At 47.2% G+C, this 256,850-nt stretch overlaps 27 protein-coding genes and 2 long non-coding RNA genes across 36 annotated transcripts; 13 read left to right on the top strand and 16 right to left on the bottom strand.

Moving 5' to 3' along the window:
- Nucleotides 1-13,495: 13,495 nt before the first annotated feature.
- LOC120905019 lies at nucleotides 13,496-58,326 on the bottom strand. 2 transcript variants are annotated; one of them, XR_005739851.1, is made up of 3 exons: nucleotides 57,821-58,326; nucleotides 56,580-57,295; nucleotides 13,496-13,570 (listed from the first exon to the last, which is right to left on the bottom strand). It is a non-coding gene; the product is annotated as an uncharacterized LOC120905019 (long non-coding RNA). The 2 variants fall into 2 exon arrangements; XR_005739850.1 differs by having other exon boundaries at nucleotides 58,204-58,326.
- A 7,796-nt stretch (nucleotides 58,327-66,122) lies between these two features.
- LOC120904934 (thioredoxin-like protein 4A) lies at nucleotides 66,123-66,877 on the bottom strand. Its single transcript, XM_040315441.1, has 2 exons — nucleotides 66,674-66,877; nucleotides 66,123-66,566 (listed from the first exon to the last, which is right to left on the bottom strand). The coding sequence occupies exons 1-2, from the start codon at nucleotides 66,749-66,751 to the stop codon at nucleotides 66,216-66,218; spliced, it is 429 nt and encodes a 142-aa protein (XP_040171375.1). The 5' UTR covers nucleotides 66,752-66,877; the 3' UTR covers nucleotides 66,123-66,215.
- A 327-nt stretch (nucleotides 66,878-67,204) lies between these two features.
- On the bottom strand, nucleotides 67,205-71,181 carry LOC120904925 (leucine--tRNA ligase, cytoplasmic). The gene is made up of 3 exons (XM_040315432.1): nucleotides 71,053-71,181; nucleotides 67,585-70,948; nucleotides 67,205-67,513 (listed from the first exon to the last, which is right to left on the bottom strand). The coding sequence occupies exons 1-3, from the start codon at nucleotides 71,065-71,067 to the stop codon at nucleotides 67,305-67,307; spliced, it is 3,588 nt and encodes a 1,195-aa protein (XP_040171366.1). The 5' UTR covers nucleotides 71,068-71,181; the 3' UTR covers nucleotides 67,205-67,304.
- A 433-nt stretch (nucleotides 71,182-71,614) lies between these two features.
- LOC120905069 (trypsin-1) lies at nucleotides 71,615-72,439 on the bottom strand. The gene has a single exon (XM_040315739.1). The coding sequence runs from the start codon at nucleotides 72,437-72,439 to the stop codon at nucleotides 71,615-71,617; it is 825 nt and encodes a 274-aa protein (XP_040171673.1).
- A 1,044-nt stretch (nucleotides 72,440-73,483) lies between these two features.
- Nucleotides 73,484-74,492, bottom strand: LOC120904927 (trypsin-2). Its single transcript, XM_040315435.1, has one exon. The coding sequence runs from the start codon at nucleotides 74,387-74,389 to the stop codon at nucleotides 73,556-73,558; it is 834 nt and encodes a 277-aa protein (XP_040171369.1). The 5' UTR covers nucleotides 74,390-74,492; the 3' UTR covers nucleotides 73,484-73,555.
- Nucleotides 74,493-75,570: 1,078 nt separating this feature from the next.
- On the bottom strand, nucleotides 75,571-76,518 carry LOC120904929 (trypsin-3). Its single transcript, XM_040315437.1, has one exon. It carries the CDS (start codon nucleotides 76,478-76,480, stop codon nucleotides 75,653-75,655), a length of 828 nt encoding a protein of 275 aa, XP_040171371.1. The 5' UTR covers nucleotides 76,481-76,518; the 3' UTR covers nucleotides 75,571-75,652.
- A 482-nt stretch (nucleotides 76,519-77,000) lies between these two features.
- LOC120904931 (trypsin-7) lies at nucleotides 77,001-77,906 on the top strand. Its single transcript, XM_040315439.1, has one exon. It carries the CDS (start codon nucleotides 77,034-77,036, stop codon nucleotides 77,835-77,837), a length of 804 nt encoding a protein of 267 aa, XP_040171373.1. The 5' UTR covers nucleotides 77,001-77,033; the 3' UTR covers nucleotides 77,838-77,906.
- Nucleotides 77,907-78,559: 653 nt separating this feature from the next.
- Nucleotides 78,560-79,501, bottom strand: LOC120904928 (trypsin-4). Its single transcript, XM_040315436.1, has one exon. The coding sequence runs from the start codon at nucleotides 79,465-79,467 to the stop codon at nucleotides 78,640-78,642; it is 828 nt and encodes a 275-aa protein (XP_040171370.1). The 5' UTR covers nucleotides 79,468-79,501; the 3' UTR covers nucleotides 78,560-78,639.
- Nucleotides 79,502-80,478: 977 nt separating this feature from the next.
- LOC120904933 (trypsin-5-like) lies at nucleotides 80,479-81,349 on the bottom strand. The gene is given in 2 exon segments (XM_040315440.1): nucleotides 80,479-80,928; nucleotides 80,930-81,349. Coding segments are annotated over 2 exon segments (735 nt in total). The 5' UTR covers nucleotides 81,322-81,349; the 3' UTR covers nucleotides 80,479-80,585.
- Nucleotides 81,350-81,566: 217 nt separating this feature from the next.
- On the bottom strand, nucleotides 81,567-82,515 carry LOC120904930 (trypsin-6). Its single transcript, XM_040315438.1, has one exon. It carries the CDS (start codon nucleotides 82,491-82,493, stop codon nucleotides 81,687-81,689), a length of 807 nt encoding a protein of 268 aa, XP_040171372.1. The 5' UTR covers nucleotides 82,494-82,515; the 3' UTR covers nucleotides 81,567-81,686.
- A 577-nt stretch (nucleotides 82,516-83,092) lies between these two features.
- On the bottom strand, nucleotides 83,093-91,885 carry LOC120904926. 2 transcript variants are annotated; one of them, XM_040315433.1, is made up of 2 exons: nucleotides 91,348-91,885; nucleotides 83,093-84,469 (listed from the first exon to the last, which is right to left on the bottom strand). In XM_040315433.1, the coding sequence occupies exons 1-2, from the start codon at nucleotides 91,348-91,350 to the stop codon at nucleotides 83,567-83,569; spliced, it is 906 nt and encodes a 301-aa protein (XP_040171367.1). In that variant the 5' UTR covers nucleotides 91,351-91,885; the 3' UTR covers nucleotides 83,093-83,566. The 2 variants fall into 2 exon arrangements, with proteins under 2 accessions (XP_040171367.1, XP_040171368.1); XM_040315434.1 differs by having other exon boundaries at nucleotides 83,093-84,466; nucleotides 91,348-91,884.
- A 13,149-nt stretch (nucleotides 91,886-105,034) lies between these two features.
- Nucleotides 105,035-122,097, bottom strand: LOC120899734 (protein timeless). 6 transcript variants are annotated; one of them, XM_040305899.1, is made up of 15 exons: nucleotides 120,880-122,095; nucleotides 113,482-114,733; nucleotides 113,006-113,340; nucleotides 112,414-112,952; nucleotides 112,188-112,329; nucleotides 111,619-111,837; nucleotides 111,449-111,517; nucleotides 111,114-111,337; nucleotides 110,757-110,955; nucleotides 110,065-110,686; nucleotides 109,790-109,990; nucleotides 109,331-109,445; nucleotides 108,458-108,520; nucleotides 107,863-108,099; nucleotides 105,035-106,776 (listed from the first exon to the last, which is right to left on the bottom strand). In XM_040305899.1, exons 2-15 carry the CDS (start codon nucleotides 114,353-114,355, stop codon nucleotides 106,683-106,685), a joined length of 3,933 nt encoding a protein of 1,310 aa, XP_040161833.1. In that variant the 5' UTR covers nucleotides 114,356-114,733; nucleotides 120,880-122,095; the 3' UTR covers nucleotides 105,035-106,682. The 6 variants fall into 6 exon arrangements, with proteins under 6 accessions (XP_040161833.1, XP_040161836.1, XP_040161835.1 ...); XM_040305902.1 differs by having other exon boundaries at nucleotides 109,355-109,445; XM_040305901.1 differs by having other exon boundaries at nucleotides 113,021-113,340.
- A 3,629-nt stretch (nucleotides 122,098-125,726) lies between these two features.
- Nucleotides 125,727-129,012, bottom strand: LOC120900770 (programmed cell death protein 10). Its single transcript, XM_040308219.1, has 5 exons — nucleotides 128,360-129,012; nucleotides 127,499-127,676; nucleotides 127,273-127,405; nucleotides 126,742-126,906; nucleotides 125,727-126,647 (listed from the first exon to the last, which is right to left on the bottom strand). Exons 1-5 carry the CDS (start codon nucleotides 128,432-128,434, stop codon nucleotides 126,563-126,565), a joined length of 636 nt encoding a protein of 211 aa, XP_040164153.1. The 5' UTR covers nucleotides 128,435-129,012; the 3' UTR covers nucleotides 125,727-126,562.
- A 380-nt stretch (nucleotides 129,013-129,392) lies between these two features.
- LOC120900767 (WD repeat-containing protein 55 homolog) lies at nucleotides 129,393-131,441 on the top strand. The gene is made up of 3 exons (XM_040308217.1): nucleotides 129,393-129,598; nucleotides 129,683-130,633; nucleotides 130,703-131,441. Coding segments are annotated over exons 1-3 (1,455 nt in total). The 5' UTR covers nucleotides 129,393-129,596; the 3' UTR covers nucleotides 131,205-131,441.
- A 90-nt stretch (nucleotides 131,442-131,531) lies between these two features.
- LOC120900769 (beta-1,4-galactosyltransferase 2) lies at nucleotides 131,532-134,543 on the top strand. Its single transcript, XM_040308218.1, has 2 exons — nucleotides 131,532-131,824; nucleotides 132,286-134,543. The coding sequence occupies exon 2, from the start codon at nucleotides 132,324-132,326 to the stop codon at nucleotides 133,275-133,277; it is 954 nt and encodes a 317-aa protein (XP_040164152.1). The 5' UTR covers nucleotides 131,532-131,824; nucleotides 132,286-132,323; the 3' UTR covers nucleotides 133,278-134,543.
- An 8,187-nt stretch (nucleotides 134,544-142,730) lies between these two features.
- LOC120902633 lies at nucleotides 142,731-143,442 on the bottom strand. Its single transcript, XR_005739450.1, has 2 exons — nucleotides 143,331-143,442; nucleotides 142,731-143,266 (listed from the first exon to the last, which is right to left on the bottom strand). It is a non-coding gene; the product is annotated as an uncharacterized LOC120902633 (long non-coding RNA).
- A 138-nt stretch (nucleotides 143,443-143,580) lies between these two features.
- Nucleotides 143,581-144,373, top strand: LOC120902016 (37 kDa salivary gland allergen Aed a 2-like). The gene is made up of 3 exons (XM_040310447.1): nucleotides 143,581-143,720; nucleotides 143,793-143,954; nucleotides 144,031-144,373. The coding sequence occupies exons 1-3, from the start codon at nucleotides 143,661-143,663 to the stop codon at nucleotides 144,304-144,306; spliced, it is 498 nt and encodes a 165-aa protein (XP_040166381.1). The 5' UTR covers nucleotides 143,581-143,660; the 3' UTR covers nucleotides 144,307-144,373.
- Nucleotides 144,374-144,856: 483 nt separating this feature from the next.
- On the top strand, nucleotides 144,857-145,628 carry LOC120901975 (37 kDa salivary gland allergen Aed a 2-like). The gene is made up of 3 exons (XM_040310378.1): nucleotides 144,857-144,989; nucleotides 145,049-145,219; nucleotides 145,297-145,628. Exons 1-3 carry the CDS (start codon nucleotides 144,930-144,932, stop codon nucleotides 145,573-145,575), a joined length of 510 nt encoding a protein of 169 aa, XP_040166312.1. The 5' UTR covers nucleotides 144,857-144,929; the 3' UTR covers nucleotides 145,576-145,628.
- An 882-nt stretch (nucleotides 145,629-146,510) lies between these two features.
- LOC120901873 (37 kDa salivary gland allergen Aed a 2-like) lies at nucleotides 146,511-147,317 on the top strand. The gene is made up of 3 exons (XM_040310214.1): nucleotides 146,511-146,646; nucleotides 146,726-146,896; nucleotides 146,969-147,317. The coding sequence occupies exons 1-3, from the start codon at nucleotides 146,587-146,589 to the stop codon at nucleotides 147,242-147,244; spliced, it is 507 nt and encodes a 168-aa protein (XP_040166148.1). The 5' UTR covers nucleotides 146,511-146,586; the 3' UTR covers nucleotides 147,245-147,317.
- Nucleotides 147,318-148,267: 950 nt separating this feature from the next.
- On the top strand, nucleotides 148,268-149,040 carry LOC120903266 (37 kDa salivary gland allergen Aed a 2-like). The gene is made up of 3 exons (XM_040312568.1): nucleotides 148,268-148,397; nucleotides 148,458-148,619; nucleotides 148,698-149,040. Exons 1-3 carry the CDS (start codon nucleotides 148,338-148,340, stop codon nucleotides 148,971-148,973), a joined length of 498 nt encoding a protein of 165 aa, XP_040168502.1. The 5' UTR covers nucleotides 148,268-148,337; the 3' UTR covers nucleotides 148,974-149,040.
- A 121-nt stretch (nucleotides 149,041-149,161) lies between these two features.
- LOC120903265 lies at nucleotides 149,162-150,129 on the top strand. Its single transcript, XM_040312567.1, has 2 exons — nucleotides 149,162-149,564; nucleotides 149,636-150,129. Exons 1-2 carry the CDS (start codon nucleotides 149,346-149,348, stop codon nucleotides 149,915-149,917), a joined length of 501 nt encoding a protein of 166 aa, XP_040168501.1. The 5' UTR covers nucleotides 149,162-149,345; the 3' UTR covers nucleotides 149,918-150,129.
- Nucleotides 150,130-150,333: 204 nt separating this feature from the next.
- Nucleotides 150,334-152,601, bottom strand: LOC120903264 (37 kDa salivary gland allergen Aed a 2-like). Its single transcript, XM_040312566.1, has 4 exons — nucleotides 152,226-152,601; nucleotides 151,913-152,140; nucleotides 151,668-151,856; nucleotides 150,334-151,612 (listed from the first exon to the last, which is right to left on the bottom strand). The coding sequence occupies exons 1-4, from the start codon at nucleotides 152,544-152,546 to the stop codon at nucleotides 151,286-151,288; spliced, it is 1,065 nt and encodes a 354-aa protein (XP_040168500.1). The 5' UTR covers nucleotides 152,547-152,601; the 3' UTR covers nucleotides 150,334-151,285.
- Nucleotides 152,602-159,981: 7,380 nt separating this feature from the next.
- LOC120904393 (37 kDa salivary gland allergen Aed a 2-like) lies at nucleotides 159,982-161,434 on the bottom strand. Its single transcript, XM_040314334.1, has 4 exons — nucleotides 161,308-161,434; nucleotides 161,033-161,248; nucleotides 160,566-160,973; nucleotides 159,982-160,505 (listed from the first exon to the last, which is right to left on the bottom strand). Exons 1-4 carry the CDS (start codon nucleotides 161,356-161,358, stop codon nucleotides 160,233-160,235), a joined length of 948 nt encoding a protein of 315 aa, XP_040170268.1. The 5' UTR covers nucleotides 161,359-161,434; the 3' UTR covers nucleotides 159,982-160,232.
- Nucleotides 161,435-162,090: 656 nt separating this feature from the next.
- Nucleotides 162,091-163,303, bottom strand: LOC120901671 (37 kDa salivary gland allergen Aed a 2-like). The gene is made up of 4 exons (XM_040309805.1): nucleotides 163,221-163,303; nucleotides 162,946-163,161; nucleotides 162,471-162,878; nucleotides 162,091-162,411 (listed from the first exon to the last, which is right to left on the bottom strand). The coding sequence occupies exons 1-4, from the start codon at nucleotides 163,269-163,271 to the stop codon at nucleotides 162,151-162,153; spliced, it is 936 nt and encodes a 311-aa protein (XP_040165739.1). The 5' UTR covers nucleotides 163,272-163,303; the 3' UTR covers nucleotides 162,091-162,150.
- A 50,569-nt stretch (nucleotides 163,304-213,872) lies between these two features.
- On the top strand, nucleotides 213,873-214,866 carry LOC120904404 (trypsin-1-like). Its single transcript, XM_040314358.1, has one exon. It carries the CDS (start codon nucleotides 213,930-213,932, stop codon nucleotides 214,743-214,745), a length of 816 nt encoding a protein of 271 aa, XP_040170292.1. The 5' UTR covers nucleotides 213,873-213,929; the 3' UTR covers nucleotides 214,746-214,866.
- Nucleotides 214,867-215,073: 207 nt separating this feature from the next.
- On the top strand, nucleotides 215,074-216,009 carry LOC120903948 (trypsin-2-like). Its single transcript, XM_040313633.1, has one exon. The coding sequence runs from the start codon at nucleotides 215,233-215,235 to the stop codon at nucleotides 215,956-215,958; it is 726 nt and encodes a 241-aa protein (XP_040169567.1). The 5' UTR covers nucleotides 215,074-215,232; the 3' UTR covers nucleotides 215,959-216,009.
- A 331-nt stretch (nucleotides 216,010-216,340) lies between these two features.
- On the top strand, nucleotides 216,341-217,222 carry LOC120903947 (trypsin 3A1-like). The gene has a single exon (XM_040313631.1). It carries the CDS (start codon nucleotides 216,383-216,385, stop codon nucleotides 217,193-217,195), a length of 813 nt encoding a protein of 270 aa, XP_040169565.1. The 5' UTR covers nucleotides 216,341-216,382; the 3' UTR covers nucleotides 217,196-217,222.
- Nucleotides 217,223-219,189: 1,967 nt separating this feature from the next.
- On the top strand, nucleotides 219,190-220,121 carry LOC120902200 (trypsin-7-like). The gene has a single exon (XM_040310755.1). It carries the CDS (start codon nucleotides 219,223-219,225, stop codon nucleotides 220,039-220,041), a length of 819 nt encoding a protein of 272 aa, XP_040166689.1. The 5' UTR covers nucleotides 219,190-219,222; the 3' UTR covers nucleotides 220,042-220,121.
- Nucleotides 220,122-242,095: 21,974 nt separating this feature from the next.
- LOC120902199 (tektin-2) lies at nucleotides 242,096-244,982 on the top strand. Its single transcript, XM_040310754.1, has 3 exons — nucleotides 242,096-243,666; nucleotides 243,740-243,962; nucleotides 244,043-244,982. Exons 1-3 carry the CDS (start codon nucleotides 243,023-243,025, stop codon nucleotides 244,463-244,465), a joined length of 1,290 nt encoding a protein of 429 aa, XP_040166688.1. The 5' UTR covers nucleotides 242,096-243,022; the 3' UTR covers nucleotides 244,466-244,982.
- The last annotated feature ends 11,868 nt before the right edge of the window (nucleotides 244,983-256,850 follow it).

Raw genomic sequence — 256,850 nt, 5'->3', positions numbered from 1 at the left:
ATGTCTTGTGTCAGGTGGTTTTGGGAAACGCTCCTCGATAGCGACGGAAGCACGTGTCACCGACGAGGTCATTTAATTGGCTTCCCCAGCTATTTATACATCTCATCCGCTGCTCTTTCAAGCGCGACTTGAAGACCCACGCCGAGCCATCTGGTACGCATCAGGCAGCTTCAATGGCGCTTTCCACCCCGACCGGTAGCCACTTCGCGCAACGTGACGGCCACTCGTCGCGGACATAAAGTGTGTTTTCAAGTAGGGATTAAAAGCCATTCCGCTGCCGAAAACGAAGCCCTTCCAGCTAGCTGCCCTGAAAGTGAGTGAATTAATATGCACGATGATGCTTTCGACACCCGGGGAATAAATTGAGAGCTTATTAGCGGGTGTGAATGGGGGGGGCGGATAGTCTCTCGCCCGGTATCTCATCGTGGACTGTCATCACCCCGAGCCTGGGGTAGAGGGTGCGGGGCGGCAAACGTCAAACGATGAAGAACGAGGGCGCACTCTGACGCTGCGGTGAGGATAAAATTAACGACCGAATGTCAAACTCGGTGCGGATCAAACGAAGACTCACGCGCCCAGACGACGAGTAAAGGGGGTGGAAAGCGTTGGGATGCGTTGTCCATGGGAATGACAAGGGGTATGAAGAAATCAATCTTCCTTAGCGCACTTCCGGTGAAGATATTTCGCACAGCGGGAGGGCGCTCCTGTTTACGCCGCCTGACAAATGGTGTTAAAATCATGAGGATGGATAGATTGATAGCAAGAGTGAGTACATAATTTATTTTGGCCATCAAATTTGAAACATTCGGGGCAAGAGAAGTGAGTGAGAGCTGTAATTAAACCGTAGCGCAGGGTTATTTGCAAGGCATGGGCGATGTAATGGCGCGTAAAAGAGTTATACCAGTAACAGGGAATTGCTTGGCTATTGATTTTCTAGTGATATGAAGTAGTGATATACATTTAAAAACCAGTTCTGATAAGTCAAACGAGGCTAGAATAGACGCTTGTAAAATCTAAATAACTCAGTTTTGCTAAGCAAATTGCATGACTTCAGGCGTTTTGTCTTGCAGATTGTGCACTTTGAGGAGAACTTGTTAATCTGGTCAACAAAGTGTTTAATTTCCATCGCAAACGACATCAAGTCATGCAATTTTGGATGGGGTGTAATTGTTGTGACCTAGCTTTTATGTTACTTCTTGCTAGCTCCTCCGCCTTTCTTCCAACAAAATGTTAACACGAACGAATTTAATGCACGGAGCAAAGATTCGTGTCATCCTATCGCAATGAATGTCAATTTGCTTGTCGTTTTTACACACGTTGTCTCGTTGTCGGCTGCAAAGCAGCACGCGTAGCGTGAGAGACCAACCCGTTGCTACTTGTTGTCGGTACCTACAAGACGGGTTTCCGAAACTAGGCCAGAACATTATCAGCGCTTGTATCGTACTTACTCAACCCTCTTTCTCTCGGCCGTTACGAGAACGCAGACAAGGGGAGACAACACAGAAAGCGATTACGATCTTTCACTGTCAATCGCGTGCAGGCGGCACCGGGACCAGTACAAGTACAAGTTGTAATATAATATCTTTGCCAGAGCAGAGATAGTGACAAGAAAACCGGGGGGAGGTCCGGATGTATAAAAACACGCTGTACGCTTCAACAAAAGTGAACCAGCCTTGCCACGGAAACGGGTGGACACAGGAATCGATGTCTCTGTTTTATGGGTTATTTCGCACGACTCCCACATTGAAGGCGTATTGGTCGAGCACGGTTGCTTGTCTCGTTCTTGAAATTTCACTCCCCGCTGATTTGCAGCGACGTTCGTCGCCTACCATTAGCGTACAATGTCGGACGAGTGGTGATCAGGCGAATGGTGCGCTTTGCCGTCGTAAAACAAGCTTCCTAACAATGTCCATAAAATTTACCATCTCCCAAACCAGAACCAAAGCTCTTGCTAACTCTATTAAGAGACAAAGCTGTGCCAGTGGCCGGGGAGCGAAAAGCTGTTTGCCTTCTATTGTGTTGGGTGGAGGGGAATGTTTTTTTTTACGGCGACCTCACTAGTACCGAAGTTGCGTGAGCGGCAGAGATTACAACGAAAACGTTTCAAATGTCTACCGTGGATGGCTTTTGTGTGCCCAGACGAAAAAACAATCGAATGCCACAAGCGGAACGGTGAATCAAAAATCGATAAATTTTATTTCTTCATCGTCTGTGCAGATTGGTGTGTGCGTCGTTCGGAAGTACACAGGCACTGCGAAATTCTTACGACGTCGATTTTTATCGTTGTTTGATTTTAGTCGATTTCGGTAAATGATTTTTTGTTTGGCGTGTTTTTTCGCCTGCGTCTTCGTCCTGCCAACCGCGGGGAACTTCCTTAGACGATATTGAGCATTTGATTGAGCAAATCCTTATTGGCGTGATTATTTGTGTCTTTTTCTCCGTCGGATCGGATTTACGTTTCGCCCATTGGAGGTGGGAGTATGATTTCATTATCAATGTGCTTGCTTATTTTGTGCGCTCGTTGCGTTTTATTTGCAATTGATAAAATGACAAACGTTCGTCAGCGGTTGCGAATGCCGTCAGCAGAATAAATTAAATTTAACAAAAACGTGAACCTTTGATGGTTTTCATACATGAAACCCCCGGGTGCATCAAAGGGAGAGAGCCTTGGCAAAACCCACAGCAGCTGCTCACTGTAACTGACCCCATTAGGTTGAGGGTTAGACTGAAAACTGCTGCTGTTGTGCTTGTGCTGCAGCCGTTACTAAATCTCTCACGGGACGTGTTATCTTGTCCGACACACTCCCCGTTTTAGATTCGTGCGAAAAAAAAAAAATGTGCAAGGTCAGCACAGAATTTGGGCTCGTTTGTCACACAACGGGGACCGAGATTGTGTCAGCAGCCCGAGCTAAATCCCACCAGTGTGGCTGTGAGCCATTGTGAACGCTGGACCCCGGTTCTGGCTGCAGTTTTTGGATGATGATGGCATTCGGGGTAAAATTATTGTTTTTTTCTTTCTCTGGTCTCTTGGTGTTCACAGTCTGAGTGGACGCTATTAGATAAGTGGTTTTGCTGAATGGTCAGCTGAATTGTGTCCTTTGACCCCTTAAACAAGAAATCGTGATCAGCGTATGACATCAGCTTTGGAGCTGGGGAGTTTTAAGATAGGTTGGAATGGATCACGTCACCTCATGGTCACGTTGTTGACAAGGCACTGACCGGCGAGTTGAAATAACACATTGAATAATGCAATCATAATTTTTTTTTTACAATTTTATTTAGCAATAGAGTTGGAAATAAATTTTTCAAACGATAGAGACATCTAGAGCTAACCTAATCCACCCCCAGAACCAGTGAAAATGTTATTGAATTATCGAAAAAAAGGCTCACCCATTTTCCTCGGGCATTACTTAATCACTTGACACACCGTGCGGTTCTCAGACCTTTCCACCCCCGACTCGGATAGGATTAGGATGAAACCAGACTCGCTCGGTTTTAGCTCTGTGATTCCTCTTAGTTATTCGATCTCCTCGAGGTTTGCAGAGCGCCACACACACACACACACAAATCAACCTTACCGCACCAGACCCGTCAGTCAATCGAGTGAGCCGCGTCAGTCAAGTCAAGTCGGTGCGCGGGTACTGTAAACAGTTTTCACTGTACGGTAAACAATTCGATCAATATTGGCACGCTCGCCTAGTCAAATATTGACAGTAGTTCGGGTATATCGGTTGGCCGAGAATGGTTTCGCAGGGGAGGGGGCGCGCCCAAGGGTATCTGTTCGCCGTACCGCCGTTTCCGGCGCAATCGATGTTTATCCATTTACGGTAAATTGTGATAAAAAGAGAGCGAATGGTGAAGCCAACGGAGCGCCACTGGGATGGAAAGGTATCCGTCACACCCGGGTAGGGGGGGGGGACAGGAGGGAATGTGTGAGGAAGATAAGAGTTTTTACTTGGTTTTTTTTTTCGGGTGGATTTTTTTCTCTCCATTCGGCAGTGGTGCGTGAATTGCGCACGATGGCGGTTTTTTAAGCTCATAACATTAAGAGGCTTTACTGGCCCGGGCTCTCTGGTTCGGGCTTGTTCTTTTATTTTTCTGCTTCATCGAATCTCCCGAGGGGGTGGGGGGGGACTTTCGATCAGCTGAAGTGATTTTTGAGTTGACATTCCTCAGCACCAGATTCCGATATTTATAGCAGCGGTGAATGAAAGCGAAAACAACGCAAAAAAACAAGACGAAAAGCTTTAATGGAAATGTATAAAAAAAGGAAAGTAAATGATTTGTTCGAGAAGTTCAATCTCATCTTACCACAGCACGAACGAGATCGCTTCATCGTGATGGATGGAATTGATTTTTTTTCGCATCTAGCGCTGGTTAAAATGTCAACTCGAACGGTGCGCGCCGCGTACTAATGCATTCTTATGCCGCTTAGCGCTGGATAAACTTTAAATCGGATTGTAAGATCGGAAAACGTTTCCTTTTCTTTTACCGCCTGCGCTTGCCAACGGTTGCCACTGAATGCTTTCCATTTGTTTGTGTTATACATTTGCCGTGGTAGCTAGCTTCCGGCTGTCCGGCTGAAAACGAATAACGGGGAGATCGCTCGGATTGCCGGGCAACGGGCAACTTGCTGCCGGTTGGTGTTGCGTGTCAATTTTTCAAACCATCGTGTACCCACCGTCAGAACTATTCCGGAACAACGGTCCACTTCACAACGTTTGGATTTTTTAATTTATCAACACCGGTACCTGTTGTGTTGTGCAGCACACAAAAGCTTTCCTCGGATCCCTTTTTCCCGTCCCGGGTGGATATGGGGTGGCGTAAAAGGATGGAGGTGAAAGGGGGGGCGGTTGGTAAATTTATTTTTGCTGATTGAGTTTCATTCTGTTTGACAAGCAGCTTTTCGTATTTTGTATCTGCAAGCGGTGTTATGTTTTCCGGCAGCGGACTGCTGAGGGTAGATGCTGAACTGTTTGTAGTTTTTCAGCATCTGAATGTTTAACTTCAACAAAATTAGTATTTAAATGCAAAACAATACTTTCTGTTAATTTCGTTATTCCTAGAAGCGTTGCAATCAAACGCAAGCAGCAAACCAAAAATACATTCCGTCTAAATGTAGTCTCACACAAACATAGAAGGTGCAACGAGTCTTTCATCATTATCGCAAACAAAGGCACCGTGCTCGCACAGAAACATAAATGTTTGTTTCCAGCGGTGTTTTATGCTGGCGGTTGTACACGTATTGGGCAAAGGGCTTGTTGATAGCGGCCGAGCGAAACAAAACAAAGTCTTTCACGTCTCTCTGTTACGCTATGACGCAATGAGGAAGCAAAACCAAACACAAAAAAATGTGAAGGCACACACACCATTCGAAAGCGTGTTGTGAAAGCGGGCCATACCGGGAGTACAAGGGGGAAACTGTTGACCGCTTCAACAATGGCCGGCGTGAGGTGCAGACGCACGACGAAGATGAAAGAACGAGCAAAGGTACCGCCACAAAGCAAGGTAGGTTCGAATGAGCTACGGACTAATACACACGGTTAACGAGCTGGAAATGAATTCTTCCGAAATGTGAGGCCGAACAAGCGGGAAATGCAATTCCAGCTGGAGTTGAAATTAATTGACCAAGGTTTGCGTAGTTTGTGCTGGAATGGGTCCAGGTTCGGTGGAATTTATGTTGCAAAACTGATTCGCCATTGGGCTAATGCTGGGAATCAGTGCTGTAATGGACGTATGTTAGTTGTCTTTCTATATTTTATGACTTTCATAGCAACAACAGGGAACAATATGGTAAAAATGCACTAGAATTTAGCTAGCAATGTATTCAGAATTACATTACACGAATTATGCAAAAACTTTTCAACTTTACAAAAGCATAATGTGTGCAAAAATCACATTTGTCAGTTTGAGATATGTTTGCCGCAAACTCTTATCAGCTTTCTGTCTGCCCACTTACCATACGTAAGCGCGGAAGGACCCATTCTTGACAAATAGAAAAGAATTTCATCAGCATACATTCTCGTTTCCGCATTATTATTAGGCGGAATTGTTATGACGGAATGCTGCTACACACGGTTGTTCAAACCATGCAAAACCACGGCAAACGGCAACCGGATGGGAATTGCGTTCCCGTGGTCGAAACAGCTGCTGTCATACGACCTTTATGGTAAAACAGCATCACAGCTCAAGCATACCACACACAATAGCAACCACATAATCCTTGTGTTTCGTGCACAGAAAAAAGAGAGAAAAAGGAAAGCACAAAATCATGACGGAATCACGCTTATGACGATTCGGGGTGCGTTTTTATCCGTAGCCCGAGTCGCACACCCGCTTGCTGTGCTTTATAGCGCATGGGAAGTGGCTCAAGAAGGTTGCTACTTAACTTGCGGCGTTCTATTGTAGGTTGTTTTTGTTGTTTTCGCTTCCAACTGTTACTCCCTACCCCATTCAACCTCTCTGAACCGTTGGCTGATTGTAGGGATGGCTGTTATTTTACCTACTCAGGGAGAACCAACAAGAACCCATGACGCGGCGAATCCCGGATGTCCACGGCTCGAAAGGTTGAATAGTCTAACATAATAATTCGCCTGCTGAGCGGTGGGCGAGGCCAGTCCAGTTTCAGAGGTTGCTCATGGCACACGGGTGCAGGTGACACGGACACACACCGAACACACCGAACGCACCCCATTGGCACAGCACACCAACAACAACGCGAATCGTGCGGATTAGCACCGAGCATTGAATTGTCAGTTCCGTTTGTCAGAATTGTGCCTTCCGGCAGCTGCTAACAAGAAATACGAAACACGTGATGATGTGCGCATGGGAGTTTTGCAACAGTGGACACAAAACATCTGCCCCCTGCTGCCGGAAAATGGAAAATAGCACCGCCATCCCCCGGGCAAGAGCGAAGAAAAATCGATAGCAGGCTGCCGACCACACGGGCCCGGGACGATACTTTCCTTCCTCTAATCTGCAGGAAAATAGCACCCTGCTGGGTGGAAGGGTATGGAGGGGAGGAAGTTGTGATTTGATAGCGTGCTTTCGCGACAGTTTGCAACCGCAGGGTAAAATGTGGCTTACTGAGCGTAGTGCAAACAATTTTCCAGCACCTTCCCCCCAAAAACTAAACCAACAGCGATACTGTTGTTGCTGTGTGCTTGGGTTAGGCTTTGATTAGTAGTCAGAGAGGAAGAGAGAGAGGGTATAGTCTGTAGCCGGAAGGATTAAATTGGAATGTAGATCGATTTCTGCCGCCTGAGGGTGAAATGGCCCAGATCAAATCACGCTTCACGAAAGAATTTGCACCCAAATGGAACCATTTTTTAAGAACTAGCAGCGTCCTGTTCACGCACCACCACACGAATTGGAACAATATTGTCTCAACTGATGACACGCAGCCAATTGTGCATGTGCAAACCTCAAAACCCCCGTATGCGCACTGTGTCATCCCCCGCACAACGCGTATGTTTCTTTGGTTGTTTGCTGTCGATTAGCGGCAAATGAATAGTGACACTGTTTGCCAAACCCAGCCACGCCTCTCGGCTTCATCAACGCATCGTTCGAGGTTTGATTCTTGTGGCTTTGTTATGGTTTTCATTAGCGTGTCTTCATCCTTGCCGGTCTACTCGATGTGCCAGTGCGCTCTCTGTTGTCTGCTGTCTGCGACATGAGGGTTTCCCCGTTGCCAGTGGCATTGACAGCACCGTTTGTCAATGGAACGAGAACCCATATCGAAAAGCATAGGGGGATGAGGGGTTTGTCTTTGTCCCCTTTGCCGCTGTGTGTGCATGTTCCCAAACCGTTTGGAGCGAGTTGCGTGACATGTTGCTTGAAACAGTAGAGTATCTATCGTCCGGCTTTTAGCCCGATAGCAGCAGAGAGAAGTTCTTAATTCTATTAAACCACTGTTAACCATTATCGTGCGGTTTTATAAAGTGCTGCATACAACGGTGGCAAGGGCAAAGGTGCAAGGGTTGGATGAACAAAGATCAAACTTTTGCTGCGACAACAAACTTCAAAACAAAACCGACCCTGTTGCACTTGAAAGCACCTTCCCGGAACGGTCGAACGTCCTCCTGTGCAACAGCCCTTTGGCACGAATGCGCTTCAAATGCACTGCATTCCTGTGCGGCCCAGCAAAGCTGAGAGGGAGTGGAAAACTTTACCAGCCCAGGTTAAACCCTTCCCACACTTCCGGGCACATCATCGTACTCGTCAAAAAAGCGGACGGCCCTTTACGCGGAACGTTGCCCGTTGTGCGAATATGTACGTGCGCTGCGCAAACAAGTCTGTCTCGAGCGATGAGCACGTCTTCATATCGTGTACGTCTAGCGAGCGTAGGCGGTGTAGGAATGGCTTTCCTTTATGTTACGCTCTGCGGCGAGAAGGAGCTAAGACTCTGTGCCCCCAGTGCCAGGCTCGAGCGGTCTAACGATCGTGGGAAACTCTCTAGTAGACGAGAGTGAATTGTGCCGGATTAATTAGATTGACGTTCGGGGACTCGGCAACTTAATCACGACACTTGCCAGGTTACAGCCTAGGTTGAGCTTAGAGAGTGTGTGTAAGCGTGAGTGCTTACATCGGCCACGGAAGATGGTTTTCCAGCCAAAGACAGGTTGAAACGAACAGGTCCGAGAAATGAGCGGTCGCAAGCTGCTATTGCGTGTGGAGTGCATGCAAACGAGGCGGTTTTGTTTCTTAAGAGAGAGGCCATTGGTTGGTGCAACGGTTGGCGTCTTTGAGAGCTGTAGAGAACGAAAGGGAAAATAATTGCAGGCGATTGTGAAAGAAAGAACTTGAATGGCAGTGCGTTGTGTGATTTAATTGAAGAGTTTTCTAAAGCAGGTTGCACACTTGAAGCCTAAGTTTTACAGACTAATGGGCACTGGTGTTTGTTGAAATACCAATTAACAATCAATTGTTTAGGGCAGTGATAAAGCCATTGAGACATTCTTATTAGACCTTTAATTGGTGTACACCCGTTTATCTGTCTTTCTACACAACCCATAAGAAGATGGAGCTATCAAAGCTAAAATTGATAAAATAGAAGACGACAATGATAGCCTTTCTCAGGAGATGTCATTCCATGCAGCTCGGTCGGTCACATTATGCATAACTCAATTACGCCACAGTTCTAACTTCGTTAGCACACCCAATGGCCTCTGCATACTTGCATCCTTACGAAAGGATGTTGCAAACCCTTCAAAGTTTAAATTTTAAAGCAAACTTCCCGTGACGGTTGCATGATGAATCGTTTGCTTCATGCGTGTAACCTAATAATGACCACAATTGTGTGCCATTCAATCCATCACACAGAGCATGACAGTAATTGAATAAACGGCAATTTTGCAGTCAAAAAAGCGGCACAATCGAGTTTAAACTGCACGCACGCTGGAGCACGATAATTTAATAATGCATTCGATTTGACCGGTTAGCAAATAAGCTTGCGAAGGCTATGATCAGCAATCCATTATTTCCATGTTTAGCTAATCGCGGCACGGCTTGAGCTAGAGCGCATTATTATACCACCTCTCGTGTGAGTGCACGCGTCTGGAATTTGTTTCGACCCTGCCCCATACCAACGCGACGGGGCCTTACCCATCGGTACGAATGGTGTAAGTGCACGAATAAATCTACCCCGCACTGTTTTGGTGTGCCCTTGGTGCGCGATGTGTAAAGTAAATAAATCGTTCAGTTTTAGCTTCAGTTCATTAAGATTTTCCATCCGGAAAATCACTTCACGGTCACCAGAACCACATCACCGTCGCCATGTTGATGATTATTTATTCGGTGTGCAGAGCAACTATAAGACGACAGTGTGTGTGAGTGTGTGCGTGTGTGTGTACGCTTTCGTTCGTGCGTTTCAAGCGCTTACGTTTTACCGCCCTGGGGGCAAAAGAAGTGACTTACCGAAAAAAAAACAGAAAGAACCCGGCAGTCTTACAATTTAATGCCCCGACTGGGTACGATTCACACACCGTCGCGCTCAAATTTAATAACATTATTTTGCACCTACTATTTGATGCCTTTTGCCACGCTGCGCTACGGGATGGTGATTCACCATTTTTCTTCCCCCCGAACGATGGTGATGAAAATCGACATTCTCACAACCGCTTGCAGGGGATGGTGGCTGACTTGGCGGTGGTTGCAATAAAACATAATTTCATTACCACCGTCGAATGGTGGTATTTGGTTGGTTTTTGGTGTGATGATGTTGGGCGATGGTTCGCGGTAGTCGGTGTTTGGTAAAGATAAATTTCCGTTTCTACTTTTCCGAACCACGCGGCCTCATAGGCAAACGGAAAGAACCTAATGCATGGGACGAGAGCTTTGAGGTACAACCATTTGTGGTTGCATAGTTTTGTTCTTCTTTTTTATATTTTTTCCCCCTCGCAACAAAACAACTCGGTGGTGTGGAATGGTTTCCGCGCATTTGGAGGCCTGGTGTGGGTATGTGAGGAGAATGTGCTGCTGGTTGTGTGGTTTTTTCATAATGTTTGAATCACTGCCAACGATTGCCCACATGAGAGGAATTTGAAAGCGCGGGAAAACGGGAGAGAGAAAGAGAGAAAGAGAGGAAGAAAGAGAGGCAAAGCATTGCTAACAGAATTATCCATCCCTTTGGAGCTATTTTTCCACCACTTCTCGTTCTAGAAGGGGCGTTAGGGTCATAAAATGCAGCACGCACCGCCGACCAAGACCAGCGCGGGGAAAAAATGATCGATATTCGTCAATCTAGTGGCGTTAGTGGGCAATCAATCGTCCCACGGGAGTATACACGCTGTGGTGGAATTGATTTTGTATTTTTTATTCTCCCGTTTTATTCGATGAGTGTGGCATTCATTACATCCCGCGGGACTTCATTGCCGTGCGCCGGGGATGTGTTTGAGTCGCATTGTTTGAAAGCGTTCATGGGAAACCACCAGCACAGCAATGAATAACAGAACGGCAGGCGCGCGCGGCCAAGTGAAGTACATTTTTATTGACGGTCGTAAAAGCTTACTTTGTTGCTGGATGGAAAAGTGGAGCAATGTAAGCAATTGTGCATGCAAGTATAATTAAGGGAGTTTTTTTCAATTGGTTTAAAATTGGATGATAACATAACTCTTAACGGATTCAGTTGGAAGTAATGCAATCTGAATGTTGCGAAAAATCGATTATACATATTATTAATACTTTCTAATACTTTTGAATATTGATTTGTTACTTTTTCACTTATGTACGCCCTACAGAATGTTCTAAACGGACTTAATGGTTCGTTGAAAGCATCTTGCAAATCTCAATATTACGCTGAATGTACATGTTCTTACCTCTATTTCGATACGTTTGGTAAACCACGTGCAAGTAAGTAATGGAGGCGCCTGGTATTCTACCGATTTTAGGCAACTCATCCAGTATTGGGATTCACACGCCCAAGCAGCTCCCTAAGAGCTTAAGCCACCATCAAAATCTCTCGCATAGACAGCAAAAAAGAGCTATAGATAAGTAGACACGGAACAAATGCTCCCACCGTACGGGTATATCCACCGGTGTGCACCATTAGCACTACGACTTGAAAGGCCATTTTCGTAGCCCGAAAAAAAAGAGAGAACCATTTTCTGCTGCCATTCCGGCCCAAGTAACTGTCCAATCGCTTAAACACCGACACAGCGATTTTACCGAGGTTAACACAGTATAACAACGAGATACTTCTGCCGCAGTGGCTGAGCCAATTGTGTCCCGCTTGACTTTGTCCCGCTGCCAGCTGGAGATAGAAAAGGTGGTAAACCTCATAAAAGGTTTTCGCTGTTGTCGGGTCGGAAAAGGTGTAGGGACAGCTTTTTAGGATGTGTTTTTTTTTCCTCTCTCTCACTCTCTCTTGCAAGCTTTCTTCCACAATAATGCTGCCAAGTATGGGGAGGTAACATGCAAAAAAGAAACCTACGCCGCCGTATTGTGCATGCACCAGCTGAGGAAGAAATCTCGGTTAGCATTCGTACACTCGGTGGTGCAGAGTGTACGTTGGTAACCTGTGCCCGTGCAACGCCACCGTCCACCAGCAGCACACGTACATCCTGTGGCGCTTCCGCTGCCTTTCCACCGACCGGCTTGCTGCCACTCGGGTGTAGGAAATGTTTTGTGTAAATTGCATTTGACAATTTTATTGTTTGTTATCTATTTCCTGGTGCCGTTACGACGACAACGGCACAACACATACACCACGATTGTGCAAGTGTCGGCAGAAGAAGGTTGCATGTTTTCTTTGCATGGGGATTTTTTTTTTCTCGGCCCGGGAGTTTTTGTAGCGTGGAGAGTTTGTTGGGACAGTGGGTGGGTTTCCCTTCGGTTCGTTTGGCCATTCATGAGTTGCTGTCTGTGTCGGTGGCTGGGCAGTGCGGGAGGGCGATGCTGAACATTGCCACCGAAGCATGGTATTGTGCGCGACATGTTTGGTCCCGGATGGGTTGTGTAAATGTTAGTTCAATATTTGTGCATCGCTCCGCTAAGCAAACCGGAAGCGGTTGCAGTTGACGTTAGGGTCTCTTTTTTGTAACGCTTTTCCATTGCTGCCATTAAAGGATACAGCAACTCTGACACCGTTCAAGTAGTGCATGTATCGAACACGTTGCAAATACAAAGAATCGTAAAGTTGCTGTATAAGAAGCGAACTACCAGAACAGTCAGATAAGCAAGAGTAGACTTCGTCATGAATATTAATATCTCGCAAGTTGGTTGGGCTCGTGTAATATTAATCATAGTTTGTATTACATCACAACGCTGGCATGTATGTATATGTGTGTATGCTATAGCATCGTGTCGAGTGACCATAATTCGTTCGTAATGATTCGCTCATCACATGCTCATTCATGGTTTGTTAGGACAGCGCTCGGCAAACATCATTTCGGTCACGTTCAAATGTCTGATTTTGCGGCGGCAAGATTTCTTTCTATGCTTGCTCCCTTCTACTCCCGAGTAGAAAGCGCATCCCCATTTTGGCTTCCTCACTCCGGATTGGCAGAAGAAAAATTGAATTACTCTACACGAGCACGCGTGGTGGGTGCCTGTGGCTTGGGGTGGGATGGCTTTATTTATTCAGTCTCAGAATGGTTGACTGTAATTAGCGCGCCTGCTTGTTATGTGTGTTTGATGATTCGGCATAAGAAGTTGTTCTAAGTGAAACGCATCTGATTGTACGGATGGAAGCGTAGATAGACGAGGAGGCGAATAAATAGCTCATAAAAATACATAAACGATTACAGGCAAAAAGATGTGCCGAATCTTGATCGAGTCATGTTTTTTGGGCGTAGCGCCTCATAAAATTTCATGTCGTGTTTATGAGCCACTGCTTAATGTGATGTACGAGCCGATTTTTTTGATTGCTTGGCGTTGGTTAGTTGGATAGAATATGTTTGTGTTTGTCTAATATCAACTCATATAACCAACTCAAATTTGGAAAATTGTTATTTAAAGAATAAAATTCAATATTGTTCCATAAAATTCGCTACAGACCATTCACACACAACTGCTAAGCTGATCCTTACCTCCTTAGAGTCCTTGCAATGGGTTTATTCCTCCGGGAGCATACCTGCAGAAGAGCGAGAATGAAAAGCATGTATCAGTATGAAGCTGCGGAACCGGAAGCAGTTTTATTTTCGCTGCTGCCGTAAGTTGATTAGATTGCTTATAAGGTAATCTATCCTGCTGCTCTCATCACTCGCTTTCGCACCCATCCGCAAACACAGTGGCCCCAATCTCAGCGAGTATCCCTGTTCATCCCTTTGGAAGTAAAACTAAAAGCAAAAAAACGACTAAGTAAACCCATTAATATCACTCAAAAAGGTTACACTTTCACGGTCAAAGCCAGCTAACCTGTGCAACGATCAGTCCACGTCATCCGATACGTGTTCCCAGTGCTTTGCGGGAAACTCGCCCAAGGGGGGAACCCAAAGGGTGGTGTTGTGCTAAGGGTTGGCACTATTTGTTCTTCATTGTTTTCTGTCTGATAGGCCAGCAAACAAACCCCGTAAGGGAGCTAACCTTTTTTTGTCCGGGGTGGAGGAAGACAACAAACAGGAAACGAACGGAAAAAAGCGATAGTGGGGAACTTGCCCGAGAGAAAAGCTTTCGATCGGAAGAATTGAGCCTGGGAAATTGTGAGGGCGAGGGTAAGGGGTAAACACATTTGACCAAATAAACCCTTCCCCTTCGGTCGGGTCAACAGCAGCGTGTTTCCCCCCTTTGCTTTGGGGAATTTCTCCAACGGTCAAGCGAATGACCGAATCGAGCAAAGTTGAGAAACGAGTGGCCATAATTCCTGCGCTCCCCACTCGTACACCCACACCATTACCGTCAGAAATCACCTTTTGCACCATTACGCTTCCGTGTTACCTTTCATCGGAAAAGCGTGTGAGCTTCCGACGGTAAGTACCCGTTTTATTCGAATGGGGGCAAAAATCAATAACGAAAAATCATCTGCGCTTCATGCACGATTCGTGCTCGAGGTGAAAGGAAACAGATTTGTCAGAGCTTGTTTTTGCTCTGCATGAAAAGTGTAACGAAATTTCTCTCAGCAGAAAATGTTTCAATCTAATAAAAAGTAGCACAAAAATAGCTAACCATGGTTTTGCTTCCGACAGGAGAAGTTTCTCCCTTCGTTCTTTACTTTACTTCTGAAACCCGATATACCTGTCCCGGTCCCGGAGTCTGCCTCCGGTAAGATAAAGCTCCATTCACGGCAGCACGAGCGCGGGGGAGCTACACGATCCGGGATTCGGGTGTAAAGAATTGCCCTCGGGTTAGAAAGGTTAGCTCGCTAGCGATGGCAAACGAGCCACTTGGATACACTCTGGAAGGATTTCGCTCGTTGTTGTTGTTCGCAAGGCCCCACTACTTGCACCAATCGATACCGGGGACCTTGGAAGGGAGCGTGGTGTCTTGATCCTTTTGTGCGCTGTACGATCCGAACAAGAGCCCCACCACTTGAGCAGAGAGATAGCTCATAATCACGGCACAAAATCGATTAATCTCATGACGTGACACGGTGCGAGAGGGAGAACGGACCACGACGCCCGCAAAGGACGCATAGAAACTGACAGTTTATTTAACGACTTTTACCCACATCAAATGGCAATCCCTTCACCATCGGAAGCTTTAGTACTCCGTCAGAAGTTCTCCAACAGCACATTGGCGCTCGGTTTGGGTGGTGGGCGAGCAAAAAATGTCAATATCACCTACGCGCTCACCAAAAAAAAGAGCACCCGAAGCGAAGGGGCACCGATCTCTGAATGGATCGATCCTGAACGGTACAACGGCAAGTTTTCAAGGGAATTCCCTGGCGCGGCTCTTCGGTCGCCGAACTGACGCTCATACGACGCCACACATCAAGAGCCCTCGTGTGGATCGGTGTAATTTACGGTGATATTAATTACCCCTTGCCTGCTGCTTGCTTCTCCAGAGATGTGAAGATGTCGGTCTGCTGGTCCCTCAGGCCTCTCAGACGAATGTCAGTCATTTGACATTGTGACATAACCTTTTCGAGTGTCAACCAACAACTTCCGGGCTCCCGCGCGAGCGTTAAAAGACCGGAAGAGCTTGTTTTTTTTTTTAAATGTTATTTTCCGGCAACGATACCAATCATGGTGTTTGCTTTTACTTTATTTTCTCAGTAAAATTCCTGTTGGATTGGAGGGAACCGCGCAAGACAACTCTCCTACCACAACTTTCGTAAGTGAGCAATTAATTAAATTCCCGAAAATCAATAACGCCAAAGTAAATTTAATTTCTTTCCATTCCACCGCTTTGCAGCAGCACACGCGCGCGCCCGTGTGTTCAGCGGCTGGGGCGTGTCTCGCACGGAAACGGCTGCAGGTGAAATTTATAATATTCAATTTGCCAACTTTGCCTTCGCTCCTTATCTTCGTCCGCCGAGGTAAACGAGTTGCCCGGAAGCAAGAGGCTATCGAGGCTTTTGTAGCGCACCTTCCCGAGATTCCGAGGAGCGGCTGGCTCTCTAATCCACACACACAGAAGAAGCACAAGGTGCTCAAGCCACGAAATTCAGCACCGTCACAGGGGGACCACCTGCAGTGGTGTGGTGGCTTTATGTTGATCGACATGCACAAAGCAGCAATGGCTGGCGTTCGCTTAAACTAAACATGAACTCCGGGGAAGAGAAAAATTATTGACCCGGTTGTGTTCCTGGTGCTGCCGCGTAAGGTTAGTGCCGCCTAACCTTTTCATTTCAAACCCCGGTGAGTTACGGTGGCTTTTAGCAGTGAAGCAACAAATATGCCCGTTTCGCGACCACCAGCACCATCACGAGCAGAGCAACAAATGGTTCACGATAATTGGTTGGTTTTGCAGATTACAAAATAAAAGTTGTCCCACCGAGTACGGTTTGGATTTGGGTGGGTAGGATGAAAAGCGAATGCTTAAAGTACGGCAAGTTGTACTCGTATTGGTTAGACTTGTGGTTTGAGTTTCGCTACGCGTTAGGCTCGTTTCGATCTTCCCACTTCGTGGACTACAGCCATCGAAACCCGAACCTTGCTGCAAATGATTTGTGATTCGTTTCGATCAAAATGATAAACCGTAACCCCGCTGGCCGGCGATTCTTTATTCGGAACGGTCTGGTGCGGTTTGGGCAAAGAGAAGCCGTAGCTGCTGGGGTAAGCAGAACTCAGCAAGCAATGAAATAAAGCAAAAAATCAATAACAAATAACTTCTGACCATTTGCGTTAGGCTGATTTGCCGGCTGAAGGATGAGAGGATGTTGAAGGGGAAATAAATGAAAGTTAGACTGTGGTTTCTTTACAAACCGTATTGATGGCAGCGATGGATGCAAAATTATGATCATTGGCATTCTTGCTGAAAATGAGGTTTATGAGAAATTATTAATTGGAAGCTATTAAGCTGCCATTGAATTGTAGTCGTTGCAGAAAAGATGTTTGATCATGATTAAGGCATCGATTTTAGTACGTATAAAACAGCTTTTTTTGACAGTGTCAGTCTTTTGGGAAGACTGACAGATAGTTCTGCTGGTATATCCACAGTACTAACAAACAATTTCTTATAAATTAATCATCATTTTACAAGCTAATTTCATTATTCACATGCGTACATGGAAATCTTGCGAAAGAACCTGATAGAGCGAATAACATTAGCCAAGTTCATTTGAACGAAAGTGAGAAAATCACTCCGCACATAGCACACAGCAAGACCGTTTCCCTGGAAACCACTCACCAGTCTACCTTGGCCTTGCATTTCAATGGCCCACACCGACGTTCCGACGACCCCACAGTCGTCCATCCCGTACACCGGCAGTGCTTGGCAATGCTTTATGGCGCGCACACAACACACATTTCCCTTCATGCTCAACTTTCGCGGGAAATGGGATCTTCTTGTAAACAAAACCGAGCACCATTAACTTTAATATTCACTCCCTGCGTAGCCATAAAGTTTAACTAACTGAAACATACGATTTTTTATGACTCCGCCTCACTTTGCTCCTAGCTCGGGCTCGGCCGCCTGCCACACCGCGCTCCATGTCTTGCAGGGGGTGCAAGCTGACAGATGAGATTGCCGAAACGAGCTGCCGGTTTGAGTGAGGCAACGACGAGTCACAGATAAGCGAATCTGATGGTAAGATCTAAAGCAGCGTGCGACAAGCGTGTCCTCTTAGGTACTTTTACGCATCTCGTGCCCCGTGCCAAAACCGCTTCGGGGTGACTATCAAAGGCCCTGAAGAGAAAGAGTCAGTCGAGTCGAAACTGTGTGCGTTACTTTCTTGTGCGTGGCAAAGGATGGGAGCGAACGATTTTTTTTTGTCACCACAGTTTTGTCTGCGAAAAGAAAGGGGGTCAAGCGGATCTGTGTCAGCTGCCGAGTGGTACAAATTGAAATGGTGGCAAATTGAAAACGGCAAATGGAGTGGCATAAATCACTCTCGAGCAAGGATACGGAGTGTGCCATAAGTTTGGGATGAACTCGAAAACGGGAATGAGATAGTTAATGTCCCTAAAGTAGAACTAAATCACTAAAAACCGGCCTTGAAGTTTTCTTGTTAGAAGTTTTTCAACGAGATGTTGAATTGCCTTTGGAATGTTGGGTTCCAGTTGAAAGAAAGGGTTAAAAGCTAGGTGTTAGTAATGACACTAAGCAGATTCCGAGCTGTTCAACTTGTGAGGACATTCGAGAGCATTCTTCCCGGCACAAAATCGCGAAGTCCAGGGGGATCTACAGAGGAGTCTATCGCAAAGATGCAAATGTAGTTTGCCAAGTGCATTTAATCCGCATCCTTCGTTTGAGGCAATTGAATAGTGAAACTTCCCCAAAACTGATTGAGCTTGTGTTGAAGCAAGATAAGCAGTTTGGAATAGGGTGCGAAACCACGGAATAGGCAACAAAGCATCCGAGAGCAGTGGGAAAGTTTTCACAGCCACAGCTGGCGGATTTTTCCATGTTCCTTTGTAACGAGCGTGGATTGTAGAGGGTCTAATAGTTGTTTGCATGATGGAGATGAGTTTATTTTGAGCCAGCTGAATAGTTTTACAAACATTAGAGTAATGAAGACGCGGAGTTGGAGTTGGAACAAGATTTACGAAGGTATGTAGAGAGGTATAATAACTCAACAAAAATGGAACATAACGCAGAACGCATAACTATGCATGACCATAATAATAGAGTGCTGAATACTCATGATGGAAGGCTGCAGGGTGTTCTCAGAAAGCAGGAAAAACTTGCTCGGGATATCCGATCGGAAAATGTCCGGACAATCTGCCCGTATTATTATGGCACGCACAAGCATTGCAAGGACATCACAGCATCTGTGTCGTATCGTTACTACCTGGAATCGGCAGGTCAGTTAGAAAGACAACAGTTTGGATATGCCAAAAAACATATTTTTCTCGATAGAGTTCATTGTTCGTTTTGGTTACAGAAAATATCACACAGAGGCATTATCTTAGTGAAACCAGTCCATGGATTTAAGGTATTGGTAAATCCTCAGAGAATATACTATAGTCCAAATAGAACAGAAAAGCACAGTGGATCAGTTGTGATTCGCGAAAACAGAATCTCTTGCTTTATACACTCATTTTTAAGCTGGCATGAACTTAACTGTTTTTAGAACTTGAATTGCTTGATTTGTTCTACAGATATCTATGAAGGCAGTTATCTATAACCCTTTTATTACAAAACCAGTAAACGCATTAGAATCGTCTTCAGCAGCAAACCCATTATGTGTAGTGGACACTTATCTGTGCCCAGATAGCGAAAAGCCGGAAGATTACTAACCCCAAAAAAACCAAACCATCCACCCCGAAGTGCCGCACGTCCGAACGGCTTGTGCCCAGTGATACGGTAGAGCAACTTACGATCCGGCAGCTCATTAGCTGACGTTTAAGTACATCCCTTGCAGTGGTACACGGTACAATAGACAAGGACGCCGACAAGGACACTCCGGTGTTCGAAATGTAGCTCCGGCGGGAGTGGACTAGCATGTAGGGAGAGAGAGAGAGAAGCGTGGTGGAGACAGAGAGCGTGAGCAAAACCAGCAGAAAAAACAACACATCCCTATTCCGTGCAGAATGCGCTTTAATGGAATGTCCTCCGCCTATCCACGGGATGGACGTGGCTTCTTGTAGCCGACATGACATGCTCTTTTGTTTGCTGTCGCCCAGCAGCAACGATCCGGGCTAGCCGATGTCCGGGCATGAAAATCTGGTCTCAATGACGGCAATGGTAGTGAGATACTGAGTGAATCTTGACGTAATGATGTGCTTTATCTTGTAGAGCACCCTTGTACGAGTTCTCTGGTAAGCCGTTGTTCTTGCGATTGTTTTACTAGCCCACGAGTGTACTTGTGGCCAAGGTTGGAGATTTCGATTGGATATATGTTGAAGGTTTCCATGGAGGTTTGTGACGTTGGAGCTGCGCTTTAAGACTATTCGAAACTAATATTTTGAAAGCATTTTAACATGCTCTAACTTTAATATGAAATTGAACAACTGAAATATGTTGTAAGCATTCAGTTTCTTTTTGTAAAATAACATTTCCAAACTCCTAAGACTCGCCTATAACATTTGTTTACCCACTCAAAAGACGCTCACATTTGAAATGCGCATCGATTGGAGAAAGAATCATCGAAAGCAACGCAAACAAACACAGTGTCCAGTGGAAAAGTGCATTCGGACGAGTTGAAATGTCCTTCAAAAACTACTCCAACAAGAAGCACAATCTCCAGACAGATAGAAGTGTCAATACTTTCCTGCTTTCGAGAACTTTATTTCCGTATCAATTCCCCAACTCGCACACACAGACACAAACGGGCGCACTCTAAACCGTTTTTACGACGCCAAACATTGAGAGCTTTGACCCATCGGAAAAGAAGGGGTAGTTTGAAGATTTACCGTAGAAAGGTTGAAATGGAACGTCGTCCCCTTGGGGATAACCGGCCCGCCAGAGCCACATCCATTAAGCCTCTATTGCCATTTTGCCAGATGGGTCAACAAAAACATCACCGACGGGTCGTTTGGATGTGGATCCAAAATGAATAATAAAGAAAAACCCGGGGAACGTAAAATGGGCCGAAAAATACAGCCAGCACCTCCGGACATTGTGGAATATTTATAACCGACTGCCACTTCGGAACAGAGCCAAAGGTGTTTGTTCCCCCCTATGTTCCTAACTCGTCAACGCACAGTCGGGTGGTATTTTCGTTCATCGATAGATAGCCCATTTCTGAAAGGGAAATAACATCTATCTTACCCGTCCGACAAACGTATGCTCTATAAGTGCTGCATGATTCATACGGTCGAGTAGAGGGAAGTTGAGCTTTGGAAGGGGCAGTTCGTTTGGAGCGAGAAGTCAAGTCCCTTTTTGGGTGAAACTTTCACATTTGCTATAAAAATGGTACTTTATTCGTCACCGTTTCGAAGTTTGTGACTCCTTACGGAGGTATTAAAGGCAGCCGAACGTAGAGACGGTCGCCCAGACAAAGTTACAGACCAACTCGTACTCGGAATCTATTTCGATAAACGATTAGACCTTCTGTTATCATCATCATGCTCGATTGAGAAGTTGAACATATCGGATTTGATGATGGTCCGCATAAAGCAGCAAGCTTGGAATGTGTCTGGGGCGCATTTCTAGCGCAAAAGAACCACCAACAACTGGAAGGAAAAAAAACTTCGTTAACCTAACTTCTCTCTTCACACTTCCCAAAGCGTGCCTGAAACATTTCAGGCATTCGTGTTCGTTTATGCACCATATTTCGGCACGGCATTCCAAGTTACTGAGGGCTGGAAAGCACACTTCAAGCCGGGAAAGGCACAGCACAGTGACCGTATCATGTCATATTTAATTGAGCGTGTAATACGGAGAAGTTTTCGATCCGCCAGCTCTCTCCAGGCTAGCGGACACGGCTGGTTGGAACGTGTGTGTCTCACGGGACCAATATGTTGGACGTCTTGCCGTGGGAATCGTGTCGCCTACGGCGCTGACTGGGAGCAAAAATTGGAAATTGAAATCCAAAAATCACTTGCCTCTTTTGCCATCTTGCTCGAGGGAATTGGGGAAAAAATGTGATAAAGGAATGCAAGCAAGCGAACGAACAAAAAAGGGCGGAAGGAAGGTGAATAAATATGTTGTTTGCCATTCCTATTGTCCAATTCTCACAAAACGTTTTGCGGCAAGAAAAAAAAAAGGTGGATGAAGTAGAAAAGCAATGGAAAACAGATTTTCCTTACCGAAAATGCAATTCACGTACAAACGGGGAATACATTCACTTCCGGGCACGTTCACTGCCAACGACGATGGTCGATCGTTTGTTATCTGTCACTTGCCTTACCCTGCCGTTCCCTCTGCTGCCCTGGAATGCGATTGTCCACCACGAAGCACTCGTTTTGTAACAAACGATCCGAGCACTTCGCAAAGGGAGCATCCATACCGTACGTGACCCAAAAGGTAAAGGTCGCACTCGGAAAAGAAGTACCAAGATCACGAACCATTCAATTCACTCTGTTTGGGGCGAGGAGCTAGCTGGTATGGTTTTCTGAAATCTCCGATGACACGGCAAAACACACTCGCACGGTGGTTTTTCCAATCACATTAAAGTTCCCGTTTGCTTCCAATTCGACCGCCACCTGGGAGATTATTCGGTTCCGTGTGTCTGCATCGTGGTTTCGGGCATGCAAGGTACCAGACACTTCTGATGATGATGAACCGACTGTCTTGCCGATGCTGATGCTACTTTTAATCAATGACGCTGCATCATCACTGTAATGTGTTGCCGCGAGGCGCAACTGCGAGCCCCAGACGCCGATCAGCCGATCGAGGATGATGCTGCGCGGTGCTGCTGCTGCTGCTTACTATTACCGCCATTCATGATGATGATGATGGTGCAGCCACACGGTAGCAGTTCAATCTTTCGCTAGATAAACTTCTTCTTCTTCTTCTTTGGCTCAACAACCGATGTCGGTCAAGGCCTGCCTGTACCAACTTGTTGGCTTGGCTTTCAGTGACTAATTGATTCCCCCCCCCCATAGCAGGGATAGTCAGTCCTACGTATGGCGGCGCGGTCTATTTGGGGATTGAACCCATGACGGGCATGTTGTTAAGTCGTACGAGTTGACGACTGTACTACGAGACCGGCTAGATAAACTACCGAGTGGGAAAAATAAATCTCGTCTTAAAAATAGCATTTGTTTTGACAGATCATATTTTACTCCCGCGTGCCCGCCCGGTTCCCACTTCACTTCAACCCGGCGGTTGTTATCTCTCTTCGCCGAAGGAGGATGAGGGGCGGATTTCTTGTCCTTTTTCTCTACCATTCTTCATGCGAACGGGGTGTGTGTGTGTGGTTTAAACATTTGCCAAACGGTGGCCGTTTACGCTCCCAGAATGCAACCCACGCCCACAGAATCACCCGCTGCGCTCCTAGTTCCCCGATCGAATCGGTTAGCAATTTCGATTGGGGTGTTTTTTGTGTGTTATCCATTGCCGTTGGCGAATATCGTGTGTTTGTGTCTGTTACAGCAAAATGGAGCAAAAGAAAACATAATTGTTAAATCGGTGAAAGCGATTAGTTTACCGAATGATAAATGATTTTCGATCGCAAGCGGGTGGATTTATAAACGTAGCGTTTTATAGGTCAAGCGTATAGATGTAATGGTAAAAAGGGGCAAAAGGTATAAAAGGTAAATGTAATAATAGTAAATAAATTGGTGCAAATATCCACCCATAGCAATGTAGATTTAACGGTATATCTCATCGTCTTAATCACATTTATCGTGTTCGTTAGGTACTTTTGAAGTAAAGCTACCCGGATTAAGGTTGTTTCCAAAGCCGCCGTACAGTATACCTCCCAAGCTTTCTACCGATTTGTCTATGGATTATGGTGACGCCTCAATCTCATTTTAATCTTGAACGATTTTCTTCGTATCTACTACTCGCACACGCTAAGCGTAAGGTGATTATCCTTATTTGCATAAAATCATATTTGTCGGTTGCTTGTCGGTTGCTTTCGGCGAAAATCCTACCATCTTTTCGGATAACGCTTCTAGCATAATCGTCTTGCCCGTACACGATTGTAAAAGTGTGTTAAATCCGCATTAGTGATGCAATAAACATCATGCAACGAGGTTAACTTCTGGTCGACTGTAATTGGTGTAAATAAAACCGATACAAACGGGCGACAATCAGATAGTTAACACCTTCATGGTTCGAGGCGAGCGATGATGATTCGAACCAATGGAATGACGATTAACACCGACCGTCCCACCGGGGGACCGTGAATCATCGTGCGGTGATGTGGTGATCGTAAATCGATGGTCATAATGTGCCTCACCATCGTGCTGACAGCAGTGGCCCCAAATCTAAAACGGTTACCATCCTTCTTCTACCTCCCTATCGGGCACCGGTCTACCAATCTTCATCAGCACAGCTTTCCATCATCATGGATGTGGAGCAACGATCCATCATCCACGAGCAAGACCGTACGTAAACGGTCCCAGTTACTAGGCACCATGTCCAGCTGTCGAAGCTTCTCACCATAGTTACAGCGAGATAGACGCATCGTTCTCGCATCAGATTTATTCTGGCCACCTTCTTCCCAAGCGGAAACAGTAGCGCAGCGATTGTCTGGCTGTGGAAACGTCAATAGTTTTCCAATTTTCACAATCAATCGCTCTGCTTCTGTTGACTTCTGTTGGTGACTGATGCTGGTGACTTTACGAGAGCTAAACACACACGTTACGCTCGAAAGACGGTGGAAGAAAATGGTAGGAAAATGAAACTCCACTCCACCATCACCTATTCTTCCACCACCACCCCGGGGTTGGAAATGTCATTAATCGTGGTCCATAAATTTTCCAAACTTCAGAACGTGCGCCAATTTTACTGTAAACATGGGTAAAAATATTTGATTCCGCGCGATCCGTGGCACAGGGAGGTTAAGACAACCGGCCCATTGTGGGTGGTAAATAACAATAACATAATCCGAACCTTGCTTTCCTCTGTGTGTGTGTGTGTATGTGTGGGTGTGTGAAATGTACGGCGCGACTTTAGCGACTATTTCCGCGCCCGAACGAAAGAACGCACAGTGTGCTCGGGGACGGGAGTAATAGTAGATGCAGGACATAAATTCCAATCATGGTCGGGCCCATGTGTCTGTGTGTGTGAGTGTGTGTAGCTTATTGTTCGGTTTGGCAACGGTTTGGCAGTGCCGGCAGAGGTCGGCTTTGGCACACACTCGCACACATTCCACCGTCGTCGGTAGGGTTAGTAAAATACGCGACCCTCGACCAATTGAGATTGCTTTTCGGTCGATGTATTTTGGAGTATGGTATCGATCAATCTGGCGCATGGTGAGGGAAAACAGGTGCGTTTTTTGTTTGTATGTGTGTATGTGTGTTGTGTTTGGATGGTTGTGTGTTTGCACGGAAACTTGTTCTCCATCTGGTGTTTAATCCCGGTTACCCGGTATGCTCTGTCGCTGGGATGTGAAGAAGGTAACCGTGTTTCGGAATACCATCTGTCACTGCACGCTGAAAGGTGATAGTATTTTTAAGCGCTGGAACGACTAATAGCTAGCGCACGTGTGCACAATGCATACATTTAGGCGTTACTGGTGCGTACGCAAGCGTAACAGGCTCGGAGCTTCTTTTTTTGTTGGATAAGCAAACACTGAAACTAAAATAACATTATTCACTATCAAAAGAAAGGATAGTTCGGGGAAACGCTTTATCATGCGTGCCTTCAATACTCCTTCAAAAATACACCCAAACCCGGCCCATGAACCTAAGGATATTTAGAAGGGATCTAAAACTGACACAAAAACCATTCACAAATGGCCCTCTTCAGCGTTATCTGCCATTCCGAAACAGCTCCCTCGAGCAATACATGCTCAAGAGCACTGCCAAGCTATCTTTTGCGAGCCTAACACATCGTCATCGAAACGATCGGACGGAAACATCAGCAAAAATATTGCCATCCATTAGTCCGGCAATCGGGAGGTGGTCGGCAAGGGACAGCCTCCCCATGTCAGCTTGTTGCTGCCGGAGGGCAGTCTCATCGCTTCGAGGGCTCTTAAAATGTGCTCCTACAAAGCGATGAGAAAAAAACACGCTCCGAAAACAACCCCAGAATTTTGAACAAAAGTTTGACGAAACGAATTTATCCAATGCGGCAAATTGAAATTGTGTCTCACAGAATGGTTCTCCCCGCACTCGCCACTGTCGCTGTGTGTCCTCGGAATGATGATGCTAATCGTCGATGGACCTCCATCAACACTATCCCGGTCGTAATCGTTGCGGCCCTATCGTGATGCTCTCATCGATTTGGGGACGCCGAGGGGGGTTGGATGGCCCAACAACTGAATGGATAAACATGTAGTCACGTCATCGGAGCTCCGCCCGAAGCCGTTGTCCCTGATCATTATCGTGTGTTTCGGCATTGTGTGAGTTTTGCGCTGACACGCTTGTTTGCTTTGCCGGTAGGCGGCAGGGTACCGTGGTGAATAGGACGAAAAGCCCATACCGATTGACGGCTGTGCTGCCCGTTTCGATTGGTTCGCTCGTGCGTGTTTTGGGGGTTTTGGCCGACCAAGGCGGCAAGGATAACAAATCCAATAAGTCGAATCTGGACTGGAAAGAACACGCGTACGCTCATGGGGTTCCAATAAAGTTCGGGTAAAAAGGTCTGCGATGCGTCACAGTCACATGTGGAGTTGCGAAAGTGATAACGTTAGACCATCCGAAAGATGGACGTTTCTTGGGCGTTCGTAATGCTTGATGTAGACATGCTCCAGATTAGCCGCATCACATCCCGAGCTGACCAGATGGGGGCACGTGTTTGATAAGAAATCGAACAGTTCTTCTTGGTGGTAGGTATAGGCCTCGTTCTTCTTTGAGGACAATCATTTTGTTCTAGGAAGCAAAGAAATCACCAGAGCCTCTCCTCCTCTAGAAGAGCTTGCCATTATCAGGACAAGATGAACTGACCGCTTTGTTAAATAAAAAAAGCGGAAGTTATTAGGTCGTAAAGCTGCCGTTGTCAGTCGGTTGGGCCGAACTTTGTTCCTCCCAAACCCCTCACCCCCCCCCCACCCGTAGATTACGTTTGCCAAGGGGAAAGGAAAAATGGAGCTCCAAATGTCGTCGTCGACGTTCATGGTCTGTTAGCGCTCCGTTAACTGTTTATTAAGAAGATGTTAGATGTGACGACTTTTTCCTCTATCTATTTCCCTCCATCCCATGTGGGTGACATCTCGCTCGCTCGTCTGTCAGGTTTCGGTTTGTCTTTTTTTGTTGTTGTTGATCTCTATCTCTCTCTCTCTCTCTCTCTCTCTCTCTCTCTCTCTCTCTCTCTCTCGTTCTTGCTTGCATTTCTCTCAGCGAAATCTATTTCCGTTGCGCCTTGCGTTGTCACGGTGGCATGGTGGACCTCCTTCGGGGTCGTGGTGTATGGCAACGACTGACTGGCAAAATACGGCCCAATTTAATAGCCAAATAAACGATGTTTCAACGAGCTGCCCGTTGTTTATGTTCGGGCCCGGTTGGATCCGTTTCTACGGGTGCTACCGCGAACATGTGTTTGCAGGATTTATGACACCATCGTGAAACGGCTTTGGCAATGATGATCATTGTCGCTGTCAGTTAGATTATCGCTCACTGGAACGGTTGCTTTATTTCTGCTGTGTGCCCGTTGTGATAAGACACACTGTGCAGCTGAGTAACTTGATTCCGGTGGGTAAGTTAAGAGCCTAGGGTTTTTTTTTGTATCTCTCCAACTCGAAATCCAAGAATTGAGAATACTCTAATTGTAGCGTAGCGTATCACAAACCGGCGTGAGCACATACACACACCGAAAATAGCAGCAACGATTGAGGTCGTTAGCGTGCACCACACACACACACACACACACTATGCAAGGCACAGGCACAACGACCTCATCCCGCTCGCTGCCGAAGAATAAGCTAAACAGATTGACGGTTGACATCTCACCGACGGACGCGAAAACGCTATTTCATAAGTAACGAGATTACGGATGCCCGTGCTGCAGGCATGTGCTGTATGGGGTGTGGGGCATGAATTTTTCAATGCATGATGCAAATATTCCACCCATTCTGACATGGCTGCCTCTTCCCAGGAGGGGGATTACGAGTGCAAGAACCGAGTGAGGGTGTTTTTTTGCGGCTACCGCGCGGCTGCTGCACACAATGCTCGTAGTTTTGACACACGATCGTCAGTCATACGTCGTTTTGTAGAGCGACTGGCACGTGATCGTGTGTTTGGATGTATGTGTCTGTGTGTTGGTTGTTTTTTTTTCTTCTTCTACAAAACACTACGTTTGCACATAAATCATTCGAGACGTGTTTTATGATGAATTTCATGCTCCCTGCGCTCTCTCGGTGTGTTGGTGTTTTTCATTGCAGCGATGCAGTGTGACCGTAAAAATCTTTATTGTTGACTGCATCAGACGCGAATTGGTTAATGAACTGTAGGAGGTATAAATCATTTTAAAAGTGCAGCACCAAAGAATGGGCGACTCTTGCCGTTGACATGACAGGTTTTATCGGAGATGAAAACAAATAGCGCCGGCGGCGACCTACATTAAGAGCGGTGGGTAACAAATGCTTCAACAAACAACAACAGCTCCAGTGTGTTAAAGTTGTTGTGCGCTTTTAATACGCTCGTCAAACACATTTACTCGTCAAACATGAGACCCAAAAATCAACACACAACACACTTGATCTATCGGCCAAAGCCATCCGCCGCGGGAGCCAATTTTTCACGACCCATTACACGCCCTCGCCAATAAGGTACGGTTGGTGCGCTCTCCCGTTGATGCATCTTCGCAATTTCACATCCATATCACCGCTAGACAACTTCCTGAAGAATATGGCACCACAACACACTATACACGTTTAAGGTGGGAGATCACACACGCTAACGAGCCACCGATAAACGGTACCACCAAACCGATACCTCACAACGACGACGAACGACGATGTTGATGATGATGGCGATGTTGATGTGTTTTCCGATTACTACGCGGTCGTTGTATGTCTTCCATAGCATGCTACAGGAGTCTACGTAAGGAAAGCTAGAAAGACACACATCGACAAATAGCGCCACCCCCGGAACATGTTTTGAAAGGTGGCTTCACCTTTTCGCGAAGGAGGAAACATGCACACACATACACACATGGGCACGTGCAACCAGGATGATATCTTCCTCCCCAAGGAAGAGGTCGTTCCAAAACGCCAGTCGCCAAGAAGTGAGTCGTCGGAAGTCGAGCGTAGGCGAAACTTGACGACGTGTAAGATATAGCCATTTCGTCGTCTCAACGAGGTTTCACTCGATGGTTTTTCGAATAGCTTTCAATTCCATCCTCTCTCTCTCTCTCTCTATCCTCTCTTGGAGCCCGTCGAAACGTGATGATTTGCATATTTTTATACCACTTGTGCACTACTCGTGTTTCGCCCGTTTTACGATCCCATCATAGACTCGTTTTGAGAATCGCATTCTGTGTGTCTGTGTCTCTCCCGGCGCAGCGAACGTGTGCGGATACAGTGTTATTTTTCTTTCTCGACATCAAACAACCGGAAATAAGGAGTCCGGACCTGGACGGGCGTAAACGCTACCCACTTCCGATTGGCCGAGACACACACACACACACAGACCCAATGAGATATGAATATCAAATCGAGTTCGAAGCAAATTGGGACCGAACGTGGCATCGGGATATGGCCCCTTTTTTCGGTGAGTGCAACCGGTGGTAAGCGTACCCCGTAAGAAGTCGTCGAGAAAACCATCGCATGATTCAATTTCTTACCCTGTTGCTTTTGCCGGCAGTTGCTGCTGGGTGAGCGTGCATAGAATGAGCTACAAAGTGGCAAACTGAGACGTGCAAACTGAGGTGATACTTGCAGAATACGAATTAGCAAAACACCCAATGCCCTTTTTAACGAGTCTGTGTGTGTGTGTGTGTGAGTACGTGTTTTTGTTTCATCCTCGGTAGCTCGGTGGAACGAAACCTTTGCCTAATCTAGGACGGTGGCAACATTTGGTTCAACTTTTTGTCGAACGCTAGATTGTGAAACGACACACTGCTGCCGATGATAACAGATCGACGCTCGTAATCACTTGTGTCAACAGAATGGGTGAAACCGAAAGGTCAGAAAAGTTATTCGATCATGGTTTTTGAAGGGAGGTGGGTGGTTGAGTTTCATTTTTATCCCTCGCCTCCTTCCTGTCTTCGTTCTGGGTCAGTGAGAGAGAAAGGGAGCTGAGTGGGGAGTAGAGCATGGAGAGGGAAATCGCCTGTTGCTTTCCTTTTATCAGGAAGTTACAATGGCAAAGTTACTGCCACCGGGTACGGTGAAGAGTTGAAGTTGGAGCAAAGCCCCTATAACTTCCATCCTTGATGTCCCCAGCCATCCGCACACACAAAAAATGCCATTTAAGTAAGTGTATGTTGCTATCTTCCTCATGAGTGTGTGTGTACAACACGACATGTAACTTTCCAACGCCCAGTCCGCCCTAACCTACAATCGGGAGGAAATTTAGTGTAACGAACAGCGCGGTAAAGTTTGCGGACAGTTTCCGACCGCGCTGTGTCCTCCCGATAGAGAGAGAGAGAGAGCAGACGGGTCTGGATTGGTAAGGGGACTGAGAAACTTTTGCTGCAAAGATAAGGACGACTCCGCCGGTTCGGGGTATCCTCGGTAGTTTTCCGATAAGTTTTGCTATTCTTCCATTAGAAGTTTTGCTGTTCCGATTGTTGGAGTTTTTCGTACATTTTTTCTTTCCTTTCTCCTTTCCACAGTCAGTAATCTGTCGGTACATTTTGTGGTTTTGCGTTTGATTGTGAGAGCTTACTTCGATATGAGCACGATGCGCATGAGGTAGCGCAGTTCATTCAACTATAATTCCGTCATTTTACTGCCATTTGCATCTGTCTTCTATCCACGTCCACGTTCCACCACGTCGTATAATGAGCTTATATTAACTCTAAGTCATCTCATTTCGCACCCGCTGACGGTGCGCCATCAAACAACAGCGCAAACCAATAAATGGCTCACGGATTAGTGCCTCCCTGTGCTAAGCCGACTAAATAGATCCATCACTTTCGTCAATCACCCGAGCAACAAATCCGAGCAAATGTGGCAAAAGGAAAGTATCATCACCCTCGCTAAAGCGGGCGCCATTTGCAGCATTGCTTGCTCCTTGCTCCAACAGCTGTCAATGACCAATCACTCAAACCGTAACCGGATGAAGACCATCACGACCAATGTACTCTTCCTCTATCGTCTCCTGCTTGTCGCTTCGCTCTCTCTCGCTCTCTAATGACAGGGTTCGTTGACTAATTGTGCTACCGTAAAACCCATCGGGGGAGACGTTATTCATTCTGCTCCTTTCCCTTCAGTACGGTTACGCCGGTTCGAAGGTTTTGAAATCGGATCCGGGAATCCGATCTCGGTTCAGCGAGCACACACACACACACATGTTGGTTGTGGTTGGGGCGTTACATCGAGCTTCAAATGACCGTACCAAACTAAACCTCAAAATGGATGGACAAGATTAAGTGGCGGTCGTGAGTGAGAGAAAATGTCAAATGGTTTTTTTGTTCGCTTCCCGTCCTGCAGCAGGGTCCCGTCCTGATCCCTCGTACCGTGTGCGGTCAGTTATTGAATGAAACAGACGGTCCGAAGCGCCGCAGATACAAACCCGAGATTGTGAGTGAAGCGAGCGGGAAAGTGCGAGAGAGAGAGAGAGAGCAAGAATCATTGGACGGCATTTTCCGGTCAGCTTGGCGTTGTTTTTCGTTGCCCCTCTAAAATTTCCTCACATATTCACTCCCCCTCTCCTTGGAAACCAACGAACAACGGTTGAGGTTAAACGCATCACTTAAAAAGTTAAACATTCACATACACATTTACACACACTGACACGTGGAAGGTCGTGGCCGGTCAAAGCCGGGAAGCCGGCCGTGTTCGGTTGATGATTTTCGGGGACGGATAAGTTGCTAGAAGCTTAGACACGCCGCTTGACCCACCCGAGGAGGCGTTCCCGGCATTGACTTGTTGAGCGTGTCTGGTTTTTCTCGGCGATTTAAATCTTGTGCACTGTAAGGTTTTTCCGCCTCCCCTCCCCCACGTTTAAGCTTTATCGCGATGATACTGATGATCGCGATGATGATGACGGTACACTCTGGAACCAATTTTCTTGTGAAATTCCAAATGTCTACTTTCTCTCTCGCTCTCTGCTAACCTCCATGTAGAAACCAATAGAAACGCTTGTTTTCATTTGGTGGATTATAGTCTTAGTTTTCCTTCCAAAAATGCCTTTCCAATTTTCTTCCATTCCTTTCACGCACAAGATCGAAGAAGCGGTCTGTCTTGAGCAAAAAATAAGTCTAATGGGTAGAGATTAGACTGAGGTTTCGGATTTTTCTCTCCCACTCCTACTGTAGATGGTTTACTTTTTTTCTAGTCCCTCACCCATCTCCTCTCCGACCGAAAGGTATTGATAAACACGGCCATTAGCTGATAGCAATTAAAAGTTAATTTTAAATTGAAAACATGAAGCCGGGCAAATACAGCGTCCAAATATTTGTACCCTCCTGCTTCTGGCCAATTCCGTTTCATTCTTTTTTTCCAGTCCAGCATCTCGGTGGAAGTGGCCACCAACGGGCATGATGTGGTGCTCGGTATGCACCGCTTTTTGCCGAATTCTTTCCTTTTCCCTTGGACGCTGCGGCGTATTTTGCTATTTTTAAACTCGCGGCTGGATTTTGTTTTAGTGCTGATTGGTTTCGCTCCGGAGATGTGGGGCCGCTGTACTAGTGCGGAACGGGCGCCAAGGTGAACCGATTGTTTGAAGTTCAGAGTTCAGCCGGCCTGCCCCTGCTGCACACCAGTGACCCTGCTCTTGGCCCTTTCGGGCCGGGTTTTGGGTGGGTTGAACTAGGCTATTTTAAATCTTCGATTACTACACCATACATCGCCAGAGCTGTGTGGTTTGTTCACAGTTTTGCCACGCGCCAAAACAAAATACGTGTACCGAACAAGATGTACGCATGTTTTGCACCCTCCGCCCTTGCCTTGGCTAACGCTCGATGGAAGAAAAACATACCGGGGTGGTGAGGCAAAATATTTCAAATCTATTTCGGCTCATTGTATTCATGCGTAAGAATCGTTTCAATCGGTAGTTTTGCGTTTGGATAAGAAGAAATCATTCGCATTCCAATTGAAGTAGTTTTCTTGAGGATTTTTAATAATATCTTACTGAACAGTAGCTTTGCAAGCTTCACTTGAAACACTCGCGCAAAGTGATCATATTAAAGCAGTGGAATAATAAACACGATTTTTCCCGAATGCATTTACTTTTCTTCAATAGGTCACATCAATTTATTTTCATTAAAATATACAACTTTAAACCAGAAGATGGAAAATGTCCATTTCCACTTCAACAGAACGATTTGTTCTAATGAAAAGTCACTCTACACACCATCCACTGGAGGCGGTGAGCGTAGTGTCGTATTTTTCTAAGGAATTGTTTTCCACCTGCAATAATACGATCGTTTGCGATGGCAATGCGATGCTCTCCGCCACCATTTTCTCGCAGCAGAAGGACACGTAAAACCATTTCCATTTAAGCTCTGATTAAAACCGATCCTCTTTCTCACTTCTGCCACTCTTGTCGTCACCGACCGACCGTTGGATGGAGACCACAGCCGCCCAGCCGAGGGCTGAAGAAAACATCATGATCCATCCATTATGAAAGCGTTCGGAGAAACTGTTTGGAGTGCACCAACACACACCAACACACACACACACACATACACACAGAAAAAATACAGTCAAAACAAAGATTGACGCAAAAATATCTCTACACCGCACGTGTTGCGCACTTTCCCACCATTTCAATTTATCAATTTCGTTCATTAATTCGCCTCTTTACGTTATTTTTATCCCCGCACCATTGGTTTCGTTTCGGTTTTCCCGCTCCGCCTGTCCAATCTGCTGTAGTCGGGTTTGGGGATAGAATCGGTCACCGCACCTACTGCTTTTGCTCGATGCAATCCACTTGATGGAAAATTCAATTTCTTCAATCTCTGATACCCTCGTCGGGCGATACTCATGGCAAGGAAACAGAACAAAAAGCAAAATCGAAGCAACAGGGCCCTGATGGAAAGCAATGTCTTCCTTCCGTTTGCAATCCCAGCGAGGGGGGTTTATAATCTTTCGCCGCTGAGAGACTGCTGGGGACTGGCGCGTAACCCATCCACAGGGACAGTGGCGGTGTCGGTGGCGGGCTGATCAAACATAATGACAACTTTGAACAACAATCCAACCGCCCCTAGAAGGTTGGTTCGATCGGAAAGGACGGCAAACGATAAGAAGAATCATTGCACAACAGATAACCCACACAAACCATGGAGCCATGGATAAACGGCTCTGGTGGAACCAATCGGAATGAGACAGAGAGAGAGAGAGAGAGAAAAGAGAGAGAGAGGGACATTGATTCGCCAGGACAACTCGATCGTCTCTCAGGATGGTGGTTTTCGAAGCAAATAGCGCAAGGAAACCGTCGAATTCAATCTTCTGATAAATGATAAATGTCTTTCACCCCGGGAGCAAAGTGGCGAGACGACACAGAAGAGTTTCTGTGCGCTCTTCTGAAGCGTGCTGGAGTAAGAATAGTTTCTGTTTGATGATTGGTTTTAAAGAACTCCTCTGGAAAGGATCCGATTTCGAATTAAAGTCACAATCTTCAAAGCACTTCATGTGATTTTGAACGCGCGTAAAATTGATTTATTTGCACACAAGACACGGTGCGATAAATTACAACATGCTCCCGCGTCAAAAGATTGTTACAGATTGAGGCAACTGTAATCGCTTGGTTGAAACAGATGCAAGAGCAAAATTGGTTGAAATGCTTTCAAAAAAACATCTCCGCATCGCCGTTGCAGGGTGGAGTGAATAAATAAACATCCAGAGTATTGGCGCACGATGGCACACTCAGCGATCGTAACGGCAGCGAGGCATTGGCGATCGAGAGCGGCGTATCTACGTGTGTGTATGTTTATTTTCGTTGCAACATTTTTGTTCATTTCGTGTGCGTAACAAAACGCATGGCGAAATGGAATGTTACGTAGGAGTTGAGTTGATTTTTTTCCTGCCTATTTCCTATTTGATAACTTAATACGTCGTAAAGCACTTCCGAAAAAAAAGGAACGCAATTTGTTTTCACAAGTCCCGGAACCCTCGCCAGAGGGAAAAGAAATCACATCATTATGCCTATTTCTAAATTAAACCATTATCGAACTCATTGCGTCCCAATCGAATTGGATCGGATTGGTTCGTTTCGGTAAGGCAGCAGAGGACCGGAAATCATCAATTTTTATCCACCCATCAGCGCCACCCATCGAAAGGCAATTGAAGGCGATGAGTTCATCGGCAGACCAAACCAAAGGAAATCGAGTCTGCCGGTATTTTCGAACTTTTATGTTCGTCTTGTGTTTTTATTTTTGCCCTCGATGCCGATTTGCAACAAATTTTCACCATTCGTCTGCAAATTGGAACGAACCATCAATAAACAGCTTGTTCGCTGTTGGGATGGGTTTTCTAGCTGTGTTTTGCGGGGAGGGATTGGAGATAGTACTAATGGCTGTATTTTGCTCCGCAGGTCAACAGATTGTTTCCTTGGGTAATCAAATTGTTTTTTTTTTTTCAATTTCGGAAAGGGAAACAGATAAACCCTAATTTTGTAGCCATTAATATCTCGTGTTCGTTTGACCTTGAGACTATTGTAATTAAAAATACAACCCGCAATAGACATTACGCTAATGCTGCACAGCCTATGCCTGAACGATATCGATAAGTCTTTCGTAAAAGCTTTCCACCACGATATCTGATACTTCGCTTTCGTGTATTAAATCACGCCGTCAAAATGAATGATTTGACTCCGTAACACGCTCAAAACTGGCTCGTCAAACACGCTTCAATCTGTCCCCACAAACATCCTGGAAAACGTCCACAGTTTCGGCTTTGGAACACCTTTTTCCTTTAAACGTTTCTGAGCACGAGCCTGAACACTCGCGCCGTAAACAAAGAAACAAACGTCCTCCCACGGTGGATCAAACGGTGCGCATGTAGGTTGTACCAACAATCGTCAACTCGAGCATAACACGCAACATGTGGCCCCGCACCGTTAAATATAAACGCGTATATATACGCGTCAAGTGTCACCCAGGGGCAGGGTAGGCGAAACAAGTGTGAAAGTTACATTTATGCACGCAACCAAATGGAATTAAAATACAACTTGAGAACGTGGAACACGTGGAGACCCGTTCTTGTTTAAAAAAGGGAAAGGAAAGCGAACCCAAACAACAAAAAACCTCAGCCCGTCAACATTTGATTTTCGTTTCACCCACGTCCGCTCACACGTGTGTGTGTGTGTGGGCCACTTTGTTATGATTGATGGCGCTCAGGTGATTTGAAGCTAATCATTCATAGCCATGCAAACGGTTTCGAACCGCCCACGGTCGACGGTAACATTTGAACGCCCCCTTGCACGGGGACATCAAACAATACGGCACCGTGAGGTGGTGCTGGCTTGTGCTACTGTAACTACTATTTTCCACCAACAAAATTTCACCTTTTTTTACAGAGACTGTGGGATTAGAAAAATGTTCAAACTCTATGCTCTCGGTGCTGCTTCAAACCACTTGCTCAGGGCAAACATCGCGACATATCACGAACGGCAGAGAAAAAGAGAAAGACAGTATCCAAATGACACCATCGAGGCACGATTTGGCACGATTTTCTGATTCGTGCGATGTGATGGCACAAAATGGCGATGGCATGGGAAAGGTGAAAAGGCTCGTCCAACCGGCCTGTGCTGGGTAGATTTTTTTTTCTTCCATTTGTGCCTTCCTTTCCCATTCGCTTAGCATTTTTCAATTCCAAAGTGTGCATGCTTTAGAACCGATGGTGCTTCGGCCTTTCCCGCTGGTATGTGGACGTGCCTGTAAGGTGGTACGGCTATGTGTAACGGGTAAACGTGCAAGCGAGAAGCGTGGAAGCTAAACGTTGAGATTATATTTTAAAGAGGGTTGATTGGAAAGATTCGTCCGATCCTAAGGGTATTAATGCTTATATTATTAAATTACATGTGTTAGTGTATCATCCCATGGGAATACTGTCAAAAAGGACAAAGATTTTAGTGCCATATTCCCTTGAACATTTTATAATTTTAAAAAAATCCCTTCAATAATTAGAGTGTAACAAAGCGCTGAAAAGTTAATTAGTTTTCCTGGATGCATACCTTCAGGCGTTTAGACTAGAGTTGGCTAAACGCCTAGATTTATACAAACTGCAACATAAAACTGGATTTTTTTTAAATTTATAATTTAAACTTCCTTTAAAACTGTAGCAACCCGTCGTTGTGGGTAACTTTTCGCCCCGTCGACTTAATGTTCCGCCCTCGGGTTTACGTGATTGTCGTCGCCCTCACGTACACATCCTGACAGCTTGGCAGAACGGAGAAAGGTGATGGTGGTGATGGTGGTGGTAGTAGAACAAAGCAAGCAACTGGTAGCGCTTCCATCCAGGGCTTCCGTTTGATTTATGAAACACTTTCAACAGGTTCCACCTACCCGGACCCCGGCCCATGACGTCTTCAGCATGGTTTCACATTTGCCCCCTTCTGCTTCATCCCACCAACGGCTCTGTCTATTCCCCGCATGTGGGTGCATGGGATTATATGTGAGCGTTCGTGTTTTTCAGCACTTTCAGCAGCACGGACATTACCTGATACCCCTTTTTCGCCAGTTTTCGTCTACCTTAGACGCGCCTCACCATAACCTTCGGAAGTCGATCGTCAGCCCTCTGGAGAGCCGCACCGGGTCGGTAGTAGCTTGTGCGAGGCCGAAGGGAGTAATTTATTCGCTCGCGCCAAGGTGAGCCTGTACCGAGCCGAGTGCTGTTGAGGCGTTCTGCGAACTGATATGCGAAATAGACTCGTACAAGGAAGGGGAGGAATTCTAAATCTGCAACCATGGGCCATGGGCGCTGCGAATATGATCCACACGCGGAAACGCATACACAATCTTAAAAGTGGAACGGTTTACGATTATTTATACATTCCGTAACCGAACCCGAAGCGTGGGTCGTACAATGGACAGCGTGAGCCCACCTCGAAACGATGCCAGTGAGGGCCTGGCTCACCCAAACACACAAACACACCTCATTTGCATGCTTTTGCTGTTTCCATTTTTTTGCTTTCATTATTGAGATATAAAGGGCATTGCCATTCATTCACCAAAGCAAACCACCAGCGAACGTCTTGTTTTCAATTTCCCAATTTCCCATTGCTTAAAGTTTAATTTCATGCGTAAATGCGTTAAATTAAGTGGAATCGGTTGCTTAAAGAGTTATCAGGGGTTTTTCCGAGAACGTTGTACGAATCTTTCTGCCGACACGGCCGCTTGGATGTTACGCTCCGGCAAGAAATTCCCAGCTACATAAACTGCCTGATAGGATGGTGGTCTGGGTCTGGGCGGAATGGTTGTAGCGGATTGGCCTGTAATAAATATTCCAACTCGTTGATTATTTATACCAACTTTTTCCGTCTCTGCACCCACCCTTGGCCACCCTTGGCGCTCGCCCGATGCGGGTTTGCTTTGCACTTGTTTTGCCTCTCGCTCGCCAACGCGCCCAGAGAAGAGCAGTCGAAGAACAATGCTGCAAAGTGTTAAATGTAAAACTTGCAGAAAATAAATGATTCCGTATCGAGGAAGTTTGAACCAATTGCCAAACACAGTTGCTCGGGGAAGGACACTCACGGAAGAAGAGGCCGGAGACGGACTTTATTGCCCCTCGGTTTGTGATAGGCCAAGATTAATGTGTTCATTGGAGTGTGCAAATAAGGGAAAGGATTTAACACCACGGCCATGGCAAGCGACACGCGGCACAAACCACCGAGCCTCCGTGAAAGCAGGGAAGAAGAGTGGTACATGTTAGAATAAGCTACAGTCAGTGTTGGGAATTCTGCCACGGTATCGCTGCTTTTTATGGCAGAAGCTTTTAAACACCTTTTCCCGGGCGAGGGACAGGGCAGCTAAAAGGGAAGCGCAAGAGAAATTTTCTCTAAAAGGGACAGACAGGGCTACAAAGAAGGAGCGAGGCGGAGAAAGCTTCACAAAAGGGTTTCGCTTTGAACTTAATTCACGACCTACGTAATCGTGGCGCGAACGAGCGGACAGGACCCGCCCCGTGTAAAAGAACCAACGGCATGTTAATGAAGAGATAAGTTATGCCGGGAATGTTTCGCGCCGGCCTCCCCACGGAGGCGCGGAGGCTTTGGTGCTTCCGAGGGACGGTTGCTCTGGACGGGAACGGAAGGGGATGGAAGCGTGTTTTTGGGAGTATTTTCAAACCCATGAACTTGCACGTTAGTGGAATAAGGTTCGAACGCGCGCGCGCCGGTACGGTTTTGATGCAAAGGGACGGGCAGTGGAGCCATTTTCCTAGACCGAACGCTCGCACACACTCATACACAGGTGTCAAACGCGCGAATGTTTTGAGGTTTCGCTTCATCGTTGCGCTTAAAATCAATGCTGCGCTTTTGTTGCCAAACAAGGGGATGGGACCGGTTCGGAGAGCGAAAATGAGAAAATCAAGTCAACAATTTTGAGGCTCTTAAAAAGCGCCATCAAATTAAGCCTGCTGTTAGCGGTGCTTTGAGGGGAAAAAGGGATGACAGGGGCTTATTTCTTAGGTTTGGTAGAAAAGATGGAATTATTCTTGGACAGGTAATTCAGTTAGACACTGTTCTTTCCGTAGTCAGTCTCTAATAATTATCAATTCATTGCAGAAGCTCTTTTAACGTTTCATTTTATGTAAAAAATAAACGCAAAAGGATTTAGCTATGGTGTGCTTAATTCATTACATCAACCACTCATCATCGCTTAGGCACAGTACCACAAATAAAGCAATAGTTTAACATTCCCGTCGTACACAAAACAAAAAACATAGAAAAATCCATAAGCCACATGAAAAGCTTACATCAAATATTCAATTAATTGATACACGACAGCGATTGTGGGGCACCATAATATCATCCCTCCTGTGTCGGTGTAACGCACCAGTTGTTTGCATTTATTTTGCATACACCCAACCCCCACCCAATACCATCGCATAAAGCTTCAGGGACAGGGTTTTCGTGCATGATCATCAACACCGTTTTTTATCGTTTTTTCCTTTAATATAATATTTACAATCCACTCGTAAAGCCATCGAGTCCCCTTCCGAAGAGCATTATCGATTTTACACTCGCATCAAACAAACAAAACCATCAGCACTGTGTGTGTGCGTGTACCTTTCTCTCCCGCCCTTTCTTACAACCACCAAACAGAAGCCCAACTAGCCCACAGGCACACAAACAAAGGTTCGAAAAGTTGTGGCAAAATAAAAACCGTGCGTTGTGCAGATTCCGGGGGTCCGCCGTGTGGGTCGTGTCATGTTCAGTGGCGGCCAAACAACAGCACACAGGAAACACACACCGGTGGCAGAAGAGGAAAAAAAAACACCCAATCAACCAAGCGACCAGAAAACAAGCAACAGCAGCAGCAGCAACCAGCAAACCAGTGCTTGGCCGGAGAATCGTTGGTAACATTCCGGAAAACCCATGGCCGGCGGTTATCGTCAAATTTCACCACCACCACCACCACCACCGTACACATATGGGTCGGGTTTTGGCGTGTGATTGATGATGGGGGTGGAAAACGGGCTAACAAAAGCATTCCCTCGCTGCCATTTTCCCTACCCAGTGGCGCTCATCTGGGTGAGGAAAGCGCACCCAGATCGGGGTAAAAAACATGAGAAATAAAAGTTTTACCAAAAATGGACAGCAGCACACACCGCTCAGCGTGCGTGGCCGGAAATCCTTTCTAAAAAGGGAACCGAAAAGGATACAGAGAACAAAAAAAAACATGGGAAAAAATTGAATGAATGTGTAGTAGGAAGAACGGGAGAGAGGGAGAGAGAGAGAGAGAGAGAGAGAGAGAGAGAGAAAGAGAGAGAGAAAGAGAAAGAGAAAACTCCAAAACTAACTATTCTCATTCGATCGCACGGCTTTCGGTTTCGGAGCTGTGTATGGTGATTCCCCCTCAAGCAATTAGTCGTGTCTGTATCCCAGTACTCCGTACTGTACGAAAAGTCCACCCCGAAAAAACGGGGGACGAAAAACACCCGCCAGAATGAAAACGACAAAGCCTCTTGTTAACACAGAGCCGGGCGTAAAAAAGGCGGAAATTCTTTCCAGGTTCTAGTATCAAAAAAACTCCGGCTATGCAAAACTTTTCCACCCCACAGCGGGAACGGAAACCATCAGCCGAGAGAATGAGAGAGAGAGAGACAAACCAAGCGAAAAAAGCGAATGTGAAGAAATAGCTGCAATCTGCTGCACAATGGCACAATTTTCTGGCCGACCGCACGGAACGGAAACCGAACACCGTTGTGCATATGGCGGCGACTCACTCACAGATGAGACAGTCGCGACATTCCAAACCGCTGCACGAGGATGCAAGCTAGCTCCCAGCCCACCAGCAGATGGTTTGATTGAGCATGGCGGCGGGATAGCATAGTTTATGCTAGAACGTTGATATCACAAACACTCGGCAAACACTTTGCGCGAATGCTGTCGAGTCAGCAGCATGCAGCGGGTTTGGTTCGTTTGCATAAATCAATCAAAGAAGTTTGATTTATTATTTTAAATGATTTATCACCGTGCGTTAAGTGTGAGAGGGAACGGGTGGATTGGTTCTCAATGAAGCGTGCCGTGGGATGCGAATGAGTTTATTACATAATTTTGTTTTATCAAGAAAAAAAATGAGAGAGAGAGTAAATTCATTTCTTTCACACGAGAAAATGTTTGCAGATTGCATACTTTCAGCTCTTCATTATATATTCAAACGGAAAAGTATGCAACCCGCATAACAAATCTTCATTGTAAAGACTATGGTAGCCGTTTTTGTAACATGAGTGGAACAATTTTCGTCCCTTTTAAGGTAAAAAATGCAAAATGCATTTTTTAGTTCTTTCAATAAAAAATCTATTCCAAAGCGCTCTCACAGGTAAAGTGGCGAAATGTTTTTGCTTCTCGTTAAGGGAATACATGGGTAAGCTCATGTAAATTACATTATTAACTGCTCGTTACAGCATTCCGAGCAAGATGGGCGAAAAGAAAGGAAAGAAAAAAAAACTTTATAATGAATTAATCCCCAGTTAGTCTATTCGCTTTTCGGAGCTTCTTTAGCACATTGGAGCGTACTGTATCAATGCTTTCAAACGATGCCCAAGTGCAAGGCCGATTGGAATCTATGTAGTAGCAACACGGGTTTTATCTGTTCACGTGTTCCTGCAATTGGTCTCGGGAGAAACAAACAGCAGAATGATTTTGGCGAGCAAATGTTGCTTGACTTTCTTCAGCATCCCTCTGCGATCGTTCTAATCAACGACGGAAAGCAGCAGCAGTAAGTGTGCAGCAGATTGCTTTTGATTTTCCGCACAAACACACCCACCCATACACACCTTTATTCGTTGTTACTCAGTGGAGAAGTTTTCTGCACAGCGCTCCAAACCCATAAAAACCGTGGGCGCTTGTTGTGCAGACGCGAAAAACTTCTGCGGCCTATCGGGAGCTGCCTTCAACGGCAGTGGCTTTCATTAGCGATGGCCAGTAACGGGAACGTAACAATATGAGGGAAAAATACAAAAAAAAAAACAAACACTTATAAACAGCAGCAGCGGCAGTGCTGGGCAAGTATTGACGGTGCCAGACATAACCGCAACTGGTTGCAAAACCCGACCGAGCGACAAAGACGGAGCTTTTTACTCCCTTAATATTTTCCCTTCCTAAAACAGCAACAAAAAAAGAGAAAAAAATGAAACACACACACACAGGCAACTTCTAGAAAATGCTGCGGTCAACGGAAACGCCACCCGAACGAACACCGCGGGTCCTTTCGTTCGTTCGTTCGTTCGTTCGGCCAACGTGATCGTGGGCATGTGGTTTTGGCTGCGCGAGGGAAAGTTTTGCGCTTTAATATTTTATGTTTCTTCTGTAAACAAGCCCTGTTTTGTTGGAGCTGGTTGTTAGTTCCACTTTCCTACGGTGCGTTGAGGACGAGCGACGGCCAACGGGACTTGTTTTGTAAACCTCTCAAAAGTTTTCCCCCACAACCTCTCCGTAGCGCACCCGTTCTGTTGTGAGCGTGTTTTCTTTTTAATCCTTCAAACGCCACCTCTTTCCGTATTGCGCGTATGGACGAATTCGTATGAAACGTCCGCGCGCCGTTCCTAGGCTTCAGCCACAAAGGAACTGAGAAGGGGAAGGAACGAGTGTCCATTTTATGACTGCTGGTCCATACACACACATTTGCGTATGGGATTTTGGTTGCATACTCATTTCGCTAGCAGGTAATAAAAGTTGCAATTTTACTGCCACACAGCTAAACCGGCTGAGAAAAGTCCGGCTAGAGTCTACAAAACAAATTGTCTCGGCCTGTGTGTGTGCCGCGAGGAAGGGAAGCCTGGAAGTGTAGTACGAGTTGTGAAATCGAGGTAAGGTTTATGTTGCAACTCTTACAACGGGCGGTAAGCGCATGACGAGTGCCAGTTGCGCAATTATTCATGTGAAGAACTGTTTCAAGTTTCGAGCGTGAAATATTGTGAACATTTTCAACCATTTCAGCAGCAAGAGAAAAAGACTGGGAGAAGGAAAAGAACACTTTCTTTTTCATTATCGCTCAAGAGTAATTACTGTACGCGGAGTGGAGTGAAGTGTAGTGGGTGAATGAGCTATATTAAAGCTATTTAAATAAAACTTATGTTCATAATTTTATAGAATTGGCTTAACAGCTACACGAGAACATGTCTTATTAGCAAGAGATTCAACCCTGAAAGGGTTGTTTAAAGCTACGTTCAAAGCTCTAAAGATCGATCCGTTTTCGAAGCGATCCTTCACCCTTTCCCGGCAAACAGTTCTCGGAAAAGCTCGGCTTTTCCCCGGACGCTCGTAAAGCATATGCAAACTTTCACCAAACCATACCAAACCTTACGAGAACCACCCACAATGCATCATCATGAGTTAACCTTTTTTGATCCACCACCACCACCACATATTACCCAATTAAAAGTTTACGCTTGTACCGCGAGGCAGGCACACACCCGGGATATCCTGATTAATAAGCAGAAAACAGTTGCGTAAACCAGTTCCGGCAGGCAGACAGGCAGCCAAGCCGTTCCGTTTCCAGGAAATCTGTCCGTGTGGTCTCAATTTAATATTGGCAACGTTCCTTACCCCTTTTTCCAAGGAAAAGTGTGCCTTTTGAGCATCAACAGGCAGCTTCCTGTTCGTTGTTTCTAGCTCCGCTTTTGTAGAACATTAAAACAGGACCGTTGTTCTGGTTTGACGTGTGTTTTTACCTTGCAATCCCGTGAGAGCGGGCAGGCAATTAAATGCGATTCTAACTAGATCAGTTACGGTTGCCATGTGTGCGTCCTTATCGAGAGCTTTGTTTTTCCGTACCCGTTGTTTTGCAAGATAAGTTTTCAGCCGCTCGTTAGTGGAGCACACTGCAACACACTCGATCTAATATTTCAAACTCGAAGAGGAAAAAATTCGAAAACAAAAAAAGAAGGGTAAACAACCAGGCGCCTCCACCGCAGTGCGGAAAACTTTGCGCTGTCACACCAATCGCTCTGGTTGCGCGTTGCACTTTCTCGCTCGCGTTTGTATGTGATGCCAGGTGATTTCGAAGCGAAACTTGCAGCCGGCTTCTACCGACGGTGGTACGATGGCGGTGTTTCCGGTTTGTTTGTTCTGTGCGCACTTTCATCCTTTTTCCCTGGGACCGGACTTTGGACTGCGTTTTGGCGCAATGTGTGGTGCCGTAAGCATCGTGTGCTTTTTTTTCTGAAATACAAAGGTATGACACCATTACACCAGCACCTAGTCGCCAGTTAATATGCAAATGGAAGTGTGGCAATGTGTCCCGGGGTTTGGGAGTAACAAGTGTGTGCAGAAGTGCTCGCAGTTAGCAGCACCATTCCGGAGCGTGACGCGATGGTGTTACTATGCCTTTGATCGGTGGCGTTACGGAATACATACACACACACAGACACACACAGACACACACACACACACACACACACACACACACACACACACACACACACACACACACACACACACACACACACACACACACACACACACACACACACACACACACACACACACACACACACACACACACACACACACACACACACACACACACACACACACACACACACACACACACACACACACACACACACACACACACACACACACACACACACACACACACACACACACACACACACACACACACACACACACACACATACACACACAGACACACACACACACACACACACACACACACACACACACACACACACACACCAGTTGCAACTATTTATTCGTGTCGTTTCCCCGGCAACGGGGTGTTGATGTGTTTGCGCTCCACACAAAAGTTGTCACTGTCGGTTCTATGGTACTATGGCCCGTGAATGTGTTAGCGAGAGAATGTGATGATAGTGTGTTGTTTTTGTTCTGTATGTCCCCCCGTTTGCATTTTACACAGTAAATGGTGACACCTTTTGCGAGCTACCATGGTGTGAAGCTGGATGGAATTCAGTGTAAGTTTTACATTGCTTCTGCAACATTCCCAGGCTGACGCAAGTTACTTCCCTGCTGCAACAAAGTTTTGCTCCAAACATGAGTATGTGTGTGTGTGTGTTTTTGGGGTCTGTGTATGCAAAAAACAAATGCAATTTAACGCTATCTCACCAGTAAGCGGAGCTAGATTACAATGGATGAGCTTAGCTCCAGCTGCATCCGAGGTGCAACAGCTTTCGTTTCATTCACACTCATTAAATTGCACTTAATGCAGAACAACGCCTTGCAGGGCAAAAAACATCACACGAAACACGCTCATGCCAAGCACCACTAGGATGCAAATCAGGATTTAATAGATATTCGCTAATCGCTATAAGTGCACACCAGGCGAAAAATCAATCTTCATTAATAATAATTAAACGCCCACAACAACAACAACAACAATAATAACGCCCACATTGTCTCCCAACGCTTTTCCCTCTTACCCCGTCACACACCATACCAAAAACGCGCTGAGTGTGAGTGAAAAAGCACACGTCACTACTCATACGCGTCAACACCACCACCACCACCACCACGCGTCCTTTCGCTCGCTCCGGTGGAAGGTTTTGCGAGGTATGTTTTAATTAAATTTTAATTAGCATCACATCACAATCGTCCTCGTACACACTGAGAGGCCATGGACCGGCGTGCGTAACTCGACCAGGTGTCGGTATGGTGTTGTATGGAAAATGAGCGTACGACACGATTTTGTGATTTCCTCGCAAGTTAAACAAACGCACGGGCAAGCGCTGCCAGTGGGAAAATCGGTGTGGCCCTATCAGTGTGACCATTTAGACATTTTGTGTGATACACACACACACACACACACACACACACACACACACACACACCTACAATTGACCGTGTGGATTGTTTCACACGCACCGTTCGCGTTTCGGGTGCAATCGTGCAGAATTCGAGCAGGGGAACCTGACAACAAGAATCTCGCTGTCCATTCTCATGCATCTTGTATCACGTAAAAGTTGGATGGATGCCAACCCTAAAAACGGTCAGCAGATGCTGTAGGGTAGAGTGTGCTTTTTTGCCTTCAATGTATGTGTATGTGTGTGTGGGAGAGTAAGAAGTGAATTGGTTTTCCTATTTTTCCTGTTTTGCTCTTCCCGTTTTCCTGCAGCTCAAAAACGATTGTCGATGAATTATTTATTCCCGGCAGGATATTTTCTTTCCTATTTCGCTTTTCGGGATGTCATTTCACTTTGGCACGGTACGATACGACAAGAAAACTTTGGGAAATGAACATTATGATGGTTTCCGTTTTCTCATTTATATTGTCACCATTTATTGATGTTTGGTTCCTTTCGAGCTAGCGCAAAAAAAAAACAAATTCCTTTCCTACATTTCGTTCGCTAATTCCATGCCTTCTCTTCTGTATGCTTATGTTTTTGTTGGTGTCTAAGAACTGGTAAACAAGGAACCAACACTTCAAACACTTCCAATGCTCTGAAGGATTGCTACTTCCAAGAAGAGAATAAGTAAGGAAAAATAGGAATTTCTTTCCACTGTGTTTTTGCAGGCCCAGTTGGACTCCTGTTTATTTGCTGATGGACAGCAATTAAGATCGGGGAAAGGAATAAAAAGGTACAAAAGAAAAAAAAAGGTTTCATCAAAGGCACGGGGAAAGATAATTTATACATCCAAATTAGAATTGACCTCAAGGGAAATAACTAATTACTGCGCCAAAAAAGAGGTAGCAAAGTGTTCGTTTGGCGTTTTTTTTATTTACACTTCTAAGTCAAACATTAAGAAGTGCTTTGAAATTGAAATTTAATTTTTACACCACTTTAGTTGAAAACATTCAAGATATATGGTTGAAAAAAACATAATTAAATCTCTTAGAGCATTATTCTTACGCCTCAAAAAATAAAACTACGCATAATGCTATTTTTGTAACAAAAATCAATATTATACTTCTCACTCCAGAATATGGAGCCCAGCGAGCAAGTACAATAAAAATACAAATAACTCACTCGGCAAGGGAAACGAGGACGAAGATACTGGGGCATCGGGGTTTTATGGACTGGAAAAATGAACACAATCAACGTTTCCTACAACACCCACAACAAAACGTAACCAACTCAACCGAACGGAAAGAAGCGACCGGTTGAAAGATCCTTAAACGTTACTCATTATCGTACCGAGGAGGATGCTAAGGGTGCTAGGGAACACGAGGGCATACGGTATGGCACATTATTTGTGCCTGTGTGTGTGTGTATGTGTGAACGTTTCTGTGTGGAGCACTGTCAGTGTATTCATTGTCAGCATTTTCCTGTCATTACTGTATCTCTTCTTGATGGTGGCCTTCGTTTCTTTTGCTCCTTTTGCATGGTTAAAGTCCATTTACTCAGCGCCTACGGGGGTGCCGCTAGATGGCTAGCAGCTAGACGAGACATTTATTTTTCCGCCTCGAAGAAACCGACTAAGCCGCCCGTCCGTGGTTGTAGTGGTGGTGGAGTGAGCGTGACTTTAGCAAACGCTGTGGGCTTTTCCTCCCATGTTTTGTTGCCTATTCGATGACTAGAAAAGCTGCAACCAAACTGCGATGAGGGGGGGGGGGGAGGGGGTAGTGCACACAACGACACCCACACCCACTGGGTTGTTGCGTTGCGTGATAGTGCTCATTTTGTTTTCCTTCGTTGCATTTTTGCACCACTTTCTCATTCACACACACACACCCACATAATAAATAGAAACATTTGCTGACGATGTACAGACGCATTCCCGCGGTTGGTTTCACTTTTGTCCTACACTTCACTTCCACTTCCGTGCACCACCACCACCACCACCACCACTAACTCGCCTGCTCGCGCACGTCGCGTTACACATTTGGACACTTTGGTGGCGACGGTTTCCTTTCCGGTGATGAGAAAATTTCTTCCATTTTCCGGTTTCCGGCATCCGGCAGCATCGAGCGAACGCTGTCTCGCCTGTGACGCTGCCGCTACACTGCTGTTTCCTGCTATTGTCTCACATTTCAAGCGTGGCCGTGTAGCCGCGTAGTGGGAGAGAGCCGTTTGCGCCTTTTTGTGAAGGCGATCTAGATCTCTGCTGCCAGGCTCACATTGTTTCTGTGTGCGTTTTTCTATCGCTATGTGGATGGTTTGGTCATGTTTCTTTGTGTGTTTGCGCCTACCGCACTGTAATCTCTTCAAGATCAACGCCTGAGGTGTCCGGGATTCCGGCGGTTTTTGAAATTGTTCTGTTTTGGGGGGAGGCGTTTTTTCCCCGGCGAAAGCTATTTGTGTGTTTAGCGGTATGGAAAGGTATTCGCAGCCAAGTTGCGCCGCAGTGTGAAACCATTATCATGCCACCAATTCCATTCTGAGGCAGGAAGAGGAGACTGTTTATGAACAATGTTGGCAGGAAAGTGTCTAGTAGTTAGTCGGGAAGTTAGTTTCGCTTGACTTCAACACATTGTTAGCAGTAAAATAGGTAATTATGGCATGCACTGTTGCGCATTTGGATTTCTTTCTCAAAAAAATGCAATGATGCTGTCAACTGTAAAAGAAAGTCATCAACACTTACTACTATAGCGCCATCTGGTAGTAAATCGGAGTTAAAAATATTATTCATGTTATGTCGTAAACGCTTGATTTATACTTTCTTTCTTATATTTATTGTAGTTGTACGTCATGTCAATTTTTTTCTAAATAAAACAATCGTTCTCTGACTTTTCCTTTTTCAAAAAAAAATTAAAAAAAAGGAAATACAAAAAACATTCCCATCCCAACTGACCGCGACAGTCCGAACCAACCTTTCCCGTACAAATGAAGACAAACTCCGTGATGTTATGACAACTTGTTGGATTTTTGTTTCCGAAACAAACGATACACATAATCATAAAGTACGCCCGAAGGAAAACATCGCGGGGGCGTGCGCGTACAAAATTCAAACAAAAAAAAACACCATGACACACCCCGACCTTACGGCTTGAGACATGGCCCCAAAAATGCCGAAAAAATAATATGTTTTCCCAATATCCACTGCCTCCTTCCCCTGCACAACAGGCAGACGACCGGTAGGGAGATGCACAGGTGGATAATTTTCGTTTTCCATCTTTTGCAAACCCGCCAATCTTTACCGTCCGTTTGCCCGTCCGTCCGCCCAACCGTTGACTTATGGAATTACAGCAGCGCACGGAAGGAGCCGTCCGAATGAAAACAGAAATTAATACAACCGAAATACGAGACCAGAAAGCAACAGGAGACTCGGGCGTGTGGTAACATTTGAAAAACAAACCAATAGGACCGACCAACGGTCGCTTTTTAAGGGGATTTTTGCCCCTCTCTTTCTCTTGCTCGGTTCGCTTTTCTCGATTATGAAAAAGTGTTTTCTTTCCACGGTCGTTAACCGGCCTCCATGCGGCCGGACGGTTGGGGCCATTTTTTGGCTAGGAAAAATCGTACCAAAACGGAACGGACGATAATTTGACAGCTGCTCTGGTGGTGAAGTTCTTCCTTTTTGGTTTAATTTTGTTTCGAACGCCCCACCGACCAGCAACACGCAAACGAGATGAACAAAAAAAAACATAAGCCTAGAGCGCTAGCAGGCCGGGGCCGTTTCTCGGCGAGTCCTTAATGATTTGGTTTAGTGAAATAAAAGAGAAAAGGTTCAACAAGTTTGCGACTTTTGCGGGGTTTGCTTCCGTTTTTGAGTGGTATCGTTTTGTTGCCGAACGCCGACCGACCGACCGGCTGGAGCTATTTATGTGTGTGCTCGCTGGTTTTACACAAAACGGCGGCTTACAATGGCTTTTATGCGTTTTTGTTGTTGTGGCAAACGGAGTAGATTTGGTGTTGTGGAGAGAGAGAAAAAAAACTCTCCCCTTTTGAAGCGAGAAGTTTAATATAAGTGGGTTGAATTATCGTACCATCAGCAACTTTTAAAACAGAAGGGGGTGCTAAATGAAGATAACTTTCTTCGTGTGGAATAATTTGACAAAGGGGTTAAATGCAGAGCTTAGAGAGAGACAGAGACAATGGAATAAAATATGACGTTTTAATCACTGTTTCAATTCACTCTTCTGAGAATAATTTGAAACACTCCCACGAAACTTGTGACCATTCTGTTTATTTATTTATCAGTAATGCTCATAAAATTAATAACAAATAAAACCCCCTCACACAATCCAATGAAAGAAGATAGAATCCCGAAACAATCCCAATCAGACAAGCAAGCGTTCCTTTTCCCCCAGAGCGACGCATACGAAATCGGGCTGTCAGAATGTAGCAGAAAGGATTCGTTTCACTTTCACTGCACGATCCTGTCAATGTTTTCCACTTGGCAATCGATAAAGAAGCGAGTATATGTGCGGCTTCGACCGCTTCGGCAGCCTGGGAAATGGAAATCGCTTTACATTTTCTTATTCTTTGTGTGTGATTTTGTGTTTTTATTCTGAACCATCGAAGGACCGGGTTGGCGGGTTGTTTTTGTGCATATTTCACTGTCAATATTTGTTGTTTGTGAAAACTCACTCGCTGAGATGGGATAGAGGCTGGCTTGGGAGAGAAACCTTCTAGCACCAAGCGAGCAATGTGGTAACAAAAAGGGTGCTTATCCCTCGAGGGATTTGAACCGCTTGTTCACTTTTTTCGGAAATTTATTGGCCAGGGAACGAGAATGCCCGTGGATGAAGTGAAGTATACTATCGTAACTAGCGTCCAATATGATCAGAAAAAGCTGCATTATTATCATATCATCCTATTGATGTCAATTATATTATTACATCAACATTTACAGCCAGCTCTCGCTTCTGTTTTGTGTTTCAATTCATCATTCGTAAGCTTTATGTGCCGTATTATTCGAACGGGTACGTCTCTGTGGGGAATAAAAATGTAAAGAGGATCACACTCGAGCAAAATCCCACAAAAACCCTATCCGATATCGATCGAAGCCCCGTCCCAAGACGACGAGCGGGGAACAGAATTATTCAAATAAAATAAATTCCACTCCGACAGTCACACTACCTCCCCGATACTCACACATTACCATACAAAGGAGGCAAACGGAGCTTTGAATGAAACGAAATTCAAATTCATTTGATCGTGTGTGTGTGTGTTAGGTGAACGGTTTGAAATAGTTTGATTTTATGCATTGTCTACATAAGCTTCTGTGTCTGTTATCATCCATATGAAGATGCTGGTGGAACATCTGAAACCCGATTTTAAGCGTCATTTCATGCTGCAGTAGCGGGAAATGGGGCTGAATTGAATTAGCTTACTTTTATTCGGATTCTGAGAAGCATTTGTCTTTCTTTCCGTACATCAAACCGATTGCTCGCTATGCATTCCATGCTGTAGCTCTGAATCGAAAAAGGGAAACAGAAAAAACCGATTCTTTCTGCGGGCAATAAATTCCACAAAATCTACTAATGGTTCGGTGGAAAAAGCACACTCCCCGGGATGTGGCTGACAATCACGTTTCGCTTCCAAAATCGGGCTAACGTCACGGTGAAGCTTTTGTAACGACACCAAATTTGAGTGTTTCCTTGAAGAAAAGAAACAAGCTTCAGTTTTATGACTGCCAGAAAATGCTGCAGTCTCGAGAGCACGAACTAACCTTTCACGGGTTTGAGCTACCTTTTGTGGATTGTGTTTTGCTTTTACACGTCACACAAGAGTGATCGCGCTTTTCTTTAAAACGATAAAAAACGGACAAGCAAGAATGCAATCAAATATTTTTCTGACAAAAAAGCAAAATTCGTTCGAAACACATTGCACAGTGTGTTCACTGTAGCTGCGAAAGCAATCCTGCATTTCTTTCCACCACACGAAAAAGAGGATGTCCTATAAAATCGCGACTAAATGCTGCAACCTTCAAGGTAGCGCTGCAATGGCCAAGGACATCCATGGGACGGCAGGAAGTCTGCAAACAGGAAATTGTTTTAATAAACAGCAGCAGTTGCTCGCTTGCAGCGGCAGGATGCGGCCACTGTTGCTTCAGGATGCACCGACACCTTTACAGAGCGTTTGGTGAAAAGTAAAGATAAACACGTGGGAAGCACGACACATCAAATAGTGTTCTTCAGTTTAGCAGGTTCTATTGAAAGTGAGGAAGAAACGTGCAAATACGTTATTTAAATAACCATTTGGGGGTTACACTTTCTTGTGCAGCTTGTTTGGCATGTAAAATGGAATTAGATTTGATGTAAACTACAATATTTTTTCAATTATTTGAGCAATCCTCTCTACCCTTGTAATTTAATAATGTAATTATGTGTAAAACTGTGGGCAGAAAACTTTTACATCATAATCCTGAAACTCCGCCTCATCACGCTGGACTGGGCTGCATGGGTGAATGAGCAAAGAAACTTTCCCAAACACGCTTTATTGGATTGCAGCTTAATGTTTCACCTTTGCAGCAAACAATGCACGGTTTTAACATCCTCGATCTCCTGCTTGACCCTCTTCCTGCAACACACACCAATTGAACTTTAGCCCGTTCTACCCGGTGTCGTAGGGTTGCTTTCCTGTGTTCTACCATCCTCTTGGAAACAACATTTTCCTCCCAACAAACTTTGACCACTACACAGCACCGCACTAGCGTTGGAGCATCCAGTTTTTAATTGCCCGCTCTTGATTACTGGGACCGGGACTGGAGAAAAGAGGGTTCTGTTTCAAGGGCTCCCCACAGCTCAAGAGCAACATTCTTTAATAACAGCTCATCTTTAATGCCAGCGATAATCCTCGACCTTCGTCTCGCTCTCTCGTTGCTTCTAGATGCTTCCCGGTTTTTTTGTTTGCTTCTTCTTTGCACGTTTTTCCCCCCTTGCATACGAGCAAGTTGGGTCCGAATGGATTTACAGACCCATTACCGGAACACTCTGCCTCTCTCTCTCTCTTTCTCTTTCGGCTGGCCTACCGGGTAGCCAATTTTTGCTTATCTCTTCCCACGCCCGTCCCGAAACATCGGCTCCTGGTGGAGGCGCCTGGTGCCGCACTGTCTGACCATCTGAGCCCTGGCCCGGCCCCGGCCCCGGACTGTCGGGTCGGGCGAGAGGCTAATTAATGCCGGTGCCCGTACATGGATTTAATTAACATCGAAACTCACTCCCTTTTGCCCCCGCCTAATAACACCCGGCACTACAGAGGGGAGTGAACCGTGCGCGGGATCGGGCCAAAAGCCGTGCACCCGAAAGCATCCGAAAACCGATATTATCCAGTGTGGAGTATAAAATATTCACACGCTACTCGAGCACCGCTCTCTCGTCGTTGGGCCTCCGTAAGGCACAGGGAATTAGTGTCGAACGGGGCCGTCTATGTGTGTGTGTGTGTGTGCTGCTGCTGCTGGCGTATGTGCTTTCCACTTGGATTAGACTCCCGGTTGAAGCCCGGGCCCGCCATTAACGCGCAACGAGGCCTACACCCCGGTTCCACCAGGCACAGAAGATGCTCGCTTCTGGGGCATTAAAACGAACGTACATATGTACGCAGTGGCACATCATTTAAATACACACACATACACATACGGTGGCCGAGTAAACGCCACAGAAGAGACTCGAGATTGCGGGCTCTAAAGTTGGCAATCGGCTCTGAAGATACAGCTCCAGTCCGCCGGATCCGCAGCTTATGTTCCAGTCAGCGAGCTTTCAAACTCTCACAAGTACACTGGTGGTGCTGTTGAAGAACAACAACAGCAACGACAGCATTGCAATCATCATTGCGCATCGACTGGGGCGGAGAAAGTTCCGTATTTAAAAGAAACCAAATCGCCCACACCAAGCGCGCGCAACCCATAAATTATATGGATCATATTTTCCTTCTCGTCCACCGATGTGTTGCCAGACTGTGTCTTACTTTACCCCGCGTTTGCCTCATCTTCGGTTTCCGTGGCGTTGTTGCCGAGGGATCAGGACCAGCTCTACCTGCGCATGAAAAACGCGTATCCATTTGTTGGGATGTTTTCTGCTGCGCCTTTCTCCGTGTTGCTCCCTGAAGGGGAAGGAGTTTTAGCCTTAGCTGCTGCTTTTGTTTACGCGCACATGGTGATGGAAGATGGGTTCGGATTTTGTGTGAGTTGTGCTTTTTAAGGAGTGTGCTTGAAGCAAGCGGAGTAAGCTACAGATTTGGATTTGAAGGATTGATTTTCTTGGGCGCGTGTTTCATTTTTAAGGATGGAATAAATTAGGTCAGCATGTGGTAATGCTGAAAAACCCAGATGAGAAAGCCACATGTGCACGGTGAAATTTGAGTTTTACTTTAACACGGAAAGAACTTTTTAATTACTTTTGCAACACGCAGAAAAAACTCTTTCCCGTGAAACAAGAAGAATTGTTACACGTAATAGGAAATTATTAGACGAACGCTTAGAACGCTTCCCACTATTGCCACCAGAGGACGCCACACGCTTCTTAGTAGTATGTACTGAACAATGACATCATTCTAAATGATTTTTTACTGCTTTCTACCTGCGTTTTAGTGTGAAAAACAAAGAAGCGCACTCGTGCAAACAGTCCTTTTTGCTCACACACACGCTGCAGCAGAAGTCCCCAATCAGAAGTGTTCGGTCGATCGATTGCTTGTCACACACTTCACTCACTTCATACACTTTTTCACAAACACACACACACGCACTCTGTTTTTCAGTGGAAGAATTTTCGCTTTATACCATCAGAACGGGGGACAGCGAAGTCGACAGAAGCGAAGGAAAAAGCGCCTTTTTATCTGCCTTTGCTGCGTCTGAAAGCGAAAAATATGTTGTTTTTTTTTTGTGCTTATCCCTTCAGGTTGACGCTTCAACACCTTTCAACCATCACACCCTGTGTATGTGTGCATGTGTGTCTATCTTTGTGTAGCCATATTTTCCATCCACTTTTCCTGTTTTTTTGCATACCCTCTTAACCATGCACGGTCGTCACCCCATTCTACGGTTACACACTCCGTAACACACACAAGCTTCACGCTTCACTATCACTCGCGTGTTTGATCTCACTCTCTTTCTCACACACACACACACACACTTACAAGAGACACGATTTCGCCTCACACTGCTCCACTCACTTGACCAGCATCAGGCACCAGCAGTGGCATTCTTTGCCGAATGCAACAGTTACTTTACGCTGTCAGCTTCCACTTCACGCCACGCTGTACGCCGTCTTCTTGCCGTAATGTTGTTGGTTTTAGCCGTTGGCCGGGGGGAAAAACTTCAAACGAAGTCCCACGACGCAGGAACTGGACAAGAGAAAGGCAAAGAAAGAATGCAGGACAGAAGAACAAAAAAGAAATAAAAACGATGATGGAAGAAGGTTTGGGGTGGAAATATCATTAAAGGCAGAGGAAAATCTGCTCCACTGTTCACTGTGTGTGTGTGTTTTCTCTTCTACCTTGGGTGGGAGGGGGAGGCATTTTACACCAACCAGCGCTTCGAGACACGATCAGCGTCGATTACCGTCGTCGGTGGAAAGTATCGAAAGCGGTTTGGCACAAAACGACAACTAAAACGTGTCGAACCACAGTTGGGCGGGCTGATTTTTTTGTCTTTATTTTGCTTCCAAAATGATGGCCATTTTAACCATCGGAAGAAATTTGCAATGTGCTCGCCTCCCCCCCCCCCTCTTTTTCTTTTCAGCGTCAACGTGCGTTGTTGTGCGCTCCGCGTGCCGTGAGGCTCAATGGAGGTGGAATGAAAATTAATATCAACCATAAATTGATGAGTTTTATGACCACTGGCCGCGACCACAAGAGTAGGCTGCTTTTTCTCTCTTTCTCTCTCTCCTCCATCGCACGGAGGATGTTTTTTGCTTCTGTTATTCATGAAGCTACTTTTATCTTCTCCGCTCTGGTTTGCGATCGTTTTCATTGCCACTTTTAGAGAGGTAAAACGCCGATAAGGAGGCAGAACGGGAGGGACTAAAAATTGAAACTCTCTGTAGTTTATTAAGAAATTTACCTCCCTGCTACTGCTTATAAGCGATTTTTTTGCTGGTTTCGCTGTCGTTAACAGGCGTACAAGCACAAGCACACAATAAACCTGGCAACAAGTGCCAACTTGTGGTCGATGTAACTTTTCCATTTTTCTTCCTTTTCCTTGTTCATAATTTTCTCTGTCCTTTTGCCTTGTCGAACTCGTTCAATCTCAAAACTAATAATCCCACCCAAGACCAAGATCTAATCCTTTTCCCATGATGGTATACGCCAGTGCACCCCAAACCCGGGACCGAACGCGGTGATATGGTTTTCTGTGTCAAACCGCCTCGTCTCCCCCGAGGGAACCCACCCACCCTTGGCGCTCTCGCCATTCCCGCCCCATTTTAATGCATTTTTAATGAAAATTGATCCCGCTTTTTGTTACACTGACTAGTTGCTGCTGCTCCTTGCTAGATGTGCGCTCGTGGCAGATGTGGCGCTGCGTCGTCGTCTGGCCGCTTCCGCCGCTTCTCGTGATCCGCTCAGTAGTGCTATATGCTGCAACTGCGGCTCTCACTTAACCATGCACTTGTGCGGTAATGCTGACGAAACACTGCATCTCAGCTCTGCTCAGCTCACAAAAAAGACACACGCACACAAACACACTTTAACACACTTGTTTAACAAATTAACAATAAATCAAACGGAACAAACTGCACACTTCGCACCGAGGCACAACACTTTAACGCTTTCCCATAATTTTTTCATACCTCATTTTGGCTGCATTTGCCAAAAAAAACGAAAAGCCTCAAAAACTGCACTGAAGGGAAGAAGGTTTTCACTGGCTGAATGAACCAAAAACTCACACACTGACACGTGCACACGCTCAGCAAAAACGGGAATGAATCATTTTGCGTCGCTTACGGCGGGTGCGAGGTGCGCAATCATTATCATAAATTTATATATATTTTCCATTCACCGTGAAGACAAACCAAAAAAAGAAACAGGTGAATCAACGCACACACACACACACACTTCAAACTTTAATTTACGCACTATTGCCAGCCACACGCCAGCTCGTCGACACAATTATTCATCATTTATTTGCACTTCGTTCCGTTTGGGCAGTTTTGCAGAAATGCAGAACACTAGCGCACTACTATCCAGCTATAAAAGGGGGTAAGAAAATGGGATTTTGATTTCATTTTTTCCGCTCATCATGTAAATCATGTTAAGTAGCTTGCGGCAAGGACTCACGGTCTTGCTTTTCTGCACCATTCAACGCATGTCTGAACAGGATTGTTTGCAGCTGAATCCGTTGTGCGAAGCAAGCAAAATGCAGTTTTCCATTTACGCTCAAGCCTTTGAATGGGTTGGTGCACTTTCCGTTGATTAAAAGATTTCTGTTTGCTCTGCTGTGTTTTCAAAACCACCCACAGCCCGCAGCGGATATAAACTACATTCGTTGCTTGTGCATGCTCACTGCCGTCACCCAATTTCTGGGTCACATTTCAACTCCATGTTTTTCCAACTTCAAATTCCAGCACTGCCAGCCGAAGCGCGTTTCGCCCTCGTTTTTGGGATGGAATTTCGGGCTCGAACAAGAAGCGGAGTAATTGGAGAACACACCGTTTTTAACGTATCACCTGTACGAGCACCAAATCCATCTGTATCAGGCAAATTTTATCTTACTTTCACGTTCACACTTAATCCCACACTTCTAACGACTCTGCATGAACCGTTTTTGCTGCTGCTGACACTGCTGCTGATGCTGAAGTTGTGGTGCGCCACTGTGAAAATTACGGAAAACTCAAACTACGATCCTAAAGAAACTGAGCGCACTGAGGCTGCTGCCGTCACACGACGGGAAAACGTAGAGAAAACGGTCAGCAGTAAGCTGCAAACACACACGCACGAGCTCTGCCAGTCAGTCAGTCAGTCAGTCAGTCAGCAAGCGCAGCCAGCCAGCCAGTCCGATTAGACCAGTCCGCGTAGGGGAGCTCTTGCTAGAAACACGCACACGCACACATCCACTTGCACACGGACAGGTGCACGCACGCACAACACCGATTTACCTTGCCTGTTGGCTGCACGAACGAGCACGGCCTGAGCAAAACGGCCAACACGAGGCGAGCTCCAAACGAGGGACCGACCAACGACGATAGGACGACTATTCACCACGGCGAATCAACAGCCGTTTTGTGGTGAGTTTGCGCCCTTTTTTGTTGCGAGTGAGAGCGAGAGAGAGAGAGCCATGGGAGAGGGATGACAGTGTGAGAGCGCTTTGCAAATGGTTGAGAGAGAGAGTCGCTCTTATTTGGAGAGATTTTGAATTCGTTAAACCGTTTGATTGTGGATTATAGTCCATAAAAACAGTATTTTAGCTTCAAACAATTGATATTCATGTGTCAGAATGTAGTTTCATCATTGTTTATCATCTCTTAATACATATACATTCATATTAAACTTCTTAAAAATAGAAATGCAATCAAAACTCCACTTCAAACCGTTGGCGGGAAAGCGTTCCACCTCTCTGAGCTCGCGAGCTCCAAACTCACCTCATCTTCTCACGCGCTCTGCTCTCGCTCTCTCGCGCTCCTTTTACAAAGACCCGAGCTATAGCCCGCTCTCTCGCCGGCACCGCGATTCGGCAGTGCACGGCAAATACCTCGGCCAAGAACTATTTCCCGCCCTGGGAAACTAGGTGCTGTAACGTCGCCATCCATGCCCTCCCGTTGCCTTCCTTTGCGTGAAACCTCGTGCACGGGCACGAACATGAGCAACAAGCGAGCTGTCGTCCCGCATCTCGCACACATCTTGCACCACACCGGGATAGAGAGCTGCTGATCGGATACGGACCGATGAGACTCGCCTGCTTCACCTTTTCCTGTGTGCCTGTGTGTGTGTGTGTGTGTGTGTGCAAAAGGGAAATTTTCACCTGCTCCCATTTTCCAGGGGGAGCTCTGCAAAATCCGGCCCAGCAGCAGCAACACCGACGGCGGACGTCGAAGGTCATTACTGTAATATTTGACGCAGGAGCTGGGGGGTCGCCGCCGAACCGAAGGGCGCGCTCCCAGCATGCGTTCCGGAGAGCAATTGCAGCAGTTAGCATTCCTGTACAGACACACACACGCTCGCGCGTACACTCTTACAGCCCATCCAGTGCTGGCAGTGCGGTGGTAAGGCCGCAGTTATTGACCCAATAACGGTTACGGGTAGCTTAAATGAAGGCATCCAACGGTACCAAACTGCGGGCACCCGAACATTGACATTGGAGTGGCTGACGTTAACGTTAATGGAAAATGATACGCTACTCCAATCGGAAAAGGGGAATAGCAGAAGGGGGAACAAATTCAACTAACGCCACAGCCACAGCCAAGGGCAAACAAAGCCCCGAAATAATTAGCAGTAGGGAGAGTGCGAGAGAGAAGAAGAAAAAAGTGCTCGAACCCTGGCGCTAAACTAATTGCGATAATTAATTTTTACTGCAGTCCCAAAACTCTGCATGCGCTGCTGCTGCTGACGCCCGGAGTGAAGGGGCTAATGTCTTTTTTTGTTTTCCGAAGGACAAGGTTGTGGGAATGGGGGGAGGGGAGCAGAAATTCGCTAAACATGTTTAGCGATTCGGAGAATTTGTTCGTTGGTCACCGTGTTAGAGTGGTAAATTTTAAATGATTGGTTTGTTTGGTTCCACCACCGAGTGCTTCGCGGGTCAGCTGGGGTGCCGTGACCAGGATTTAGTATGTCTGCATACTTTGCTGTCTGGTTAATCGAGGCACTGAAGTTTAAATTAATCACTCTGCAACGTTAATGGTGTGATAATGTTATTAAAGAGATTGTTTCATATAGCGGACAACTGGTGCCGTGACCAGGATACACTGAGTATTGAATATGTTAAGCTACAGGTTCTATGTTGTGTATTTTCCCAGCGTTCTCTCGCGCCTGTCAAGGCAAAGGTTCTTCCTTCACTCGCTTCCTTTTCCCACCCCGCTTCGGCACACACACACACACGTACAGCCTGCCTAATGTCAACAGCAGAGCGGCGCGCAAACATGTATCCGCTCCGAAGCATAACGAATATTTAATCATAACAATACAAATACTCAATATCTAATCACAATCCCATCGAATCGAACCGTTCAATTTCATTCAAATACCGTGCCGTGGAGTGTGCGGGAGAGAGCGTTTCGTCAAACAAAAAAGGGAGCTACCAACGTGCTACCTGCTGCATGCCTCTCGCATCCACTCAGAAGCTGTAGGGAAAAGGTTACCACTTTGTGATTGCATTACCCGTCACGGTGTTTGTTTTTCCCTGTGAGCCATGTACGTGTTGTTAAAGTTGAAGATCGTTGAAAGTTATTCAACTGTGTGTGTGTGTTTGCTGTTTCGTTTTGGCTTTCCAATCGTTTTTTGATTATTGAAATCTGTACCGAGAACTGAAAGTCAAAGTAAGTGCACGGCCCACAACCAGCTCGTTGAAATGGAACACGTCGCGTCATTTCGCAAAATGGCCCATTCTGATGCCCCCTTTTTATCGATCGGCGGAAAAGAGGATGAGGGGGATGCCTTTGGTGTATCGATTCCGGATCGCCCCCAAACCCAAACGGGTAATGATACCGAGAGACACTATCGCCAGAGCCTTTCAGCCAAGGGTACATGACTTCCAACTTCTATTAAGAGCAAATAGCGCACACACTCACCCTCTCACTGCCGCTTGTTGCCGTTTGTTCCTAAACGTTCGCTCTCGAAACCGCACCAGGAGAGTGGCATCTTCAGTAGCAGGACAAACACTCACACACACACATACCGTCACATGAAGAGGGGGAAGGGATGCAACACACAAGAAAAAAGGAAAAGCACAAACACATCACCACACACACTCTGACCGGGCAAAGGAGAGCATCTAGAGGGCGGAAGACAACCAGACGGGCAGGGAGAGTGGTTCCGAAACGAAACTTCAATCACTTAAGAGCTTTCGTAGTCATTATGCCTAAGCAAACAAGCCAACGACATTCGGGTGCGAGAGTAAACAAGCATCATCCCGTGTTTCCCGTGTGCTTCCCGGGCGGACTGTCCTCGGTACTTAAGATGATATTGCTGCACCATCACCACCACTACTGCCACCGTCAGAAGACAGAAGACCCAGTCGTCAAGCCACATGTTCCACACTATTCTTCACTTAGCAGTAGTTTGATGTAGACGCTGGGGCACTGTGCAGATGCTGTGTGTGAAGGTACACTTTTACCCCTACAGGATTCGCCTAATTTCCAGGACCGCCAGATCCTTCATTAGACTCTGTCTTCCACGCCGCACCGCGCAGCGTTAGTACATCTTAATCAGATACCTTTTTTGCACAAGCGAAGCGAACGGTGAGGCCCATAAGTAGTAACATCTTCTCTCCGGTGTACGCCATCGCACGAGCCACATGCTTGCCACGCTTGTAGCCGTCTAATTGCCCCAACCTTTTCTCCCCCCCCCCCTATCCCAACCGACGGCAAAAGAGTGTAAGTTAACGAGTGTGCAGGGGGGAGTGGGGGTTGAAGCACGATGGCAAAACCCCGGAAGAGGTGTTAAGTAGCAACAGCGTAATTACATTCACCCCCTTCAACCGTTGGAGCTCGGCGTAAGTCTCGCAAGAATCCCCGGCAGACGGGAAAAGCCAAGGCAACCCCGTATGGGCGTAGCATGAACGCTTCCTTCGTCTTCGTGGCTTTAGCATGCAACAAGTTCCGCTTAATCAAGTACAAACAAGAGCTTCAATACTTTCAGCGCTGTGGGTGGCGAGGTTTGTGGGGATGAGAGGTTGTGTGTGTGCTTTATGGTTATGCACTTTTAATAATATTTGCTTGATCGTGATAGACTAAACCAATCATTAAATTCATCCACATTCTGTGGGTGCGAGCGTGCGTGTCGTCTGGGAGGGCTGTTGGGTTTTAATTGAGCAGTTTTAGAGCCATAATGATAATTAGTAATGATTGGAAGAGTAACCAACTTGAGCTGACATGTGAATTGCATACTTTACGGCGAATTTGTAAAGCTATGCAATTAGCGCCGCAAGACGCCTACAATTATGCAATTTGCACCACGAGACCACTTCATTGTGAATCGTTTAGCGATTCTTTTGATTATTTTGATGAAATTAACTCCATCAAGGTGTTGACTCTATGAATAAGTAAATTAAATAAATTTAAACAAATAATGCTCCTTAACTTTTCAATAAATTGTGTTAAGGCTCCTTAGCCCCTTCTCACTATGCCTCCCAAAACGAATTCTAAACAAATTTAAAGTACCTTAATCTTCCCTAAAATGTATTTCTTCTCTTTTCATTCTTCTTGCGTAATGTAACGTTGACGGGAAGTACGCAAAAAACGAGCACCCGTTATCATCCTTTCCGACCGTTCACCGACCCCATCCCCAGCTCATGAATGTCATGTTCTTTGATAATACCATTAAAGAAAGTTTGCGCCACCACCATCACCACCACCACCTGGTATTCCCACGCAGTTTTCCGCGTGAAAGCAACCAACCATCGCACGCACACACACACGCTCTTTTGCTATGTCGTCGCCTACAAGTAAGCCGCCTGCACGTCTTCATTTGGCACAAAGATGTTTCATCTTGGCATATTGAGCCGTGTGTGTACCGTACGTGCGCCTTCCTTCCATTTTCTTTAAGGAACTGCCCTCTTTTCTCGCTCTTGCGATTCCGTTTCTAATCCTTCTTCTTGGTGGACGAGCCGTGTGGGAGAGCTTCCGGTTGAAAGCAACGGAGCAACGGAGCAGCAACAACAAAAATGGTAAGAAAAGTCGCAACGTCTTCATGTCTTTCTAAGCTCTTCGGCGGTGGTCGATAATTCTTGCTCCATCCCCAACGGCACTGCGCGGGTACGCTTAGTTGTAGTACCTCTTGTTCTTCTTCCCTCTCGAATGGGCCCAATGGCTCACACATGCTCACACACACAAGCGAGCAGTGAGGATTTGTTTCAATTTGCTCAGTTCTTTAAAAAAAAAAAAAAGGCACCACAACGGGATCTACAGCTTCGTGGAGGGGTGGTAAAAAGGCGACGGGCAATTTTAGATGAGTACATGCTGCGGCAGAAAGTACATGACATGCAGACATGAGGAGATGAGGGTTAGTTGACAAGCTTCAGCTTCGGCTGAGCATGAAAGCAACCGTAAGCAAGCTTAAATGAGTGTGTAAGTACCGGGTAACAGAGTGTGTGTGTGTGTGTGGGGGGGCGTTAGAATGGCTTTTGGGTTGATTTCCATCATGTTAAAAATCATGTTGAAGTCATTTTGGCCCATTGGGACTTAATGTGTCTGACGGTGTTTTCCGTTCAAAAAAAAATATCCTCTAAAAGTTTCAACTGCGCATACCGTCACATAAAACACATAAAAAAGAGTAAGTGTGCCATAAAGCGATTGCATACATTTTTTACATTCATATCGAGCTACTCACGTAACAGTCATTCAACCGAGACAGAGCATGATGTCGTCTACTACACGACATAATCCTACGCTTGCCCAAAAAATTGACTCCAATTTCTGCTACACAAAAGGGGTCACAAATATACCGCGCCGGAAGTAACGCTTCGTTTCGATCGGCACACCACACGTGAGTACCATTATTTGTTCAATTGAGTGTGAAACGCAGAATCAAATCAGTGGAAACACATCGTTAACGGAGCTCAGTTTCGCAATGCTGTTTCACTTTAAAGGGTAAAAAGGGAAGAGGTGGAGTGCACAAGAAATGGAAAATAGTGCACCACAACGCGTTCTTGAAAATGGTTGACTTCTCCACCACGCATGCATAAGATGATTAGATTCCTAGTGCTGGTAGCAGCGCATTTCTCAAAAACGATTTCTCTACAACTGCCAGTGTCGTTCTGAATTCACGTTCAATTTCACAAGCTACCACTGCGCACTGCAATAAACGCTCTCAATCAACCGTCAACGCTTTAAAAAGTGCTTCCAGCACAGCAATCCAACCTACCGGCAGAATCATTCAAGCTTCCCTTCCTACGAAATGATAAATATTGATTTTCTCCTTTACCCGTTTGCACAAATCGACCCCAGTGGGTGTGTGTAAATGTATGCAATCCTTTCGACACCAACCTCTCTCTTCTTTTTTTTTTTTGTTGCTGCTTCTTTATACATTCCACAACTCTCGTACGCGGTGGTTCTGGTTGATTTAGGTATCCCCCTCCGCCAGTAACGCCACCGTAACGCCTCGCGCCACGTGCGTCGTCACGCCCGTAACGCCCGCGCCGGGCGCCTCCACCGACCTGCTGCAAGATAATAATGATGAGCCTTCGAAACTCGGGAAACGGATAAGCTTTTTGGCCGTAGCAGCAGGTATGACTGCATCGAACAGCGTGTAAAACGAGACACACACACACACATACATCGTTGCTGTGCATACATTTTAAATCGAACCTCCTTCATGCTCCTCCTTTTACCATCGCGCTAACCTGCTATCCAAGCAAGCCGTTAAAGAGAGGGACGGGTTTTGGGTTTAAATGTCTGCAAAAGCGCCCTCGCAACGAACGGGGTGTGTAAGTGTGTGTGTGTGCGCATTGCGGGTATCATTCATCTGCCTGCCCTACAGGTATTCATTATTCATGGCGAAAATTGCACAAAAGCCATGACATGATTATTTAACTAATGTCATACTACTGTGCGGCACACACGGGGGTGCAGGAACAGAGCTGGGTGCACACACACCCCGTTACATCGCGCCGAGCATATGTGGGACGGCGTTGTTCCACCCCCTACGGCTGCACAGACACAATCATTTGTCCATCTTTGTGCAGCTTCGCGATCCCATTTTCCCGTTTACCGTGTTTACGTGAGTGCGCGAGAGAGAGAGAGAGAGAACGAGGGAGAGTGTATAGTTCCTACCTTTCTTCGTTCGCGTACCAAGCAAGGCATCACCGACCGAGCACAGAAGCCAGTTTTTCAACTTCCTTTCGGATCCTGCCGACCGTTCACCGTGCTTCCTTCACCAGCGTTCCGGGAACGATGTCGTAAATTGAAACGTCTTCTAACTTAAACAGCACCACCACCCCATTGCCAGATGCTCGGAAGGATAATGTTGTGTGTCTGTGTATGTCGCTGTGTGTGAGTGTGTGTGTTCGTGGGAAAAGGGGTTCCCAACAGCAGAGCGTCGTAGCCTGCTTTGCCGACCCGAACAAATCAAGAATGAAGAAATGAAACCGGTAGCCCGCTGGAGCTGTGTCCTGAGCTTTTTCTTCCTTTTCTTCTTCTAATGCTTGCTCGAATCCCTTGGCACAAGTAAGCATGACATCCGCATGAACGAATCTGATGGGATGCGAACGGTACGGCACACATGCGACGACGCTTCCAACGACTTGCTTCTATGACTTGATGATTATTTTCTCCTAAATTATTCATCCTGCAGCTTACAGGTGTGTGGACAGAAATGGACGCTGGCTGTGGAGGCGGTGGTGGTGGTGGTGGTGCGTTGCACTAGGTGTGCTTTGGGGTGATGCTCGGTCCGAAATCATTTTTATGTTTCTGAGATGGCCGGAGAGAAAGCGTCTTAATAGGTTGGTAGGCAGCAGCGAACCCAGGAAGAAGGAAATGAGCGTATCAATTAATACGTGGGCCGATAGAGCGCGTTGTGGTCAAGGTTGCAGGATAAGCATGAATAAGGAAATATCACCGTGCTGAGTGAGTGGATGGGTTCGTGGAATGGCGGTGTCATTCATTTCTATTGCTTAATTAGGATCAATTATTGAATGTTTCCTGGATGGGACGAAGGCTGAATGTACGCGTAAAACAAGTTTTGGAAAGGACACTTGCGCCTCGTTGAATAGACTTGCATGGAGAAGTGAATTTTGGTCCAACTTTTGATTCTTCTAATCAATGCTTTAAAGCCACGTGTTGTAGAATGCCTGGGCCGTTACAATTTGAATAAAGTAGGACTAGTGTGATGATGATTTCGGATGAAATCTAAATAATCATTTCGTTCGTTCACTCTGCTCAGTTAATACTTTAAAATTAATCTTATTACAATCAGTACCTTATGCACATGGACACACCTCAACACACCAGCACTCCCCCCTCTAGTAACGATACTTGGTGGAGTAATCCTTTGGCGACACCACCAAACCACGGCCCTTGCGTGCCCCTCGATAAACCGTCTCGACGATGTCGATCATCTCCTGCTTGTCCTCCAGCGGCCAGTTGATTTTGTTGTTATTACCCGTCCCCAGATCGATCATGATGTGCTTGTTGCGGAAGAAGAACATCACCGTGCAGGGATCGTACAACTCGTACATCTTGTTAAAGTCCGGCACCGCCGTTATGTCGACCAGATAGATTACCGCAAAGTTTTTCACCTTCTCCGCAATGTTGTACAGCACCTCGTCCATCTTCATGCAGGTCGGGTCCCAATCGTGACCGAATCGAATGACCTAATGGAAAGAAAAACATGCGAAAGTTCAATGGTAGGCTCACTAGGGGAAAACGAAAGGTTCGGCGTGACCGAATTTTCTAGAAAAAGGCTTGCGCCACCACTTACCACAACTCGGTCCTCCTCCGACAGGATGGCTTGATCCACCTGCCATCCATTGTGCAAATGTGCTAACATGTAAGACATCTTGAATTGTGTGTTTTAAGCTGTTTTCCACGAAGATATTTCACTTTATTTGTGCAGAAAGATTGTAAAAACCGCAGCAGAAAAGTAACAACAAACTGTGTGCTGCAGAACGTAAACAAACAATGACAATTCCCGGTTGACAGATGAACAGTATGCGACTTTTCATAAGCAGATAGGACAAAGCGAAAAAAAGATCTATAAATAATTAAATTTAAAAAAATAACTACACAATTTGCAGTAAAAAACGTGTGTTATTCTAAGATTCTTAAAAATGATACTAAAACGATTCAATTTTCCTTTTAAAAACACTTCCTTCACATATTTTGTGCGAAAAATCCCGGGTTGCCTCATTCGAGCAGAGGAAGGTTCATGTATTGGATGCGCACAATCGAGCAGTTACCTTTGCAGGGTTCTTCTCACACGATTCGTGCAACAGAAAGAAGCATTCGTTTGATTTCTTTTAAAGAAAACTGTTTCATGTGCATGTATTTCATGTGTAATTCATGATAAATTAAAGCGAGCCGTCATCATCACCCCCGACGCCGATTTACCATCAATTGATAACGTAGATGAAGCTCGTGCCAATGTTCAGGTCCTTGAAACTGCCATTGCTAAGCAGCACTTGTTTCTTTTCCGGTTCGACCTTAAATTCACCCTCCTCGATGGTAACCTTGCCCGACCGGTAGTCCTGGAACGTGGGAAGGCTGCGCGGTCCCATTACCGGGTCCTCGTAGCGCATAATTTCCAGCGCTGACAGATCCGCTACAATGAACGATAAACGATTTATTGTTAGTTTCTATTCAAATCAAACTCTATCTCCTCCAAACACTCACCTTTAAAGCCGATTTGCTTAGCAAGCTTCTCCTTGAGCGTTTTGCTCGTATCGCCATCGGACAGGTTCATCGTGACCGTAAACAGTCCCGACCGTTCGACCGGATTCTCCAGCGTGACCGTCACGAACGGCTTCACCGTAAACACGATAAACGGCACACCCGGCCGCACCTCTTCGCGCATCTTCTCCGGCGCGTCCGGTTCGTCGGTGTACCGCACCGTCAGCGTATCCAGCTCGAGCGTATTGCGCAGATACTCCGCATTCAGCCCCAGCACCTCACGCTCGTCAAAGTCGAGCGTTACGTCCATCGCCTGCTTGCCCGGTCCACCGACAGCTTCCACGCGCTCGCGCACCATCTGTGCGAACGGCATCACGCGCTTCATGTACTTCTTCAGCAGCTCCTTCTTGCCCAGCTCGGTCGCAATGATCTTGTTGTCGGGCAGCTTGCCATCGCCCTGCCGCTCGTACAGCTCGCGCATCGTGTCCAGCACGCACGATTGCCACGGAGGGAACGTTTTCGCCACCCAGATCGTACCATCGCTCGGTTTCGCGACAAGCGCCTTGTTCGACGCGCCCTTACCACCACCGGCCTTCTGCTGGGTGGCGTTCTTCAGCGCCAGCCGGAACGAGTGGGCCGCTTCCATCAGATATTCCGAGCATTTGATTTTCTGCTCATCGATCGGCCCCACCGCCGGCCAGGCAGCGTGCAGGATGGACGTCTTGTTGCCGAGCAGATCGCACCAGATGTGTTCGGCTACGTGCGGACAGATGGGTGCAATCAGCAACGCCTGTCGCTGGATAAACTCCATCACCAGGCTGGCATGCATACCGTTCGATCCGCACAGCTCGCGGTACTTGTCGCGTGCCGTCTGGAACTCGAAGAAGCCCGTGCGCAGCGCCTCCTTGAACAGCATCTTCCGGTAGTGCTCGTCCGTCTGCTTCGTCAGCAGGTTCATTTCGCTCGAAAACACCTGATCGTTGATGGAAGCATCTTGCGGGCCCTTGCGCAGCAGCGGTTTCGAGGCGAGCGTTTCCTTCACCCACTCGATGAACGTGTACAGCCGCAGAATGCCAGCGTCCGCGTTCGTTACGACAAAGTTCGCATCTTCAATGCTGTCGCCCGCGTCCGCCAGACAGAGCCGCGTACCGTCCGCACTGAACTTGGCGATTGATTCGTACAGCGTCAGGAAGTTGCCGTCCGATTTGGACATTTTTGCCGAATTGAGCAGCAGATGGCCGTTACAGCGGACACCCTTCGGCCACTTGGAAGCATCTTTCGGCCAGATCGCGACGTGATTGTACAGGAAGAACGTCAGATGGTTCTGGATCAGATCTTTGCCGGACACGCGCAGATCCACCGGATACCAGAAGTTGAACTCACGCTTGAGCTGCTCCCAAGCATCTCGCTTCACGCGGCTCTTGGCCGGTGGTTTCGCGTCGGCGAAGAAGATGTAATCCCACACCTCCGGCGTCATGTCTTCGGCGGTAATGCCAAGCGGGCTGGGTTTCTCCCCCCGGAACGAACCGGCCTGCAGCAGATGGGCGACGGTATAGAACGCCATGTAGATGGTGGAATCGGACAGCGATTCGATGAGCCACTGCTGGTCCCACGGCAGCTTCGTACCGAGCCCGTACGTACGAGAGCAGGCGTACTCGTGCAGCCAGTCCAGACAGTGCTCGAAGTTGCGCGACACCTCCTCGTGGAACAGTTCCATCGTGCGGAGATGCTCGGTCGTTTGCTTCTGCCACACCGCTTCGCCGTAGTTCAGGTACCACTGGTTGCACAGTGCCACCACACAAACGTCCCCGGAGCGTGACATGATCGTTTTCTCCGGCTCGTAGTACACGTCCGCCTCGTTCCGATCGACCAGATACTGCTTCAGATCCTTCTTCACGTCCTGCACCTTCTTGCCCTTGTGCTCGCCGACCAGCATCACGCCGTCGTAGAACCCTTTCAGGTAGACCAGCTCCTTCGCCTCGGTCAGCTTTTCGCGATCGTTCTGGCTCTGGATCTTGAACTTGTCGTACGCGTACACCGCACACAGATTGCCCAAACCGGGCACATCGATGATCGGGATCGGTTGGTACGGCAGCACCATTTCGTCCGTAATGCCATACTTCTCCCGGAACGGTTGCTTCTTCTGCAGATCCACCAGTGCGGCGTAATCGTCCGGCGAATCGGACGGCACGGACGTTACGATGCCCGTTCCCTTGTCTTCCTTGATCGACAGCATGGGCAGCGCGTAGATGACCTTGTTCGAGGTGAGCGGCGCTGACAGCTGCAGCCCCATAATGTCCTGTCCGACCAGTTCGGCCAGCTCCTTGATCTCGCCCTCGACCGGGGTAAACCCTTGGTAGGACATGTTACGCGCAGCTCGCCGCGTACACACCCAAACCTCCTGCTTGGCCGTCTCGAACGCGATGTACTTGATGTCCGGATGGACCCAACAGTTCGTCTGTCCGTACATGGTTTCCGGACGGAGCGTACCGCACACCAGATAGACCGGCCGCTTGCCTGCTACGCTCGCCAGCTTCGACGGCATCTTCCCCGTTACCTTCATCTTAACCAGCGTGTACTCCTGCGGTCCAACGCCCTCCCCCGACGAACGGTCGTGATCCATGCACGGCTGTCCGTCCTTCGGCGAGAAGATCGTATGCCGCTTTCCGTACATAATCTTCCCGCGCGCCTTCAGATGATTGAACTGCCAGCGGACGAACGAATCGTAGAACGGGTTCGCATCGGTCGTGATGAACGTACGCCGCCAGTCGATGTGCGCACCGAGCTCCTTCAGATCGCGGATGGCCAGCGGAGGGAAGTAATCCAACCAGTGGTCCGTGTTGGCAAACTTGGCAATCTCGTCGTCGGTCAGCCCGAGACTCTGCATGATTTGCCACTGGAACTTGGCAGTGCCGGCCTTTGCCGTCGCTTTGCTCTTCTTGCCCTTGCTCTTATCCTTCGGCACTACGTCGCGATCTTCCGGCTTTTCCACCACCGCCAGCGCTTCCTCGCGCGGAAACACCGGTGGACAGCCGTACAGCTCAATCTCGCGCTTCAGCTTGTCGGCACACGCCTTTATCGGCATGCCGGTACAGTGGAAACCGAGCGGAAACAGCACCTTCTTTCCCTTGAGCCGATGGTAGCGCACGGCAAACTCCGCCTTCGACAGGGAAAACGCATGCCCCAGGTGGAGCCGTCCGTTCATGTACGGGTAGGGGAAGGTGACCAGGAACTTTTCATCGTCCGCCTTGCGCGGTTCCTTCGGTGCGTCCACATCGTACACTTTGTCCCGCTGCCAGCGTTCCTGGATTTCGCGTTCGATTTTCTGCAGGTACTCCACCTTGAACGTTCCCTTCCGTTCGTTCGCCTAACGCATGGAATGGGGATGGTACGCATAAATTATTACGATCGGAATGCAGCCCATTGCATCATGCAGTGTGGCGGGAGCGCATTGTGTGCACCATTACTCACCATTGTCGTTGCCATCCGTATGCCGCTTTGCGGGTCCGTATTGTGTGTGTCGCGCGAGTTATTTTTCTACACTGTCGCCGCGGCGCCGGCCCACATGGAATAAAACGTAAGCAAACTTTGACAGCTAGTCGAGCAGTTGGCGCTGACAGCGAAATTGTCGAGCTCGAATGGAACTGGCGGAACGGGACGGAATATTCGTGGAAGTGAATTTGAAGAAGTTAATTTTTGTAGTGTTTTATTTTTGTCTTCATAGGAGCCAAAAATACAAATTAATAATTAAATCATGTTTCTTTACGCCTGGATAAATGTAAAAATGTCTAATCTGAAGATGTGTTGGCACCTGCAACGATGACAGAATTTCGATTCCCAACTTGCCGTAGTGAAGACTGGTCATCCTTTCGCGTGATAGTAAATTATCTAGTAGGAATTACTTTTCTCCTTATTTAATTCATTTTAACCCATCTGTTATGCGTTTTAATTAATGTTCTTTTATTTGTTCTGCTGTAGCGATTGCATTCGTTTGATTCCAAAGTCCAGTACTGTTTTGTAGCCGAGAACCGATTTATACTCCACTGTTCTCGCGTACCCAGTCGCGGACGACTGCAACGCGCGAGTACACTCCCGGATAACCGGCCTGAGCGCAACCGTAGCCCCATGAAACCACACCGACCAGCTTGCCATCAGCAACCAGCGGACCACCGGAGTCTCCCTGGCAAGCGTCCTTTCCGCCCTGCTGGTATCCGGCACACAGCATACGATCGGTGACACCTCCGAAGTCACTGTAGGCTTTGTTGCACTCCTTCTGGTTAACGGTCGGCACGTTGGCAGCCCGCAGAACGGCATTGGATTCGGCGGCACTCTGGGTGTTGCCCCAGCCAGACACAGTCGTCATGGTTCCATCCTTCACCGTTTCGTCCTGTTTCGGCAGACCAACCGGCTGCACTGCATCGCTGAAGGTAAGTTCATCTTCCAGCTCCAGCAGGGAGTAGTCGAAATCGATGCTGCTGCTATCGTATTTGGGATGCTGCACGACGCGAGCAACACGAACCACGGTTCCGCCCGAAGCGTGACGCGATGTTCCCAGGCGCACGGTCAAGCTGGAGGTCGAGGCACCGGCGGTGCAGTGAGCGGCCGTAAGCACCCACTTGCTGGACAGGACGGAACCACCGCAGTTGTGGCGCTTGTTGTACTGGAGCGACACCTGATACGGCGCATCCGACACGTCGATCTCGAACCCACCGACGATGCGTTGGCCAACGGCGTACCGGGGTCGCGGGGAGAAACTCGGGCTCGGTCTTACAAGCCGATGGCGCTGGTTGGCCTGCGCCTCCGCGCAGGCAACTACCGCAACCAGCACAGCCAGGAGGATTGCAATCTTGTTCGACATCGTGTCCGGCACTCGTATGATCGATGGGAATGTAGATGCCAACTATATATACAGTGCGGTCAGTCCAGGTTCCGTGGCAGTGAACTTGTCCCGTTCGGCGGTATTAATTGATAGCGATATCAATTGCTGATCGTCCGAACCCACTCAGACAATTTCTCGGTTCAATGGTGTACTTAATATGAACACGATAACACTACGGTACAATCTCTCCACTTAACATCGGCTATCGTATAAGACGCCCGTAACTGAGGATGGACAGAAAACCCTCCGACGCACCTGAAAAGGCACTTGAAGAGTGTTTATCGTGTAGTGCAAATATAGGATGTCTGACCACTATCAGGCACTTGGTGGCAATAATCCCGTGTCTTGTCGGGATCTCCACTATTTTGGACAACTTTAGTCATCCTACATGTTTACTTTTAGGATTAGACGCAATAGAACAAAGGGATTATTGTCGGCATTGCGGGTTTTTTTTCTGAAAGCACAAGCCTCTCTCGAATGGTCGTGCGCCAGGTTTGAACAGTTCCAGGCTAAAGTGGGAGGCTTTTAACGGAATGGAAGGGATTTCCAGTACCTGGTTCCATCCATGGATCCTCCAAGAGATCGTTTAGCCATAGGAAGATCGGCCTCTGATGGTATTGGATATTAAATATGATGAATTTCTGTTCATTAAATTTAAGTTAAAGCAGAACGAGCGAATCCGTGGTAAATTTGCTAACTTGTGCGACACGACACCACGCCCGTTATGGGTTCAAGCTCCGAAACATGACCCTACCTCTTATACGTAAGACTGACTCTCCAGTCCATAGATAATCAATGCCATGTTTATTAATAGTTAAGACGTACTACAGCTGTTGCGAAGAAGAACCAAGATGAATGGAATATTCTGACATCATTTGATCTACGAGACTCATGCTACCACGTTTATCAGATATCCAATTCTTTGGTGCAAGCTCACACGACTACCTATGCTCGAGAAACGTTCCTATGTTCTTTCCTTGTAAGTGCTATTTATCTCTCAATTTCTTTGTATCAAAAAGATCATTTCATTATTATGCAGTTCTTGTTTATTTATTCATTTTTGTCCGTATTCGTATGTTTCCATTTGCCCATGATTTACACTCCACTGTTTTCCCGCACCCAGTCACGAACGCTGGCTACGCGTCCATATACACCTGGATATCCTGGCTGAGCGCATCCATAGCCCCACGAGACCACACCGACCAGCTTGCCATCAGCAACCAGCGGACCGCCGGAATCTCCCTGGCAGGCGTCCTTTCCACCCTGCTGGTATCCGGCACACAGCATACGATCGGTGATTTCTCCGAACCACATGTAGGCATCGCTACAATCTTCATGGCTCACGGTCGGTACGTTGGCAGCACGCAGGAAATCGCTAGACTCGACCGCACTCTGAGTATTGCCCCAGCCGGACACGGTGGCCATGGTTCCTGGCTCGACAGGTTCCTCATGCTCTGGAAGTTCGACCGGTTGCACCGCATCGCTGAAGGTAAGCTCAGTCTCCAGCTCCATCAGTGAGAAGTCGTAGTCGATTGTGTTACCATCGTACTGCGGGTGCTCGACAGTGCGCAGTACTCCGACAAGAGTACCTCCAGTAGCGTGTTCCGATGAGCCCAGGCGCACGGCGAGGCTGCTGGGATCCAAACCCTGGGTGCAGTGGGCAGCAGTTAGGACCCACTTGTTGTCCAGCACGGAGCCGCCGCAACGGTGGCTGTTGAAGTATTGCAGGGACACCTGATACGGAGCATCCGACACGTCGATCTGGAATCCACCGACGACGCGATGACCGTTGCTGTCGCGATGAAGCCGAGGCAGGAATCTGGGCAGCAGCGGATGGACCAAGTGATGCCGCCCGGATGGTTGTGCTTGCGCACAAGCGACCACCGCAACCAGAACAGCCAGCAGGAGGATTGCAATCTTGTTCGACATCTTGTCAGGCACTCGTATGATTGTTGGAAGGAAAATCGACGCCTTAAATACTATGCAGCGGTGCTATTTTTGTAACTAGCGAATTAACTAGATTATTTGATAGTACTATCAAATACTGATAGCATTACACGTCTTGCATTAGATTGTTCAACCCAATGAGCTATTAAGAGGATGTTCTTAAAATATTAATTTCTCTCTGTGGAATGTGCTTCAGAATCCGGAATCGTTTGAAATGCAGCTGGGTTGGATCATTGTTGTCATTGTTGTCTCATACAATGATCCAACCAGGGTTGTACGTCTCATGAGTACTTAAGTATGGGGAAGATCCGCATGTCCTATGAGTACTTCAGATAATAGTCTGAACAACAATGATGTGACGTATTATCAAGCTTTGATAAGGCAAATCAGATGCGTTTTTGCGATAGCCATATGTTATTACTGTTTTGTATGTTTCTGAAAGGCACGATCTATAAGATAGGCATATCGTCTCTCCTGCAAGGTCGGATAGGGTTCAACGCCCATCTGAACCTTCTCCCTTCCGTAGTGACAATTAGCTATCTGAGTGCATTGTTTAATTATGTCTAGTAGTATTGTATTGGCCCACACATGATGATCAGGTAGATAATTTACGCCAAAATCTAAAGAGTATAGTTTTAGGATCTTCTTCTCCTTTCTGGCATAACGACCTATACAGGCTTTCGAGACTTATTTAGTACCACGCAGTCGGATAGTCCCTCGCTACGGGGGACACTCCATACAAGGCTTATGATCTTGTATATAGATTATGAACTATTAATTGTGATAGCATCTGACTCATGATTAAATTAAAGTCATACCTTTTTAATTACCCTATATTGTTCGAAGAATCAGAGTGTATAATGGCATGTTTAAGCGTTTGTATGTTATGTCGGACGATCTGAATGTGTAAAATCCTTTAAGGTCGTCATAAGGCCAGAAGGTATGTGATAAACCCATGATGAGATGACAAGATGGCGTGGAGGAATTTCCATCATTAAATACGATCGCATTCCATCATTCCACACTCCTGGAGCAGAACAAGACCACAAAAAGTTGTTGTGGAAAAATAGGTATGTAAGTATGACTCTAAATTATGGGACTTTTTCGGATGTATTTAAATCTTCAACCATTGCTTTCACGGGTCATGTTAACACACCAAAATATATCATTTCAATTTTACAAGTTGTAATACTTTATTTCTGTTCAGTCTAGTAATGCGAAACCGTTCTACGTTCGGTGTACGATTTAGGCTCCACTGTTCTCACGAACCCAATCGCGGACGACAGCCACGCGCGCGTACACTCCCGGGTATCCGGGCATAGCACAGCCAAAGCCCCACGAAACAACACCGACCAGTTTGCCATCGACAACGAGCGGACCACCGGAGTCTCCCTGGCAAGCATCCTTTCCACCGCGCTTGTATCCGGCGCACAGCATACGTTCTGTGATTCCTCCCGAAGAACTGTAGGCGATGGTACATTCCTTCTGATTGACAGTCGGTACGTTAGCCGCACGCAGAATGGCGTTAGACTCGGCAGCACTCTGGGTGTTGCCCCAGCCAGACACGATCGTCATGGTTCCATCCTCCACGGCTTCATCCTGCTCTGGAAGACTGACAGGTTGAACCACATCGCTGAAGGTAAGCTCGGACTCCAGTTCCATCAGGGAGAAATCGTAATCGATAGTGCTATCATCGTAGTTCGGGTGCTCGAGTACACGGGCAACTCGCACAACGGTTCCTCCAGACGCGTGTCGCGATGATCCTAGCCGTACTGCAAGGCTGCTAGGCTGCAGGTTCACTGTGCAGTGAGCGGCAGTTAGGATCCACTTACTGTTCAGCACAGATCCACCGCACCGATGGCTGTTGAAGTACTGCAGCGACACCTGATACGGAGTTTCAGACACGTCGATCTCGAATCCACCGACAATACGATGGCCTACATCGTAGTGGGGTCGCGGCAGGAATCTTGGCAGGGCTTGAACGGACCGATGTTGTTGTGCGACTCGTGCTTGTGCACAAGCCACCGCCACAACCAGCACTGCCAGGAGGATTGCAATCTTGTTCGACATCATCGTCTATCAGATACTCGTATGATCCATCGAATGTAATGCTCCAGTTTATATATGATTAGAGAAGATGAATCGATAGTATTGTCAGCTGTTGATCGCACGTTGTGCTACGTCAGAGTTGTTAATCTTCGATACTACAACGTGTGTAGTACGCTATAAAATTGTTTACTATTATGTTTGGCTGAGGGTGCTTGAGCTAGTGGAAATCTTCCACTTCATAGTGGCTAGTTTGTAAAATTACTCGCTCGTGCTCTAAAATCCCTGGTCACTTCAGATATGATCTAGTTGAGAGGTTGAGAGTCATGACGTGGAAAGCGTACTTGATAGAGAAAGCACGAGGATTTCGTTGACGCTTTTATTCTATGGAAGAGGTGCTGATATGTTTTGAATTATATTCCAATTCTGTCTTCTTGAGATTAAACTACCGCATCAATTACGCCGTTCGAATCATAATTGTTAGTTCTATCAATTAATCCTGTCTAAGTCGATCTAAGGTTCACATTGCATATAAATAGAGAACTTTACCTCTCCAACAGCCATACGAGTATTAGACACGATGTCCAACAAGATCGCAATCCTTCTGACTGTTCTGATCGCGGTGGTGGCATGTGCACGGGCACAACCATCGCGACGCCATCCGCTGGTACAGCCACGTTCGCCGTACGGTAGCGGCCATCGTATCGTCGGTGGGTTCGAGATCAATGTGTCCGATACTCCGTATCAGGTATCGCTCCAATACATAAATAGCCATCGGTGTGGAGGATCTGTCCTGAACAGTAAGTGGGTCCTGACTGCCGCTCACTGTACTGATGGTCTGCAGGCGTTCACCCTCACCGTCCGGCTCGGATCATCGCGACACGCCTCTAGTGGCACCGTTGTAAACGTGGCACACATCGTCCAGCACCCGAAGTACAACGAATATAACACCGACTACGACTACGCGCTTCTGGAGCTGGAGTCAGAGCTTACTTTCAGCGATGTGGTTCAACCGGTGGCACTCCCGGAGCAGGATGAAGCAGTGGATGCCGGAACCATGACCATTGTCTCAGGGTGGGGCAGTACCAAGAGCGCCACCGAGTCCAACGCCATTCTGCGAGCTGCCAACGTACCGACCGTGAGCCAGGAGGAATGTCGCGAGGCATACTCGAACGACGCTATCACCGATCGTATGCTGTGCGCCGGATACCAGCAGGGTGGAAAGGACGCTTGCCAGGGAGACTCCGGTGGTCCGCTGGTTGCTGATGGCAAGCTGATCGGCGTGGTTTCGTGGGGCGCGGGATGTGCTCAGCCAGGCTATCCGGGAGTCTATGCGCGTGTTGCGATCGTCCGCAACTGGGTGCGCGAGATCAGTGGCGTGTAAAATGTTGTCAGTCGGACTCGACTGAACTGAAATTAAGCATAATAAATAGTATGAATGTGATAAACGAAATAATAAGTTTTTTCGTATGGCACCTTGTTTTAATGTAAATGAACAGTTGAATTATTAGCTCCCTAAGACACATCAGTTATACAGATCAGTAATATTGCTTAGAAGTTTGCTTAGGTGTAAGAAAATGTTGTAGATCTTTCTAATATTTTATACTTGTTGGAAATGATGCCAGAAGCAATGAAAAGATTTTTTAATTTTAAAGCTATCTAGCCGTCAGTCACAGGAAAAAATCCTTTCTCAATTGAGCTGTGTACTGTGTATAATCACACAGTATGAACCTAATAAATCAGTCAATCTGTTGTGTTATAACTTAAATTAAATTAAATCCGATAAATCCGAATTCGTGGTTCAGTAATTGATATGTTTATTATTAGACTGAAATATGACTGTGATATGTCTTATTCCACCTAGTCTAATCAATCATATTATTATTATTATTATTATTATTATTATTATTATTATTATTATTATTATTATTATTATTATTATTTATTATTATTATTATTTTATTCATATTGTTGACTAGTATTTTTAAAGTTATACTATATTTTATGACGCAATACGATTGTTTTTTTTTGGTTTAATTATGATAAACAACAGTTTCTCTTCCCAGATATAGAAGTAAAACTTCATTAGTCAAAAACATAGCTCAATTTTCAGGTTAAATAGTTGAGTTTTATTAATTCACTCATTTGATTATGACAACAAGGTAGTACCACTCCGAACATCTGCCTTAAACTCCACAGGTCTCACGAATCCAGTCGCGAACGACAGCAACACGCGCATAGACTCCCGGATAGCCTGGCTGAGCACATCCGGCACCCCACGAAACGACACCGATCAGCTTGTCTTCAGCAACCAGCGGACCACCGGAGTCTCCCTGGCAAGCGTCCTTTCCACCCTGCTGGTATCCGGCACACAGCATACGCTCGGTGATTCCTTCAGATTTGTGATAGGCCTGGTTGCACTCATCCTGGCTCACGGTCGGTACGTTGGCAGCCCGCAGAATGGCGTTGGACTCGATGGCGCTCTTGGTGCTGCCCCAGCCAGACACGATCGTCATGATGCCATCCTCCACCGCTTCATCCTGCTCCGGGAGTGCGATCGGCTGCACCTTATTGCTGAAGGTAAGAACACTTTCCAGCTCCAGCAGGGAGTAGTCGTAGTCGATCGTTTCCTGATCATAGTCCGGATGCTGCACGATGCGCGCAACGTGGATAACACTTCCGCCCGACGCGTGGCGCGATGATCCCAGACGCACGGTCAAGCTTTCAGGTTGCGAACCGTCAGTGCAGTGGGCAGCCGTTAGGATCCACTTGCCGGACAGAACGGAACCACCGCAGATGTGGCGTTTGGAGCGCTGGAGAGACACTTGATACGGAGTTTCAGCGACATCGATCTCGAATCCACCCACAATCCGATGATTGCTAACGGTGTGATGGGGCCGAGGCAGGAATCGGGGCAGGGGATAGGGAACTCGCCGTTGGTGTGAAGCGTGTGCCTGGGCACAAGCCACCGCCGCAAGCAGAACAGCCAGAAGGATTGTAATCTTGTTCGACATCGTGTCCGATACTCGTATGACTTCTGGGGAGAAATAGTTCTCTATATATATGATACGATTGATTCTGATTTTCTACAAGTTTGTGATTCAGCTGGATTAACTGATAAGATCATGAATGATCGTTCTTGACAGCACGTGAATTTTGAAGATTAGGGATTTTCTCGCTGTTTTCTTCGCATTGTGCTTAAGTGTGTTGAATCATAACTGTACTACGCTCATCATAATCCCACTTCACTGATCGATTCAAATGGTTCTAAGTTATGGTGGAGAAACCCATCCATTCATGTTTGGAAAGGACACTTAAGCCTCGAGCGTTATAAATAGTACAAGTGCGTTGTTTTTGTAACAACGTCACGTTTTCAGCGGTAGTACCTGATAAGCATGAAGTTTAGGGTAATTATTGTTGTGAAATATTTATTCAATTTAAGATTATTAATTATTTTCCTATACGGTTTTTTGATGACAGACAAACAGTTTACTATATTGAACTATTTTTCTCTTGAAATTACTGAAGAAAGGATGATCCAAAAATGGAATCCACGTGTCTTGTACCTGATACTTGAGACCGACAGTAAAAAAATTGATTTTTTCTGGCTATGAGTGTCATGAAATAGTACTGGTCATGATTATATTTGTACGCAACACGTACATTAAAATGTAGGATGCAACCCATTAAAAAGGTTGCGAAAGGTAGAGTCCTTAATGAAGAGGAAATTTTTAGCTATGAAATCGATACGTTGCCTGGTCCAGTCATACGTTACATTTTTCCCATTTAGGGCAATTCGTCAGAAATATCCATTAAAGCATTGTTCACATACAGACTTATACGAGTTATCTTTGTTATGTCGTCGGATGAGTTATCTTTGCTATCTCGTAACGAACCATTCTTAGAGCTTGTAGTCCGACCTTTGCTTGTTACCTTTGGCTTAATTTCTTTCTTGAATGAATGAAAAATGAATAGTTGAACTAATAATCTTATTTTAGAAAATATTGGTTTTGGTATTTTATTGATATCGGGTTGCATTGTGTTTATCGTTCAATAATTTTCGTTTAATTAGTTCAATAAGTTTCATTTAATTAATAAATTGTTATTCAAGAGATATCGGTTCTAGGAAAATCTACACTCCACTAGTCGCACGAATCCAGTCACGCGCACTTGCCACACGTGCGTACACCCCCGGATAGCCTGCCAGAGCGCATTCGTGGCCCCAAGAAATGACGCCGATCAGCTTACCCTCAGCAACGAACGGACCGCCCGAATCTTGTCGACACGTATCTTGACCGCCCTGTTTGTACCCCGCACAAAACATTTGATCCGTAATGCCACCGTACATGGACTGGTAGGCTTTGTTACATTCCTGCTGGTTAACGGTCGGTACGTTTGTTGCTCGTAGAACATCGTTCGAATCGGCATCACTCAGTGTCAAACCCCAGCCAGGGCATCGCAGTGCAATGTCTTGCGTAGTTGTTCTTGCTACCATGCATAGGATGAGGCACAATACGAGCTACACGTACGACCGTTCCGCCGGATGCATGTTCGGACGATCCTACGCGCACGGTTGGCTTCGAGGGTGCGTTATTGTTGATGCAGTGTGCTGCGGTTAGGATCCACTTGCTACTCAGGATAGAGCCTCCACAGTTATGATCGTCGTCGTACTGTAGTGAAACCTGATAGGGTGCATCAGAGATATTGATCACAAATCCACCGACAATCCGTTTGCCAGCCAGGTATGGTCGATTCGGGGCGAATCTGTGCACTGGACGTGTAAGTTTATGGCGTCGCTCTGCTTGTGCCCGTGCACAGGCGAGTAGTGCGATTAGAACGGCCAGCAGGGTTGTAAACTTGATCGACATCGTGTCAATTGTACTTCTGATGGTGAGAAATCATAAACAATATATAGTGGATGATAGATTGGAAATTGTTAATCTGATGTGATTAAATGATAAGGAAACTAAACAAAGATTTGCACAATGCTCCACGTGAAACCAGTAGCGCAATCCACTAGAATCGATGATCGATATTGTTTTGATGCGTTAGAGCTGAAGGGTAGTTCTCAATTCTTCGTTTTGCGATATAAGATTTGTTGTGGGTTGCAATGTATGAGGACTAGATTTAAAGGACTTTATTTGTTTGTGTGAGTAGTTGATTGAATAGTTGAAAATTGAATTCCCCGGTTCATCAAACACTTCTTGCTTTGTGTCTATTCCAGGGATCCCTTTTACACTCCACTGGTCTCACGAATCCAGTCACGTACGCTTGCCACACGTGCGTAAACCCCCGGATAGCCCGCCAGCGCGCATTCATGACTCCACGAAACTACACCAATCAGCTTGCCTTCCGCGACGAAAGGACCACCAGAGTCATTCCGACAAGTGCCTGTACCACCCTGCTTGTATCCTGCACAAAACATCTGTTCTGTAATGCCTCCATAAGACTGGTAGGCCTGGTTACATTCCTGCTGATTCACTGTCGGTACGTTTGTTGCTCGCAGGATGGCATTCGAATCAGCTGCACTCATTGTCATCCCCCAACCAGAGACGATTCCCATCGTTCCTTCCTCGATCGGATCATCCTGTTCCGGTAGTGCAACGGGTTGGACGTTGTCGTTGAACGTAATTTCACTCTCGAGCTCCAGCAATGCGATATCGTAGTTGTTGGCACTTGAGCTATGCCCGGGATGGGGCACAATGCGCACTAAATGCAGCACGGTTCCACCGGCAGCGTGCTCTGATGAGCCAACCCGTACGGTAGGTTTCACCTCGGAGTAGAGATCGATGCAATGTGCTGCTGTGAGGATCCACTTGCTATTCAGGATCGATCCCCCGCAGTGATGTTTGCCGTTGTACTGCAGGGATATCTGATAAGGAGCGTCAGAGATATCGATCACAAATCCACCGACGATCCGTTTGCCAGCCGAATAGGGTGCATTAAGTGTAAATTTATTACGTTTTCCAGCCTGTGCCAGTGCACAAGCGAATAGTGCGATAAGCACCGTCAGCAGAATGGTTGTAAACTTGCTTGACATTGTTTTCGAAGGTAGTGCATTATATGCCAAGACCAAAAATCATTTTATAGCTAGCGATAGGAAAGAACTTTCCGTCTTTAATCTGATAAAATGATAACAAAACTATACAAAGATTTACACAACGTGATGCACGTGTGAAAGGAATTTGTGTTCTCAAAACCAGTAGCAGTTTACAAGAACCTTTTTTTCTGTTACGGACAATGATAAGAAGTGCCACGAGTGGAAGAGAGTTGCAATTGAAGTGGCTGTGAAGCGTCAAGTTTACTTTTTAAGTCTTCATGCATTCACGCGTTCTGGAAAAAAGCGTCTCTATCATTTGCTTGCAGGTGATAATAGAAATCGATCGGGTTTATCTCACAATTGGCGTCATAAATTGGATTCGTTGGAAACGAGTGAGCTAGAATGGTATGTTGACACGTGCATGAATGAAACTCGAGCAAAAGCAGATTTCAATGCAGATTGTATCACGTCAAAAAAACATGAGGAAATGTGAGGAAATTTAATCTTAAATACTTACATTGCTTACGCATGCTTCCATTTTTGTCATTCCAGTATGAATGATTCCAGTAAGAAAAGAAAAGAAATGCCGTGAGATAGAGTGAATTGTGACGATGGAACATAAAATTTAATATAACCTTTTCTCCTTATTCCAGCTGTAGTCTTTGAATCGGATGACTCCTAACGATATCAAGTGGTAAGTTTAAATAGTTTACTTTATTAACAACAAAAAAAGAGTGGGTAATAATTCTCAACTAACCGTGAAGCAAACCACGGGTGTTTGTTTGTTTGTTGCACGCTCCGCACCGGAATAGGAATCGTGGAAGTCGCGCACTTTTCGTTCGTATTTACATTAATGCTCCCTGTGCCCTTTTCTCTCTCTCTTTCTCTCTCTCTCACTCTCTCCGCCTCTTAGTCTCCCTCTGTACACACACCTTTCGGTAATGATACACCGATGCTGCTGCAATAATCATATCATATGGCGCACGGCGCAACGCTCCCTTACAATCCCTTTTGTTATGTTGTGTCCCTCCCAAAAGCACACACACACACACAGACACCCAACCAAACGCCGCTCAGTTATGATTATGGCCAAAGGTTAGCGGGCTCGGTAGGTGCTTTGACTTTTTGCGCTCGATCAGTTCGGCCAGCGTTTCGCGGTGCTGCTGGTGGCTAATGTAGCCCAGCGAGCCCGACCCAACCGTAACGCCGTTCGGCCCGTGGATGTAACCGAGCGAACCGGACCCGAGCGCAATCGGGCCGTGGTTCTTGGTGAGCAGGGGCGACCGCTGCTGATAGTCGGGCTGGTGCTGCACGCCGAACCGTGGATTGAACGTGTCCAGCACGGGTGGCACAAACTGGGGCTGCTGCGGTGCAAACGACCCGTACAGCGGATCGTACGTCGTCGCCGTCGTGGGGAACTTGCTGCTGAAGTACGTGCTGGTCGGGTACGGGGTGCCGGCGGGTGTACGGAACGCACCCGAACCCTGGAGCAGCTGCTGCTGGTGGTACTGGTTCCGCTCCTGCTCCTCCGCGTGGAACTCCATCACGGCGTACTGCTTGAGGATGCGTCCGTCCGCGATGTACGTTTCCTCATCGCCCAGGCTGAGGTGGTTGCCGGTGAGGAAGGGAAACGGGGAGCCGTAGTTGGAGTACTGGAACAGATTGCCATTGAACAGGGCGGCGGTGGAGGGTTTAAGCGGTGACGCTACCCGCGTGAGGCCATGGCTGTACGGGGCGATGGCGCCGTGCTGTGGACGGTAGAAGGACGGAGGAGCGGGTGGCGAGGAGCCGTACGCCACGGACGGTACCGTCGGGCGGGGAAAGTAAACGGCGGAGTGGGTGGGATCGGTGACGCTCAGCAAAGGATCTCTCAGATCGATGACGAGCCGCTTCTGCTTGATTCCTTTCGCCGAGACAGCGCCGTGGTAGGCAAGTACCAAAAGGAACAGGAGAAAGCATGTCGCTAACGGTGGCTGCTACCGATGGTGGTGGTGGTGGTGGTGGTGGTGATGGGAAACAGGGGGAAAAGAAACGTAAAAGGATAAGGGATGAAAATTGGCTCTTCATATTGGAACTTACAAAGATAATGTACAATTAAATAGAAAAAGTGCAATGGACTGGTAAGAGGAGTGCCATTTATTGGGAATTGATAATGCCGCGGAGGCGGCCATATGCTGGCACAATATAAATTGTCATGACTCATGTCATGTGTGTGAGTTTCATGTGAAAGTGATATGAGTGTTTGCTGTCGGGAAGTACCAACTATAACGACGGAAAATGCGTTGCAGTTGCTGCATTTTGTGAAACTCGTTAACATTGCAAAGCTGATCAACAGCGCGGATCACTGCACAGGAATCTTCGTGAGAGCAAGCATATGTCATAGTTTCTTGGAAACACTACTAGCCTGGGAAAATTGCATACCGAACCGAGTCATGCGTCATGTGAGGATAGCTTCTGATTATTTGGCTTTTCCAGTACGCGGAAACACGCGAAAGCATTTGCAATCATCATCTTCAGCACAGCATATGCAACGAACGATTATGGATGATACGATTGAATGGATGGGCTGTACAATGTGTCGGATCGATTGCACTATAACACACACGCTATACAAAAAGGCAACACAACGCGTTTCAATGCTCGCGTGTGGCGTATGAAATGCGCGACCGAATGAGGCGTGCTTCCACAACAGCGTAACTAATCTCGTGCCGCCAAACGGCGGTTGGAGGACGATGGCGATGGCGTTCAAACATTCCCCATCAATCGATCTCACTTCGCCCGCTCTGTGAACCATCGATGAATTCGCTGGAAGATACACATCGGTTTCACATCTTCATTTACGACCGCAATCGATGCCGCTAAGGGCAAACGATTCCTGCACTTGACTTTTGCTGCTATCTTTCCATCTAGCTTGTTGTAATGTAGCACCGTGCCTGCCTGCCGGCCTGGTACACCCTTCCGTCGACCAACGTCGAGCATCGACGTCGTCGTGTGCTTAGCCTTAAGGGTACGGTACCGGCTTTTGCCACCGCAATTACGTTTAATGAGGTGGCTGCTGCTGCTGTTAAAGAGGCGACGCAAGGCGCAAAGCGATACGGGATCGGATGATGGTGGTCACGATACGAGCGAGGGGGACTATTTATGGAACGTCCGGAATGAAGGAGTGTTTTGCTGCGGAGTGCATCACTTTGCATCAACCCTTTGCTCTACTTCCCTCGAAGCTTTTCGTGTGTGTGTTCCTTATATGGAATGAACAGTTGTCTCTTTCAAAACGGTTTTGTGCTGCTGCATCAAACAAACGGTCATTATGCACCCTGTATGCTGCGCGGATGTCCTTGAAAGCGCTAAGTCGTGTGTATCACCTTCGCGAAAAAATGGGCTTTATGTGTCCCAAATATCTCCAAATTGCCAAACGATGCTGTGATAGAAAATTAGCCTAGCAGCAATGTTCCAGTTTCAATTACGATCATAAAATTCATTGCAAAAATCGTGCAGCTCTGAAACCGCGGACAGTCTGTCTCCCCATTCACGAGCATCCAGTGGGCCACTGGACACGGCGTCCATTGAACGAGTAACAGTTGTAGCAGTTGTCGCGCAAAATTGCGTACCAGTCGACGATGTGATTAACTTTGATTGAATATTTCATCACGCTTTTGCCAGCCACAACCACACGCAAGCACACACGGTTCGTCGCTTTCGCTCCTCCGCGCCGGATGAGAAGCACCAATCCCGGCTGGTTAGTGCAGGTCCGCAGCAGCCCTCGGGGCACGCACCAGCTCCCGGTGTGTCAATTAAGCGTATGGGGGGGGGGACAAACAAACCATGCTACTTTGTGCAAAATGCGCGTCCAGCTCTTGCGGGACACACAAACACACACGCGCGCGGCAGATAATTAGAGTGACGCGCGTATTTACCGAGCGTTTGCGGACAGTTGGAGTACGAAGTGTGGCCAGGTGGCACGATTTTAGAGCGGGCCAGAACGGCCGGTGCGTTTTGCGTGATCCCAGTAGCACACTGAAGTGGTCGTGACGCATCGAAAGATGCATCGGTTGCTGTAGCAAAGAAACAACAGCATCCAAAAACGCTCACACACACACAGAAAGATCGTGCGTTTTCTGTGTGTCGTAATTCGGTTCGTTGGCTTGCTTTCATTCATTTAAAAAACCCCCCTCACACAAGAGGTGGAAGTTCTTGGGACCAAACCCACTTTCCGTTCGTTTGACCCACACACCTCCTTGGGGAGGGAAGGGGTTAAACCAGTCCCGCAGTTCGAAAGTGAGTTTCAGCCAAGCCAAAGTGGGCCAAACGGCGGGTGCTCGCGCTTTTCGTTCGGTTGCGTAATGGGCGATTCAATTTATCGCTACGCACCACCACCACGCACCCATCAGGAGGCAGTCCAGTTTGGTGCGTTCCCGATCAGTTCGGGCGAAAGCGGCCGGCAACCTGCAAACGAGAACGATGAATGGAACAAACGGCACCGCGCCAGGGATAGGATGTGTGTGCGCCCCGACAGAGACCGATGACCGATCGAGCAGACTGCGAACAGACTGCGAACAGACGGGTTAATCACCGGTAGAGTACACGTGGTTGACAGCCACCGGTTCTACTGTGACAGACAGCCGCTCCAATCGGGAGCACGATTATTGGTTGGCCAGGCTCCGTTGTCCCACGGCAGGGGTCAGGTTTTACCTTTCTTCACCGTATGAGTGTGTTTGCTTTTACCGACACCGGTTTTGGGGCTGGGGTTGAGCAGTGCAGTGAAATGCAGCTGTGACGCAAGGCAAACATCCATCCAGTGCACTCTGTCCTCTGACACCCCGGTTGGATGTCGATTTTTTACAAACGGCTAGCATACACGACGAACCCGAGCCTGGGGCGGGCAAACGAACCGGTGAGAAATGTGTCACGTAAATCACCTTCAGGGGTGGTGTGCTTTCAAAGTGTGTGCGAGCGCGCGCGCGCGCCAACCAGCAGGTCCAGCTGTCCAGCAGATTACGTGATAGTGGCAATAGTGCATGAGCATGAGTTTCTAATTCTTTGTTTTTTTTTTAGGGGTTCGCCGCCTGATGCCGTCCACACCCAAAGCCGAGAGTGTGCCCAGGTTCTATAGCAGCTAGGTCAGTTGTGGTGGTGCGTAAAGATATGGAGCCTGCTCTGCGTACGTTCACAGATGCATTCGCCTGCCACAGTTTGCCATCAGCGATCGGGCAGGGAGGTGATTGGCTAGTATCGGGTTTTCGTTTGGATCGGGTTCGGATTGCGAGCTTTAATTATACTTTGTTTGTTTTTCACCTTCCATTGAAGCGAACGCATTGCTTGTGCTGCCCCCCCTCGGCAGCAGCTGTGATGCGTGTAGAATCGTGGCGGCGTGTTGAAATAGTGGATTTGAATGCGTATCAATCACTCCATCGAACGTTGGCCGTTGTCTGGTCGGTTTGTGGTATTACCACCAGTAGTGTGAAGGCAAGGGTTGGGTGTTTTTGGGTGGTGGATTAGTGCAACAATGTTGCAAAGTATGATGGAAAGGTGAAACAGGCAAAAACGAGCGATGACATTAGACACAAACACGTTTTAATTAGTGACACATGTGTCGGGTTGCTTTTGATGCTGCGTGAACAGGGATTTATGATGAATTACAAACAGATATCAACACACAGTTCCTCGTTGTAATTAATTTTCTTTTTTTAAAGCTAACGTGTGCTCCCCATCAACCTAATAGAAGGAGTTGTGCAACAATGTATTAAGCTCGCTGTGCAAATAGAATCACTTCAAAGCACAGCCAATCCACCAGTTCGATACCGAACGCGTTCAAAATAGGCAAACAAAAGCGGCTAATATTTACGACCTTCAATTATGCGGTCGTTATCCAATGATAGGGGCCTTACCCGCCTCACTTTAAACGTTTCGTGCCTGCGCCGTGCCTCAAGAGGCTTAAAATATTGCCGCAAACACGATAATGATACAATGTAATTTAATAGCACAAACACCCAAACGGCAGCAGCCAACCGGGCGACCGAGTTGGATTTAATCCCACGGCGAGGATGATGGAAAATAATCAATATTTTCCCGTCCCTTTACTTCTTCTTCTCCCCGCCAATAAGGTGGGCTCTTCTCGTGGCGTGGTGGGTCCTGAAGTCGATCACTTTATCGCGTCATAACAATCTCTCAAACCGGCATCTGGGGAGCTCTGTGAACGTTCTGTGAAGGAAAGAGAAACATTTGCCCCCGTTCCGTGTGCCTCTTCCTCGTCAGCCGCTGCACTGTTGTTTTTGGTTCAATAAATTTTCATTTATCCGCTCTTTATCGCTCCCCTATCGTTTGACCGCAATCAGCGTCCTGCTAACGGGCAGATCAGATAAAGCCGCAGCTCCCTGCAGCAGCAGCATCGTTTGCATTTTGTTGATTTTTCAATGATTCAATGCTTTTTGGGTTGGGGAGCGGCGATTGAATTGCATCGAGCTGTGTGTGTCTCCCACGGGCGCTGGGCTGCTTGCGGGGCTCGCCCAGTGAGGCGCGATAAATTGAATTATCCAAAGTACGAAGCGCCGAACCATTGTTTGCTTTGCATTCGATGAACTGTGATGATTATTCATGCTGCTGCTGCTGCTGCTGCTGGAGTGGCATACACTCACAAAAGTTTTGCCCATTAAGTACAGTAGCATGGCTCCGCGTTGTGTAAATATCGAGTGTTTTTTGTTCACCTTTTTTCGCTCGATGCTACCTTTACCAGAGCGACCTTGCCCCCGGGGGGAGAAATTACCAAAGCGTGAACAAATTGGCGAATCGCCCAATTCGACGCTCGTTTGTCCGCACCGCTATCGTCGTCACATTTTATTACCACCGCCTTAAAGGTTAAATCACCGTGCCCGACCCTCAAAAGATGGGTGTGATTTTTCGTGTGGACAAACGCGCAGGGGCTTATTGGAAAGCAAACACGAGAGTATCCGTTTGGTGAAGGGAAAAGAAAAAAAAGAAAATAAGTGTGTCATTACACACACACACACAAAATGAATATACATCAAAAGTTTTTGATATTTTGTCACACAAACACACTCCAAAGTCGAAAGCTGCAAATTGATGTTTAAAGTATCACCCCGCTCGTGTCATGCCATGTCCCCTCCCGAAACCTCATCTCGAACCGTTGTATATCCTGTTGAGGTTGTTTGAAGGACTTACTTGGAAATTCCAATAACCTTATAATGTCTGCCGTGCAGTATCAATATCACCAGGCTTATGAAAAGGCACACACCTCCTTCTTCTCCTGCTGGTACCAACGAGCGGAGCGGATGCGGCACAAACACATCCTTTTTGCGCAAACATCACGCACGCACATCCTGTGTGCGCCCGGAACCGCCCGGATGTTGAGCGCGTGGAAGGATGCACGCTGGCTGCCACATGAATAGCTACACATAAATGAATAGCTTTTGCTGCGTGTTTGCCGAAGCCCTGCTAATTGGTTGGATTGGTTTGCAGGATCCAAAAAAGGTTTAGTTGATTTGTTTGGGCGAAATGAATAAATTATCCAATTTTTGACATTCTTCGTGGCAAGTGAGTGTAAAAAAACAACTTTTGATTTGTTCCGACATTTCCTTCCGGAATTGAACTTTTCCAAGAAAAGAATGTGTAACACTCGGTGCACCCAGCGAATGCTGCAGCATGTGATGTTTTGTGGGGTGGCTGTTGTTCGTAATTGAATTACATGAGCAATCAGGCGGAATGCGTTCGTTTTTTCTTTCTTCTTTGTCAAAGAAATCCTGTCCCATGGATCTTTCAGGAACTTTGAAGTTTTTTCCCAGAATTGAATTACCATTTCCAAGAGAGCAAGTCGTACTTCCTCATCGCGATGCTGCTAGAAGTGACAATTTGAGAGCAAAAAACGAATGACTGGATATTTAAAGTGACAAATTTAACATCACTTTTCTTTGCATCAGATAGCGGACTCTTCGGTTACACGGGTATCCGGTTGCCATCAAAATTGGAACAACCGTTTACACGTGCAAGAATTAAATATTTCAAACAGCCTGGATATCTTGGCATCGTCATCAGCATCAGAGATAAGTGACGGTGTGGTACAGTTGAAAACACTATACCCCAGCACCGTGTTTGTGTTTGGTGTACCTTCCAATACTCATGCTCCAATCTTTTGCATCTCCTGTAGTAGGTCCTTTCACTTCGGTTTGGGAAAACCTCCGTCCGTACTAGAAGTTCTGCGTGCGTGGTTCTTTCAAAGTAGGCACACGCACCAGTCAGTAGTGACATCAAATTACACCAGCCGTACCAGCGCGGTTGCCTGTTACACGATCTGAAGTGTCACTCCATTACGTGCAGCGCGGGCACTTGTGTCAGTGGTGAAGATAAAATCCACCCCAACCGACCACGACCCCTCGTTGCAATAGGGGTGCAATATCGTGATCGGTAATAACCCGAACCTACCCCACGCGAGTCACGACTCCCCTCGAACTGGGAAGCGAAGAAGCACACAAACGATCGCGATCGACAGCTGCACAATGCTCGCCAACACACGGCTTATGTCCCAGGTGCCAGGGTCGATGCTACCTCCAAACGGGGAGCGCGTTGAGTATGATTTATGACACCGGCTTCAGCAGTCAACATTGCTGATGACGCTGATGAGCGATAGCTTTATATGTTTCATATTATGCTATTTGTAGGCATTCTTTTTTGCGGTTGTTGCTCATGTTTCACGTTAAGCATGGCAGCCACCGAACGATCACGAATCCGAGGTGCGATTGAACACATTTTTCATTGACGGGGGGTAGCCGTCATATGATGAAGAGAGCAGCATCATGTTTTGAGCTGTCAGCGGCGAATGAATCAGTCCTTGTTTAAGCGTTACCATTATGAGGTGCCCAGCGAGGGATGGTCAGGATGTTGGAAGGAAGATGACAGGGTCAGCAGCGACAGCAGGGACAGGGAATGCGATCCTAGGCTAGGTGGACTCGATCTGAAGATGGTGTAAGTGTTTTTTGAGGAACTGAACTTTGACACTTTATCACTCGATCATCGGCTGCATTGCATTGTAAGTGCTCAGAACTCGCGCTCAAGATCACACAAGAATTGGGGTTCTGTTGGCACTCAGAAGGTTCACTTTCGTCGGAATGATTCTCTCAAGTCACAGCGGTTCATTTTCCAATTGCACACGCACATCCAAACAAATTGGGCCAAAAGAATGATCTTGGGTTGTCAGATTTGTCACACACGCACGATCCACAAACACACTGCCTAGCAGCACCGCTATCCACGGGGGGGGCGCGCTAAAACCGATCCACTCTCACTGCCTGTCTGGCTGCAACTTCACTTCACTGCACGCGACACACGAGAGCGCCCGCGCTACTAAATGCTGTGACGTACAAATTTGCACTGAAAACATCCGACCGAAACAAGTTCACTTTATAATAGCGTTGCAGCGTGCCCAGGCTCTGTGCCCTCTCGTTTGTAGGCTGTGCGTTTTTGTTTTCTTGCTTCTTCTTGCTTCTGCATTAAGATTTGTGCTGAACTAGTAGCGCCCCTCCTTTTCGGGGGGAGAACGAACGAACGAACGAACGATCGCGTATAGACGACGAACCCACCCAAACGCGCGGATTGCAGGATCGGCGCGGAAAGGCTCACGGTGCTGACGGAGGAAAGGGAAACCCCCGAGTGGCGGCGGCGGTAGTGGTAGTGGTGGTGGTGGTGGTAGATGTCTTTTGTTTTATTTGCTCTGATCGTGCCTCTGATCTGTGTACGAAAATCCGCCCTAATACCACCTGCCGGTCGCACTGCCTTTGATGCGGTTCGCCTTTTTCGGGGCACGAGGTGGTGGTGGCTGGTGGCAACGGTGGTATGTTACGATCAGTCACCGATCGGTTGATGCTTTTGGGTTCGTTGCTGTTCGCGTTCGCTGTCACGGGGTCGGCATCAGAAGAGGCCGAGCTGCTGCTGCTGCTGCTCCGGTGGTGATCGGTACTCGTCGCTCGACCGTGCATTGAAGTCTTTCATTCATTGACCGATCGGCAGCGGGCGGTGGTTGGGCACAGCATTTGGATAGTAAAACTTTTATTTTTGCACAAAACCATTTTGGTGGACAGACAAAAAACGAAGGGGGGAGGTGACAGAAAGCAGTGTAATGCGAAGAAAAATGGGCCACCTTTTCAGCGCGAACCGTTTTCATCACACCCGGGCCAATGGACTCGGCGCCTGATTCTTGCCACTCTGCACCCGCTTCCCTCCTCCTGCTCGCCAGGGGATCCTTGTGTGCAGTTGGGAGTTGAAAGACAAATGATGATTATGATTATGTTGTGGCTTTTGTTTTAGGCCGCTCTCTACCACCAACGGGACGGTTAGTTATGCTTTTTAAGTGTTACAAAATTCACAATTCAGCAATTTTCGTCTGGGCCGGTTTTAAAGGTCAAGCATTTGCGTTAAACCTATCATGGTCGGTTGGTGGCTTCCGAGACCAACTGGTTAAAAGGGCAACCGCGGTGGAGAACGGGAGAGGCAGCTTTTTTAAACGATAATATTCAATTTGCTGATCGTTCTGAGTCTGTTGGCGGTTTTGTAATTGGTTAATGGGTGACTCGCTGGTTTGCTGTTCCCCTCTCCAGCATGTTGACAATGACGATTTCCAATCGTTTTTAATGCTCTCGTGGATACGATCACTGGTACCGATACAGAAGCCCCCACGGTTGATCTTTATGTCCATCCACACCCATTACCCGTGCTGTCAAGCGGCTAAATCTCATCTCGTACCCGCACACGATAGTGTGCGATACCTTTGAATAATGACCCATTTATGAACCATAGAAGAAGAAAAAAACGGGGCGTCCCCCTGAAAAGCGGTAAAAGGGCCTCGGCTTAAAGCTGCCCTAGAAGAAGTAGAAAAAAAGCCCCAACCCTTCACGATTTATTGCCTCCTTGGGGCGGCGTGCGTCAGCACTAATCGAAAAAAAGCAGCCACAGACTCTCCTCCCTTTTTCAGTTAATCGTTTCTAAACCATCGAATCGTTGTCGTTGCCAATGACACCGGGCACCGGGCTGTCGGGACGGGGGTTTGCGTTTGTCGCCGTTCGAAAAAAGGGCGATCTCGGTGCGTGAGAAACATAACGTTCAGCATCACTTCCATCATCACGTCGAGCCTGGCTGGATGGATGGAGATGTCACACCGTGTGTTATGTCACGGACGGAAGCAGCGAACCACCACGTAGTGGTGGTGGTGGAGGTCAACACCTGTGGAAGCGCCACAGCTTTCGCGCATACAACATTGCTGCCTCGCAATGGAATGAAATCAAACAATCAATCACTCCGGCGGCATGGCGAGAAGAATGGCGAGAAGAATGTGCGACAGTTTGGTGTGAATTATTTATTGCCAGTGACGAATAGGGTGAACCTCATTGTGCGCAAGGAATTTCACGATCTCAAGGTGAAATTGTTGTGCGCGATCTGAGAAGTGCAGTTGGTCGCATTTCTAATTAAATTAAAATTGCCGGCGGTTTTCTTTTGTGTCTAATCTCTTCGATGGTGCGATAAGATGTAGAATCAGCAGCACAGTCAATGTGCTGAATGTGCCCGACATGAACTAACGGCCAAACTGAGGTTTGAATTTTGTTGGAACAATGTAAGATAAAACCCAACAAATCCTTGAAATGCTATTATTCCATTTCTTGCTAACTATTTATTCGGTTCAGATGCCAAAACACCCAATCTTCCCTAATTATTCGTGGCCTTTTCCCTCTCTGTCTTAAGTCTTCATTGATATGCATACACGTGTTTGGGTGTGGAGGCTGAGATGTCAACACACACACACACACACACACACACACACACACACACACACACAAATTCCCGTCCGTCAAAGAAAGCAAGTGCCTTATCATTGCAAAAACATTGAATTCTTCCCTTTTGCTCCTTAGATAAAGCCTTTCCGCTTGGTTAAAAGCCATTCTACCGTGGACAAGCTCTCCACAATGAATATTGATGAAGTTGTAGTAACCCACGCGAAAGGATTTCGACCCCGTCTGCAGGCTTTATGTAAATCATGTTATCGCCACGTTTCCCGAACACGAGGTGGGAAAGTACATGCCGTTGGCATCCCTCCCGTCGATCTGTCCTGCAAACGAAGCATCAACGCGTAGCTTCGTAAACAAACAATATTGAACTAAAGTTAGACTTTGAGCTAACCTGCTGGGGGCGCCCACCGACGGCAGCTCCGCAGTTGTGTCGCGAAACCTTGCAAAAGCAATTAAAAGTTTGCAGGCGGAACGGAAATGGGGTCGGGAGGGGGAGGGGGGGATACTATTTGGTATCTATCAGAAAATTGGCACTCAAAGCCTCGGTCCCCGACTGTGCGGTGGTCGATTTGTGCGATTAGATCCAATGGCACGAGCGAGGGGGGTTTTCAATTGACCGAGCGATCATTTCATTGATTGCAGTTTTTTTTATTTATTTCGCCTACTTGTCTACGTGTGATCGTGTGCGGCCCACTGCTATCTATGCTGCTAGAAGAGTGCATTGTGTGTTAAAGGTCACTGGTCAAATGGATATGGAGCTAAAGTGTGGTGCCACCGTGTCTCGGGAGAAGTCGTGCGATCCTTTCGCTTGTGAGCGAGCCCCGTCCACTTTGGTCGTCCCGCTTTGGCTACACCCCAGTGCGACGGTGCGTTGAGATGGCCGTGGTTAATATGACCGGATCGGACGTTCGAGTACAAATCGGTCGGTACCAAATTTGTGTGTTCTGGTTGGTCAAGTTTGGGCGGGCAGCACCCGTGAGATTGTTCTACAAGCTCTGACCGTTTAGGAGATAATCGTTGCAATTGCGATTGATATGGTCAGCACAGTGGGAATGGTAGATTGATTTCTGTGGTCATTTCTCAAATTTTGGGTTCTTTTATTGATTTTTTCGCTCAAATCGGTATGTCTACGTCCTCTGACATCATTTGTTACTTCTTAATTTGCTACTCTAAAACATAAATCACACAAACAGTCTAATATTGTAACACTTTGGTCACTGTTACATATTCCCTTTCTGGTTACAGTCCTAAGATGATTATCTATTTAAGCTTTAAGCCACTTCGCCATTACCAAGCTGTTGTCTGCTAGAAAACAAGTTGCGATAACTCTCGAGACAGCAATAATGTTCCATTTTTATCGTGTGATGATGCTGTCAAACATTATTGTTTTCCTGCAAAATCGTAGCCGAATTTCCAGTGAACTCCACTCTCAAATCGACTTTTCTTTCTTTGGACCGCTCACAATATTCTCCCGCTTGTAAATCATCCCTCCCGTGCTCAGTGTACATTAATCTTCTAAACTCAATTTTCCAGTGCCAGTGCCGGAGGCGTGTCGCTAAGTAAAAAGAAAAGAAAAAAAAGTTGCCACTTTTGCTTTCAGCTCTCACAGCTACCCGTGATTGTTGTCTCACGCCCGGCTACAAATCTTCGCTTGTAAACGAAACCGAAAACCGCCGAAACAAGCAAAAAAAAAAAAAAAAGAATAAATAAAACGAATCACTTGTGCTGCTGCTAAACCACCTTTAATGTGGAGCACTTATTTGGTATAAAAGGCAAGCGACGAACGTACCACCCCTTGCTGCGTCACCCCGCAGTGTTTGTCTCGCTGGACGTTTTGTGCATCGGTTGGGCTTTTGCATCAGTTTTAGGGCCGTATAAAAGTAGCCGTACACCACCTTCTGCCTGCCCCGTTTTGCTGACGGGCGGCGACTACTGCACTTTTGGTGTTTTGCTTTGCCCATCATGGTATGAAGAATTTATTGCTGCGATGAATCCGACACGACAGGGCCTACCTCTCCCTGTCTCACCACTGACAGAGGTTGACGGTCCCCGTTTAGCAAGAAGAGTTTTTAAGTTTATTGTCGCTCTGTATGTGCGATGTGTTGCGCTTAATTCTTCTCCAAGTGGGGCAAGCGGGTTGTTGTTGGTGGTGCATCTTTCGCTCCGGAGAGCAATCTAATTTAGCCATTGCCATCGTAAACATCTCCTTAAGCCGCAAGCCCCCCCATGCTAAACATTAGAACTAAACTGGCCGAACTGGTGGGAAACGAACCCCGAAGCCCCTCATTTTAAGCTGCGATGTGCTCGAGTGGACCAGTTTTTTTTTTGCGCCACACCACGTTGCTTTCGATTCCAGCAAAGGGAATCGATGGTTTTGTTTTGCTGCTTGCTGCGATGCTTTATGCAGGTCACATCACATCCGCGCGGTGTGCTGCAGCAAACCCTCCCAGCGAATGATGACGAGTGTGCCCCCGGGGCGGGCGGGCTGGCTAGGTTTTAGTCCGGGGGCCCTATTGGGAGCACCCACCCTGCTCCTCCTCCTCCTTCTCCCTGTGGCACCGGTCATGCATATGACCTTTTAAGTCTTTGGCGCGATCCGAATGCGTCCATTCGCGCGAACGATGATGGCAGACAGGGTAATCTCTTACTTCGATCATCGTTCGCGCGGTCTCTCTCTCTCTCTCTCTCTCGCGCACACCGCAAACCCATGTAATGATCTTGTAAAAACCCTTTTATTCCACCTCGTAGAAACAGAGCACAGGGGGTCCCTTTATAGTAAGGGGTCGAGTGGCTGCGAGCTGGATCTCCGATCCACGCGGGGCCAAAGGGCGTTCACTATAGGGCAGTGCGGCGCAGCCTTGCGAAGCACAGCGAGGAAAAAGGGAATTAGAAAGAAATTATGATCTCTCAAGGTAACGCTGTCAATTATAGCCGATCGAAACACAAACATAGGCACACACACACAAGTGTGTGATGCCCTTCGCTGCCACCCATTGTGTGGGGAGGGAAGGACTTTTTTTTTGGTTTTGTTTCATACATCTGTTCGATTGTATGCGACAAACGGGAGCGACAACATTTTAAAACTTGAACCCTTTTGCCCGAGCACCCCGGTCAGCGGGTCAGTGGGCTAAACCCTGCAGCGCGAGCAGGATACAGAGACAAACACGGTGAGGTGGGTAGGCAAATTTGTACGATTGTGCGCTCCAAAGTGATCGCGCATTGACTTTCCATTTTTGGGGCGCGCGTTCCCGTTCCCCCGGTTTAGCATACGAGACCGACTTGCGCTAGGGAGACAGGGCCAATCGGAAAACACAGTTGTGAACACGTGTTTACCTGACCGCACGAGAAGCGCAAAGGGAATGAATGAAAAAAAAAAAAAAGTTTCCTCCATCCAGCACGTGATCTATCCCAACCACGCCGCAACCGATCACAGCTGGCCATGCTTTGCTGGTGAGCCTGGTGAAAAATATAGGGAATGACACCTTTCCACAGGGAGTGACAGTTTACAGCTGTGCTGTAAACCAGAAAGCAGGATTAGTGGAGAAACTCACTGTTCGGTGTTGTGGTGTTTTTCGGTGTCGGTGTCCACTTACGCCTGCACGTCAACAGGCTGCAAGCTGAAGACAAAGTTGTGACTAGCGTTCGGTGCTAGTTTGTTATTAGAGTTGCAGTGGAAAGGACAGTTACAGGAGTGCTTAACGGAGAAATAGTTTTCCTCGAGCAACGGCTTCAAATGGAATGGGAAGCATTTCTGAAATTGGAAAATTCTTGAATAACACTGAATACTGCAATGGACAGCACTGGAAGGTAATTGTGCAACAGGGCGTAAATCCTGGGTGAGTTGGCTGGAGTGGTACTTTTGCTCTTGGATCCGGACATCCGGGCATTCTTGTTCCCGTTGAGGTTGGTTAACCTCACGGTTGACGTATTTGATTTCCTGATAGAAAGTTTTATAATCTCACATTCCCCTGGTGGAAAACGCTCACAGTGGCCACACAAAGTTTTGTCATGCCATCGCTCCAAAAATGCTCGGTTGAAGGGATTTTTCTATATTTTATTTGCAATTTTTGAAGTTCGAATTGAACGCCATTTAAACCTCACGGGGACGCAATATAATTAATGCTCTTGCTGTTTGTTCATTTCTCTCTAAATATTAGCATTATTTAAAGATTGCATCACACCTTCAAACCCGGTGAAAGATTATTTATTTGCACAATATTTGCATCATTGACAGGCAAAACCCTGCTGCACTGCTGCTGAGTTGAGTAGTAGGCGAAACCGCAAACAAAATCATCCAACCCTCCCTAGCTGGCAAGATAAATATCGCCAATTTTCAATTTAGCATCTAATAACAATATTCAATCGGATACTGCAGTGCAGAATCTCGTCAACGCAATTCCGCCCGTGGGGAGACTGCAAAGTCGTTGAAGTGTGTTTGGGCACGATTTTACGAGTGTGTTTTTTTGCTGCTGCTCTCATCCCAAGCCCTTTTGTCGCTCTTGCACCATCACTCCGAGGGTGCTAAAGTGCTGAGAGGGCACAAAAAGGAAAGAAAGAAGCAATACACAGACACACACCCGCAAAATAAACACAAACTGTCAGCAGTGCCAGCAGCCTTAAAGAAGAAGGGTTGGATACGCTACCGAGACGGCGTTAAAGAGACATTTATAAAAAAATGGAGAAAAAAATATCAAATCATAACACATTCAGGTGTGCCTTTCGGGTCGGGGTGTTAGATGTGAATTTGATTTCCCAAGAATTATGCCCCCCCTCTCATCCTCCCTCAACTCCTTCCCTTTTAACAAGCTCAATCGGATGGATGCACCTCGTGTATCGGTATGTTTGCTGCTGCTAAATGGTAACTGTCAGGCTGGTGGAGTGAAGAAATAAATTATTAATTTGTCTTTAAACCCTTCACAGGCTGGCGCTCGGATGGCGCTACCGCGCTGCAGGAGCAAAAAAAGGGCCAAACAACTAGATCAGGCGTGAATGGCGTGAAGCCGGTGGAGGTGTTTGGGCGCCGACAGCAACGGAAATGTGTGTGTGTGTGTGTCGGTGTCTGTGTACTGGAACGGAAGCTGGGCAGATGGGCAGAAGAGACAGACACACTGATGGCGGTGCAGCAGTGGCCCTTGAACCCTCGTCAGCCACGTTTTGCTGCGCGCGCCTACACATTGTGGAAAAAAACCATTCGACACGATTTTCAACTTTAAGCCGCCGGAACGGAGCCCAGACTGACATGAGTGTGTGTGTGTGTGTATATGTCGGGAAAGTCGATGAAAACACACACGGCCGTCGGTGGCAAGCGGGTGAACTGACACACGACGGATTGTGTAATAGAAAATCGTTATTGATTTGGGTTACTTGCGTTGGCGCGAATGGGCAAGCACTCGTCCAAATATTAGTAGCTGGTTGGAGTCAACCTAACAAAATGTGTAGAAATGTAAGATACGCTAAAAGAGAGCTACTGTTGGAGAGGTTTGATTGGAGGTGATTCAATTTCCTATTTTAAGTGACTGACTGATTTAGTTGACCTTTTTTGGAAGTTACGTTATCGTTTCCAATTTGTCGATTACGGTACATTAATCACATGAAGCATTTTGACATAGAATTTAAACACTCTAAATTCTAACTTTTGAGGTTATTCTTCAATAGGTTTAGTAATTAGGATTTTTCAGCTTTAAAACGTTTTTAAATTGTCCTGTAGGTTGTGTAGGTAACATCTGGTTGAAGCAAAAAATCCAGAACCTCCAGAAAATCCTCGGTCGGTTCTAAAGAAAAACTCCTATAATTAGGTACAGTCTTAAAGGCTACTGCTGCTTTAAATGATACAAAAATGGGTTGAAAAAATCCAGTGCTGGAAAGAACATGCTTGAGGGACACCACTCTCATTTTAATTACTTTTGGAATTGGTTTCAACTGAAACTAATTGAACTTTGGGAAGTTGCCATGTAACAACACACCTGTTTTTGAAAGGATGTTATACCTAGAAAAACTCAATTCACTTTCACGCTTATCACACTCAGTGCGTGGGAAACATTGGCAAAAGCATCGATGCAAAAACCGTCCACCACCACCACCACCGAGCCACACAGATAGTGGCTGCCTTTGTTCTGGCCATCGCCTTTGCAGTTCATGCAGCATTCATATGTGGTTAGGGGAGATGGATGAGAGAGCAATGGGTAAGCAACCGTGCCAGTGTCATGGTTTTCGAACCCGAAGCGCTCCACCCCCAGTAATTTGCTGCTTCATTTAATGCGACACCGACGTTCGTGCGTCCAAAGCCACCGCCCTGCGGGATGCTGCAAACACGCGTAAACGATCCGCGAGCGAACCCGCGAGCGCATCATCAAAGGGGTCTGCGTTACCATAAGCACCCGGAATGGGTGAGATGTTAATACGGTGCCCGATGGTTGCTTGGTTGCTATGCGCGATAGTTGGAGACGCCTTTCCGCCGCAGCAACTATTCAACAATCTAACCCGACCCGTCTATCTTGATCTTTGGCTCCGACCGGAACGCGAATATGCAGCATCCCCGCAGCAACGAACATCAAACGCACCAAAAGCTGTGCGTTACCTGTGTAGCGAAAAGCTCTCTTCACGGTTCACGGTAATTTGCAAAAGCGCGCGATTGCTGCGCGTTGATATTATTATGTTTGTCGTGCTGCCTTTACTTGTGCGCCGTCCAACAAACAAAATTAATACCCTCGTAGGTGGTTTATTTGTGCGTCCTGGTCGGTCGGTCGGTGTGTGCGGCATATGATTTATAGAGAGGATGTGAAAAGGCTATTTTCATACGGGGAAAAAGTGGAAGGAAAAAAAAAAGATTTGAGCACGCAAAAACAAGAGCAACGAGCATGCAAAAGTTGTGTAACAACCCGCTGTAACAATTAGTAATTAAAAATAGCAAACAAGGGGCGAGGTATTTAATGGGGCTATTTTTTTATTATTGTTGGTGCTCGTGTATTTTAAACAATGAGCCATGTGTTTGCCCTTTTAAATGGCAATAATTAGCAGAATCAGTTGAACTATTTCGTGCGGTACGGCGCTATTTTCATCGCGATGGTCTGTTTCATGTTGGCTGATGTTTTTGCTTTTCATTTTATAGTATTCCATTGTGTCTTTCACTGTGTATTTATAATTAAATTACGGTTGATAGACCGATTCTGTAGAATGACGAGAACAAATACCACCCAAATTAATTATACAATTTATTGATTTATATCCTACTGATATTTAACTTCAAATAGCATAGTCTAAAAACTCTTCTTCTTCTTTGGCTCAACAACCGATGTCGGTCAAGGCCTGCCTGTACCCACTTGTGGACTTGGCTTTCAGTGACTAATTGATTTCGCCCATAGCAGGATAGTCAGTCCTACGTATGGCGGCGCGGTCTATTTGGGGATTGAACCCATGACGGGCATGTTGTTAAGTCGTACGAGTTGACGATTGTACTACGAGACCGGCTAAAAACGGTCTAAAAACTCACATAATTTTAATTTATTTCTTACAGAGTCAGCTGGATATGACGATAATCGGCAATCGATGTGATTTGAACAGTGACAAACATACTGGTAAGTGCACATTGAATTCTATTTAATTACAAATAAATATAAAATTGAAAGGGATAACGCTAAGCAGTTAATTAAACTTCTCAATTAACCAACAAGAACATATTTAGAAAGGTTCTGAACGACTCCCGTTCACGTGAGAATACAAATATTAAATGGAAACACAAATAATTAGAGCACTCGTAGCTCTTCAATATCTAGCCCTTCCATCAAAACCCCCTTTTGCCAACATTACCCAATTGACGCACCGCATTAGGTGCCATTAAAATTAATAAGCTTCAATAGGAAACCACTCATTTCATCCACCCAAAAGGAACCCGCCGGTCCCCTTCTAACAGCACGGTAGCGTCAAACGATTCATAAACTTTTGAACCCAACAACAAACCGGACAAGCCCACCAAACACGGCCTGACGGACAGGACTGGACTGGACTGTCACGTCCAGATAATGAGCACATTAGCCCGATGCACGAGATCCGCTGCTTATCGGCTGCTGGCGCGGGGCTTTAGGTATTAATAAAGTGAGCCCTCCCCGAGTGAGCCGGGTTAGGGCCCAACCTTCTCGCGGTTGTGCAATTGAGCGTGTGTATCGACGGCGTTAAAGAGCGACTGGCTAAGACGTTCACTTTAGCGCCGCAAGACTGTCCAAGATCGTGCCAACCCTTCCCATACGCACATACAGCGAGAGGTAGTCCGGAGCCCTTTGGCGACGAGAGCCCCGCCGTGGAAAGTTCGTTGATTTATTCTACTTAATTGTAGCCAACAACGGACCCGTGCGCACGCCGACAGGTTCATAGGTTCTTTCTTGGGCTGCTGCTGCTGCTGCACGCACGCACGCGATCTCGTGATATCGCACGACCGACGTCACACCTTCTCGCCAAGTGATCGCTCTCTGGTAGTGTTTTGTTTTGTTTGGAGTTTTTTTTGTTGTTGCCCGCCGGCACCTTACACCAGCACCCCGAGTGACCTTCGCCATTGTCAACGTGAGGCCGCGCTTGAAGCGAACACCTTGATCCGTGGCGGTGCCGTGACAATATCCGAAAACTAGCCCATATTTCAACCGCAGCACTGTTGACGGAATTCTATTGATGGGTGGTAGTGACCCAGCCGTCCGGCCTTACCTAACGGTGGGCGCTCGAAGCGATTCGCCATGGCGCAATCCGGGGCGTGCGGTCAGGATGTTGGGCAGTTAAACTTTGGGCAGTGGAAGAGAAGCTCTCTCGGAACGGCGGAAAAGATGCCGCACAGAAACACACACACACACTTTGGCACTATTTGCAACCGATCGGTTGATCGTGAACTGAACCGCGTGAGGAGGGCTGTGCTCCGATTACTCACGGCCGGTCGACCGTAACGACCGTGTAGTTCAAGTTCACCCTGCCCTGTCTGCGCTTTCTTTGCAATGATCCATCCATGCGGGCGGATGTTGTTGTGGATGCCGATTGTGCAACCTGTTACCGAATTTTCCGCTCTCCGAACTCGCGATCACGGGATGAATAATGGATGAGAAACACAGTGCACCAGTGGGACGGACAAAGCGTGGAACGAGACGACCGAAACGTTTTTCGGATGTGATCTTGATCTTCACTTAATTGCTTTAATATGGTTTGTCGAGGTTTTGCGCTTTGTTGGTATCTTTAACCATCCTTCCGTTGGGTGGGCGTGTAGGAAAAAAACGATAAACCATCCGTTTAGCAGCTATTGGATGGCATCTTTGGGCGCGGACAAGAGAAGAAGAAACATACAAATTGAATCAATAACGTTATTTTTTAATTTAATAAGGGGAGGTTGCAATTGATAACACTAGGAGATCGTTTAAATAGGTTATAATACATTTTTCTCCTTTACAATATATACCAAGATCATGAACTTGGTTTGATTCTGATCGAGAGTCGAACTGTCGTCGGTGGTGTATGAAAGTGAGCGCTTAGCGCGTGACCATGGAGATAGATAGTATGATGCGTGATTTTTGCCCAACAAAAAGGACTGATTAGATCATGTAACTTGAAAGCGTTTTCTCTCGTCCATGATTTTGATTAATATTGGAGATAGAATTTGAATTGATTCTGTTCCAGATAAATGAATTTTGATTCCAGAATTTTGAAGTAAAACTTGACCTCACGTCTACTATAATGCATTCAAAGGCTCACTTGTGTGATAGAGTTACATGACACTCTAGTGCAATTTCTTCGCCCCATGCTACTCCTGCCACAACGGATCACTGTCCAATCAATCGACAGGTCTCGTTAGCAGAGGACTACCAGTAGCGACGATTGACCTAATCGTATCATCGGCCCAACAAACCCCCATTGCCTCACCACCAACAGTGTGTGTCCTGGTCATTGCGCCCGTCGCTGTGCTCCATTTCACAAGCGGCCATTACCATTCAACCTCCCTCCGCCGAGGTCCGTGGCCAATTCGGAGGTTCGGCAGATATTCGCATATCGGATATCTCTGGCCAGCAGCACAACACGATCATTAGCATGCGATTTTAGATGTACGTGACATTTGGACGCTTTGCCGATCGGTCACGACTTTTCAATTAGACATGGCCCCACCGGCTCGGGTCAACTGACCGTGTCTGGTGTGTCAGCCAACAGGACCACTCTCGGGGTCACCGTACACACAAACACACACGGTGGCAGTTCGATTTGCGCATGCCAATTCGTGTTGCTGTTTCAATTTCTCGCTACACATGTTTTCGGGGGTGAAGTGAAACTGTTAGTCGATTGACGAACCTGCTGCTACTGCTGCTGCTGCTGCTGCTTGAACAAATGCCCCTCGAGCGCACCTCGCACACAGCAAGGCTCGCGATCGTGGCGAAAGATTGGCGAAGAAATTGCTTGTCGCGGACGGATCAGATAAAGCGGGAATCCCTTACCGTAGATCGGACGGTTGTAGCCTGAGGCTGTCAGCATGAGGCTGTTTTTTATGCAACATGACTCATAGTTTTGTGTTGTGGTTCGTTCTGCACGTGCATGCTGTCGTTATGCTGTCGAAGAAACGATTTATTGGTGTAAAAGCGCCTCAAGGGAAGGGATCGTGTAAAAAAGTGGTGATTTTTGTGTGAAAATTGAAAACAGTTGATGAAGTATGGACACATTAAGAGACCTTTCTAACCGCTCTGTGCACTTACCTGCCCAAAATTTCGGATGATTCGCTCCCTGCCCCCATTAATGTTCGAACCATTTCCACAAATATAGTTACATTTATTTTTCCTTTCAATTTTAACCTGTTATACATAAACGAATTTATTGCACGGCACGGCACAGCAAGAGAGAGTGTGTCCATGCAAAACGTGCATTATATATATTTAAAAGCTCTTATTTTGCGATTCTCCCGCTGTGTTCGTTCGTTTGATTTGCCTCATTTGCGTGTTCCTTCCAAAAGCTTTCTTTGCTCTTTTCTTCTTTATTTTCCTTCACTCCTCCCCAAACCTTTAACAAATAAATGCTTTACTCTGCTGCCTTGCCTTCACATGTAGCGCGTAGCGCTAGTTTTATTCGATTCGTCGTTTGTACCGTTTGCAAAAGTTTCGTCAAAAGTAGCACTTTGATTGGTTCCAGGTTCCTTTCGCAGTCTTTCTAATGTCAATTGTAAGCTGCCCGCCCGAAATTCGTCGGACGGTCTCGTACCTTCCTCTCTGTTTTCTCGTATTGGTTTCCTCCACCTGCACTTTCTTCTTACAAACCGAAACGACAGCGGCAACGCACAAAAACACACTCACACCACACGCCTGACATAAAACGTCAATGATGCAGTGTGCACAGTGTGAAACAATGCGCGAATCCGATTGTGTTGCTACTAAGAAATAACGTGTACTAACGCACTAATATAATTAATAATGGTAACCGTATAAACCTCTGCGTCATTAACCATCCTTTCCAATGCCCTTTCGTTGGTGTGTGTGTGATGATACACAGTAAAACTTTAACATTCTTTCCCTGTTTGGTTTGGAGGAATCGTTGAACGATTTCAACCCCCCATTCTTATTCCTCTCATCCATCCAATCGGGGAGGGGCGTAAGAAGCTTCCATCTGTTTCCCGGTTTAATTGTTTCATTTTTTTACAGCCAATGGAGAGCAACAGTTAATCAACATTAAGAATAGATACATCTCTGTGTTCTAGCTTCTTGTGTGTTTCTATTTAATGTTGTAGCATAATTTCTACAGCTATTGCACTGTGTACTGCTCCGTAATAATGGAGCAATCAGAAGTAGTGTGTGCACATTTAATGGAAAACATTCCATCCAACTCTAAGAGTTTGTTGTGTGAATCGGTGTGTGTGTGTAATATGTTCTTCTTATGGACAATCTAATGGGGTAGGACAAGGGGTACTGCTGTGCATACTGCTACTAATTTTGAACAAACACTGAAAACATCGAAGCTCTCTATTTGCAGGCGATTTATGGTGGTACTGGATTAATTAGCTGCTGTCAGATTTGGCTTTCGGACTTTTGCTTTAAGGCTTACGATGGATACAGAGAAATGGGCGGGTAGGGTGTTTGATTTAACAACTTTTGGTGTGATTTTTCTCGAAATTGCCGTAGTAAGAGAATGTTGGATAGGTTCTAAGAACCAAATTAATTAATAATACACTTTTGCTGCTGTGCGCGTTCAACTCGGAACACTTGCTGAGAGAGAGAGAGAGATGCCAGTAGAAATCAATCGTTCCACTTTCACTAGCTACGTAGCTTACTAGTTCGTGGTAATGATGATACGGTAACATAAACGGGAAGACGGTTCCATGGTTGTGTACTTGATTGGTAAATAATTCCTTTTTTTTTGTTGTTGCGGGATTGCTGGATATAGACCCCTTCTTTGCAGGTTGTTGCTTTTACAGTATCGGCGGCACAATGTCGTGCTTGTCGTCTTCGTCGCTCACGTACATGCGTGTCAAATCCGAGGCGACGGAAGCGGTCTCACAAGCACTGTTGGTACGGAAGAGAAGGAAGGAAAAAAACAGACCCCTTTAATATAATTGGTCGATAATTAACTCACTTTTAAAAAGGTGCTAGATGCGTACAGGGGCGTGCATGAATGCTTCTAACTCAATTAGAGATGAATTTATAACACCCTGCGGCGTCGGTGTACCACCGTGATCTACTGCTGGAGGACACATCGTGCGAGGCGGTACATGGACGGTGCAATCAATTATGCTTCTCAGCTGCACACACACACACTGGCGCACCACCAGTGCCCGTAAATCATTCTCAAACATTGCGCGAACCAACAGCAAAACACGCGAGCTCTCATGTAGGCTCAGCCCGTTGGAGCTCAATGGTTATTGGAAATAAATCACCATTAAATGAACATTTCAATTCGTCGCCTAGCAAGGACCGTTTCGAGCATGGAAAGGGGGTGGTCAAACATTCTAGAATGGAAGTCCACCGGACGGCAGTGCCTCGAGCGCAGGGGTTTTTGGGGGAACACATCGTAAGTTTGGTTGTTTTATTAAGCGGATGTGAGTTAAGGACGAGTGATTGGATATTCAATGAAAATTTAAAAAAGCCTCCGAAAAAATACAATTTTTGTTCTTTATGAGACACTTTTGCATCCGAATTAGTAAAGATTATTCCTGCTAAGAAACCCCTGCCAAAAGCCGCAATCATGGTTCATGCTTCCCATGTTTCGAGCTGGCTCCCGCTGCTCGCCTCAGTGGCATAATTTGTCCAACCCGTTTCAATCAACTAACAAGCTTGCGTTTTGCGTCTGTTTTCCCCCCTTTACAAAACAAAAAGTGTTACTTTATGTGAAAGCAAAGTCATGTTATGTTCAGCCGCCCTTCAGTTTTTTTTCTTTCAGCTGACCTTACACTTTTGCTGTAAAACATTATGCGCTCCGCATAAACCACAACCCCGGTGACAACGACCACGACGACATCGACATCGCCGACGGTCAGCTTAGCGTGGACAAATCGATTCGCACTGGGCAAATTGATTGAACGAATAATTTATGTCCACCAGCACTATATCGCGCCACCACGTTTTAAAGCACTGTCACTGGCCTGGCCTTACCTGACGACATCGTGCTCCTCCAGCACCGGCACCTCCGTGCTGTCCAGCCCATCGTCCTCGTCCGCCGGCAGCTCGTCATCGTCGTCGTCGTTCGACTCGACGATGATCGAAAGGTCGTGCAGCATTTTCGACGGCGCCGCCGGTTTTCCGCCCGACTTCAGGGTTGCGCTCGGATGGGTGGCGTTCGCCGTATCGATCACCTTCGACGGGCCGGGCAGATCCAGCTTGTTGCGCTTGCTGCATGCATGGGCGGCCAGGATGATAGCCGGGGTGCGTAAAGAAGAGACAATCAAAAGCGATCGCAATTTGTATTAATAATCGCTGCAAAACAAACGGTTACCATCGCCGTATCCGGTATTATCTTCTTTCTATTATTAGAAGTTGACCCGAAACACGATGAGTTTCGTGGCACGTGCACGATAAGATCATGAATGGGGAGGACCGAATGGTCCAACGGATGTATCGATCGGTGTTGGAAATTGATTCCCTCCCACCCCACTGGTGCAATCGCAAACTTCGCCGTGTTTGTGGCAGTAATTACGCTAATGAGTGTTTTCCGTCCCCACGTCTGATGGTGGGTTTTGCTCTTCCTTACCTCTGTACTGCCTTATTGCGCATCACTACATCGAGCCAGTTAGTTGTGATTTGAGGGCTGAATCTGTATTTCGGCATGATGGAGGCGTGAGGATAGAAGAATGGAGAGAGAGAGAGAGAAAGAGAGCGGGAACGTTATCAGTCGTGGTGGGCTATATATCGTGGCGGTCGGGGGTAACTTTTGCAGCTGGTTTATAGACCAATATGTACGCTCGACGGTATGATGGATTGTGGTCTGATTGGAAAGTTCTCCTCCCCCCTAGGGGAAGAACTGTTTGGAAAAGCCCAAAGTACAACCCCGAATGCATGATTGATGGCAGAAAGTTAGTCGGTATCTATTCCAAAGTGCCGAAAGTCATTACCACGTGCGTAATAGAATAACCAACCCAAGTTCTCAATATCATGGCGAGGTGTAATCTATATCAATAGAATTTGTGGGAATTCAATTCTCATCATTACACAAATCCCATCATACAGTCGTTGCGCGAGGAAAAGCCAGCTGATGAGGATGATGATGGAAAGCAAGAGGACCTAACGAGTTGGACACTACTACTTCTAGGGATTGGCATGCATGGCTAATGTTGAAATGAAAATATCCTTAAATTGATTTAATCTATCATGAACCTAGCTTTCTGGGATAACTTAACTAATGTTTAGAGTTAAGTTGGTAAGAACCTAAGATATGCTACTACTAACATGTGATAGTTTTAAGCGCAGACATGGCTTATCTGCAGACACACAAACAAGTTTGAGTGTGCGATATTGCGCAGTGTTGCAAGAAACTGACACGGTCCTAAAACTATCAACCTGAAAGTACTGCAACCTGACCGGGATGGTATCTATGGGTATGTATGAATGACTTTGCTAACTGGACCTTGATAATCCAAAGTTCTCTAACCGAGCATCGTTCGACGGGCAAGGGTCGGCCTTAGCTTGTTTCTCCATCGAAAGCACCTTGTTGAGGTACTTGAGATCGAACTTGAGAATCGCTGGAAGAAGAAACAGAGAGAGAATGAGAGAGAGAGAGAGAGAGAAAGAGAGAGAGAGAGAGAGAGAAAGAGAGAGATAGATAAAGAGATAGAAGCGGCGTGCGTCCACCAGGCGGAAGGATATGCAAAAGAAGACACAGAAAAAGAAGAAGAAGAAGAAGAAGAAGAAGAAGAAGAAGAAGAAGAGAAAAAAGTCGTTTATTGAACATGTACTTGTACGCGGCGGGGCAGATATAGAGCCCGGAACACTCAGTCCCTTGGGGGCACCGGTGTGGTTGTGTGTGTCTGTGAATTCTGGCAATAAATGATGTGGATCTGGAGGCAGCTTTGGGCAAGTTACTTACATTTATCGAGCGGACCAAGCTTGAGCGCGATGTTGTACAGGATGTCCGCCGTCCAGAACTCCGGTATGCGGACGAACATTTTTTTCGCGTCGGCCGGCAGATGGAAGCCAAGCTTGTGGAGCAGCAGTATGAACGGCTGGTAGGACAGGATCGCAAACTGGTCCTGGTTCCAGGGCACAACCGGGATGGACTTCTTTTTCACTGTGTGGGAATAGAGAATATTTTCTAAGGTCAATCCACGCAAAACCCAACAAAGACATTCAACCGCTGCTTACAGATGCAATGGTACGAGACGGGCTCCATCACGACTACGCCCGTACTACCGCCAATGCCCGCCGTCACGTAGATGTTGCCACTGAGCAGATTCAGCTTGACGAAGCAACAGTCCAGCAGGCTCTTCTGCAGCCAGGCAATCAGCTTGCCCCGGTTTTCCTTCTGCAACCGGTCGCGCAACACCTGGATGTCGTCCACCGCCTTGGACGATGACTTCGAGTCTCCATCCTCCGGTTTGGGCGAATCGGCCGATGCGACTGATAGGGCGGGCGTTTGAACGTTCCGTTCGTAGTCTGGATTTTCCACCTTCATCAGATCGTCGTACTGCACGAGCGTCACTATGTTCTGCTCCAGCAGCTGCTCGATGATGGACAGGCGCGTCTTCTGTTGATTGCCATTTTCCTGGAATAGCTTCAAGATGTCCGCTACGACACATTTGCTCTGCCGACACTGTACGTAGTACCAGTGTAGGGAATCCTTTTCCTCCTGCGTCCAGGTGACGAGCAGATTGCCCGACAGTAGCTGCGTTCCGATGTCGGGTAGCGTGGTGGACAGCGTCAACGGGGCCGGCTGGGGCGTGTTGATGAACTTGTGGATGACGTACTCGATCAAATCCGACCAGTCCTGAGAGTAAAAGACGTCCAAAAATTATGGATTAGTGTGTGCTCGGTGAAGCGCAATTTAAAACCCGTACATCACACAGCTCGTACTCCGTCTCCCAGATCTGCGAGTACGTCTTCAGTATGCTTGGCTGAAACAGCACATTGATGTGGCCCAAATCGCCCCCGACGTGATGCATCATCGTGAAGATGCAATCGTTCACGAACGCACCGTTCTCGCGGAAATCCTCCAGCAGCAAACCGTACTGGTGCATAATCTCCACCGTCGCAAACCTGCAACAAAAAACGGATGGGGGAAAAAGAGAACGCGGATACAAAGGAGGAGAAAGAGAGAAAGAGAGAAAACGCAATTGGTTAGCGTCTCGGGGAAATGTGGTTTCCCCTTTGGTTCAAACGGCCTTCCATTTGTGGGTTTGTTTGTTTCTGTTTACTGTTTGATGTGGCCCAGCATATCGCCCGGGTTGCCATCGGCGGTCAGTTCCCGGACACCGTCGAGCAGGAGCAGCAGCGTGTGGTTGGTCACTATCAGGTCCTGCAGGTACTGGCGGCTCTGGATGTTCGGGTTGTAGCACCGGAGCAGCAGCACAAACAGGCAGCGCAAATCCTCGGTGCAGCTTATCTGGAGCTGTAGAAGCTTGAGCTTCTCTTTGTCCTCCTGTAGTTTGTGGTGAGGTTTTAGTGGGAAGGAGAGTGTGGGATTGCCGACAGGTTTATAAATAGAACATGGAAACCACAGCACCGCCTGCAATGCTCGGTAAAATCTTACCTTTGTAAGGTGTGTACTCTTCTTGTACGTATCAAGCGCTTGCAGAAATTCTCTTATCGCTGTTACAACCTACACAGCACAAGAATGAAATGGAAATGGCGTACAATGAGAATGGGGTAGGTTTGAGGGCTTCATGTTTTCTGTGTTATGTAAATTTCTGGGAGGCTCACCAAATGAATCCTTCGCAAACAGGGCTTTATGTCCGTCTCGGTGGCTCGGCTGAGCTGCTCGAGCTGTTCGCATAGCATCACGCCCTCGTACGTAAGGTAGCTTATGATGTCGAACGACAGGACGCTGTTGATGTGCTCCAGGTCCAGCTCGAGCTGGGTGGCGAATTTCAGGAAGTACGTAACCAGCCAGAAAAAGTGTGACGTATCAATTTGCACTTGCTGTGTATAGGAGAGGGTTGGAGAGAAGCGTTTGGGATTTAATTAAAATTGGGCGTTATTTAAAGTGAATTTTGTGGTTTTGCATGGTATGAAATGAATCCTACTCAAAAGCAAATGGAACCGTTTGACCTTAACCCGAGCAACATCAAGTTTCGCAATTACGTTGAATGCTCCTTTGCAAGCCGTGTACCGCCTGTAATTGTTGAATAGGAAACTGCCTCTTGCTAAATATCAAAATGCCAGCAGAAGCTTTCCTCGAAGCAGCTTTTCTACAGCCCACACAGGACGCATCAAGTGGCGCATACTTTAGCAGCAATTAAAATTTGCATGAATGCCCCCCCTCAACTTACCAGATCCGAGAGTAATTGCGTGTGCAGCTCGTGCACCAGATAACCGTATCCTTTCAGCAGAAAGTCGACCGTAAACTCTTTCAGGATGTGCGAGATATCGTCGTCGGTCGGCACATGATGCATTAGGCCCTTCATGTTGATGCTAATGGTGGGTGGAAGGAGAAAAGCGACCAAAGCGCGTCAAGAAATGTCGCTTTCATGAAATTATAGACCGGCGGTTACTCACATATTGCTCTTGCCCCGTTTTACCAGCTTCTTGCGGCGCAGCTCCTTCTTCTCCTGCACCGAGACCGGGTTGCGCTGCTTGTTGGCTGCGTTGAAGCGCTGCTTCTGGTTGGAGGGTGGCTTCTGGTGGACCGGCTTCTGGTGCGGGCTGTCGTCTTCGTTGCTGGAGGTGGAAATGGATTCCTTCTCCACCTGCGTACCGTAACCGCAGTCGGAATTTTCCGACTGCGACACCTGGATCTGCTTTTGCGTTTGTTGTTGCGATTGCTGCGTCTGTGACTGTTGTTGCTGCTGCTGCTGCTGTTGTTGGGATTGCAGTGTGGGCGACTTTGGAGGTGACTGTACCTGTTGTTGCTGCTGCTGCTGCTGTTGTTGTTGTGGACACGATTGTGGCCCATTCGACGGCTTGCTGCTCTCCTTCATCGCTTGATCTTTGCCGCTGGCGGTCGACTGTTTGCAAAACACGCCCGACGACGAGCTGCTGCCGGACGAATCCTGGTGACACTTGGTGCCGCCTGCGCCACCTTTGGACTTTTTGGGCTGCAAAAAAAAGTTAATAAATTAAAAACCCAGCACAGTGCACAAGAACATACAAAGTTTCGGCTAACTTCCTGCAGTTCCGTGGCCTTCTGGTGGTCACAGAGCTGCTGCTGCTGCTGCTGTTGATGCTGCTGCTGCTGATGTGCCCCGGACCCGTTGCAGGACGGTTTGCCACCAATCGCACTCGCACTGCCGCAGGTCGTCCCGCCCCCCAGGACGCAACCGTCGCTCGATGCAGCGTTCGCCTTCAGCGTTTGGTGGTACATCTGGTGGGATTTGATCGCGCGCGAGAGTATGATCTGCGTCGGGAAGTCGGCAACCATGCGCGTGACCTGCGGCGCCTCGGACGCACATTCCTTGCTCATGGACGATGGCATTTTGCCACTGCCTAAAATGCAAATAGCGCTCATAAGTCCGGCTGGTTCAAAGTGTGGATGCGTTTGGTGCGGCGGCGGCGGCTTGGACCGCGGCTGGCTGGGTGCCGGCTGCCCGGGACCGCTGCTACTGCCGGCCCGCCGCAGACATTCACCATTGTCGGACGAGTCGGACGTCGGGTCGGAGGTGAGCATCGGGCTCGAGTCCCCGCTGCACTGCTTCGGCGGCGACGTGTTGCTCTCGTTGTCCTCCGAGCTTTCCGACAGCGTCGACTCGAACCACAGGTTGAGCAGCTTCTGGAGCGTGCTGATGTGCTGGTCCTTGTACATGAGCGCGACCAGCTGCGCCATCGTGACGCCCCAGTACGCCCGCTGCGGGCAGGACATCAGGTAGATCAGCAGCTTGTCGATGCTCTGCGTGAACAGGTTCCAGATGATCTGGTTCTGGAAGGAGGTGTTGTGGCCGGCGGTCGGATAGCAGCTGCCCCCGTGCCCGCCCGCCCCCGTGCCCATCTCCGGCACGTGCAGGATGTTGCGCAGCAGGAGCAGACAGTTGTTGACGCTGTCGCACTGCTGGATCGACAGCTTGGTGTCCCGCTCGAGGATGCCCTTCATGTGGTCGATCACCGCCTTGGTCGTCTTCCAGTCGACGAACGCTTCCTTGCTGGTGATCAGCAGCTTATTCAGCTCGAAGATCGTGTGCCGGCCGATCTCCGACTTGGACACGAGGTCGACCGGCAGCAGACACTCGACCGGCACGGTCAGATTTACCAGCAGCCGGATCGTGGTGTCGATGATCTTCACATCCTTCGCGTTCACCAGCAGCGGCACGATGTCGTTCTTGACGTTCTGCCCAAACCCGATCGCCCGGCGAAACGTGCGCAGGGTCGCATCCTCCACCGCCAGCTTACAGATGATCTCCTCCAGCGTTACCAGACAGTCCTCGCTCAGGTGGTACGCATCGTCCTCGAACGTGCCGAGCGAGCCGAACGTGCTGTTGATCTGCGGGTTCGCCAGCAGCCATTCCATCGCTTTCTCACCTAGGCTGGCTGCCCCCTGTGCAACGGCTGACAGTACTGCACGCCCGAATGGAGCGGTTTAGGTGCCCTCGCAGTAGATTGAGGGATGAAATGTGGAGTATATGTAGGGCGGGAGATTGTAGGAAGGATAGGATTGTACGTTAATCGTTAGTCAAAGCTCACTTGCACGATTAAAGGCAAGGAGGAAGGAAAATTTACACCAATAGAAACGTTAACGGAAAGATTAATGGGCTGCTTTTTTGGAACTGTTAACTTTCTCCCTCTAAGTATCCTTTGAAGGATCACTTGTTTGCGTTCGGAGCGTAGTGGTGTGGGAACGAGGATCTGTTTGATGAAAGCGAGGTTTCGTACCCATTGAAATCGCTTGCTAAAGTGTGGTGCAATCGAGAAAGTGTGTGAGAGAGAGAGAGAGAGGGAGAAAGAAATGAAGAAAAGGGGAAGAAAAGAAGAACGAAATAAACGATTAAGGATGAAACCAAAGCAAAAAATGCCAACAGAAACCAAACGCAAACGATAGAATCGGTTCGGGTTTGAAGAGAGATGTATAGATTAAACCATTAAACCCAGTTGTAGTGACGAAGAAACCATTTCATTGGTAATCAAAATTATCGATAAAATGAGTTGCTGCTTGAATTAGCGAACCCACGCTTTCCCATTTTGGAGGTTCTATTCCTGGTGCAATATAGCAGCGTTCGCGAACATTTCCACCACTCAATGTTAGGCCGCATGTTAGTGAATTATATTTATCTCAATACACACTCCAGCCAAACTCACAGTTGAGTCTCTTCTGGAACCGTTTTCCAACCAATTTCCCGCTCGAAAGGGCAAACGCAAATACCATCCAGCCCTCGCGGTTTTTTCTCCCTGTAATACCACACACGTTGTTTGCTACAAAGGCTTACATCACCGCAAAATTAAGCGACCTCGGTCGTGTAGATTTATGTAATAATCTGTGGTTTTGGGCGAATTTCGAGATAATTCCAAACGTATTGGAGAAGCTTCCAAATTTGATTCTTCAGTCTAAAACTTGGTAGGAGTCACACAGGATATCACGCATTACCATTAACGTAAACACCATGCGGTTTAACATAAATGAGGCATAAATGTATGTATGCAGATGAATTCCCTATCAGCAGGGATATGCAAATGTGGCGAAATCTCAACGTGGTTCTGGCAAATTTGCCTTCAAAATGTCACATGTTGGTGCGTTTGACAGGGAGGTGGCCACACTGCCACTCGGGCCATATAATAGGATCGGGATATATGTACATACATTCACTTATCGAGCGAATTCTGTTAACACATTGCACTGGATGGACAGTCACCATCCTCAGCGCATGGTCTGCGTTGCGTTACGTTACGTTAGCGCACAGTGACCTTTTTTTTGGAGTGGGATTTTGGTTGTCTGTCGCTTACAATGTCCCGTGTCTACCCGTGAGTCAACGAAGCAGTAGAAGTGCTCAACAACAGGAAGAGCACACTCACTAATCCCACTGTCCTGGGCTCTTCGGTTTCCTGTGTGTTGTGGGGACTGTATTCCAGGTTTTCCCATCCCCCCCCTACCAACCAAGAAGGTACATAATCACTCCCGCACAGCTCCGGACAAGTAGGGTGGGAAATATATTAACCTTCTTTTTTTTTTAGTGAGCCGCTGGAACACGAGCCCGCACCGAATCGCAACGTGATGCCCTGCGTATGCCACATCAGGTTGCGCTTCACTTGCTTCCCTTTCTCTCTCTCTCTCCCCTCACACGGTTGCAGGTTGAAGAATATTATGTGCGTTTGCGGTGGTTGAAGATTATCAACGAAACATTCGATAGTGGGATTATTACACAGACAACACCCCGTGTTGAGGACTCACGTCGCTCAAGAAGCTGCTCAAAGTGCTACCCACACACTGTTCACCGGGTCCACCGGCGTTAATGGTGCTGCGCTGCACTATCCGTGGCAGCAACTTTTCCACTTTCCTTGCGGCCAGCGAACAAAATGTCAACCGCGTGGTTGTGCCAACATGCCACCACGGACAGAGGAAGCACTCTGTCGAACACGTGCACATGCGGCGGTGGTGGTAGTAGTACTAGTGTCCCGAGGTACAACATGGCTGTACTAGACATGACTGTCTTTTGTGTGATACGAAAAGGAAGGAGAAACGGGGAAAAGTTGAAGATGTAAACTGAGCAGAAATGTGCTTTTTATAATACAAAATGGATGAAGAGTGGAGTGGAGCCCGCCCTGTTGCTCAAACAACTCAGCAGGGCAAACACATTGGATTGTTGGAAAGTTTGAAGTGGCTGAAATTAGCCACAATTTCTTTCCCGTTTCGAGGGACCAAATAAAACTGCCAGTACACCACCGGTGTGGCTTCTTTCGAGTGAGATGTTTTCCTCCCCTGCAAGGTATGTGTCCTGGTGGTGGAAGAACTGGCCAACTTTTTATACAGTTCTGTGCGAGTGTAGAACTTTTCCGCCTCCAACTACCTGAGTACGGTTTTAACTCCCGTGTTTCGAGGAAGATCACGTTGGATGGGTGGAAAATAGGCGAACGAACAAAACAAAAAGAAGCTAGTGATGATGGCTATACAATTCCCGTGAATTCCGAGCCCCGCACCCGGGCAGTGGAAGTGTAAATAGTGCATTGTTGTGTAGCTAGGAATATCCTTTCACCATGCACGCGGTACGGTGTGGTGCCATGCGGTGCCATGGACAAGGGTATTGTGCTTGAAAAAAAGTCCTTTACTTAGAAGAACAATGGAACAAAAACGGGTTGAGGTGGTTGGTTCTATTTCGGTGTTGCATGCACGGAAGCTGCAGCGGATCTTGTACGACTTCGCCAGGCAGTCAATTTTCCGCGTGAGCATTCTATTTCCGCTGCCGGCCGGTGTTGGCCTTCTGTTGGGAAATGTTGTTTGTCATCGCCATAACGCAAAAAAAACGTTCTTGTTTTATTGTATGCTTTCACCTTTGCTTTGCTGCATAGAACGGTCAAGAGGACGCTGTGCATATGATTGCTAAACCCACGACAGCAAGGACTCCCACGAGGACATCCCTCCCGAGGACTCCCACGAGCAGAGTGTCTCTGGAGTGGTGCATTTCATCTGCGTTTCGTCTTCCATGATGTATTTGAACATGGAATTCAAATTTCATTTCTTCCACGCAAATAAACATTGATCGATTGGGAGCGGTACGTGACGTGGGACGTATCTGCCGCTGGAAATACACATTTCAGAAGCAATACTATATGGTTCTGGTGTTGTTAGACATCTTTGTGAATGTCCATCGAGTGACAATTCTCAAGAGGAACATGTTCAAAAGGACTTAAATTTGTGAGTTAACGATATTGAATTCTGGTTCCTTTGAGTTTGTCACAGCATTAGCATTTCATCGAACAATCAGTCATCTCCTAACATCCATTTTAGATGTTTTCAAAGATTTTTAGAATCAATATTCATGATTTTATTGTCTTTAATAGCTATATTTATCTGCCGATATAGCTAACAAACAATGATGTTTAATCAATTCCATATCTATCAATCTCTGGATCGCTGGAAGACATTCGTTCCAATCATATTATTACAATGAAATATTGATCCTATTTGTTTCCTTCAGGAAGCAAATGGTATTTGCTTCTGTCTAATGTACATCCTACTCCCATATTACAGGAAGGACACTCTCACCAAGCTTCCCAGAACAAAAGATTATGATGAAAAACGCCCAATTTTTCTGGACAAACAAACCTCCTCCGACATCTCGAAGCACGCTTGTTTAGTTGTCTTTCGATCATACATATTTGAAAAGGCCACACAGAAAAGATAGCAAGAGAAAAAGTCGACTGTTTGTGCATCTGTGGAACCCTTTTGCAGAAAGCTTATTTATCAGCAAACGTTGGGCTTTACCGTGAAGAGCGCCCGTAGCCTTCGTATGCATTTGAAATGCAACGCTTGGAACGCTTGCATTTCCAAACTCGCAACCCACAAGAGCTCATTCTTATTCCTGTTCCCCTATCTATCGGTCGGTTGGTGGCCTCCTTCAACGACGCCGACCCTCTCTTGAGGACCCATGACGATGACGGTGACTGGGTAATACAAACGAGCCATTGCGCATCCCTAACACACCCGCGTCCGAATTGAATTGTAAATTGGTACCAGCAAATACAATCATCAATGAAGTGTGGCAGCAATTCGAATAGACTTTTCGAAACACACACCATGTCCATGGAAAATGTATGCCCGCCGGCACAAACCACCATTTGGTTTGGGGGCATCTTGCTTCTTGGAGAGCTGTCGTTTCCTTGCTTGCTACGCGCGGTTAGACGCGGGTGTTTTAATGTTTGCAACTTCGTCGCTGTATACTTAAATGCGATCGAAAAACCATTTTCTTCTCGGAGTTTGAGATATTGGTAACGCATGAAAATGCGACTGTGTGACTTCAAAGAAGAATTCATTCCAGGAGAGCAGGGGGAAGGGGGGGGGGGAATGGGTAGGTGTAACTGGGTGGAGATTAGCGTTATTTATGCGTAACGTCGCCGGCGCGTTACTCATTGAAGGGCAAGGTGTTTTGGAGCGCAGGGAAGCCGGTGGCGGTGGACGGAAGTGTGTCACGTTTTCGCTACAACTGTCGGAGCTCGGTGCTTGGACAATCGGCGAGGAGCTGGAAGATGCTCTCCATTCGATTCCATAATGCTTGCGGACTCGCTTTTTCCCCCTCCCGGTTCGGTTGTGTTGTGTGCGTGGATCGATTCGTTTCGGTGTTTATTAATGCAACAGAACGGGGGCTAAAGTTTTCGTTCGCACCATCCCATCATTATGCACATTTTAATGCTGCAAAGTTTGATGTACCAAAGTTGGGCCGAAAGATGTGAATAAACAATTTACCCCAATAAGCATCTCGTTGGGAGCGCTCGCGCGCGTTAAAATAGTTACATATTTGGACGTTTATTTCCGTTACGAACCGTGCCAATTAAAATACACCCACTGGGTAGGAGCCGCGCTTATATTGTTCGGTTTCGGATAGAAACTTTTAATCGTTTTTAGCCAACTCCTCGGTGATAAAGTGGTAGAGAAAGGTTATTTGCATATCACAAAAACGGGGAACTTGTTACATCTCGCTTTTGCTAAGAAATGAACAAACGAAACCAAAAACAACCGTGGGGCACTACTTTGCCACTACTGTTGGTGCGAATTTAGCCAGACTTCTCTGTGGGAGTTGAACATACAAAACTTTAGCCCCAGCTCTCGCTCCCTAGGACCAAAACTAGTGGAATGAACTCGGGTAATTGGTGTCCTACACTTTTAGCATCCTTCGCATATCAGGTAACTCAAACAAGCAAATTCTGGTTGTTCAGTTTTATTTGTGGAGCAGAATTTTCCACCCTTCAAAGCACACGCCGAAACGATGGCGACAAGCATTTGCTTACCGATGCGACCCACCTAGAAGCACCACAGCAACAAAAACCCCCTCTGCCATTGAAAATGTTTTCTATTCACGGTAAAAAAGGCTATTCACGGGAGATTTCGTATACTGTCGCAGCCTTTTGAAAACTTCAGGGCTTCAGACACCGACCGTGTGGGTGTGTAACATAGGCATTAGAGATGGAGCTGGGGTGAAAAAATAACGTCCAATTATCAGCGATAAGGTTCAAAGAATATCTTGCTGCTTTCAATTTCCAGGGCCATCATATTGATAGGAGAATAATTTTCGCTTGCAAAAAAGGATTTATTTTGGAGGAAAAACTGGGGAATTAATCAACCATTATTATTCCATGGCACAACCCCAATCTTAAGTGTCGTAAAAAATATTTAATGTGTGCATATAAAAAACTGCTGTAAGACGACTCCGATGACTTCTTTAAAGTTATCGAAAGCAGTCCCTTATTTCATCTTCTCCTCCAATATTTCAATCGGACTTTCTTCCATTTTCTGTCAAGCGTCCGAAGACGATTGCAGTGTAGCGCTCAACCAGCACTCTAGTCCATCTGGTGGGGCCATTTGAAGTGTACTGTATTTGATTAAAAAGCTCGCCGTTTATCATTTGTGCAAAGGTCACCGTGTAGGTTGCTTGTAGATTAACTGGAGAGTCGGAATCTATTCAAGTGAAATCTTCAAAGATTGCTTTATTAAATTTAACCAAAGTTAGAAGACCAAAGAAATTACTTTTTGTGTAGAGCAATTGCAAAATGGATGTAATTAAATATTCTATTAACAATAACGTTAACAGGATTTGCAATATTCCAAGAAGTGCAGCAACTTTGGTCCGCGTCCTTTACTTCGCAGTTGCTAAAGGGTTATTATCGTCCAACGTTCCTCCCCCCTCCCAAGCAATCCAAACCCATTCTGACCATTCTCTGGTCTGATCGCGTCAGAACGATTATACAACCCGTCTAACGGGGAGTAGGGGTGTTGTGGACTCTCCCCCTTTTATTCCCCCCCCCCACCACATGCAAGTACACGCACGTAGCCATTAGATGGATAACGTGCCCAACAGCAGACTGGTGCATGTGCGCTCGCTGTCCACTTACCTTCATTAGCTTCCGCTGCACAAACACACAGACACACTAGGGGAGATCTTGCGCTTCGTATGTGTAGTGATAGTGATGGTTTGCAAGGGTAGAGAGCGCCCTACTCAAAGCTAATCGGTGCTGATGACGTTAGAACTGTTGCACTCCGTTGCACTGCACATTCGCACACAACCGTCGGTCACTGTCTGTGGTCGCTGGTCGTGCCTCGTCGAAGGCTTCGAATGATGGCACCTCCTACACACACACACACAACAGAAGCTCACTCAAACACGGTATTATTCCACCACGTATCGGAGAGACACGGATCTGATCACACTTTAAAAACACACACAGAAAAAGCAACAACAACTTCACCAGCTCACGATGCACCGCGACTCAGAAAACGTGATCTTACAGCGTCACCCAGACACAGTAGGCCGTGTTACAGCACGTTACATACGCGCACAGTGTTTGCCACTGCAAAAGCCAATAGGCTGTTGGCTGTATCAATCGAGAGAATCGCTATTATTTGCAGTTTTGGCGGAAATGATGACGATGGTTCTTGGATTTATGTTTTTTCGTTTTTTTTTTGCTTTTGCGCGTTTTAGTTAAATGGTTATTTTCGATATCTGTGCCACTTTCTTACACACACTGACGCAATGCACAAGCAGAGTGCAATTTTCGCTTATCAGTAACGATCACCGTCTTGCAGCTAATGCTTACACGCACACACAGACCACTCGTTTACATTCACAACGCCGCTAACCTTGGACCGTGTATCGTTGTTACACTTGCCGTGAATAAAAGTACACTTCATTTTTGTAGCTCACCGAACAAATGCTAATTTACCACAAAATGTGTGCGCCGACCACGTGGGCTTTGCTGGTTTAAAATTCAAAACAACCGTTTCGTTTAAATATTTTTAAACCCTTTTTGCACTTGGGTTTGTTTTTTCTTTTACTTTCTTTCACTTTTACTCGACACACACGGTTGTGTCACACACCTTTCCAGCAGGAGCGTTGATCACTGACTAATTGTATTGTGCAGTGGTACACCACTGATGGAGGTACTTCCGCCTCGAGCGACTACCGATGCGCAACTGTGTAGTGCAGTGTGCCGACCGGGTGTTCGTTTGCGTGTTGCGTGGTTGTAGCGCTGTTGTCCCTACGGACGATTTGTTTGTATATAGGGCGTTCTAACAGGGCAACCTCGGCGCGCACCGCACGACCGCTATCAACCAGTTGCTGGCTGTAATTGACGATTGGGATGTACCGGATGTTTCACACACCGTAGGATGCTGTGGAATCCTCGCAAAAGTGTGTCCTTTGCGCAAGCGAGAAAGAAAGAATGACAGAGAGAGAGAGATAGAGAGAGAGAGAGAGAGAGAGAGAGAGAGAGAGAAAACATCCTAAACGACGGAAAAGAAAGGTAAACGCGGATGTATCAACGAGAGAAGAGTGCGAGTGTATGTAGAGACCGGGAACGCTCGTTATGTACAAAGCGCCCCTGAGAGAAATTCCGCCTTTTCTGCCTTTCGAGCTCGTTGATTTCGAATGAATATTTTGAATTGGTTTTAAATTTTATTGAAATTATGTGATGCATTTATTGTTTTTTTGATAATGTTTTGTCATCAATTTGACACTTTGATTCTTTTTTCCGTGCCCTAGTAGAGCGTAGAGCTCTGGTTCCACTCGAGATAGCCCTTGTGAAGCCATCGCACAGAGCAACTTCGTCCGTAGTGGTGCACAAACGCGTCGATGAAGATGCCGCTGCCGCTGTATGTGTACATAAAGGGGGCCATGGCCCGGTATACAAAACACAAACCGACCCCAACGCAGTAATGCGCTCGCTCGCACCAATACCAAAACCGCGGCCACCCGGCGGGGCGCGCGGATTCACGTGGGCCGGCAACGTGCGATCAGGCGCAAGTTCATGTTTCCCCCAGTTGTTTCTGCGTCCGTCTCACCCGGTGAATCTGGCGTTTCGGCCCACCGGGAGTGGGAGGGCGGGCCGCTATTGCAAACAGCGTGTGATGGGAAAAAAAGCTGTGCTGGAGAGAGCTGCCGGAGATTTCGCGCACTAGTCGTTGCATCTCTGCCTATCTTTGCCTTTGTGTCTCTTAATCTAGTTGCTGGTTAGCCTTTTTTTTGTTTGTTCTCCATCATACCGAGGTTGGTCGGTCCCCAAGCTCCGCACACACACACATGAACGCACGTGCGTTGACGAACGTTTGCAAGAGCAGCAGGAATAAAATCTAAGCGGTGCGAAAAATCCACGCCCGTTGCACGGTATCATATAAACATCCTGCGCCAAGCATGCCGCCAGCACATGCCGATGCCGGTCGACGACATGCGGCGTATCGGATGGATGTCTCCAATGCTTGCAATCTTCGCCCGTCCCCGTCACACTCCAAAAGTCCACGGAGTTCTGGGTTTGACAATGAAATTTCTTTCCCTCGTGTTGCACCCGAGCGTGTGGATTACATTCTACCGTTTGCGCAAAAGGTAAACAGTACCATCTTGCTCTAAAGTGGGATCATCCCCCTTCCCCTATAACTTCTTCTTCTTTTTGGCATCTCCCACACTGTGGTTACATCAGCTCCTGCATCGCACCCAACAACAACAACCACCACTCCTCCTTGAAAGGCAGTTTGCTCACGCGAATGTACATACATTGAGGCCCCGTTTGCGCAAACACCACACGTGGAACCGAATGCGTAGTTACGTAGTTGGAGGAAGGATTTTTCCATTTCCCGTCGACAGGGGGTTGCTCGGGACAAACAAAAAAACCCCAACCGAAGATGCCATTCCCGGGAATCACTTGTCAGCTGTTGATTGGATTCACATTGAAAATTGCCCAAACTGTGCAAGTACACATTTCATGCTCTTCCAGTGCTTGTGGCGCGAAGGATTTCGGAGGATTACCATACACATCGGTATCCCCATGCATTATGGAACGGAAATGAATGGACTCTCCCTCGGTGTGTGTGTGCATTTCTAACAGCGATGTTGAAATCATTCCCAATCTGCAATGGAGATCGTCCGACGTACCTTCGTCCCCCCGCCAGTGTTTCGGGGACACTGAATCATCTCCATGAGCGTACGGTGGTGAAGCAATTCGAACGCCCGGTTTAGCTTTTAAGTTTGTGGATGGAAGGGAGGGTGAGGATTTAGGAAATTGATTGGACAAGATTTTAATATCTCAAACCATTCGGCCCGGGTGGATGGATTATAGAAGGAGAAGGGATTTTTAGTTACATCGACCGAAACCTTCACTGCTCGGGAGGGTGAAGAAGGGTACGGTTAACCTTAATAGGGTAAAATGCTGCGTGAGCGCTGGACGTTGGGATGGCGCCTCCGGTAAGGCAGCAAAAACAATGAATTTAACATTTTCCATCCCCAGACACACCTTCTTCAAAATTTGGGACGATGGGGTGTATCTCGGATATCTAACGGCATCGGACGTTATCGATATGATGAACTTTAGATGATGCGATGTTGTTATTGGCGTGTTTTCTTTTCCCCTTCAACGGAATTGCCTTATCTAGGCAGGGAAGATTTTCACGCTGGGAACTAATTAACAACTTTTCCATCGATCGGGTCCGCACACAAAAATGGTGAATGTATAATTCAAATCAATCGACAGCCCCGGATGGAGGATAAGTTTCGTGTTTTCGCTACACTTTTTCGCAATGAAATTCCGTAGAAAAATCCCAATTAATTTCAAGCTGTGTTGCCCCCCCCCCCCTCTTCAATCGAGCTTGAGTGGGTCCTTGATGTTGTACCTACCGTACCGTGCAGTTGCTGACACACACTCATTAACATTGGGCTTTTTCTCTGGAGCTCATGTTCTACATTCCTCCAAAAGGAAGCAACTATGTTTGCACGGAATGGAATTCCTCTTAGGAGATAATGTTTGTTAACGCTCTTCTCGTTGCTTGTATGATTTTCTCTATTGTATCCCACACATAAACACTCTACAGTTGGTTCTTTATGTTCGCGCATGTACAGTTTCCCTTGCAACATTCCGACACAATTCCACTCGATAGCGCCTTCAATTGGCGCCTACTCGCGTACGGCTTTCCCCGGGCGCAAAAGCTCTTCAGTTCATTTTCCTCACCGCTGACTGCTGCCTGGGACACACGACGGAAGGACGATAAAATGGATACTTTCCCAAAAGGCGCTCTCCCACGTGGAGCTAGCTAAGGTTGGCATAACCAACCAACACACAACCTCCGCTGGGATGATCCCCACGCGTCGTCACTCGGCGAATGGCAGAGAAAGAGGGCGTGTGCTGTTGTTATTTTCTTCCCTGTCTAAAACATGCGGGACAATGCGGAGAATGACTTTTAAAATTGCTAAAAAATATTATGCTTTGTGGGAGCATTTTCAAAACATTAATCTATTGTGTTGGATGCACACTGTTGTTGCGTAAGATCAACACTCCGGTTTGACCTTTTAGCTGTTATTTTGCACGTTTTTTTCTCTCTCGTTTAAAAAATACGAGAAACGAAGGACAAATTGTGTTCCATGCACAAGCAATAATGAAGAACCAACGCTTCTCATTACTTCACTCGCTGCACTGAATCACCAGCACTGGCCCGTGGTGGTGTCGAGGGTGGTCTCAAGTGGGAGCTTAAGAGTCAGAAGGAAGTCCACTAGCCTAATGGTTGGCATTTTATCAAGCGTGTACACTTTCGCCGCTTTTCCAAGCTAGTCGAGCGCATTTTCACCATTTTACACGCTTCATTTCGCGCTGTAGCACTGCCCGAGGGAATAATCTAATTAATATGCTGGTCCACGGGACAGAAAGGGGCAACGGTTCGTCGTGCTTCGGTTAAACAGAACAAACCCACTCGACGACGACGGTCTGTGTAAAACTATAGATGTGTATGGATTTTTATTAATATTTTTGCTTCACACGGCTCCACGCGGTTCGTTCTTCCTGTTTTATAGTAAAAAGAAATAATAACGTTATCATAGGATTTTTTTTAATATAATCGCGCTATCTTCTTCTCTTTCTTCTTCTTCTTTTAGTCGGCAACATTTCAAAGTAGTTGTATGGGAGTGTGTGTGTGTGTATATATAGACGATTTCTTGTTGAACCTTGCTAGCCTTTTTCTCTAATACAATGCTGCATTCCGCACTCTTCCCTTCTTTCTTCTATTTCTGTCTCTTCCTATAGTGTTCTTGTTTGCTCTAACAGTCCTTTCTGCTTCTCCCATGTGTCTGTGTGTGGAGCGAGAATAATATTAACTATATTAATTGTAATAATAATCCTAATCCTTCCTTCCATCCCTTCACTAAAGTCTCTCTCATCATTATAAATTGCTTCGCCTTCTTGCTTTAGCACAAACGGTTGCACCATCCAATATACCTGTTAGTGGCTGTTCCTCCCTCCACTACAGAAAATGTAAATATTCGTATCAATTTCCAACTCCAGCGCCAGTTCTATCTTGCGTTGCGACCTTCCTGCTAGTCTTAAGAAACGTGCCGCATATTAAAATGGGGAAACAACGATCGCTAGAAACAGGCCCTACCCTATTCTGTGTAGTACTGATTCTGATGCATTGAACGGACGCCGCCGTTGGGGAAATAGACTTAACAGAAAACAATACAAAAAAAGAGAAAACAAAGTAACAAAACTTCTCTATCATTAAATACTCATGATTTTGCTTCCCAGCCCTTTGACGACCGTCATCGCACTACTCGCACTTATTCTTCACCGTTATCATAATCTGATTCGTTTGGTGTATCAGGTACAGGGCACTTACGAATACGGCATTAGCCCTGGGGGATGAAGAGAGATAGAGAAAATGACACGAAAGAGTTATTAGAATTACTGTAAACAACATCGAAAATACAACTCATTTACGATACTTACTCTCCCTCCTTAAAGTACTCCTTTAGGGTGGTGCTAAACTTTTTGGAATACTTGACAAACTCCTTCTTCCGCTGCTCCACCGCCTGTTTGCCGGACGAGCCCGGTATAAAGCCGACCACTTCGTTAACCGCATCGAGCAGCTTTTTGATGGCACTGGCTATTTCTCTGGTGAAGGCAAAAATTAATAACAGAAGAATGCGTTACTCACGCTGCGTATCGAGCGATAATTCGGGGTAAAATCCTGGTTTTAATTAATAATGGATGGAGTGATTGCGAGCATATCTCAATACACAATTGAGGAAAGAGCATATGTGGGGAAAATATTAATTGCCACGCAGATACCGTCCAATTATGCATGCACAATCAAACAAACGGTGCACATTTGTGCTACAGGAAATGAGATACAGTTCGTAGAATTCTTGCTGGATTTTTCGTAAAAAAGCGAATTCATCACGAAAAAGAATTGCTGTGTATTGTGTGCGTGTGTTTAATTAAAAAACGCAAAACCTCGCGTCCTTCTTTTTTGCTTACTTTATCGTTTCCAGGAACGTTTTCCTATCAGCGATCTCGTCCGGGATGCGGCTCAGGATTCGCTTCAGTGCGGCCGACTTTTTGTTCAGCTCCTGGAATGCATCCTCCGTCCGATTGAGCCGATATTCAATCACTGCAACGAAAAAAAAAACAAGCAGGACAAACACGTGTGATTACAAAGGAGCATTGCGAACGGTCGAACGTACAGCGAGTGTAAATAACTTACAGTCCGTGTCTGTGGCCGCACCCTGCAGTCTGAGGATGCTTTCGTTCATGTTTACGTTGATGTCACCCTTCTTGATGATGCCCATCACCAGATCGTACGTCAGCCCCGGGTGGCTCTGTTCCGCCTTGGTCAGCGCGGCCCGGAGCGTCTGCGAGGCGACCACATCGCGCCGTTCCAGCTGCAACGGAAAGGTAAATGAAATAGAAAGAAGGAGAGAGAGAGAGGATGAGAAATCGTTCGTTATGCAATGGAATGGGAAATTGGTGGCAGCATTCGATTTGAAGGGGGCATTTGCCAAACAGCAGCCCCATTTAACGGCCACCCATAAATCGAACTAGCAAATGGCAAATAGCACACGAGCGATCGTCGTTTAATGTCACCACCTGTTTCCACATCCTGCGGTGACGGAAATGCCACCGTCGGGAGGTGTGTGGTACTTTCCACCTCGAAGCAAAGTAAACATAGACGCAACCCGCCTCTACGCTCGCTTGGCTTCATGGCACACTCTGTAATCATTCGATTAGCGCTGTGAAAAGTGAATCGTAAACACCACATCCTGGTAATGAGCAACCTGTCTGTGTGTGTCGTATGAGGAAGTTGGAAGCCCCATAAGCAACGCCGTGCAGGAAGTGGGAAAAAAGTGGTTTATGCAAAAAGGTTCGCACATTAAACGCGACCAGCCTTCGCTCTCTCGGCCTGCCAAGCCCCCCATAGAAGGACACACGCACACGGGCGCTAAAAAACAAGAAAGACGACTTTCCCTGCCGTACCATGTTTCACCCCTTTTCGGGACATGACCGGGCAGGGGGGGGCGAGGGGCTAGATTAACGCGGTGGTGTGATGAAGCTTTTTTGCCATTACCTGGGACAATATCGGTCGTATCAGAATTGGCAGCACCAGGGAGGTTACGACGGGCGCATCATCTCCCATTGTCATCGCTTGCCAACACTCCTCCTGCTCGTGGCGAAAGGTGTGGGTGGTGGTGTTTGCCTGGGAGGTGGAACTGCTGGCTGTGGGTTGTTGTTTCGATTGCTTTTGGAAGGTTTGTGCCTTTATCAGCTTCAAGCAAAACACTCACACGGACGCTACACTTGTTATCGGAATGCGGAATGCAATGAATCACCACCCTTTATCACCGCCACCACCCCCACTGAACTACGCACAATAGTTTCGCGATAAAACACAGTCACGGAAATCGAGATCAGCTCCCTCCCTCTAGCACACTCTAAACGACGACGACGACGACCTCCACAAGCGGACCTCTGCCAGTCAGCAGTTGTTGGCTCATTTGGACGGTGTTTGCTTTGGCAAAGAAGCACGCGACACTTTCCCAAGCCGAGCACGTTTTTCGCGTAACTGAACTGATTGGCAATTTGCGCAAAGACGCTTTTCGTTGATATTTGCTGTGTGAATTATTGCGCTGGCGAATATTGTGTTGTCTGTGCAGCAACTCTTTAGTGGAGCAACAAAAAACACGAAATAAAACCAGTTCACGTAAATATTTTCTGACGTTTCTCAGAAGTAGGTGGAGGGGGAGGAGCAGGTGAGCTTGTTGACGTTTGACGTGTCAATATTGGGTAGAACAGATGTGTAGAACAGTTGGGCGGTTTGTATAACTCGAAATGTTTCGTTGAAAACAGATTTTTAGATCTCTATTTTTGGATTTTTAATGCTTGTTTCTGGTCGGATAGAATTCACAGAGCCAAAAAAATACTTAAATAATGCACAACAATTGATCACTTTACATCCATTTTTCTCAAAATCTTAAAAAATAATATTTCACCGTAGTTCGAAATATTTCCCTTGTGTGAAATATTACGCCGTTCTTCGAAATTTTAGTCCGAGTGGCATCGACCACTGTGCTTCTGTCAAGATAAAAGAAAAAAAAACAACAGGTATCGAAAGCACTGTCATAACAAAAGTTTGCCCTCCGCGGAATGTGTGCCGCGCTTGCACGTTGATAAAGAAAAACAGAAAATGCGTAGCAGCCATTACGGGGGCTGTTATTGAGCGCAATCGAAAGCATTCAGTTTCTCCGTGAATTCTCCGTTTTGTGTTTAGCAGTTGCCTAATTTTGTGTGTGCCTCCACGCGGTGGAATGTAAGTGCTAAGGGGGAAGGGAAGGGGCTACGATCGTACGAAAGCTCCCCTAACCTACAATTACATTGTTTTGATTGTTTGCAGGAGGAATTTTCAATCGCCCTACTTCCGTGATTCAGACGACAGCGAAGAAGAGGAAGAAATCGATCTCGCACCGTACATTTTGGCAGTGCGCCCCGACGAGCTCGAGGGGCTGGTAGAGTATCTGTCCGAGGGGGAAGACGTATCCGCGCCGGCCGAATCGTTCGACATGCCAAACGCCGACGAGAGCAGCGACAGCGATGACACGTACGAGGTGGAGGACGACAGCCAGATGTCCGACTCAAGCCTAGACTCGGACTCGGACGGGCAGGCGGAGGAAGATGCGGCGAACGGCAACAAGCCCGGAGCGGCACAGGCGTCCACATCGAACGGCGAGGGCACGGCGGAGGAAGCGCCCGCCCGCCGTGTGATTGACGATTACGACGAGGACATGGAGGAGGACGAGGTGATAAAGGCGATCATTTCGGAGATCAAGAAGCCGCGCTCGAAGCCGCCAGACATCCAGACGGAGGACTTTGTGGTGGATCTGTCGTTCCATCCGTGCGAGGACATACTGGCGGTTGGTACGTCGGTGGGCGATGTGCTGATGTACCGGTACGCGAACGACGCGAACGTGCTGGCGGCCACGCACGAGCTGCACACGAAAGCGATCCGCTGCGTGGAGTTCGTGCCCGATGGGAAGTCGCTCATCTCGACCGGGCGCGAGCGGTCGATCGTGGTGATGGATGCGGAGACGGGCAAATTCAAGCGCTTCTGGGAATCGGCCCACGACGAGCCGGTCTACTCGATGACGGTGCTCGGGGAGCATCTGTTTGCGACCGGGGACGACGATGGTGAGGTGAAGCTGTGGGATGTGCGTGAGCGGAATGCGGTGTTTTCGCTCCGTCCGGTGGAGGACTTTGTGTCGTCCCTGCTGGCGAACCAGCATCAGCAAAAGTACCTTCTGCTGACGAGTGGGGACGGTTTGCTCACGACCATTAACATTGCGCAACGGTAAGCCAGATCGTGCGAAAACAGCAAGCTTTTTTGTACATTGATCCTACTTTTCCCCCTTTTTTGTAGCAAAATGTACGTGCAATCAGAACCGTACGAGGAGGAGCTCAACTGCATGGGAATGTTCAAGCGCGAAAGCAAGCTGGTGGTGGGCACGTCCAAGGGCAATTACTACACTTACAACTGGGGCCAGTTTGCGTACCACTGCGACGCATTTACCGGGCCGTCGGCGAGCGCCAACCGCATGGTGCCGATTACGGAGCAGATTGCCGTCATGGCGGGCGAGGACGGCATCCTCCGGGCGATGCACATGGTGCCGGGGCGCGTGCTCGGCATCGTCGGGCAGCACTCGATGGCGGTGGACACGCTGGACATTAGCGGGAGCGGCGAGCTGATCGCGTCCAGCTCGCACGACAACGATGTGCGCTTCTGGAACGTGAAGTACTTCGAGGACTTTGACGGCATCAAGTACAACAGCAAGCCGGACAAGCGCATGCTGAGGCACAATCTGCCTTCGTCGCAGCGCACCAATGCGAAGGATTTCTTCGCCGGGCTGGGCGACGATGAGTAGCGGCCACGCGGGGCAGCCGTAGCGTGACAAGCACAGGGAAGGCAGGAGGGGGAGAAAGTTCTTTATTTTACATTAAGGTAATATTTTGTGTAATAACGTTTTGCGTGCTAAAAGCCAGCCCGAAAGGGCCCGTGTTACGCGTTGCGGATCGGAATTGTGGCACGGAATCAGGAGATAAAATGCGATAAAATTGTTAAGCGATGAAAATAAAAATGTATTTTACCTTACTCCACAATACGCGGCCAGTGGAAATCTCACTTCAAACGCTCAACCGGCGGGCGTAAACGCAAGCTGTCAAAACGGCCGAGACAGCTTCCCCTTTTGGTTGTTTGTTTTGATCCCCGGCAAAGTGGGGGTTGTTTTCCCTGCAGTAGTACACACACAGAGGCACACGCGGAGAACGGCACGGCACGTGAATATTGGCCAGAGGACGAAAGAAAAGCGGTGGAAAACTGGTCCCCCTCCATCTCGTGCACACGCTACTGAAACAAAGCAACTCAGAAACAATAGTGGGAAGTGTGTTGGTGTTTACGCGGTCCGTGCATTCGCCAAGTGTGCCAGCATAGCCGGCTTGGAAAAACCAGGACGACGACACCGCCGCACACACTCCGCGTGCTGTTGTGGGTAGCGCAATAATCATCGTCGCCATCATCATCATCATCACCGCCGTTCGGGTTTTTCGGGGAACGAAGCGCATGCTGTCGGTGCCGCGGTGGTTGTGTTGTTGTTCTTCTTGCCAGTTTTTCGGCACCGCACACCGCAACGAGCATGCAAAAGTGCACCTGCACTCGCGCTCGCGTGTCAATCCAGTGCAATCGAACCGTTCGACGCATTTAGTAGTGCCGTCCCGCTTCGCCGTCACCCTGTCTGGGTCGTCCAAGTAGCTGGACCTTCTTGTCCCTTCTGTCCCTCATTACGTGCTCATTTTCCTCACTTTCCTTTACTAAGTTGCCGTTTTCCTCCCATCTCTCTTTCTCTCTGTCTCTCCCCACCCCCATCGAACCGGTCACGAAAGTGTGCTGCAGTGGGACATCTAATTATCTGATACGACAAAAAAAGGTCTCTCTCTCTCTCTTTGAAGTGAAAAAGGTGGCCATAAAGCGACTGATTTGCCCCACCATGATAACGTTCCGACTGTCGAACAGCGTTTACGCGTACGTGGGCTACCTGCTGCTGATGGTGTACTTCCTGTGGCCGGGCCGCTTCGCCAGCCTGTACGAGTACATCGAGGGCGAAAACATCTACGATCAGCTGATACGCAAGACGACGAAAAACATCTCGCTGATGCGTAACGGGTTGCGGTGCGACTACAGTGAGGTCATCGAGGAGAATCTGTCCCTCTACCGGCCCCCGTACACCGAGGACATCATCAACAACAATGTGCGGCTGGGCGGAGAGTACTATCCGGAGGATTGCCTGCCGAGCTTCAGCACGGCCATCATCGTGCCGTACCGGCAGCGCGAACGGCAGCTCAACCAGTTCCTCATCTACATGCATAACTATCTGCGGAGGCAGCGCATTCACTACCGCATCTTCGTCATCGAGCAGTACGACCCGAAACCGTTCAATCGGGCGAAGCTGTTCAACATTGGCGCAATGATTGCGATCGGATTCGACTACCCGTGTCTGGTGCTGCACGACGTCGACCTGATGCCGATGAATCTGGGCCATCTGTATGCGTGCTCGCGCAAACCGCGCCACATGTGCTCGAGCCTGGACGAGTTCCGGTACAATCTGCCGTACCGGGGCCTGTTCGGCGGGGCGGTAGCGATCGAATCGAGCGTGTACCTCAACGTCAACGGCATGTCGAACATGTTCAGCGGCTGGGGCGGCGAGGATGACGATCTGTACGGGCGGCTGCAGAACAAGCAGATCGAAATCTGTCGCTTCAGCCCAACGTACAGCCAGTACTCGATGCTGAAGCACCGGAAGGAAACGCCGAACAAGGACCGGGTAGCGTTTCTCCGGAACGGCAAGCAGCGCTACCACACGGACGGGTTGAACTCGCTCGTCTACAAGCAGGTCGGCTTCAAGCTGCACAACCTCTTCACGCACGTGCTGGTGGAAACTTAAGTTAGGGAAGGGAACAGTGAAGGTTAGGCGTTAGGAAGGATTGTGTTTTGGTGACAGTTGGAAGTTTTTGCGGGAAATTCTCGTTCACTGCTCCTACTACTAGTTCCGTTTCCCGTAGGTGTTCAGTTGCATTCCTTAGCAGCGATAGGACACAAATGCATGCACAACGATGTATTATTTAGTGTTTAGTGATTTTAGCGAAGCTTTATTAGTTGTTTCATGGTTTTAAGCAGTCCGTTCGTTTGTTTTGCTACGTTTAATCGCTTATTATGATAGTGCAGGTCGATGGAGAAGTAAGCAAATATTGCCTTAATAACGACAAAGAAAAAGAACGACATTAAGCAGCGCATAATGTTGGATCGCAAACGTTTTACAATTAATTCACGCGCTACTATTAGCTCCCACAGGAAGCAGAGCAGGGGATGAAACAAGCAATACCAAAAAAAGGGAAGAAGAAATGGAAGCTAACATTATTAAATGCTCCTAAGCAAACGAGCGCAATTACAAAACACGTGGCGTGTGTGTGGTTCGATGAGCAAATCGAAGAGCACGTGTTTGGTTGAGTTTTTCCAAAATAGCAACACACACACACATACACACCGTTTGTGCTAGCAAATTACGAGCGCGACTAGAGATAGAGAACTTTTTCCTATTTATTAATACACCCCTTCCCAGTAGGGTAGCGCACTAGGGCGAGCTAGGGCGAAAGTTACTAGAAATTAAACAAACAAACAAAAAAAAAACGAAAGAAAAATCAAACAAAAAATACAACCTTAAAAATGCATAGTTTGTAAGTAGGTACACAGTTTTACAAATTCCAATTGAAGAAGCAAAAGAGAACAAAAGCAAAACACCTTAAAAGAGCATATAGACTCTTACCCCCCAATACACACACCAAACAAAAAGAAAAAGAACAAAATGCGAAAAAAAGAGTAAAAGGTAATGACCCTTCTCTTATCTCCGTTTTTTTGCACTCATTAGCAAAAGCACGACAAAAAGTGAAACATACAACAACAAATTTTGCTGCGTGATATGAACAGAACACAAAGGTCGGGGGGAAACAAACATTCAAAGGTGCAAGATTTTTAGGATCGCAATTAAGTTATAACAATTTCGAAATTACCGTACTAAAAACTAAGCAGCGAGCAAAGTAGGGGAGTGCAGGAGAAAGAAAAAGGGCTGCTGTTAGAAATTTGATCGCAGTTTTTAGACTCGTACTTAGCAAAAGAAACAAAAACCAAACTCAATAAATCAAATTCTACTTAATTAATGAAATTTTGTGCGAAAAGTGGAACGAAAGGACTTGAAAAGAAAAGAGAACAATTCTAGCTGACAGTGGTGCCCTCTAACGGTCGTTATTTTAAACTCATCACGTGTTGGTTTAGTGCACCGGCCTGTTTTCCCCTCGATCAAGTTAGCATCGACGGGTTGGCTTGCGTACGCGTGCTCATTACGCCCGTCTTCAAACGCCAGTCTCGCATTTGCTCCACACTCAACTGGATAAGCGACGTGATAAAGTGTCAAATTCTAAACATAGCCCTCCCCCCCTCTCCCCCACAACGTTCCATTATTCTTTATCGTTAATGTAAGCGGCATTTCCTTACCCCTTTTGCGCCGAAATGATGTAGTGACGAATTATCCAGTGGAGAGCGGCTGGTACGCAGCAGCAGCACACGCGCGCGCAAACCATTTCGTGCCCATTTCGGCCCGTCCCGTCCGGACCCGCGATCTCATAAATCACGCGAGCATCGCGAGCAGTGTTGTTCCGCTTTCCTTCCGAGACGAGACGCGAGGTGTTTGATGCCACCACCACCCACCACCACCATCCCTCACGATAGATGGAAAAGCAACTCCTTCTTGGATGCGCACTTTTTCTCCAATAATTCACTGCACGGCCGCTAAAGCACAACCGTGTGTCGTGTGCGCGTAATCGACGCGCCAGACACGTTTCCGCACTTTTCCGCGTGCGCGTGAGTGCACGCCCGATCGGGGAGTAGTAGTTGGAGCGCGCGCTTTTCCCCCTCGAACCCGATAGGATGCATGGCAATAGCGATGGCGTGAATTATCGCACTCGAGGTAATTAATTTTTATTAATCGTTTTCCAGTTAGCGCCGTGATTTATGCATCGTGCGGGCTCGTGTGTGCCTGTGTTTGGACGCGCTGACCTCGTGTTCTTCCCTTTTTTTACCTTCACGCTTGCTGAGGAGGAGTTGAAGAAGTCGAAGCAGATGAAGAGAGAGCTACCGAACGCTGATGAGCCTGAGCATGATCATTAGAACGAAGAATGAGATCCACTCACTCGAAAGGAAGTACTCCCAACATCGTGAGAAAGTCATCCTTCGTGAGGTGAAGCTAATTATCCGTTTCATTACAGTACATCACTCTCCCCAACACTCTTTCGAGTTAATGAGTAAAAGAGCTGCGAGAGCAGCAAGTTTGTTGCTTGTGTAACAAATCAATCTCTGTCCAGTAGGGATTTGCTCACATACGGTAAGGTGCACAGGACCTCACCATCAGCATCTCGGAGTCTGGCCAACGCCTTCCATAAGCATGAGCGCTATTATCCGGTGAATTATTAGTTTGTGATTGATTGAACAAAAAAAAACACACACACACACATTCACCTCTATCGGAGTTGATTTAAATAGTTCCAGTTCCATTGTCCCCTTTCGTTGGCTCCAACACTCTGCCCCCCTTGCGGGAGATTATGTCATTTGTGTGCAATCATTTGAAAATTTTATGGCAATCAGATTACTTGCCATTTGCTTTGGCCGCAAACACACAAACGTGCTGCAACTGCACAACATGCACAGATATATGAGCGGGAGGTTTTTGCAATTGAATGCTCACAACTGGAACGACGCTTTATACCTCACCTCACGGCGTAGACAACTTTATTACGGCTGGTCAAGAGCGCTGCCGGGAGGAGCGTTCAGTTGTGGTCAGTTGTTGTGCGAGAATTATGATGGCGGAATGTCAGTGCGTTGAGAGTTCCTATCAAACTTTTACCACCCCGAAAACAAATGGACAAAGAAATGGCTGGACCTATGTTATAGCTCTCACTCTCTCTGTCTCTCCTATCTCCTCCTAGCAGAGTGCTGGAGCATTCAATGTGGGGCACACATTTGCTTCGAAGGGCAACCTCATCGGCCAGTGTTCTGAACTCCAACGCCCACAGAATCAGACAGAGAACTGACCGTCTGGTCCAGGGTGCTTGTCCAGGGTGCTGTCATGCCAATGGCTCGCGACTGAGTGAGACTTCCACACACACCTCCTCTCGATTCCTCATAAATTTCTGAGCGAAAACAGTTCCCCACAGCGTGAAAGTCCACCCGAGGAACCTTTTCGTGCGACGTTTTTTTGGGCGGATCTTGCGGGAAGAGAGTAGGGCGTCTTGGAAAGCTGTTCCTCCAGATTACTGATCTGAATGTATGGAACGGGTGTGACATCGCGTACAGGACACACGCTCCGGGCCAGACAACAATGAACTGACGAGATCTCTACTTCTGCTGCTTCTGGTGGTAGTGGTGGTGCTGCTGCTGCTATCTGAGACACAACACCGAGGGCATATTACTATTGTACCGTGTTTATTGTTACGGTTACGATCTTGTTTATTTGTTAATTTATTTATGAAGAAACTTCCTCTCCATGTGCATGGAACGTTCCAGCCCAGTGCAAAGCAAGATTGGACTGGGCTGGGTTACGCTCAGGTGAGGTAGAAAGGAACGGGCCCAAGATAGCTGCTTGATTTCTGCTACTGTGGCGCTAGAAATAAACTCCATACTTTAGTAGCACCTATGGTAATCGAAGTTCGAGCACAGGGATGTTGATTCTTGTCCGGTTTGCCGCACCGGATATCTCCATTCCCTTACCCCATGTGTCACCAAACCGAGCAGTGTCGGGTTCTGAGCTGGCTACATGGCTTGAATACATCTAATTTAAAATCCAACTTGTCTCGTGGCTACGATCATGGGGACGTCCAGACGAAAGGAAATGGATTCAACGGCGTAGTAGTGTAACACACGCACGTACGCTACGCTACGCTCCATTGACAACTCATCCGGTGACCTGGAGCAAATGTGAATGGAGATCGAGTACCGAATCCGGCTTGTTGGAAGCGATCGAAGGATACTGCATACATTTGCACGATCGAGTACTACTTTTGGTTACAAAATTATGCACAACCTTTCTGCATTCGTGAGAAGGTCTGATCATCTGCCACCTTTTAATAGCAGCTCGTTCGATTGCAAACGTCCAAGTATCCACATCGAACAAGTACACTTTGGCGTTTTGAATTAAAGCCCCTGTTTTCGAACGAATGGCCAAGGCGGCAAAATGTCACATTGAATTAATTTCGCCATCATCATCATCATTGTTGTTGCTTGTCAGCAAACGTCTATTGCCCGGCGGCTCGAATTTCATTATCACTATCTGGCGCAGTCATTCTAGGCATCTTGGAAGGTTCTATTGACTTTGCCTCCCATTGACCAGGTGCAAAGTGCGATCGTACTCGCCCTAGCTGGGCGCGTTAGTCATTGTGCGGTGCACCGGCCGCCAGAGAGCGAACGAACCTTCAAAACCGTCGCAATGCGTAGGCGATCGTCGATCGAGTGATCGAGAACGGGTGGTTTTATTATTATTTCACCCCTCCCTTCCCCCCCCCCCCTCCCACCCAGAAAGTAGAAGGTTTTATTGTGAGTGTAAGAATAAGCAGCCAGTGGAGGAACAATGCTCCATCTGTCAAATGCCCCCGGAGGTACAAACTGGAATGGCGCCGCACCTTTCGGAACCCGATCACCTGTTAGGTTCCAGTCGGAGGTTTCAGTCGATTCGTTTGGGAGGAATATTCAATAAGTGCAAAAATTAATAAAGCACCAATCATGCAATCCATGCAAGCGGGTTGAATTACGGAGAAGCCACGGGGAAAGATCGGCTACATCGCGATCATCTAGAGCGATTTGCATTTGCAGTGCAAACATTGTGCATTGCGTTGTACCGAGCTCCTTCGAAGGGGAGGAGGCACACAATGTAAGGCAACTCCCCCCCGCTCGGGACACGCATAAGTCACATGACTCAACGACTCGGGACACACTAACCCGCGTTTTAGTAGATCGACGGGGCGCCCGGGCACCGTGAAGACGTGTCAATGTCAGAAATCGTCAGAAACCGCAAACTCGGTGCTCGGTGTCGATCTGGACAATTATTCATATTTAGCATAATTGAAGGGGCAAAAAATGAAGGCGAATTTGTCGTGTTGTCGATCACTGAACTGGCGCGGTGAGTCATCAGGCAAGCCCTGCTGTTTGTATGGTAGAGGCTGTTGTGTTATGCTCGCTTATTAAAAAGGGATCATTAATTCGGGGCGTTTGTTTGGTGTTCCACTCTAATACATTCGGTGCGCTTTGTACTATTTAGTACGCATTAACCTCTTGGCAATGAATAAGATTTGGGAAGGGATAGTGGAGTTCACCAAACAGAAAATGCAGCCAAATGTGGTCGTTGATCTCTCTCTCTCTCTTGGCTTTTGTCGGTAAAATAGGCAACATCTCAACAAATTAGTCAACACCTTTCCGGGACAATCAATTTGGTGTTGTTTTGGCTTAAAAAGGAGCTTCGTTGAGGTTGTGAAAGATCAGCAGGAGACATTATCGAAATGCAAAACACACATAATTCTTTCTTCATTCTCATGATCTTTATAAGCAAAACCATCCCAAAAAAAACTGCCCCAACGATCGCACCGATACTGATAGGAGTAAATAATCATTTGCTGTTAAATTATTGCAAACCCGGTTCGGTAAAATATTCATAATCCATATTTTTATGGCCTTCCCCAAAACAAAGCTTCTTCCTTTTTGTTTTTGCTAAAGAGAAAGTTTGACAATTATATGCAAATACGGCTCATTTAGGCACACGCTTCCCCTTGTTGGGGCTTGTAGCGCGGACTCCTCGTGTGTGTTAACGACTTTTTCTCGCCTTTTCTTGGAAGGATCCCCCATTGTAACACCCCCGAAAAGATCGGACACCAATTAACATAATCAAAATAATCACTCCTTCCCCCCAACCACCTTTTCCAACTCCATCAGGCTCCACTGATTATTAGTCACAATAAATCGGTTTCAAAACGACTTAACAGTTCTTTTCTGTTTTTTTGGGGGGGGAGGTGAGTTTGGTTAATGATTTTGCATTCAAATTTGCCTCAACCTTTCCACCAAAAAACCAGAAACCTTGAATCAAAAGGAAGGGGGAGAATGGGATGGAGGGAGTGTAAATCAGATTTATGAAAATCTTTCATTGTCGCCAAATTGACGAGACGTAGCCGCCATCACCGTCAACCGTCAGCACCATCACCACTAAGCGTATGAAATATGAATGAAAACGCCAGCCAGCCAGCCAGCCAGCCGCGAATGGAACGTGCGCTCCACCATAGCAACGCAAAACGCAGCAGCGCATCTTACGCACGGTCGCGATCAGGCTGGCGCGCGCGCGCCACAACTCGTTAATGCGCAAATCGCACCATTATAATAATTTAGAGGCGATTTAGCGTTTAGCGGGATGGCAAAGGGTGAGGAAAATTAAAGACACAATACAACAACAAAAAAACGGCACACACACACACGCCCCTCTTTTAAGATCTGTCAGCAACCTGTTAATGTTTTCGGACAGCCGCACAGCCAACAGCCACGCGGCGGTTTGGCGCCACTTGCCGCCACACTCGGAGCGGGCTGTGGGTCTCGGGTTGTGGTGTCGGATTTTTTTTTCTCTTCTGTTTCGTTCCTGTTGGCTGTCGTGTTGATCAAGTTTGACAGCACGGACAGGGCACACTGCTTTGGTTTCAGAGCAAAAAAGGAAAAAAAAGAGGCTGGACCACACCGGGCACGCCATCGGAAACAGTACGCGTACGTCTAAGCGGGGTCATGCGGAGGCGTAGCTGCATTTAATAAATTGTGTTTGAGACATAATACACACAAGCTACATGGAACAACGACAACAACGGTCCGTCATATTGGACCAGGAAGCACGCGTACGGGGTACCGGGGTTGTGGTCAAATTCCACGTCACACGCATACAAACTAAAGCAGCGCGCAGTGTTAGACTCCCAAGTAGAGTGTATGACAGGAACGTGTGGTTTAAAGGAGGCAACAAATTACCATTTTGCTGATGGTACTCACTTCCGGTGTGTGAAGCGAACGAACCTTGAAGCACTTTACATGCGATGTTGAAAATCCAAAAGGTGGTAATAAATGGAGATGAGTCTTGTTTGCTCTGATGTTGTGCAATCATAATTCCAATATGTCCTCCGTTTTTTCTCCCAAACTTTAATCCCCGTGTGCCATCCAAAAAAGGAATCATTTGGTAGTGGTACCTGTTCACAGGCGCACAACCTGATCCTCCACAACCGACCCGTAATCAGAGTGACTGCAGGAAATGACGCAATTCGGAGTTACTCTCCCTTCTTTAACTCTTTATTAGTTTTGCACCGTGTGCATACAAACACTCGAATGATCATCATAAAATCAATCTTTAGCTCTCTTATCTCTGGACAGCAAGATGTTTCTTTTTTTATTGCAACGTTCAAATCCCTTCTTACTCACCTTGCACTCCAAGTCACAGTGTGGCCCAACCTTCAATCTCAGGTGGCGGTGGCGTGCGAACAAGTTTATGGCAGCCGCCGCTGACGCCACCGCCAGTTGTTACGAGTGCGCCGAACAAACTGAAACCGATCGAGGGATGTGATCGTAAAAATCGGTCGCACTTCAACTCCTCCTCCCCCCTTAAAGTGCACTAAAAATGGCGTGTGGCTTTATCATCTCTTTCACTCGGCTCAAGCCTCAGTATTCAGTTCTCTGCAACGTTGGTGGTCTTTGAGCAGCGCAGGAACACCTGGGCGTACTACTACTACGCCATCATGATCATCATGATCATTATTGTACAAGCGTTTGCGACCATTTGTTGCGCCTTTATGAGTTGTTATATTGCGTTATTATTGGACACGGCTACACCCAACCGGCCGGGGCTGGATATGCGTGGTAGACAGGCGAAGGTCTCCGTGGACGGACGCCACTGCCCCAACCCGAAAGAGGATGATCACATCCCTTCAGCGTTATTTTGGGAGCATTCAAACCTCAAGTGCAAATCACACGGTAGCATAAATGTGACGGCCATGTCACGCGGCGTAGGAGAGATTGAAGAGGATGTTCGGGGTCGACTACGCGGGATCGATTTCGGGAGGGGGAAACGGTGATGCAACCTCATCCGATCGATGGGGTTTTGTGATCGATCCGTGAATGTATGTAATTGGGTCGACAATTGGAGACGAGAGATTCAAAAGACATCATCATCATCAACATCCAGCCCTCCGGGCTGTTGTTTGTGAACCGAACGGAAGCCGTCTTGAAGTGACACGAACGTAACAATAGCGCTGGGTGCTCCTTTTTGTGAAGCTGAGGATCCGCTGGTTATTGATGTATCTTAATGTTTTACTACCAAATTAAGATTGTGCTTGCGAACTTTGCCATTCTTGTCCGATTGGTGCATTCTCAGCGTGAGCTTCCTCTGTCCTCTTCGAATGAAAACACAAGTTCCGTGGCCTCCGTCACATTCTTAATAAACTCATTTATTAACATGTACGCCCCAAAGCAGCAAACCCCAGTGGAAAGTCTACAACCGGGCAAACAAGTGTCTGCTCGTTTACTTCGGCCAGCCGCATGCCAATACATGCCGATAAATATGCAAACAATCGGAATCCGATCGTGCTTGCCAGCGTCCGGCTAATGATGACATAAATAAGCGCACGGCTCTGTACCATTTTGGAGACGCGCCGGGGGAACGCTAACAACAACCCCTGGCGTTGATGATATGCACCGCCGGATAGCCAAACTGTTGCGGAAAGAGCTGTGTTGCTGTTGTGTCGTGATAAATCATCCCAAAACTGTACGCGGCAGATGCGAGAATAGTGCCATGACAAACTGTGACTTCATCGGATGACAAGTGATTCACGCGACGTATATGGTGTGTAGCCTCCGCTTGTGGCGTGATATTTGCATATTCTCACCTGTACGCTCGTGTTTGTTTTTGAGTTAAATAATTGGCCGAAACATTCTGTCCCAAAACAAGCAACGGAACTCAATAATGCATCCGCTCCGGGGGGAAGACATTGTTTCACGCAGTGGTTGGCTCGATCGATCGATCGACAGTGTTCGAACACGAAACCGATCACTTTCACGCGGGTGTCGCGTGGGCGACCTGAGCATTCATCTTCACCAGTTTCGTCTTTGGTGGAGTTTTTTTTGGGAGACGAAAACAAGTCTAAAACGATCCTAATAAGCAAATACGGTAACACGCTTGTGTTTCATCGTGCCAGGCCTAATCTGTGGCAGTGCGTTTTTTTGGGGAGTGGGAGATCACATAAAAATCGCTAATTTATCGCACACGAATTGGTGGTCGAAGAGGTGCTAGAGCTGAAATTAACTAATATTTTATTTCACCTTAATTAACGCTATTAAACAAATTTACGAGCAGAGCAGAGCGTTTAGGTTGAAATAAATTAGCCATTGTCCGGCAGCTAAAGGTGCATTTGGGTACGGAAAAAAAGGGCAGCCAACGAACCATCGCAGCACTTGTTTTGTTGAAGCGGCTCAGTTTTCCCTTTTTTTTAAATTCACCTGCTGGGGGTTGGTGGCTTTTCGCTGGGAAGTTGGTCACGGAGATAGCGCCATGGAGACACTCCACACGCGTGTAACTTTGACATTTTGGGGCCCTCTGTGTGCAAGCGTATGTGTAACATAATCCCTATTACGCGGGCTTTGGGACCCCGGTTTTATGTGTGCCTTCGGGGGCCTTTTGCCTGCAAGGTGCGGTTTTTGAGGCTGAGGTTTTATAGCGCGTCTGCATTTATGTCGTTTCGATCGTCATTTACAGCTCATCGACACTCTCGTTCGCCGTTAATGGGAGTCTGCGTTGATCGGGGCTGGGGTTTTGCGCATTACGATCTGTAGAGAAGAAAAGGATAGGTAGATAATCCGGGTCAGTTTATTTAATCCGATTGTGACGTACAGATTCCGTAGTACAGCACAACGACAGCACGAAACAGTACAAGAATATGGCAAATTGTGTGGCAGAGCGCAGCAAGAGACATGGTGGAACTGATGGATAGGTGAATAGATCTTGTGGAACAAGAATGAGGAGTTAAATATAACAAAACTGTTCCAATACTCACAAGGTAGCTGGTAAACATTGACTCAAATCAAACATCATCAGCTATCTGCAAACAACAGCATTGAACTCGTATAAAACAAGAGCTCTGAAGCACTAAGTCAATCAAAAGACGATCAATCGAATCGGAAGTCGTTTAAGCTGCAACTGTAATAAAACAGTGAATATAAAATGTTCAACAAGCTGCACCTTGTGTCGCTGCTAGCATGTGGACTGTTCGTGATCGCGCAGGTAATGTCTATTCGATCTTCGAACCGTTTAATCTTCCCAAAATCCAATTACCTTCTTCCCCTTCCGTTGTAGGCTAACACGGTTAAGAAGTGTGAGAAGAAAATGCCAGCCTCACTCAAGAGCCAGCTGTGCGAGATTCGCAAGTACAAACTGCTCGACACTCCCGATATGGACAAGCATATGGATTGCGTTATGAAGGCGCTCGATTTCGTTCGGCCCGATGGAACGGGTGATGTGAGTAGCGTTGAATGCATTGTCTTTAGCTGACATTTCGAACTAGCTGCTTCTGTTCTAATTACTTGCTTCGCAGTACCACAAACTGATCAAACCGCTGAACGCGATCGAGAAGGACCGGAAGCATGATTTCAACCTGGAAAAGTGTGGCGGACAAACGCAGCACCTGCCGGTTGGAAAACGTGCCAATGCTTACTACAAGTGTTTGGTGGAGTCCACATCTGGCGAGGCGTTCAAGAAGGTGTTCGACACGGTGGAGCTGGTGAAGGCGAAAAAACTGCCAGCCTTGTCACAGTACACATCGGTTGTGGATAAGATGATGAAGAAAATCGATGACAAGATTTGCAACTAAAGGAAGGACCTACGATGGATATGTAATGAAGACTTAATAAAGCTATTGTCATATTGATGCATTGTAATTTCTGAGATTATGTTGATGTTGTTATTTTAGATAAGATCACCGATTACTTCCAAATATCTCAAAGTTGTGAGAAACTGTGACTTACGTATTTGTTGGTAAATCACTTACTGTATTTTTCCGATCCTCAATGATTGATCATGATTATGTTCTTTGAATTGAATTGTGTAATATGATTGTGTGTATGCTAGTGATGCTCTAATCATAAATGAAGCTACTGGTTCTACATATGACATACAGTATAAGCAACCTAACGAAGGACCAAACGAATATCGTTTTTCCATCTGAGACCGCTTTATTATCCTTAGGCTAGAATAGAGCTTGCTCTATAACATCTACAAAACGTTTGCTTGAACACGTCGGCTGTAATGGCAAAAAGAAAAAGAAGATATCTGTTACCTAGTTTGTCGTCTTGGCAATGTTTGATGTTTCATTTTGTTTAGTTAGCACCAGCTGTTTATGTCATTGTGCGCTTGATCTTTGTGGAGGTATAAAATACCTCAATCGGTTAGTAATCACCCGTAGTAGCGAAATAGTAGTCACTCTTGAATCGAATCATGTTTGGAAAGCTGTTACCTTGTGCCATCCTAGTATGGTGTCTGTTTTCCTTGGGGCAGGTAAGTCCAACGAAGGTTTTTACAATAATATCAAGTTAATTTTGCAGCTTTTCCTTTAGGCCAGACAAGAGGAAACGGTTGAAGAATGCGAAAGGAACATCCCCGCATCGCTGAAAGGACGCGTCTGTGAGCTTCGTCAGTACACGCCCGTGCAAGGGAAAGATATGGACAGTCACATGCAGTGCGTACTGGAAGTGCTGGGATTTGTGGAATATAACGGGGAACTTTTGGTGCGTATCGTAGTGATCTTTCCACACCAAAGGCAGTTTCAACAAATGCGTTCCATTTTTTCCAAACCCCAATTTAGTTCCAGGAGCTTCTTGGTGTGCTGAAAATGGTTGATCCCGATGGGGATCACGCTGGCAGTATGAAAAAGTGTAACGCCGAAGCAGAGAAGGTGGATACTTCTAGCAAAGCGAACACCTTCTACACGTGCTTTTTGGGTACGAGCTCGGCGCAGGCATTCAAGTACGCGGTGGACTACGTGGAGCTGCTGCGCGCTGGAAAGCTGGACATGGGAACAACCTTCAACGCTGGCCAGGTGTCAGCATTGATGAAGCAAATTGATGATGGGCTGTGTAACTGAATGATTTGAGAATGATTGGAATAAAGCACTGTATACTGAAGAGCATTAAATAACGTTCTGTGTTGTATTTATATTAAAATATACAGTAAAATCTCCGTAAGATCAATCTTCAAGGGACCGTCAGCTTAGAGAGATATTGATGTTAAGAAAAACTACTGAAGTTGTTTCTAGGACGTACCCAAAAAACCACGAGAAAAACTTGGCATCTTTTGGCCAATATTTTTGTTAACTGTCTTTAAAAATTCAACTTAGAGAATGAAGGCTGCCAAATTGCATATGCAACTTAGAGATTATTTGTTTTAGGGAGGTATTCATCTTGAATAAATGGAATATGACGGGACCGTTTAAATGTCGTCAAACTTAAAGAAACAATGCATCTTGAAGAGACTTTATCTTTATCTTTATTTCATTGTACTTTCATTTTCATGAGTCAGCTCTTAATTTGGCTTTCAGTTTCATACCTAGAGTGGATGTTTGTTATATGCGAAATGTTATGTTTGTATTGCACTGTAAATTGATAAGATTACAAACGATCATTTTGAAAGGGAACCCCTACAATAAATATGTAAGGGTATTCCCCAAGGGACGTCAAAAAGTTTGTTCGAATTATTGAGGGTAAATATTGGTTAGTCAAACATGTAAACGACTAGCCTAATGTAGCTAAATGATACGCTACGATAAATGGTAGATCGCTGCTGCATTGACGGTTCGGATGACTCATTTGCTAGCAGCTGTTATAAACTGTTCTGAGATGTTCTGGTGTTCTATAAAATTTCATAAAGTAAAGTGTGCTAACTACTGTTTGATTTTGTGTTGCAATTGTGTGTTTTTTATAATAAAGCTGTTTAAACAATGACAATCAACCTCAAGCATACTTGTAAAACGCATTGTTCAAATACAACTGTTCATGGGATCATCAGATTAGCTTGATGTTGAGGTTTTTTCGCAGTATAAAAGGCAGTATCTCTAACCTTAAAGTACGAGTAAAGAGTTCCTTAAAGTCGAATAATCATGTTCAAGAAACTACTACTGAGCGTTGGACTGGTCTGGTGTTTGATCTCTTTGGGTCAGGTAATTGTACTTAGAATACAGACAGTCACCGATGACCGCTCTGAGGAATCTAGGATCATTTAATCGCTTCTTGTTACAGGCCCGAAAGGAGTCAACGGTGGAAGAGTGCGAGAAAAACATTGGCGATTCGTTAAAGGATCGTGTTTGCGAGCTACGCCAGTACACGCCCGTTAGCAGCGATGACATGGACAAGCACATGCAGTGCGTCCTGGAGGTGGTTGGATTTGTGGATGGAAATGGAGAAGTTAAGGTTAGTTCATTTGAAGTACACATTTTTGAGAGAAAATAGACTAACGGAATCACTATCTCACTATTGTTGCAGGAAAGCGTTCTGCTAGATTTGCTGCAGCGCGTCGACAGTGGCGTCAATCATGCGGCCAACATGAAGAAGTGTGTGACGGAAGCATCGACTTCGGGCAGTGACAAGAAAGCCAACACTTTCTACACGTGCTTTTTGGGTACGAGCTCATTGGCCGGGTTTAAGAATGCGGTCGACTACAACGAGCTACTGAAGGCTGGCAAGATGCAGACGAGCGATCCGTTCGATATGAACCGTGTGGCTGCGCTGATCAAGGAAATCGATGATGGTTTGTGCTAGTAGATTGATTGAACATGTTTAAAGCAAAAGGAACAATGATGCAATACAAATAATCTATAGAGCAAGCAAAACAGATTATGAACTTTTTTTGTTTTAAGTTGTGCGTGACCTTAGAAATTGAGGGTCAGTGGATAGGAAAGATTGTGATATTTGGGTGGGAAAGAAGATCGTTAGCTATGGAGTTGCCAGATGACGAAACTCTTTGGGTTCCACAAGATTGAACTTGAATAATTTCAAGATGCCTGGACTGATTCATATGTTAGCTCTCGCAAGATTAATAGTACAACTCTCATCTTCATTACCTCAATGTCCATTTAAACTTCATTGATCACGTTTAACACCATATAAACAACCTATGTCGGATCATTCAAGTTAATGTGTATTGGGCAGTCTTGTGATACAGCTGTCAACTCGCTCGACATAACAACATAACCGTCGTAGGTTCAAGCCTCATATGAACCGCCCAACGCAGCAAGGATTGAGTATCCTGCTGTGTGGCAAATAAACATAATGTAAACAAATAAACATAATGCAAGCATAATAATGATGTTTTAATAACAAGTCTCGAAAGCCTAGCTAGACCGCATAGGTCGCTACGCAAAATAGAAAAATAAGGGTTAATTTGAGGTTTTTCCTTATATTATTAAGCTAGCTGGCTTCATAAATTCTGTACTCAATAACTTTTTACTGTGATATGATAATCCTTCGAGTGTATAATAGATTCCATATAATGAAAAAGAATAAAAAATTAAGTCACAGACATCCAGAACGTAGTGTTTTCTGATATTAGGTTTAATTCTTAAGGGTTTATAGAATATTATAAATGAAACATCGTGTAGGATGGCGTTCAGATCGCAGCTTTCTTACACTAATGATTGGAACAGCTGTTTAATTTCAATATACCATATATTTTTTTATATTTAAACAACTTATTTGCTTACCTCTGCAAATATTACACAATAAATTCAATATTGATACAATGCAAGTGGTTTTCTAATCCGATTGTTAAGGGGTAAACAAGATACTAGAACATATAAGCATAAATTACTACCGGTCAGCCAAACAACAATCCTGAAGATCAAGGTGTGACATCATGAAACGGCAAGTGATTATCAGCTATTTTCTCGCAGTGTGCTTGTTAGCACTCGTGCAGGTAATTTATCGTCAAGCATGTGCTTTGTTAGAAATTGCAAATACAATTATTTTCCCGCAGGGTGAAACTGTGCAAGATTGTGAGAATAAGCTGCCACCGTCGCTGAAGAGTAGACTGTGCGAGATCCGGCGGTACGAGATCATCGAGGGACCGGAGATGGACAAGCACATTCATTGCGTGATGCGAGCACTCGACTTTGTCTATGAGGATGGTCGTGGAGATGTAAGTATTCCTCGGTTTTTATTTATTTAGTTTGAATTAAACGATTAGAAATGAATTATAATTATGTTGTACTACCAGTACCATAAGCTGTACGATCCATTGAACATTATCGAGCTGGACAAAAGACACGATGTGAATCTTGAGAAGTGTATTGGCGAATGCGTACAAGTCCCGACAAGCGAGCGTGCTCACGTGTTCTACAAATGTCTGCTCAAATCAACCACCGGGCGCACGTTCAAGAAGGTGTTCGATCTGATGGAATTGAAAAAGGCTGGCAAAGTGCCACAGCATCAACGGTACACTGCAGAGTTTGTGCAAATCATGAAGGATTATGATAAGGCATTAAACTGCTGAAATTGAAATGAAAACAGATGTAGCGTTCAAAGGAACGTAATAAAAGGAATAGTTTGAACAGCAGGAATGAGTTGAATTGGTTGAGAGTATGGTAAATGGTTCATTGGCTCGTGAGCAACCCGATCAAACAACAACGATTTTGTTTAAACTCCATTTCTGTTTGCACAAGTGATCAAGTGTGATCATTACTTTCCACCCAAGCTACACAAGCACAGTGCTGTTGACAATCGTTACTGTGACATGGGACTTGCCTTATCATTTCTTCTCATCTCTGGCCCATGATTTCCAAGGCATTGTCTTACTGCGATCGCACGACTATACCCTCAGTTGTAGTTCGATCTTCATAGAAATAGGACGTTACACGCTGTCATCATGGAGTGGAGGTACTTTGTGGTGATAGCATTAATTTGCCCCTTGATCATCGTTGAAACACTGGCAGTGAGTGATTGTGTGAGGCATGTTTCGGAGTCAGCTCGAAACACGGTCTGTGACGTGCGGCAGTATCGAGTAACGAAGGGCGTCGAGGCTGATCGATATGTACAGTGTTTTATGACTGCATTAGGCTTTGCTGACGAGAGAGGATCAATTCAGGTATGCGTTTGTAGGAAGTATATCAAAAATGACAACACCTTACATACTACCTTCTTCATGTTTGCCTCCAGAGATCGAACGTTCTAACAGCGCTGGATGCAGTAGAAACTCACGATGGTGTTTACACCGACGCTGTGGACGTTTGTCTGTCGAAGGCGAAGAAGCTGCCCGGTACTGAACGCTTCGGCTCCTTCTTCTCATGCATGCTTCGGACCGAGTCAGCCCAAAACTTCCGAGATGCTGTTGAGCTGCAGGAGCTGCGAGTGGCATCGAAATGGCCCGAGGGTGAGCGGTTCGATCGCTCCAAAGTGCAGCAAATGATGCGCGAGTTGAACAGTCAGTTACGGTGCTAATAAAAAGGTGAAATTCGGACGCATCACTGTGCAGTGCGAATGTGAATAGTTCTTGCGGTAGAAGATTCCTTAGCTCGTTAAGGTTCTAAGCGTTTAGTAACGTCCGCGCAAAGACTCCTGCAAAGTATAGCAGGTGTCAGCTTAGGGCGTAATGGTCTTAACACACGTTGGCATTTTATAGGCTCAATTAAATGTCACTCTTGGGAACAGTGGGTCTCCTGTTTTCTTTTAATCCGTTTCCATCCTCTTCCTTTGCTTACCACTCCCGGCCGGGCCGGGCCTCTCTGATGGCAAATAAATATATAAATAATCTATTTTCGTAGGTGTGCTGTGCTGGCTCGATGCGCTCGATCACTTGTTCTCCTTCTTACGCCAGTACCGTACGGTCGAGCAGAAGAAAAAGCCCACGCAACAGAGAATGGGAAGTGTTGGAGCTTTTCTTTATTTTAATTGAAAAATAGTAGTCGGAGCAATGTTCGCTTGAGCCGTGGCTCTGTGGTTATCGCAGTAGCTGCCTTGCTGGGCTTCGTTCGGCCACTTAGCCTTCTCGTGATCACCAGCGCAGGCGCCAATTTAAACGGTGCAACGAAATAAATGACTTCACTGGGCAGCATTCTGCATTCTATCTTAATTCGCACGCAGCAGCTTCAGGTGCACTACGCTCCAGAAACGTTCCGTTTCCTTGTACGCCTAGCAGCCGCACCGTAGCCGTAGGAGCATTGTCTGTACTAGCAGGCTGAGACTTTGCAGACCACAGCCAGCCAGCTTGTCCAGTTTTAATCGTTTGTCATAAAAATCAATTCTTCGCACTTAATTACCACAGTCCGCCAGCTTGCCCGCGCCACAAGAACGGTGTCCCGCTTGGGCACAAAGCCGCCGTGGACTGCGAGAGTTTGTATCTATTTATTTTTTAATTGAAAATTGAGTTTTATGGTTTATTTGCACCCTCGGGTGAGTCGGGGGGAAAGAGTCTGTATCGCTACGGCGCAGGGGGATGGTAAGCAATAATATGGTCGATAATAAAACCAGCAACCTGTGTATGTGTCTGTGTGTGTGTCGCGTCAGGTCCCGGGACGACGGTTCCATTTAACGATGGTGCAACTCGTTGCCATCCGCCCACAGTGTCGTGCGTGTCCCAAAGCATATCCAGTACGATAGCCAGGGTAGAGTAATGTGACCATTCAAGGTCACGCCGTAGTATCAGTTTTGATGTAGCAGGCCGCACAATACATTTTTTACACATCATCAGTCATCGTAAGCATCGCAAAAGAGGGTTTGTTAATCGGGAAGAGACGTTACAGAGTCTTTGTTTGAGCGGTTTGTCAAGGATGACGGCTTTGCAAGGAGTTTGTGTTGATTTGAGTGCTTTTAATCCTCGATAAACCTACCAGCAAGTGGCTGCTGATCATTGCAATGTTCCTTGTCCAGTGCCAGTATTTGCTGCCTCACTTGATCCCGATCGTATGGGAGGTTCTGCACGAGGAAGGTTAGATTGCCGGAGCGTACTTCACGGAAATCGAAAGCCTTCTTGAACACCTCACTGTGGGAGCCGTCCAGTAGACAGCTGTACATGGCAAGACTCCGCTTGGGGATGTCATCTTTTTCGGAAGCATTTCTGGCACACTCTTCAATGGAATTCTTGGAAGCTTCATGTAATGTTCCTGTCAGCTCATAATCTCTGGCGATTTCTTTGACCTGAAATTGAGAATGATATAATGCTCTGAATCTGATTCACAAGCCATTTTCTTACATCAATTGAACTATTTGCATCGAGATATTGAAAACCTCGAAATATACAAGCAATATGCCTTTCCATTGCCTCCGTATGGTTGCTTATCTGGTACGCTCGTATAAGACAAATGTCGTCCCACAGTTCTGCTGCCATTTGGAGCTCACAAAACTGAACCACCGTTTGGTTTGGTTTGCGAACTGAAAGAGACTGTCGAAAAGGATGATACTCTTTGTTTGCAGAGAAGTTAGCATTACAAGTGATACCTTATCGTCATACATATTCTGAAGCACCGTTGGATCGCGCAGAAAGAGTTGAAAGAATGAAGATGAGTGATTGGTAAACAGCAGCTTCAGGGCGTCGTACACTTCTTCATCATTCGAGCTGTTTAGCGCTCCAATATTGCTCACTTCGTGTATAAAGTCGTCAACATCTTCCTCGCTCAGTGTCATCCATTGTTTGTAGGCATTATACTGCGTTCTCAAAATATTTACCTACAAATATGAAACCAAAAATTTATCTTCTTCACAGATAGGATACTTAATCAATTCGAACTCAAGTTTTCATTAAACTGCTCACATTGAAGCGCCTTTCTGACGAATCATAAAAATGCATCCGACCCAAAACACACTTCACAAACGCTGGCGTTCGTTCGACCCGATGCAGATAGCGCTCCCGGTTACCTCCCAACCAATCGGCAGCATCGGCATCACGATCACGGGATTGTTGCCCGCTGGCAAACAGTTGGAAGCATCGCAAGTGAGCAAACAGTGTGTCATCCGGTGATAATGCTTGTACAGCGAGCTGCTGGCTCTGATGATTGCTCCACGATGGGCTTATCAGCGTGGTGGCAGCAAGTAGCAGATGCACCAGATGCACTGAGCGTGGCGTGAGCTGCATCACTGCAGAAACTGAACTGCACCAGCACGAGTCAGATTGGATACTGAGTGTGTTAGGAATTTTGCATTAAACTCGCGATAAACTGCAACTTTTAGCGGGGGACAGTGATCACAAAAGCAGCGATAGCCACTGTACGTTCCTTTAGGGGTTGTTATTGTTCCATAACTCTTTGTTTTTAATGGCCAATGGACAGTGCTTTTCTAGCGCTAACGCTTCAAACACCAAACCGCACCTACCGGTAGTGTGAAAAATTCATTCTATCACAGGTCCCTGGTACGATTGTGCACCATTTCGCCGCCTGCAATCGTGTACCGGACGCGGGTCACGCTCGCCGATATCCCTCCCGTGCGAGGCTACACTCTCACGATCTCAAGCACCGCGACGCGTCATCGTTTGCACCCATCCAAGCCTTTTGCCCACCCAAAACAAAACCTCAAAAAAGGCATAGCTTTTCCTAACCCTTTAAGTTTCAGCACCTTTCCCCGTTGTGTCGGGTTTCTCACCGACGAAATCGGAATCGACCAGCACCGCGTAAAGGATCGGAATCGGAAGGCTAGGGTTTGTCTGATTTTTTTTTGCCAATCCTTTCCACGTGATACCCGTGGGAAATTGGCGCACCGATTGGGTTGGCTCACGGTGTGATGATAATTAAAAAAACAACGCCTCTCCATGTGGACGGTGAAGCGATTATTCGATTGAAAGTTGGTCGTTTTTTGTTGCTGTTGTTGGTAAGCAGCTTGATCAGTTGGCGAAGAAAGTAGCCCGATCGTGGTCGTGCCGAACCGATTACCCAGTGGTGTGCTCCATAGACAACGATCGCAACGAAGCGTGTTGTGTTTAATTTTTCAATAATGTTGTGAGTGGTCCTTTAGTTTTGGCTCGGTGGCGTCTCCGAAACGCGCGTACAAAAGGTATCCAACGGATTCACTTTCTTCGGTGACGTATGATTGACGGCTCTGGAAGCCGTCGGTGCATGTGTTTGTGTGTGTGTGTTTGGCGAGAGCATGTTTTGATGGGGATCTTGTGCTGAATAATCGGGGTGAAAAGGGTCGTCTGTTGGGTTAAATTGAATTATCACAAGCGTTTGAAGAGGGATATTTTGTGGATCATTTTTTGCTGTGTGTGTGCGGATGATCAAGCTAATCAATAGTTACGTCTTAATAGAAATAGGGATCCATGGAACACACTTGCTGTTGGTTGGAAGGATGATGTTAAGGTTAAGGGGCTATAAAATTATGGAAAATGCAAAAAAGACGATCATCATTTTCATAAAGATATATTGTCGACAAGCACTTTTCAAATTAATTATTGATACAAAACCTTTAATTGTGTGGCTTTACTTTACTTTAGAAAATTGCATAATTTTCCATTCACAAAAAGCCTATTCCTGCTGGGCAATAAATAAAATCTTTCCAAAGTTCAATTCATCAACACTCATTTACAAACTGTTTATTACCTTCTATCCATATTTTGAGCATCATTCCCTATCTGTCGCTTACCGTTTTGTTTTTGAATAAACCCACACAAACATATGAATAGAATCCACCCCAACAGACATATACAGACAAATACATAATCAATAAAAGTATGTTATGCCCTTGTCGTGGGAAATTAAATAGAAATAAAGAAATCAAACGTATGCTTCCTGCACCGCAATGCCGATCAAACATCAACCCTCATGGGAGAAAATGTGCTTCAACCGAACCGCGCACAGCGGGATGGGGTGAAATGTGCTGTACCACGGGGACATTCAGAGGGTGGCGGTTGTGCATCTCGTTCCCTGTGTGACTTATATGATGGCGAACGAATTAACTTGCCAAGATGAACACATCGAGAACACCTATGACGGGGTGGATCGTGTCGACCCGAGCATCCTGTGGGTTCCCCCCGAGCCAGCATGGGGGCTTTCGGCCGGTGGCCGGTGGCCGTTGCCCGTTCGATTTCGTAACACTGGTTGCACATTGGTTGTCGGGCGGTTTTTTTTATCTAAACCAAGCCACCAAACAACCGACGCCATTCATTTCGCGCCTCAGTTAGGCTAATGTTTGCTGTACCGCGGCGACAAAAAAAGGAGCCTCCTGCCAGTCTGTCACACCGTGTTCCGTCTGGGAGATATAAAATTAAATAAAACCACTGCACTGCCGCCGAGAGTGCAACAGAAAGGGGCGGAACCCGGAGGGAGGAACAAATCAGTTAGAAAAAATGAAATGCATCGCGCATCGCGCACCACACGTGAAACGCAATTGACCTCCCGGTGTTTGGTTAGTGTGCGGTGTGCGCGTTTAGGAGCAAAACCGACCGTTGAGTAAATATGCGATGTTGGCAGAGAGTGATGCAGAAGAAAAAAAGTGCACTTACACATACTTTGCGGGGACAGGATTACTGTTTGGCGAGTTATTTGCATACCCGGACATCGGGGTGCATCGCGATGTACGCGAACGGGACACACCTTAAGGTGGAGACGATGAAATGGGGCATTGGCACTGTTAGTTGTGAAAGTGAAACGAAAAAAAAGTTCCATCTTCTAAAGTAAAATTTAATTAAAAAACCGCAACAAAAAACTGTTCCATTATCTTAATCGCCACAATACCAGTGCCTTCTTATCACACAACACAAATCACTGTCAGTTCGCGTGCGCCATCAGGCGGGCACATCATTTATCACAATCGAGTGGCAGAATAGTGGCCTAGTTTAGGTTTGATTTATGCCTGTATCTATCAGTGTCTATCTGTGTACTTTCCGGTGTTCTGGTCCCACGATATGGATCGGCCTTCTGTGTGTGTGTGCTCGCGCGCGCGCCCCGCTCGTATGTTGTTGACATGATTTGCCAAAGTTTGCGGTGACCGAAGGTGAAGGAATGATAAGCGGGATGGGTTGGGTTTTTGGGTGAAGTTTGTTGGCACAACAACGAAAAAAAAGAAGAGCCTAATCTCTCAAACAGCCAGACAGTATAGCGTCTAAGGGATGTTGGTGGAAAAAAGGTAAGCAAACGAGACAGAACGTTGCCAAGAAGAAGTTGCGTTTTAAAAGGCTTTGGATGAAATTGGGTCGAAAGAGGGTAAACGGCGTAATGTAGGAATGGCCGTGGCAAATGGAATTGATTCTGAAGACTTGAGAGTTTGGAGAGATTATTTGGGATTTGTGTGCGATGTTAATCCTCAAGAAGAGTTGAGACAGTTTGTGAAGTTTTATATTATTTTGGTGGCGATTACAACAGTTTGATGTATTTAAATGTTGTTTTAAGTCTTTCATAAGAACTAAACACTCAATATCCAATGATTTTAATATCCATATGCTCTTACAAGCTCAAATTTTTGTCCTCTGGAAAACTTTTGTTCTGGAAGTACACGATAGCTTAATAACAGTCGTGTCTCACGTGAGAACACTTAGGTTATTATTCTGACCATAACTCATCTGCTGGATGTCGCTGGAAAGAACAGCAAAAAGATTGTCACAATTTATACCATGCTACCTCTGTCGCAAATCTTGTACGATATCATTTAAATCACAATTAAAGCACTTACGCGCGTGATATGCATCGCTTCTGTGGTACTTCTTGCGCACTGCCTTTTCTTTCCCCGAGTTGGTGAACAAACAAAACACGAAGAAAACTGCGTGATGCACTTGCTCGTCTGATTACCGTTTTGGGGTGGTGTAGTTAGTGCGTGGTGGGGCGAATTTATAATCTCCATCCCTTGATCCAAATCTGGATCACTGGACACTCTCTCCATCCTTCTCCTCCGTGTTCGTGTACGACGGTAAGTAAGCTAATAAATTGAAACCGTACCTTCCCGGCAAGGGGTCACCTTTCGGGGCGGGGGGAGCAAGCGCGGAGCGAACCACACCGAATGTCGCCGCCGTTGCACTGTGTGTCGCACAGCCTCCACAGCGCCTCTCTCCATTAATCAGTTCAGTTTTGATAATTTTGTTTACACATTTTCTGCATACATCCGCGGATTCACACCGCCAGATGCTAGGAGTCGGGGATGGCGGGGTTGTTATTTAATGCCTGGTCCCGGTGGCGAAGATGCTGGGGCTGGGTTGATGACGATGACAACAGCGGCTTGAGCCGCTTGAAAATGGTCACCCAGAACACCATGAGCGGTGGACACCCCAAGGGAAGAAAGAGCCGGCACTGGCACACCAACACACACGATAAACAAGAGTGCAAAAAGTGTAATTGACCGAGAGATAGATAGAGAGAGAGAGAGAGAGAGAGTGCGGGAGGCTGCGTTTGGTGTGCGATTGTGTCCCCGTTTTTTAGCACTGTTTTTTTCCCTGCCGCCGCCAGGTTCATGCTTCTTGATGCAATATGATCACCCTGAAAGCGCAGCGTAAGATCACTTGACATCAAAATGCTTTTAATTAATTAGCGTTTAGGGTAGCCGGGCGGCACTCAGCCCCCGGTGTGTGTGTGTACATGGTCTGTGGCGGATCGCGTACGCGCGCACACGCGGTTTTTGAAGACGTCCAGCTGCGGGTGCTGTGGTGTGCCGTATCCCGCCGTCCTGCGGCTGCGAAACTGGATCTCCGCTGGCAGACCGCACGGAGGTTGGGGGAGTTTCGGAGCTTTTTCGGTTGGCAGTCTGGTAGGCCGCATCGCAGGCACCAGCAGCTCAGAAGGTCCAGAAGGTGCGGTCGCGTAATCCATTTATCACGCCTTCCCAACTTCCCCTGTACCGCGCGCGACGTTCGTAAGTCGCTGGTGACGCTGATAGTGTGTGCTGAGCATAAGACTCACTTGGTAGCGAGGGAACGCTTTTATCCGGAACCGGTTTCCTGGTTGTAGCAAAACCGGGACCAACAGAGCTCTCTGGTAAGTGGCCCTTCGGGGGCTTTTCTCCTTCCCTTCTGAAGCTGATGGATCGATCGGTAACACCGGCTATCAATACCCAAATACAAAGCGGTCGATCCAATCTGTAGCATTGTTCTATCGTAACTTCAAAAGCGGGGCAACTGAAAGGCCCCCTGAAGGCATCTTTCTCACGGCTCTAATTGATCAATTAGAAGCAAATGGACGTTCCCGTTTGCTAGGGACACTGATCCTACGCGGACGATTGAGATCATTGACACTGATCCGCAGACACCAAAAACACAACAACACTCAGAGCCCGGGTTCCACTTGTTCGTCCGAGAAGTTAACGCCAAAAACGAACGCCGAAAGTGAGTCATCGACGGAGGTGTGGCCGTGTGTGATCTTGTTCCGAAGAGGTGATCAGAGAGCGTTGTTGAAAAATTGGCATTCGACAGAGACACTTCGAACGATTTGCTAATCCAATTTAAGCAACTGCGTGGAAGTGGTGTTTTGGCTGGTTCCTGCGACAGTGACAGGTTGCTTACAATGTGTCTGGCAAAAACCAAATGAAACACCGTCAGGTGGAACACGGGAGGATTAAAAGGTACACCGTTCTTTCGGTTCTTTCGAGGTGCCTCAGTTCTAGATAAGAAAGTAACTGTTTTCTTCCCCTCCCGAGACCTGGGCACGATGTATTCCAGCCGACCAGATCGCCACTCAGACATTGAATAAAAACCCTGGACCATCCCAGGATCGATATAATTAAGATCGTGACCTGTCATCGCGAGAAATATTCCAATCAAATTCCTTCCACTCGACTCACTAAAAAGTATTTCGACCACGACCCCACGGGGCCGGCTGTGGTGAAACTTTCCCAGGATGCCGGGACCACAGGCCACAGCTCATCCGATCGGTTGCGCATCGATTAATCTTGGTGTGAACGGTATGTGTGTCTCGCGGGGTGTTTTTTTTTTGTAGACGAAAGGAGTCGAAAGGCGGCAGCAGTACACATGCGCACGGACGACGACGACGACGACGACCTCCTAGGTATCGGTTACGTCTATTGACAGCCCCTGTCGAAGGTCCGCTTGCCTGTGAGAGATGGAGCATTTCGGTGGCGTTCCCAAGCGCATTGATCTACTTTTCCAGTTGGTTATCTCTCTCTCCCTTTCTCTCTCTCTCTTTCTCTCTCTCTCTCTCTCTCTCTCTCTTTCTCTCTCTGTCCTCTCCCGATACACAGCTAGGTGGACAAAACGTGCGCGAGTGGTAGACTTCACCGATCTCGATGACGATTATGATGATCAATTATGCAAAATGCGACTGATCACGGGATCAAGTTTGTTTTTGGGAGTGGATTGGAAAGGGAAGAGCTGCTGAGTTGTACGGCAGTCGCAACCGCTGCCGCAGATTAGTGTCAAGCGTGTTGATCGCGTATTTTGGGGTGGAATTTGGAGCAGTTTTTGGGCCCCAACAAAGAGGTGGCCGTGCAAGTATTGTCGTCGATGTCGTATTGTCGTGCTGAGTGTCGTGGGAATTTTCAATGTTCAGCAAAATCACTGAGCTGGTATTGAAGAAGTCGGAAAAGGAAGTTACAAGAGAGAGCCATTCAAGGTTGAAGTTGATATATTTCTTGTTTTGATAACGTTGGAGCTCCAGACATTGAAGTAAATAGATCTTTTCTTAGAAACTGCCGTTTTATGACAGAAATAAAAAATCCGCTCAACATTAGGACTACCGGCCCTATGAAATTGCCCGATCAAACCACCCTGACTGGCGCTAGCGCGTGGTCACGAACGCGATCATAAATCAAATTTGCCAGCGACATAATCTCCGCGAACGGGCAATGCCAACTCGCGTGTAGTCGCGTTAGTCATATATTTGTTTACTAATTAAATAGCCTCTACTGCCAGGGCTGGAACCGGCCGTATGCCAACCGACAGCCGCGCAGTAGATAGCAGCAGCTCCGATTAGCCCCGCTTTGCGAAAAGGGTAAGCCTGGCAACCGTAGTAAGGCGGAAAGAGGTAAGGGGCAATACCCGCGGCGGTCACTATCATGGCTAATCAATTGACACATTTGAAATCGGCCTGTAGCGGCCCACTGGGCCAGTAGATATGGCTAATTTATGCTTCACATATTTATCATTGGTGCGCACGCAATTAGATCGTGTGCGTTGATCGAGAGCCGCCGGAGGGGGCACCCCGTAGTGGTGGAGATATATGTATGTGTGTGAGTGTGCAAATATCGCTAAAAAATGGATAACGAAAAAGGTAAAGCAGCAGCAACCCCATACGCGGAGGTCTCGTTTGAGGATGACTTCACACTCTGATCGATGTCGAACATTGAATTCGACACTTTCTCAGAAGGTGACGACCATGACGATGACCACACCTAGTTGCTGCAGAAGAAGGTGATTGGGACCGCCAGAAGGCGACCTTTTGCTTTGATGGCTTATCGTGTAAAAAAGTGCCCAACGGCCAATAACCTCGCGTTTGAGGCTAGGTGTGGTCGCAGACATAAACAGTGTGTGTCGGTGGCACGCGTCGTGGTGATAATTAAATCGACTTCAATTTCTTACCCCCGTGTGGATGTGTGTTGCACGTGGCGCCCGGGGTTGAAAGGAGCAGTTGATAGCACGGTGCTAGAGCTAGACGGTGTTTTATTTTAGCTGACTCACTGGTAAAGGGGATGGAGAGCACGCGCTTCTTCCAGACTTGTGGGAGCCTAAACGGGCTACTGTTTGATGTTTGATTGAGATAACGATGGGGATGTTAACTTTTTCGGGAAAAAGTAGGTCCAAATGAAGAAATTTTACTAGCTTGTTTGTGTTGTATGCTGATTGTATCTTGCATTTCACACACATTGTCAACAGCTAATGGAAGTCAAACTTCCTTTAGAAATGGACAGTAGTGTTTAGATGCTTCATTTCCTCCTTAACCTGTTCTGGACCTTCGTAGACTTTTCCTCGTAGTAGGAAAGCATAGTCGGCAGATCGTAGTTCGTGGAAGTCAAAAGCATTCTTGAAATCTTCCTTCACTGGGCTATTCAGCAGGCAGGAGTAATAATCGTACGCTTGCGTTCCGGTGCAGCTTGCCAGCACTGATCGCACCTCAGGCTCCAGGTCACTCTTATTGATCAGGTTAAAGTCACGCACCACCTCATCAACCTGCAATTGGATTACACTCACTATACACAGCTTCTCATTGCTAGTCGTAAAACAACTCACCTTCAAACCACTGTCATCCATATAGCGCAACCCGCGGAAGATGCAATCGATCACTTTCTTGAACTGCGAACTACCTGAAAGTTCATAGTTGCGGCCTCTCTTCCATTCCTTCTTATTGTATCCGCCCCATATCTTCTTCGCGCAGTATGCAAAGAAGGACTCGCCTTTCTGTTTGATTTGTGGCATTGCGGCATAGATTTTAGCTGCTCCCTCAACCGTACCGTGGTACAGTTTGCGGGAAAGATCCACAAACTTGTTGTGCACCGGGAGATAGGCGTTATACAGCGCAACGCAGCTACCATCTCCAGCATTGATAGAAGCGAGGGCTTGCTGGTATTCGGTGACTTCCCTGGAGTTGGCTTCATTGAGTGTTTTGTATGCTTCATGCTGAACGGGGATCCTTTCAGACTAATCGGAGCAATAATATTTAGTCTTTTTTGAAAGGTAACGTCGAACTCCTAAATTACCTTAAATGCCTTGTCCTTTTCTTCATAGAGTTGCAGACCGATCAGTACACATTTAGCGTAGCAGTGTGTGACGGCATCGTTGGGTTCCAGCTTCCAAGCGTTCCATGATTTTAGGTAAGTTGCTCGGTTTGATCCAGCGGGAAGGTGATCTTCGTAGCAACGCTTGTACACATACAAGGCCTGTTCAGGATCCAACGCTTTCCAAGGTTGTGCTGCCTGAGAAGTGAGGCATTATTTGCAACAAAATAACTTCACCGGATGAACCTTAGACCTACCTGCACAAACAGTTGAATGAAAATTGATAACACTACTGGTGCCACAATCATTTTAAATGAATGAGAATACTCGCTGTTTCCACTACAACTGATCGATAACGATCTGAACTCGCTCTTTTGTACCAAGAGTCTTACCCCTGGAATCAATTAGAACAGCTGGATTATAAATGTTCTAAATGTTTACACATCCACCAGCTGATCCGCTAAGCTATAATGAGCAATGCCTAATGACAACAGTTGTGTTCAAACAGACCTTCAATACCATGTTGTAGTATTGTTTGCAGTCTTGCCTGATTTGCAAGTATAATAGGAATACAAAGCAGAGCTGGTAACAGATTTACAAAATGAGACACATTAGAGCTTTTGATAGAGAGCAAATTTGTTTGAAAAAGTACAGACAAAAATAATAATTAGAATAGATCGAGTGCAACGTTGTATCCAAAAAAGGAAAGGAATATAAAAACATTGAAAAAAAAAAAAACCAAACAAAAATGTAGCATGAATATGTCAAGGAATGGCTTACCAAATCCTTGCATTACGACAGTGGTACATGTCATAGAAATCCAATATCTTGTGCATCGGGATAGTAGCTACCAGCGAGTATAAAGTTAATCTTATACTATGGCAAACAATCTTTGTTGGATTTGAAATGTCTATAACACATATAAAAGTAGCCTGATTGTCAATTAGCTCTTCTGTATGATAATTTTGATCATTTTCAAGACCAATGACTTAATATTTTTGAATTTATTTGCATTTGCATTGAATCGAATCAAAAACTAATGTATGTTCAAAGCTTTTTATTGACTTCACAATCGTTGAAAACATGCCAACCTTTAAGGTTCAATAGTTTAGTTTCTTTAACTCTTCCTTAACCTTTTCCGGACCTTCGTAAACTTTTCCCATCGCCAGATAACCGTAGTTTGCCGATCGTAGTTCATGGAAGTAGAAAGCATTCCTAAAGTCTTCCTTCACAGAGCTATTGAGCAGGCAGAAGTAATAATCGTATGCTTGCGTTCCGGTGCAGCTTGCCAGCACTGATCGCACCTCAGGCTCTAGGTCACTCTTATTGATCAGGTTGAAATCACGCACCACCTCATCAACCTACAAAAGAATAGAGTACACTGTTTACATGTCTTTGTTTTCAAATATAAAGAACTCACCTTCAAGCCACTGTCATCCATGTACCGAAAACCACGGAAGACACAATCCATCGCATTCCTAAACTCTGCACTATCAGAGAGCTCATAATCGCGTATCTTCTTATATCCTTCCTTTCCATTTGCACCCAAAGCCTTCTTCGCGCAGTACGCAAAGAAAGACTCTTCCTGTTTCTTGATTTCTGGTTTTGCTTCATAGACTTTAGCTACACTGTCAACTGTTCCATGGTATATTTTCCGAGAAACACCGACATACTTGTTGTGCACGGGGAGGTAAGCATTGAACACCTCCGCGCAGCTACCACTTCCGGCATTGAGCGAGGATAGGGCTTGCTGCAACTCGTTGACTTTGCTGGATTCGACCTCGGTAAATGATTTGTAAGCTTCATGCTGTACGGGAACCGTTTCGGGCTGACCGGAAGGAAGGTATGGAATTGTATCAGTTTGATGAATAAGAAGAGTTTGAAGTCAAAGTTACCTTAAATGTTTTGGTCTTTTCGTCGTACATTTGCAGACCTGCCAGCGTACACTTAACGTAGCAGTGCGTGACGGCATCATTGGGTTCCAGCTTCCAAAATTTCCATGTTTTCAGATAAGTTTCCCTGTTCGGTCCTGATGGAAGGTGATCTTCGTGGCAGCGCTCGTACACGTACCATGCCTCTTCAGGATCCAATGCTTTGAATGCTTGCGTGGCCTAAAATATGTGAAACTTTCAAGGTTTCTAAATCTCATTACAGTATAGCTGTGACAAACCTGCGCAAACAGCTCAAGAAGAATAAAAAGCAACACTCCTGTCACGATCATTGTAAGCAACTTTAAACAATACTTGCGTCCACTATAATCAATCGACAACGATGTCTGCTAGCTGTTTTTATACTTCCAGTCAGTTATAACAGCTGTATGAGAAATATTCCAGATGTTTGCTCATCCATCAGCTGATCGAACGAACGAACGAACTGGCGAGAGCAATGTCCAATGTTAACAGTTGTGTTCAAACAGCTCGGCAGCTTGCACAGTAGTCATAATGTGGTAATATTGTTTGCCGTCTTGCTTGATTTGCATGCATAATACGAGCACGAAGCAGAGCCGGTGACAGATTTACAGATCTAGTGATTAATCCAATGCTCAGTGACAAAGTCGTTGACTAAGTGAGACAGACTGGAGCTGTTTATCGCAACACCATCTCCAGCCATTCAGTGAGTTGGTATTATTTCTTAACATTATTTTTTGTTCATGTATCATAGCTAAAAGGCCTTGAAAATACTGAATTACAATGATAGCTAATATGCTAAAGAGCAGGTGGCGCTTGAGAGAATTAGACCCTTCCATTAACGCTTCCAGTTCCCACAATCTTTCCCTCGATTAATGCCTGGGAGTTCTATAGCTTTCCGTTCAATCTCCTTCACTAAAACCGTTTACGCATTGTTCTACCAACACGACCGTTACATTTTCACCATGCAAAAATCACAGCTCAAAACATCGGCATTGTAATGCCACTTGCTTCCGGCTTTTAGCTTCTCCCTGCCAACCGCCAGGAAGGTGGTTCCAGCAGCACAACGGAAACGCCGGAATCGGAACTAATCTCATCAAATCCCTGCACCACCCCTAAGCCTTTTGGATGGGCACAAATCGTTCGCAATACGCACGCGGCCGGCTACAACATATCAAGGCCACCTTGCCAAAAACAGGTTCTCCGACCGGGAGTGGTGTGAGAGCGTGTGTGTGTAACGCTCATCCACTTTGCACCGAACCTAATTAAATATTGCTCGTCAACACAGAAGCGACCATTGCCAACAGTTGCGGCCCAGCCAAAGCCGCTCACGTTCCGGTAATCAACCCCTAAATTGGACGGAAACTGTTTCTGAAAGGTGGCAAACGGTCCGGCACACGGTAGTGGTGTGCACATGCAGCCGAGAGGCACACAGGGAGTGTACGGAATGAAAACATATTGAATTTCCCTAAAAACCATCCACCGGTCGCACACCAAAAACAACAAAGCCGGTGTGCTCTTATCCAGATGATTCATAACCAGCTGCGTGCGTGCGTGCGAGCGTGGTGGCGTACCTCCTTCTTCCGTGTGATGGGGGAAAAATCAGCCGTGCGATCATCCCTTGCGTGCTTTGTTCCTTTCCCTTTGCCACTCCGTAAAAGGGAAGGGTGCGCCCGGGCATGATGCCGCCGAAAACAGGAGAAAAGAACGTGCGCACGTCGGCAAACACAGCCACACACGGGCACACTTAGTCGCGCGTCGCGGCTCGCCCAGATCTGTCCCACTTCGGAGGGTGGGTTTCGGCGTTGAACGGAACGAGAGGAAAACAGGACGATGTTAGGAGAAGCCAAAATAACCGTTAAAATGCATCCCGCGAGCATCCGCATCCCTTGCTTTGCGAGCGCACTTCCGGATGATGCCACGCGGTGCGGATGGGAAAAGTACACCGACTGGCGCACCCCATCACACTGAACCATCCGGTGGGAAGAGATTGGCTAAAGCACACACACACACGCTTACACATACACACCCTCCCTTTAGTGGGGTGGAATTTGAATGGCAGTGCGTTTTTTTCTTAATTCAGATTCTTAATAGGGTGCAAACAAAGTGGTGCCGCGTTGTTTCGGCTTTTGTGGGAAACAGATAAAATTCAGACTGGAGATGGATGAATTCCGAGCATCAGCTCTGGCAAGGGGTGTTAAGTGCATATGCTGGCTGGCTGGTTGGTTGGCCGTTAAATGGTTGTTTGCTGTACTTTGAAAGTTGAAACGGTAAGCCACAGGATGGTCACACAGAAGGACGAGCAATCGGTTTGTGAATGCTGATGTTAGCATGGTCGCAGAGGTTGAGGGATGCATTCATCCATATTTTTTTTTATGGAAATGGACTTGAAAGGTCCCGTGGGATAGCGTCGGTTCTCAACATTAATTGGACATTGAACAACTTGTTCGTGGGATAAATTAGCTGCTCGAATGTGAAGATAGATAGCCGCGTGAAATCAGGGAGAAACGATGATTCTGCTGATGACTCAATTGAGACTTGATTGATTATCTTTAAGGATAATGAACCGTAGGTTAAAAAGGCGCCTTATTAACTAATCTATCATTGAAGATCGTCAATTTTATTATTAGTGATTGGGATTAGGTCTTGCGACATGAAGAAATTTACACTTCTCAATGTGTTAGAGATGTTTGGTGACTACTGTAAGCCTTACTTTATGTTTTTTGTATCATACTCCTCCAACTCAAGGCAATACTTGTCTGAGACAGGTATATAAGAGCTCTTCTCTTATACTCCCTATTTTAACCATATTTGTTGCTGTTTTCACACTCTTTCTGAATTTCGTAAACGATCCCAGGTAGCAGGTTTGTCTGGGCACCACAATTTCGGTTGAGTAACAGCAGCCTTCGCAGAAACAAACGTCCCCGACACACGTTTTGCTGCAATAACAATCACAATTTCGTGCCTTACCGAAAGTGGTTTCCCATGTTTTTCAAGCGTAATGTTCTACTACAATTTATTTGGCGCCAACCCAAAACTGGTTGCCGGAGTGAGCCTCCGACCGTGACTTCCCATTCACTCCAACGACCTGTTACACTACTAATGTGTTCTCCCCCACGTTCCCGCGGGTAGTGTGTGGTGGCTCGATTGCTCGGTTGTTTGACTTGTTCGCTGGGTGCATCTTTCCTGGCGTGACAAATTAGTATCTCATTCCGAATCGTGTGTTTTTGCGCCGAGCAGGGGCAAGAATGACCTGAATCTGGCAGGCAGTGCAGCGTGATCTAGTGTTTAGGAGCAGCATTGGGATATTCGACGATCGGCATCTTGGGCTAATCAGCTTCATGCACAATTGGAAACCGTAGCACCAAGATCAGGCCGATCGGGTTCGATAATCATGCCTGATGTCTTTATATTATTATGTCACGATCCATCGTGCAGTCGGTGGAGCAGGAAGAATGGTATCATCCCGGGACGATGCGACTGTAGTCCCACCGCTACTTCCTTGAGAACTTTTCCCAGCCGGGGAGTAACGTCTAACGCGAATGACGGTGTACGCTGCTTGCAAAATGACTTAATTACAGGCCATTTCTCAGCTGACGGGTGTGCGGAAAAGTCGACCCAGGTCTTACTAATGACTTCAGGGAGCGGAGCAGGAAAGCTTGTAGTAGAGGAACAAGCAAAAAAAAAAAAAAAAATGAAACGGAAACATGAAAGTAATGTAAGGATTAGTAGCGGCCACGCTGTTGCAACCAGAGCAGAGCCAGAGATTGAGCATGGACACCAGCGTTTGCCAAACGTTGGTCCGCATCGTTTGGTACACACTCCCCCGGACCGATGTAGCTGGTTGGTTTCGTAACACATGAATCCAGCACAAAAACACAACCGAAGAACATGGCATTATTGACCGATTAACGCTAATATAGATTTTACGATTTCGATTGTGTTGCTCGTGGATGCCAAAACAAGAGGTGCCGATGGCGGTTTCGTATCGATGTTTCTGCACTGCGAGGTCTTTCCAGAGTTCGATCGACATGATCGTACGCGCGACCCTTGACCACGCGAGACTCCCAGGAGGGATCGCCAGAGTCTGTAAGCAACAACAAACGGCAAAAAACAGATCACAAAACAAATTGATCGACCGATAGGATAGGTGACCCTGTGCGAAATGTCGGCTTTTCGGTGTGTATGATTCGATCAGTGTACACAAGCTGCACAATTAGAATCTATTGTCGATTAATTTCTGGTTCCGGGGGTTTTGTTTTGAGTTCAGCAAGACCCTGGCAGGAAGCATAATGCTGTGCGGTGTGGACACACTGTGAAATCGCAACAAAACAATTGCTATTTATTATTATGAGGTGCTGATTGTTGTTTAGCTGGTCGATTTTACTGTGAATTTGTCTCGATCGTCAGCGTTCTTTAGCATTTAATCGCTTTTAAAAATGGATCAATTGGCATAAATTGCTCCCAGTTAAATGAATCAGTTCCGAGGGTCTGGCACAAAACCGTCGGACAACTTCCAAACGAACCTTCGCCACGGTTCGCACTGTCTAAGACAGGTACACACAGCAAACGATACCGGCCGTACGTTTGGACAACTACAAATCCACCTCCACCTTGCGCACAGCCGGTGGGTTCGCCCAAACAAGATAGATGCGATTCGTGCGACGATAAAAGCCTTCCACATGAGCAATCGATTGCACATCAAGATACGAACCGCCTGAACCTGTTCCGCCAGCGTGTGTCTGTGTGTGTTGAGATTTTTACACGGGAAATTTGTTAGCATGGTGCGCCACTGCGCCACCGCTGCTAACCTTTTCCAGCGCACATTTCGTGCTGAAGGACACACCGGAAAAATGGGAGCAATGTAGCCGTAGTCGTGTGCTAGCCGGCGGCAGGTACTTTATGGCTAATTTTATCTTAATTTGATTTCAAAGATAAAAATAAATAAAACGCGTCTCGCTTGGAGACGGTTTTCCTATTGCTCCAACGCTCCAACAGAGTGTGTCGCGTGTAGGTGCCGCTGGCGCTTGCAGTTGCGCACACGCGAATAGCGCCACCTGGTGGGATTGCGGTGGAAGGCACGCAACAGCCTTCCCCAGCGGGACGTGCGCTTGCGGGCCGCTTTTTTCGGGGATTGGCTGCACTGAGTACAGGTTTTGGGGTTGGAGGTCCGGACAGGTTGGGACTTTGGATTTTGGACAGTATCGAACCGAACGTCGGTCCCGCCTTGTCTCGCAACTGCCGGACGGACATTGATGTTCGATCAACGGGCGGCAAACAACGATCAGGCGGGAACAAGTTATCAGAAAAGCTTCGTTTTTTGCATGCACACCCGCGTCCAGAAGTGGATGTAGATGTTAATGTGACAAGCAGCACACACGAAACACACACGCTGTGACTGTTCCGACATTTCGGAAGCGAACGCGATGCTGGGAAAAGAGAATGTGGGAGATGTGGCAATGCGCACTGGGGTTCGGACTGGGAAGGGCCAACCATATTAGCCAACGCAAAACTGGAGCAATAATCATAAAGTTTTTCCCCTCCCTTCTGCTCTATTCTACCCGCCTTTGCTGTCGATCATTCCTGTCCAACTGTCCAATGGCACGGAAAAAGCCGCCGAATGGAAAGCGGCTCATGTTTACTTTGCATGCCGCTTTGGACATTGGAACACAGTTGGTGCAGTGTTTGGTGCAGGAAACATGAAACGGGGGAGGGTAACGTTATTAAACAACAATAAACCGTCGGGTGGTGTGCCGTTTTGGCTGCCCCGAGAGAAAATGTGACCATAATGTGGGGTGGAGAGGGGAACGACGTTTGTTGCTGCAAGACAAACGACAGAGCTAGAACATAATGCGATATTTGCTGGTCCGCGCCGATACCTGCCGGTGTTTGGAGATCAGGAAGAAAACGCGGCCCGCGAGACGCAGCGCCATGTTTTTGCTTGTAATTAGGTAGGTTCGTTGTTTTTACGTCCGACATGATCTCCGGTTTGCGATGCGAAGTGGGGAGACCTCTCGGTGCGGAGTGGAAAATCGATTTGTAAACGCCAGTCGTAGAAACACAGGAACCTCTGTCAACTTGGCTCCCTTAGGTGGCGGTTACTTGTCAGTCAGTCCGTCGGGTTTGGGTGACGTCGGTTTGCAAACTTTGACTACTAATTGAGTATGAAGATTAGATTTTTGTGTTCCAAGAAGTGGACAATGACTCATTCAAATTCACTTGGAATTCACTTGTTGTCAAAGAAATGGAACTTAAATCTCAGCAAAAATCTTGCAAATTCTGTTACAATATCTTGATCTTTCTCGTTCGACGTAGACGACGAACCCTTCCGATCCTCACCACTATCTTCGAACTACAATGTAGTTATTATCACGGCGGCGGCGGCGGTGCAGCAGCAGCCTTTAAGTCCGCACAGCTGACCCAAAATTCATGCGTTACTGATCAACAAATTTATGAGCTTCGCTCCGCGTAACCCATCCGGCGAAACCGGGCTGTGCCGCCTGCCACCGGCACAAGTGGAACGTGGAAGAAAGTCACGCACAATTCGCGATAACTCCATAACAACTGCACCGCTTTGCGGCAGGAAAATTTCTCCATCCTTTTGGGATCTCCAAAAGATCGCAAACATACGGAGCGAACGGTGAAATTGGGGCGTTTCAATAAACCTCCTACCCCCTCTCCCAGGATCAGGTCTCTCTTGGAGCAGTGTTACCTGTGTAAAATTCGCTTTTAATTAAATCAGTTCCAAAATGTCAGCACCAAAGGGCCAATGTCGAACGTTTGGCCGCGATCGAACACACACTGTTTGGTTATTCGCTACCCTGCCAGCCAAGCCGGCCAGTGCTTAAGATCACTATCCCAGGCAGGATAAAGCGTTCGCTCCCACTGAAATAGGGGATTGCAGGTTTTGGGAGCATCCCATCCAAGATCAGCATCCAGGCATCCGGACGGACCGGAGAGCGCAGCGCAAATATTTTATTATCCGAAACGATACATTAATTATGACATCAAGATAAAAATTAAGAAATTTCCGCCATGATAAATCGGTTTTAAATATTAATAAATTGCTATTGCACCGGGTCCGGCAGTACCCATGCCACGCCAGTGCTGTGCCGCGCCCGGGCTAAATGATACGGTTTGCGTGGCGATTCTTCGCCTGCACCAGGGACATCAGGGACATCCGAGAAAGTGGTGAACCTTCTTGCTGCCGGTGCCAAAATCGCACCGCAGATATCGCAATGGAAGAGAAAAGGAGAGTGAACGAAAGCGAACCAAAAGAAAACGGAAGGATGCTCTCCGGGGCAGTGATGCGCCTAAGTAGGTATGGAAAGAAAAATTGCACCTCGCTGGATCACTCGTTCCGTTCCGCGCGCGCGCGTTGTATAAGCGGTTCGCCCCTCCGTGCGCGTATAAGCGTAAACATAATATATTTGTGCATGTAACGGTCAAGTCCTTCGGGGTTTTGCCGGAAAAATAAGAAAACAAAGACCAGACACCAAAATGTACCGGAAAGGGCTTTTTGGGTTGTATTGGTGGGAGAGAAGAAGCCTTTATCTGTTCGCGATTGGTTGGTGCCTTAATTCCACACACATTTTCACTCGCGTACCATTTATCATCGGCGTGCAACCATCCAGCGCAAACGGGGCTGGTGCGTATGACGGCTCTCTGTAAGCGAGAGCCAAGAGAGAGAAAAAAAATGCAGCGCAAACCATCGGAATATCGAGTCCTTTATCTGGCGGTATAAATCAGTTATTGAATAATCACCTGTAACCTGTAATCAATATGTTGTCGATCGCATCGATATCGAGGTGGCTGGTTCACTTCTTTTTTTATTATTTATCCCCCCTCCCCCCTCCCCTTTTTGCATTGGTTTCAGTTGTCGTTTTGCGGCGCTTTTTTGGGAGTTTTGTTTTGAGCTACAGGCAAGCAAAACGGTTTCTTTTCCGTTTCGGTGCGGTGCCGAAATCTGTCGGCGAACGAACGGCAGTGTGATTGAGATTTTTTGCTAAACTGATCGGGGAGTTTTCTTCTTATTTTTTGTTGCTTTTCACTATCAGCGAGGAAACAACGTCGAGTTGAATTGCATATCTAAAAGATAACGTTTGTTAAAATAAGATAAAAAAAGGATCATGCATTGCTCCAACTCGCACCTAAGGCAAGAGCTACGGTAGGTGGAGCAGCAAAATAAGGACAAAATGCCAACAGCAGTCAAATTATTAATCCAACTGAGGGTGGGTGTAGTAAAGAAGTTTCTTTTTATGGTAATTTTGGCATGGCAATATCTCCCGATGACCGAAAGATAAACCACCCGGGCAGATAACGTTAACCGCGTCAGTGGTTATTTTGATAAAGGCAGCTCAAACCGATAAATTTGCAATTTAATGCAGTGAAAATGGAAACGATTACGGTGATGCTGATAATGGACTCCTTTATTTTCAATAGTGTTTTGCAGAATTCCATCCTCAAAAGCGGTTGGAATGTCGTGGGTGAAGGAATTTCTTCACTGTTTGCTCCCCTTTTTTGTGTTTTTGGTGAAATACTTTCCACGAAAGTTCCGGCTCTAGGTTCAGAGGTGGTGCATGCGGATCGTAAAGCTGAGAAAGCAACTTTAAAATGGCAAATATTTGGACATATCTCTCCTTATCCCATTTATCATCCCATTCCACCCCGATAAAAGGGAGGGGGACCATTTGCCCTGCAACGCAAAATACATCCCATCCTGCACCGTGCAATTTCACTCTCATCGACTTTGACACATTACTCACGCATGCAGCGATCTCCGGCCACAGGGCCACGAAGGTACGTCCTTCACGAATTGATATGTAGCCTCACACGGATCGGGATGATCCCACCGGCAATCGGTCCGCAAAAGTCAACATCATCCATCGTGTGATCGGGAATGGTCGGGGATCGAAGCTCGGCAAGCGACTGCACTTTGCACTGCGGATGAAACGAGCACCGCCCTTCGCGTTATCCTCGGCATCGACAAGCATTTTGGGGCAGCATTTACATCATCAATCGCATCTCCGCAAACGCAAGCACCTCCGAACGAGCCAATAATTACCGCCTCGGGTTTCGCTTAAAACTGCGGTGCGCCTCTCGTACACGTCCGTAAGCGCTTTTCTTCCTCGCTTTCGCAATCGGAGCTGACAACCGAATAATATGTGTAACATTTAAGATTGTAAACAACCGGTTGTGCCGCGATGCCCTGGCCGCGATCTGTCCGTTTGATAAATGATCGACCTCGCCGCTCCGCTCACTCATTGCACTCCCCGCGGGTGCACCGGGTTTCCTCGGGCGCTCTGGACGCTCGGAGAGCTGAAACCGATTGCCCTTCTCACGCGTTGGACCAATTGAAGAAGACTATTTACATAATGTTCGGCTCCCTGTTTGTGCAGCGACAGTTCCGGTTTGTACGCTGGTCTTCACGTGCGCGCTTGCTGATGCGGTGACGGATTGCTTTTCCGGTGCCGACGATAAGCTGGTGATTGTGCTGACACGTGGCACCACGTGAGGCTGTGATCGATTTTGTGAGGACTGGTGAGATTTGTTGTTTAGATTGCAAAACCGCACCGGTCGGGGCGGGGTTCGAGAGCATGAAGGACGCATTGTTTGGAGTGGATAAAATGGCTCCGAAAAAGCACACAATGCCTGCCGGAGGACACTCCCTTTCGCAAGTAAATGAAGAGGTCAGAGAGACAACAATAAGACCTGGCAAGAGGCGATGCTCCAGCACTCATTAATCACTTGCTTTAATTGATGGTATTAAAAGCGTGCGCTGAAGCAGCAGGAACGACTAGTTAATCATACCATAAAAGAGGTTAAAGACTAAATGATAGGGATACAGCCGAAAGTGCAGTTACAACCGAAAAACAACCATGAAATCACGATTTATTCGTGTGCACTTTACGTTGCATTTAGAGTGGCGATGTTTTCTTACGCTCTTTCCGTTATGCTTGTAGTAAAATTAGGAAAGTATCGTAAACAACGCGAGCCCTTTATTCCGACAACTTAAGAAAAAACGACATCACCGCTAGGGTTCGTCACTTGCTGCTACGGCTTCCATTGATGTCACCCACACGAAACGACAGGTTTCAAGGTGCAGCCGAAGCGATTGATCATCACGCCGCTTTGTTTTTGCGATTTTAATTTGTGTGTGTGTCGTACATCGTGCAACATTTTAGCGTGAGCACATCCTACCGTGCGGTTCGTGTTGTTTCACTTGACTGCTTTTTTTCTCTCTCTCTCCACGAGCCACGACTGACTGGGTAGACCCACCCCCCGGTGGTACCGAATCCAGAGATTGATCTAGTTCCATGCGCCAATGCTGTGTTGGGCACTTCCCCTTTTACAAGCTTTCGACAAAAGTGCAACGATCGCTTTATTAATTAAAATAGTACATCAGCTGTTAGGTTCATACGCGAGGCGGCACCATAAATGCGGCTAAGTTTCTCGCGGCAGAAAGATCGTGGCGTTTGCGGTACCAAATAGAACCGCGCGATCGAGCGTTGTTAATTAGATGATCGGTAAGGGTTGCTCCGACATGTTTTCGGGGGTTGCTGGTGGTGCTGCACATAAAAAAAACATCAGGCACGTGTGTTGAGGTAGTTGTGGCATTGCCAAACAACTTAATTTTCAATCGCGGCTCTTTATGTGACCTACTCGGAAGACGTGTAATAAGGCGTCGATGCTGCTGCAGCAACAGCAGCAAACGGTCTCGGATCGATTTGGGGGGGTTGGAATCTTGGAAGTTGAGGGAGGTGAAATACTCGCAAAGTGATTGCCGGCGATCGTGCCGTTTGGCCAATTTATTTCATCATCGCCGCAGCCCGCATTCTGTCGCGGCCCGTTAAAACACACCGAGCCACCAATCTCCGGCGGCAGCAAAATGTCAACCTGCAAGTGTCGCGTCATCTGGCCGTGCCGTGGAGCCCGGTTGTGCGGGCGGAAGAAATTTTGTGGCACGTGGTAGCATTCAAATATGAAACGCACCGACACCGCGACACGGGCACGTCTATCGGCGCAAGGAGAAAACAAACAGCACCACCGGTAAAAGGGCACCGGGGATAGCATTAACCAGGCGGCGTGTGCCATTTCCACGTATACGATTGGCCGTATCATTAGTTTTAATTTCTCCATTGAAAGCCACCGGCCGTTGCCTGGTTTGCTGTGGAGCCAGGAGTGAGGCTGAAAGGAACCATAACTCACCGAACGGGGGACACACACTGGCAAAGGTACGAATGTCTGGAAAGCAAGGTAAAATGAATAAACGACGTTCGTCGCTTCCGCAATGGCGCAGTGTGTCCGGGTGGTGCGCGCGGCGTCTCGAGCTCTTCGTTTGCATACTCCAGTTCCTCCTGGACATGCGATAATTGTAAACAATGATTTCGGGCGTATTGATTTATTGATTGATTTTCTGTAGTGCCCTTTCTTTCTCTCGCCCTTTTCCAATCATAGACTCGTACACGATGTTGTGGGCGATGAGTACAAACTCATCCATCGCCTAACAGAACATGGTTATTACTGGGTGTACCATACAGTGTACCACCGGGCGCTTTCACGGTGCTGTTGTCGACGCCACATGTAAACAAGTCATATTAACCCGAAGGCGCAACCAACTCGGCGACCTGGCTGCTTCCGTCTGGTGGCAGAAATCCAATTGGAAGCCTACAAGAAGTGAGAGAGGTCAAAGCCGGGAAGCCTTCTTATTTCGGTGTCTTCCCCAAACGGCTTACGGCTTAACGGACTACCGCCGCCTAGCGCCGATCTCCTTCAGGTGTGTTCGATTCCACAATAGCAACAGACTTGTCTGTAACCTCCTCGTCGTCGTCCACACACACACACTCCCCCGGCAGTGTTGTATTTATTATTCTTTATTCTCCTCTACACGGGGTCACGGCGTCATCGTCGCGAGCGTCGCCACACGTTTTTGTGCAGCGTGCAGCATGCTGGTGCAATTTTTATTCAATTGTATCTCTATTTCCCCTCCCGACACTTGGCGCAGGGAGTCGCAACTCTGTTCCCCCTTCTGCAAGCGGGTGCCCGCGATCGCCACTTATTGTCTGGACTTCCTTGCGCGCGCGCGCTCCCCACATCCTGGGCTAGGCGCTGGCGACACATATGACGACCGCGCGCAGAAGGGAGCGAGCGAGAAATTATAGCTATTAGATATAAATAAACCCACGCAACTGTCTGGGACAAAATGCATACAAAATAAAATCGTCAACTCCCGCGGTTGCCGATAGGCGAGCCTACCCGTCCTCTGGTTCGTGACTGTAGGACGCTGGTGGAGTTGGGCTTTGCGTTTCGGCGGGATGGATGTTTTGTTGGTTGGACAATCTATTGCAGGCCGTTGTGGAGGGGTTACATTTGCCAGAGTTCAGAGAAAAGGGAATCAATCTGAGGCACTCGAATGAATAGTTTTGAAGTTGTTTAAGTGATCAAGTAAGAGATTTTATGTTGGATTAGTCATCAAATAAGAAGATCTTGTTTGTAGCTCATTTAAAGGCTATAGAATATTTCAAAACAAACACTTTGATATCAAATATCCGACAAATACAAATCCCAATGTACAAACGTACTTTCCGAATCTTCAAGACACTCAGAAATCAATACTTTAATAAATTATTTATTTCTTCTCCAATATTTTAGGTGGATTTGCCCCGGCACAACACTTATTCCATAATTTCATAACGCTCTCTTTGTCCTACCTCAACAAACACCTTCCTGGACGGGTGCCACCATACGCTAGCCACCTTCAGCCAAGTGAGCGTAGTATTAAAGTTGACGCGAAATAAAAAACCGTTCCATCAAATCGCGACGCCACATCGCCGCGAAACAGCCGGACACCTCCCCAGCTGGGGGACGGGGCAGCCGGGTCAAACAGTCAAACAGACTCCGCGATGACTAATTTCAATTGAATTCAAGCGCCCGCACGCGCGTGTGTATGTTTGTGTCTGCTTGTTCCGGACCCTAGACTACAAGGGTTTTCGTGAGGAAGATGGATGGGTTGTGTAGAACTACTTCTTAGGTGGTTTGCAGCAAACTCCGGGCGGATCTGGTTAGTGTTTTAATTATTCGCCCGTTGTATCACCGCGGCGCAAGCCGGTCTAATGAAGTTGAGCCATGGCTAGCAAGATTCTTGGTGGCGTTGAGGTGAGGCAGTGAGTGTAGCGCTCTAGCCTCGCACTACACCTGGGGGTTTTGCACTGGCGCGTAAGAAATCTCGGCAGACACTGATCGGATCAATATCAGATCGATCTATGTCGGAGGTTGGCGAGCTGTGGCACGACGAAGCCTGTTCCACCGCCGGGTGAGGTCTCCCGGTGAGTCGCTCTGTATGTACACCAGTCCCTCGCCGGTGGTCGCCGTGACACCTACACAAAGCTCGACCGACATTTGTTATGTACTTAAAGTACTTCTGTTCACATTAGCGGCCCCATCGGCTTGTGGGGAGGGAGGGTTTGCCTCGCTTACCACATGAAGAGTTACACCGAAAGGTCGGTATCAAATGGGTCGGAAAATTGGACACAAACCTAACCTTCCAGTGACAGCACAGGGCACCGTGGGGCACCATTCTCGACAATGTCTTCAACTCCAACACCCGGCGGGAGGATACGTTTGAAGCTGGGACACTAATAATCTCCCGGAACAAAACAAAAAAACGGACCCGTCCGTGATGATAGTCAGCTGAGGGTCACGTTTAGTTTCGCGATAGGCAAAATAGAAGAAAAAAACTAGCTGCCCACACACTGGAGAGCAAAGAAAAGCGACTTAAGCCGTGTCGTGGTGTGTTGATAGCGGGGACAATCAAACGAGCGCGCGCATGGGAAACAATAATGGCTCACGCTTGGTGCGAAAGAAAGCACTTTTCTGTCGATAAGCCGTTTGTTTCTCGATTCAATGCAAATGAGCTGCTGCGAACGGACGGCTTAATTCTGGTCGCAGAAAGGGGGAGAGTTGGACATTAGAGTGTGCCGGTCGTGTCAAGAGTGCATTACTATGTATGCGGAAATGAAAATAATTAGATTAAATCGAGATCAGGAGCAAAATTGATTTGGACAGAGCGGTGATTTAGTTCCACAAAAAGTATTTAATAGCTATCGTTTTTTAACACAACTAACAAGAGCATTGAGGACTTGAATACATTGTAAGGGCACGTAGATTGTATAGTAAAAGTCACTAGAATTGGGAATTACGAGTACTTTAAGACATTACTATAAAAGCAAATCATCTTCCAATTACCTCACTCAAACAATAATAATCTCTTCTGTTCTGTGTGCGTCTGAGCAACTCTTATTCCCCGATGACTTCCATCATCGACAAATAACGCTCGCCAAGCATATGCTTTATATTGCCAATTTGTGAAGAAACAGCAACTCCATTTTTCACCCACAGTCGCAACAGGAACCGTATTGTGCGGCGATAAACACTCCCCTAACGGATTTTCTCACAAAAATAAACACAATTAAAGCATTCCCCTTCGGTATCCTGTGCTTTGCACCACACATCGCATCCATCGCCGTTGATTAGTGGCTTGCGCTGGGAAGATATCCTGCAACCGGGTCCACCATACGCGGGGCACGTGCTTTGCGTGTCACTCCAAACAAAAAGAGGCATCGTAACGTTACAACAACAACAGCAACGACCAAAAAAAAAAAAAAGAACTCATCATTTTCTATCGATCGCCGCAGTAGCATACGCTCCGTGCAGCCACTTGTGCCGGCGTGAGAGTGCGCGTGACCGCCTGCATGGTGCAGCCCGCGTGATAGGGGTTACGGGCCCTGAGAGCAGCGAATCGCTCTGTCCCCTGTGCGTATTTGGACACAATTTAATGCCCACGCGACCCGCGTCTGATTTATAACTTTTTTGGTTCCGGTGCCGGTGCGTTCACGTCCACTTGGCTAGGTAATGGGACCAGCCGAAGGAACCTGAGCCGGGGGTCGAGTCACCCCGTCGATGGGTAATTGATAATTTTTCACGCAAACGCATCACACGCCGATCTGTTGTTTGTGAGTGAGCGTATGGAGTGAGGGTTACACAATGGCTCATCTTTCTGCTAGGGGGATTCAAGGATGTGAGAACGCAACCGGAAGCACGGAGGATACCGGAACCGTGAGAGCGTATTTCGCGCACCGGGAAGCGCTGGTGGAAGCTGGAAATGGTGTTTTTTCAACGCATTGTACGGACCTGCCAGTAAAGTGCATTAGCAGACAGCCCAGGAGCACAAGCCCATAACGCAACGAGAAGGGTGAGGGAATTCCGGCTGGTTGTGGGTTGCGGAACAACAGGGGCCAGTAATGCGTTCCCATGGGAGAGAGACAGCGCTCTCACTCGCTGGTGGGAGCGTGTAAATCACCAATCAGACACAGAAAAAGTGCACTTCAAGCGTGCGCCGAATGATGGTGGTTAGGCGATAGTGGTGTAACTTTTACCCACCGAACGATGCTTAATCTGGTGCTGGACGAGTTTTGTGCACCTAACGCTTTGAAAAGGAGGTTCAAATTGCAGCAGGGCGTTACCCGGCGTTCCGTGCTCGTGATGCTTCGATTGACATTAATGTGAGCGCTTTAGCGAGCGGTCAATTAATCATGAGCGCTCGAAATTACCGATCCAGAGTAGTGGCCAGTAGTGCACGGCACAAAAGCGGGGCAACTTCATACGGGACAGGAAGAGCGTTAGGGTGAGGTGGAGTTTCTTGTTGTAATCTTCCACAGTTTGGAAGGTTAAGTTGCTCAGGTAAATATACAGGTCCCTTCGGACGTCTTTGCGCACACTCTCTCCCAACGGTGCTGTCTGAGGCGCAATTGTCCAGCGCGAGACTAGCGGGCGCTCCTGTTCGGTTCCTAGAGCACCCTTCTCCCCGTTTTTTTCACAAACGAGACAGGTGATAAATGGGCGAAACATGCGAACCATAAACTACCATTAATAACGCGAACCCGAGGCAGCCAGTATGGCACACACACACACACACTTGGACTGGTAGCGCAAAACCCGGGCGCGCGAGCTCGCTGCGGCGCCTCGATTGTGCGCGCCGAACCCACCGGCCAGAGTGTGATGCAATGGGAAGAGGTGCGATTAATTTACACCTTGTTTGCGCCGGTTGGAAGAGCGCCCATTGGAAGGTGGCAGTGGATAAGGGATGCTTGTCGCGTGCGGTAGGACTATTTGATCCAGTTTCTGGAGACCCTCGCGTAATGTGATGTCGCTCCATAAACGGGATGGGTCTTTTTGACCATATACCATCGGCCATAATCAGCTGCCCGCTGGTTGGTCAATGACAAACCGGAGCTCAGGGAAAGATGGCGGTAAATTATAATCCGGTAGTCCAGGTAGTGCAGAGCTCTACTGAACGTGCTTGAGCTGCATTCGGTACGCAAGCTGGCAGCGGAGGTACCTTGCGCTGCAGGGTGTCTCCGGAAATAAGCTCTCCGGAGCTCGTAAATAGAAGATCCCGATGATAAATTGGCTATTGAGGTACGGAGGTACGCTATCAGCTGAAATGGGAATAATTATGAGCATGTCATTACAGCTATTTATAGCGATCGACTTACGCGGCCTTTTGCAGATCTGTCCGCGCGAGTTCGATGACTGTGTTGCCCGGGATGTTCCGGCTCAATCTGGGCCCAATGTTCTAGGCTTGTTCGCTTCTGCGTCAAAACCGATTTCCATTCGCTTCAAAGTATCGTTTTGCAGCACCGCAACGACCGACACATGCGCTTTTTTTTTTGCGAAACCTTTTCGTAACAAAATTTATCACTTCATTCTTGTGGAAATGTGTAACCGTTTCTTAATTACACCGGGACAAAGCGCCAGGCCCAGTGCCAAAGAGTGCTCGTTCGCTATCACGACTCGGTCGGGACTCGGTCGGGACTCACTGGCTGCACTCTCAACCGCGCGAACGTGCGATGTAGCCCACCGGCCCCGATAGACGTTTACCCTTACATGGAATCGGCACCGAACGGACTTTTGCTCCGCAAAGAAGAAAAGGGAGGTGAAACGTATCTAATGATAACATAAAATATTGAAACAAAGCGAACGCTAGCCGGCTGGACGGCGTGGTCCGAGAAATAGAAACCCCGGGAGTGAAAGGTGCGTACTGGGCGATCCGGGGGATTCGTATGGGACTTTCGGCGTGTCCCGGCATGGACCTGTGGAGGGCGGCAAACTTTCGTGGCAAAACATTTTGTCCAGGAATTTGTACAACACAACTGTCACCGCACCCGGGACACTGTGAATGGACGCTGTGTAAGTGTGCCAGGGAGAAGGGTGAAGTGGATCGGATTGCGTGGTCAATTATTATTCCCGAGCTTCAGGTGTTTCCTTCTGCGTTTTTCCCCACCCTTGCAAAATGGACACTGCAAACACTTACCGGGGTTAGTGTCAATTCGAGCGACACCTTTTGGTGCCTTCAGGTGCTGGCGGGACGCGTGGGACGCTGGGCCTAGGGAGAGTAATTGAGACACGCAGCTGAGGTCTGGCTGGAGGATAACAACGCACAAATGGTATGCGAAGATTAAGTGCGAAGGACGGGGGTGCTGCGGAGAAACCGCAATCGATCGTTTTGTGATCGTGAAGATAATATGCGTGTGTGTATGTTGCCAAGGGGAGCTCTACACACACCCTCACACATACACACCTCCGTACACGATCGATCAAATGGTCAGCGGTTTTATCTGAGGAACGTGTCTGAAGGACACGGCTGATTGCGTAAGGGTTACGGTCTGCATCTTACCTCGCCAGAGATTTCAGGACACATCCCCTGGACGACTGGAGAGGAGACGACTGAAGCGGAGAGGAAACGATTAATCAATGCCGGGAAGGGGACTACAAATTGTAATTACAACTTTTTGGAGTAAAGCACCACAGCGATATAAACAACCTCAGTCTAAGTGTCTGAGTTGTCATTTTCCTCGGTTCGTTGTCTAGTGCAGACGTCGTAGTAGACCACGCAAAGGGAAACACTTGTACCGACGGAGATAAAACTAAAACAAAAAAGAAGAAAAGAGCAGTGCGCCCTCAAGTTCTCCCGTACCCAGAAGTGCAACACACCGGAGGCAATAAAAAGCACAAAAACAAACCAGGTGAGTCAGCACCAGCAGCAGCAGCAGCAGCAGCAACGTTCTTTTGCCAATTACTCTACAGCCGCTAGACGCAATTTGGAGGTGCTCGAGAATACATCCCCCCCTACCAGCTGGAGTCTACCGGGAGGGACATTGGAAGTTGTATGTGCACACGTCTACGTCTACGTACACTTGGACTTTGATTCGCTGTTCTATTGCATTGGTCGGCCCAGTGGAGTTACAATTCCAACTGCGTTTGCCACTCGCACTGCTCTTGATTTGGATGATTTATGAGTGTGCTGGCCGGCTGGAGGTTTGTGGCTGGCGCAGCAACCCGGCGAGTCTGTGTTGTGCAATGAGTTATGAGGTGAATTTATACAATACGAAATTGGTTCATAAGGACGGGGGGTTTTCTTTGCTTTCTTGCACTGTAGATTAGGTGTATCTCATCCAGTTACGCTGGGATCTCGTTTTGGAGCGGTCAATTGAACCATCATTCCGAGGTAGGACACCGGGTGTGCTATCACCTACGATTTGAACACACCTACTCCCATTGCTATCGGAATAGAGGGAAACGGGCTCCGTTAGCGGAAGCAACATTGTAACCCCGAAAGCGCTCAATGTGTTGCAAACGACCCAAAGCAACATAGAAAGGCCACACGAGACGGATCGTTCGTTTGAAGGAAAATATCAATTGGCCTGGTGCCACCGGGCACCGGGACCGTTCCACCGGCCAGCTCAGGGGTCAGCTAAGGGGTCACAGCCGAGCGTACGCTGACGACGGCTTGCCAACCGGTGCGCGCACAACCGGTAAGCTCCCTTTGCAATCAGTCAGGGCGCTCCGGTCCATCAGAGCCTCCCCCGGCGTCCGTCCACACACACACAGACACACACAGAACCGGGACGGAAAACCCACAATTATGGGTACGACCGCAAAAGGGCGCATAAAATTGTTCGCATCCATTCCGAACTGTTTCGGTAGGCTCTGCAAGCAGCCACACTAGACCCAACGACCGGTGGCCACTACCCTTAGATGTAGACCATAAACTACGTATCGAAACGTGTTTGGGGTGAGCAACACAGACACACACACACACACAAGGCGAATGGAGAAAAACACATACCAACTCTGAGATTCTACGGCACACGTGTGGTACGATTCGCTCGGGTCCGGGTCATGCGACCGCCGTAGCATGGTGTACGAGCGCACCCATTTGGTCAGCAATTTAGCGCATTCTTATCTCATTACAACCATTAAAATAATGCAGGAAAATCACCTGTTGCTATTTGGGTGCCGGTGCCTGGGCCTGGACAGCGCTTCGGTGCAATCGAAACCACTTGCCGGTGGAGCAGGAAAACCGAAGCGTGAAACAGGCATTACTATTTACGACTTTATTACTCTTTATCGAGTGCCGGGATGTATGCATTTCATGCGCGGTTTCGGTCTGCCCGGTAAGTGGATGTTGATTGCCTTCGTGTACCTGCTGTTTCTGTTGTGAAGGGTCATAATAGGTAGCAGCAGCAGCAGTAACAGCAGCAGTCATCTCCAAACGATGACTTATTGCACGGGAAACCCCGTCCGTAGGATTGAGTTCAATTGTCCGCAATATAAACGTTCGGAACATGGATATCTTCTTGCAGAGTTAGATCACGCTTCGAGTTCCGAAGTTGAGCTAGCTGATCTTGCCTTGTGCTCTGTTCTTCCTTTGCCCCTAACTCAACGCCCCAATTACGGAGACACTGTGAGGTGTGTAATTGGGCGATTGAAAATAATAAATTGCCAAAATTGTAGGGTACCATTTTTGGTGCGCTAAGGGGTACATTGGAGTACACCTCTGTAATGAGATTCTGTAGCCTAGCACGTCCAGTTGAGGTGTCGTTTGAGCGTCACTTGAAACAATACTTTGACACAAACACAAAAGCATTAAAGAGACCGCTCCGCGGTTGCTCATTTGCATTCGGCAGCTCGAACCAAATGCGTTTCGCCTTCACTATCAACACCCGACCACCTTGTGCGGTGGGTTGATGTCCCTGGGGCCCCCATAAACAAGTTAGTCTAACAAACTTCAATCAAAATAATAAACCCAAATAACAGTGCGCGGAATCGATTCGTTCCGAGGCGGCTGGAAAAGTCGTGCCTTACCGCCCTTCCATTTTTTTTCCTCTTCGAAATGACAACCGCCAAACAATCCATATTTATTCAAATAAAGTGTGCAACAGAGACAACGAACACACACATACACATACAGAAAATGTATAACAAGTAAGCAAACTCATAAAGACTACACCCCTCGCAACTGGCTACGAGCGGGACGGGCTGATCGGGTTGGTTTTGAAGTTCGCCACTAATCAACGGACCATTTCTCAATACACTATCGACAAACGCAACCAACCACCAACCGGCCCTTTTCCGCTGCTTCTTCGTACTCCGTTGCCCTTTTTTGATTGCGCCCGCTCTAAGGGTGCCATATTGCCCTCCGGCCCACTGGGTCGGGTTGGAGGAAGGTCGGTGGAGCATAGGTGCAAAAGCTAATAAAAATAATAACAATAATCAAACGGGCGAGCACTAGCAACTGGCTGCAACTGGTAGACCGGCTGCGCCATGCACATATGCACTCTGGAGAATCGCCGTATGTGTGTGTGTGGCTGTGTTGCGATGCATGCCTCCGGGACAAACACTGACGATCACGTTACTACGCGGTGTCGCGGGTTTTCGGTGCCAACCAATCAAACGCCATATTAAATGAGCGCAACATTAGGCATCATTAGCAGCGAAAGGGAACACGGGGTGGTACACCGTTCGGTACACGATTCCACCTGACTTTGTGTGGTAGGGCTGGGTCGAAACACGGCACCGGAGCTATACGCCCCATAAAATTCACCTGAACCAGTGTGTTTGCCCGTCGGCATCGGTGGCTTAACGTCCGTGTTATGTCCGCCTGGATTCGATGCACGCTGGCATGCTGGGTGGGTTGCGATGGAAGGTGGCGGTTTTCTATTAGCGCCAACAACGACTCCGACACGCTGGACGCGCCTGATCAACACGAACTCCCCCCTTCCGCACACCAGCCAGAGCCCAGACACTTGCCTCACCGGGGCGTTACTGGAACGGTATTGCCGTTGATATCGTATTCGTCGTACCTGAAGTGGCGCTCTAGTACCTTCTCTTCTTGGGTCCCTGTATGTCAGTGAAATCATTTATGTATTAATTAAAAAAACAGCACCATCGGACCAACCTCAAAATCTGGGCCCTGTGCCCGCGTAAACACAGCTGGGATGCAAAACTGGCTTGACGGTCTCCCAGTAGGTGTAATGTCGTACGGGAATATCCCTTGGTCCGTAGAGTCCGTGCGCGACTACTCCGACTGCTTCTCATAAACAGACTAGACTGCTTCCAACAGGACCCCAAGCAAAGCGAACCGAAACGAAACGAAATCGTTTAAATAAATTGTTAGAAGTGCAATTATAATTACCATTATTATTGTACATATCATTACGCCGGTTTTCTCGTATTGTTATTATGCTGCCTATCTATCTGGCAGCTCTTCGTGACCTCTCCCGGTCCTTTTCTCTTTCAGACTGTGCCCGAGATGACTGTGCGCTACGAGACGCGTGCAGTATTGTGCAGCCCCAAGCGCCATACGAAGCTGGAGCGCAAAGGCTAGTGAGAGGCGCTAAGTGAGCTTCCTTGCGCAGGTCTGAAATCGAAAGCGATCCAGTGTGCATTAGGTAATTGCAGACTGGAAGACTGGGACAGATGCAAAAGTGTGGGTTGTGTACTTTCGGTTTCTGTTGGTTTAGTTTTGCTTCAGAGGAGCACCGGGAGCTATTGCCATTGAGCATAAAGACAATAAAAGGCAATAAATTAGGCTACTTGTTGCTTGGTCCACGCTATATTTTGATAAAAGTTGAGTATTTGTATAAAAATCAGTGTTTTTGAAGTATCCTAACATCTTCAAGGTTATTCTTTGTGGAGTTAGAACCTAACCAGACCATATTGGGGAATGCTTATACACTTTGAACTTCGTCAAATCAAGATACATCAGTGATATTACCATATCAGACTTATGCAAAATATTGTAAAGCAAACAAAAACCACTGACTCCTGCATTGGCGCTGAGACACTTCACATGTTAATCCACTCGTAAAGGCAACTCCAAATTCGCCTGCCAAAATAAAAACAACGCCATATTTCGATCCATCCCACACGCATCACACGTCGTGCGATATGCTCTCCACAGCTGGTGGCTCAGTCGCGATCAGACAAAGATGTTTTCATGATTTTTTTTTGCAAGGTTCCTATCGAATCTGCACCAGCGCCAGCGCAAACTCGCCACCCAAAACAATGCCCTCCGGAGCGAACGTACCCAAACATGGGGTATTCTCCGTTGCTTTGTAATTCCCACGCAATGGCTGCCCGCCAAAGGCACCGGGTAGAGAGACCTCCTGCCGAAAAAACACCGGACGTGATTTCGTCATCTGTCAATTGTTGCAAAGAACCCATATGGAATGAGTCGTCAAAATGAGCGTCTTTTCTTTTGCCGCGTCAGCAGACGACGCCAGGACACCACCATCCCGTGGTCGATGTTTGACTGCGCTCGGGGGTCGATGCAATAATTACGGGGCCACCTTTCGACCCGCCGACACAGAACGTGGGGAGCACTGGTTGGCGAGCGAACGGATCAATGGAAGCCTTCTCGCATCGATCCCGTTGTCGTATCGTTGGCGGTGTACAGCAACGCTACGGCTACGAGCGGCATGTTCGCGTGTCAGGTTAATTGAATCGAATTGATTGTTTGAGGTTGTAATTATGTCGGGTACGGTACGCCGATACACACCGATCGAATATGATCGGAACATACAAACAGACGCAGAGGCAGCAGGCGTGCAGGCGTGCATAATTTGCCTTCGAATTTCGGCAGTGCGGTGGACGGTTCTGTTTCGGTAAAAGGGTGGAACATTTGACGGGCGATGTCATAACTGATACCTTTCGCACCGACTTCTAGACGGTGGCCTGCGATCCTTCGCCTGTTGATCGCTTTCGTAATGGGCCCTTTTTGTTTGCTGGGCGGGCAGCAGAAGGAGGGGATCTGGTGCTGTATGGGGTCTGCGTTTTTTTTCGGTCACTATTTGGAGGCTTTGTGTGACCCATCATTACATCACCCACGTGGATTTTGGGGCCCGATGGAAAGTGTGTTCGATTATGCGGGAGTAGGAGCGGAAATGTTTGAAATGTTAACTTTCGTTTTTTTTCGGGGGAAGCTATGGTTGGGTCGTTGCCGGAGGTCATGGTGACATCGAGCGGTATAGATTAAACCAAGTAAAGGCTTCGTAGTAAAAGCCTTCCAAGAAGGGTTTCTGAAATGTCGTTTCTCAAAATTGGTTTTGATTCATTGGAACCTTACTATTCTAAGGGTCTACACAACAAGATCTCACAGAAATTCACTTTTTATTCATGTATAATAGCTCTGATGCATATCGAGCGAGGGAATTAAAACTCGCTCAAGTGCCACGACGACCACGACCATAATGTACCACGGCGGGCGACAGGTAAACAAATAAATCCGCAAGCAGCACGTTCTCATCCGCCCGTACGATCCTCTCCCGGGGGCTACGTCTAACAAGCTCTCCACAAGCAGGCGCTTACCGCCGTTGCCAGGTTGCAACCGGAGGTCGAAGGTTAACTAGAAGCACAGTGCGATATTTCACGCTATGCCAATTTAAATTACCCACCAAGCAGGCGCCGAAACGGACGAACCAATCCGCCGAACCAAACAAATGGACACTCCGGCACACAAACGGAACGAACACGAAGCGAAAGAACCTGACCTTTCGCCATTGATATCGGAGAGGAAGCTGTTCGCAGACCGGTGCTCGTGCGCTGGTTGTAGAATGACGCGTGCGTCGTCGCTACGGGAACATGATCATACCCTGAGGGGCAGCTTGATATCAACACCAACAGCTTATACGATACTGCAACGATACCGACCCATTGGAGCTCTTTGGAGACCTCACGAACTGGAGAACCCAAACCAACTTGCACTCTTCTCGCCAAGTGGCAGGAAGTACTATTTATCACCACCGCCTTCGTGACCACCTTCGTGACCACCTTCCAGACACACATTAACCCGACCGATGCGCTGACCCAAGTCGGGGGACCATGTCAGCATGTCCACAGAGCCGCCAATACCCAGTTGCTGCGGGTCACGGAAGATGCAGTCCACTTCAGTCCACCGCTAGATACAGATCTCGTGACATGAGGACGCACACAAACGGGACACGGGGTACGCTCCATCGGCTTCACATTAGGCGTGAAAGATTGCAACAGTTAGCTTTATTTATTGATCCCTGTACCCGCACGATCGGGAGATTCCGTCCGACCGGTTCGACGGTAGTCAAATGAGAAGATTCACCGATGCGCGAATGTGTCACCGTTTGCATCGCCGTGTCGACCGCGTCAAACTTCGCTCCAAACTGAATCGTGCCCATCATTAACGCGCCCGAGTCTTAGGGCGTGTAACGGGGCGGCGGATTGATGGTGGAAAGTCGTGCAGATCGCAATCTCGGAAGTTTGCCGCCGCATGCCGCCACAACCGTGTCCTGGGAGGCAATCAATAGTTGATGGTAGTGCGCACCGTTTGGACTTTGGTTTCTTGGTCCTAACGCAGTGCATCGCAGTTCGGCCGCGGCCCAGACAACTTGGGTAATGAAAATTAAGGCCTAAATGGTGGACTTGGGGTTTGGGGTGGGCTGTTGTTTACAGCATGAGAAATGGGATGTGAGAAAAGGAGTCCGGGCGTGATGTAATCAAGGGAATTCAAAGAGTCAAACGTTACGATAAAGGGTTACTGGTGGTAATTGGGTTTAATTGCAGCTCGTTTTTGAAGAACTTTGAGTGTTTGTAGCTTCAACCAAGCGACTTCATGGAACTCTTGCATGACAAAATGAACAACAAACCCTGCAGTTATGAGCTCACTCATTTATTTATGCCTCATTTTCTCGCCGAGGGCAAGAGAAGGTCTTCTTGGTCCTTCACCTACCCTCCCAACAGGGCCAATAATTACAAGCGCATCGTATAGGGAGGATCGCTCTATCTCCTTCGCATAACCGGTTCGTCGCTTACGATCGGTTTCGTGCCAGCGAGCGATTGCATTGGGATGGAAATTGCGACCAAAATCGATTGATATTCTAATTGATTTTCCCTCCCACCGTACCGTTCAGCTCGGTGGCTCCACAATCGATCGTCGTGGGTGTTCCGCGGTGCATTGGGATTCAAATTTTTAAAGCCAACCCGTTAGCCTCGTAAAACATAATGGCATTAATGGGAAAGGGCAGCATCGGGCCTGGAGCCCTCTTGAGCGGCTGTGTTTGTGAATCGCGCTCGATCGTTCCCATCGTTTCCCCCCCAGAAGGGTGTGTTTCCACGCGTGAAAACGCTAATCAAATCAATACCGCCAAGTGCTGGTCGAACAACGCACTTCATAAATCGATTCGTGTGCGTATCGGGAGTGTGTGTGTGTGTGGAGGCGCACCCGCGTTTAGTACGCGCACTGTTCTCCGACACGTTGTGCATGGGGTCGGTACACAAATGGTGATGTAAAAAACACAACCAACACCCGACCACGCCGGCGGGTACAATGTTTTTAATGAATCGTTTACAGCAACCGCACGAGGCCATTGCGTTTGGCCCTGGCAATGGGTTTGCAAGTCTCGTTTTCCGTTCCCGTGGTGGGCAACACCGGTGGACACCTGCCGGCGCGCGTTGAATTTGTCGCCCGGTGGCGGCCACTGACCACACCCTTTTTACGTCGTCCACAAGTGTGGGGGGGGGAAAGAATACACCCTGCCTGCGATTCCCGTTGGAATCGTAAAACCCCTCGGTGCGACTTTTGCGCGACCATTTATTTAACGCGCAATGGCTACGCGAGCTTGTTTACGATTGCGGATACGCGCTGCGCGAGGAAGCGGCGGCATGCATGGGGTGCATGGGTTTTGTACGCGAAATCGTGCGCCACATTTGATTAATTACAAACTGTTAGCAGATCGGTGTCCCTGGCGGGGAGCTGGCGGGGTAGGGCGTGCTTTCTTTCGTATGGTTTTAAACGGCGACTAACCTGTTTCGGAGCGCGCGTAGACAAGAGGATATAATCGGGCAGACTGAATCTGTCACCGGTAACTAGACTCATTTGCGCCCGCAGCCGCCGGGGAGTGAAAGATACCGAGCAGTAGATAGTGGTAAACCGCGCTGCATATCCATATATCACCATTTTTTTGATGGAGCTTTAAACCGCAAGCTTGATCGGCCGCGACTGTCCCTGGTGCTGTCTGTCGGGGTATCTGTTATTGGTTTTATTTACATAAGAAGTTATTAATTATTGTGGTTTGATCGGTGTGATGTGGTGTCTACCGCCGATTTCCTCCAGCCATGGTGTTGCTGATCTGACGCTTTATGCTTCAGCCAGTTGTGCGGCGGCCCTGATTCTAGCGTTAATTTTAATCGTTGTTTTATGGGCACCGATCAGGTTTGTCCGTTGGAGTGGTTTTGTTTTTTGTTCTGCACCAGGACAAGTTCCGGGAGGCGGTTTTAACACGAAAGATCATATGCTACTATCAGCCGGTGCACGTTGATGGATTGCACTTGCTTCGTGTGGCTTATGGCTGGTGCGCCTTGAGGTAGTGGCCGTCGAGGATCGTGCACATTCCAAAGGCGTGTGCCCGGTAAGGAGAGCTAGTTTTTCGGGCTGTGACGCGAACGGTTGATTTATTTGGAACAGTTTTGCTTGATTGGGTGATGAATGGGTTAATATAAGTTGATTTATTTGATACGAAGGAAGTTATAATAACTGCTACAGATGATAGTAGTTTATGGTATCAGTGAGTACATTGAATAATAATTCTCAATCATATTACTAACGGAAGGCCCTGAAATCTTTTAAGTGACATCAAGATACTTTACAGACAGATAACGGTATGTTTGAAATCTTCTATAGATTTGTACACTTTAGGTCTTCGCTAGTACTGAATTGATCCACGCTGATATAGATAACTTCTAGCAATATCTTACTTCTTCTTACTAGTCTCATGATGTTTACTACATTCTAGTCATAGTAGCCAGATATTCGGAGATCATGATGCGTTTTGATAGCTATTATGACGACTTTAGTTTCTTAGGATTTAATAGAACTAAGCCTATAATAGTCTTTCGTTTATTTCACAAACACTCATATAATAGTACCCGGAGATCTGGAATGCCTGAAGAATTGGAATAATTCTAATAAGATTTCAATAGTCCAACGATTAAAAGTCCGAATGACCGGACCAAATTCAAGGCTATACTCAGCCAATCGTTTTTTGGGGTAGTATGGTAATAGTATAGAAGTAGTAATAGATTCGGAATGCCTGAAGTGTTGAGATAGTTCTCATAAGAACTTAAGACCCAAGAGATTTGATAGAACTTCAAGGTTAGATCACTGCATATCTTGCAGTTATTCTGATTCAGTTTCAATCGAAAAACATGTACCATGTACTTTCATTATGATTCGCATAGATTCATAAACTCTTATTTATAGCTTTTCTTTTCAATTACCACTCCTCATCATCATACACACATCATAAATTCACTCCGTTCACTTCCTACTCCATTTCCCGTTGGTGTTGTTTGCACTGATTAATCGGCACGAGTTTAATTGATTCTATTCCAACCCAAAAACCCACTCCAACCCGACCAGAGCTCGACCAGAGCACGGATGAATCACATCACCTGACAGAAATCAATTGAACTCTCTGTGGCAGGCCTGAGTTCGCTTGTGGCGGAACTCCACCTCTCAGTTTGTGCCGTATGCCTGATGCTCGTCAGCCCATTTCAATAAGTCCCCGGCAACCTAAACGCAACCTACATGTGGCGTGTGAGGCAAACGAACGTACTAGCATCACCGCCTCGTCAGCCCCGGTTCTTCGCGTAAGTTTGCGATTCGATACGGACGCAAACGACAATAAGCAGCCCAAATGATGGGAGGAGGACGAGGAGCATCGAGTGGGGACATGAGGGCACACCACTTAATCCCTACCTTTGGTCGTACAAACATGATAATTTACCGCTAATAATAAACAAATATGCTAACACTTACTCATACGTGTCCGTACGTGTGTATGATTGACTTGTCTCGTTTAGGGCAACGTCTTTGCAGCACCACCTCAGCTCGTCCCAGTCTTTTCGCGTTTGATGCCTGTTCTGTGCCCCAAAAGAAGGGTCCCAGTTATCTGTCACCCAGCACACCACTCTCTGCCCCAACACACAAACCGCACGAGGTCCCAGATCAAAACAAATCTCATAAACTACTCTCCACTAAATAATTCAACGGCCTATGACTAAGCGCAGCCCGTAGTGTGTTGCAGTTTTGGTGGGGTAGTCGGCTTAATGTATGCGCGCCTTTCGGCTTTTTTGTTGTTGTGGCTGCAAACGGGTCCAATCGCGCATTATATTCTAATTTTAACATTTTGCCGAGCTTTGCCCGCTTGCTAAACGCCGCTTAAACGATCACACTTCACGGCAAGCCCCTTCGAAGTGCGCCGTGAGGTTCGGGTTGCGGAAGAATGTGATCTTTTTGGCGACATGTGCTTCTGCGTGGTGTGTGTGTGTGTGTGTGTAAGCTAGCTTATGCTTTCGGTTGATCTACAACTCGCGATCAATTGTTAGCAAAAACCGAATGGTGGAGGCTGCAGTGCGCGGCTCTGTGCTGTGTTGCTCTGTTTTTATTGCTTTACCGCTCGATCACCGTCACTCCGGGCCCATGGTCTAAGGTTCGGCGGCAGCACGAAATGTTACAGGTGCAAAAAAATTATTCTTGCACCGTTTATGTGCTTTGATTTATCGGTCGATCATGCCCGAAAGGCGGGAATGAGTAATGCAAAGTAGAAACGATGGATTTTTTTTCTCTCCTCTTGTGTGTAACTGCACGCCGTTGCTGCCGTTGTAGCGTTTGTTGTTTTGTGTTGTGAAGTCCCTCTAGAAGCCGTTTTTTCGTGTCTTGCATCGATTCTAGGCTCGTTTTTTTGCAGTAGCCTACCCTGCAATCCTCCCCCCTGTGTAAAGTCGTTCTTTCGTGCGGTGTCGTGTAAGCGCAAGGGGTGGAAATTAAAACAATATTTCGCTTTCGCAGCGAGTGGGATGATTGAAAACAATGTGCCACGTGTCGCCGCGGTGGTAGTTGGCCCCCATTGTGCACGATCGCATCGCAGGGCCCAGAAACTGGAGCAGCGAGAATAAAGTGTTGCATCCCCGGGTGTGCTTCACCGGGGAGGTCCTCGTTATGATGGAATATGCTGATATGCAAGGCATACATCTAGTGAAAAGGGGGGAACGGGAAGGGTGCCGAGTGAAAAACTGAGCCGAAAACAAGCAAGCAAGCGAGCGACCCAATAAAATCTGTAACGAAAGCACCATCGTGAATTAGTGTGGCTCGCGGGCTTTGACATGTTTCATGCCCAGTGGTTTTCAGCGATACAATGCACATGGAACGGGCTGTTGTTGAAGGAAGGAGATGGAGGTGGTGGTGTAGAACACACATTTTCGGCACGGTAGCATGGAATAATTTATGCTAATTTTGCATCCCAACAATCGCATCGGCAGAAAAGGATGCGGTGTTGGGCGAAGATCGCGAAATTAAATGCGACACGAATAGAGGAGCCTCAATCTCTTTCTCTCTCTCTCTCTCTCTCTCTCGCCGCGTTACTACTTCGTTTCAAATCGGTCCTTTCTCCACTGTTGGGAGTTTGCCCAAGGTATGTAAGTGGTTGTCGAATGCACCGGAGTGCGCTACTTGTTTTTGCATCGAATTATCATTTTAAGCCCCTACGGTGGCGAGTGGATCGTGATTTATGTGTGGCACAGTTGTGTGGTTTTTTTAAGAGGGGCTAGGTTCAATAGGGAGTACTGTTCTGCTGGCTTGGAGAGTAGTGGTTTTGGAGCAGCCTTGGATGGTAGAGGAGATAGATTTGAATTTGGAGCGATAAGATCATTATTTCGTACCTGTGAGGTTGCTGCTCTTCCAGTGATGCACCGATATCGTCCGATCCACCTAGCGGGATCTTAGAAGAGACTATGAACTGAGAACGATTTCTGAGAATTATGAAGTACATATTCTACATAAAAAAGGCTGCAGATGAGAATAGCAGAATTACCGGTTTATTCAAAAGTTCTTACCATTTAAAATTATTTCAAAATAAACTCAACCTTTTGACTAGGATGTTCAAACTCAAGCAAATGCGATATCAGCAATCTTCGACCCAGTTAATCCTTTCACCTTCTAATGCATCATGCTTTACAGCCGACCAGCATAAACGCGCGGTATGATTTTCCTGGCGTGGAAGATTAAAATCATTCCCCCGCAGCCCCCCGCCCCCCCCCCCCTCTCCATTACCCCTGGGGAGCATTCATAATGAGCTCGCAAAAAATCCGGTCACAGCCTTGATTAATGATTCAGGCCATTGCGGGTGCTTTAGGTTCGATTTGTGATCACGAGCGCATTCGATGCACCTCTGGAGCTCCTTTATGTACACACACTCATTGCACAAATGGGGGACAAACAAACATACATATGGAAAGCGTAGCTTAACCCTTCAACTTCCAGCAGAGGGACGCATCCCAAATCGCAATGCCCCTTCCGGTGTTTGCGTGCTACCGTGTTCAAGTCGCACACACACACACACACACACACACACACTACACTCACACTGACTCTTCCACACTGCCATTTTCTTCGTCGTGGGCGGCCAAACGGTGATCTGAAGGAAAATTGACGGTGATTGTTGCATCATTAGGCAAACCATTTGGACTGTCGAGCGTGGAGCGTGGTTGGTCCCGCCGTTGTCATCCGCGGAACCGTTACCGTATGCAACCCGAGCGGGCGTTCGATGAAATTAATGTTTTCATCACTTTCATTTTTTTCTTCTGCACTGTGTCTGTGCTCTTCCACCTTCCACCATCTCTTCGCTGCGTGCGAGCCTCGGAGAACGGAGAAAGGACTGCGCCCTCGGTGCGGTGCGAGTGATTTATGCTGCCAGGGCGGTACTTTACCGTGAAATTACTGGCCATCGGCCGGGCGGCTGGTATGGGGCGAAATTATTTCAACTCCGCTTGCCCGCTGCTGCTGCTGCTGCAATTCCGAGGGCGGCTCGGGTGTCCGTTTCTGCCCGGGCGACGGGCCATCGACGAGACAGGGGCGATTTGTTTTTCGGCATCGGTTCGGTGCGGCTCACCTTTAAGGGTTTCGGGGGCGACCCCTTTCGACATTTCGACATTCTGCCTCCCCATTCCTGCCCTGTAGCGGTCGTCCTGGTTCGGTATTTTGGACGACTGTTCGTACTGCAAATTAAACAGCACTGACCCTTACGCTCATAAATCAAGCATTTGCTCAAGCACCGCTACCTCTTCCTTCTTTGCGACTCTTGTGGAGTCCGGGAGAAAAGTTTGCTTTCTTGCAGCAGGAGGAGGTCACTTTTTGGAGGTGCTTTTTTGCCTGCCCGCGTACTTTTAAGGTGGAACCGGTGGCGTTGAAATGTCAGCCTTCCCACTCGATAGGTGGTGAGAGTATGCAGCAATGTGTTTTTATTTTTTGGTTTTAAGGTGTGTCTTCCTGTATCAACACACTCGCCATATTCGCCATTCAAAGTAGCACAATTTCAGACCGAAAAAACAAATGATGATGACTGTGTGGTTCAGTGAGGACAGACGACGACGACGACGACGATGCTGCCGGCGTCGATTTAACGTGTTGTTGAGTTTTTCCCCTTCAAAGCGCTGAGCTTTATGTAGAGTAGGCCTCCTTCGCTGTCTTGTGTTATTGGTTTGTTTTGGCTCGTGGGTAATGGTTCGTGGTGATTGATTTTGAGCATCGTAAACTGACAGGATATGTGAGGAGAAATCGCTTAATCATATGATGTGCGTGGGCAAAACCGGAGAGATTTGTTACTTTCGCTGGAGGTAATATGTACCTTTGAAAGGATCAATTAATGTCGCTGAAGGATATGAGATTTTCTTTATTTGTTGTTTATTGATTTATAGAATTGTACGAAGATTTGAAGCAGATAAGTTTTCCAAATTCAAGCAAAGTTTTGATATTATTTTCCCAATTTTTTTTTTTTGTTAAATATTAAACTCATTTCTGGTACCAGGAATTCAGCATCATTAAGTACTTTTAAATATCCATTTGATATGTGCAATACCCGGAAACCCGGTAAGAGGATAATCAGATTAATCTTCCTGCTAAATTGCTACTTCCAGTGTCTAACCCGCTTAGCCGGAGCATTACAAACCAAACGGATCGGATGTCCTGTTGGAAAAGGATTTACTCCGAGCTCTCCAGGTTTACCTTCCTTACGAAACCTGCCACCCACACCTTGACCATTTTGTGTCCTGTGCTCGATCCATTTCTTGGAAGCAGTTGCTGCTCCTTACACCTTAAAATAAGCGGAAAAAAAGAGGAAAGCGAAAAGCAAACGCACCATGCCATGTATCCGAAGATGCCATCAATTACAAGCAGATAACAAAGGATTAAAGCTTTGAAAGCCGGCTTAAAGCGCGCGGGGACATTTGTCCGGCCACCGGCAACGACCGAAGCATAAAGGTGCGGTGCAAGTAAGGAACGTTCCGGATCGATAATTGATTCGTTTCTTCTGCTCAATCGATCAATAGCGTATGGCGGGTGGTGCACGGGTGCAAATAAGGCAAAAGGTGCACAGCTTCTTCCGATTTGGGATTGCGTAAAAAATGCAGGAGGAAGGATGCAACAAAAAACACCTTTTCTCCCGAGTTCCGGAAGTTTGCGTGTTTGTTCCGTTTTAGCAGGTAGCCGGTACAGTTTGTGTTAAATGTTTTTTTTTGGGACAGACTGCATTCTAAAGATGTCATTTTGCTTTTGTGGTTGGTCCGGAAGCATAACCGATTTGTTGACTGGTTGTTTTTTGTGTCTACATTGAACCTTTTGCTTTTGAGAGCAAATATACCCAAAGGCGCGAGGGCAAAATTTTTGATACAAAAGATCGCAAAAACTTTCATTTCCTAAAATTGCTTTTTGTTTCTTTCATTGCCTCACAAATGCTCTGGAATCGCACACAGGCTCCCTCTTCACACATGTACACATTGCACACATGCACACAATTGCACACTCTCCGGAATGGGCGAAAAAGCGCGCGCAGCATCCGCAATCACCGGCACCGGTCGAGCGCGGTCGATACACATCCACCAAAATCGAACACCCGAACGTCGTTCCAGCGTACGTACACGTTCGGGACAACAGGCCCAGAGCCCAGGGCACCCCCGAAAAAAAAGCAGCACGCAATACACACGCAATGCAACAGGATGCATCCCCGATCGGTGGGCCGAAGTTCGCGACCGCCGGCGAGTACGAGTACGCATCCTGCCCTTTTTGGCGCGAATACACACCATCCACCCAGAGAGCCGAATTCGATGCCGGCTTCGTCACGGTTGATTGAATGCATCGATGCGCGTCCAAGATTGGCTCTCCAACAAAAGGGAGAGTGTGGCGCGGATTTGGGAGTATGAGGAGAACGCACGGTTTTCCCAAAATCTTAAGACGAATGTCTTTCGACGATGCAATGTTTCGCAAAAATGGTCCCTCACACAGCGTTTGCTTGCGATGCCGGTTCAAGGCGCCGGTCGGTCTAGCTCCTTTCCGTAGTGCACGTCCTTACGGGCGACTGCTTGGAATGCGATTCTTTTAGCAGCGGGAATTTTGGCGCCTTACTCTACCAGGCGACTAGGAGCACGAGCCGGTAGCTCAAGCAACTCGCCGACCCGGTCGCAACGGAATCAGCTGACAAAGGATACCGAGCCGGCCTGGTGGTGGTGGTGGTGGTAGTGTTTGTATGCCATCTCCCCTACTGCACGAGGATACCGCGTGTCCCGGTGTGCGCATTCTCGTCGTTTTCGGTACAATAAGAAAAGAAAAAGTACGCGACTGCGCGTAACGACCCTTCCTTCCCGTCGTGTGCGTTTTTGGTTGTCGGGGCAGAGGGAAGCAATGGGACGTGAGTGTTTTGGGTTGCCTTTTACGCGCTTGACGATGCGTACGTTTGGAGTAGGGGTAAGGGTGTTGTTGTTTTGGCGAGGGTCTAATGTTTGATGCGGGATTTGGGAATAGCTCTGCTGATGGCTGAGCGCCTGGTACTGGGAAATGTGTGCTGAGTACGCTTTTCAGCCATGATGGTGGTTTTGTTGAGAGATTTTAGATGGCAGGATAAACGGAGAGCGAGATATACCATTCATGCTGTAATTCTATCGCGATGTGGAGTCTGAAGATGTGTCCTTTAAACTATAGTGTGAAGAATAGTTATTATTTTAAAGTGTCTCAGAGTTGCTTGAGATCCTTGCAGATGAAATCTTGGAAAATCCTTGAACTTAATACAGATTAGTTGTGTTTTTATCATCTCAAGATGTATTTCAAATGGAATGTTTCATCCTGAGGACACTATTTACTTCCATCCGCTTGGATCTTGACCTCGACTAGAATTTTTTCTGCCTAGATATAGAGTTGTTCTTCTTCTAGTTAAGGTCTTGGGCACAGTTTCAATTCTGCAATGGAAACTGCTGGAGAAATCAGAATCTGTACCTGTATGTAACGATCTCTTCCATAATAGCACTTATAGCTATCACATTGACACACAACAAATCACTTGGAAAAGATAAAATTCCACAAAAATTCAAATGCATATGCTCAACCAAACCATTCAGCAATTGCAAGTGGTTTTGTTTTCCATCCAGCCAAAAGCAACGCCAATCTGCGTACCATTTGTTCGCATACTTCTAGAACCATAGTCGTCCGACAAACAACAAAGCAGCTGCAGCTGCAGCCAAAATCTCGAGCCAAACCGGCCTCGAACAATTAAGCACAAACCGCTTCATTGGCTGGCGTCGCGAAAAAAAATGGGATGCCGTTTGGCCATCAGCAAAACGCGCGCGCCGGCTCGGTCACATAAATTATACTAAATCTGACACATTACGAGTTGATTTGGTTTTATTTATTTATCGCCCTGTGTGGCACAGGCGGCGGACGGGCCCCAAAACTGCGAGCGTTCTGTTAACGTGACGTGCAACCGTGCCACAAAAATGCTGCCCTTTCCTCCTGAACCGTATCGAAAATGGTCAACACTGGGCCGTTGTCGTTGCAGGCTCCAACCCGAAGGGGGTTTTGCAATCCGTGAGCACACGTGAGCAAACGATTTGATCAGCATTTTGTTCGGTCTGAGCGGCTGTGCGTGTGTGTGTTTATGTTTGTATCTGAAAGAAAAATCCATGGCTTAGCCTGTTTGGAATCGAACACCATCTCGCAAGGGGCAATTTATCGTCCCCGGCCCGCACGGCATCTGTTCAGCCGGTGACAACGACCTGGAAAAACGGCCGGTGGTGTGGTGACTTGGCACTGAGGGACCCCAAAACCGGGATAGAGAGGCAAAAAAAAACCTACCATCGAAATAAATCGGCCGATTATCGATCGGGTATTTGGCTTTGGAGGAAAGCGGGGGATTAGCCAATGGAAGCGATTCTTATTTTTAGGAAAAAACCCCCGGCAGGAAAACGCAGCCAAGCGGTCCCAAGGAAGCGATGGAATGTGCGATGGCGCGATGGTCGAAGGGAAAAATCGAACTGCGGGTGTTCATAAATTTCATATTTAATTGACCCCCGGACCAGGGCGGCGGTTAATTTGGCCGCCCTAAATGGGCTTGTTACAGCGGGCAATTACACGAGCAAATGATGCGCGAAGAAGGATTTGTCTACGAAGGGAAGGGGATGGGTAAGCAATGAGTGGAACGAGGAGGAGGGTGTTGAAGGTACCGTGCGGCTAATGATAATGGTTATGATCGTTTACTTTCCCAAAATATACACGCGTTGGTGCGGAAAAATCCTCAGCCGCAAGGGGACGAACTTGTTCGCGGAGGAAACAGAGCACATTCCAATCGGGAAAATTATCTGTACACATGTGAAAATTTGAAATTATTGTAAGCAGTACAATCAATTCGGTGCTGATTATTAGGTGGGGCACGTAATCGCGGTATCTTTCCGCTTAAGCGCGCGATTCCGTTCGGGAGCTCCTGGTCACGGCACCACAGCGCGGAGTAACCGCGCTGGAACATCTGTCAGCGAAAGATCATTATTATTTATGCTGCTGCAAGGGCGATTGCACTGCGTGTGATTGTTTGGCTTGTTCACGCGCCCTCGGCAAGACAAGTTCCCGTTTGCGGTGCGGAAATGCGAGAAAAACACGGCCCGAATGTTTTCCTCGTTCCGCTTCTAGATTGGGAGAAGTGCGTGCCGGTAGCGAAAGCGCGTGCCAGTGCGGTTCGGTGATACATTGGGACACTATTTTTAGCTTCGAATCGTTTAACCAGCTAAAGGTGTTTTCGGGGGAAGCGAAGAAATTTCCATGTTTTCAAATGCCCGTTTGTTTTTCCTCCGAAAAGGCACGATCGCGGGCGAGCTTGTCGTTGTCGCGGTTGTCGTCACACAAAGCAGGGTAGATAGCGTGTCATTTTCAGGCTCATCATCACTTGTGACTCCTCCTGTGTGTGTGTATGCGTATGTGCATCTCAATCGACGACCTTTTCTCACTTTCACTTGGCACCCCTTGGTCTGGAAAAGTGTTAACCAAGCGAGGGAAAGTGTTCCATCCGCTCCACCATCCGCTAGCGGCGCAGCGAGGAGTCTCATTGAGCTAATTGACAAACGACAATGACAATGACGGGACGACCTGACGGAGCTAGATGAACGGGTGGCATTTATGTTTATCACCTTCATCTATCCCCCGAAGAAAGTGTGAGCCCCGGGTTTTCCCTTGCGGCCCGGCGTGAAAGCGGAAACCCAACGTATCAAATAAAAATCATCATTTTCCCCGAAAAACCTCCGCCGAAGGGCGTCTTAAGCGGTAGCGTAAATTAAAAAGGCAGCGCAACGCACAACGAGGGGCGAGGGCGGCGCTACAAGAAAAGTGGCTGGTTGTGGTTAAACTACCCGCTAATGGATCTTAATCCGTTCTACCCGAAAGCTGATGGGCTGATCAGTGCCGGGGCAGGCAACCTTGTACCGTGGAAAGTCGGTGCGTGTGCCTCTGCTGAAGGTGTTGAAGGAGCACGCTTACGCGCCAAAGATTTATAGTGATGTAGTTCTGCGGTGCATTTGTTCTTATGGATGTTGGTGTTTTGTTTTATTTCTTTTTGCTTTTTTTTTGTGGTGTTGCCCTATTGCCAGATGGGTGAAAGGGTCATCGGGCGGATATAATTCATTGGAAGGTGAAAGTGTACTGCACACACACACACTCTCTCGCACAGAATCGATGCTATCAATTGGCTCTTAGTTTGGAAGTCGCTCGCTCTGTTTAAAGTGCTTCAAGGGATGTGGTGTTAAAATCTAGCGCTCTTAAAAGCTTACCAACACGGATAGATCGTTCTCTGCTTGCCCTGTGGAACATCTGCCTTTGGTCTTTTGCCGAGGCCCTGTTTCAGGATTTATTTTTGCGCCGGTGCGTTATGGATACGACCAACACACCAGCGATTGAAGTGATCGTTATCGCTTGGAAGAGAACGAACGAAAAAAAAAGGAAGGGAATGGCACAAAAGGCTCACCTATACACGCACACATGTGCAGCGTAGAATAATGAAACGTAGCCAAATAGTGACACAGGGAAACAAACCCGTCGCAATCATCGATCGATACACAACGTGCTGTACGTGCGTCGAGGGGTGCCTCGCCCAAAAACTGCAACCTGGCACACCTGCCCGGCATCAGGTCGCATCGTCTCCCTTTCGGGGCCCCGGAGGCCCGGTGAACTTGTTTTGCAAACGGCATAAATCTCTCACTTTCCGATGCAGGGTGGGTCGAGGAAATAGGAAAATCTGGCTCTCGACACGCGCCGGGTGTTCCTCGCCGGGGAGGAACAACGCCACACACACACACATACTGCAACGGACCGGGGACAGCATGGCGTCAGGATGTGTGCGGACGCCGAGGAGGTGTGGTGCGAATAGTCGAATTATTGATTGAGTTGACGAATGTAGCACACTTGGTGGTAGCGATAGGCAGGCAAAATGGATCCTAGGGATCGTTAACGAAGTGTTTTTGGAAAGGAAAGGAAGTGGTGCGACCACATGCATTTAAAGGTGTAACATGTATGAGGATTTGCAACGTGAAGAGCTGCATTATTTTAATTGGTGCTTGAGGGCAACTACACCGGGTGTCGTTAGGATTTAATAGCAATTTTGTAATGGTTCCTACTTTATTTGTCAAAATGTGTCGATTTGGTCGAATAACTTGTAAAGCTTATAAGATCCTTTGATGTTTTACAAAGGTGTGGGTATAAATCTCTTTCCTTGATGTCTCACTATCAGGAAGATTAATTATTTTCTGTCTGAGAAGTGATCAGTCATCTCCGTCATCCTCCCAAGATGCTGCCAACTGAAATGAAGCTGTAAATATTGTGATTGCACTTTGCATATTCTTGAAAGGAGTTTTTAATCCTCCAAATCCTCCCAGATTGATCCTGTCCCACGATATCCTGCAGCGTAATTCGATCGCTTTGCCCTGCAACGCTGCTACGACGCACAACCGGCTCAACCGTCAACGTATTCTATCTCACGCACACAGCGCAAGACGATTAATAATTATTATATCTTTATTTGGCTTTCAAACGCCAAACAGCAACATTCAGCTTAGCATAAACAAATGCTTAGTGTGAGCACCAGGACCGCCAGCAATTGAAACCGGTACCGGGACTGGCAGGCTCATACACAGTGAGAGTGTGTTTCGGAAAACGCTTTCCAGCGTAAAACATAATGTATTCTTTTGATAGGAAAAGAAGGGCCACAGACACGAGACGAATAGACCGGCCTCTCATAAATTCAATCAAACAATCGAAAAACGATTCCTGCTCCCGAGCCAGCCGCAACCCTTGGCGCAAGAAGAAAGTCACCTTGCCGGGGAAGGGGTTCCTTTTGTACGGGGAACGCTTCGTTATCGTCGCGCAGTCCAGGTCCAGCTGCTGCTGCTGCTGCTTTCGCTCCCCGTGAGCACACAATCAGAGCTGGTGCTACTTTTTTTCCCGGCTTCATCCTCTGCCGCAGCGGCAACCGGCGTCATTATAACACCATTAATAAATATTAAAAATAAATTTTCTGTTAGATGACACCACACCCAAGGAAAACGATGGGTTTCGATTTAATTCGTAGCATACAGCAGCAGCCAAAACAACTTTTCTTCTCGCTGCCCTCAAACGCAACAGGCGCACAGGGGTTGAGCAAAGCAGGTTCTTTTCGATCGAAACAGGTCCCCGCACAACGGAGTGGCGGTGCGGCTAAGTTAACAGAAAATAAAATAAAGTGGACATCGAAAAGCAGGTCCTTAATATATGTACGTACACACAATAAAACCCATTGCCAACCGGACGGGCGAAGGGAGTTCTTTCTTTCGGTAAAATCAGGTTTGTCCTTACCGGGCGCGCAAGGTTTTGAGGCAAAAACGCGCACCGAATTACGATTGCGGGCAGCACCACATTACGATGCGGTGATGTCGCTTGTTGCAGCGAGGAGCCAGCCAAGGTGCGCGCGCGCGCGCGAGCATCCTCAATGCGTCCGCGCAAGGATTAAGGATAATGTGAAATAAATTGCGTCACACTCACTCAATCTTATCGTGTCGTGCCCGCTATGGTGTGTGTTTGTGTGTGTATGCTCAAGGCTTCCCCTTGTCCGGCCTTGCAAGTGGCGGTGTGGTACAAGGGAAGGACAAGGCTTGGGAACCAATGTGTGCGAACAGACAGCGTCCACGGGCCTGCCCACGCCCGAATGCAGAGCCGATGGCATACGATTCTATCTTACCCATTAACATGAGAGGGACAGAGCTAATACCCCGAACGTACCCGAAAGGTATGCATGGTTCACTCATCAGGATCTAAAGGCAAGGACAAGGCAAAAGAGACACAGAAAAATTTCCTCACGGCTACACATGTCCTTTTGATGCGTTGTCTCTGCGTCTCGCTCGGTATCACAGCTGCATACGGCAGGTAAGCAGTACAAATGCTGCTACCTGATACGCACACATATTTATCGAACACAACTGTTCGGTTCGGCTCGGTAAACTTCACGAGGACGCCGGAACACAAGGGCGCAGACATTTTCATGATTTTGTATGACTTCGGCTGTTTTGGACCATACGTTTAGGCGCAGGCAATCGGAGCGCTCCTGCCTGCCAGCCTGCCCGTCGTGGCGTTCGTTAAGGTCAGCGTTTTAGACGGGGCGAGTGTTGCTAACGGTCAACCCGAAAATGAAAACCTGTTCGCGAGAAACCGAAGAAGTAAAAACCGAACCGTTTGCGTGAATGCAAAAGTAAGGGAAAAACTCCAATGGTGGTACGTCGTGGGGAGGGGAAAAGAATGCACCAGGCAAGTGATAAATACTGCTGTCAGTTGCTTCATTACTTCCATGTCCTTTTTGCTGGACTGCACTGCACCGGATGCCGGTCGTCTCCTTCCGATGGTGGCCTTCCAACAATGCATGGAATGTCAAAATTCGTGTATAATTTACACGAATCAATTAAATTTTATAAATGGATATTTATTAAGTCAAACCCTCCTTCGTTTTGCGCGAAATAAATGTGCGCATGTGTACGTGTGTGTGGAGAGGGTTGCATTATTGATGTACCGCAATTTTGCAGGAACAATGTTTGCATCGTTTTTCTTGCCGAGAAGGTTGGTGGATTCTCGCGGTGGAAGAAAACAAACATTAACAAGCGAATGAACGTGGTGGTTCATTTTTCACCGTTTTTGTTGCGGTTTACATGTATTTGCTCCTTTCGTACTGAAGCTCCAAAGTGTATCGAAGAAGGTGAAAGATTCGACAATGAGCTAACAAGTTGAAATTATGCTAATTTCGGCGCGGCACGCAACGAACCTCTATATCGTGCAGATAATGAATTGACCTGTACGGTAGGATGTGTGAATGATGGTTCAACATTATTGTGCTTTCGTTTTTTAAAGCAATGGAAAAGTTTACTGTGGCTTTAAAACCAAATGAAATTGAGACCAAATGGAACAAAAAAATAATTTGAAATGTATAAAATCAACTGCAAATCCAAACAGAAGTATATACCAGTGAATAAATGTACTTCAATTATTATGTTTTGCTGAAAGTGGATTCATAAAAACTACTTCACTTTAATTCGCATGAAAATGTCTTTAAACTTGTTTAACATATTACACACACACACACACACATACACAACAATCAATTCTCCTTTGCATGTGATTGAAAAGTGTCATCAATCTTTATGATCATGAGTTGGAGGCTTCTTCCACAACTGCCAATAATACCCCGCTGCTCGCTGGCAGTTTCCTGCCCGTGTCGTGTTTGAAACGCTGCCGAAAACACGCACACCTTGCCACGTTTTTAAAAAGTAATTTAAATGGCGGTAAATACACAGCCTCAAACACAAAGCCAGGAAAGGAAGTACATCAGACTGTTTTGTTTTGTTCCTCTGTTCCTTGCTCTCTTTCATTTTATGCTTCAACAAATATGCACATGTGCATCAGGCGCGTGCTACCGATTTTATGCTGCTGCTGCCTCTCCGCACATACTCATGTACACCTCCACCACGCGGGAAGAATGCCACAGGATGCCTGGTCCTTTTGTTGTGGAAAGTGGATGGACTGTTTTTTTTTGGTTCGCCTACTCTCTTCTGTTTGCTCTCTTTGCCCGATGGTTGTCCGTTAGGAGACTGCGGAGATCGATTTTGCACCGAAGATTGAAATCAACTTCTGGCACACTGAGGTGAAGCACAAAACAAGAAGGAAAAACGTTCAAAAATCTGTGCTTATTATAAAGAATATTCTCTCTCTGTCTCTCTTTTAACCTCAAAACACACACAAAAGGCCGCATCGGATCGGGCTGTGCACGAGTGCACATTCTGGTTGGTGTTGTTGCTGCTGCTGCCTCTCGCCTAGACAGCATGCAGAACGGTGATGGCAGCTGTCCAAACGATCCTCGCATGCATCCTGGCAGCATGTCCCGCATGTCCTGGCATGATGCTGTCGGGCACCGGGGCTCAGTGAATGTTGTGCTAACGAAGCACACGATCGCGGTATTGTTTTCGGGCACGGACAAAGAAGGAAAGGTAAAACAGAGCCCCTGGCAGCCGCTTGGTGGGGGAGCAGCAGCATTTAAAAGTGCAAAAAAACCCGTCCGATGCACCGGTAGGAAAGGTTAGAGTGCGCAGGTTGCGCATGGCTACTGAACTGCTGCCGAATTTGCCTGCTGGAGCATAGGGACAATGGGAAGGTCCTCGAGCGTGCATTGTGCTGTGGACGACGACCGGTGGCTTTGGCAGGAAGCTGCAGGGAATGTACCTTACCGTTGCTGGGTACGGGCCAGCATGATGCAATGGAAGGAACAACTTTGTTGATGAATAAAGCAACCCGAAAGCACCGACAGGCGGGGCGGGAATGTAAATTAGAACCCTGCCACTGTGGTGACTTTCCACTGGAATTTCGCATGAACAATGGCGTCTGCACATGTCCGAAGCGGTCCGGTAAAGGTGGGGTCATGGACCAGCATGCGATCAATATCAGTGACTTATGATTTTTTCGCTTTCCTCTCAGCTAACGCAACCCACTCGTCAGGATCAATTATCCTGCTGCGCGGCGTTCGGGGGAAAACCAAGCGCACAATACGCAGTGAAGTACGGTCGACAGCGTCTAGCCAATGGCACCGGCTTCCGGCTTTCGAGTCGCGTCGCGGTCGCTTTGACAGCAAAGGTAATAATTAAAGCCCGAAGTCCCTCCCCCGGTTCCGTGTCGTCCGGTGCACAAAGGAAAAGGACTTTTGAACCGTACCATTAGACGGGTACGGAGTGGGACATTGGGTTTAGATTTCGCCTGGAAGGAGAGCTAAATTAGTAATTAAACTTCCGGTTCTTTTGGCTTTTCCCCCAGTTTGCTGCGTTGATTCTGCAACTGCGCAAACGGATTGAATTTCATGCGAGCCGCAGAAGGGATTGGGATTTGCGTCGGGTGTGTACCGTTCACCTGCAGGAATGTGCAGGGTGTGTACCTGTGTGACGGGACGAGCAAAGGCAACGATCCGATCAAACAGCGGTTGACTCGAACCGAATTTCAAGCTGTTCCAATATTGAACCCATTTTGTTTGTCCACCGAAACCTCCGGGACGCGGTGTTTGAGCATGAAGGTGATGGATTAATGGTGGCGTTTGATGCAACTGCAACACTGCGACAATGTTTGCAGTGGTGAGCATGTGCAACGGCGTAGAGCGTCTTCAATCGATTACATTCAGATGTCTTTCGGGTGATATGCATTTTATGGTACTGCATTAATCGTTGCCGGTAACATCACGTGTCAGTGTGAAAGGTGTGTCATGGTTTATAGCAAACAAATACCTGAACAGATGCTATTGGACAGTTCAAACTGTTAAAAGAAGTGCCTCACGTACCCCACTGCAGTAAACCTCAAAGTGTACATTCGTTTCGTGGGTAATCGAAGGGAAACTAGAATGAAATTTCTATTCAAAGGGTCAAAATGACAGTTAAGATATTTTCCCATGAAGCAGTGATCAGTTGCGTGGATTCTATTGAGTTTATTGTGTTTGCAAAAATAATACGATTTGAACCCATCGCCAGAAGGGTTGACGTTAAGAGATTGTTCTCTACTGAGAGGATTTGAAGTGTACTTGAGTTTGATTATTGGTGATGCCATATTTCGGGTATTGGGATTGCAATGATTGTATCATTTAAAAGAGGTTTAAACGAACATCGGAATGACATATTGTTTCATCCCTTGAAGTGTCATCGAAGTTCAATCGATCCTTCAGAGACATAAATCGTACATCATGTTCACACAAAAGACTTAACATCAAGGTCATAATATTTCTCAAAAAGCGATCCGCTCCTTCATATTTCTCACTCAAATAAATGAGTCCAATTTTTCTCCAGTTTTCCATAAACTAGGCGACGGCCCCTGTAGCAAACAAACCATTGCACACGATCTAAACAGACATTTGTCTGATCAAATTAAAATAAATTAACAACACCACTGCGGCAACGACGAGCAAGAGGGAAAGCGGACAACATTCACAGGCTCACGATCACCATCTGTGACGATGGGACAATTAATTTTCACATCGTTTCCATTCGCTCTGTGGGCTTGCGTCGGTGGGAGAGGCGGTAAAATAGTAAAAAAAAGGAAAACACTTCCAAGGTGTAAATTAGCCTGCACTATCGTAAACATTTATCACCGTCATCGGTTGGCTTCTATCCAGGAAAAAAAAAAATCCTCCCAATATGAGCGTGCGTGAGGGTGTGGAATCTCTCCGGCAAGCCATGCTTAAGCCCACCCTGCCTATAGAACTCTACGGCACACCGGGTGTCTGAGAACGGAAAAAACGGAGAGAAAGTAATTGCACCACGCACACGACTCGCGCGGGAAAAAGTGATGTTTGTTTATAACCTTTTAATACGATCAGATTATGAAGGCGCCCTACGACGCGATGTCGGCCATATTTTAGGCCCCAGCGCGCTCAGCCCAGTGCGTGATAAATTCTTTCCGATCACCTCCGATGATCTGCTTGCGGAAGATCAGGGCCGTTGCAGTTGCTTTGTGGGGACAGATTTTTCAACGCCAGTCCAGTCCCTCGTGAAGGGCCGGAAAGTCACCAAAAGCCGTGCTCCGACTGGGGGAAGCGTGCTGTCACACGTACGTCACCGGAGGGTCTTAACATGTATATTTTCATCCTCCCTCATCAACTTGATGGTTCGGTCTGGCTGTGTGTGTGTGTGTGTGTTGAAGTGTTTTATTTATTTTTATATCACTCGATCACTTCTGGGGGTGACGATCGATCTTCCTCTCGAATTACTTTATGAGCCACACGGTGCCACGGAGGACCGTTCTTGTGGTGGTGGCCGCTCGCCACGCCAGAGTGCCGCTCCAGCCAGGTTTCCCGAGACCTTGCGGACATGTTAATCTCTGCCGCATTGCTGACATGCACACGTGTCCAAAGATGACGCCGTTTTGCGGCGGTGTATTGTTTCAGGCTCACTCTCTCGTTACTTGCTTTCGCGTGCGTTGCGTGCCACACGAGATCGACATATTAGGTGTGTGTGTGTGTCTGTGTTTGGGTGGAGGGAGTGTAAGTGTTTCTTTGCACGAGAAGAAAAGTACAGCAACCAGAGGAGACTCCAGTATCTTCCACCCAGCCGAGGAAAAAAACCCTCTTTCAGTGCGGAAATGTGTCGATAAATTTCGTTCACCCTCTCCACCAAGGTTCCGCTTCCGCTCGAGTCCACCCGACGGCCCGGGAAAACCGAACCTGATGGTTTCATATTTAAAAAACAATTTTCTATTTTAATAGCGGCGTCAACAACTATTAAACGGCTTCGACGCTCGTATATTCCGGTGCCCGGGAGTGGGAAAGATTTATACGCCTCCTTCTGCTCGTAACAGCTTAAGGTCGGTTCCGGTTTCATAAATGTCAGCACCTCGCGCAATGTCAGCCCTGTCGACAGGCGGCGTTTAAGATATCCGCTGCTTCTCGTTTTATGTGGACCATGAGGACTGGAAGACTCAATTTTCCACGAATTTTCATCCTTAGCATAATGGGAAAACAATCGAAAGTCTAGCTTAGGTTTAGACAGGGCCTGTCCAATGCCACGAGCGCGGTGTCATCCGGGCATCGTTTTAAGTGAAGGGAAGTAAGCATTAAAACAACAAATTGTTACCGCGCGAGACAGGATAAGCCGTCACAATTTTATAGGAATTTAAGGCATCGCCACACTCACGCAAACACACTCTGAAGTACAAATTGCGTTTGGTTGGAGTTTCAATGAAGTTAAGGGCGAGCAATTTGGTACCGCTCGGTTGGGTATCGCGTGTCATAAAGGTGTACAAATTGACAGAGCGCTCTCCTACGGGCTACGACAGTGAAGTGTGTACGCCTTTGTTCAATACACCACTGGACATCGTCTAGAATTTCCTCCCAAAAAGGCTATTTTGATAGATGTCCTTTTGCCCGCGTTCAATGAGATGTCCGGAGCGCGTTGACAGAAGCGTGCACGCTCGGTCTACTGTCCAGTTGGGTTTTATGGGTGTAACAAAACCCGGCCACATTCTCGGCAATTCTTGAGCAAACAAACGGTTGTAAGCACGTGCAGCGAGTCCCATTTCGGGGCAAGGGGGACAACAAAGGATCGATCGGTTAAGCGAAAGATCGCATCTTGGCTGGATTGCATCTTCGATTGAAAAACTTATCGAAAACGCTAGACCCAAAAAAGGTGTTCGTCGTGGTCGAACAATAAAAGCAGGGAAAAAGGTAGGAGGAGGATCCTTTTTCAACACCGATCACCGTAAACACGGTAAGCGACATTAAAGCTTCTTCACTTTTTTCTCAATATTCCGTATCTAGTTGATACCTTACCGATAGTTGTCGGTGCCCTACCTATCAACCTGCACTGCGAAGAGAACTGTCAAATCGAACCGTTTTTCAACCTTTTCATTCAGTTGCAGCTTTCATTTTTTTTTTGTGTGTCTTCTTTATCTCTCTCTCTCTCTCTCTCTCTCTCTCGCTCGTCCCAATCCCGCACACGTGCACACGGTTTTATAAACTCATTTATTTATTAAAAGTTGAAAGAAATCACGACACCGGCGGCAACGAAACATCTGCCGGTCCGCCGGGGTGGTTTTCCTTCAGCCGTCTAGCGGCAGGCTAGTCTGCATCCTTTTGCTGCTGCTGCTTTCAGGTTATTCCGTTCCACCAGTTCTGCCTTTTGCTGTTTTCGCCTGCCAAGATGCTCGTCCAGCGGTGGAAGATGCTGCACAAGAAACGCAACGAAATCGAAACCGGTAAGGAACCGACCTGCACCATCGCGTACGTACGCGTGCGCGCCAACATTGCATCGGGCCCGGTGTGGTGCATGGGGTGTTTCCTTAAAAGAGGACAAGGATCGGGACTGATCTTCAAGAACGGGAAGAGGTTTTGCTGCAGCTGCACAGGGCTAGACGAAGGACTGGCTGTGCGCACATTGAACCGGGGCCCTTTTGTTCGCGAGTATGATATTAAATCGACAGCGGTAAGCTTTTGCGTCACGGTACAGATCCGAGGGACGTCGCTTTCTGGATGTGGCGGGTTTTATGAGGGAGTGTCATATAGCCGACCACCATGAACAATGAGTTTGCGTTCGATGCGTTCAATGTTTGACGTATGATTTTTGATTTTATAGATTGGACTTGCCCGGTAAATGCTTGCGTGTGTGTGTGTGTGGTTGGGTTCCTTCTCACCTTTCGTTTGGTGCTTCTAAACTGGTAATTGTCTGTCTTCTAGGAGGTTGTAAGGTTCTATCGAATCTTGCGCTCATCTCACATTGATATAAGAGTATTAGTCAAGTAAAGAACTTCAAACGAGTCAGCACTTGGACTCAGCAACAGCAACACATTAAGTTTCGCCGTTTCTAAGTTTCCATTGAATACATTGACACTTTTCTACGTTCGTTTAAGATATCGATGAACCATCAACTAGATCTTCCTCCAATAATAGCATCAAAAAAGATCTTTGAAAAGATGCGCCGTAAAACTTAAGATCTTGCATATATGAGTCGTATGCTTTGGCGTCCAAGATCCAGACAAACCCGATCTTATCATCTCATTAAAAGCTGCACGTGCACGTCTAGCGAGCGTTGCTGTTGGCAGCTTTAACCACGCCAGCACGATCACCCGACGAAAGCCACCAGTCACGACTACTACTGCCGCTTGCCAATTCCTGCGGTCTGCATCCCACAACACCAGGCCCTGGCGCCCTGGATACATGTTGGGCGCCCACCCCCTTCCCGGGTCCCGGGATTCTATGCGCAAAAATTAATTACCAAGCCGATGTGAGCGATTTCGCGTGTGAAGTTTATTGTTTTCCATTAAGGCGTACGTACGACACTGGTGTGCGCTCGCGCGCGTCGAGAGAAGGTTGCCCAACCCACCAAACCGGGTGCCCGGGCGCGCAAGTGCTATCGGTTTGATCGATCGATGGCGTCTCGAAACCAGAGTTGGGAGGGGGGATACTACTGTTCCGTCACCAAACCGTTCCATAGAGCAGCAACCGCAGCACTCATGTTCGTAGTGTGGACCGCGGAGTTTGGTGCAGCGGTGCTATACGCGCACCCAGTGCACCGGCTCTAATTATTTAATCGTGGTCCAAATAATGGGGCTACTGTACTGCCTTTTTGCCTCTGTTATTCGGGATTAGGGCCCGTTTTTTCTGATTAGGCTACGGGCTACCGTCGCACCCGGCAGGCAACAGAACGGCCAAATATTCCTTTCTAAATCCATAACTCATGCCCGCAGTCGTCGTCGTCGTCGTAGTCACCGTAGTCCACCGAAGGAGTTTCACACTTCAGCAAACCACAAAACCGCCGGATTTTCTTCCCCACTCTCGCTTGGCCGGGTGAATTATGAAACATTTCACAACAACCGACGGGACCCGGTAATGGGCTGAAAATTGTCCAACCAAATTGTAGGATACAAACTCCGAGAGACCTTCCGCAGTGGCCGGGGTGGTTGGCAGCAGACAGGAAGGTGTTAGAATAAATAATGTAGCGCGATTTATCTTCCGCAACGGTGGAGTTTTGCGCTCCCGAAAGGGCCAATTGTTTGCGTTGATGACTGGCAGTGAACTGTTTGTCTAGCCGTGACCATCATCGCGCACGGTAGTTAAGAGGATCGGTGTACAGTGTTGATGCGATCCATCGACTCGGTTTCATAATCTCGCCAGAACTCCAATTAGTGGAGTCGTCTTGGTGGTTTGACTTGCCCACGGAAAACCCCTGCACGTCGGAAGCGACTTCTAATGTCCAGACAGTCGGCATTCTCACGCTTCCTGTGGCAGACAGATCCTGCCAACAGAGCGGGCTGATGCGCGTGACGACATCGTGATCATAAATCAAAGCCACATGACTCATCATCCGGAGCAGGCTAATGATGATGATGATGACGTCGAATACTGTCACTCACCGCGAATAATGCGCAAGAAAGGGTCGCCTTACTGTTCGCGACCTGCTTTTTGTTGTTGTTGTTGGTTCTCGGTGAAAGGTTGCCGTTGATGAAGATGACCCAAATTTCATGCATATTCTGGTACGGTGAGTTACTCGTTGATCCGCTGAACCTGCCCGGGACCATCATCGCTCCCTAGGAAAGTTCTTAATGAACCAAGAGGTCCTGGAACGCGTGAAAACTCTGAAGTAAGACGGCGATAAAGGGGTGCATCTTCAAGTAAATCCAAAAACTTCTAACGTGAAAACTCCTGAAGGATTGATCGGCATCGGGATATGTAAATCAAGGGACTCTCCGTATACAGGATGACGCAGCACAAACGCCCATGTTCCCGCAAAAGTGGATCGAATGATATTAAGCGCGTAATTTTTACCGATTTTCAACTCGATCCCTTTTTTCATCGGGATGGTATGATGATGTGCTTTTGCTGCAACCGTTACTAATGTGAGAGTGTTAGAAATACACCAACAGAAGATAGACATGTTATGCCAAAATGTGTGAGAGACTCAACGATTGTGGCGCCTTCGGAGCAACGGGGTGCCTGACCACGCTCCCTTATCCCACCTTCGCTGTCTGTTAATGAGGTTCCGTTTAGTCAGCAATATGCACCATATTAAGATAAACATTTTGTAAACAAGCCCGAAAACAACGGTACCAAGCGCAAGATAACTCTACAGCTTTGAGCAGGTAGAACTCATCGCACGAAACAAAAAAAGGTGCAAAAAGGTGCTCGACCCAAAGATCCTGCCTTATCTCCAGACGATATCGCGTGTCTACATTTTTGCTGCTCGGTACAGCCTACGCGCCGTGGCTCTTTCTCAGCACGTGCGCTGAGGTGAAGGATTTTCTCCGGCGCAGGCCATTGCTTGCAACGAAAACAGTCCGTCCGGTGGCGTCTTCCTACCAAACGGGATGAGCGATGGTAGCGAGCTGGCCCAACGCGACTATGGCCCTGTAACCCTAACGGCACACGAAAAACGAGAAAAGGCGTGTTAATATTTATTTCTGAGAAAAACAGCAAATAAAATCGACGTTTTATTTCATCTCCACACGGCAGCGTGCAACGCTGGACCCGATGCGAGGTCGTCCCCAAGGGATGGCACAATATAGCTCTGCATTAACAAGGGATTTTTATGACGAGTTGGTGGTTGTCGATCGTTTGGTTTTGGAGGGAGCGAGGGAGTTATACACGGTATTGGGAAGGGGTCGTGTAATGAGCAGATACACGAACCGATCGGGAAAAGAGTTCGTTGCAACAGTTCGTTTGACCCTAGGGCGAGGTGTATTGTTCCGATTACTGGGTGGGTGAGTAAGTGGTGCCTTTTGGGGGAGAAAGAGTTTTTAATTTATGACCAACACAGGAAGCTATTTGTCGCGATCGTAGAAGTGTTAGGGTCGTGGGGGTTGTTGGAGTAGCTACAAAATACGAGCTTTTAATAGAATGAACGTTATGAAACGATTTTAGAGATTTATGATGAGCGGTGGTAAAATGGTTTAAACATAAGAGTAAATTTAGAAAAAGAAAACATCAGATATCAATATCAAATCTTATGTTATCAGCTTGAAATTCTGTCAGCTTACTACAAGCCTGTTACCATGGCTTTCTTCGACGTGGAATTAAAGCAAGGGCGATAACCGTTACTTAGGGGTCGTATAGATGTTTTGTAAACAAACATCTTGTTTACCATGTACTAATTAGGCACGGGTTCTGGATAAACCTAGCATCAACACTCTAAAAACAAGTTGTAAAACAGTTTTTGAACAGTAGCAAATCTTCTCTTACCACAAGCAAACAGGTGGTCCTTTCGTGTCAACCATGTACCAACTTCTGAGATCCGTCCTGCCAGTGCTGCTAATTGCAGCATCAGTTCCCCACATCTGCAGTGGCGATAAAATGGACGATAGTAATTCCGGCAACCTGATTGTGGGCGGCTTCGTGGTCAGCATCGATCAGGTCCCATACCAAGCGGCCGTTATCTATAACGGAAAGTTCAGCTGCGGTGGGAGCATTATCGGGCCACGCTGGATTCTGACGGCTTTGCACTGTATCCAAACGATGGAACCGTCTGAGTATCAAATCGTGGTCGGCACCGATGACCCCGAGAATGGCACCAAGCTGCAGGTGGAGAATATGTTCGCACCTCCATTCCTTATCAATGGCAGCGTGTTCGACATTGCATTGGTGATGCTGCGCAAACGTTTGGAGTACAATGAAAAGGTACAGTGTTTGCCGTTGTTGAAATCGATCGAAGAGATTGCCGTGGGGAAGCCGGTGGTCATCTCTGGATTTGGATCCACAGAGGAAGGAGGCTATGAGACGGTGCTGAAGGCGGCAAACGTCAACATACTACCGTTGGAGGAGTGCGTAAAGGCGTACGGTCTGCTGATCCACGAGCATATGTTCTGTGCGGGGTACAGGGAAGGTCAGGTGGACACTTGCCAGGGTGATTCGGGCGGACCGCTGGTGCTGGATAGTAAGCTGGCCGGTGTTATTTTCTATGGGGAAGGATGCGCAAGAGAGCACTATCCCGGTGTGTACATGTCGGTACCGTGGTTTTACGATTGGATCGTTAATACGGTACGCGAAGCGCCAAGTGCTGAAGGTAAGAAGCTTTGTGATCCTTCAAAATAGCTCTACTGGCCTAGGTGGTAGAGGGTGGTTTGGTATGTAAAGATTTCTACCTTTGACTGTAAATGATGACAAGATTAATGAATTAGAATAAAAAAGTGCAAACAATCAAATGAAAAAGGTATATTTCTGTAAGACATAGAGAGTTTCTAGCAAAAATATAATTTTTGTTTCAAAGTACACTTTACAATTTATTTCTAAGTTCACGCTTAACCTAGGTCACGAGCGTTCACTTGTTTTATTTACCGTGTTACGATTGGATCCAGTTTTTGCCCGAACGCTGGAACTACGTCACATCAGCTCCGGAGCATTCACTCTTCCTCAATTTCAATTTTTCTTACCAGTAGTGCACTTATACCGAACGTTAACGTTCGTAAAGCTTACTTCGCTCCAAAACCTACTGAGAAAAACCTTCCTGGGCGTAGTTTTGGCAGTCATTTCACTCCCAATCGGGCACTTCCTCAAGCCCGACGACAATAGCACCGCCAACATGGTAGTGGGAGGCTTCCAGGTGGGCATTGAAACGGTGCCCTATCAGGTGGCCATTTTCTACGCAGGAGAGCTACTGTGCGGTGGAAGCATTATCGGACTGCACTGGGTGTTAACGTCCTACCACTGCGTCAGCACGCGCATTCCATCCGACTATGGCATTGTGGTTGGCGTCACGAACCCTGAAGCTGATGGTAGGAAGATACATGTGGAGGACTTCATTTTCCCCGCGGTGACAGAGAGTGATAAAACCTACGATATAGCGTTGGTGAAGTTGAACCAAAGTTTGGTATACAGTGAAGCAGTGCAGTGTATTCCACTGCTATCAGTGCATGATGCCATTGGTCCCGGAAAACCGGCGTACATCTCTGGCTTTGGATTCACGCAGGACGGAGGGGCTGAAACTCAGTTAAAGATCGCCACCATCCAAGTGCTTCCATGGCAAACCTGTCAGGAGGCTTACCCTTCCCTGATGCGGAAGTATTTGCTGTGTGCCGGGGTAACGGAAGGTCAGGTTGACGCTTGCCAGGGTGACTCGGGCGGGCCACTGGTCGTGGACGGTCAGCTGGCCGGTATTGTGTTTTTTGGGAAAGGTTGTGCGGATCCTAACCATCCCGGTGTGTACATATCGGTACCGTGGTTCTACGATTGGATAGTTGATGCGGCACGCAACCAGTCGAATGCTGAAAATCGAGAGCTTTGTACTGCATCAAAACAGGCATTATGAACGATCGAACGAGTTTCCAATTGATGCATAATAAATTTGAATTGTAATGTATAAAATTGTGTCCTTTAAATACATCCAGCATTGTAATCGTGGTCATATGTAATCTCTTCTGAGTAATCGAGCACATTATCTTCCTAGTCCCATTGAAATGGCTGTTAGCATGACTTTGCCACGCAAATTCAATGAAGTTCAGGTTTATAGATTTAACTCAGCTCGGGAAGCTTCATTTTGTATGGCCTAGAATTGGCGAAAACAAATAGCTTGTTTACCACTTAAAAATTGTTCCATTTTCCGTACGAATGCTGGAACAACATCAAATCTGTACGCATCAGTAGGTACGCCAAATCGCTCACAAAAACCATTTAAATGCTGAACGCTTTCTTTCAAACATTATCATTCGTTGTATTCCTTTCGTTCAAGTAACATGGGCGCTCTAAGGCAAGCCGGCCTGTTGGTCGTGATGTTGGCAGCAGTAGTGCTTCCATTCACCTGTGCTCAAAAGCTGAAGGATAAAGACTGGAGCAACATGATAGTGGGTGGTATGAAGGTGGAAATTGAAGCAGTACCTTACCAGGCGGCAATGTTGTTCTCGGAATCGGTGGAATGTGGGGGAAGCATTATCGGACCGCACTGGATTGTAACGTCGCGCCACTGCATCAACCAGCACGAACCGGTCAACTATGCATTTGCAGTCGGCAGCACCGACCCATACAAGGGCAAAATAGTAAAGGTGGAGAAGTTCTTTGTTCCTCCGGAATCGTCGAACGATGATACATACGATATAGCGTTGGCGAAGCTGACAGAATCTTTGCAGTACAGTAAATCAGTGCAGTGTATTCCGCTACTATCGTCGAAGGATGCAATCGTCCCTGGAAAACAGGCGTACATCTCTGGCTTTGGAGTCACAGAGGAGAACAATGCTGAAGTGTTAAAGGCCGCCACCATCGAAGTGCTACCGTGGCAAACCTGTCAGCAAGTTTATCCTGATGTGATGCGCGAGTTTATGCTGTGTGCCGGGATTTTGGCTGGTGGGGTGGACTCGTGCCAGGGTGACTCGGGTGGCCCGTTGGTGCTGGATAACCAGCTGGCTGGAGTGGTCTTCTATGGGATAGGTTGCGGGGAACCAAACCATCCGGGTGCGTACATATCGGTACCGTGGTTCTACGATTGGATTGTTGGCATAGTAAGCAATCAGTTAAGTGCTGAAGAACAAGAGCTTTGTAGCGCAACGCAATAGGAAAAATAAAATATTGAAGTCTAGAGAGAGTTTTTATTGATTTTTTAAGGATTTGCTAAGGATGAAACTATACCTCTTTCTATATACGGGCGCCATAGCGACACATTTACGATACGGAAAACGACGATCGCAACAGGCAAGAAATGCAGATCCATGTTTAAAAATTATTAAAATTATAGTGTTATTGTTTTATACATAATTAAGTATACTTTTAACATTAGTCAGTGCAAATTATGATCTTCAATTACATCTAGAATGTTAATCGTGATGTTATGCATCCTTTTAGACGTCACCCAGGTTGTGATGTTTAATTTCGTGTGATCAAGAACTTGCGAAAACAAAAAGCTTATTTAGGGTTACCAGTTCAGACCTATCGTCATATAACGACGTACCATGAATCAAGAAGCCAAAATCGATTAGATACAACGATATTCACTGCAAAGTACATACGAGGACGCATGAAAAATTTAACATTGCATCGGAAGTAATCGCACCATACAGGATGGCAGTTGGATCTATAATTGGATTGTTGACGAGGTACGTAGCCAATCGGAGACTGCAGAAAGGGAACTTTGTGAATCATAAAAACAATTTTCATGAATTGTGTAGTTCTTGTAGGGGAAAGCGGGGCAAAATGGGCATGTGGGGCAAAATGGGCACCCTCTATTTAAGCATTATTTGACTACAAAGATACTTTCCAATGCTCAAAATGTATTCATTAGAGTGTTATATGAACACCATGTAAGTTTCATAACCCTTACATAACAAATAACTAAGAAAAATGCAAAATAAGGTTTAGCAGCATATTGATGTAATTTTTGCCACTTCGAAAATAAGCTTAAACGTGTGTCACAGGGATGCGTTGAAGTTTTTAATGATATATTTTTAATGATATGATATTTCTTTACAATTTGTCTGAAGCAATCAAGGCGATTGAATTCGTATTTTTACTAATATAACAAAAAATACAAAAATGCTACACGTGGGGCAAAATGGGCAGTTACTCTTGGGGCAAAATGGGCAGATGCTTTTGACATACGGCGCTTGGTGAGGCTATGGTGTTGTATTTGTCGCCTCAATAATGATAACAGGCACAGCTTCAAAACATTCGATTTTGTAGATTTAAACGTGTAAAAACTGTTATAATTTTGATAACATATTTTTGGAAGAATTTTAAGGGCTTTTCTGACCAGCAAATTAAAAGAAAGAACGAAAAATACATTTCACGAAACGTGCGCAAAAGCATAGACCATTACCTAAGCGCAGTTGTTGTGGCCCATATTGCCCCAGTGTTTTGACGTTTCACAGTTTGTTTACATATGCCCATTTTGCCCCAGGGCTATGCCCATTTTACCCCGTGTGTCAAAATAGCTTCTCGTAAAACATCAACTTTTATTTTACATTATTTTATTGTTTTTAAGTTGTTTTCATTCTATGTGGCAATTTTAATCCATAGATAAATGGTGGAGGCATACAATAATGAAAGAAAAATTGTGTTTTGTGGCATATTCAAAGGAATATTCAGTAAACTGCTTAACATGCCCATTTTGCCCCGCTTTCCCCTACTTCTTCATTTACTTCCGTCTGGATTGGTGTGTAAACTTTAAAATAAATACTGCTATTGCAGACTTGTGTTATTAAATATTTGTAAATACGCCGATTGAAATATTAGACTGTTCATCGAATATCATATCATCGAAGGGAGAGATGCTGTCGTGTATAATCTGTAGCCTGTTCAAACGAGATTATCATGTTGTTATCGGCCATTGCAATTGCTTTGATACCCAATCTGAATGTTACTCTTGATTTTGCACGTAACCCAGATCTTGAAGCTTCATTTCGTATAGCCTGGCGAACTGACGAAAACAAATTACGTGTTTATCATGTAACAATTCGATTCAGTGCTGCTCGAGTGCTGGAACTACGTTACATTAGTTCCAGAGCGCAAAATCGCTCACAAAATCATTATATAGCAGTGCATTTCCTTTGAACACTATTATTCGCTGTGTTTCTTTCCTTTCAGCAAAATGTGTGTTTTACGGCAAGTTGGCCTGCTGGCCGTGGTGTTGACAGCAGTTTCACTCCCAAACGCCAGCGCCCAACAGCAGCAGGAGGAACGGGATGATAGTGCGACCAACATGATAGTGGGAGGTATGAAGGTGGACATTGAACAAGTGCCATATCAGGCGGCTATCCTCACCTTGGGACAGGTGCATTGTGGTGGAAGCATCATCGGACCGCGCTGGGTTCTGACGGCGTACCACTGCGTCGACTGGCTCATCCCGAACTTCTACGAAGTTGCAGTGGGAAGCACCAATCCATACGAGGGCCAAAGGATCTTGGTGCGGGAGTTGTTTGTGCCTCCGGAAACATTGAGCGATCCGGACTTCGATATAGCACTCGCGAAGCTGGCCCATACATTGCAGTACAGCAGCACAGTGCAGTGCATTCCGCTACTAATATCGGATAGCAGCCTTATTCCCGATACTCCGGCGTATATCTCTGGCTTTGGTTATACAAAGGAAAGGGCCAGTGACAATATACTGAAGGCCGCTCAAATCAAGGTGCTTCCGTGGGACTACTGTCAACAGGCTTACCCGTACGTGATGCGGGAGTTCATGCTGTGTGCCGGGTTTAAGGAAGGTAAGGTGGACTCGTGCCAGGGTGACTCGGGCGGCCCGCTCATCGTGAACGCTAAGCTGGCCGGTGTTGTTTTCTATGGGGAAGGTTGTGCGAGACCGCACTTTCCCGGTGTTTACATATCGGTACCGTGGTTCTCCGATTGGATTATTGAAGTGGTGGATCAACAGTCAACTCAGCTGGAAGGAGAGCTTTGTGCAGTGTAAATCATTTGACTTAAACTCCTGCAAGCACTGTGAAGCATCGGTTCTTTTTGTAATAAACAATCTTGCTCAGTTGTAGCTTATGTGGAATTGTGTTGAAATTGTTCCGTGATGACGCAATGATCACCTTACACCAGGCGAAAGAATTTCCCACGTTTTCTTGAATCGGTTGCTTGAAGTAGATAAATAACCGTTACAACTTTACCTAACATTCCATGAAATTATCATAAATTAATCAAACTTTTCTTACCTCCTCGCATGGGTGTTTTTCTTGCTGGGTGTGCAAGTTTTCCAACAAATTTTTTTTTGCTTCCACCTTTTAGCTTACAATGTACCTTATCCGGCCTAATCGCTCACAGCACAAGCACAACTTCGCTACCTGACCGTTACATAAATTATCATCCTCACACAAAACCCATCCCAGGGCGGCGCTGTGGAAGAGTTTGTTGTGGATCCACTTTTTTACTTCCTGCATCCTTTCCGGCCGCGCAAACAGCAAAACAGCAACCAGCTGTGCAGCAATCGAATGCAACAGGATAAGAGTGTTCTGGTTTTTTTTTTTGTTGCTGGTCTGTGTGTTGTTTTCACTCTCCCAACCTTGTTGTATTGTCATCGAGAGCAAACGAGAAAATTGTATTAAAGTGCGCACATGCAGCAACTGGAAAAAAGGACACCAGGACGCACACTGCCACACAAGGTGCCTTGTCATGCAGATTAATTATTTAGAAAGGGGGACGCAACGGAGGCAGCATCCCTCTCCGGATTTCGGAACCACAGGTAAACATCGGTTTCGGCCCATCCCGGCACTCTGTCGGTGATGCACTCGATCACTATCCTTCCGGCCCCGTTTGATGGGTGTGTAGTTTTTTGGCCAGGAGTTATGCATAAAACATGTCTAAGCCCAAACCCGACACGATGGATCGAAAGTGAATCCATCACAATCATCTGTGCGATTAGTGTTTGGTTGAGGCTGATTTTGCAACTCTGTGGAGCGGTGTAACTCCCCGGAACAAGTTTTCCGTGGTGGTTTCCTTTTTTCCTACCGTCCGGTGTGATGCGAAACAGGAATAAAAAGCTGGTTTCCGCTGGTAGTCGGTGTCGGTGTGTATGTGCCTCCAGCGTTCAAGGTCCTTACAAGGGGGCCGCAGGATTTCCGAGGTCCTCCGACCGTGTGCTACACATTCACAACCCCGCGGGGACGGTGTGTGTGCGCTTTTTACTCGATTTGTCGCTCGGTAACAATTTTAATGGTAATGAGGGGTAGCGTTTTTGTATTCCTATGTGTGTGTGTGTGTACGATGCAATTAAAGCAAAAGGTTTTGAAAACGAGATTTCATACCGAGCTGGCTTTCCCGCGCGATTCCACATACGGAGGTATTCACTGCTGTGTTGCCGCACAGCAAACCCCTCTCAGGAAGCGGGAACTACGGAAGCGCGGGAAATGCGGAAGAAATTCCGGAACCAGAGTTCTCTGCGCAAGGGGGAATCGAGGGTCCTGCGTACGCAAGCATTTGCCAACAGTGTTTGAGTTATCGCCCCGGCTTTGCGAGCTAAATGAGAGGGCTGTAATATGTTTCGGGGTTACTGGTCGCGACGCAGCACAGCTACACGCAAGCAAGCAAATCCAATCCACCGCTCACTCACAGCTGGCAATAAAATCTGTATCAAACAATGGCTTTAAGCCGACGGGCGACGGGAAAATGCCAACCAGAGGGGGTAGAGTGCAAATAATCGGAGCGAAAAAAAAACAACGCATAACACATAACAAACTCTGGAAAAAAGGTACACCACAGCCGAACCAAGTTCGATTGGGCAGAGTTTTGAAATGAGTTTGGCCTGTTTTTGTTCGCGGTTTGAATATAGAGCTCACAGAGCATTCTAACCGTTTTCATGGAAAAAGTTTTAAAGAAGGGGCTTTATGCACCTTTTTGCACCAGACTTCCACGAACCTGCGAAAGTGTTCCCTTGACTGCCGGGATATTACGTTGAGACATCGTTCTCGGCCGAAAGTGTGCTAGTTCCAGCTCCGAGTGTCGAAAGGGTGTTAACGAGTTCCACCCAAAACAAGCAACATAATCGACAGTGCACTAGCAACAGCTAAGAGCTGCTAAACTCAACCAGTAAGTCATACCGCACGCTCCGCACGGCGAATAGTGCGCTATAAATTGAGGTTAGATCGCACCAATTTAGCGTCCGTGTGCCACGCGATGCAGATTCGGCTACAAATTGGCAAAGGCAGCTCAAGAACACACACACAACCTGCCATTTCGTGAGCTGTGTGGTTTGCGGTAAAAGGTCGCGGACGAATGGGTCCGCTGCCGCTCGTTATCAGAAACTGTGTTCCATTGGTGATCTCCACAAAGAAGCAAAGAAGGAGAGGAGGCTTAGGTTAAGGGCGCCCCAGCTGTGGGAAGGTGGAGTTGGCACCTTGGGATCCGGCAACCGGTCAAAGGGAGATTGAAGCGTCGATCCGAACGCCCTTAAGCGGGCCCTGGTGGTGGCGGTGGGTTGGGCCGCCCGATCGCGTACCAATTGTTGTCGAACGAACAGGTTCCGAAGTAGAACGCCCTGTTTGGATGGCTGTGCGGGCAGAGTTAGTCGATCTAGTGGATTGTTTTGGAGTGTTTTGTTGTGAGAGGACTTTAAAAGACAAATGGATATAATTAATATCAAACAAGTTACAAAAGAGGTATTAAAGCGTTGGTTGGGATATTCCAAACTATTTTATGACTTCTTGATCACTCTGTTATTTATATTTGCAGATTATATTATCCTAACGTCTCTAGACAGCAACATAGAACTAATCACCAAACTCACGAACTTCCGAGCAAACCCTGTAAACACTGTTCGCATTCCGTGATCGATCGATCGGTTATTATCGGCATCGGGGAAGGAGCAAACCCCAAAAGGAGGCCAACTCGTAGGGACACCAGATCCGCCCAACTCCGAACTCGATTTGGTGTGAACTTCAACCGTGCCTCGGGCGGCCTCCCCCATTTCGGATTGCATCATGCCTTCAACTTCTAAACCACTTCATCAGCACCGTTTACGCCGATAGTATGCGATAAGCTCTGGTTCAGCAAACGCCAAACGGGCCCCCCGGTGCCAAAACCTCCCGCTACTACTACTACCAACGCCCGGCGATCGATACGATGCGATAGCGCACCGTTTGATGATTATTGTGTTTAAACTGCTCTTTTGTGGGACGCAGGCACGGATTCGCGTTCGATTGAAAAGAATGGCCACGGTGGGTCTGTGTTCGCATACCGACAAACTACCGCTGACGGGACGCTTGTTTTGATGCTTTAACCTAGTTTAGGGCGGACCACGGCGAGCGGAAGACCTCAGTCACCGGGGAGTTTGCTTTTTTCGGGGGTACCGTGTAATTCAATTGATTCCAGCAGTTCAACGGGATGGAGTGGACGGGGATGATAATTTCATAGCGCACTTCCTCACTTGTTCGGCAGGAAGCGTACGAGAGCGTCGTCGTCGTCGTAGACGTGTTGTCGTTGCGCGTCGTCATTCATCAATCGAACCAACAGGCCACCCCCGGAAAAGCCACTTACTGTTTGGGCCAGGCCAGTGCGCAGGGAGAGAGCATTCGATCGCATCGCAGGCACGTACGCCATTACGATATTACAGGGATACCGGCATGGGATGATTATGTTCCGATGCCTATGTCGAGTGCGGTAACATCGTCGAGTCACCATTATCATCCAGCCCTCAGCGTCCATGCAGCGGTCTTTCACTTGGCGGCGCTGGTAAGTGGCCAACCCACGTTTCAGCGCCGGAGCACGTCCGGTTGGGCCGTCCAGATGCCCACAGACTCCGGACCGGAAGGTCCGCAACAAGGAGGCAAAACGCAGGCACGCACAGAAGCAACACCAGGGCGGTTGTGACGAAACGTCCCGAACTGAGGCCCCGCCACCAAAAGGCAGCGCCCGGGTAGATCGATGCTCAGGTGTATTATTAACCATTTTTAACTACTTTTAATCGACCCCCGGGCGTAATGGGTGCTGCTGCTGCTGCTGCGGAAAGGCCCTCAGCCACGCGGATGGTGTCCGCCGTAATGCGATACCGAGGCGCGGGTCCGACGAAACGCCCGGGAGAAGATCCCGTAAAAGGCTTTTTAAATTCTCGGGCTGGTGTAACGGTGAAATGGGCAGGACCTGGAATGGGGCCAGCCTTGTGGCGGGCTTTGTTTTACTGCTTGCGCAGTCTATGTTTAATTGGGCTTCCTGTAGTGTCTTTGATGGGTTTCGGGGCACCTATTTGCGGCGCTGACCGATCACTGACCTATTCTGGTGCGTTTTTGGGGACTGGCCCCGCTCCAATGGTGGGTGTGCCTGTGGGAATTTCGAGAGCGCTTAGATCCCGACCCATTGGGTGGCCGTGTGTAGGCGGTGTGTACGCGCTTCATCTCCCGGGCCGGTTTTCCTGCAGCTCCAGCAGGAAGACAATCGATAAATCACACCATCGCACCCCGAAAACAGACCATAGCCCCAAACGGCGCACATTATTAAGACGTTAGCGTCTGCGGATTTGATAGCGGGACACGGAATCTTCACTCGCACCACCACGGTTTGGTTCTTGATCGCCCGTTAAGGAACCACCCGGTGCGGACAATTATGACCTACAAGTTGGCCGGCTGGAGTTGGTTGGCTGGCTGGCTGGACGCTCTAATCGATCGACACAAGTCTCTCACGCCTCTTGCGCTCTCCATCACCTGAGCGTGGAGGTGGACTAGACGCGATGAGAACACGCCAGCAGCACAAACAGCTCCAACGGCGCGCGTTGTTCGAGCCGTTTACGCGTTATCTAATTTATGACTCCATTCTTCTATGGGCACTTTGCACGTGAACGCTCTTCGGAAGATACGCCGGCCATTTCAGGAAACCTTCCCGCCCGGAGGACATTCCAAAGTGCCGAGAGATCTGCGCTTCACCACTTGCGCAACTGCTGGCAAGTTCGTAGTTGCTGTGCGCTCGTCTACGATGTGGCGATGGCCTCGAAGATGTGTCGATGGGAAGGGCAATGATGTGTAGGGGTAGGTGTTTCCCAAGCGTCCGAACGCTATCGGACATCTTAACTACTTGTTTTGCAAACGAAACCCCTGTGCGCGAAAAAAATGCAAACGAAGCGTCCGAAGGTGGCGTCCGAGTTCTGATGCTTCGAGTTAGTATTTCGGTTAGGGCTTTGCCAGTGTCTGGACAGGTTTCACTTTTCCACGTCAGCGAGCTGAAGTGGTTGCTCAATTTCATCTTAAGCAAATTGGATTGCTTAGGCGGTGTTCTGGGTCTTGCGCAAACCAGCGAGCCACTTCACTTGCTGAGGTCAAAAGAACCTGAGCGAGAGTGAAGAACTAACCAGCCCGGTGTAAATGGAACCCCTTTTTGGCTGGAAAACGTTCAACTGAAACTGCGTTTCTTGTATGTGCAATGTGCAAGTACATAACAGCAAGTACAATCGTTTTTTTTTCTTTAATCCTTCCCCTTGATCGGAAAGCGATCCGAGAACGCGGGCAAGGACACGGTTTTCCGTTTTGAAGGATGGTTAAATTTGCATACTTAAAAAACCATTAGCATATTGAGCGTACTTGGTTGAGCTTGCATCCTGCCAACCATCTCAAGGCTGGCGCGCGAAAAACCGAAACGAAAATGTAAATCATTCCACGAACTGCCCTTGGTTGGTTTGGCGCGGTTCCTTTTTCCACCTTATGCCTATTGTGCGTGGCTTTGAGAAAATGAGAGCATGAGCCGTCGCGTTCTGCATGCGCGCAAGGATATTTATTTCATTGCTTCATTTGTGCTGCTAAAGGTAGGGCAGGGATGCGTTCATTAAAAAATCAGGCTTGGGAGGTGCTCTACGCGCTGAGAAAAACAATCTCCTTCGCGTTGAGTTTCTTTCAGCAAAAGGGGTTAACATACGTATGCTCTCCGCACGTATGCTAATGTGCCCGTTTTGCTCCCGATACACATGCATTATTAATCACTTGCCGCGGCAGAAATTTGGCCTCATTTCGGCAATGATCCGTAACAGGGGCTGTGTGTGTGCGTGCGTACGTAACTAATTGAAGGTTTGATCACAGCCCGAAACGGATCGCGAATTGAACGATAAATAAACGTGCGCCCAGCATCGGAAAATGACTGCATTTGCAGCAACTGCAGCGGCATTTGCGTACGGGTTTAATCAATTCGATCTTTGCTTTTTTTCGGGGTGGGAAAGAAGGCTTAAGAAATGGGATGGAACAAGAAGCACCGCACCACTAATAACTATATCGATGGCCGTTTTGAACGTGCGAAAACCTCCCTGTGTGCGAAAAAGTGTAACGATCGTTTGGTAGGCAATGTGCTTCTTGTCGCCCCGCGTGTGAATCTAGATCGTGGTCTGGGTGAATCGAGGGTTGGTTGGATAATTTACGACAACCGGCAACCGTTATTGGTGTTTGGGATTTGCTTTTATGAGCACGTTACGAAGTGCCTTATGAGCTTTTATTTGCTCTAAAGTTCGTTAGCTGACGGTAGATAAGGAAATGGAAGGGTGGATCGTATGATTTGTTCGGGAATTAGGGTGCTGATGGCTGATACCTGCTCTAGTTTTGTTCTTGCTTTTGTAGACGGTAATGCCGAAATTGAACATTCAAAATGTCGATACTATTACATGCCTTTCAAGATGGCAGGTATCAGCTCTGAAACGATAACGTTAAGTCCGACTAAGAACTTTTGATGTTATCTGAAACGTAGCACAACTTCTCAATATATGGTCGGAAATAAAAACTGCAACTGATGCCCAGAAGCTAATTGTACAAAGAAGAACAAGATCGCGAAAAAATCCAAACTTCTAACGTTCCCGAAACCTGAAGAGCAGCAAGAGCAACAAGAAAAAATCACAACCCCTAAAGCAATTCCATGCCTCATAGCTCACTCCGGTGGCGTCGTTTTCTTTTGTCAAAAATCGAACACCATCAAAAAGAGAAACGAAGGCTGACGGAAAAAAAAACACTCCACAACTACGAAACCTGGTGCGTTCAAGCACAAGGAAGGGGACATCTTTCCAGCCGTGCGGTGGGAAAGAAGTTCGTTATGTATTTATTTCCTAGGCGCTCTTATTGCGCTACGATAAATGGGGTTAAATTTATTGTTATAATATGCTAGTTTCCGAACGGCCCAAGCACCTCCCCTGGATTCGGGCATCACCTTACCCTTCTTCGCAGTGCGTACTCCCTGGGCAGTGCGGAGCGAAGAAAATTAGACCGAATTGTGTGTGAGCGCGCGCGGAAGGGTAGCCTACCCGGTAGACGACGCAGTTGGTGTTTTTCCCCCTCTTCTCTTGTCCACGGGACTCTGGAGCTGATGGGCAAGTGTGAGAACTTCTGGAACGCTGAGATCCTGCACATTCGACCACTCGGGTTCGGGTCCAGTAACAGGTAACCGCCGTGCCGATGCGTATCCTAACGCTCTCAACAAGTTGTCACGACCAACCCTTGCCGAGCGGTGCTGATAGGGAGCAGGTATTTTTCACGTTCCACGTCTGTTTGCACTGATAAGACCTCCAGCCGGGCAGAGTTTTGTTTACATTTGCACCACGCCAAGCTGGGCTAGGAGATTATCTTCTTGCCAGGACTTCTCGCGAGCCAGTAGAATGAGGCCAAGGGCAACCGAGGAGCTGCAGGAACTAGGTTACATGGAAATGGACTTTTCTCACTGTTTGCGGTAGGATCCAGACCAATATTTGCCAAACCCTGATAGCTTGCTTCCAAAACGATCGTAAATGGAGAGAAACTTCGATCGAACGAAAACAGAGATGGGAGAGCAATTAGCTACAACACACTGGCTGGCTGGCCGTGTCCATTTTACACCTTTGTTTGCAGCCAACAACGTCAAACAAGTCGTATATCATCCAGAAACCGTCCGACTCATCCATCGGCTCCTTCCGCGTGAGTGGCTGCTATCTAAATTAAACAAATCATCGAATGATCATAAATTCTGACCAAATAAACCAAACGAAGCCTGATGCTTCGGGTCAGTAACGGCGAAGGTGTATCGCACATCCAAACCACATAATGGGTTCGGGAAGCAAACGGCACCACTCGTTTTCGTGCTGCGTGTAATAAGCAGGTGGGAATAGTTGAAAGCAGTCCAAAAGCCGAAACCTGTACACAAGGTGGACGATATGGTACTCAGGTCGAAGTGGAGAATAAGAAAAAAAAACCAGCCACGAAATCGATCCTCGTTATGAATTCGATACGAATTCAATCATATCATTAGGCAATAAACGGTGCATGCGCTCCATTCCGATCCGGTACCCGCATCGGGTCGCTGAAGGCGCCGCTTAAATGCTCCGGCGATCAGGTTCGGCCGATCACCCTTACAGGCGCGCGCGCTGGCGGTGGAAGACGTTCTAAGCTTCAGCACAGAACCAGCACGTTTCCGTGACTCAGCAACACATTGCGCGCGAGTGCTCGGGCGCAGACGGGAAACCTGCTCCGTGCGGGCGAAGAACCTGCGGGCGAAGTTTCATGAAGTTGAGCTGATTCTGGATGCTTTGGATGGGAAGAATGTGGCTTTTTTACCTCTTCTTCTTCTTCTTCTTCTTTTTCTTCCTCTTCTCTAGCTTATGCTTTATTAAGAACCGTTCCAAAGCGGCTAATTGACGGGCATATTGATCGATTGTGAGAATGATCGCTGTGTGCTGATAATGCTAATCATGGTGTTTTATGTTTTTAAGCTACAGAAACAGAAACATTGTAGTATAATTTGGAATTTATACTGCGAGCCGACTTGAGGCATAGCTGTCAAAGAAAAACTCAAATAAAGTTTCGTTCTGCGCTCTAATTTGAACGTAAATGTAATATTTTGTGCAGTTATTGTAGCTCTTGGTTTTATTTTAAAGCTGTATGAAGGATATTCGTTCGTCCAATGATTAATATAGTGGAAATGAGTAACAATCAAAATCTATTTCTTTGTGAGTGAAGTTATGCTCCCTCATGTTTTTTAAGTCATCAGTCGGAAGCCTTCATCAGTGCAATTATTATATTAGTTTTTGAGATTTTACTTGATAGGAAAAATTCAAAAATCCGGTGTTAGGATTTCCAAAAAATTCTGAAGTCTCATTGTAAAGATCTAAACAGAATTAAAGCTTTGGTCTCCATATCTCATAGATGTTGTACATTATTTTAATTATTTAATTTTTAATTGAAAAGAAGGATAGAGATTGACAAGTGTCCAGAAATAATTCAAAAACCTCGACAAAGATGATTCTTTAGGGGTTTCTTTCCCTGCCATATCACCTTCTACAGATCAGTTGAATCACCGGCTATGACACCACGCAAGCACTGCATAGCTTCATCTGCAAGTGAAAGAAACACACTCTTGTACCCTTGCCACAACAATCGTTCTGTCCCGCAGAAATTGCGCAATATGGTCCCGTCCACTGTCTCCACCGATGCGGATAGCGCACCCTCTAGAGACCTCAGCCGAACCGAACCACAAGGCACGAACCCTCCACGATGCCCAGTTCAACTGCGGTTGCGCATTTCCTATTGCCATTTCAATTCGATTAAATTGTCGATTTGAGCAAGTTACTTCATCATTCATCGATAATTGAGTCTCCAATCGCGATCGCAATTCCGGCCCATGTTTACGTTACTTTGCATACGTGCAAACCACCCACCCACAGTCGTCCACTCCTCTCGCGGGAACTGTGTGTGATCATAGCACGGTGTTGCGCAAAAGGAGACGACGAACGAAACGGCCAAAACATACATACACAAGCACTGGTTGGCCGGACGTTGGCCGAAACACATACGGCGGGCACTGACCACCACCACCACCGACGGTGGTTTTATGCGATATTATTTTGTTCTGTTATTGTTTCAAGCCCCGCATTTCCCGCGCCGCGTATGTTCCCCGCGACCCATTCGGCAGCACACCCGGTCGGGGGGTTTGCTGAACGGCCGGCTCACTCACTTGGCAGGTCGACCGGTGGCCGCAGCAAACCGGTGGGCCTGGCAGGAACCTCATTCATGCATTATGCACCGTCGTAGCCGTTATTATGTTATGTTCACGCGATGTCAGACGACGAGGGTTGCGGAATATATCTAGCTGGCGCTTATTGTTTTAACATTTAGCTCCCCCTCACTCATGTGTATCTCCCAATCCCTCCGGAGGTCTTGTCGGACGCATATGTAGCTCTTATGTCAGGGCTCTACTCTGCGTCTAATGCATTTGGGGTGCAGGGAAGAGAGAAAAAAGGACAACGTACGGACACTGCGAAAGAGCACGGTGACATATCGAAATTATTAAATCACGGCACTTACCGACGCGGACGCGGGAGCCTATGCACTTTCCTTCAATTAAAACCTGCCCTCGCGCATGCGGGGACCAGTTGTGACGCACTGGCGACTATTACCGCTTCCGGACCCATTTCCACTCTGCAAAAGGGCAATCGGGTTGCGGGCTGCAATGTGATTTATGAAATGGTTAATGGTAGGAAAAACATACTTATTTAGAGAAAAAGAATAAAAAAACAACGGTCATGACAGCCACAGACCCAAACGCAACAGAATTGTGTCGCAATCGCAAAAGTGGTTCGTAATATGCCGCAAAAATCTAATCATAGCATTGGCGAAAAGATCAACCATCTCGAATCAGCACGCAATGAAGAGTGTGTGTGTGTGTGTATGTGCGCGATTGGAATCGATTCGATTCCGTCAAAAATCAATCAACTGGTTTGACTGTACGCGGCGGAACGTGGTGCGTTTAAGATTCGGGTTCGCTGCCTGTGCCCCGCAAGCGTAACCCAATTTTTGTACCCCTTCTGAACGCTGGAAGCAAGGGGAGCAAGGAGGGAAGGAGAATTGTTGAAAAAACACTACTGCGGACCGTGCCGAACCGAACTGCACCAATTTGTAGAATAGCTGGCCGGTCAGTTTCATCTTGCCCCCGGGAGAGCACGCACAAAGAAAGAAAGCAAGCGCGGACACTTCGCGGCCCACAGACGAACGGTGCCGCCGCATGACACAGCTGATGGGGAAGGTTGGAGTGCACGGTGACCGATTGTGGCGCTTCACCTGAACTATTCGCTGGTCCGAGAGCCCGAGCGGGCGAGACAGCGCTGCCGCTGGGAGGGATAAATGATAGAAGGCTGTCGATCAAAGCCGTGCGTCGGAATGATCAATATGCGATCATTATTTGATTATTGCACAGCGTTCTCCGGCGAGAAAAAAAGAGACGTTAGGCGCAGAGGGCTAACCGTGGGAGCGGGTAAGGATTTTGTTGGATTTGGTGACCGGATTGGTGCTGGTGTCGGAGGCGCTTTTGATGCTGGTTGCGCGTAGTTGCCGGGTTGCTCTCAGTTTGGAAACGTTTTTGACAACTAACCCTTGGAAGGTTTTGGATTGAAGATCTGCTGTTGATGATTTCAAAAGGCTTTTTATTATAATCTGAACACAAACATACTTCAATATTTGGATTGCTAAATTCGCAGACGAAAAGTCACACTAATTTAATAAATATTAAAAACTACATTCAAACATTCTTTCATGCCTAAGGGTTAACGCAGTTGATCAAAAATATTTGTACAAGCTTCTAAACACAGATCAATGGCAAACCCGCTCCATTGAGGCATCGTAATGCGTACCTTAATCAACTCGCACTGTACCTAGGCGGCGCTCTAAATACTGTGCCGAATCTTCGAGGCCCGAAACCTCAACCCTCGTCCTGGGCGGCAGATGATAAATCCCAGCCCCGGCTAAACACGGTAACGGTCTAAATATCATAACCTCATTTCGCAATCGATCTGCAATTGATCTGCCCCTCCCGAGCAGCGGAGGCCCCCCGGTCAACCGAAAGCGTGTGGCACGTTCTTTGCCCCGGCACGCGGCACTGGAAGAATCTGCACCCTGCGCACGAGAAGCTGGCACACGCTGCCAGCTCGAAACTGGAGCAAGCAGTGCGCATTTCCTTCTGGGACATGATCTTTCACGGCGTGACGGACATTTGCGTCAATGATGATTACTCAACGGCCACAGCGCTAACATGGCTGGGTTGACACATCTTCGGCTGCAAATAAACAACACCCCCACAGCTCAGCGGGTGGCTGAACTCTTGCGATTGTGAACCTTGATTGACTGGTCGCTGGGCATTGGACGAACGGAAAACGGAATGTTTGTTTTTGGCCACCTTTTGAGTAGCACCGAACACCGGCGTCGGAACGTTCGGTTTTTATGTGTGTGTGGCCGTGCTGGCCGTGTGCTGTGAGCTTGGAAGTGAAATTGAAAGTCTAACTTGTTCTCCTGTCAACCGGCTGTTGGCGCTGAAGCCACCAGCCGTGCAAACAAACGGAGTAAGATCGATGACAGATTTGCTGCAAATGATTTACTAATTTGCCTGCCCACGGCTGTACTGCAAGGCGTTGTTCTGTTGGGGAGGGTAAAAAGGCGAACAAAAAGCGCACGAAACAAACCAACAAGGCTAAGACTGTGTTGAGAAACGCCTCATCTAGATAATGCTTTTTGCAGGGGATGCTGGGCAATATTGGAAGCCTAAATGTTTGATTTATTGTATGGCTGATTGATGAAATACGTTGAACAAATTTCACAACAAAATGCATTTGAGGACATGTTTCATATCGTCATATTGCGAGCTTTTTGAATTATTTTTATAGTTGCATCATTTAAAATAATAAAACAAATCCGAATTGCACTGCAAATGCATTTTTACCCTCTTTGATCACACCAAATCGACCAGACCCCGTCTTGACGATCATGTAGCTCCGTCCTGTGTGGCGCGTAAAATGACGCGTTTTTCTATTTTACATTACGATTCTCCCTTCCTCCTTCACCGAACGAGACACAGAAACTCACACGCTCGAGATAGTTTAAATTAATTACAATTGCAAACGTCCACCACCATTACCGGCGAGGGTTCCACCTGGACGCCACCAGCAAACTCGCAGAACTCGTCTCGGCGTCCCGGCGACCGGCGATAGCGGTAATGAGATGTGCTCGCCCGGTGGTCCACCGATGAAGCTGTTAATTTGATGGGGTGAATTACACTGACCGATCGGGACCCCCCCCCCGAACCTGACGCGAGTCCCCCCGCGCAGCAGCTGGAGCATGCACCGGCGTGTGTTTAGTGCTCGATTTATTTGCTGCTATGCTGTACGATTTTATGTTTTGCTCTATATTGGAGCTCCGCTGTGCGCACGCAGAAACTGGTTTGATTTGATTAGTTCCTCGTGTACACAACTGCGCGCGGTTTTTTTTTTTCTTCAACTTGCTCCCTGCTCCCTCTTGAGCGTTCAATTTCTGTCCGCAAGGTAATGTGAACGCGCGCATGTTCATAATACGATAATTAATAGCACTGTCAAAGCGGAGGTATTGATTGCGATTGCGCACCCAAAGGAGAGGTTGAGTGCGGGAGCACGGGCAATGGCATGGACTCCTCTCGACAAGTACCTCAACGACACAGGCTGTTGTAGCTGAAGCATTTAGCTAGAGTTGTTTTTTTCCTTCGTTTCCGTCTGGTAAAAATAGTTTGTCACTTGATCGAGCGTGAAACAACATTATTGATCCGGGAGTTGGAAATAAGCAGGTCGCAGGTTTGCCCAGCGCCCGGACACCTTAATTAATCGAATCATAGTAAATCGACACTTGTTTTTTGCCATCCATGCGATCCATTGCTGGCGCTTCAAGCCCTTTCGCGATCGTTTGGTTGCGATAGGCGGGGTGGCGCTGCCAGGTGACGCTAAATCATTTCATCTCGTTGCATTCTCTGCGCTGCGCTGAAAAGATACAATTTCCTTCTAATGGATAAATTATGCACCAAATCATGCACCCACAGCTCACCCTCCGGTACGATTGCCCCGTTTTGCCGACTCTGGGCCAACAAATTATCAACCGACATGCATCACGTGCCGATCGCAACCGGACCCATTGGAAGGGAGAGGACTGGGAGGCAGGCTGTATTTCAGCGCCATATCAAACTCAAGCTCTGACTCACCGCCGATCGCAGCACACTTGATCGCAACTGGGGACGGCGGACATGGTGCGTTTCATACAGACGGCAAACATTTTTCGCCGGAACCGGTAACAGCGGACCCTATTTGACAGGCAGTCGCGAGCGAGCGCACGGCGTAAAAACATGAATTCCAACACATTATGGCATTTCATCGATCGAACGGGGTGCCGAGGGTGGCTGCCACATTTCGCCCTGAAATCCTGGTGGCATATGTTAAATCAATAATTTAGATTCGTTTCTGATCGCTCCGGCCGTCAAGCGTGTTCTGTCCTGTCCGGTGTCTTATATTTCCTGCTCCCTGTGTTGGTTTTTCTGTCTTTACGGAGGGGTGAAATAGTTTGCTCCACCGATTGACCATAAAACTACACACACACACTGTCACATTTTATGACCTTTTGATTATATTTTGTTTGCCACGTCTAAAAAAAAAAGTTCGTCGCTTTTGCACCCCCCAGCCGTAGAGTCTTTCGTTCTATTAGCGCCTAAAAACAATCCCTATAAAGAGCCGCCTTGGAACACAGGGAGCGGAGGTAGCGGGTGGTAATCTTGGGGCCCTCTCTAATGGTCACCATAAAGTACCGTATCACTCTTTGACACCGTTACACCGAACGGGCGAGGACGCCGATTGCGCAAAACGCAAGTGCGCCGACTGAAACTAAGCGCCAACCAACGGCGAACGCCGAACCTCCCCCGTCTGGCACTGTGCGCCACTGTTTCACTCCCCAGCGGCTCAACAAGTCATTCATTAGGCAGCGATATCGGTCACAGCTGAAGCTGGTTAAGGGAGCGAAAAGAAGGGTAAAAAAGGAGCCAAAGAGCGAGTAGGAGGGAATACCTCTCTAATGGGCCACACCAAAAAAAAAACGGAAAGAAAGGATGGAGTAGCGGGTGGAATAAAACGTCCACCCTCAACTACGCGGTCGCTCACAAAAAGTTGTCACCCAGATCAGGTTTCCTCTCCTCGATTAACAGGCAGAGAGTATGGTCCAGAAAGTGTGGCGCGCGTATTGCTGATATGGCCCTGCCATATCTCTTTCACTCCTTCTCGCTCTTTCTCTCTCTCTTTTTCTGTGTGTGTTTGAAGCAGCTTGAAACAAAAAACCCGCAAGCGCGAGCTAAACCGGGCAACCGAAAAACCGCTAGTAGCCAAATAAATTAAGCTTATTACCCTTTACCACTGACCGCTGGCTGGGCGTCGACCAAATCGGTGGTTCGGGCTGGCTGCCTAACTATGATCCTGATTGAAAATGAAGCAAAAAAAAAGCAAAATCACATCAACCCGCTCGAGCGCGTGCATTCACTTTGCGGAAAACCGCGAACAAGCCGCGAACAACACCAAATGAACGAACGGAAAAAAATGGAGAGAAAAAAAACCCACGACAAGGCGCTACAACACCCGCTACAACTGATTAGTAAACTGGTGCTAGTAGCCAAATCACAATTTTATTACTCACCCGGGCGAGACGTTTATGGGGATATTGTTTTTGTGTGTCACGCTGCTTGGCTTGCCTGGCTCAGGTGTTGCCGGACTCCGACTATTTCGTGATGTTCGTGTGTTCGTGGCTAATGAGGTAGATCGGGCAGCCACCGTTTGGTTAGGAGGCGAGTCCTGCTGTCTGATTAGGGTGCCTGGCCGGGCTCGCTGCTGCTGCTGGTCGGGTTCACCCAAGTCTAATGATAGTAGAGCGAGGGTGTCTGTTTCCCCCCCGTGGTCAATGGTGGACACACTTTTCCGCCCCTGATTGATCCATTGATTGGTGACAGTTGTATGGAAATTATGATACCGGCAGCTGATCCGGGAGACACATTCTAAAGGCTGTGCAGTGAAGGACATGGCTGGCATGGAATGGGAATGACCTGTGCAAGGGTGTTTGGAAAGTCCAACCAGAGCAGGCAGACTAAATTATGAGGTTATTTTGAAGGTTTTAAGGTTACTTTGAAGTAAACCTTCGCTTTTCCTTTAACATTGAGCCTGAATGTATGCAATCGTTGTGCATGTAATATTATTCAAATTAAATGTTTTTTTTTACAGTAAAAATGCTTTTCAATGCACTTTCTTAATTGATTGATTGAAGACTTCCCACCAATTGGCATACATTCGCCATACAAATCATCAATTGCGCTTACACCGACTCAATTTATTTCGCTCTCTCTCTTTCTACACCTACAGAGCAAACCAACAGCGCGCGGTGCAATTGCACATCGACCGTACGATGATCGATAACTGTGATCGCAGCACTCGCTCCGGTCGGTAGTTAGCAGTTTCCGCCCTCACATCACCAACAAAGACCAACCCTCCCCTTTCACGAACCTCGGTGGAAAGGGAGAACTCGGTGTGCCACATTATGCGCGAGGAGCTTTTGCGTACACAATCGAAACGAAAATAATCAATCGGGCAAAGAAAAACACGGCCAGTGCGCACTGGCAAGCCACGGCTTTTCACATGTTGTCTGGCTAATTCTGGCACCAAACCATTGCAATCGAAATCTGGTGCTCAATGGAATAATGGTGGGAGCCTGGTGGAGATCAACTGTGGACGCTGTCATCGTCTGAAGCCTTTGGGTGTGTACGAGTGCGGACAAATGCACCTTCCCTGTCGCCTGCCGTTGCAGAGGGAACGCATTGAGGGTGCGTTTTGTGCGGTTAGATGCGAACTAGTTCCAGCGAACATTATGTGCTTTCTTCGCCGGCTCAAAAAGGGCACACACTGCACAATTGCGTCGAATTGTGTCGAACCGGCGAACGAACGGACGATGACGATGACGATGACGACCAACGGTGGAAACAGTTTATTGCTGACATATTCAAATATGATCAATTTCTCGGTTACATAATTTCACATTTTCGCTGTTGCAGTGCAGTTTTCCATTGCGTCTCGGAGACGGACGGACGATGCAAGCTTCCCCGACGCACACACACACACCCGCCCGCCCCGGGTGTCGTAGAGGTAAATCGCTACAGGTTCGATTGCACCGGGCCAAACAGATGGATCGGACCCGCTGCCAGCGGGAAAAAGGCTCATTATTTGCCCTGATTTATGATCCGATGTTCGCTGAGTGATTGAATAATTGACTGGAGTGCTGCCACCCGGACGCGTGGGATGGTTTCCTACACGGGAATCGGGGGCAAGGAAAGGAAAGAACCTGGGGAGAGAGAGAGCGCGCAATAGCAAATTGTGATGCTGGGGCTATGGAAAAGGGAGGCTGCAACGATTAGTGCGGCCGGTAATTTTACAAACCTCGATCGATGTTCGTACGTCATCGCGATAGGAGGAGGCCACAAATACACTTCGCCCGGCCAACGACGACGACCGAGACGACGACGACGCCAGTTTGCGTTTTGCAACTTTGGCTGACAAATTTTCCACGACCACCGCATTTTGGACCACCGCGGGCGGCCGGCCGGTACGATCGTCCGGTGGCAGCACACACTCACTTCCAGCCCCCGGCACACTTAATTGAAACTGAAAAACCCGTTTCCCGATTGATATCTTTCCGACCCGTTCCCCAACCGGGCGCGTGTGGAAATGCGCTTCGAAAGCGTTTGCACCCACCCAGGGGGGGAGGATGTGTTTTCGTGTGGTTCGAGGGAACAGGTTGCTCTCAGCTTCCTAGACACTCGAGGAGACGTTCGAGGCACCAACTCTGTTGCAGCGGGCGGCAAAAAAGTGGCGTGCCGGGACCACCAGGGATCTCGCCCCGGGGGGGGAGATCAATTTTGGGTTCGACCGGACCGGGAGTAGTAGAAGCAGCCTCGGCAGCAGCACCAGCAAGGTAATCTAATTTTTCCTTTTAATTACCACTACAATATAATTAACCCGCTTATCTTTATTGGATCGCGACCGATTTGCTTTCAATTTGCAACTGGCGCCGGGCGCTGAGGCGAGTTGCTAGTCGACGACGAACCCGGGCATGTTACATTTGTGGTTGATATCGTGCCGAGAAAATGTGGTTAAAAATTTGCCACCATTGGCAGAGAGAGAGCGAGTGAGACATTCTAATCGCCTTCTTGGGTATGTGTGTGTGTGGAACGTGCGTTTGTGTGTGGAGCAAGGTGTGGTGGAACAAGTGGATCACGCGTACTGCACCCTATATCGCTTACCGAATGCAATAAATGCACCATTTATGTCGAATATCGTGAGTTATGATAGGAGTAATTAAAGGTTTGCGGCCGGTATGTGCTATGCAGAGCTTCGATTCGTAGGGACTAATTGTGTGTAATTGTAAATGACTAGTTTGCGGAACGTTTGCAGTTGTTAAGTCAAATTTGATAATTACAAAATTGATTGGAAATGAGGCGATCAGAGTAAGAGCGCATGTACCTCTGAGACGAAGAATATTCAAGTTGTAAGTTCTTTTTGTAAGATATTGAAGATTTTAAGGTTCTTTGCTATCAATATAGACATGTTGAAGAGGAATAGAGAATAAGATCAAAGGATATTGCACACATTGCTTGCAGAATACTCATCAAATGTATAGACACATCTAAACACTTAACGTGAGCAGGATATTCTTTAGCGAATATTTTTTTGGAGATAATTCTGTAGCAAATCTTTCAAGATCAACAAGATAACAAGATCTTATAAATATTCCTTAAGAACGTAATAAAGACAAGTTTATTGAATATGAATGGACATTACGCAAGTTAAAAAATGACCATTTCAACCCACCACATCCACGCAGCATGTCCGAAAGCAATGTCCAAAGACATTCCCTTTTGGGCATTGAACCTCAAGCTAGCGCTACTGATCCCATTTCTGTTGCTCATCGATCTCATCTTATCGATCACGCACATTTCAATCTCAGGCGCACCGACAGCATCAACCTGCTGCCATTCAGATTTAATGACCCCGTGGCCCTCATTCCCTCTGCATTCAGCCCAGCATCGCATCTTGTCTTCTCAACCTCAGACACCCATAACTACTTCCACAGATCATAAGCATGATAGCATTAGGCACAGAGGAGGTTCCCCCACAGACCCGTTCCTTTGCCGCCTGATTGCTCTATTACCAGTGTCCGATCTGACCCCACACGGTAGTCGCGGTAGACCAGAAGCGACTTGATCGATCTCCAAACCGGGACCCACTGCGCCACGATCATTAGTATCAGGCTCGCCGATACCGTTCGCCGGCGTGACTATCGAACTTATCGCCTCCCAGCATCGTTCAATCAAAAAAAGTCAACTGTTTACATACACACACACACACACAGACAGCATATCGATCGTTTGGAGAGGCTCACGCCGTACGGTCCCCACATGGAGACACACTTATTTTGACAAAACGCCACCCTAAAGAGCGGCCACCCCACCGTGAGGCGTGAATTTGATCGAGCACCCCTATTCTCCGGGCTGTCTTCGGTAGCTCATGCCAACCCTTCCTCTTCCAGCCAGTTCCTTCCTTCCTTTTCAGCCACCGTATCGTAGAAACGCTTCGTAATAAATCAGCTAACTTCACCTTTTTGACATTTGCCCAAAAAAAAAATCAAACACCAGCACCGGGAGGCGCGCCCAAAACGCAGCACAGTTAGCACCGCTTCCTAAGCCTGCACGCTTCTTCCACTGTTGTTGTTGCGATAGATCTTGACCACCGGAGAAGCTGAGGCCGAAAGAACAACCTCCCATTCCTCGTGCCGGTGCGCGCGAGTGTGAGCATGATTAATGATCTTTCCTCAGCGCTTTGACATGTGTTTCGCTACACTTGCACTTTAGGCGCGCGCGCCAGACTCCTTCCGTCCAACCCGGTTAAGCTTCTGGCCGTGGTGGTTCGATTGATTGTTTAATTGCTTTTGCGAGCCTGAGCCCCAACAACGGCTGCCGGCGGAAGTGATCGGGAGCGTTTTATTGGGTCGCTTTGATCCGATTCGGTATGTATGCACCGTTCTGGCACGAATCTCAATCATCTTCCTGGTAGGTGGGCTCGTGCGGAAGGCTAAGGAACTGTGTCTGTGTTCTAATGTCAAACCTTGTGAGAACTGTGCGGGGTGTGTGCCAAACCCATCTTAATCCGCCACAATGGGTGCACAACGGTAAAGGTTATTTCTAGCACTGGCCTTGAGGGAGTTGCATATCCTGGTAGTTGCCCAGCTGGAGAATGGCCAGGTGTCACACAACTCTCCGCCAAGTAACGAACACGTTAAGGGCGGTTTAATGCGTACTGCTTGCCGCTTTCTATCTTCTGCCGATCGCCACGAATGGGGGAGTTGCCGAGATGCATGTTTCATTTCACACCACTATCACCGGTTTTTTGCTACGAGCAGATCAATGTGAGAAGGTGATAGTTGGACACCTGGCTCCGGCACTTGAGCGGGATCTTGCGGCACGATCCTTTTTCCAAGAGATATACAGCACCAATGAGGAGCGTAGGTACTGTTTGTGGCCCGTTCAAGCTTATCTGGTGTACTTCAATCTGTTCGGATTTAAATGCTGCATGCTCGTAACGTACGCACGGCTTTGATTTTGCCATATTTTCCAGTCTTCAAGTAGTTAGAGGTTTGCTTATCTTGGTAAGATCATTGAAAAAGTGTACTAAGTGGCTACAGAGCTCATATTATGGATAGTTTAACTTCTGGAGATGGAAAATGCGAATGAGATTGACTTAAAAGCCTCTTAAATCTACTCATTATTGCATCTATTTTGAAGAAGTACAAACGATCCTATTTAGTCTAAGTTGTTGCAGATCCTAAATCTTCTCAATAATGCATCTATTCTGAAGAAGTACAAACGATCCTATTTAGTCTAAGTTGTTGCAGATTGGACATGAGTCACTCACCCATCAAGCAGGTTCTCCGAAGCCTAATATCCACCGCAATACACGCCCCCGTTTTACAAGTGCGCCCTCCGCAGCGGTAGCGGTTTGACCCGATACGCAATAAAGTAGTTCTAATAACCCCCATGCACCCACACCAGACCCAACGCCAGCACCGAGAACGAGCGGAGCCCAAATGGCGGGGTGGAAAACAGTGTGTGTGTGCTGTCTAGTTGTTGTCTAATAAAAATCCGTCGATTGCACAATCGCCACCAAACGGTCTGCAGCTGCTGGCAGCAAACGGCAGCATTCGAAAGGTGCAAGTGATAACTACGGACAGCCCTGTGCCCCTGTGCCCGTCCCATCATCGCCCCCCTGCTGTGCCATGTCGCTGACGGTTCAAACAAACTGCTCAATCAAACGCGGGGCGTCCATTGCGAGTGGACAGCGGCTCCCTGAAACGGCACGGGTGATGAGGTACTATTTGTAGGGAAACCAGAACAGCATGCATGCATCATTAGCGGCAAACATGTCGATAGAAGCGTGTGTGTGTGTGTGTGTGTATGCATGTTGGGGAGCCGCCCGATGCCCCGATAGCATAAGTAGGCAATCGAAGCGTGGTAGCGGCCGCGTCCAATAGCGCACACGCGGCCTCACGCGGGGCAGCTGGCCAAATAATATTCAGCAGGCAGCAGGCGGCAGGCTTGACCGGCTGACCAGCCACACGCTGCCTGTGTGCCGCTGCGCTATCGGGTCGTTACTTTCACGCCCGTCTCGTGCCGCCTGTCAACTGTCCCGGTTTGTGCGGTGCGTACTCCCGTAATCCCGGCCGCTGCGAGATAGTCGCGCATACGCGCCGTATCGTTTTCTTGCCATTTTTCCACTCGATCAGCGTTGGCACACACAGTATCGATTAAGATCTTCGGGCGAACGCATTTGCGGATATATATAAATCGGCGTTTGGGGCGGTTTAGGACCGACAAACGCGCACACACACACGGACACGCGGACACGCTGGGTTGACCTGCTAAGTAAACAGCGCACTAATCGGACCCCAGCTCGGGGTCTCCGTATCAATCAAATCCATTCTACTCCATTTAGCGTGTGCGTGTGTGTGTGTGTCGGTGACGTCTAGTGCCGCTTACGAGATCTAAACTATATCCCTCCGTTTTGCTGAAATGGTTGCGTTCTTTATCGGGTGTCCTTTTCCGATGAGGGGGAAATAGGAAAACCCGTACAAATCCCCCCCCCCCCCCTTGTGCCCTATGTTACGGAGTTTGTGTGCGGCAAACGCGCGAACCGCAATAAACCTGTTTTATGCTTGCTTTCCAAGCGGTTACCAAGCCGACCGTCACGCATAAATAGACGCTAAAGACGCCGTTTGTGGAGCATGAGGCAATCACGGAGAGGAGGAGGGGGCAGAAATATGTTCCAGGAATCGGCACAACCACGTGGAACGTCACGGAAAAAGGGGTGTTGCTTACCGGGTTGAGTCGCTTATCTTCGAGCTCGGTGCAGTCGTTCGGGAAGAACCCCATCGTTCTCAAGATTTATTGACAACCCCATCGATGGACCCGAAAGGCTTCCCATTGACACGCCTTTTGTGGTTGGAAGATATATTTTTAAAAACTGAAGAAATCATTAAAATTTGTAACACTTTCCTCGAATACAAAAACGTTCTCAAAGGTGTGGGGGCTGCGTGGAAAAACTCAAACTGGCTATTGATTTATCACCCGGTCAAGGTGTACACTTTGTCTAATAACTCATCAAGCGACGGCGTCAAAACGATTTTACCGCACATACACAAACTGAGTGCAAGTTTTGTAGGTCTCTCCCTCCGTGTTGGAAAACTCAGTGACAGCTACTCCGGTGACGCATCGCATGCTACGATGCCTACTCGTCCTACTTCCGATTTTTGTTTTTTTTTTCGGGAAAGTCTACCAACGGCTCTTTGCTGCGTCTGACATGGTCACCCATTTGCCCCGAGTGTGCGGTGTGGCAAATGTGTGTTTGCCCATATCGAGGGCAGCCTAACACGTTACCCTAGCCACCGGCTCATAGTAACCCGGGCGGACGAGTTGCGGGCGTGTAAACAAACTATTAAAGTCTCAGCAAGCGGAGACAACACCAGTTCAGTTCGTGTTGTTCCATCGGTGGGACCAGTGGTTTGCAGTGACCTTTTTTTGTATGTGTGTGGATCTCACACTCGGTGTCTAAAATGGCCAACAAAGCGGCCGTAACGTTCGAGAAGCCGCTGCAGCATCTCAGCCTGGCCGATTGGCACTCCCGGCTGACGCAGCTGAAGAACGTCGCCTACACGCAGCGCTCGGACGCGTTCGAGCTGCGCCATTCGGCACGCAATCTGCGGAACGAAACCCGCATCCAGACGCACTGGGACACGTATCACAACAATGACCGGCTGTCGGATCGGGTCGCCGAGCTGGACCGCTGGCGGGAGAAGATGCGCATCATGCTGGGGCGCGTGGTGGACGAAATCCAGGCGCTGCGGGAGGAAAAGTCCAGCACGGAGCGCGACCTGGACGGGCACATTACGCCGCTGACGGTGGTGACGGAGTGCATCGGGATGCGGGACTGCCGGCTCGGGTCGGAGCTAACGTACGACGAGGGCGACACCGAGCTGAAGAACGAGCTGTGCATCGTGGAGAACAATCAGCGGCTGCTGCGCGACCAAAACCAGGCCGCCTGGGAGCAGCTGAACCGGCTGCAGGAGGTCAAGTTCAAGCTCGAGCTCGATCTGACCGATAAGGACGAGGCGCAGGCGATCGATGCGCACCAGCTGCAGGTGGACCAGCACTGCGGGGACGTGTCGTTCAAGACGGATCCGACGCGGGTCCCGCGCGAGTGAGTGTTTAGACTGCGCGGCATCGTAGACAGTTGATCAAACCGCCGCCGCCTGCTTTATCTCTACTTGCAGCTCCTGTACGTACGGCAACTGGCTGGAGTACTGCGAGGAGCTGGTGGCGCTCACCGAGAACACGCTGGCCGATTCCTTCTCCATCCGCGAGTCGCTGTTTGCGACGCGTGAGAAAGCGCGCAACATTCTGCGCGCCCAGCAGGACCGCACGGCCCATACGCTGCGCAAGCGAATCTTCGAAACGCAGCGCGCCCGGAACGAGCTCGAGTATCAGCTCGGCAAGGTGTGTGTGTGGTGTCTTCGTGGCCTCGCTTCTTCCAGCAACACTAACGCAATCCCTTCTTCTCCCCCTTATTTCCACAGATGAAGGAAGAGATGGCCAAATGTCTGCAGGAGATCGAAACGCTCGAGCGAGCGCACGACCAAAAGACGGAAGCGCTCAAGGTGGTGGAAACGCGCCTGGAAAACCGTGCCCAGCGCTCCGGCATGGAGCTGTGCATCGACGAGTCGTACCACGGGCTGTGCGATGAGGTGCAGAAGCTGCGCGACACGATCAAAACGCTGCGCGCCAAGATCGACGCCACCAAGACGACGTACAACTCGCTGCGGGATCACGCGAACAAGATCGATCAGGATCTGCAGAACAAGCAGCACTCGCTGATGACCGACATCCGGGCGCTGGATCTGCGCGGCCGGCTCAAGACGGGCGAGTTTGGCGGGCTGCCGACGCAAACCGACCGCAACATCCATCTGTCCCGCGTGGAGGACGAAATTCCCAAGACATAAATGGTGTCCCCCTAGGGGCTCGAAAACACCAGCCAGCCCCTCCTCCGTCTCCCCCTTAGTGCAAAAGGGTATATCATCGAAAATTATTACGTGAGAGAAAATTGGAAGCAATCAATATGATTATCACCACTGACCACTGGCACTCAATATAGTTGTTAGTCGGTGTGTGTGTTTGTGTGGTTTGGCGCGATCGCTCGTTACGCTTTTCACACTTTGCGCTGTGCGCCCGCATTTTCCCTTTCACCGGTGAGCGCGCACACCAGCCTTCTCCTCCGTCTTCTACTGCACCACTGCACCACGTGAAAGTGAAGTTTGTTTTGCGCACCTGAAGTCGACAGCAATAAACAAAATAGAAATAAAGCTCCGTGCATAACCGCATCAGCACGGCGTAGCGCGCGCACACATAGCTGCTCGAGCTGCTGAATTTGACAGCGTACAACCGCTTGGCACTATCTAGTGTTAGTAGAGTTAGCACACAGCCGCAGCTAAATAAAATCACGTTTCCTTTTACATCCCAGCTCCGGTAGCGGGTCAGGGTGTGTTTTTTCCCCCAAGATACTCGTTCCGAAATGGTTAGGTAGTTTTGTGTGTGTTTTTCTCTCTCTCTATGCAGAACCTCGATTTATAGCCAAATTCTATGAGTTATTGGTTTTCCGACGGGAACGGGAAAAATAAGTTGTTAGTGCAACGTTTGGCGCCTTTTAATGTGCTCATGTTCAGCTCTGTCAGCTAAGGTGTATGATCGATTTGGAAAGGGTTTGAAAAAAAGGGAGCCCGAGGTTTGCTATAGATTTATTGGGTGAGGTTTTAGTTGGATAACCAGAGTGATACTGTGTACTAGGTTTGGTGGTAAAGGAAACGTTTTAAGCCATTGTATCGTTGTACCATTTGCCACATTGAAGGCACAAACTATCCACGAATTAGTCAGATTTGCATGGAGCTGTTATCATTTAAACTTATAATTTATGTTTGATAAGCCTATTGCAGTCCGTCGTTTCGACTAAAGTGAAGAAAACATATCAGGCAATAATCGGTTCGGTTTGATTTTTTTTTCAACATCATTTAAACACCTTCACGTGTTGATAAATTCACCCCACTGTGACAGTATGCCACCGTGTCTGAGGGAATGTGTCTCCCGCTGGAGGGGTTGTAATTTTGCACCTTTCACGTACGCCAGTGTATTTGGTCCTGGAGCGCGTTTGCATACACTTTATCATCCGTGTAGACAAACATCCGGTTAATGGTATGGTGTATCAGCACGTCGAAGGGCAAACAAATAACAGCAGCAGTCCCAATAATAAGAAAAAAAAAAACAACTCCTCGATCCAAACCCCAGTTTGGAGTTTGTAAAAATACTTGACACAAGACCTGTGCGGCAGGGTTTGCCGTTTTCCTACCAGCGACACTTGGCGAACAGCATAAAGACGCTCTTTCATGTTTGGGGCCCGTTTCGGTGCAGGAAGCCGGTGGTGTTTGTGTGTGATTATGAATATGCTTTCGGGATCGTGTTGAATTTGCATGTGCGATGGGCAACATTGTAGCCGTGTTTAAATGCTGAACGTTGACATTGAATCTTCGTTGGTTAGGTTTTGGGTGTTTGCTTGGAGCTTTTTTAAAGAAGAATTTACAGTTTGAAACAAACTTCGATATAATGGTACTCAGATAGCGTACCCATTAACTATCATGTCATGTCTATTCTTGTGCAAACATAAAACGTACATTATATAGTCCAGCACGCTAACTATGAGCTCAAAATATACTTCTCAGTAACATAGATTTGCGAAATGATTCACACTACCGCTTCCAAAATCTACTCTAATCTACATATGCATAGTTAAGCGGGTGGTTTTATTGAATCTTCACTGTTTAATCTTCCAAAGTTAACAACCAACATGCATGTTTAAGACCGCATGATTCATTCTCCGGCAAACGAAAATCCGCTTCAAGCTGATCCAAAAACATACCAACATTTTAAAAAACGCTCTAGCGTCTATTTGCTCCACCGTGACGTATGCCCTTACTGCGAATGCGTACTTGTGGTCAGAAATAAACGCCAGCTGATAACCGTGGACAAGCAGTGTGTGTGTGTATACACCGAGGTAGAACCTCGCTGTCTGTTTGATCTCCCAAAAAGGAGCTCTATGAATCATACGTTTAATTCTGCATCTGGAACTATAATTATATTTATGGCCGTCGCTCTGCGATAAACGATGAGATATTTGGGGTTGATAAACATACTCCAGATTAGTTTTGGATTTATCAAAAAGGATCTAAAATCAGTGACAGTGACTCAACGATTTTGTACGCCGTATTTCTAGTGAACTAAGCGTCCCATTCCGCCAATGATGTACCGAGTGAGCCAATTCATCCCATGATCGATGATCGGTATGTTGCTTTGGAAACTATCAAACCACATCCCAGGCTATAATGTACGGCGCTCGGTTTCATTCAGTTTCTGTTTTTTTACATCAACCATAAAGAACGACACATTTCACTGGCTGAAAACCGAGAGGATCTGGTGCTTGTTAGCACGTACGTGCACTTGCTTGCGTAGCCTGCTTGCCATTCAATTGATCCGCTGCACCTTTCAGGAATCCTACGGAGAAAAAAAAACCTGCAATTCCAACCCAAAAACTACAAACGCAATCCACACAATCCATTCACCGGCGGGTCCATTCCTGAAAACCTGAAAAATTCCAAGAATCAAGGTCTACGGGACGACCATTGTGCAAAAAAATTAAAGGTAACCCGTAGCAACGCCACACCGGTGTTCCGAAATCCCGAACCCCTGATGGATGATGCTGCTGTGGCTGCACTTCAGCCTTCTATTCATGCTAGATTTCTTGCGTTTCGTTGCTTTTCCCTTTTTTTCGTCTCTTCTCCTACGCAGCTCAGGAATGCACCTTGTGCAATGGAAAAGCTATTGTCACTCGGCGCAGGTCGTTGCAAAAGCAGGTCGCAAACTGGAACCCCGAAGCAGACCTAAGGTGTTCTGGTAGAATTAGATCCTTTCCAAAGGTTTCCTTCCATTCAATGAACCACCAACGCACAACAATGGCCAGCCTGAAGCAGCAGCCGATCGTTGGCCGAGTCTGATGTCTGAGCTTCATTCTAGGCCGCAGTGTTCTATGCAGGAGTGAAGAAAACGGCGATCAGAACTAGATTGAGATGTTCGGAATGCGCTTTTGCGCTCTCTGTTTGGACACCAAGACACCTTCGGGCTGTTTGTCGGCAAGGAAGCTCACCGTTTTCTTGGCCCTACTTTCCATAGACGTCTTCAGGCGAGAATTCATGCATGAACATTCTGGCATTACATGAAATAGCAGCACATGAATGCTCATTTCGCTTGAAGCACAACACAACACACTAAAGCACCGTAACGGGGTTTGCCAATTGTTTCGATTCTTTCTGGCGGAGGTTTGAGACATCATTGTTGTTGCATTCGCAATGGATAACGTTTAGGCTATTGTGTGGAGTGCAAATTTTGGGCTCAGAGCGTGTGTACGGAACACCCAGGTTTTGGCATGATCCTACCGTGGCCCACCAACGGTGGTGATGAGAGGCAATGATGCGGCGAAGAAGGATAATGATGATTGTGTTTACTTTTGTCTAATCACCGAAAACCTTCCTAAGGAAATGCCACTTCTTCAAATGTCTATTTGTTCGAGAATTCTTAAGGATATCTATTTATAGCTTCCCGTGAATCAGTTTACACTAGTTCACATGAACTAAAAAAGCAGAGATTCGATCGGGCGATAGAATAAAATTAAACTCCAACACCTATACCCAGCATACATTAGCTGACCTGCATCCAAGCTGTGACGCAGACGGAAGGAACAAAAATCAATATTCATCATCGTTCGATCGGACCCAAAAATTTCAATTTCTTCACCACTGTGTTGATAAAGATCGAACGATATGGAAACGGCATCGTTCAACATAATTTCTCTTCCTGGGGCTCCTACGATCGCGTCGGAACGGGTCGGACGTCCGATCCTGCCCGATACAGGAAGTACAACATGTACACCCGACATGGTGCAGAGGCACAGACAACGGGGGTTGTAAAATGAGCTCGCCTTTTAAAAACTGATTCATCTTTCATGCCTTTGAAGTTGATTTCCTTTTGGAAGCTGCAACAAAACCCCGTATAAAAAAGGGTACAAATAAAGACTCGGCAATCGGGTTACAACTTGCTGAAGAAGACAGCGGAAGCGTTTTAAACAGGCACACACCACCGTAAAGATGACGATGAAATCTGAGGAATAAAGAGAGAAAGACACAAAACGTACGTTCCACCTTCTCCTCTCGCCGTGGAACACATGACGAGTGATGATGAATAACATTTTAATATTTAATTTATTTCAATTAGATTCATCCCCGGGCAATGGTACACACACAGGGGAGGGCACATTTCATGACCCGGAAGAGGGCGAGAAAAATAGTCTTTGTGAGAACCGAACTTCCGAAAGCGAGACGTTTGAAGGGGGTCTCTTGAAATGGTATGGTATGGAAGTGGAAGAGAGGGGGAGGGGGGGGGGTGGAGTTGGGGTGGACGGACACACTCAACCCTAACTTATTTCTTACAACTCCTGGAAGACGCGAAGGTGAGAAGGCGCGAATGGAGATTCATCCATTTCCGAGCACAGCTGTGCTTACACAGCTAACACCTTCACCCTTTTTGCCGTCAGAGCCGACACCGATCAGACCAGGGAGCCCTAGAAACGACACCGAGACTGAGGGCCAATGAATGAAATCCGTTCTGTTCTTCTAAAGGGGGACATATCGGAGGGAGACCCTTTGGAGTAAAAAAACACACCGTGGGGAGCGTTAGTAACCTGAAGGTCCCTCAATAACCGAACGAATCAATCGCTGTCACACGGTACGCACAAACCATACGCATAAAGTTTCCCTCCCAAAATTAAACCCTTCTCAAGGTAACGCACACACAAGCAGGGAAATGACAGAAGGCTCCAATGTCCCCCAGAAAAATAAGGGCTTATTACCTCAAGGCACCAAACAGGTAAACACTTCAGAATCAGAATGTATGCATCGGATTCAAAGAACGATTTGCCGAATGGCACTGGGACACTGCATCGGCATGCATAATGATGCACCTTGAGCTGTTGTTTGTTTGTGATTGGCGTGTTTGTGATCGACATGTACATGTCCCGCAAGGAACGCAACATGTTCCCCCTTCTTGCAGGAGATTAAGAGGAGAGCTATCAATATTTGGAGAAAGCGGTAAACTTTAAATGTCTCAATCACATAATGCATTCGATTCATTCAACCTTAGCTCGAAACCTCTCCCTATAAGTTTTGTGTCCAACCTGCTTTTCTAAATAGAAACACAAATTTGTAATTTATGTTGGGGCATCAACATTTGATTCTTCTCGTGCGTGAACATCTCCCATCCAGCGCAAATGAGTCGCCATTATTCTAATGATCACAGCTTATGGTGACGATCAATGGCCGCGCTCAGCGAACGTTCACTGACTTTACGATTCCCGGGTTGATTGGATTCATCATCACCCGAAACGGGCAGCCCCATACCATTCCAATAAGGCACCGGCTTTAAAACCACGAATCTACGTTCTTTTTGTTTTCACCTCACCAATAAGCCGACGCACTATTTGCATAAATCGAATAAACAGACCCATTAAAATACAATCAACGGCGGATCCCACGCGGAAATGGGCTGCAATACGCGTGTTCCATTCGCCTTCTACGACAGACGAATGCTAGAACACGCAGGCTCAGTGTGAAGATTTGAAAACGAAGGAAGAAGGTTGAGGCCCGCGTGATGAATCGTACGCTTCCTTAATGTCGAAATCGCTTGTCTGTGCGCAACATTCTCGCCGTGCGCAAAGCTCCACGCGGGAACGGGAAACAATTAATAATAAATCGTAGCAACATCGTACCAAACTCTCCACACCACCGATCGGATGGCGATCGTGTAGGACGTGCAACCACCGCCAACGGCGGCGGCGTACGGAATTGGAGTTATGTAATCCATTCTGAAGCATTCGGAGGCTCACCTGCTCGCAAACAGGTTGCGAGCGAGCCGAGCGAACCCTAGCAAAACGTATCGATTAAACACTCGCTGCTGACACGATGAGATATGAGCGCCGATCGTGGAGGGCTGAAGAATTAATTCCTTCGAAAACCCACACAGCTGAAGAAGATTGCGTCCGATTTGAAAGCGGATATCTTTAATTCATCAAAAAATCCGACAGTTTGCTTGCTCGCCCCCTTCTCTCGCTGTATGCATAGACCACGCAAGTCTCCCGTGGAGCCAGGCTTTTTTTGCCGCTAGCCGCGAGTCACCCGAATAAGGCCACCATCGGTGTTTGCGGTGACGCCTACGCCGCGAGGATTCTCCGGCCGCGCAGTTTTCGCAGGGCTCTCATCTCTGACGCGGCTGATTGATGAGCACACACGGAGCACGGCGAGCGGTCGACAAAACAAACAAAATGCGCGGCCGAGGATGAAACAAAACGTAGCTAATCAACCACGAACACGCACCGTATCATATAGTTCAAGTTCACGATTAACACGCACACAAAAACGCCGACACGATGGGAGTGATAGTTTGAAGGTCCAGTAGTGCTTCTGAAAGCGCATCATCTTACAGTCTCTGGGAAAGAAGCACCGTAGAAAATCGTCTCAATTTTGCATGTAATTGAACATGCTTTCCCTACACCCAGGGTTGGGTTATGTTTCCGTACAGCCTTTGCCGGCCGGTTTGTACCGCAACCGATGCCGAGAGTTATCTCATCGCTGCAGGAGATCTTGCAGCAAAAGGTTTAGCTCGCTGGAAGAAAGTCGGGCTCGGCCTGCCGTATTTCAAACCACCAACCGAACCGGAACCGTCCTGAAAGCTATGGCGGTCTTAACGGTGTTTTCTCCTAGGACAAGTGCATCGCTGCAAAGCACCGCTCAAGTACCACCCAAGATGCACATGCAACATGCACAGAACAGGAGAGAAAAGGATACAGAGAAGAAAGACCGAACCGATAAGCTGAAAGAAAACGAAACGCAACACTGCTACAATGTCTTACCGATCGGCATCGGGAGGATCAGGATCATTTTTCCTAACCAAACGAAACTTGGGTCCTATCTGTCTGCGAGATCTTTGCTTTTTCTTTGTCTTTCTTTTCTAGGAGTGTGATCGTGTGCGAAAAAAAAAGATACGAGAAAATCGTAAGGAATAGCCTTGTCGGAGTGGAACTGTACACAGTGCGTGTTGGTGTGTTGAGGGACAAGGTGTATGCGTTGCATTTCAGTGGAAATCTTCCACCACTTCTTTGAACGATGCTCGTTAATTATCCAACGTCCTTACGACACCGGTCGGTTTCGGAGGGAAAATCTCGATCCACGCTCGCTAATGACCCGGTGGGCTAAGTTAAGCTGGCTAAGGATTATGGATGGTGTTGATGGTGATGATGATGCTGATGTGAGAGAATGAGATTTTGGAACCGTTAATTACCTATCATCACGAGTGGCGAATGAGGAATGATCATTATTGGGAAGAATTTAAGGTTCTGTTTGTTGACACAGGAGGGATGTTTACTCAAATAAAGAAGATGGAATTTGACAATGAGGACGGTTTTTGGAGGTCTGTAATTATGTGCTTTGGATTTGATTTTATGTGCCTTGTTTTGCAATGAACAACACCTTGTTTGTCACAATTTCACCAATTGACGAGGCTTTAGATTCGATGTATTAGCTTGTTCATTGTCAGACACTTCACTGGCAAAATGTTCTAAAACCATCCAAAGAAATCGCCATTTTATGTCATTTTGACAACCGCTTCAATCGTTCCTGCTTCGATCAAATTTTTGGAAAGTAAGTGTGAGAATTTATTCGATTGATGTGAACACGAAAATAGTGTTAACTGAAGTTATGTGCAATACATAAAGTTCGACAAGACCGCTTTCAAGTATTACGCTAGCAGTGTCTTTCATTCCAAGAAGACAATATTCAAAATTCATCGAAACACTTGAACGATCACAAAATTCCTTCCGGAATTCTTACACAAACACAAGGAATTCCTTTTCCAAAAAACGGAAGCTTTCGCACCATTCGAAACACAAACAAAACTCACCACATTCCACCACGTCCTGTCCAAACACAGGCGCGGTAACCGGAAAAACCACTCCAACGAAAGTCCGGCGGAACCAACGTTTAAGACCCACCGTACGGTATTGCAATAACCAGACATAAAAGCACACATTTGTTTATTGACATCACACTTGAACATGATCATAAAAATCAATGTGTGATGACTTTAAGAATAACATTAACCACCAGGAACAACGAGACGTGGTGCGGCCGCTCTGAGCAAGCAAAAAGGAAGGGAAGACATATACCGAAAACACTCCAGAGAGGCATTTCTGCGTAAAGAGATTCGGGCCCATTTCAAGTAGCCTGACCAATGGCGGCTGTTTTGAGATCGGTATTTTTTGTGCATTGCAAAATTCCAAGAGCTTCCTAGACCTCTTGGCAACCTGTTCCGAGCCCGCGCTGCACGTACAACCCCCATGTGACAGTTGCAACAATAGCACTCCTCTTGATACCCTTTGTTTGTGCAAGCCGGGGGTCAGTTTTATGCGTTTCGGGTGCATTGTTTTTCGACAGCGACGCTCGTCCCCGGCTATGGTTGGGCTATTGTTGATCGGTGCACAGCACAAAGGGATGGCTGGGACGCAGAAACGCTAGAAACGATCCGCACCGGATCGGCAAATGTACCTGATCGAATCGGGTGCCGCGCTATCCGTACCGAGCCAGCCTTTCCGGCGCGCTGCTCATTCCTTTCCTTCCCCGGTGCACGTGTTTCAATCTATTCGCAAATCCTTCTTCAAAGAAAAACCTGCTCCTTGCTCAGGGTTTTCAGAACAAATCATCAGAACGGTGTATTTTATACCTCTTTTCACCCGAAAGCACCGTACCAAATCGAGCGAGTCGACGACGTCGTTTTTGGCAGCGGATTTAGTTGAAAGAAACACCAAGCATTGTGTGACAACTTGTGTGAAATCGCTACAGTGGCGAGAAGAATAAAAAAAACGAATCCAACCACACAGTTGTCGCAGGGAAAGTAAAAGATTTAACCCCGTAGCAACCCTTCTCAACCGCCGAATTCCAACCAATGATTAAAAAATGCGCGAGCAAAGAAAATGCCGTCGCTGAAATGGGACGGAACAACAATGGAGAGAAAATAGAAAGAAAAATGGAACAAATCACTAGCGATCATATCGCGCCCGAAAGCGATTCATTTTCGCGTCCCTTTTTGTAAAACAGGGATGTGATTGTTTTCTCTACTTTCTTACGCTAGGAAACCCTTGTCTTGCTTCGCTTTTATTGGAATAGCTGAAGAATGATTGAATGTTCGATCTTGCATCGCTATTTGATTCAATTTCAGTGTACATTTGGTTGAGGCATTTGTGTGCATTCATTCAAAAAGATTGCAAGCAGAAACGCAATTTCTATTTTTGATGTCCTTTTATCCTTGAAGCTGATCCAAAAATGGTCACTTTTTCATTCCTTCTTCTGTAAAAATCACGAATAGGATCAATCTCGTTGCGTTTTCTAATATCAAAATGCTGTCAAAATATCCGTTTGCAGGCAAAAAAATCAAAAACCCTTTTCCCGAATCAAACCCAGAAGTCATAAAGCACTACTCCAACCGAGCAACCGATCCTCACCTTGATCTCTGACGCATACACTCACACACACACACTTCTGCTCGGGTAAATTAGACCTCTTGGGCCGTTTGCAAGCGTAAGCCAAGGGCACAGCAACCACTTGCACGGATGTGAATGAGCGTCGCAGCAGCAGCAGCAGCAGCAGCCGCACACATTCGCCAAGACCGTAGAATCATAATGAGTCGGCACCACCTGCTTATCCTTTTTTTTTGCTTCCACCGGCACAGTTCCCCCGCCGACATCTCAAGTGGACACCGGTGTGTACCTCGGCTTCAGGAAAGGATACCGAGTTAAGTGCGCGGGCACACGCTGCGCGAGTCCTGTGCGCGCGCATTCTGCCACAAGGACCTGGGCAACTGCTCAAGCTTTGACTCACATGTGGAATGTGGCCAATTGGCTCGAGAGAGGCAAAAGTGAGTAAGATTTAAAAAAAAACCTTACAACTCAACGTTCCTACCATGCCCCGTACCTGTTGTTGATGGCTGGCTGGCTGGCGAAATTTGACAATAGTTGTTTTCCCCCCGGGGGTTGTTTCCAAACGCAAACGCAAACCGACGATAAATGGATGGCAAAAAAGCAGGACTTTTCAATAGGCAAACCTGCAGAGAAGCCCATTACCCCATACAGCGTCTGTGTGTGTATCTGTGTTTGTGTGTGCATAAGTCTACGGAACAATTGCAGGAGTGAAATTGAAATGCTTCCAACCAACAACCAACCTGAACTTGAGGAAGACGAAAAAAAGGGGTTTTCTGCAGCAAAAAAACCATGTGATTACGACTCACCATGCGGGACAGGTATGAAGCGAAAAAAGGAGGTGATGAAGGGCAACAAAAAAATCCGCAGGTGCCATTTGCCAAAAAGCGAAATTCCAAGATCCCTCGGGATGTATTTATAGAATGCTCTGCCTCGAGACTCTCGCCTATCAGTCGCGAGCCCGCCACCGGGTGTAAATAAATCAACCGACAATCCAACCCCTTGTTTTGCAGATGGAAAGGATTCGTTTGGAAGAAATAACACAAAAAAAAAACAAGGGAACAAACCTTTGAAACATCGATCGTTATGGTTCCAATTGCTAGACACCCTAATGCCACAGTGTGCCGGGTGTGCGTGCTTGTCTATGTTGTTAAAGGTGCCTTACCGGTGGCTTTGAAATTGGCAACCGGTGCCGGAATCCGTTGATAATTGTGCTCCGTTGTAAGTCTGCGTTGTACATGCGCGATGCGCAATTTTCTTCCATTCCAGCTGTGTAGGAATCGCTAAACCATTGACAACCGACGAAAGTGAAAGCGTCGCGAAATCACTCATCACCGATTCGTCACCGAAACGAATGCTTGAGTTGAGAGAGTGAAGTGAAAGATTTATGTACTTTGGAGTGGCGGTGTCGTGTTCTAGCCCGTCAGCACTATTGATGACGTTGGATTAAGAAGGGAGCGTCCCAGAGAGAATGCAGCTAGGGGACAACGGTTTTCGCACCTGATTTGCACTGGCGCACCGAGTGGACCGGAGCACGGTAACGGTTATTTTTTGGGAAGAACCCTCTCTACCTTCCTGTGATAAATTGTCCAACATAAAGATGCCCCACTGCCTTGCGACCTCTACAAGCCTAAGAGGAGGGAATGATGGACGCATAAAAAGGCTCAAGATTGTGTAAATAGTAACGACACTTTTAAGGCTCTATTTTTTTTCTTCTCCTCAAGAGTTCTTCCAAACCTTTTTTCTGCAAGATAACTTACCCAAAAAACGAGTTTTCCAAAGTTTGATTTGCTCTGGATCATTTAATTTTTTTCTGTTCGCCTCCCCTTTCTCCTCGGACAAATCCTTTCACATCAAACCTTTTTCCCAGCCGCAAACAACCCTAAGCAGACCGTAAGCAGGACATGCTTTATTGGGCCCCGTAACGGGCCTCGCTCCTTGGACACAACCCGGCTGTCCCGGGCCCGGTCACGATACCGGGACAGGTTTATTTGCATAATCTTGCCCCGGGTTCCGGGGACGACCTTTCGCTGGACAAGGTGTAAGGCCCGGTTCCGTCCCGGCGCACCCGGTAAAGGGACACGCGACTCGTCTTGCGCCCATGGGTTGGGAAAATCTTCAGTCTAACGATTTGTTTTGCCAGCCGTTAGGCCGTTGGCTTTCCCTCGCTGCGCTTGAAACGCGGCTACTTCCAGGTGTGCGTTCAACGGTTTCGTTTTTGTGTGTGTTGTTGTTCTGTTTCTTCATGGCCCTTATAAGAACGGCTATGAATCCGAATGGCTCATGATTTTATGTGTAATGGTAAGGCGTTACTCGATACATCGCACAAAGGGACGTAGATGTAGATAACCTTTTATGTGTCTTCGACAAGAAAACGCATCAAGTACGTTGCACATACAAAGTCCCTTTTGCTTGCCAAAAACGCACCAACGTCACCAGACTTCAGCAAGCGCCACAGGGAACAGCGTTTCGAGAAGGACACCCCACGCCGGGAGCACCTTTTCCCTTTTTCGAAACAAAAATATCATGCAACTTGTTGCGGTCAAGTGCTCAAATTCGCCATTACATTGTCGGTGCCGGAAAGTGCCAGCGTGTCAAAATGGTGCCCGACGACGACAACAATGAAGCGCACCCACGGCAAGCGGTCGTAAATTTCCGATCCGTTTTTTTTTTGCCGTAACGCCATTAACCCGCTCCAAGGTTTGTGGACT

This window comes from Anopheles arabiensis, chromosome 3, assembly GCF_016920715.1.
Source record: "Anopheles arabiensis isolate DONGOLA chromosome 3, AaraD3, whole genome shotgun sequence".
In the NCBI taxonomy this organism is placed as follows: Eukaryota; Metazoa; Arthropoda; class Insecta; order Diptera; family Culicidae; genus Anopheles; species Anopheles arabiensis.
The sequence above is the reverse complement of the archived record's forward strand: the minus strand, read 5'-3'. Positions and strand labels throughout refer to the sequence as shown.

Excerpts from the sequence above, each read along its gene's own strand:
- LOC120903947 (XM_040313631.1), top strand. The coding sequence starts at position 216,383 with ATGGGCGCTCTAAGGCAAGCCGGCCTGTTGGTCGTGATGTTGGCAGCA.
- LOC120899734 (XM_040305899.1), bottom strand. The coding sequence starts at position 114,355 with ATGGAATGGCTGCTGGCGAACCCGCAGATCAACAGCACGTTCGGCTCG. Across the intron at positions 112,330-112,413 it reads AAACGGGGCAAGAGCAATAT|CATCAACATGAAGGGCCTAA; the intron begins GTGAGTAACCGC and ends ACCCACCATTAG. Across the intron at positions 111,518-111,618 it reads GTTTGCGAAGGATTCATTTG|GTTGTAACAGCGATAAGAGA; the intron begins GTGAGCCTCCCA and ends TGTGCTGTGTAG.
- LOC120900770 (XM_040308219.1), bottom strand. The coding sequence starts at position 128,434 with ATGACAATGGGAGATGATGCGCCCGTCGTAACCTCCCTGGTGCTGCCA. Across the intron at positions 127,406-127,498 it reads TGCGGCCACAGACACGGACT|TGATTGAATATCGGCTCAAT; the intron begins GTAAGTTATTTA and ends TTTTCGTTGCAG. Across the intron at positions 126,648-126,741 it reads GAGTACTTTAAGGAGGGAGA|GGCTAATGCCGTATTCGTAA; the intron begins GTAAGTATCGTA and ends TTCATCCCCCAG.
- LOC120902200 (XM_040310755.1), top strand. The coding sequence starts at position 219,223 with ATGTGTGTTTTACGGCAAGTTGGCCTGCTGGCCGTGGTGTTGACAGCA.
- LOC120901671 (XM_040309805.1), bottom strand. The coding sequence starts at position 163,271 with ATGATCGTGACAGGAGTGTTGCTTTTTATTCTTCTTGAGCTGTTTGCG. Across the intron at positions 163,162-163,220 it reads TTCTTGAGCTGTTTGCGCAG|GCCACGCAAGCATTCAAAGC; the intron begins GTTTGTCACAGC and ends CACATATTTTAG. Across the intron at positions 162,879-162,945 it reads AAAAGACCAAAACATTTAAG|CCCGAAACGGTTCCCGTACA; the intron begins GTAACTTTGACT and ends CCTTCCGGTCAG.
- LOC120901975 (XM_040310378.1), top strand. The coding sequence starts at position 144,930 with ATGTTTGGAAAGCTGTTACCTTGTGCCATCCTAGTATGGTGTCTGTTT. Across the intron at positions 144,990-145,048 it reads GTCTGTTTTCCTTGGGGCAG|GCCAGACAAGAGGAAACGGT; the intron begins GTAAGTCCAACG and ends CTTTTCCTTTAG. Across the intron at positions 145,220-145,296 it reads AATATAACGGGGAACTTTTG|TTCCAGGAGCTTCTTGGTGT; the intron begins GTGCGTATCGTA and ends ACCCCAATTTAG.
- LOC120900767 (XM_040308217.1), top strand. Across the intron at positions 130,634-130,702 it reads ACCATTAACATTGCGCAACG|CAAAATGTACGTGCAATCAG; the intron begins GTAAGCCAGATC and ends CCTTTTTTGTAG.
- LOC120904934 (XM_040315441.1), bottom strand. The coding sequence starts at position 66,751 with ATGTCTTACATGTTAGCACATTTGCACAATGGATGGCAGGTGGATCAA. Across the intron at positions 66,567-66,673 it reads CGGAGGAGGACCGAGTTGTG|GTCATTCGATTCGGTCACGA; the intron begins GTAAGTGGTGGC and ends TCTTTCCATTAG.
- LOC120901873 (XM_040310214.1), top strand. The coding sequence starts at position 146,587 with ATGTTCAAGAAACTACTACTGAGCGTTGGACTGGTCTGGTGTTTGATC. Across the intron at positions 146,647-146,725 it reads GTTTGATCTCTTTGGGTCAG|GCCCGAAAGGAGTCAACGGT; the intron begins GTAATTGTACTT and ends TTCTTGTTACAG. Across the intron at positions 146,897-146,968 it reads ATGGAAATGGAGAAGTTAAG|GAAAGCGTTCTGCTAGATTT; the intron begins GTTAGTTCATTT and ends CTATTGTTGCAG.
- LOC120904393 (XM_040314334.1), bottom strand. The coding sequence starts at position 161,358 with ATGATTGTGGCACCAGTAGTGTTATCAATTTTCATTCAACTGTTTGTG. Across the intron at positions 160,974-161,032 it reads AAAAGGACAAGGCATTTAAG|TCTGAAAGGATCCCCGTTCA; the intron begins GTAATTTAGGAG and ends TGCTCCGATTAG. Across the intron at positions 160,506-160,565 it reads TGGATGACAGTGGTTTGAAG|GTTGATGAGGTGGTGCGTGA; the intron begins GTGAGTTGTTTT and ends ATCCAATTGCAG.
- LOC120904929 (XM_040315437.1), bottom strand. The coding sequence starts at position 76,480 with ATGATGTCGAACAAGATTGCAATCCTCCTGGCAGTGCTGGTTGTGGCG.
- LOC120905069 (XM_040315739.1), bottom strand. The coding sequence starts at position 72,439 with ATGTCGAACAAGATTGCAATCCTCCTGGCTGTGCTGGTTGCGGTAGTT.
- LOC120904928 (XM_040315436.1), bottom strand. The coding sequence starts at position 79,467 with ATGTCGAACAAGATTACAATCCTTCTGGCTGTTCTGCTTGCGGCGGTG.
- LOC120903948 (XM_040313633.1), top strand. The coding sequence starts at position 215,233 with ATGGTAGTGGGAGGCTTCCAGGTGGGCATTGAAACGGTGCCCTATCAG.
- LOC120904925 (XM_040315432.1), bottom strand. Across the intron at positions 67,514-67,584 it reads TAAGCAAATCGGCTTTAAAG|CGGATCTGTCAGCGCTGGAA; the intron begins GTGAGTGTTTGG and ends CGTTCATTGTAG.
- LOC120903265 (XM_040312567.1), top strand. The coding sequence starts at position 149,346 with ATGGAGTGGAGGTACTTTGTGGTGATAGCATTAATTTGCCCCTTGATC. Across the intron at positions 149,565-149,635 it reads ACGAGAGAGGATCAATTCAG|AGATCGAACGTTCTAACAGC; the intron begins GTATGCGTTTGT and ends GTTTGCCTCCAG.
- LOC120902016 (XM_040310447.1), top strand. The coding sequence starts at position 143,661 with ATGTTCAACAAGCTGCACCTTGTGTCGCTGCTAGCATGTGGACTGTTC. Across the intron at positions 143,721-143,792 it reads GACTGTTCGTGATCGCGCAG|GCTAACACGGTTAAGAAGTG; the intron begins GTAATGTCTATT and ends CTTCCGTTGTAG. Across the intron at positions 143,955-144,030 it reads GGCCCGATGGAACGGGTGAT|TACCACAAACTGATCAAACC; the intron begins GTGAGTAGCGTT and ends CTTGCTTCGCAG.
- LOC120902199 (XM_040310754.1), top strand. The coding sequence starts at position 243,023 with ATGGCCAACAAAGCGGCCGTAACGTTCGAGAAGCCGCTGCAGCATCTC. Across the intron at positions 243,667-243,739 it reads CCGACGCGGGTCCCGCGCGA|CTCCTGTACGTACGGCAACT; the intron begins GTGAGTGTTTAG and ends CTCTACTTGCAG. Across the intron at positions 243,963-244,042 it reads TCGAGTATCAGCTCGGCAAG|ATGAAGGAAGAGATGGCCAA; the intron begins GTGTGTGTGTGG and ends TTATTTCCACAG.
- LOC120904931 (XM_040315439.1), top strand. The coding sequence starts at position 77,034 with ATGTCCAACAAGATCGCAATCCTTCTGACTGTTCTGATCGCGGTGGTG.
- LOC120903264 (XM_040312566.1), bottom strand. The coding sequence starts at position 152,546 with ATGCAGCTCACGCCACGCTCAGTGCATCTGGTGCATCTGCTACTTGCT. Across the intron at positions 151,857-151,912 it reads AGAATATGTATGACGATAAG|TCTCTTTCAGTTCGCAAACC; the intron begins GTATCACTTGTA and ends CCTTTTCGACAG. Across the intron at positions 151,613-151,667 it reads ATGCAAATAGTTCAATTGAT|GTCAAAGAAATCGCCAGAGA; the intron begins GTAAGAAAATGG and ends TCTCAATTTCAG.
- LOC120900769 (XM_040308218.1), top strand. The coding sequence starts at position 132,324 with ATGATAACGTTCCGACTGTCGAACAGCGTTTACGCGTACGTGGGCTAC.
- LOC120904930 (XM_040315438.1), bottom strand. The coding sequence starts at position 82,493 with ATGTCAAGCAAGTTTACAACCATTCTGCTGACGGTGCTTATCGCACTA.
- LOC120904927 (XM_040315435.1), bottom strand. The coding sequence starts at position 74,389 with ATGTCGAACAAGATTGCAATCCTCCTGCTGGCTGTTCTGGTTGCGGTG.
- LOC120903266 (XM_040312568.1), top strand. The coding sequence starts at position 148,338 with ATGAAACGGCAAGTGATTATCAGCTATTTTCTCGCAGTGTGCTTGTTA. Across the intron at positions 148,398-148,457 it reads GCTTGTTAGCACTCGTGCAG|GGTGAAACTGTGCAAGATTG; the intron begins GTAATTTATCGT and ends ATTTTCCCGCAG. Across the intron at positions 148,620-148,697 it reads ATGAGGATGGTCGTGGAGAT|TACCATAAGCTGTACGATCC; the intron begins GTAAGTATTCCT and ends TTGTACTACCAG.
- LOC120904404 (XM_040314358.1), top strand. The coding sequence starts at position 213,930 with ATGTACCAACTTCTGAGATCCGTCCTGCCAGTGCTGCTAATTGCAGCA.